The sequence below is a fragment of the Haliotis cracherodii genome, unplaced genomic scaffold (genome assembly GCF_022045235.1).
Source record: "Haliotis cracherodii isolate W230 unplaced genomic scaffold, xgHalCrac1.p SCAF_1, whole genome shotgun sequence".
NCBI lineage: Eukaryota > Metazoa > Mollusca > Gastropoda > Lepetellida > Haliotidae > Haliotis > Haliotis cracherodii.
This window is the reverse complement of record NW_027266264.1, coordinates 64520927-64809284: the sequence shown is the minus strand read 5'-3', so window position 1 is coordinate 64809284 and position 288358 is coordinate 64520927. Positions and strand designations below refer to the sequence as shown.

Here is a 288358-nt window from a genome sequence, read left to right as displayed (position 1 = left end):
TGTGACCGTCACAATGCGCCATGTGTCCGGGAGAGAGCGCGGGCAGACATGCACGGAACTGACTCAGTCACAAGACTGACGCACTGCTTCCTCGTGTTGAGAAATTGGTTACAATACACAGAAACTGGAACAAGGCGTGATTTCTCGTAGCACCATATTTAGGTTTCTAACAAACGATCTCAGCTTTGTCTTTTGCCTATAGAGTGCATGGAGTCACATTCAACCATAACACACATACTATCTCGTTGTCGCTGCGTTCTGTATGATGCATTTGTCGTCTATATTTACCGTATACATATACACTTCCAACTAGGAGAAACACATTCGCTGTCTATACGCTTCCTAATATGTGGAAATGTCATTTATATGTTGTCTGTCTTTGCACCTCAAGCATCGAAGTAATGCATTCGTATTACTGTACTGTAATCCATTCATCGACCTTTACGCTTCCAACTTTGAGGATATGCCAATTATATATTGTCTGTCTTTACACCTCAAACATTGAAGAAGTGAGTGAGTATGGTTTTACGTCGCTTTTAGCAATATTCCAGCAATATCACGGCGGGGGACACCAGAAATAGGCTTCACACGTTGTACCCATGTCGGGATTCGAACCCGGGTTTTCGGCGTGATGGGCGAACACTTAAACCACGAGGCTACCGGACCGCCCCCAAACATTGAAGTAATACATTCGTATTACTGTACTGTAATGTATTCATCGACCTTTACGCTTCCAACTTTGAGGATATGTCGTTTATATGTTGTCTGTCACAACACTTTCAACTTGAGGAAATACGTTCGCTGACCTTTATACTTCCAACTTGGTGGACATGTCCTTATTATGTTATCTGTCTTTACACCACAAACATTGAAGTAATACATTCACGCCGTCCACCTTTATTTATCACAATCCGACAAAATGGACATGGCACACCACATGCCCTTAATAGGGGCTTACATTATATGCTTGATCGTTACTGTATTCATTACAGACATACTACACGTGTCTATTACACGACACGTGCTATATGTGATTAAACGTTTTTATTTCCACCACGGTGAATATAGATTTCGTGACAGGAAAACAATGCAATAAAGGGGGAAATTTAGAGAAATTTTGATTTCCGTAAAACGTCACGTCACTGGGCATGATCATGTTTGGCGATGTACTGAAGGAAGTGAATTCTGCAGTTGATAGTGCACGGTACGTGAAGTAATTTAAGTGTTGCGATGCAGAGATCAACAATACACTGAATTAACAAAGTTGGTGAGTCGTGATAATGATGTGGCATGACACATTCTCGGGAAATACGCACCAGGAAGGCTTTCAGCATTAAACAATAGTCTTCGTTTTGGTTTAGGTTTTCGGTCGTCGTGTTAACAAGTGTTAATATTTTCGTGAAAGGCATTATTTCCTGGCCTAAAACAGGATATGTATTTTAAACCAGAATATCTTCTTTTGGTCGCTTTGTGCACCATGACAGATGTATGAAGATCCCTGGCCCACATACATAGAAAATGAAAAAAAAACAAACATGTAATTGAAGGAGTCTTAAATCCAGTCTCATGGTTTGGTCAAAATACATAGTGCCAGATTTGTGTTTGCTGTATAACGCTGCACTCAGAAAATATTCCAGCTATACGAGGACGGTCTGTAAATAATCGAGTCTGGACTAGACAACCCAGTGATTGATTGACTCATTGGCTGTTGGCGTGGACATGTCCTGACTTCGACCAACCGTCGAGAACCCAACCCGCAGCCAGTCTGTCTGTGTACGATATCGGCTTTGTACTATCAGTGACATAAAACTCGTTATCTGTATGTGTAGGTGTATGATTCAACTATGAATACACATGTTGACAACTTGGTGTCTTGTTTCCTAAAGTGTTCTATCTACACCGTGTCAAGGTGTATATTTGGCTGTTACGATACGTGTCACTCGGTGCTTTCTCGTCGAATTTGTCAGCCGAATGGGAGAAATCGAGTCTATTATTTTGGGGCAATTTGAATTGTTGTCTAAAAAGATATTGTTGTTTCATAGATTTGAAGTGGTGTCCAGTCGATTATTGTTGGTTTAAAATTGTTGTTGGTAAATTGATTTGAAGTGTTGCTTATAGGCAATTATTGTTGGTCCTTTGATTTGAATTGTTGTCCAGTCATTTATTGTTGGTCTTTAACTCTGAAGTGTTGTCTAGTCAATGATTGTTGGTCCTTAGATTTGAAATGTTGTCCAGTCAACTATGGTTGGTTGCAGGTTGTACTGTTCTTTTTTGGGTGTAGTCACGTCGGAGTTTTGTTTGTTTGTTAGTTTGATGCTTAACACCGCAATAATCGAGTCTGGACCAGACAATCCAATGATTGACATCATGAACACCGATCCATGCAATTGGGATACGAAGACATGCATCAACCAAGTCAGCGAGCCTGACCCATCGATCCCGTTAGTCGCCTCTTACGACAAGCATAGTCGCCCTTCACGGCCAGCATGAACCTATTCTGACCCGGATCTTCACGGTCATCACGTGGGGCTGATAGATCTGTACACCCCAGGGGACTGATGACAAGGGTCAGTGATAGTATTCCAATTTAACCCACACTCGTGATAACGCAGTTGAGATACTGAAAATCTGATCTTATCTAAATTCAACCGAATGTTATCACAGCTCAGGAATGCGGGATATGAATATATGTACTGCCATTGAAGTTAATGCTAAAACTATATACAATTCATGTAGAAAACCCGCATCTCTTATGATATTGGAGAAGGGAGAATTCCGACGGTCCCCGCGCATTTCAAGTTTTGTTGAAACCTTTGAAAGTGCCATCAAAGAAATGACAAACACGGACACGTCAAAATCGAGTACATATCTGTCAGTAATGACAAGCTTGGGATTTATCAGTATCCCAAAGAAGTAAATGTATGAATCTCAAGAATTCGTATACATCGCCAGAAGCACCATGCATTCAATTATAACGCGTTTTTGCTTTTATGTATACAGTTATGTATGTTTCGTGTCTCACTTTAAAGAATAAGATGTGGCGACTATGCTTGTCGTAAGAGGCGACTAACGGGATCATGTGGTCAGGCTCGCTGACTTGGTTCATGCATGTCATCGTATCCCAATTGCGTGGATCGATGCTCATGATGTCAATCACTGGATTGTCTGGTCCAGACTCGATTATTTACAGACCGCCGTCATAAAGCTGGAATATTGCTGAGTGCGGCTTTTAACAACAAACAAACAAACTGTGAAAGGATGCTAATTCAAAGATCGCGCCTATTTAAACCTTGGATGCAGAATTTAGATATTTAACTATATATTCACAATAACCGTGCGATATTTTACACGACTTGAAATCACTTCATTAAACTTAAGTGGTTGTTGCTTTTATGTATACAGTTATGTATGTTTCGTGTCTCACTTTAAAGAATAAGATGTGGTTCAAAAGGCGACTATGCTTGTCGTAAGAGATGACTAACGGGATCGTGTGGTCAGGCTCGCTGACTTGGTTGATGCATCTCATCGTATCCCAAGTGCGTGGATTCGATGTTCATGATATCAATCACTGGATTGTCTGGTCCAGACTCGATTATTTACAGACCGCCGTCATATAGCTAGAATATTGCTGGAATATTGCTGAGTGCGGCGTTAAACAAACAAACAAACAAACAGTCTTATATGTTCTTTGTGCATCCATGGGAATGAAGAATTTAAATAATGCATCTGACATCTTCCCGAGTCAAGGGAGTTAAAGTAAAGGTCACTGTTGTCAGTTAACACCCTTGCCTTGGGAAAATGAGCCACAGAATGTGATTACCACTCCCTGTACCTGTCCGAACATTTAAAAATGTAAAACTGTACGTTGCATACGTCCGAACGTTTAAAAATGTAAAACTATACGTTGCATACGTCCGAACATTTAAAAATGTAAAACTATACGTTGCATACGTCTGAACATTTAAAAATGTAAAACTATACTTTGCATACGTCCGAACGTTTAAAAATCATGTAAAACTATACGTTGCATACGTCTGAACATTTAAAAATGTAAAACTATACGTTGTATACGTCCGAACGTTTAAAAATGTAAAACTATACGTTGTATACGTCCGAACATTTAGAAATGTAAAACTATACGTTGTATACGTCCGAACATTTAGAAATGTAAAACTATACGTTAAAATAATTTAATAAATATAAATGTGTTTTTTATGTCTTTTTTTATCCAGTGACGTATAGTTTTCAAACTGTCAGCGTTGTGAGAGGCTGCCACTTTTTTTTATGAGACAGTGGTCTCGTCTATTGTATTTCATGGGGTTGAGTCCCATTTCGCCTACATCCCATTCCCAGAAAACATGTAGGTGAATAGGGAATAGAAAATGCACCCCTATTGAGAGAATGGACTTGACCTAGTGGAATTATGGTATTTTGATGTGTAAGTGGCACATTAGTGGGATGGGTTTTTAAAACTTTTGAAAGTGAAAAAAGTTGATTCGTTAAAATTGAATCCAATGGACACTTTATTCAGTTTTGCATATTTGCGTCTTTAAGCCCAGGGCTTAATTTGGGATGAAATATTCGACCTTAAATGGTCACAAAACGCGTTATTTTGGGCATCGGCTTAAATACGCGCAATCCTGGTAATTGTTGCATGTTCAACGCATTTAACCTGTTGTAAAACGTGCAACGTATCCAAACGGAAATGGGTCAAAATTAACCCCATTCAGCAGAAACGCTGAAAGTAACGGAGAGTGTATCTAAATTATTCACCATGTTGACATAACTAATTACACATCACAGAATACAGGCACACAATGGCGTCTGTGGGCGTGCCACAGTGGCGGCTGGTGTGTATGCTGACATCGTGGGCTAATTGATCATCACAAATTATGTAATTACATATTACACGCACGTCATGAAAGACATATTGGATCAACGTGTACCCGCCTGGCCTTGAAATTATGCCCGACGAGCTTGTCGTCTGTGGAAAACATGCCGGCATTCCTTTGGGGGGGGGGGGGGGGGGGGGGCGTCTCATCAGTTCTAGACGCAATACAATGTTCTAGAGATCACATCAACAAATGGAATTTTGATTTTGTGTTGATTACTATTACTACTATTACTGATACATTTACACCATCATTTCAAAGTTTACGATCTGAAGTGCGGAAGGGAATAAACTAAAGAGGTGTTTATACGACCCCCTTTGACGGTAAACATCAAAGGTATCATTCGAGTTATTTTTAGCGCTTGATAGTGTCTACGTCACACACCATCCTCAGAAGCATTTTACTGTTACCCCCGAATCAAGGTCGGAATGAACAGTGTTTCAAGTGGTATAGAAAGCGAAGCTGACATCACCGTTCAACATTTTCAAGAACAAATAAATTAAACTGGTTAAACACGAGTTTTTAACAATGTTTATACTTTAGGGAAAATCTTTTAATATGTGTTTCGCAAGGGATATTTGTAATTGTCTATGATAAAAAAAAAACAACCACTAAAGTTTAATGAAGTGATTTCAAGTCGTGTAAAATATCGCACGGTTATTGTGAATATATAGTTAAATATCTAAATTCTGCATCCAAGGTTTAAATAGGAGCGATCTTTGAATTAGCATCCTTTCACAGTTTGTTTGTTTGTTGTTAAAAGCCGCACTCAGCAATATTCCAGCTATATGACGGCGGTCTGTAAATAATCGAGTCTGGACCAGACAATCCAGTGATTGACATCATGAGTATCGATCCACGCAATTGGGATACGATGACATGCATGAACCAAGTCAGCGAGCCTGACCACCCGATCCCGTTAGTCGCCTCTTACGACAAGCATAGTCGCCTTTTACCGCAAGCATGGGTTGCTGAAGACCTATTCTACCCCGGATCTTCACGGCTCCCACATCTATTTAGTCGCCTCTTACGACAAGCATCGGTTACTAGGCACCTTTATACTTACTTACCAGGAACCCCCACGGGTACTTCCCATAGTAAGTCAATAGACGCTCTAATTGGTGGGAAACTGAACCTTTTGTAATTGGGGTAATAAGGAGATTAGTAAACACAATGAAACTTGAGTCAGGAAACAAACAAACTAGTGTTTGAACACTTTGTTAGATCGCACCCGGGCGGGTCAATTTCCCGTATAGGCTATCATAAAAAAATAACAAACAAATTCACAGGGCACCGTTTCCCACGATTTTATTGAAATTACGACATTTACAATTTACCAATCAATGAATTGATGAATATTTCATCCAAAAACAATAAACATCGTAATTCACTGAGGGCTGACAACACGTTTACATGATTGTCTTGTTTTCTGTGTCGACCTGATCCAAGTCACAAGAGGTCGATAGAGATATATATAGGCCTCAATTGTATAAGCGTGGGAAAGTGCAGAGAGAGTTGGAATACCACACAACGGTAAATCGATCGGAGAAGTATAGATTATTCCTCACCACAAACGCGTGTTTTCCATTTTACAGGTCTGATAATTCACGCTTAAATGCCACGAGGACGAAAATGGGCGTGTGTGGTATTGCGAAACAGCTGGCAAGCCAACTGATGGGGATTGCAGCGACGCTTCATTTGGTTTGAAAATGTGCACGCGTGCTTTCACGTCAATAGCTGTAAGCATATCGTTATAATACAGATGGACGGACGGACGGACGGACGGACGGACATACAGGCATATTTATTCAGTAATAAGGGCCATCGTTCCACAATACAAAAATATATTTAAACGGTAATATCCTTTACACAAAGGAATCATATTAAACCATTATTTTCTTGTGTCTGACCAAAAAAACTTCAGCTAAATATAGACCAGTATCATATATAGAAAGTCTTTTGATTTCATAAGGCGGTATACATTTTCAGCTTTGGGATGTATATTTTGCTGTCTTAGATCAGAGAAGTGTTCACATATCATCATCACATGGTATTCATCTTACACAAACTTTTATTTTTCTTCAGATAAAATTCACAGATCTCTCACCATGAGGAATATTATTGTGTGTTTCATCATCTGGTGGTCAGGCTCGCTGACTTAGTTGATGCATGGGTAGATTATCTCATCGGATGGCTAGGTAAATTAATGAAAGGATGGGTATATGCATGTATGATTGGAGAGACTGATGGGTTGATGGATGTAAAACAATAGCATTCAATGTAATTATCACAGCTTAGTTACATTCTATAGTTCCCACCTTTCACTTAAATTTAAAATGTCCAACTACTGTGGTACTATATAAATATATTAAATATCTTTCTCAAATTTACCATTGTATACCATATAGCTGGTATATTGCTGAGTGCGGTGTTAAAAACAAACAAACATGTACGTTTTAGAAATCAGAGAGAGATTTGCCCTGCTCGTGGGCGTCAAGTTGTTGCAGAGAAACTGACAGATGGTACAGATATATGAATACTTTTTATTGACAGTCGCAACTTTTGGAATGTCTTTTAACTCTGGTCTATTTGAGATAATGTGTGACTCGATACTGAAGGCACTGTCCGTAAAGCAACTTTAGACAACGTCTAACTGAATAACGTGATTGTCCCTCTATCTAGAAAAAATAGTAATTGCTATTTCCTCGCTATATCGATAATCGGACTTTTATTTTAGGAATGTCACTCAACTAATCAGAAGTAATTTCGACAGAAGCCAATCAAATGCAAGCAATTGCGATAATACCCATTGGGCGTTAACGCTTCGTGTAATCCCGCCTATCTCCGCCCTCACTCGGATGATTGTTGGTGCTGTACATTCTTTCCAACAAGCCTGACTTTGTTTATATACAGGAACCACAGAGTACTCAAGTTGTAGACTGCACACTCCGCACATACCTTGCCTGGAGTTGTCTCGGTTGTAAACCCTTCTTCTATAAATATTACTGTTTTGAAATTCCAATCTCGCACACATGTTATTGAGAAGCAAATACACGAAGGAAATTATAATATTAATAATACAGTGTTCACAGATGAAAACTGTACAATATATTCCCTTCGAGACATCCACTGTGATTCAGTGTATATTATCGTCATGTCACCGTAGCCGCTTCATCCATTAAGTCGCCTTTTTCGGCCACGGGTAATCTATGCAGACCCTGCCACAAATATATCCAATACAGCAAGTCTTGTAATGTTTGGCAAGTCGAGATTACTACAGTGTCTGAAAATGAAAAAAGTCTCTGGGCTCCTTTTTATTATATTTTTATTGAGTTAATTTAGTATCTGTTTTCGTTCTGTAAGATATGTTCATTTCATAGACTAGATGTAAGTGCAGACCACGGGTTGCTGGGGGTCTATTATAACCCAGATTTCCCGGGGGACTCATCAGGTATTGCCCCAGTAAAGTTGACTGTTTATACTTGGTCGCGTATGCTCAGACATGTCGAGCCCACAATGTTATTGTATGCCGAGTCATAGCCCTCACGTTAGGTCAAAATAATAATAATAATAATAATAATAAAAAGAACAACAAAAACAACAACAACAACAAATAAATAACACCTTTATTATTCTTATTCTTCATCTTATTATCTTTTACAGATAACAACAATAATAATTAAGAAACACCCTCATTATTATTATTATCAACCTAACACGAGGGCTAAACACTCTACATACTATAACATTATGGGCTGGACATGTCTGAGCATACGCGTCCAAGTATAGATACAGTCTGTTGTCAGTCACTTGCCGGGCTTAATATGTGACAAGATCGTAATTCAGTTGAACGAACCCTTCCTGGTCGGGACACGAGCCGCGAGATAGCCAGCCTCTTCGCAATCTTACCTCTTTACTTTACTGTACTTTACGCTCTGACAAGGGCCGCCGGCACCGGTAGTTAAATGACATGCGTATTTTCATGTATTTACTTTAGCTAAGTAATTCTCAACATGCACAAAGCTCGCTTTGCTATTTCGTTACTAGACGACAAACTTTCCAACACATAATGAAAATAGTGTTGTGGAAACGGGTAAGAACGTGGGATTGAAAAGGGCCGTTTCCAGATCATCTGCTTAATTCGAGATACAGACTTAAACGTTCCCCCGAAAAGTTTTTTTTCAGATGTTTAATAATCAGTGTCGGGTGGTTGGGCAACCCTGTGGTTAAAGCGTTCACACGTCAAGCCGAAGATCCGGGTTCGATTCCCACATGGGTACAATGTATGAAGCCCATTTCTGGTGTTCCCCTCCGCGATATTGCTGGAATATTGCTTCGTTAAGGTAATGCCTGTATTAATCTCTGTGTCTGTGAATACGCGCACTTTCAAGTGTACAGACGTCCCTTATTAGAAAGAAATCATACCCGTTTTCATTCACCTCAACCTTAGCCATTGATACTTTCTTTAGTCCACGGGTAAATATGGGATATATCCTACATACCCTTAAACAGATATATACCATGTAAGTCGATAACATTTGGCTAGATTACTGCATTTTGAAAATGAGTGAGTGAGTGAGTATGGTTTTACGCCGCTTTAGCAATATTCCAGCAACTTCACGACGACACCAGAAATGGGCTTCACACATTGTACCCATGTCGGGAATCGAACCCGGGTCTTCGGAGTGACGAGCGAACGCTTTAACCACAAGGCTACCCGACCGCCCGTTTTGAAAATGAAGATCTCTTGGTTCCGTCTCAATATATGTTATAACTATATTTGAACACAACTGTTTTCCTTCATGTAAAATGTGTTCATTACAGAGACGAGATATTAGTCTGATAAGTATTCTAAATCACCCGTAGATGTGGCAGTGAAATACCGTGTTTATACAGCTTTAGAATAGGTCTTCAGCAACCCATGCTTGCTGTAAAAGGCGACTATGCCTGTCAAGAGAGGCGACTAACGGGATCGGGTGGTCAGGCTCGCTGACTTGGTTCATGCATGTAATCGTATCCTAATTGCGCTGATCGATACTCATGATGTCAATCAATGTATTGTTTAGTCCAGACTCGATTATTTACAGACCGCCGTCATATAGCTGGAATATTGCTGAGTGCAGCGTTAAACAACAAACAAACACAGTCTCTGAACTTACTGTGATGCTATAGCCCTAAATGAAGCAAGATTTCCCAAAGGTTCAGAATCTGAATGTCCTATCTCAGCGGAGCTTCTTTATTATTTAAATGGAGTTGCTTGTTTTTATCGAATTTTTTTTCGACTCTAAGCATATGTCTAGTATGCATACCACTCAAGAAGTATCAGTGGTATGAGATCACTATGTCATATATAGACATATGTGAGTTTGGGATATCTGAATGTGATGAAGGGCTGTGATGAACGTTTCCCTAGTATATCCGTTGCGCCTGGTTGAACACTGACAAACAAAGTTTTGTATGAGGCAGACAATGACACTCTTATAATACATTTTAATAACATTAAGAATATGCAGCAATATTGACATAAATATTATCATTTGTTCCCTTAAGATTTATTATATCACTTGTTCATGGCTTAATTAGAGAGGTGACACACACTTCGACCCTTACTGTGTATATTTTGTGTGTATGGTAATGTTATTGCCTTCTCTTACCAATAGGCTTAATTTTGTGTAGCGATTTTGACACAGTGTCTCCATCCATTCCGCTGTGATATAATTTTACTCGCATGAAGGCACTCAGATAAGGATTTTTAGTCTTGCCAATATTTTCTGTTATTAACAGGCACAACACTCCCGAAAAACCTCTTACTAGAGACTGACACAGGAAGTTAAATTCCTCCATCTTGGATTGAGATTCCAAGTAATCAGGGGAGATAACTACGAATGCATTTTGACTGTTTGAAATGCCTTTCATTATGGCGTCTATTTCCACATCGCCAGGATCGGTATCTCGCTCTGGCACAAACACACTAACACCATCTTTTTCGAGGTCGGGTATCAGATTATCTTTGACCCACACAATCACATCATCACTCACGGAGATATAGATATCGTTTTCCTTCGTGGGCTGTACTCTTGAACGCCATTTCCGCCATTTTGGACTGACGTAGTAATGCGCCAAGACAAGTAGTTCATAGCGGAACACATAGGATAGAATTGTGGAGACGACTACAACGACAGCCAACGTTCCAAGTATTCCGCCGACGATGAAGGGGGTTAGATCCTCAGGGGTGCAAACTTCCAAATACTCTCTCAGAGAAATATACGTTTCCGTGTCCTCCAAGACGCACGTAGAATGTGTTTCATTGAATTTGTTAATTTCTATCCAGTCAGCCATCCAACTGAGGGCGCAGTTGCAGATGATGTGATCAAGCTTTAATTTGATTACTGACGGAGGGAAGAGTTGAATCTCTTTGGGTAAAATGCTAATTTTGTTTCCTTCCAAATTAATTTCAGATGCATTTATTAACTGTCTAGCAGCTTGTGGAGATATTCTGGTTATGTCGTTGTTGGACAAGTCTAGATTCCTCACACGGGACAGATAAGGTCTGCCGTCCAGAACAGATATAGAGTTTCCCGTGAGGTCAATGACTAACGAGAGACCGCCGATGTTGGGGAGATCAAACGGAAGCTCGGTAAGTCCGGCGTTGACACAGTCTACGAATATGTTCAAAACAGACGGCTGCCCTGTACACGTGCAGACACTGGGACAGAGCTCAGTCAGATTACAGACCAATTTTCCGGGATCCATTTGAATCACAATCTCTCCTCGGTATTCAGGGGGATTTTCGCATCTGACGTTGAAGTAGTCCCGGCCGTCGATCGCCTTGTAGTGTTTCTGAGCTAGCATGACAAAAGAGTACAGCATGCAGTCACAAATCCAGTGATTATCCCTGATGTCGAACCCCCAATCTGACAGCAGACCCAAACTGGAGATGTTCCCAACGTTGAGCTGTTCCCAGTCAGGGAAGATTGTAAGGTTGTTGTACTGAAAATCCACCATCCCTGGTCCCCGGTGCTCCAACATCTCCGTTTTCAGCGACGCGTTGTTGACAAGTTTCCTCAGTTTGTTATTGTTTAAGTTCATTTCACAAAATGAGTATAAATTGAAATTGGAAATGTCAAACGTTTCAAGTTCGTTGTACGAGAGATCTATACTCTTCAGTTGAGGCAGGTGAATTCCTAAGGTTCCGACCTCCATGGTATGAATGTTATTTTGGGACAGATCAAGAATCCGTAGAGTGAACATCCCCGCAAATGTATCCTGCTTTAAACTAGAAATAAGATTCCTTTCCAATTTCAGCTCGTCAAGTTTACCCAAGCAGGACATGTCTTGAACATCTACGATCATGTTTCCAGAAAGATCTAATCTTCGTATATTGGGATAGGCACAAATATTGCTGGGTATGAACAGCAGACCGCCATTATTATGTTTCAGAACAGAGTTATTCCCCTTGTCTCCAAGGACGACAGCGTCACCTAGCGTTGTGTACTCCACTTGCAGTTGGCTTAAATCCAATATGAGATAAGACCTGCACTCACAGCACGCGTCTGTTTCTATTTGTTGTCTACTCCATATCCTGTCACAGGAGCTGCAGTCGCACAAGACGCCATTCTTCTCCTTCTGTGTCATGCCACATGCTATGTGCTCCTCAAATGCTTGACCAAACCACGCGTCGCACACCAGATACAGAATGGCCACGGCCCACGGAAACATGATAAAAGAAAAAAACACACACCTCGAGAACAAGTGTTTCCCACCAGCCAGCGCGTCCTTTGTGCTACTGTTAGCTACAACCCACTTCTGTTATAGATAAACCTCTCCATTACTGATCAGGCAGCGACCTGCATATAGATAAGAGATACCATAGTAAACTTCCTGTTTCGTATACAAACACACCGTGCCCTGAATGATCTGGGTCGGGGGAAATTAAGATACCGGCCATTTGATTTTCTGGGGTAGGTGGGATTTTATCGATAAAGATTTCTGAAAAATGATAATCCTTAAAACTGTTCAAAAAGAAGAAGTTGCCTGCCCAAAAATGACAGTCGTTTGTCATTAAAAAAAAATGCTGATAGATTTAAATAAGGAATCTCTCTCCCTGACATAATTCGCCCTGATCAGCAAAAAACCCTGACATAATACGCCCTGATCAATGCACATCACCCTGACCTAATACGTCCTGATCAATACATACACCTGACTTAATACGCCCTGATCAATACACACACCTGACTTGATACGTCCTGATCAATACATACACCTGACTTAAGACCTCCTGATCAATACACACACCTGACTTAAGACCTCCTGATCAATACACACACCTGACTTCATACGCCCTGATAAATGCACATCACCCTGACCTAATACGTCCTGATCAAAACATACACCTGACATAATACGCCCTGATCAATACACACACCTGACTTAATGCGTCCTGATCAATACACACACACCTGACATAATACGCCCTGATAAATGCACATCACCCTGACTTAATACGCCCTGATCAATACACACACCTGACTTAATACCTCCTGATCAATACACACACCTGACTTAATACGCCCTGATAAATGCACATCACCGCTGACCTAATACGCCCTGATCAATACATACACCTGACTTAATACGTCCTGTTCAATATACAAACACCTGACTTAATACGTCCTGTTGAATACACACACACCTGAATTAATACGTCCTGTTGAATACACACACACCTGACTTAATACGTCCTGTTCAATATACAAACACCCGACTTGATACGTCCTGTTAAATATACACACACCTGACTTAATACGTCCTGTTGAATACACACACACCTGAATTAATACGTGTTGTTCAATATACACACACCTGACTTAATACCTCCTGTTCAATACACACACACCGGACTTAATACCTCCTGTTCAATATACACACACCTGACTTAATACGTCCTGATCAATATACACACACCTGCCTTAATACCTCCTGTTCAATATACACACACCTGACTGAATACGTCCTGAGCAATAGACACACCTGACTTAATACCTCCTGATCAATACACACACTTGACTTAATTCCTCCTGTTCAATACACACACACCTGACTTAATACGTCCTGTTCAACACACACACACACACACACACACACACACACACACACACACACACACGTTGATTGACCAGTCGTATATCCACTAAGTCCTTCTGGAATCATGCAGTATGGTATACATCGATTTATAAACTGTTTTAAATGTAGACATTGTAGACATCTTACACAATAATTTTATTTCCTACATAACCTGGAAAATGTAGAAACAGTCATCTTGGATACATTTCTTTTCTGTATAACCTGAGAAAAACCTAGACATAGTTACCTTGCATACTGTTCCACCCCGCATAACCTGGTTGAAATCTAGACATAGTTATCCTGCATACTTCTCAACCCCACATAACCTGGTTGAAATCTAAACATAGTTACCTTGCATACTGTTCCACCCCGCATAACCTGGTTGAAATCTAGGCATAGTTATCCTGCATACTTCTCCACCCCACATAACCTGGTTGAAATCTAGACATAGTTATCCTGCATACTTCTCCACCCCACATAACCTGGTTGAAATCTAGATATAGTTATCCTGCATACTTCTCCACCCCACATAACCGGGTTGAAATCTAGATATAGTTATCCTGCATACTTCTCCACCCCACATAACCTGGTTGAAATCTAGACATAGTTATCCTGCATACTTCTCCACCCCACATAACCTGGTTGAAATCTAGATATAGTTATCCTGCATACTTCTCCACCCCGCATGACCTGGTTGAAATCTAGACATAGGTATCCTGCATACTTCTCCACCCCACATAACCTGGTTGAAATCTAGGCATAGTTATTCTGCATATTTCTCCACCCCGCATAACCAGGTTGAAATCTAGGCATAGTTATCCTGCATACTTCTCCACCCCACATAACCTGGTTGAAATCTAAACATAGTTATCCTGCATACTTCTCCACCCCACATAACCTGGTTGAAATCTAGATATAGTTATCCTGCATACTTCTCCACCCCACATAACCAGGTTGAAATCTAGACATAGTTATCCTGCATACTTCTCCACCCCACATAACCGGGTTGAAATCTAGATATAGTTATCCTGCATACTTCTCCACCCCACATAACCTGGTTGAAATCTAGACATAGTTATCCTGCATACTTCTCCACCCCACATAACCTGGTTGAAATCTAGATATAGTTATCCTGCATACTTCTCCACCCCGCATGACCTGGTTGAAATCTAGACATAGGTATCCTGCATACTTCTCCACCCCACATAACCTGGTTGAAATCTAGGCATAGTTGTTCTGCATATTTCTCCACCCCGCATAACCAGGTTGAAATCTAGGCATAGTTATCCTGCATACTTCTCCACCCCACATAACCTGGTTGAAATCTAAACATAGTTATCCTGCATACTTCTCCACCCCACATAACCTGGTTGAAATCTAGATATAGTTATCCTGCATACTTCTCCACCCCACATAACCAGGTTGAAATCTAGACATAGTTATCCTGCATACTTCTCCACCCCACATAACCTGGTTGAAATCTAGACATAGTTATCCTGCATACTTCTCCACCCCACATAACCTGGTTGAAATCTAGACATAGTTATCCTGCATACTTCTCCACCCCGCATAACCTGGTTGAAATCTAGACATAGTTATTCTGCATATTTCTCCACCCCACATAACCTGGTTGAAATCTAGACATAGTTATCCTGCATACTTCTCCACCCCACATAACCTGGTTGAAATCTAGACATAGTTATCCTGCATACTTCTCCACCCCACATAACCTGGTTGAAATCTAGACATAGTTATCCTGCATACTTCTCCACCCCACATAACCTGGTTGAAATCTAGACATAGTTATCCTGCATACTTCTCCACCCCACATAACCTGGTTGAAATCTAGACATAGTTATCCTGCATACTTCTTCACCCCACATAACCTGGTTGAAATCTAGACATAGTTATCCTGCATACTTCTCCACCCCACATAACCTGGTTGAAATCTAGACATAGTTATCCTGCATACTTCTCCACCCCGCATAACCTGGTTGAAATCTAGGCATAGTTATCCTGCATACTTCTCCACCCCACATAACCTGGTTGAAATCTAGACATAGTTATCCTGCATACTTCTCCACCCCACATAACCTGGTTGAAATCTAGACATAGTTATCCTGCATACTTCTCCACCCCACATAACCTGGTTGAAATCTAGATATAGTTATCCTGCATACTTCTCCACCCCACATAACCTGGTTGAAATCTAGACATAGTTATCCTGCATACTTCTCCACCCCACATAACCTGGTTGAAATCTAGATATAGTTATCCTGCATACTTCTCCACCCCGCATGACCTGGTTGAAATCTAGACATAGGTATCCTGCATACTTCTCCACCCCACATAACCTGGTTGAAATCTAGGCATAGTTATTCTGCATATTTCTCCACCCCGCATAACCAGGTTGAAATCTAGGCATAGTTATCCTGCATACTTCTCCACCCCGCATAACCTGGTTGAAATCTAGGCATAGTTATCTTCCACAATGTTCTAGTTTCCTCAGTGAGCCCATCTTGCAACAGTGGACAGGGAATAGGTGTTTATGTACAATGTATAATGATGTATGTCGCGGATAAGCTGACGCGGGCCGAGTAATAAGTGTGACCGACTTAGGCACCAGACTTGTAAATAAAGAGCTATGTTTCATGGGTTATCATGTCTTCAGTGATATGGGGGTTCCTGTTACGCGCGGAGAAATCATTGGTGAAAACAGGAATGCTTTATTAGCATCAACAGTGTTCAAGTCAGAGTCGTAGTAGGTGCAATAAATACCGTCAATGTACTTTACCTTTGAACAAGCACATCAAGTCTGTATTTATACTGGGAATCAAGCGTTTTGACTGCAAAACATCCAGGTTTTGTTTTGGGGTGAAGAAAACCACTATTTAACAAAGGAGGAAATGTAGACATAAATAAGGGATAGTACTCAGACATTGTGATGGTCTTGTTCCAGAAAGCGATCTTGGAGCTACGATTAATGACACTTTGAAGTCACGGAGCTCACACGCTAGAGAGAGTGAGTGAGTTTGGTTTTACGCCGCTTTTAGCAATATTCCGGCAATATCACGGCGGGGAACACCACAAATGGGCTTCACACATTGTGCTCATGTCGGGAATCGAAACCGGGCCTTCGGCGTGACGTCACACGCCAGAAACGCTATGACTTCTGGATCAGCATTGGGGTCTGAAGAGGTGTGACATTTTACAAATCCGGGTGTCTTATTGGGATCTTGCTTCTTAGATTATGCAGGGTATTATAATTTTTCTCCATTATGTTAATTTGATAATTACCCTGACTCATTCGCCACCATAGATTGGTTTCGTAAGCGACAGCTCCATTTTCATGTGCTGATTACCTTTCCGATGCTAGTATATGACATCTGATCACAAAGACAAATGAGCTGAATTTGTAACATGAATGTATTGTGTAGATTTTCTCTAGAGGGGTTTCTAAATCGTAAAAACTTGTCCCAAATCCATTTTGCTTATGTTTAAACTTAAACCCCACTTCTCTTATGACTAATTTAGTGACGAATGTTTCTCGCCCATGAGAGATTTCCATTTGAAGGGTTATTACAAACGACGTCCCATTCGGATTGGGCATAGAACGAAGCTGTCGTAGCGATATGTCCAGGATATATTATAAGGTCGTTCTCGCGGGGGACATGGGGTGATGTACCCTCTATATTAGTTTACGTTCCCTAAACTTTATCTTACCTAATTATATTACGGGCATGTCTCATGCAAGCATGCTTTGGTCCGAATTAGAAAGAATAATACATTTATCTACTAGCTTCATACTTCACATTCGTCGAAACATAGCAGAGGACAGAAAGGAAACTTTAATTATTCCCCCTAGATAAATTTCATTTGGAAACTATTGTAAAATACTGAGAATGGCGCCTTATTTAATTAATCCGAGATACAAACTTGCGGTTGGTATGTTGCAAATGTAATGCCAACAGTTCGGCAATTCGAGCGAGGAACATAAGCAATGTACCTAACATGCGGGGTACATTAAAAATACTAAAAAATGGGACTGAGCCAATCACAATCTCTCATTCATGTGAGGTAAGATAAATCGTAATGGAATGGAGCCCCCTGTCGATCCCTAGACTTCAGTTACAAGCTCCCTGTGGACCCCTAGACTTCAATTACACACTCCCATTCGCTGTCTATTGTACGTGTAGCTGAATTGTATCATTGGAACGTTTCTTTTAAAACCACTAAACGCTGAGATATCAGGTATATCATGCTACACAGAGAGCCCTGGGAATATTTTAAGTTCTTGTCATTGGTCAACGTCGTTCTCAAGGTCATACTCTCTCGATCAAGTTTGCTGACACCACAGATAAAAAGACCTCTGTGTAGGTCGCGAGGAAAGTAATTCACTGCAACAATTTTGCAGTCTTTGGGGAAATTGTTTTTTGTTTTAAATAACTGGGTCTATCTCATCAATAAAAAAGGATTACAAACTAACCATGACTGAATTATGGCACTGTGATCTTCAACCAATGAGTCGTGAAGGCGATTCGTGAAGTAGCTGCTCCCGTTGCTGTGATGTGGGTCAATATCAAGTGAAATAATGTTCAAAGCGGCGTAAAACCCTCCTCACTCACTCACCCAATCTAGGTTAATAGCCATCGTGTAAAGAGGAGTGACTACGGTATGTCCACAGTGGAACTCATACGGCCGTTCATTGTAGATGTGACCCCTACGGCTGTGACGGAGAGCGGGACACATCACTCGCGCTGCACACTCCCAACGCCATCACAACAAAAACATCCCGCAGCGCTACAGCTACTATCGTTCTGGGACAAGTCAAGGTTAGTTTGTGTGTTTTAGTATCGATATGCCTAAAATGTGTTGGGGTCAACTGTAGTTTATGATTGTACCATGTCATGTTACCCCCATTGGATTCAAGGAGAGAAGAGGTCCCCATATCCAATCCTTGTCGATAAATGAGTATCGGGTGGTCAGTCTCTTGTCGACAATTGTGTATCGGGTGGTCAGACTTATACCGACAAATGAGTACCGGGTGGTCCGACTCAGGTCGACAAATGAGTGCCGGGTGGTCAGACTCAGGTAGACAATTGAGAACCTGGTGGTCAGACTCAGGTCGACAAATGAGTATCGTGTGGTCATACTGTGATCGACAAATGAGTATCGGGTGGTCAGACTCTTGTCGACAAATGAACACTGGGTGGTCAGACACAGGTCGACAAATGAGTACCGGGTGGTCAGACTCAGGTAAACAAATGAGTACCGGGTGGTCATACCGTGATCGACAAATGAGTACCGAGTGGTCATGCCGTGATCGACAAATGAGTACCGGGTGGTCAGACTCAGGTAAACAAATGAGTACCGGGTGTTCATACCGTGATCGACAAATGAGTACCGGGTGGTCAGACTGTGATCGACAAATGAGTACCGGGTGGTCAGACTCAGGTAAACAAACGAGTACTGGGTGGTCATACCGTGATCGACAAATGAGTACCGGGTGGTCAGTCTCAGGTAAACAAATGAGTACCGGGTGTTCATACCGCGATCGACAAATGAGTACCGGGTGTTCATACCGTGATCGACAAATGAGTACCGGGTGGTCAGACTCAGGTAAACAAATGAGTACCGGGTGTTCATACCGTGATCGACAAATGAGTACCGGGTGGTCAGACTCATGTAAACAAATGAGTATCGGGTGTTCATACCGTGATCGACAAATGAGTACCGGGTGGTCAGACTCAGGTAAACAAATGAGTACCGGGTGGTCATACCGTGATTGACAAATAAGTACCGGGTGGTCATAACGTGATCGACACATGAGTACCGAGTGGTCATACCGTGATCGACAAATGAGTACCGGGTGTTCATACCGTGATCGACAAATGAGTACCGGGTGGTCAGACTCAGGTAAACAAATGAGTACCGGGTGGTCATACCGTGATCGACAGATGAGTACCGCGTGGTCAGACTCAGGTAAACAAATGAGTACCGGGTGTTCATACCGTGATCGACAAATGAGTACCGGGTGGTCAGACTCAGGTAAACAAATGAGTACCAAGTGGTCATACCGTGATTGACAAATGAGTACCGGGTGGTCATACCGTGATGTGGCTACTGTATGGCACTGTTAACGGACTGCCGGTTGTCGTGGACCACTTCTAACCCGGGTCGGAAGGGATCGGGGGGGGGGGGGATCAACCAATTCGATTGATTTCTCCGACATAAACCATGTGATGGTTGATATATAATTCCTCTGAAATTTTGCATAATGTCCTATCGTTTTACAGTAAACTATGGTTATAACAAACTCAATGGGACCAATAGTTTTAGTTCGTTATAGCCGAAGTTCGTCATGCGCATATATACAGCAAAAATACAACAAATTGACGGGACTAACGAAACACAGTTCGTTTTATCCGTCATTTCGTTTTAGGCGTGTTCGTTATAAACGGGATTTACTGTACTTAAAACTGCCTGTTCAGAAAAGGCCAGTTTAGTCACGGAATCAACTGTAGGAATAATCGCACGACGTCTTGATTATGGTTTAATTATGAATGAAACATTCATTTGATTAAGTCATGTCCCTTTCTGTTTCAGCTCTTGGGATCAAAATGGACCTAAACAACCTCACCATCACCATCGGCGAACACAACTTCTCAAGCAGCAACAAGGGCATGGACGTCTTCTCCGTGTTGGGACCAATCAACACAGCCTGGATCGCCCTCTCCAACCTCGTGCTCACAGTGGTGCTGTTGTCGTCTGCTCACCTCCGCACTCAGCTCAGAATAAAACTCATTGTCTGCATCTCCATCTGCGATATGACCAACGGTGTTCTTGTCAACGCCTTCTTCTCACACTCTGCCATCAACAAAACCTGGGATCTTGGATGTCCTTTCCATTTCCTCTTGCAGTTACTCGGCGTGTTCGCAGATGTCTTTCTCACCTCATGGTACCTCGTGCTCCTCAATGCTACATATTTTGTTGCACTGATGGGATTTTCCTTTCGAAAGTTATCTCCCCTTGGTGACAAGGTCGTCCATGCAGTGTTGCTACCCCTGCCGGTGCTCCTGTTCTGTGTAGTCGCTTTACCAATGATATTCACCCATTTAAGAGATGTCAAACCGTCAAACAGCGTCTTTTGTCCACTGTTTTTGGAAAATGAGTATGAGGTCGCTATGTGTTTCGTCTGTTTCTTCATCCCGGCGATATCTTTGGTTATCTTCTCCGCATTTTTCATCATCTTCCGGAAATCAAGAACGTGTTCTCGCGAGACCCTGGCCCGCAATGCCCTGTCTGAGACAACAATGGTGGAACGACCAATGTATTTTGTCATCCCAACTGTTGCTATGGTGATCATGATGATACCAGAACAGTTAGTGAACGTTTTGTTTTTCACCAACTCAATTCACCCCCGTAAAGGGCTTGGCTGGATGTTCATGCTGTTCGCCACCATGGAAGCGACAAGAGGAGGCTTTCTTCCTGTTATGTGGCTGCTCTTCCCTGACATCCGTCAAGCCGTTAAAGACAAGCTCAACTGTAGACAGCGGTTCAATGTCGCAGCAGCGATGACAGTGACAAACATTGGATACAGAGATCTGCAAAACCAGTAGCCCTTGTGAGCAGAAATTAATTGTTCTTACTTCTCGTCGCAACATTCTCACATAGTCCTTAGTATAAGACATATGGGTCGCACGTTGATATCAATTTTGACAAACAGTAGTCAGTTTGTATAAGTGGCATTTAGACGTTGTTGCGGAGACGAAGACATCTTGACCGTGTTGAGTTCGTTGATGCTGGTCAGTATCACCTTTCCATGCATGGTCCACTAGTCTTTAAGAGGCATTTAGAAGTTGTATGATAAAACGAAGCTGTAGTATGCCTACCTTAATAACAGAACTGGGCCTTGTTCCTCAAAGCGATCTTAGCGCTACGATGATCGTAAGCCCATGTTAAAGTATGGGAGTAACGATCCCCTTAGGTCTGATAACCGGATCGGAAGAGGCGTTTGTTCTTGAACATCACGCTAGCAACAGACTGAAAAAGGACATAACGTGCGACCTCGAATAATGGTGTTAAATTTTAAGAAAGACTCTGTCGGGATCAGAATCAAATTTCTTGAGATAAAGGATGATTGCTTTCTTGGAAATGTGGAGTGAGTTTTCCACGTGTTTTGGTCATGAAAGTGGAAGAAACGGAACGATTGATGCAGACAAAACATGAAACAGCCAACTTGCTACCTTTCCTGTACGGGTAGTGCGGACACTTTGCCCACACACTGATGTTGAATGTTTAGACAAGGGAAAAAGCTCGTCTCTGAAGCGACTGGCAATCAAACTGTGGGAATCCCAGTGTTTTCCCTCTTCGAGCGCTATGCCCTCGGTCTATTTCAAGCATTTCAGCCAACTTGCTACCTTTTCCACACGGATAGTACGAACACTTTGTCCATAAAAATGATGTTGAAAGTTGAGATAGGGGTAACAGTGCGTCACTGAAGCGACGTACAATCACACAGTGAAACTAGGAGTATTTTGCCTCTTCGAGCTCTTCCCCACAATATTGTATGCCGCATTTTTCACCAGTTCAGTTCGTTCATCTGTGCATATGACGCGAGTTTCGAGAAGCCATGGTTAAAACGTACTTGTCACGCCGAGTATATACGCGTTGACTGTATATATGTCGTATGTCGTATAAGTTGTAGTTAGTTTTTAAGTATGTGTAAATGTTCTAAATGTACTAAAAGCAATCACGATAAGTAAATATATCCCCACGCTAATTCTCCATGATGTTCAAAAACCTATATGTTTGTTTGAACTGTCGCCAAATAAATTAGAGTGGCGGAGATTTTGGTTTCTCATTAAACGACGTTTAAATTCTATAATGGATCGTTCATATCCTATTCGTCTTTTGGTTTGTTTGTTTGTTGTTAAATGCCGCACGCAGCCATATTCCAGCTATTTGACGGTGGTCTGTAAATAATCGAGTCTGGACAAGAAAATCCAGTGATTTACATCATGTGCATCGTTCTACGCAATTGGGATACAATGACATGCATTAACCAAGTCAGCGAACTCGAACCCGGATCTTCACGCGTACGTCTTTTGGTCCAGATATCCCAATTATTCCATGAATCAACAAACTGCTTACTATTTGGGGGAATGTAAATTGTCCTAAAAGGATTCCATATATCAATATCCGTTGAAACGTCGAGAAGCTTTATAACTATAAAGAACTTTAATCGTGTTTTCATTCTGATATATGGTCTCGGTGGCCAAGTTGCTTAAAGCCTATCGGCATAGGTTCAAATTCCTCTGATTATTTTTCTGGACTTGAAGTGGTTAACGTCTACGATCTACATCACTTCTGGCTTTCTACCGGGATATAACCGAAATACTCCTACATTAAGCTGACACACCGTGACATAACCGAAATACTCCAACATCAAACCGACACACCGTGATATAACCGAAATACTCCTACATTAAGCTGACACACAGTGATATAACCGAAATACTCCTACATCAAACCGACACACCGTGATATAACCGAAATACTCCTACATTAAGCTGACACACAGTGATATAACCGAAATACTCCTACATCAAACCGACACACCGTGATACGCCCAAATCAAGCTGACACACCCTGACATTACCGAAATTCTCACACATCAAACCGACACATCGTGACATAACCGAAATACGCCCACATCAATATATCCCACATATAATGCCTCTTTAAGTAGGAAGCCGATCAGGCAAACCAGTGATTGATAGAGTGAACATCGACCGTATTCCGTGTTACGTTGATACATCTACCGAATCATGTAACACAGGTGCACGCGGGGCCCAGTCCTCTGTGGCGCCGCAACTCTCTCAGGGTTGCGTCCCTTTGTCTGGCGAGTGATGATCTTATATTTCTCATCAGCATAACAGGACTCGTAGGTTTTATTATTACCCACGTGGTGAAGATACAGGTGGTAAGATACTAAATCCGTACGTCACACGTGTGCCGTACAAGGTTGACCTTGTGTTATTCGTTTTGATTGGATAACCGTGACCTCTGTCACACCGGGACTACTTTTTTCATTCATAAAAAAATCGCGAGACGTCATTCATTTTGCGATTACAAGGCAGAACTGAAGAAATTCATGAGAATGAGAGATATTTACAAACACTGTATTAAACCAAACAAGATAGTCACACGCATCAAATTCGGTTTGCATTCTATATAAGTTATGCATAGAGCTTCTACAGACATATAATCGAGCTAGATCTATAAATCGATTTACAATGTACGACTGCCGATCGAGCGCGTCCCTTGAGCGTGACGCACCCGTCCACTTTCGCAACTTTCAGATTGATTTAACGTAAAAGGATAAGCATGGTGAAATGAAGTCTGTTTAAACTATCTGGACAGATATCGAGACTTACTTGGGATGATCCGGTTGTGCCATCGGTGTCCCCTTTGAAGCGTATTTTGTGGCGCTAACATTTCGGGAGGTGTTGTTCATGAATGAACGAACACGACAGCACGACCAGATCACTTAAAGTTCACAGTTCCGATACAAATCATTCGAAAACTCCGTGGAAGTGTGCCTGACTTCTGATTTGTGGCCCCAAACATCCCAAATGTGAACCCAAATGTAAAACGCTGTGAGTGGATCGCGGTTGTCTTTTCTTATTCCGGTGGCGACCTTGCCCTTCGATCGTTCGAAGCTGTCATTGACATGAAGGCAGATTTGAGTTTGTTGATTTTCACGTCTTCAGTAAAGGGTGGTACAGTTAACATGAATGTCTTTGGCGAACAGTCTGATTTCCCTCTTCCAAAATGGTACGGACATGATATAAATTCAGCTGATAGATCAAGGAAACCGAACCATTTTGATTGCACAGACGGGACTACACGGCAGTGCGAGCGACTGTTGATCCGATATTCAAAGCGCGGCGCTAATGTGACATCTCAAATTTTCTTATCGGTGTCCTGCGTACTAACAACATTGCGCTTGAATTAACATAAGTTGAAGACTTTCTTCCAAAAACATCTTGAGGGTCGGTGCTGGTTTGTTTGCAAACAGAACAGCAGGCGCATGTTGTTAATGCGTATGCATAAACATGTCAACAATGCTCATATTTGGTCATATATCAATATTCATGCGCAACCAGATTTTGCAACCGGTTTCAGTTTGGTCTGTCAACGAACGAAAGTTGTTATGTATTTACACTTTAATATATATTTAACGTGGGTAATAAATAAAATACCACACTCATTCTCGTTAGATACCATTTTTACGAAACTCGTGAACTTTCTATGGTATCTGACCTCGCTTTCGCTCGGTCAGATACCATAGAAAGTCCACTCGTTTCGTAAAAATGGTATCTGACGAGAATGAGTGTAGTATTCTCTATTTATTACCCACGTGGTGAAGATACAGGTGGTAAGATACTAAATCCGTACGTCACACGTGTGTCGTACAAGGTTGACCTTGTTTTATTCGTTTTGATTGGATAACCGTGACCTCTGTCACACCGGGACTACTTTTTTCATTCATAAAAAATCGCGAGACAAGGCAGAACTGAAGAAATTCATGAGAACGAGAGATATTTACAAACACTGTATTAAACCAAACAAGATAGTCACACGCATCAAATTCGGTTTGCATTCAATATAAGTTATGCATAGAGCTCCTACAGACGTATAATCGAGCTAGATCTATAAATCGATTTACAATGTACGACTGCCGATCGAGCGCGTCCCTTGAGCGTGACGCACCCGACCATTTTCGCAACTTTCAGTTTGATTTAACGTAAAAGGATAAGCGTGGTGAAATGAAGTCTGTTTAAACTATCTGGACAGATATCTAGACTTACTTGGGATGATCCGGTTGTGCCATCGGTGTCCCCTTTGAAGCGTATTTTGTGGCGCTGTTTCGGTAGGTGTTGTTCATGAATGAACGAACACGACAGCACGACCAGATCACTTAAAGTTCACAGTTCCGATAAAAATCATTCGAAAACTCCGTGGAAGTGTGCCTGACTTCTGATTTTGTGGCCCCAAACATCCCAAATGTGAACAGTAACATTCCCTATCTCTAGCGTAAAACGCTGTGAGTGGATCGCGGTTGTCTTTTCTTATTCCGGTGGCGACCTTGCCCTTCGATCGTTCGAAGCTGTCACTGACATGCAAGCAGACTTGAGTTTGTTGATTTTCACGTCTTCAGTAAAGGGTGGTACAGTTAACATGAATGTCTTTGGCGAACAGTCTGAAATCCCTCTTCCAAAATGGTACGAACATGATATAAATTCAGCTGATAGATCAAGGAAACCGAACCATTTTGATTGCACAGACAGGACCCCGGCAGTGTGACCGACTGTTGGTCCGATATTCAAAGCGCGGCGCTAATGTGACATTTCAAATTTTCTTATCGGTGTCCTGCGTACTTACAACATGGCGCTTGAATTACCAAAAGTTGAAGACTTTCTTCCAAAAGGATCTTGAGCGTCGGTGCTGGTTTGTTTGCAAACAGAACAGCAGGCGCATGTTGTTAATGCGTATGCATAAACATGTCAACAATGCCCATATTTGGTCATATATCAATATTCATGCGCAACCAGATTTTGCAACCGGTTTCAGTTTGGTCTGTCAACGAACGAAAGTTGTTATGTATTTACACTTAAATATATATTTAACGTGGGTAATAAATAAAATACCACACTCATTCTCGTTAGATACCATTTTTACGAAACTCGTGAACTTTCTATGGTATCTGACCTCGCTTTCGCTCGGTCAGATACCATAGAAAGTCCACTCGTTTCGTAAAAATGGTATCTAACGAGAATGAGTGTAGTATTCTCTATCTACTTGAGTTGTGATGTAAACTTCCAGGACCTGCATCACATCCGGCTTCCCCCCACATCAAGCTGAAATTCCTTTCAAAGATAGCGTTAAACCTTACCCACTCACTCATACCTGATACATACAGTGTCATCACATATTCAGGGACCACAAGGGATCGCTTTGAAGCCTGGCGTCTGCAGTTGCCTTTCATGACGTCACATACTAACCTCAGTGTCACGGGCTTTACGATCTACTATTAAAGTACAATCGTTATTGCACTGGCCTTTGTCATGCCCTGATATTCTATATAAAGAACAAGAGTCACTTCTTTGAGAGGCATTAAGAGTGAGTGAGTGAGTTTGGTTTAATGCCGCTTTTAACAGTATTCCAGTTATATCGCGGCGTGTCAGCTTAATGTGGGAGGAAAGCCCGAAGTGATGCAGGTCTCAGACGGGATTCGAACCCACAATCATAGGTTTCTGGCGTGCCCAAGGGACGCAACTCTGCACAGCGAATCGCGGCGCCTTAGACGACTGGGCCACCCGTGCCCCCTAGAGAGGCATTAAGAAGTTGGAGTACTAAGTAAGGATAAGATATATGGATGAACAACTTCTTTATTATAATTAGGAGCGACATGTCGGTGTAGGTTCTAATCGGTTCAGGGCGGTCGGGTAGCCCAGTGGATAAAGCGTTCGCTCGTCACGCCGAAGACCCGGGTTCGATTCCCGTGTTACAATGTGTGAAGCCCATTTCTGGTGTCCCCCGCCGTGATATTGCTGGAATATTGCTAAAAGCGGCGTAAAACCTCACTCACTCACTCACTCACTCTAATCGGTTCATCATATGACCTTTGGAAACAATACAAGGAAACAAAGATATTCATTCATGACTGTTTATGTATGTTAGGAGCGTAAGTATCCATCGAAGGTTGACCCCATAGCGTCTGATGTAGGACGTCAGTTGTTGATGGATCTGCGTCACTGTATCAAAACAAATTAAAAGATTACAGCAGAACGATAATGACACTGGCACATCTCAAAACAAAACAAAACAAACTGGAGGAGTCGATGTGAGAATTCTAACATCATTGCGGACAATAGGTCTGATATCATTTGATAAGTCTCTCGTGAGTTGACTGAAGGTTGTTTGGGTGAGTGAGTGAGTGAGTATGGTTTAACGCCGCTTTTAGCAATATTCCAGCAATATCACGGCGGGGGACACCAGAAATGGAATTCACACATTGTACCCATGTCGGAAATCGAACCCGGCTCTTCGGCGTGACGAGCGAACGCTTTAACCACTAGGCTACCCGACCGCCCCGAAGGTTGTTTGGAGTTGGCGACGTTAAAGTCGCCTGTACTGTGTGTGTTCCTCATCTCCAGCCCCTGCTCAAAAGGAGATCCGATAGGTTATCATGTCCTTCTGTGTATAACTCCTGTGGTAGAAGGGATGTAACTCTGGGAATATTTTCGGTTTTACCTTCTGGTCGTCCTCGATTACCCAGTGTAAATTTATCTATCAATTCTATAGTGACACCCAAACGAAACGATACCAAGAAAGAAATGCACGAGCTACACAAGTATAAAAAATCAGCTAACGCCACACGCGCCGAATTGTGTCCAGGAAATTCATGCGTATGGAGGAGCCGTGTCACGGTCTGGGGACTTGACAACAAGGTTGGTAGTCACTGGAAGCGACATTACTACACGGAGGTATCGAGATGAAGTTGTGCAGTCCGTCCTGCGCAGGACTTCCCCAACAACATCAACATTCATGTTCTGCTATGACGTGCATGTTCTCCTAACATGAACCCCATCGAACCAAATGTGGGGTCATCTGGACAGGCAAAACAGAAGACGACGAGTCCCCCCTTTCAACCGTCAGGACAAGGACTGATCTCATTCTTAAGAATGGCAACGGATTCCCACTGACGTCATCCGGCGCTTGATGTCATCGATGCGGCGACGTGTTGTGGCGTGAATTGATGCACGAGGTGGACATACTCGCCATTAATCCAGTGTTTATTGACTTTGTAGACACTTCTCATACTGTCGCACAGGTCTTGTCAGTGACAATGTGGATCATCTCATTGACCCCCATGTGTTTTGGGGTCACTCAAACAGTTTCTGTTGTTTTGGAGTGTAATACGTTTTTCACAACATGCCCAAACCCCACTCCAATTGGTATATATTTTTTGAACGTGCCACATAGTTTGGTTATTCTTCAGGAGTTTCTCGGAGTGTTGGCACAGTTTCATTTGGACGTCGATTTATTATGAGAAACACCCAGGGCACATCGCAACTACAGTTTGAATCGAATCGAGTGACACGACGCTAAATAAAACCATGCAATCACATTGCACCAACGAGCGAGAAAAAGACGATAAGATATATCAGGTAGTCTTATTTGGATGGAGTGACCAATCCACTTTGACCTCAAGAGGCAACACTTACAAGATTAAACTAGCGAACCATTATCGTACCATTTTCCAACAGACAACTTATGAGTTGTTTCTCAACCAAGGTAGTGTTTGTGGTGTTTATTTCTCCCATCCCTACTGAAGTAAAAAACATCCAAATTGCGAATTTTTCACCTATTTCAAAAGCATATATAGACCGCCTCCGTGGTCTAGTGGTAGAGCGTCCGCCCGGAGAGCGGAAGGTCCGAGGTTCGATCCCCGGCCGCGTCATACCATAAGACGTTAAAAATGGTACTTGTTGTTACCCTGTCTGGCGCTCGGCATTAAGGGGTCGGCTCGGAGTCAGTATACTGTGTCTGAGTGGAGTATTCATGTTAAAAAACTGCGGCATGGTATCACCATCAAACATGGGTGAATACTTTTTTGCCCTGAAATATTGATATCCACATGGCTTTGGAGTGAGTATGCGTTTACGCCGCTTTTACAAATATTCCAGCAATATCACGGCTGGGGACACCAGAAATGGGCTTCACACATTGTACCAAGGCCGGGAATCAAACCCGGGTCTTCGGCGTGACCAGCGAACACTTTAACCACTCGGCTACCCGACCGCCCCACATGGCTTTGGACATGACAAACTCGGAACAAACATGCATAGCTTTCGCCCCTTATGTATATACGGGAGAGTGAGTGAGTTGAACGTCGCACTGTCAATGTTACTGATAGACAATACTTACACGTGGCCTCACATCGTCCAGTGCCTGATCACTGCAATCATCAATGCGCCGACCATTAACCACAGGTGTACCATCTGTACCGTTGCCTCTGCGCTCATCATGCTGTCATCCGGCTGTAAATCGGTGGAAATGTAATAGAGACTTAGTGGCACCCTACGCCCAAAAGACATGGCAGCTATATTGGACAGAAAAGTATAAGCTAGTTGCTTATTATATCATCTTCCCGATGCAAGGGAGTTAACTGACTTTAAAAGTCCAGTTTCCACCCTTGCCGAACTAGGCTGGAATTACTTGGCTCGATCGTTGCGCCACCAGAGGCTATTATCAATTATGTCCCTTCTAAGCCTCTCCTATGGACCAATCAGATTCCTCCTCTCGTATCGCTTTGCTTCACACAAAATGGTGGCGCCCAGTCAGGACGATCTGATCGATAATCAAAATCTATATTGTGATAAAATGGGTCTTACATCGCGAAATGCATCAAATCACGTGATCACCTTGATTAAAAACATGAAAGGATTTGGAAAATATCTGCCGACAACGAATTGACGATGCACATGCTCTGCAAACCCTGCAATCGATCGAAATCTGCACGACAGTTTACGAACCGGACTTTGATTTCGGTGCGCGATTTTGATTGGACTATGCATAGACTCGTTAGTCCAGACAAAACGTAGTTCCATAATACCAGCCTAGTTCGGCAAGGGTGGAAACTGGACTTTTATAGTCAGTTAACTCCTTTGCCTCGGGAAGATGTTATTATATGGGCACCGACTTATACTTTGAGGTGCTAGATCACTAGGCTGGCTGAGGTACAGGATTGTTAAAAAAATCAGTATTTACTGGAACAATTGGATTTTTTTCAAAATTTCAGCCAATGACCATCTTGAGACATAGATTTACCTTTCACGCGTTCTCAATGCAAAGAAGCCCCAACATATGATTCCATAAAGAAATCCCCGTTATTTTTATCTATACATTGCGACCGTCAATGATCCTGTTACGATGAATTCATCATGCAATGACGTGGTCCAGCTCGGGATATAGTGTAGACATTACCTTCATTTGATATCTCCCATCGTCTCCCATCTGAAAAGCAAAACATTCTCTATGAGTCGTGTTTAGTATAGAACTATGTTTAGTATAGAGTCCCAACCAATGAGGCGATGGGCCTAAAAGTAGGGAGATGGGTATGTTTGTCGAATATGCACACCAGCTAACTTTTGACTGGGTGAGGTGAAACGGTGTTTAACGTTGCGTTCAAGATTATCACTCTTATACAGCGACCTGCATGCACGTGTGTGTGTGTGTTTGTGTGTGGCTGCTTGTGCTTGTTCGGTGAAGTGGGGTCACGGAGTTTAACGTCGCGTCCAAGATTATCGCTCTTATACAGCGACGTGCAAAGACGTGTGTGTGCTTGTGTGGCCGCTTGTACTAGTCCGGACTGATGCCGATTTATAGTGCTAGCTCACTGAGATACAATGCCGCAGTTTAACATTAATGCCCCTCTCAGACCAAGGGGCGTAAATCTGCGCATCGAATTGCGTTACCATCACACTGCCTAACGCCCACCCTTAGAATAAAAAGTCACTTCTAATTTAATGTTACATGAGATGAACGATGAGAACATACCCACACTCTCCCTTAAAATACTTTCAGAAAAGTTCGCGCATTCGTTCCCTCCGGGGGAAATTCCCTGTACAGTTCATGAGAATATAAATTTATATATTTGTTAATAATTGTGATTTAAAAGAGAAGAATAATTGAATATAAAAGGCATCTACCCACACAGTGCATCAAGTAAGTATAAGAAATTAATTAAACGCGCCTAATTTCCCTGCGCAAGGTTTTGTCCCTTGGGCGTGTCAGGAACCTATGGTGGTGGGTTCGAATCTCGGTTCACATTGATTATGTTTTAGGTTTGTCAGCACCATACCTGTACTCGTTGGTTACATCAGAGCGGTCTAAGACCTGCGTCACTTCGGTCTTTCCCTAAACACTAAACTGACACGCGAAACTCTCTGCCAAGAGCAGAGTCGATTGTACAGTTCCGACCATATCGTGAGCATGCGTCTATAATCACCATCAAACAGGGATGTTACCAGCCGTTTGCGGAATGGTGAGCGTATCCTGGCCACCTGCACCCGTCACAAACACATGCAAAGTCAAGTCAATTGTTCTGAATAAACAAGGGTAAAAAAATATGGCACAAATGAAAATACGGAATTGCATCGGACATCATTTTTGTCACTGATGCATCAAATTTGGAAATGTCCTCCACATGTCTAACATGTTTGGAAAGCTTTACTGAGACCTTGAATGTTGTAACCTTGATCAAACAACGTTTCAGCAAGAGTCGTATAACGTTCTTTGAAATTTTCATAGACAGGGCATGCTCGATTGTACCTCAAAAGCTGTGGAATGTAGACACCAAGGGCTGGAGCTGCTGGAATATTGCTCGACATAAACGGAAAATGGACCATTGGAAAATTGAAGTAATTCCTCTTGCCATACAGTCATGTGGAGAATATTTTGTTCTGAATCTTTATGCATAATCATATCTAAATAAACTGACGTCCAAAAGAAAATTTACCAACGTGCGTGTAAGGGTATAAAACGATAGCAACGGCAAGTCAGACATCCACAGTGATAAAAAAAACACAAAAGAAATGCCACAACTCACAGTCGAACAACGTGAACGAGCCTTGGGTATGGCACAGATGGGAGCCACCCACGCCCATATTGCACGAACATTCGGTTGCTCCCGTGTTGCCGTTACCAACTTGATGAAACGTTACAGACAGACAGGGTGGACCGCTGACAGGCCAAGAACAGGCAGACCCAGGGTGACCACGCCCCATGATGACCGGTACTTGCCTACCTTGCACCTCCGAAATCGCTTCCTGACAGTGACGTCATCGGCGACAAATGCCTTAGGTCACAGGGTTAGTCGACAGACAGTGGCCAGGAGACTCAGGGCTCATGGAATCAGGGCTTTTAGATCATACAAAGGACAGCTATTGACAGCGGAACATCGTCGTCTGCGATTGAGATGGGCCCGGACTGTACGACGTTGACAACGACGTGACTGGCAGAGGGTTGTCTTCACTGACGAAAGTCGATTCTGTATGTTTAGGGCTGATGGAAGACAACGTGTTTACCGCCAAAGGGGTGAACGAACGGCGGTGTGTTGCGTGCAGGAGGTCGTACCATATGGTGGAGGGAGTATCATGGTGTGGGGAGGGATCTGTGGGCAGGAGAGGACACCGCTGGTCATCGTTGGCGGATACTTGACAGCTTAGCGTTACATGGATAACATTCTTCGTCCAGTTGTCCTACCATTTCTCAAACAGCTGCCACGTGGTGTCATTTATCAGCATGACAACGCTAGAGCCAATACAGCCAGAATTGTCACTTACTTCCTCGGAGCCAACGACGTCAAAGTCCTGCCGTGGCCTGCACGCTCACCCGACATGTCCCCCATAGAGCACCCCTGTGACTTGATGGATCGTCGTGTTCGACAACGACCACACTCTCCAGCCAACCGGCAAGAACTGATCTTGACCCTCCAAGAAGAATGGCATCAAATCCTACGTGACCTCATCAGACGACTGACTTTTTCTGTGCGGCGAAGAGTTTTTGCCTGTATTGAGGCATTTGGTGGTCACACACGCTACTAATGACTTGTTATTGAACGTGAGCGATTGTTTATGTACTCTGCCTATTGTCCATGATTCTGAAAGCTCGAGTTTTGTACCACACCCAACTTTGGGGGGCTCTGACGTCATCCTCGGTCGCGGTATGATTGTCATTTTCAGTGTTGATTATGTTATTATATTGATCTTCTCAATACACTTTACATCATGCATGTATGTTTTGATGATTTTGAGCAAGAGTGATTTCAAACTCTGGTAAAGTTTCTTTTGGACGTCAGTTTATGATCACTAACGTAACTTTGTCACTATATGTTACAACAAATTGTATTCAGTAAATAGTACTGTGTGACTGCACCTTCAGAGACTTTTACTAACTGCACATTGCAACATGTACACAGTATGACTTGTCCGATCAAACGCATTAACACATATGATGACTTGTCCTATGAAACGCACTAAAACATATGATGACTTGTCCTGTGAAACGCATTAAAACATATGATGACTTGTCCTGTGAAACGCATTAGTTGGTATGTACAGCGTTTCAAAGTATAGCCTGTGTAGTCACAGAAAATAAGCTTAACTGCTAATGTGTAGATGACAAAGAAAGAATCTGGTCAGCTGTTTTCTTACCTTGAATTAGAGAAATGATCAATAGCCTCTTCTCCGTCGTGTGTCCGTGCGTCGTCTGTCCCCCGAACTGTGCATGAAGCACACACCACCCATAATAACCTGCCTGACATTAACCAACGTGCAGAGCCAAATGTGACGTGTCAAGTATAATTTCACGTGACATTTATATACTTTGTGTAACAATATACAATAATTTGGAATAATTATCTTCAACCATGTCAGTTTGCTGTGTCCTCCATGGCGACCTGGTTGAAGTTACCTAATAATTTGACGAAAACGTGGATACGAGTATACTCCCCTAACAGAAAGGAAATGCAGAACACATTGAGTGGAACGTAATGCTTTTCAGTTTATTTTAACGCTGGACAGGAAACAGACTAACATCCGGTGTAAACCTTCAACTGTTAAGTCACTCAGTTGAATTAGGAGATAAACCTGTTATGTTTGGAAATGCCAGGTCGTGTCACTGCAGATTCGATATCTCTTATTTTAATTTTACTTCAAATGTAAAAGTCAAATATCAGAATAGGAAGGTTTATCTATACACGATGGCATGAAAACTTGGCAAACAAAATACTCCATCAACTGATTAGATAAAGAATGAAATTTAGGGTAATTTAGGCTTTGCAAAGGGTATTTACCAGTGAACCCAATCGTCTAAGGCGCCGCACTTCGCAGAGCTGAGATGCGTCCTTTAGACGCACCAGAAACCTATGATCTTGGGTTTGAATCCCAGTTTACCTAAAGTATAGTCCTAGGTTTAATTTCGTTAGCACCATACCGGTGCTCGTGGGTTTCACCAAAGTGGTAAACATCGAAGACCAGCATCACTTCCAGTTTTACTCCCACATCAAGCTGACGTGCTGTGATATAAATGCAATGTTGTTTAAGTGGCGTTAAAAACCAAAAGCCCAAACATTATAGTTCTAGCTACGGGCAGCGGGTTAGTACTCAAGTAGCCAGATGACGATTTCTACCGAAACGATTGAAAAAATGAATTCAAACGCATAAATAACCATTTGAGGTTACTGTCATTTTAAAAGAACACATTTCTACCAATAACGTTTGTAAAAGATGTTTATTAGCAATAGTAGTGACAAACTTAAATAAATGCACCGATTATGCAGGATTGATTTGATTGCATGCAGCGAGCATGGTTAGAGTGAGGATAGAACAAGGATGGCGATTGAGATGAAACTGAAGATCCTGGCATGGCCAAGGGACGTAATTCTATAATACCGTAGTCAACTTGGCCCCAGTGTCACAGTCACACACACACACACACGTCGCTAAAGGTGCAATGCTCAAAAGCTTAGAAGCATGGCCACATGCTGATGTTGGGCTGCCAAAAGGTAATAAATCTTTCCATTTTTCTCGGGTATATTAATTTGAAATATTTCACCATCAGAGATCCTGTTTGATTTCTTTGGTTTTGCCGCATTTCATAAGCTGGATGAAGCCATAACGAAAATCTTTGCCTAGAAACCATACAACGGGGATCACGGCGCTCCGAGATACGTGGAGAAAATGTACTATTCGGCTTCCTAATATGTACATGTCACATTCTTCATCGCTGGAACAATTGCGATCCCCGTTCTTTAACTTAAAATACATCTGCAATGCGAAAACGGGGAAACTGAGCATGACTGTCAGTATGCTGACGAGCAGCACGTCAAACATGAACTCACGCCGCTCATCTTCCGGGTCACCGCGTGGCACGCGGTTGTCTCCCCTTGACGGAAACGTTTTCACGCACAAAGAGCCACAAAGAGAAACATTTCTCCTGTACAAGACAAGTACTACTGTCAGAAATGACGTCATGACTAAAAACAGACACATTAAAGGATAGGTAAGCAGTAGAAGAGCCACGTGGCGTTGTGGAGAAATTGTATACATACAGGGATGGCCTCTTAAAACGAGAGGCTCTACTATAACGCGGTATAACGGGATAAAGCCCAGACAAGTCATTGCCCACGGGAGGAGCATTAACGCCATTGCGATGTAGGGACGTTTGGAACGTTTGTCAAATAGGGTTGTGCAAACTGTGAATAGGATGACAATATTCAACACGCTGAGCGCTAGCCAGGTGAACGCCGGGTGGAAGCTCGAATCGAACAGTTCGGCAAATAACTTGAGTTCGCAGAAGTGAATCCATTTGTCTCTAATGTTGAACTCTGCCAAAAGAGGGAGCACCGCCACAGAATAAATGAGGTCAGCAAAGGTCAAGTTGAGAACCTGGATGTATTTGGGCGATGTTCGAAGCGATTTGTCACTGATGATGACACAGATGACGAGGAGGTTGATGATGGTGATGAAAAACGCGAGAACAATGTGTAGCGTCGTTTCGATTGGCTGGTCTCCCTCGAGAGTTTCAACATCGTCGTAGTAGAAGGTGTCGTTGTCAATGACGTCCTGGAAAGAGAAATAAAGTGGAGTTAGTGAGTGTTATTCTACCCTGCACTCAGAAACAATCAGATTAAATTCAACATAAGGTCATACTTCCAAAATATAATTATAGCAGTTTGCCATATTCAGCAATATCACGGCGGCCGAGTCAAGCAGACCAATGGTCGATAGCATGACCAAACATCCATGGTATTAGATTTGTTTGTTTGTTTGTTTTTGGTTTAACGCCACACTCAGCAATATTCCAGCTATATGGCGGCGGTCTGGAAATAATCGAGTTTGGACCAGACAATCTAGTAATTGACATCTTGAGCATCGATCTACGCAATTGTGATACGATGACATGTATCAACCAAGTCTGACCCGATCCCGTTTGTCGCCTCTCACGACAAGCATAGTCGCCTCTTACGACAAGCATTGGCTTCTGAAGACCTGTTCTAACCCGGATCTTCACGGGTACCATGGCATGAGAGTACGAAGACACATCTTTCAGGTCATACGTTATAAAGCCCCAATCCTGATAAGTCGACACAGCCCTGTGGGGACCAGATACCGATAAACCGATACCCAGGCGACTTGGGTGAGTGAGTGACTATGGCTTTACGCCGCTTTTAGCAATTTTCCAACAATATCACGGCGGGGGACACCATAAATGGGCTTCACACATTGTACCCATATCGGGAATCGAACCCGGGTCTTCTGCGTGACGAGCGAACGCTTTAATCACTAGGCTACCCGAACGCCCCTCCAGGCGACTGGATCAGGCGTGGTTGGTTGCTGCCATCACATCCCGATGGCGTGGGTGCTGCTCCTGCTATCAACCACTGGTTTGTCTGGATTATATTCAGACTGTCTTTGTATAGCTGGAACATTGCTGATTGTGGCGTGAAACAACGAAGAAACATCCTACAGGAATGGGGTCCTTGGGTTCGGACCAATGTCTGAATCCCCAATGAGGAATTAAAACAAATCAATGGCAATTATTGGCACTCAATCATGACAAGCAACGCCAATATGAAGGGAAATTGTGCGTAAAGCCTCCACAATATCGCTTTCCGAAACGCACGGGCCGGGCCGTAATACTCATTTGAAATGACATAATTAGATCTATATTCATACGAACCCTAGAGGAGTGATTCTCAAAATGAGTGGTATTTGATTCAAAGGTTACATACCACCATTACCCCATTGCACTTATTAAGAATTACTTGACGTGAGTTGGCTATTTTGGTGTTATTTGCATACTGTAAGAATCTCCAGCTCCCTTCAACAACCCTGGACTAGGACAACTGGGCGTGGATTTCGACAACAACATGTACATGGAAATAGAGGTCGATTTTCGTAAACCGTTTAGAATAATAATCTGAAATTATCTGAATCTGAAATTATGCCACAGCAGTTAAATACGGTGTTAACACAGTTATCTCCTTAACTGTGAGAATGATCGGAAATGCACAATGAGATTTAATGATTGCTGTCTTTGCAGACTGAATTCCATGCTTTAGAATTGATCCTGTGAGAGTTGGTTCGCCTAGGGTTCGATTCCTTGTATTTTCGTGGGCATAGGGCAATGCGTCTTATGATATTTTTTTAAGGTTATAAATGATATAACCATATCACATAGATCTGACAACAAGCATTTGTTTCAGTAAATTATTAATTATTAATCACAACATCTCGTACAAATTTCACTATTTTCTTCCAAATGACCTCTGCTAACAATGGAGAAAACATCGTCTTGGGTCACGAGATTCTGACAAGTTTGTCTTCCATAAACATTTTAACCTGACGTCTGAATGCAATGTATCACGTCCAGTACCTGTGTGCGTTGGAAAGGAGCGAGTCCTGCAATAATACTTTATTAACTTCCGTAACATTTGAAACCTGTGATATAGACTTCAACATGACTTCAATGGTTTGCCCGGATGTGCACAGTGCGCTCATCGGTTTCTACGTTTACAACTAAAAAATACCCCCAAACATATTGAAGTCAATTCTTATAAATAAATACGTAAAAAATACTACTACCAGAGAATGATATTTAATTAGTGTAATGAAAACTGTAGACAACGATATGAAGTGAATGACATCGTTCGGTCCAATATTGCAACACAAGTCACGTTCATTTATATATCAGCCAATCATTAAACAGTAGTCTTGTGGGGAAAAATAGCCATGTAGGGAATAGTAGCCATGTGGGAAATACTAGTCATGTGGGGAATAGTGGTCATGTGGGGAAAAGTAGCCATTTGGGAAATAGTAGTCATGTGGGGAATAGTAGCCATGTGGGGAAAAATGGCCATGTAGGGAATAGTAGTCATGTGGGGAATGGTAGCCAAGTTTGGAATAGTAGCCACGTGGGGAATAGTAGCCAAGTTTGGAATAGTAGCCATGTGGGCAATAGTAGCCAAGTTTGGAATAGTAGCCATGTGGGGAATAGTAGCCAAGTTTGGAATAGTAGCCATGTGGGGAATAGTAGCCAAGTTTGGAATAGTAGCCATGTGGGGAATAGTTGTCATTTGGGGAATAGTAGCTAAGTTTGAATAGTAGCCATGTGGGGAATAGTATCATGTAGGAAATTATAAAAAGGGAACCATAAGGCTATGCCTTGGCATTAGTATTTACTGTTATCTTCACGTTCTTAACAGTGGCAACAATCCGCTGGAATACTGACACGTGGTTAAATTTCCAAGGTTCAGATTTGTTTTTAGTGATACTGATTATTAAAATCTCAAAAAATAACGGTAGGTGAGAGTGATGTTATTTCATATTTAACACATGGTTGGTGATCATACAGCGAACTACCGTATGAAGGTAATGTTATTTGTTAAAATGGCGTCGACAGAACAACACAAAGTCTTTAATTTCCACTTCCTCTTTTTCACCGATTCAAGACTGCAGTTTAGTTTACTGTTAAACGATTCGCCAAACACACTCGGCTAAAATATGCAAATGTATCTCAAGTTTTTGTGTTTGTAGACTAATCATTTATATAAAGTTTGTAGTGAGGAACCCCAGACACACTTAAAAGTCGAGTTACCAATGCGGCCATTTGGTAGATTGCCAAATAATTATGGATCTTGGATAAAACGGACTCTGTAATTGACATAACTTAGTAATGAACAACTGTCCAACTACCAATAACGACTTTGACCAGACTTTTCCGCATACCGAACATATTAATGACAAAATAAGGTATTTATTCCTTCATTTAAGCAATTAAAACTAGCAGCAGGTCATATATTGTAGATCCCATTTACTCATAAACATGGGTGTGACCTTATCACAGAGTACAAGTGTGGGATAGGCAATTGAGATTATTAGCAGTGTGTATTTTTGCGAAAGATTTGCATGATACGCTTTCTATTCCTAATATATGGTATAAATTATACGGAAACATATGAGGGCAATACTCTCTTCACGATACAATGTCAAGCTTAACATACTCGTTGTTTCAGACATTTGTCTTTCACTAAGATAACTTAAGAAGTAGCGTATAAATACCTAAGTGAATTGCACTATTTATTATTTAGTGCCAAAGGACATGTTTGTTTACAGTACCACTTCCACATCGGGAAACTTAGATTAACTTTTGTCGAGCGTTATGGAAAGGCTTTTGAGCAAGTTGGCATATATAGAGTTTATACATCGATAACACTATCCAGTAAGTCATTAGCCAGTTATTCTTAGCAAACTCAGGGCTAAATGGGCATCTAAATACCAAAACTCAACGAAAGCAAAACACCTTGAACAAAAAGTAAACAAACCTCAACGCAAAGCCTAAACGTACCACCAAAACAAACTAACGGACAGGGCTATAACTAGACGCCACACTGGTCACACAAACCTAAACAGCCATAAGCTCAAAATTAAAAAGAATCGTACAGGCCACTGCCTTCACTGTCATTAACATTAACCAAGTTATTGTCCAGTGTAAACACTACAACATACACCGCAACAAACTCTTAAGTGAAATAGGCACAAACTTCACCACGATCCAGCAAGTCCTCACTAATGTCTCCAACTATTACCACCTGGGCAATTATCTAATAAAAACCAAATTAAATGCCCTACCCATAAAAAACAAACAAGGGAAAGCAACTAAAAAATCACACTGCCACATAAATTCCATCAGCCAGTTTTCAGGCCCCTATTCCAAAACAACCCCTTTACTCTTGGGTAATCACTTATTTCACTTTACGCCCGGCATGGGAAATATTTTGGGGCATACATTTGCAAATTTACATTTTTTAAAAATAATTCCTTCACATGTTTCTATCTAGGTTTATAAGCACCATACCCGTGCTCGTGGATTTCACCGTAGTGGTAACTGGAATACTGTTAATAGCAGCGTTACACCCAACTCGCTCACTCACTCATATGGATCTAGGTATGCTCCGAGTGTGAAATCGGCAACACCGGAGGCGCTCGTTAAATCTCCAACATCATCATCATCATTAGACACTGACCTGATTAAAGGAGTTGAGGTTGACGCCGAGGTAGTCGTCGTAGTAGTTCGTGAAGAGGTTGTTGGCGTCGTCCATCTGGTAGATGATGAGAATAAGGTTAATACCAATACTAGCGACAAGGAAGGTGATAATGATGGCGATTTTAAGATGATGATGCTGATGACTAGACGATGAGGATAAAATCATGCCTAATGATGATGATGACTAGATGATGATGATAACATCATGCATAATGATGTTGTTGATGATGATGATGATGATGATGATGATATTGATTACGACGATGATGGTGGTGATGATGGCGATGGATGCTCTTTACGACACAATCAATGCTATTTCAGTCTCTGATATATGTCCCCCATCACACTATAAGAGTGACCTACAGTCACGCATCTCCACCTTTATTCAGACATTAGTTCCTGTTCACATGTTGTCAGCGAGAAACTTCTTCTACTCACAAGAATTCTTCAGATTTGAAGAAATCTTTACTTAACGAAGTGTTTTTACATTCCTCTAAAATAGTAATCAATATTTGATTGTTAACATGCCCGTCGTTCAAGCTCTGGATTTAACTATGCTATGTGATGTTCGAAGCGTTTGATTAACCCACGCAGAATGTCGAACAGTATCTGACTTTAATCATATGTCGTAATGCACTTGTTTCGAATCGATAATGAAATATGCCCTAACCATCCACATTGTACAGTAATCATTATGATTACAAGCGTTCCATTTGGTTTCGTACCGATATTTAATCAAAATCAAGGAAAATAAAGACACACTCACCACATGCGCTGATCCCTTCTTGTCATCTGACCACGATATCTATGCCTCGCCGATGAACTATACATTGCAAAGTTTTTCGTTCAGCTTGAAATATCATTTGCGAACATTCGGAATATTTCGCCAACGCATTTGGAGAGTGCTTTTGTGTAATTATATCCTCGGCTGGAGAGCGCTGACATATTATTGCCATCAACTCAGCTCTGATTGTTGTTTTGCTTTAAAGTAGAAGTGAAACAGTCATCGGTAATAATGGATGTATTTAGCGGATAATGCTTATGAATAACAAACAATTCTTAGCCGTAATGTTGACAGCTACAATAAAGGCTGTTCATTGCTTGCATGAGTAAATGATTTTTATGGAATGATTTTAAACACGAAGACTCTAAAAAATTATAATAGCTTCTTAACATGACCATTAACTCATAATATAGTTTATGATTTTGTGAATTTGCAGAGTCGTGTGTCGGCATTAAGGACATACCGACCTAACACCTTACCTTCCCAATCACCCACCCCACACCTCAACTTCCTAGTCTCCCATACCTACTCCACATCCCGACTTCCTAATCTCCAAAACCACCCCAAACCTCACCTTCCCAATGTCCTATACCCACCCCACACCTCACCTTCCCAATCACCCACCCTACACCTCGACCTCCCAATCTCCCATATCCACCCGACACCTCACCTTCCCAATCTCCCATACCCACAACACACCTCACCTTTCCAATCACCCACCCCACCTTCCCACCCCACACTTCGACTTCCCAATCTCCCATACCCAGCCCACACCTCACCTTCCCAATCTCCCATACCCACCCCACACCTTATCTTCCCAATCACCCACAACTCATCTTCCCAATCTCCCATATCCACCCACACCTCACCTTCCCAATCTCCTATACCTAGCCCACACCTCACCTTCCCAATCTCCCATACCTACCAAACACCTCACCTTCCAAATATCCTATACCCACCCCATACCTCACCTTCCCCAAATCCCATACCCGTCCCATACCTCATCTTCCCAATCTCCAATACCCACCCCACACCTCGCCTTCCCAATATCCCATTCCTCACCTTCCCAAACTCCCATACCCACCCCACACCTCACCTTACCAAACTCCCATACCCACCCCACACCTCACCTTACCAAACTCCCATACCCACCCCACACCTCGACTTCCCAATCTCCAATACCCACCCCATTCCTCACCTGCCCAAACTCCCATACCTCACCTTCCCAAACTCCCATACCCATCCCACACCTCACCTTCCCAAAATCCCATACCCACCCCACACCTCGACTTCCCAATCTCCAATACCCACCCCACACCTCACCTTTCCAATCACCCACCCAACATTTCACTTTCCAATCACCCACCCCTCACCTCACCTTTCCAATAACCCACCGCTCCTTCCCACCCCATACCTCGACTTCCCAATCTCCTATACACACCCCACACCTCACCTTCCCAATCTCCCATACCCACCCCACACCTCACCTTCCCAATATCCCATTCCTCACCTTCCCAAACTCCCATACCCGTCCCATACCTCATCTTCCCAATCTCCAATACCCACCCCACACCTCGCCTTCCCAATATCCCATTCCTCACCTTCCCAAACTCCCATACCCACCCCACACCTCACCTTACCAAACTCCCATACCCACCCCACACCTCGACTTCCCAATCTCCAATACCCACCCCATTCCTCACATGCCCAAACTCCCATACCTCACCTTCCCAAACTCCCATACCCATCCCACACCTCACCTTCCCAAAATCCCATACCCACCCCACACCTCGACTTCCCAATCTCCAATACCCACCCCACACCTCACCTTTCCAATCACCCACCCAACATTTCACTTTCCAATCACCCACCCCTCACCTCACCTTTCCAATAACCCACCGCTCCTTCCCACCCCATACCTCGACTTCCCAATCTCCTATACACACCCCACACCTCACCTTCCCAATCTCCCATACACACCCCACACCTCATCTTCCCAACCCACACCTCGACTTCCCAATCTCCTATACCGACCTCACACCTCACTTTCCCAATCTCCAACAACCATCCCACTCCTCAACTTCCCAATTTCCCATATCTACTCCACATCCCGACTTCCCAATCTCCAACAACCACCCCAAACCTCACCTTCCCAATGTCCTATACCCAACACACACCTCACCTTCCCAATCACCCATCCCACACCTCGACCTCCTAATCTCCCATATCCACCCCACACCTCACCTTCCCAATCACCCACCCCACCTTCCCACCCCACACCTCGACTTCCAAATCTCCCATAACCGTCCCACACCTCACCTTCCCAATCTCCCATACCCACCCCACACCTCACCTTTCCAATCACCCACCCCACACCTCACCCTCCCAATCTCCAATACCCACCCCACACCTCATCTTCCCAATCACCCACCCCACCTTCCCACCCCACACCTCGACTTCCCAATCTCCCATACCCACCCCACACCTCACCTTTCCAATCACCCACCCCACACCTCATCTTCCCAATCACCCACCCCACACCTCAACATCCCAATCTCACATACCTACTCAACACCCCAACTTCCAAGGCCAGCCTTAAGTTGTACATGTATTTATCCGCAACTCAGTGCAAGTCGTATAAAGTAAGTTCAGGCTCTCATTCTTATTCCAACTAAAACCAAGAAACTCTTTCTGTTTGTAGTTGTTATCAGATTGGTGATCGTCGGTCTGCATTAATAACAGCCAAGCGCCTCGGAGTTAAAGAGTAGCTGCACTGCGCAGTACCAGTAAACACACACACATTCCGTAACACGAACTTGGATAACGACGGAATATTCCGTTTCCTTAGCAACCGACTCTGCAGTCTGAGGGGAGTGAATCACCGCGAGGTATTGATTCAGCCAGAGTCGCCATTTTTCGTGGTTCCGATGTAAACAGAATTGGTAAAACCGGATTGTCTCGTTAATAAGGTATGTTTCGTCTGTATGTGTTACTTTCCTTTGCGTGTATGCACGTGCATGACGAGTATAGTTGTGTTTGAAAGGCATGCTATTTATACCCTTAGTTTTTGTGTCCAAAGAATTTCAATCTTAATTACTTTAGTTGCGTTTTAACGATGCGCTCAGTTTCCCGAACGTTTATACAACTGAAGCCTTTGTCTGAACACCATATGTCTAAATCATTCTCAATTAATATATACAAAGCTTAAAATAAACCACACATGCTGTATTCATGTAATCAGACAAGTTGGGTGGGGGGGGGGTGCGTTTGGGGGGGGGGGGGGGGGGGGGGAGAGATATGAAGCATTTCAAGCAGTTTAGCCATGGTTTGTTTAGAAGCAAACAGTTCACTTTCCATGGAGGATAAATTTCATAGCGTCATCTTATGAAAAAACTTTGCTTCTTCACATGACTAGTCCGACATCTTTGGTGGGTGATGATGCAGGAGATGTTCAAATAAATATCTTTGTGAAAGGTCGGGACTGCCATTAGACGTTAAATGCTATATAATCTCCGTTGCACACATGATGCATGACAGTTTGTGAATGTGTATTTATGCATTAACGTCCGTGGATTTGTCGTTCATGTCGACACACAATCGATGAATTCATGTAACCTTGATACTTAATCTTGTCACCGCCATTACACTGTCGACATCTCGCCAAAAAGAGGCTGAAAAGTATTCTGTTCAAAGCAGAGTTAACCTAACTCATTACTCCGAAAACACTGCTTATTCAGCTGAAAACTTTCCTCATCGATGAGCCGAAGCTCTCCATCGTTTCATGGGAGTCGGATGTTAAGGTATTCATACCGTTTTCATTTCGTTAATTCGCAATTTCTGAAGCTTCTTCCACGTATGAACTTCCTTGATCACCACTGGAATAAACTGATTGCTTTCTGTTAATTGGATTGATGAAATGAGGCGTTTCCATAATGAAGAGTCGGTGCTGCCTTCATAGCGAGGGTTGTTATAGAGTGTTATGGTACAGCTGTGGTAGTTTCGGGAAGAGCAAGCGACGCGCATAGTTTTGTTTGTTTGTTGTTTATCGCCACAGTCAGCAATATTCCAGCGATATGACGGCGGTCTGTAAATAATCGAGTCCGGGCCAGACAATCCAGTGATTGACACCATGAGCATCGATCCACGCAATCGGAATACGATGACATGCATCAACCGAGTCAGCGAGCCTGACCACCCGATCCCGTTAGTCGCCTCTTACGACAAGCATAGTCGCCTTTTACGGCAAGCATGGGTTGCAGAAAGACCTGTTCGACTTGTTATCACGTGGGAAGTCTTTGTTCACATGAACAGAAAAGTAATATCCGAGTCGTGTAGTACATGAACAGAAGCGTTATATGCGAAGCGTTTATCCCGCGTCCTGGGGATAACAGGTTAGTTCGCTATAGCCGATTTAAGATGAACGTATACATCCCGTATAGAGAAGCTATGGCCAATGTCGTATCGGGAAGATTAACATCGTACGGAAGTTAAAAGAAACAAAATCATTTTTTAAAATATTTTTATATCACTTACAGCTGTTATTGCAACCAACATTATGAATTTCTTCACACTAAATACGTAATCTGATCGCGTGGTCAGGGTCCATGATTTGGATAATTGCGTGTCATCGTGCCTAGACGGCGTGCATGGTGTCTTATGTTATCTATCACTGGTCTGCCTGGAGACTATGTACAGGCCGTCATATAGATCGAATATTGCTGACTAGCGTTCAACAATAAGCAAATAACATCACACTGAATATGAATACTAATCCCGGTTCAAATAAATATCTGCAAAACCGAACTCACAGTATTCTATGTGCGCCGCTTGCTCTCCCCTAAACCACCACAGCGAAACGTTTCTGTTCTTGTGAACACATCCGAAATGAGGTATAACATCGCGTCAAAGATTCTTACACTTATAATAATTACGTGCGGGCGTGTGTGTGTCTGCTACGGACTAATGCTGGTTTTATAATGCCAGTCGAAGTTTAACAAGGATACCCCACTGAGACACAGTATACTGACTTAGAGCCGACCAGAACTTTTTTATCCAGGCAGGGTAACAACAAGTACCACGTTTTACCGTCTTTTGGTATGACGCGGACGGAGATTGAACCCCGACCTTCCGCTCTCCGGGCAGACGCTCTATCCACTAGACCACATGTGTACAAAGACTACACGATCTGTTTTCGGTTTGTTCGCGGGGTGGGCTACATCCGGGCTAGTACTTCTGTTCCGTGGCGACTGTTCACTTCAACCATTCCCTTGTAAACACGGTAAGGTAGCACAGTGAAAACCCAATTACCACGGCAAGCCTATATCACTGAACAGGAAGCTCACTAGACAGACATAGGGACGCTTGTTAGGAAAAGAGTATTTGTGGCTCGCGATTTCATCTCGGGGAAAATAAATAAGTAACTTAAGTATGTTTGCTTTTCATCTTGAGTCTGACATGTTTGTAAACTGATTAGGCTCTCATTTTCATTTGGGTGTATCAGCTGTGTGTGTGTGTGTATGTGTGTGTGTGGGGGGGGGGGGGGAGTGACAGAGAGGGAGAGAGAGAGTATTAGGGGTGTGTGGTGTTTTGGAGTGTATGTGTGTGAGTATATGTGTGAGTGGCGTGAGTGTATGTGGTGTGTGAAAGTGTAAATGTCTGTGGTGTGTGTGTATATGTGTGTGTGAGTGGCGTGTGTGAGTGTATGTGTGGTGTGTATGAGTGTATGTGGTGTGTGAGTGTATGTAGTGTGTGAAAGTGTATATGTCTGTGGTGTGTATGTGTGTGTGGTGTGTATGAGTGTGAGTGTGTGCGAGTGTACGTGTGTGGGATGTGTGTGTGTGTGTGTGTGTAAGTGTGTGTATGAGAGAGAGAGGGTGCCACGTTGAAGGCCAGTTCTTAATATGTTGCGTCCGTTGATACTCCCCGTATAGTTTACTTTACGATGTTACCTCCCTCAAACTGCGATACATGTACACATACCCGGGAAGGGGGTCTTAGAGACTATACCGTCCACCTGTAAACCCAGCGTTAATGCGAGACAGCGAGGAATGCAATGACACAGCAATGAAGCGGGATACCAGGTCGAAAATGCCAAGATTAACGTGTGGTCGCGACAGTGGCACACGTTCTCTAGTTAGTTTACTTCGATTCGATACACCGCAGCGTTAAGATATGACAAAGCCATAAAATCTGGGAAAATCTGGGATTCGAACCACGACCATCTATAAATTTCTTGCACTAATCAGGGACGGGTTTCTGTACAGCAAATTGCATCGCCTGATGCCTCGCACCCCTCCCTACCCGCCCCCCCCCCCCCCCCCCCCCCCCCCCCGTGTCCCCTCACTAACCCTATATAATCCTTTTTGAAAGTCTAAATATTCTTCACTATAACCTGTAATAATTGATAATATTCATTTTTAAACTTCAATATTTACGTAATGATCGACACTGGGCCCCTCTCACCCCTTGAGACACCTTCTCGACGGGTCCGTGTTTCTCAAACATTTCAAAGGGCGCTGTTTGGCAGAAAACTCTATTGGTCTTCTCTCATGAATGGACTGTGTACACATAGTTATTGAATAGTCGTTCCAAATCGGCCCCCGTGTCTGTGTGACGTCATAAAGCTTCAGAAATACACATCAGAACCGTCCTGGTAACTACGTTAACGGTGCCTAATCAATTTAGGAAATTGAATTCTTTATCAGGAGATCACAGCGTGTTATCGTAATCGGGTTCCCCTGTTCCCTTGTTCCTCTCGTGTAGCACTCCAGTGTTGGGGTCGATCAAAAACGAGCTGCCACAGGATATCGAAGGGGGAATTATATGACGCTTGCTTCAACTGAATAACATACGTCTGAATTATTTGGTCGCAAGTGGCTGCGTTTTGGCGGTTAGTTTCGCGTTGGTGTTTTGCAGTTTTCTAGACTCACTGCCTCTGTGGAATCAACGACGAGCAAATATTCAATTTGTTGCGATCTAGGTTTCCTTTGTTCGCCAGATTTGACCGTCTCTCCCACCCCCATCACCGCAACCCCACCTTATCTATCACGCCATTTTCCAGGGACTGGGAGTATAGAGTTACGAAACGCACTCCTTATAACAATGGCAAAACCAGGATTCGTGGACACGATAGATCCTCTGAATCACCCCATGCTTGTAAGAGCAGACTTGTGGGGATCGGGTGGTCACAATGACCGACCTGACTGAGTGTGTGTCATATAGACCCGACACAGGCATTCCAGATACATATGATTATGGCTTAGTTTCCCGGTTCGCCCTGATTATGTTTCTTGGTTTGTCAGCTCCATGCCTGAGCTAATAGGTTTCACCCAAGTGGTAAACGTCTGAGATCTGCATCACTTTTGGCTCTCCTCCATCATCAAGCTGACAGACCTTGATGTAACTGAAATAATGTTCCGGCTTAAACCAAACTCACATAGGGGACGTTATTAAAGCTATTCAACCCAACAGTGAGTCAGTGAATATGGTTTTACGCCGCATTTAGCAATATTCCAGCAATATTCACGACGGGGGACACCAAAAAAGGGCTTCACACATTGTAAATGTCGGGAATCGAACCCGGGTGTTCGGCGTGACGAGCGAACGCTTTAACCACTAGGCTACCCCAGCGCCCCTTCAAACCAACATACACCGACACGCCATAACGAATGTGTCACATTCTTGTTCTTGCGACCTTTCTCTGCTCTCTAACACCCAATGACCTATGCCTGCGTCAATGTTCTCAGGCCAGGGTCTGTGTAACATAACGACGGTGATAGAAACCTAACCACGCGTGTAACCAGGGAAACTAGAGTGTTACTAAGGTGAAATTCTCATAAATTGTCACGATTGGACACATATGCTGGGTCTCTTCCGAACACAGACCTTCTCTGTAAGACGTGGTTATCGATCAGTGGAAATGCATCGATCACGATTATTGCCGTAGAGTAATTTGTGACTTGTGATTAGTGCCTTCCCGTGCTGTTATTCCTGGGTTGATATCTTCACGAGAGTCTTTGTTTTTGCGTGTATTTATTTGTCGGTTTACGTTTTTCCAAGTTTTTGCTTTTAAAAATCCCGTGTATTTGGTTTTTGTTATTTGTCATTTCTTCTAAATGATTTGATGCGCTTGTTATTACGATATTTCACGATGAAAGGATGTTAGTGCATTTTATAATACTACCCATTGAAAACCAGACAGTCTATCATATCAGTACATGTTTTCACATGGCGCGGAAGTCAGTACAAGTCGAGTTTTATAAAATAATGAATTCATGAATAGATGCATAGAGCCTTTGTTGCTTTCAGTATTAAAATGTCATTCAACGATGCTGCGGTTCTGAATTAAAATATCGTTGGAAAATGGAAATGGGAACGTACAATAACCACTATGTTGTTATCTTCTGAATCTGTTTTACAAGGTGTTTAATAACCCCCATTGTCATAATGTTTGCCTTTCAGATTAATCCGCCGGATATATGGGAACTACTTTTCAAGATGGCGTTTGATAAAGACCGAGTATTATCTCTGCAACTGGTTGGAGGTCGTGTTCTGATTGTAATCATCATTGCCATCATCATAACTAACCTTTCTCTCATCGCTTCCATCTTGTGGTCGTCAAAGCTCCGATGTCGTCTACGGAATCTCGCCATTTGCTGTCTATCCGCTTCGGACCTTCTCCTGGGCTTGTTCGGGGCGTCTCTGATCGCCGACAGGTATATCCGAAATGACTGGGTGCATGGCTGCGTGACTCAGTTGGTTATGTTCGTGTTCATGAATCACTCCCAGGAATTTGTCGCCACGTGGTATATCGTGCTGCTTAACATTGATTACATCATGCGACTGTTTAACATTAACACGACAGTGTTATCTTCTCCTGTAAAGACTCTCCTGTACGTTGTTCTCTTGATACTCCCGTGGGCTGCAATGTGCGCCGTTGTCATTCCGATCTACTCCTTCCGAATACACCCGAATGTTCGCGAAATGTGGAGACCCGATTTCTGTCCCCCTATCATTCCTTACAGTCCTTTTGCAACCATGACAACGCTGGGTTTCTTTGTCCCAGCTGCTATAATAATACTGACGTCAGTTGTCATGGTCGTTGTTCATATCATTCAAAAAATGAAACTCGGTGAATCCAATATGGCCGCCAATTTCATTGGTATCCGAGACTCGCCAACCGAGACACTTAGCTGTACAGTCGAACACCCGATGTGTTTCATTATTCCCGGATTACTGACAGTTGCGTTACATTTACCCTTGAGTATATTTCACCTGACTCCTGGTGTGTGGAACAACTATGAACGAGGACTGACGTTATGGATTGTGCTTCTGATAATACGTGTCTCCAAGGCGATGTTGGTGCCGCTATCCTGGCTTACCATTCCCGACATCAGAGCAGAGGTTAAGAATAGTTTCACGTGCACGTGCTGCACGAGACAAGCTTCGGGCGAGGGTAACGGTCACGCCACCTACAGGAGATTTGTAGATGACCAGACAACTCATAATGACGACCCAGTTGTAACAATATCCTGTCGTTGATGACTCAGCAGTATTTGTCTTCCTGAATACCATGCACATCTTATTGAATTTCACCGGTGCCATCTTGCAAATGATACTCAATTTGGATGTGCTGTCAGTAAATAGGGTCAAGGTACACCGAAATATTCTGCCAAGTTGTCAGAATTTGTATTTCTTAATTACTCTGTTGTATTAGCCTTTGTTTTATGTGATAAAGGGTTGGTTGCTCCAACAACTATTGTACCAACACCTCCAGCAGATTGACACCATATAGTTATCAATCTTTCATTCCTTTTCCATACGACGTTTTCTATTTGGCACTGAGTGTTGATAGTCCTCAAACGAAACATCAATCCATTTTCAGTAAACGATTTAAACGTGTGTGTATAATTGATACATTTTACTAACCGTTTAAACTTTTATTTATAATTTTCTTGTAAATATCTACATTTGTTCAACGACTGACTTACCACAGGGTACCTCACCTGGCGCACTGTGGCAAAGATAGCTATGATATCAAAACTCCAATCTGGATTTCCACCAGCAATAACAAACCGATTTTCTTTGCCAACTTAATCAGTACCAATGCTGACCTTGGTGCTACAGGTGTGAGATCAACTCAGCTGGAAGCGCTCTCAAATGCACTCAAAGGCCAAGGTTGTCCTACGTTACCGCCATGTCAAGACTCAAGAGACGAATTTGCTCAGATCACGTGTCCATGTTGTGCCTAGTTTTAGAGTTTGTAAGTCTACATAGGTCAAACGGAGACAGTGTCATTAACTTTTAAATTGGAATGTGCTGTTTGTGGGACTTAAATAAATAATTCGCTACTTTTAACAGGTTATGATCCAACGCTCCAACAATCGGTAGCCTGACGTGGAGATTTTTTCACAACTTTCACAACGCCAAAACAACGAACTAACATGTGTGTGCAACGCTGAGATGTACAGTCACACGATTGTTTCCCGTTGCTGTAATTACAGTTGTAACATTACGTCAATGTTCGATAATCGTCCGTATTGTTTTACGATGTTCCACATAAATCTTGTGCATTATCTTTCCAATCTCATTAAAATCAGATATTTTACTTCGGTGTGAAACATCTCTACGTAAAGATATGATGACACCACCATGTGAGGTTGCGAGCGAACTTTGACCTCCCTGACTTCAGTGAACTGTGTGTTAGTTTTGGACCAACCAGATGTTATATTTCTAATACGGTTCGCTTCTTTTCAGCTTAGAAAAGCCACACAGAACACATACACAGTACGCCCGTGTTTGGTAGAGATAGCATTTCGCCCAGAGACGAACGAATGTATAAAAATATTCATAACAATATGATAGCGCGGAGCTATTATTTTGCATTCAGAACTCCCCGATCATGTTCGTTTTCAACATACAGAAATTAGATATGCTTGTTTGAATTTTTCGATCACTCGTACCGAGAACTTAGAATCCTCGGCGCTGATTGGCTGATAGGAAAGTTCACCTGACACGACTACCCTTGAATCTGAAACTAGAATGTTTCAGCATCACACCAATCACATTAAAATCAGATCTTAGTTCTCGCTACGCTAAACAAAGATCTGAGGACATCCCATTGCGGATCATGTCAGAACGACCTTTCATCTGACCAAACAGAGCATCGCTTATCAGGTCATGAAAGTGACGGTTGGAATGTGATTTGTGATCGTAGAACCTCGAAAAAAACCACACAGGGTATTCGCACGACAGTTATGAGTTTATGTCTATTCGTACAATCAAGACCATCCATTAGCCATTCCAGAATGTTCTATTGTTCAGTTTTTAATTTTGTAATCGAGTGAATGTCAAAATATGTTTCGAAGCGTAGTCGCCAGATTGAAACTCGTGCCGTAAAGCTCGATTAAGCTGCCTGCCTAAGTCATTCCATTGGTCGGTCAAAGTTCGCGAAAGGTCGGTCTGACGTGACCCGTAATGGTATGTCCTCAGATCGATCATCACACTGGTTTGGCTTCTTTCATAACATCACGATTACTTTTCTCAAAAAAATTGATAAAACTAATTTTCAGATTTAGATTTCTCCATTTCTTAAATTTTCTCAGTATTATGAGAACGTTTGACTGACATTCTTAAGTTGTAAATCATTAACGTATACAAGTCGTTGAGTGGAGGCACTATAAGAATGAGACGCGTGTGGATATGTATGTCAAGTTGTTGACGTCAGCTCATGTCTGTTTGACAAACGTTGTGACATGTACAGTTATTAGACAATAAACTATTATTTAGTATTTTGATACGAGAATCGTCAGTTTTATGTCATAACCACATCCCGTGTGTCAGACCAATAAAGTATCTTGTAGCACCTGCTGGGAGAAGCGTCAGTTCGTCACGCCAGGTGGTACATATTCACAATATTCACTCATTCTCGAGACATCCTCCGCGGTGCAGTGGAAAGAGCGTCTACCCAGAGAACACATGGTTAAAGCGTTCAAGTACAAAGTGTGAAGCTCATTTCTGGTGCCCACAGTCGTGAGATTGCTGGAAAATTGCAAAAAGCGGCGTAAAATAATACTCAATCATCAACTTAAATAAGGGGTGGGGGCTCCTCTTGCTTTCCTCCCTCATAGCGTAACGACGATACATTTATTTGCTATTCATTCAAAAATATATTTGTCTTAATATTTTTTTACAATCACACCGATCTGCACACACCCGCCCTTAATTGTCCAGCATTGGGAATTCAGAGCTAGAACATATATAGGTCTCCAGTGACCAATGCTTGTCTTAAACGTTGACTAAATTGGATCGAGTAGTCAGGTTCGGAGACGTGGTTGGTTGAGTGTCATCGTACTTCATGCCTTCAAGCCTCGGCTATTTAGTGGGTGAGTGAGTATTGTTTTACGTCGCTTTTAGCAATATTCCAGCAATATCACATCGGGGTACACCAGAAATGGTACCCATGTAGGGAATCGAATCCGGGTCTTCGCGTGTCGAGCGAACGCTTTAACCACTAGGCTACCCCACCGCCCCCCAACTATTTAGATGACACCAAGGTATAGCTGGAATATTGCTGACTGCGACGTAAAGAGGTATTTCATCCTTTACAGTATTGCTTATAAATATAAAGTGTCGTGATAATGACACGTAGTGTGTCCCTTTTCAGGGTAGCCTAGTGGCTGAAGCTTTCGCCTGGTTTGATTCCCAACCTGGGAAATTGAGATTGTTTTTTACATGCTGGAAACACTCATCGACTGTGATACGACTTGTGTCAACAAAAGCATAACTATCCTATTTAGCAAAAGGCATGTGCATATTGTTTAGTACCACACCGAGTCTAATTTGTGGTGAATACTAATCCAATGGCAATATGTCGTATTTCCTCTCATTGGCGTCACGACGTGCACGTGTATTTCGGATATACTAAAATAACCTGGAGTGTATCAGAGACCTGTTAGAGATCAAGCCACTTTTGGGCGCGGCGTCTTTTAGAGGAAATACGGTAGTCCATGATTCTTCTAATAGCACGTCAATACAAAGCATGACAAGTCTGTTCAGTTTTTGTTGCATTCTGGTCAATTTAATTTTTGGGACTCAGACATCCTTACTTCCGAAACTGGTTCTAATGTTATAAGTACTACGAGTTACCAGTTACCCCAGCTATCGAAAAGATATCGACTGTCGTCAATACTACGTCCCGTACTGAGGATATTTTAGACCTTCGGAAGACATTAATTTAATATTTAGGAAAAGGTCAGTTCCACATTCTTGGCTGAAAAATGGATTTCAGGGGAAGAATATTGGTGCTCAGTGCCCCATGATAGTTTACAGGCCGCCGGATATACTGGAATAAAGCTGATTGCGACATAAAACAACATCCAAGCACTCACTCGGTGATATATAGGATATATGAGTTTCATAACAAGTCCCGAACTATAAAGAATTAGAAAAATTATCAATGGAAGACGATTAGGATTAGTTTAATATTCGTCTAAGGGCCTCGGTGTTATTATGTTATTAAATACATTATGCTTCTTTTTAAATTAGGGGCAATCGGGGAGCCTAGTGGTTAAAGCGTTCGCTCGTCACGCCGAAGACCCGGGTTCGATTCCCGACATGGGTACAATGAGTGAAGCCCATTTCTGGTGTCCCCCGCCGTGATATTGCTGGAATATTGCTAAATCGGCGTAAAACCATACTCACTTACTCACTATTTAAATCAACTACATAATGTAATTGTTTTCTTCCGAATCTTTCACGCATGATATATGTACATGCACGAGCCTATTATATCATTACAGCGACCATTGTGAATGGTGTAACGGTGCTTGTCGAGTGCCACTGACCTATGGTATTTCCCGGAATGTCACCCCGAACTAACGCTGGTTTCAACAATAGGATCTCAAGCGCGTATAGGTTTTTGGGGAAGTGAGTGTGTTTGGCTTACCGCCGCTTTTAACAGTGCTTCTGGCGTGTTAGGATGGTGTGGGAGAAAGCCTTAAGTGAGGTAGGCCTGAGACGTTTACCACTTCGGCAGAACCCGAGACCATGTGTATAGTGAGGACATACCTAAAATCACAATCAGTCCGATTCTGGGATTCAAAGCAACGGTCATCGGTTCCTGGTACGCCTGGGGACGCAACTCTGCACAGCGAATAGCGGGGCCTCGGATGGCAAAAAAGGGTCGCTTAACAGTTAACAAAGCCTAGTCACCCGATCCTTTTCTTCGACTTTTAAGTAAAACATAGGTTACTGGCAACCAAACATACCTTAGAGGATGATCTGGCTCTGGACCATATGATCAAATAAAGACACTGCTTCTGTAAACCACAACATAATTGCTCCAGAATCTCAAAGAGTAACGAAAATCACCCGGTGGCAGACTTTGGGATTTCAAAGAAGTGCACACCAACAAAATCAATCACTCTAAGTTGATTGAGAGAGGCTTCTTGCCCATACTGACAGAGGCATGCGAGTGAAGGCTTGTGTGGACCACCATTTCATATTCGGTCGACCTATTCAATCTGTCATCAGTTCAATACATACAATTGCTTTCCGTGACATACATTCAGATTTCCATTTTGCGAAACGTGAGGTAAAATTATGTTTCAAGAACTGCCTGTTGACAGTTACAGTGGCACAATTGGTTCATACATATACAATATACATGATATAGTCAGTCGTACAAGAGACTGCTTTTAGCAGAGACAGCTTGTGACTATGGACAGGGTCTGTGGCTCTTATTTATTTGAATATGTCGGTAATTATCTAGACTAACATTTAGTCTCTGAAATCTTATATTACACAATATCCTTCTTGACTCTAAGGGGGCACGGGTGGCCCAGTCATCTAAGGCGCTGCGATTCGCTGTGCAGAGTTGCGTCCCTTCGGCACGCCAGAAACCTATGATTGTGGGTTCGAATTCCGGTTCGCCCCGATTATGTTTCTAGGTTTGTCAGCACCATACCCTTGCTCGTGGGTTTCACCGAAGTGATAAACGTCTGAGGCCTGCATCACTTCGGGCTTTCTTCCCACATCAAGCTGACACGCCGTGATATAACTGGAATACTGTTAAAAGCGGCGTTAAACCCAACTCACTCACTCACTCACTCTTGACTCTAAAAATAAAAATAAATTCCCTATGCTAATGTGGAATAGAGCTAGCTCGAGCTGGCTAGACTTGCTTTTGTATGCGTTTCTAGATTACTTTTTTTTATAAAATGAATATATTCCATGGTCATGGTGCAGGACTAGTAATTATCGTACCCAAGCTTAAAAGTTTCGTAATGTAACAATTTGACATTTCCCATGGTGCAAAATTTGTTCAATTCGTACCTCGTTGAAGAACACTTTCTAGCTAACCTGGCTGAAAATAAAATGAGCTTAAATGTCATGGCATGCTTGATGGTCGTCCGTCGAAATATCTTCAGAAATCACAGGACCAATGAAAGTGAAAGTCTACATACCTGCCCCCACCAATGATGAACTCTAATTGTTCAAGAGGTTCGAATTCGGCAGCCATATTGATGACCATTACAAAATGTAATTATTATTTAATTAAATTGTGTGTGTGTGTGTGTAGCTAATTTTGGAGCACAACATATGCCGTTTTTACCTGTTCAACATGTGGCCCTGCTGAAAAGAATTTGTTACTGTTTGTGTCGGACGACGGTTAAATTTGGGCTCATTCTAAAACATATTTATACAATTATCAGATATGTAATAATCAGATTTATCATTTTCATTGTAACATTAGCCCTAGTAGTTATCAGGACGGACTGTGGTGAAACATGGTAAATATTACTTACAAAATAGTTTAAACATTCAACTTAAGTTGAAAGGGATTGGTAAACAGGCCTAACTGACTTATGTCAATACCACTCCCCCGTTACATAATTACATCTGTGTTGACATCCAAACTTTAAGGTCAAGAAGCAATACAAATCATATAGTAAGAAGACCACTCATGTTACCAAGACTACTGTCGTGCGTATAAGCTGAACATACAGTTATACTTAATGTACAAACCTACCACAATTTTCTATAAAATCATGGACAGACATAAATATGTTGTGGTTGACATCTCTTGTTAACTCCCTGTTACCATACAATGCTGTTTTCAGATCAAAACCGACCCGTGAAGATACGGGGTAGAATAGGTCTTCAGAAACTCATGCTTGCCGTAAAAGGCGACTATGCATGTCGTAAGAGGCGACTAACGGGATCAGGTGGTCAGGCTCGCTGATTTGGTTGATGCATATCATCGTATCCCAATTGCGTGGATCGATGCTCATGATGTCAACCACTGGATTGTCTGGTCCAGACTCGATTATTTACAGACCGCCGTCATATCGCTGGAATATTGCTGAGTACGGCGTTAAACAACAAACAAACAAATCAGATCAGATCAAAACCCTTTATGTAGTAGTACACAGTGCTTCTAATGTTACGATATGTAGGATAAGCAAAGAGGAAGTGAAGCAGTCTCCAAATAAAAGTGGATCGATGCTCATGATATTAATCACTGGATTGTCTGGTCCAGACTCGATTATTTACAGACCGCCGTCATATAGCTGAAGTATTGCTGAGTGCGGCGTTAAACAACAAACCAACCAACAACCAAATAAAAATCGCACTGACATACTGAAAATTGCGAAAATGTGACAGCACAACTAAGTAATGTTTTGAAACATTTAAGAAATAAATGACGTTGACACATATACTGATTCATCTCGTCGAAGCCTGTACATACTTCAAAGGGTGTATTAGCAGCTAAATCAGTATATCCGGAATACACTATAACACACTTGACCTTTGAAAACAATCACAAGTACGAATGAGTCATTATGGCGAATAGCTGCCTTGCAAACTATATCTTCAATTAGCGGCTGCTTATGCATGAAGAGTGTGATCCTCGCAGTGGACTGTCTACATTATTGGTAAGATCTTCTCATATATGTCTTATCCTAGTAGGACATTGAGCATGTTAAGTTATAATTGCATCCCCAGAGATAACAGTAATACATGTCTCTTCTTTACTTTACAAAACATCTTGAATGGAATATGGTGTTCCTCAACAGCAACGGCATTCCATTCAATCTGCGATTTGTTTTAGACATTCTCCGTGTACGTTACACTGAAGTTTCGTTTACAGTGTAGCATATACGTAATCGACGTAATAAGCGCCCAGGAATATTATTTTGGTGAAAAAAAACAGAGTTGAAAGATAAATTTGCTGACAGCCTGAAATGTTTATATACGACAGATATATATTTCCAGAATTAATTGCCCATGATTAAGGGTGCATATAACACACGAGTGCGTATTATACGCGAATAAATAAGTCTTGTGTACATTGATCAATCAGAAGGGATGCTAATTGGGATTGTTCACTAGCCAATATACAGTCAAGTCAAGTTAATATTAGCAAATATCGCCGTGGTAGTAATACGGTAGCTATTCTGAACATTTAATTACATTGGTGTTATTAATACATGGTCAAGACACGTGTAATAGTATAGATGCAAACCATGGAATGATTGTTCCTTTACCGAAAACGTATCATTAGACAACAATAGGCGACAGACCCTAAAAATGGCCGGACTAAGGTTTGAAATAAACAAGTACATACTGCAAGTGGTTCCGATTTCGCACTGCTGAAAAAAAAATAAGTTTGGTACTATCGTTTCTTTTGAACGTACCGACTGCATTTTATATATATTTATGTTTTTCGCTCCGTAGAATTGTGAATATATAATGGTGTGGGAGGGACTCGCACTGTGTGAGCATCGGAGAAATGTAATCTTAGACTCAAAGGTTGCAGATTAGATCCAGATGGAGAGTATAGTAAGTATCGACTACCCCCTATTTTTCAATAGAGGAAACATTTCATTCTATTTCCCTGATTTTTGAAATTCATCGCTTGTCGATTTATTCAGGTCGTTATTCATATTTGTTATGAGCGTACCTATAATTGTATTATCATGTTTTTCACTCTTCACAATTGTGAAAATATATTGGAGTAACTGGGAATTCGAAATATAAAATAAATGGGACATGGAACATTTTTAAGTGATGAGCAACATTCAGTTACATAAGTGGCCTCACACTGCAAGCTGACATTAGAGGTCGGGAGTTGCCGATCAACATTGCCACACAACGACAAAAATGTACATATTAATGATTTTCGCTTATCAATGACACTGCTCGCTTCTCTGAACAACCCTTTGATCTCCGCAGAATGATGCTAATTTTGCCTGTCTCCGTTTGCTGAACCACGCCCTCCATTCATGTAAACTAAATGCAAGTGGTTCAGAATTACAGAGCAGCACCATGTGAGCATCGGAGATATGTAATCTTAGACTCAAAGATTGCGGGTAGATCAGGGAGGAGACTTGTAATTACACCTCCTCCTCCCTACTAAGATCGATTACATGCCCCCCCCCCCCCCCCCCCCCCCCACACACACACACACACACCCGGCACTTTCAGTTAAGGAAACATTTCTTTCCATCTTCGTGAATAATTTGCAGCAACACAGAGAGACCCCACGCTCAATGTTACGAAGGAAACGTCAGTTCCTTTATGCTCTCATTGCCAAGAGTCGGCATTATTTCAGGCTTATGGTGGATATTTCATTACGATTAGATATAGTGCACTCCATATCTGTGTGTACTAGGGTTTGTAGGTTCGAATTCCATACACCCGTTTATAATCCTTGGTCACGGCCACACCTATGTTGTGGGATTCTCCCACGTGATAAACGTCCATATGTTACACCAAGACTGTGAAATCAGCCATTTCTAGAAATGGAAAAAAACTTTCAGTCATTTCATGAAATGACTGAAATTAATATGAAACTTTTCAGGAATGGACTAAAGTGTTTTCATAAGGAATAATTATGTAACGAATTAAGACAATCTCATACACATACACTGCAAAAAGATCATAAACACAAACCTAACCACGTTCTTTTTCCCATATGCATTTTGTGGTAAACATGTTTAAATTCTGAACATGTTAAGCCCCTACACATGTTTAGATTATGGGGATGTTGTGTTTAGGCTGTGGTTAAAAAATATAGTGTTCCCGAAAATTCTTGAAAAAAACAATTCAGACTTCAGACTTCAGACAGTTGAAATAAAAGAAATTGTCTACCACAAATATTACTTTGTTGCAAGGTGTTTTCTTTTTAAAAGCCCAGGCTAATAGCTTTAAATAAAAAATCTGTTTTTTTAACTGAAGCTGAAATAATATCTAATCCTGACACAAACTCCCAGGCTCTCCACAGGATGTCAAATGGTCGGTCCCTAAAGAGTCACACTCTGGAGTTTCAAACATCGGGAATATGTCAGCAAGCTGAAAAGCTACTTCGTCTGTTCTCCCTGATGTCAGTGGACGAAGGATGAGCTTATCTTGATAAACCATAGTCTATTTAAAACATTTGCCATTTCAAGTGAGTGGAAGCCACAGTTTTTTTAAAGCAGTGGATGTGAAAATTGGCTAAAGTAATTGGATCCGACAAATTAACAATCAACAATCAATTGAAGTAATTAGCGAGTGTTGTTTGATCCGAGATGGGTTACGTTATTTGACTGATGTTATCAGTCAGGTAATGTAAAACAAGCTCTCATATTTCAGACATTTTGTATGTACAAAAACAGGAGATATATAGTTCTATGGACAAACAACTTCTTTATTGTTATGAATGCGACGTAACGGCGTAGATACTGACACCGGTATCAAGCAAGTGTTGTACAGAAATGACGGTTATATACATGGATGTTTATACAATGAACGGTGATAGATTGAAGGTTACACAAGGTTTCATAACAGATAAGGTTGAAGTTAAAAATCCTGATTGATGTACATATTGAATAAGTAGGATTAACGAGGTAAGATTGAGTGAAACAATACACTGACTGTTATGAACAAGTTGATTGGAAGCCAGTATTAGGATGAGAAGGATTAAGATAGATGAAATGGACAATGGAAATGAGGTTAAAACTGTTTCAGTGATGAGCTTTTGGCCTTCAGGGTGTTATAGCCTTGATCTCTGTTGATGGTTGGTTGGAGTCTTTTGATGTGTATGGCTTCTTGATGTTGTATTTGGCATGACTTCTGGTAAGTACGTAGATATTTCAATAAATGTTGTGGTCTACATGGGCTTGGATATGGTCAGAGATGGGGGACTTGGAGTCTGTCTTCTCTGTAGAGGTTTGATGTATCTCAATTTTTATTGGGAGAGGCCTTGATGTTTCTTCAACATAAGAGTCACCACACTCACAAATAATGTGGTAAACTGCTCCGGCAGGATCATTTGGTGTTGTTGAATTCTGGAACTGGCTTTGAGAATGTTCTGGTTTTCTTATGCTCATAAGAACTTTTCTTGTGTAGATGTTATAGTCAAACTGTGAAACGACCAAAACTTTCAGTCGTATCATAAACTAACTAACTCTATGACTCTATGATTTAGCCATATGACTAAATGACTGATTTCACATCTGATTGTAACATGTATACGACCTTTATCATGACACTGGCATGCGGGGATGTAACTGAAATACTGTTCAAAGCGACATTACATCAAAAACACTCCGACACGCCTCCTGTGTCTGTTATGTAAAGTGCAATAATACTGCATGATGTTGACACATTTAATGGCAATAACGTTACAGTATGTTATATTTCAGTGGCAGTAAACAGGCGAACCAGTCTTCCGTGACTATATCAAGTACAAATACAAAACAACAGCACTATGGATATCCTTGGACCGATAATTTTTATACTGATGGCTTTCGCCTTCATTGGCAACATTGGATTGTGTCTCATCATCGTCACCTCCAAGCGACTTCGTCAACGTCTTCGGTTTTGGTTCATTTTTGGTACCGCGGTTTGTGACGTGTTGGCCGGAGTTACTTTATGTCTGTGTGGGGTTCAGTATTACGTAAAAAACAGATACAACTGTACTTTCCTGATTATCCAAATGGCTTTTGTGTATTTCGGTATGGAATTGGTCAACTTGTGGTACCTTGTGGCATTGAATATCGATTTCTGTATACGTTTGTGTCGACCCCGCTTGCCAAGGTTATCGGCATGTGGACGAATCCTTCTGTACGTGACCTTGGCCCTTCTCCCTTGGGCGGCCATGGTCCTCATTGTCACACCTGGAATAGCTTTAGGATTGCGCGATTATATGAATGAAACCTTGCAATGTTCGTTTATACTCAGCTTGGAATCGGATATCCCGTTGAAAGTAATATGCTGTCTGCTGCCGCTTGTGGTTATCATTGGTACTTTCATATACATGGTGTATAAACCCTGGGCGCTATCTCGACCCGGATGTTATGTAAATATGACGTCACAACTCATTGAAGATCCTGATGAGGACGTCATTGAACCTCGTCGCTTTTTCATTATTCCGTGTATTGTTACTATTGTGTGTTCGGCCCCGTTTCAGATTTGGAAAATTATTCCTCCAGAGAGACTTGATGTTGGTGCTTTTTATGTGACGGAGAGCGTTTTAATTCTTATTCTTCTCTCTAAAGCTGCAATCTTGCCGTATGTGTGGCTGATTTTGCCAAGCCTTAAAGCTGAAATTAAACGCATTTGCCTCAAGCCTCAGGAAGCAGGATTTGCCACCTACAGGCGATTTCCCCAACAACACGATTCAGGGGAGGTAACAATATCTCACTCCGAGGATGAGTGACTTTGATTATTTAAGGGAGGTAAGAACATGTCCCTTTGATGAATGACATTGATTATTCAGGGGAGGTAACAACATCTCCCCTTGATGAGTGACATTTATTATTCAGGGGAGGTAACAACATCACCCTTTGATGAGTGACATTGATTATTCAGGGGAGGTAACATCATCTCACTCTGATGCGCTCGGCCCATCTCAGTCTCAAATAAATCCTTAATGTCAAAGCCGTGTGGATCCGAGTTGTGCAATACCTTCCTCTGAGCTATGGATGCGTACTGAGCTACCAGCGGAGAGAAAGTACAGATTAACAGACGACACTGACTTTAAATGGCCTTGTCACTTTGCAGCTAACGTGCTGAAACACAGACCATCACTCTTACACTTGAAACAATGGTGCTTTAGACACTGAAATTCCATTTGACGTTTTGTTACATTGCGAGTTTAAAAATATAATTGACACAAAATTAACAAAGAAATGCAAAAAAAGCAAAACGTTCATAAATCGTGTTTCTAAGGAATTATTGATACAAACAATACATTTTTTCACGTCCTTCTTTGATGCTGTCTCCTTGGGAAGAGGCACGTGGCTCAAACAGATCCAAGGTTGCTGTGGCTTCCAGCAGCAGAACGACCTGGGCATGGGTGCATTTGGTTTGTTCCCAAATTCAATATCACGCCATAGGGGTGTAGTATACGTCATAAGGGTGTGATATACGTCATTGGGGTGCATTGACAGTAGACAGTGATGATTATCAGTTGGTAGTTTCTGATCATGGAAGCTATGTATTGGCTCCATTTTGCTATCCAGCGACAACTCGTGGGGAAGCCGGGCACGAATATAGGTCCCCAGCAACCTATGCTTGTCGTACGAGGCGACTAAATGGATCGCCTGATCGCCTGGTCAGGTTCGCTGATTTGGATGATGCATCTCATTGTATCCCAAATGCGTAGATAGATGCTTATGATTGTTTGGTGCAGGCTCGATTATTTACAGACCTCCGTCATATAGGTGAACTATTCCTGAATGCGACGTTAAACAACAAGCAAACATTTGCATCAAAAGGCTGGCCTTGTTTCACGGCCTGACGTACTAAGTGCCAATTGTAAAATTGTGCCGTTGAGTAATCAGCGTCATCAATAAGAATGATATTCATGATAACACTTGGACTAGCAGACAAACGAAGTGGTGTTTTAATTGATTGAATCAGGGAGACCATACAAAGTCTATGAAGGCTGTCTGCTTGAATCAAGCTTGCTGGGACTGCCACTTTACTCGAACCTAGTCCCCCTTTAAGGATAATTGTAAAATACCCGTATCTATGTCGTAACCGTATATAGGCTTTTTGTGTCTGACCTCGGAAGTTTATAGCTAAGTCTTGTAATCTTCTACTCTTCGAGAAAATAAAGAGTATCTAAAACAAGCCATACATTATTTAGTATGTGTCTCGATAGTGTGACAAATGATTGCAGCAAAAATGAATAAATGGGGCACTTGAATGTTGTTTTAGCGTTGAATGGACAGAAGAGGCGGAAGAGTGCAATTTGTGAAACACACTGCCCGTGTACCAGTCACTCACACATTAAATACATGCATTTCCTTGAATGCCATCAAGCAGTGGATCCAAAATGTACATAAATTCACGGTTCTAACAAACTGACTTGACAATATCAATATTTATATGTCTTAAGGTGTCTGTTCGGTATCACTCGTTAATTGTATTAATGTCAATACATTTCAATACTCACTATGGTATATTTGTAAACAAACTGGATAATAAATTTGGTTATAGGCCAATCTACACTGACACTGAAGAACGCTTGATTGTGATTGGTCAAAATAACATCAAAAGCAAGTATCTAATTCCATTAGATATCTCAAAATTAACATGCCTTTTTACACTAAAACGCGGATATATCGATCCCCTACATATTGATGCACATAACAATGGTTGCCGATAACCCAGTAGATTGTATAGGTTTACTTCTCAGATCTGCTCACAAAAGCTTATCAGACATAAAACAGAGCAGTCCCATGCCAATCAAGGCCGAAAAACGGCGGTATTCAGATATACTTCAGGGTGTTTCCGTAGCCAGCGGTTGGGCCAGTCAACTCATTTCCACCAGTAAATAATCCGGACAACAGATCGGGATCGTCCTCTTGGGGCATGCGTTTTGTAAATAATCCTGTAACCGTGAAAAACTACTTTGGCAACATTGGGGTAACAAGTCAAGCAAAGTCGAAGTAGAGGGTAGAGAGATAGTCACTCAAATGGGTATTCCTCACTGTAGAGGAGTTATTTGTGATGTTTGATCAACCAAATATTTTCTGATTGACTGATTTTGCAAACTTTTAGCGAAAGTATATATCAAACACAACATGGTTGATTCTCATGACTTCTCCAGTACGGAAGTTGGGTTTAACGCTCTAAATATGTTTTAATAAAGCCTAATATAATAAACAACCAATATGCTCCCAAACAATTAAATAAATTAACGGTAATTAAGTAATCACCTTTCCTAAAAATGAAGATGTTTGTAGAAACTACATATCTATAATACTATAACTAGTGTCTCAACTTCATATACGTAGATGAAAGTATCTTCAACGTAGATGTGAGTAGTATCATCTTCGTAGATGAAAGTATCATATACATGTACGTTGATGAACGTGTCTCAAACGCAAACTTACAGTTGGAGCTCATGGCGAATCCATCCTAATCGTAACTAAAATGGTGAATCAAAGAAAAAGCCAAAGAGGTAAAGGTGAGACTGAATCTCAGCAAGCTGTTCAGCTAAAATATTCAAACAGTAAATATTCCAAAGACGAAGCAATAAAACTGAAGACCTAAACTTAAAATTAAAAATCAGGGATACCCCTTTTTTAAGAATCAGTTTTGATGAATGTAAGAGGCAAATCAATATCTTATTCCGCTCATTTAAAGAAAACCAAAAATGAAGAAAGTATAAACTTAGGGGAAAAAATAAAGCAAATAGAAGAGGAAATTTGGGGACACGTTCAGAATATAAGCGAAACAAAACTGTCAGACTTGTCTAAATATAAAGTACTTTTTGAAAATTAAAAAGAAAGAGAATCAAGGGGAATACAAATAAGAAAGAGAATCAAGGGGAATACAAATAAGAAAGAGAATCAAGGGGAATACAAATAAGAAAGAGAATCAAGGGGAATACAAATAAGAAAGAGAATCAAGGGGAATACAAATAAGAAACAGAATCAAGGGGAATACAAATAAGAAAGAGAATCAAGGGGAATACAAATAAGAAAGAGAATCAAGGGGAATACAAATAAGAAACAGAATCAAGGGGAATACAAATAAGAAAGAGAATCAAGGGGAATACAAATAAGAAACAGAATCAAGGGGAATACAAATAAGAAAGAGAATCCAGTGGTACTAGGTAGGAAAGAAACCATCAAAATATTTTTGTTATCTTGAAAACAGGAACTATACCAGTTAACTAATTAACAGTATTATAACCAATGAACAATCCATCTTAACTGGACAAAGATTTTTTTATGAGAAACTATACTCTTCAAGTGGAGCAATAACTAATGAATCACCAAAACTTAGTAAAGTTTGATTGTTTAGAAGACATGATTAACATGAATGAAATAACTAAGGCCATAACATCTATGAAAAATAACAAAAATCCAGGTATTGATGGATTCCCTGTAGAGTTTTTCAATTTTTTCTGGAAGCATCTTGGAATATGGGTATACAGATATATCACAGAAACATTTAGAAATAATACTTTAATTCTAACAATGAATAGACGTGTCATTCAATTTAAATTCATTGTATACAATTATAAGTAGATGTATAGCAAACAGAATTAAAACAACACTTAATACTCTTGTACACGAAAACCAAACTGGCTTTATCCCCGGAAGATGTATTAGAGAAAACATACGACTACTATGATATCTTTAATTAGAAAATATGAAACTGTCATTTTTCAAAAAACATCATGAAAACAAAAACTGTTATAACCCAAGCATCTTTCCACTAAAAAACATATTCCTACTTGGGACCAATATTGAAAACTGTATACACTTAGCTAACCCTTCCTGGGGAGATGTTTTGGCTGCACAGTTTTGGGGAACATTGTATAGAAGACACAAAACTAACTCCACAAACATAGAAAAAGTACTATCTGAACCTCTTTGGTATAACCATGAGTTTAAAAAAGCTGATTTCATTATAAGAAATTTGTTTTAAAGGGAATTTACACTATTAAAGATCTCTGTAATGAAGATAATACAATAAGTATATCTTATGTTTTCTGAATGCAAAATGTTCAAAACAATTTACATTTACAAAATGCTCCTTTTTACATGGGTACAACTGTAACATTCTGTTAAATCACATCATACTGGCATGCAAAAAATATATACATGTCTCAAGTATTGAGAAAAACAAATTGACACTTGAAAACTTTCTGAAGACTGTTATCGATATATTTCGGATAGAGAGATCAATTGCACACAAGAACAATACCATAAGACAGTTTGAGAGAAAATGGAAAAAAATGTGGTAAATGAATTGTCCAGTTAATATGTCTCTATTTTGAACGTGAACAATTTCCTCTAATGTTCTGTAAGGATTTAGCTTCACACTTATCTAATAAGCATGGCAAATATAGCCTGCTCGTTTCACCATTTGTGAACACTGTTGTACACCTGTAGCCAACTAAAATGTGAGGTCTGCTGTAAAGGCATATCACCTACACCTAATAAGTATACCACATAACGTGCTACTGTATGTATAACTATGTCACATCATTTAATGAATTGAATAAAAAATATTTAAAAAAACAACCCCCAAAGAATGTCTTCAAAGTAGATGTGAGTAGTATCATCTTCGTAGATCGAATCATCATTTACGTAGATGAAAGTACCTTCAACGCAGATGTGAGGAGTATCATCTTCGTAGATGGAAGTATCATATAAGAAGATGAAAGTATCCTCAATGTAGATGTGAGTAGTATCATCTTCGTAGATGGGAGTGTCATATAAGTAGATGAAAGTATCCTCAATGTAGATGTGAGTAGTATCATCTTCGTAGATGGAAGTATCATATACGTAGATGAAAGTATTTTCAACGTAGATGTGAGTAGTATCATCTTCGCAGATGAAAGTATCATATACGTAGATTGAAGTATCGTCTATGTAGATGTGAGTAGTATCATCTTCGTAGATGAAAGTACCTTATACGTAGATGTGTGTTGTATCATATTCCTTGATGAACAGCCAGACATTATTGTTCATCAGTCAGAAGCATAATTATGTTTTCAAAGCATAGGGTACAGGGGATCCAGAATCCCCACTGGGATTTCTACACTTATACAAACACCAGCACTTGCACTACTGATTCAAGTTGACCCAATCAATAGAGGAATAACGCAATCCCAATTCAGTGGTTGTTACCTGTGGAAGTACCTCTCGTCCTACTGCACAGGTGTTGGTTTCAGTGCCAGGGTGCAGGGGAACAGCGACATCTAAGGTGACAATATTTTTTGCTTTAAAATTCCTAAAGTTATAAATTTGCAAATAAAAGCGACAAAACCCTTTCCGTATTCATAAGTAATATCTGCCAAAAACAGAGTCGATTGTACGATTCCGATTATATCATGAGCAGGTGTTTAGGAATCACTATCAAATGTAAAGGTGGGCATATCCTGCCAAACCGATGCCACCTGTCACAAATACATGCAAAGGCAAGTCATATGTTCACCTAAAAATACAATGGGAACAGATGGCACAAGTCAAAATAAGGAATTGAATTGCATCCCACCTTTTTTTGTCACTGATGCGTCAAATTTGGAAATGTTCTCCACTTGTCTATCATCAAACGTTTTGAAAGCTTTACTGGGGCATTGGTATTTGAAATTTTCATCAAACAACTTTTGAGCTGAGTCGTATGATGCTCTTTGATATCTTTGTAGAAAGAGCATGCTCGATTGTACCTCAAAAGTTGTGACATGTAAACATCAAAGGCTGGAGCTGCAGGAATATTGCTGACGTAAAGGGACAGTTGGCTATTGGAAAGTTGAAGTCATCCCTCTTGTCATACAGTCTTGTGGAGTGTTTTGTGCAAATGCATACATATAGAAATGAAATAGACGAGGCGGTCTCACTGGTCTCCTTTATTTCTAGTTCAGGTGGGTAAATCAGTGGCAGGGACTTGGATATTTAATGGTTATTGAACGAAATCAGATCATCAGATAATATTAAAGGCGGATCATTACTATAAACAAATGCCTCTGGCATTAAACTCTTGGAACAGACTTTGTTATGTAAACTGAAGTAACAGACATGGTCAGAAGGTTTCCAGATACTTTCTTCTTTGAAAACTGAATATTACGGTGGCCAATATGGGACATGGAGTCTGTTTTTCAATATTTTGATGTTTCACTTACTTTTATCGTAACCTTTTGAACAAATTAACATAATTTGTCATACAAATATGTAATAAATCATGTATAAAAACAACCGAAAACATGGAAAATGTACTTTCAGGTAGCTATTGAATCGCTGCAATGTAAAGCGAAAATGTCAAAAACCAAAATGGAAATGTCAAAAATACGGTGGCCCATAAGGGACATGGAGTCTGTTTTTCCATATTTTGATATTTCACTTACTTTCATCGCTTCTTTTTTCAAATTAACACGATTTTCTTACAAATATGTGATAAATCATGTGCAAAGAAGATATTGAATCGCCGAAAAGTGAAGCGAAAATGTCAAAAACTAAAATGAAAATGACAAAAACAAAAACGAAAATGTCAAAAACAAAAGCGAAAATGTCACCGCGGTGGAAATAGTTTTTCAGTCTCAATAAAATAAGATCTTAGTTCTCGCTACCGCTAAACAAAAATCTGAGGAAACATTTTACCTGTGACCTGTAATCTTTGACTCTCCAAGGAAAATTAAGGGTATCTAGCACATTTCAGGAATTATTTGGCATGTCTCTATACATGATGTTGCGCATATGCGTTTTAAAGAAATGGGAAAGGAATAAATGAAGCTGTTGAATGTGGTTTATAGCGTTGATTCGACACCCCGGGTTCGATTCCCCTAATGATTGCAATGTGCGAAACCAATTGCCGGTGTACACAGTCATGATATTGCTGAAATATTGCTCAAAATGGCGAAACTGCGCACTCAAATACTAATAAATTATTTGATGATGTCAATTGATATTGCCAAAAATATCAGATACATTTCACTACTCACTATGGTATATTCGCGAACAAATCGCACAGTCAATTTGGTTGAAATGCACAGACCGACAAATAATTCCCTAATGAAGATTTTATCACAATTCTACAAAAACACTGAAGAATGCTTGATTCTGATTGGTCAGTATATCATTGGCATCAAGTATCTAATTCCATTCGGTTCCTCAAGATAGGGGTAAAATAGGTCCTCAGCAACCCTGATTCTGATTGGTCAGTATATCATTGGCATCAAGTATCTAATTCCATTCGGTTCCTCAAGATAGGGGTAAAATAGGTCCTCAGCAACCCATGCTTGCTGTAAAAGGCTGTCATTGGTCCCAATTGCGTGGATCGATGCTAATGATGCCAATCACTTGACTGTCTGATCCTGACTCAATTACTTACAGACCGCCGTCATATAACTGGAATATTGCTGAGTGCGGCGTAAAACAACAAACATACACACAAACCTCAAAATAAGAACGTCTTTTCGCACCAAAATGTGCGTGTGAATACATCGACCTATCGATAGACAACATATCGATATTTATATACAATTGTTGTCGATAACCCAATAGAACTGTATACATTCCATATCGGAACATTATCAGATGTTTTTGTCACTCACTGTTACCTTGCTTAAGCACTTAGTCACAACAGCTTATTCAACAATCTATTTCAGAATACGTGTATATGTATTATATCCCCTAACAAAAAGTGATTTGTATTTAGCTATTAATAGTCACAGGGCTCGGCTAGCGGAACGGACTAATGCTTTAGCATAGTTTAAATGCTCAGTTAGTGAACGCCCTACATACATACTGTTGCAACACACCACCATATCTACAGTTTAGGCGCCACAAGCTAATGTACCCTCAGTCCTGCTCAGTAAGGCAGGCCGAAAATGCATGAACTTAGATTTTGCTTTGTTGACAGTCATGAAGTTTGTTTGGCACCATGGATTAAGACAATCCAACAAAATATATAAATCACTTTCAGATTCAGGCAGTAGGACGAGATCATGCGCATTAGCTAGAATGCCAAATGTCCTATTGTCAATGACTGTTGTCAAGGTGGTTAACCGCAGTGATGAGGCCATTTATATACATGTTGGACAGTAAGGGAGATAACATACATCCTTGTTTTAGTTCACCATTCACAGCAAACTAGGACGTAGATCGTCCATTTATCCGAACGCAGCATTGCACATGATGAGCAACTCTGCAAAAAAAGAAACGCAAAAGTAGTACACGTAAACGTTACACGGATGAGATTTTTCGGCCACACGTCCTTTTCCAATAAGACAACGCCCGATTTCACACGGCGAGACGGACAACAGCCTTTCTCACAACATCCAGGTCGTGGCATGGCCCTCCGGGTCTCCAGATTTAAACCCAACTGATCTCTGCTGTCTTCAGTTGACGACTTGGGAATAGGGTTTATCATCCTTCTGGTGCAACTCGTTGGAATAGAGCCAGTGCTGAAGCATGCCGTTAAAACATTTTCCCCACTGCACACAGGGCGAACCGGGATTCGAACCCCCAAGCATAGGTTTCTTGCGTGCCCAAGGTACGCAACTCTGCACAGCGAATCGCGACGCCTTAGACGATTGGGCCACCCGTGCCACCCTTAGTACTTGAAAACGATTTGTAAGGAACATTACCTGTGTTGTATGTATAATACTGGTGAGGAGTCAATGTATGTCAAGATGACAAGTCTTTGGCTAGTGGGGTCTTGTTACATAACCTTGATTGAACATCAATCACGTAATATTAATCTTGTAAAATATTTACTTTCTCAATTTTCAACAAAAGTAGAAAACGAACATGTTATGAAAACAAAACTAGTAAAATGTTTTATCGACAATGACTTTCTGAAACATTTGTTATTGTTTTTTTAGGAACAAACGGTATTTAGTTGACACAGTGGTAAAGTTATTTATAGTTTTTTTCATGATTAATCTTTTCAAATTAATAGCTACATTGTTTTTTATATTATCAGTGGATAAATCAGTGGAGACATGCAGACTTTTAAAAAAAAATTGAAACCCACAACCTTGTGAGTGCGTATTTGGTTTTAACCTTGAACCATACTTCTCTATGAGAGTTACCTCCCTAATGCTAATACGTTTACTCTCGAGGCTGACACGTCAATTATTCATGCTGACTAAAAGTGCTAATACCTCGCTATACGGAAACTGTGTCAACGTTTCCCGTATAGCGATCCTGTATGCTGAAGGTCCATTCTCGACCCTCTCGACAGACAGACCACGCCACGCGGAAATAAGTCAATGTTTCTCGCATAGCGGTATGGGGAAAGGGCAAGACCGATACCCCGCCCTTCGCCTCCTAGCGGCTGTAGGCGAGTAGCACCTGCGCTCCAGGGCAGGCTAACCAGTCTAGGACAGAGCATGACTCCCCCTTCTTATTGGGCTCCACTTACACAAACATGTTTAGTGTAATAATGTACAGTTAGGAATGTTCATAACCATGTATGTATTCCGCATGTACGCATATCAGTATACGAATATGAGACAAAGATCAAGTTTCTTTTAAAAGTTTGTTTACATCCTTCAAACTAGGGGCGGTCGGGTAGCCTAGTGGTTAAAGCGTTCGCTCGCCACGCCGAAGACCCGGGTTCGATTCCCGACATGGGTACAATGTGTGCATGAAGCCAATTTCTGGTGTCCCCCGCCGTGATATTGCTGGAATATTGCTAAAAGCGGCGTAAAACCATACTCACTCACTCCTTCAAACTATTACTCATCCCCACGTAACGTTCTCGCATGGCGCCGTGAAATTATAACATGTCCATTTATCTTTGTAGTTCTATTTCAACACTGCAACAGGATATTGTGATATGGATATTAATCTTAATAAATAAACAAACAAACCAATCTGTGCTTGTGATCCATGCTTCAAAGATGGGGATCATCCTGGTTATTTCGTCACTAATGTCGATAACAGGTTTTAACATGTAGGAGTTCACTTGTACTCCTTCCTCAGAAACCACCAATTCATCTTCCGAAAAACTTTCATATTCCATGATAACTCGTATACTATTGCCTGACATACATGCACGCGATTTGAGCTCACGATACCGCAAGAAGGAACTATGTTAGTACGATCGCTGATTCATCATTTTATACACAGATCAGCGAATATTTAGACGAAGAAAAGTCTCACAACAAAATATATGAAATTACCGAAACAATAAACACAATTGAAGAAATAGTGTGTTTCGCACATCACTTTCTCACCGAATAGAGAGCAGAATTTGTGATATATATGGCCTTTGTCGCATTTCCTTGATTAAAGAAAGAGGAGTATACTTTAATCCTTTACTACCTCACATACATTTTATTCCAGTTTATCCAATGGACCCTATATTGGTGAAATATATACTTAATGATTGTGGACTTACTGACTTGTTTGATAACTCGTATGTATGTTCTACACAGCGGTGGCTAAAAGGTCGAGGAAATATTTAAAGATCACCAAAACTAGTGTAGCTCTTTTAAGGAAGATTAAAAGGGGTTTGTACTACAAACAATTAAAAAACCCATTATCTTTTGAAAAGCATCACGCCTTGCCCAAAAATGTTTACTACCCGATTCTTAAATTTTGAACTAATAACCACAACTTGCCCATTGAAACCGGCGCTGACCCAACATTCCGGGAATGGAAGGAATGCGGAAACCATGTACATCTCCTGCTGCCAGATGTGAAACTCTTCTCCAGCTACGAACTATTGACAGTCCCGAAGTAAGCTATGGATGGCCAAATATGTACAAATTAAACAAACTGTTCTGTGAAGAATCTTAATATTTATCAATGTACTGTTTAAACATGTTACCGCTGAAACATCATTTCCAGTCCTGTCATATCGAGTGTATTGAATGAATATGTGTATGCTCAGGTGTGTAGGTGTGTTTTTGAGTAAATAAATTGAATTGAATTGGCTTTGCCGAGGGCATGTGCCACCGTGAAAGGAGGCGTGCTTGCTTGGGTGCTCCATTTGAGATTTTCGACACTTCGGGTCGACACCAATCTCATTTTTTAAACCAGATCTTAGTTCTCGCTACCGTAAAACAAAGATCTGAGGACATCCCATAACCGATCATGTCAAAACGTCCTTTCGCGAACTTTGACCGACTAATGAAATGGCTTACATGAAGTCGACATTAGTCAATCAGAAAGCAGCATTTTCAAGCTGACGGCACTAGTTTCAAACTGGCGACTACGCTTTGAACCACAAATTCTCGATTCAAAATTTAAAATAATGAACCAAAGAATATTCTGGAATGTTTAACAAATGGCCTAGTTTGTATGGCAGTGCTTATTACGGACAATTCAAAGTCTCTTACGTTCACATGGTTATCCCATAGAAGCAAGAGATAGGCGGGTTCAGTCGTAAAGCCCGTAACTGTCGTTCGGAATACCCCGTGTTACATTTTAGGTTGCATGGTGTAGAAACACACTCAGACTGTCACTTTCCTGATTCATTTAAGAGCTGAGGCAATCTAGACTTGCCAAATCATTCTAGACTTGAGTTGGACTCCTTTTCAATTTATTCTCTAGGGTCTGGGAGACAGACTATTACAATCTATTCAATTCTACAAAGTTGTATATACCCACGAGACGTGCACTTTAAAGTCCCAGTGTGTGCGACAACACATTTGTTTTGAACCTCTCTCCAGTAGTCCTTACAGCTTTCTGTGATATTTGGAGGCTATCTCGGGGTATTCTTTGGCCATACTTTAAAAAACTTACGGTTTACGAATCGGCCAAACAACATAAAATGGGGACATGACTAGTAGTGTTATGTTTTTGTTCCGCCGACAGGAATAAATAAAATGTTATTTAAATAACTCATTTACTGTCTCTATCAATATAAATAAATTATCTAAAATACTACAAATAAAGACTGTTTAAAACTGATCTTTAATACTTCAAAACGACGAATTATGACAAATCGCAAAAATATGGAAATATTATTTTAGTCCTACCGACCTGAAGTTTGGGGCCCAAAACCGGTATGAACACACACTGCCATTTAGAAAGTAATCAAATGTAACAAATGTTATATTCGAGATGCACTTTCTTAATAAAGTACAGATTCTCGTAATTTTTTGGGTTGAGTCCAATCTCATTAAAATCAGATCAAACAAAGATCTGAGGACATCCCATTAAGGGTCATGTCCGACCGACCTTGCGCGAACTTTGATCGACCAATGGAATGACAGACGAGAAGTCGACATTAGCCAATCAGAAGGCAGCTTACTCGTGCTTTTACGGCACTAATTTCAAATTGGCGACTACGCTTCGAAACATATTTTGACAAATTATCGATTAAAAATTTGAAACCCGAACAAATGAACATTCTGGAATGGCTAATAGATGGTCTAGATTGTATGGATTCAGTCGTTAACCCCGTAACTATCGTTCGGAATACCCCGTGTAAAAGGTTTTCGGGGTTGCATGATAAGAAATCACATTTCGACTGTCACTTTCATGATCTGGTAAACGACGCTCTGATTGGTCGGGTGAAAGGTCGTTCTGACATGACCCGTAATGGGATGTCCTCAGATCGTTGTTTAGCGGTAGCGGAAACAAAGATCTGATTTTAATGAGATTGGGTTGAGTCGTAAACCAAAAAAGTGTCTGGTCTCAGGAACCAGTGTGGTCCCTGTGTCAGTTGTCCTCTCAGCCTTCTTTGTCCCTGATCGTTGTACACGAGTGGTTGATTGTTCATTTACGTCGTAGTTATATTAGCAGCATCCAGCTGTAGTAAATACAAGCTAGACAACTAGACAAGTCAAACAAATGGTTGATATAAGAAACATTTATTTGGGTAAAATTAAGAATTGACTTTCACTTTGTGTGAGTTTATTGGAATATGAACCTTCATAGAGTGAGGGCCAAATTGTTTTATATCACTATTGTTTACATGTAAGGATGTAGACCTGTATACAGTTTTATTTAGTACGTACGTGTGAACTCATGTTTATACTGACGGCCATATAACAACCAACTGTATCGCGGAATGATGTAGTTCCTGAAAAGAAGAGGTGACGTGAGCGTATATATGCTCACGCTGTTCTACAGTGACATCTTTTTAGTTTGTTTAAAACACGTATAGTGAAATAACATCATCATTAGATGAGAAAGGTCTGTTAAAATCTTCCACATCCGTCGCAGTGACAGCGCGTCGTAATACATTAACATCAAGTGCAAGACGTCAAAATGTCCGCCACGATAAACGTGACGGGAGAGATTTCGAAGTTGTTTATGAACCTGTGGCAGTTACATCTGTTGGCTAGCATTGGTCTGTTGGCCGATCATTGAAAGGATGATTATAAAGATGTATCAAATAGGCACTAAGGTAAATTCATAGATTGCTGTAGACTATCACTGTCGGTCTAGACACGGGTCGAGTCAATACTACGTTAGTTTGGATGTGCATTTCTTCGTTTTGTTCACTAGGATGGGTCGTATCGAAGATATTCGTGAACGACCATGCAGTCACACTCTCTGACCATTCTCAATATATGCTAAAACACTGAAAGGGTCTAAATGATCAGAAGCAATGTTTTCGTGATAGGGAATTCCCAGGAATGTGAAAGTAGTCCGTCAGTGTTTACGTCAATTCAATAATACAGTCTCGTGAAAAACGTATGAACGTTAAATTGTGTCGTTCATACACTTGTGAACGCCAATTTCAAGGTCATGTGACCGACTTTTCGTCCAAAGAAAAAGCCGTATATCGACTAAACTTCAAATAAATAAATTTTCGTTGTTTTCATTGACATTCCAGTATTCTGATTAGTTGAATTGGTCACGTCGTGTTATTGCATTTTTTCCCAATAAATGTAAAGGATTAAGCCACGCCCACCGAGGCGGACTACTTTTAGTACTACGGAATGACGGGAACCCCAACATTACAGTCGAGACCATTCCCTTTCTGCTCGCGTGTATCGTCATGCGCAGGACATTTAGCGACCAAACTATACTTTAAAAGCGAAGGCCGAGAAAGAATGGAACACAAAAGGCGATGTGCCATTTTTTGTAAGAATTCCCTACGACAGACAATTCAGTGATTGACATTATGAGCATCGATCAACGCATTTTGGATATGATGACATGCATCAACCAAGTAAGCGAGCCTGACCACCCGATCCCGTTAATCGCCTCAGAAGACAAGCACAGTCGCCTTTTAGGGCAAGTTTGGGTTGCTGAAGACCTATTCTATGTTCAAGTCTAGTGCGTGAGTGAGTGAGTGAGTTGGGTTTAACGCCGCTTTTAACAGTATTCCAGTTATATCACGGCGTGTCAGCTTAATGTTGGAGAAACATAATCAGGGCGAACCGGGATTCGAACCCACAATCATACGTTTCTGGCGTGCCCAAGGGACGCAACTCTGCACAGCGAATCGCGGCGCCTTCGACGATTGAGCCACCCTGTTCAAGTCAAGACCCTGTAAGTATATGTGTGAAACTGAGGCTGTGTGATATTGAACTGCATAACTACAGACAGTAGTGTACACGTCACAAACGTTCACTTAGCAGACGAACCTATAAAGTCTCCTTATTCAGTTCCAAGCAGCAAAAAGTTATTTCCTGTTCACCGTTTTGTATGGCTAAGATTAAATATGTAACCAGAAACCGTGGAGTAAAAGATATTATACTAGTCACCGACCATTTCTTTCGTGTTATTTCTGAAAAATTCCGTGTATAAAGTTGGCTGTACTTTGAATTTTGTGAAACTTATTCGTCACCATTCGCCCATCTTCCCGAGGCTAACGACTATAAGAGTCCAGTTGGATTTTTATAACCAATTAACGCCCTTGCCTTGGGAAGATGCCACTCGCCAGGACCGGGACCCACAACAGAAATGAAATGAGTCCGTAACGAATGTGTGAAACTAGGAGAAAATGCGCTTATTTCTGTTCGCGGAAGAAGTGTGAGTAGATTTCTATCCTAACGCGACGGGAGGGAATCAGAAAAGTGGAGCCAGTATAATCTTCTCGTCGACTCCCCGTACCAGTTACCTCCATCGCCTTAACACCACCTCTTCAGTTGTACAAGTTACATTTTTAAATGTATTCATTGAAATTATTAAGAATTAGCTTTAGCAAATTCACGTCTGCCAACTGACGTAAACCAATATTCCCCAAATTCGATCTGCACATCCTTAACCATAATACTATATGTAATAAGGATTTCGCGATATATTCAGGTTATGTACTTTTGGAAATATGGCTGTATTAGATGTTAGAATTGTATTTTGGGGAGGAAATGACAGACCGATGGTAAGCAAAGAGGTAAATGTGTATCATTGCATGTCATCGTATCCCAATTGCGTGGATCGAAGTTCATAGTGTCATTCACTGGATTGTCTGGTCCAGTCTCGATTATTTACAGGCTGCCTTCATGTAGCTGGAATATTGCTGAGTGCGGCGTTAAACAACAAACAAACAAACATTGATTTGTTGTTGGAGATTTATTTATGCGTAATTAGTCACGTCACAACACCCGCACGTTGATTTTGAGCAAGCTAGGTGCTTATGAAATGTTTTGGGTTTTTTATTTCCAGACAGGAGTCAGTTTTCTTCATCATTTTCGGATAAATATTTCTCTCTTATAATGAAAACGAGAAAAAGTAACACGAAATGCGATCACGTGCGCGCTTTAACGGGGGTTTGCGATAATTGGTCCTCGGCGATAACTGGTTGCTACATCTATATACGTCTTTGGTGTCGGTCAGCAAGGATTATGGCAACTTTATAGAGTTACTGTTTCTCACAGGGAGCAAAATGGTCGACGTTGATATTGTCAGCAATATTTTATTCATTTATATGATATTCATTAATATAAGGAAGAGAAGTCATGGATGTCAACTGCTTTATAGTGAGGAACACAACATTTCGGAGTATATGCTAACTCCATCATCAGGTTAATGAAGGGGTGAGCATATACTCCGAAACGTTGTGTTCCTCACTATAAAGCAGTTGACATCCATAAATTCTCTTCTTTATGTGTATCACTCAAAATGCCTTTCAAATACCTTCATTAATATAGTTATCAAGCCTTAATGTTGACAACTAAAACAATAGTGTGGGCTGCTATTGCTATACAATCTCATTGTTAAAAAAAAAAAAAATGGACCGCCTCCGTGGTCTAGTGGTAGAGTGTCCGCCCGGAGAGCGGAAAGTCCGGGGTTCGATCCCCAGCCGCGTCATACCAAAAGACGTTAAAAGATGGTACTTGTTGTTATCCTGTCTGGCGCTCGGCATTAGCTAAAAAAAGGACTGGTCGGCTCGGAGTCAGTATACTGTGTCTGAGTGGTGTATTCATGTTAAACTGCGGCATGGTATCTCAGTGGTATAGCACTATAAATCGGTATCAGTCCGGACTAGTACAAGCAGCCTCACACACACGTGCATGCACGTCGCTATATAAGTGCAATAATCTTGGGCGCGACGTTAATCCCAATGTTAAATGGACCTAGTCACGTGACCAGCTATCATTTCACTCTCTGTGTGAGACGGTGTGACCTAGTTGCACATGGCAAGCTGGCGGATCCTGAACAGAGCGAGCAGAAACCAAGTCTCGAATATTCGCAGGTACTGTCAAAGCCAGAGTACGAATCTAGGTAGCTTGAGGGGTCGCTAAATGGAGGACCAAAAAGTCAGACGGGTACGTGGTTCATGTGTGACTTTGTTTCGTTGCAAGTCTCTGTCGTGTCCTCCCCCAGCATATCAGCGCTATAGCGTAGACACTCGAACATGTCAGGGAAATATTGATCCTCGCTATACCGCGATGGTATGCTGTAGCTTCTTAAAAATGAGGCTGCCAACCACCTTTTGGTACACGGGATTTGGGAGGTCAATTCAGAGGGTGTTCGGGACTCCGTAGTCTAACATCTAGTCTCTGAAATGAACATATCGTACAGAAAAAACAGTTGTTCAGTTATCTTAATAAAAATATAATAAAAAAGAGCCCAGTGACTCTCTTCATTTTCAGATACCTGATACTGCAATAATCTAGACTTGCCAAACATTATAGACTTGCATGGGCTATATTTGATATATATTTGTATCAGGGTCTGTAAGACAGACTAGGAACTCCGCAGTGTGGTAGGCGAAACGAAAATAAGATTGTATTTGGAAGGCAGATATTCAAAATGAAACAAACATGATCGAGTACGTAAATAATTTTTTCGGTATTTTTTTTCAATATTTTTATCCATAACTTCGCTTTTCCTTTTCTAAATCCTTTTGAGATTTGTGTTAAGTAGTATTCAGGACTCAGGGGTGAGCAGTCACACACAAGAGTGAAACATTCGATGGTATTGGGGATTCAGGGGAGGAGGGTGTTGCATATGGCACGTACCCTCCTTAATGTATGAGTAGGGGCGGTCGGGTAGCCGAGTGGTTAAAGTGTTCGCTCGTCACGCCGAAGACCCGGGTTCGATTCCCGACATGGGTACCATGTGTGAAGCCCATTTCTGGTGTCCCCCGCCGTGATATTGCTGGAATATTGCTAAAAGCGGCGTAAAACCATACTCACTCACTCACTAATGTATGAGTAACTGGGAGGTATAGTAGTCATGCGTTTTATATGCATCCTTTGTAAAATTATGCCAATTCAATATATTGATATAATAACAAATATCAAAGCTTCCAGACCTAAGCGTTCTCTCTCATATTGTGCCTACTTGTATAGACGGCCCCACTGTGTGAAAGGGTAAATTGCAGGTTTCACATCCCCGGTCGTGTTAAATGTTGTTCAGTTGAGGATATAACTGTCAGTCGTGTTTGCTGAATAATGGCAAATCTATATCTTCATGTCATCCATAACGTGTGTCTGCCTAGCAACTAACATCGGCTGTTACCTTCAGTTTCTAGTATTTCGATTTCACGTCTACTGAGATTATTGATGGCTTGAAAAATGTAAACGATCACGTCATAACGCTCATGACACTGTGTTGATATCAAGGTGAGTTGTTTTGCAATGTCCAGCTAGTGAGGTGAGTGAGTTGGGGTTTTAACGCCATTTTTAACATTATTCCAGTTATATCACCGCGTGTCAGCTTAATGTGGGAGGAAAGCCCGAAGTGATGCAGGTCTCAGACGTTTACCACTTCTATGAAACCCACGAGCACGGATATGGTGCTGACAAACCTAGAAACATCATTGGGGCGAACCGGGATTCGAACCCACAATCATAGGTTTCTGGCGTGCCCAAGGGACGAGCTAGTGAGGAATTGTGTTGGTCTATATGATTGGCAAGGGTTGGTCCTGTCAACAACTCAGCTCACGGTGGAGGACGGACATTGAATAAACATCCGGGGATGTTGTCAGTAAATATCTAGCCCAACAATGAAGGGATATTGTCAGTAAATATCTAGCCCGATTATGAAGGGATATTGTCAGTAAATATCTAGCCCGATTATGAAGGGATAATGTCAGTAAGTATCTAGCCCAACAATGAAGGGATACTGCCAATAAGTATCTAGCCCAACAATGAAGGGATATTGTCAGTAAGTATCTAGCCCAACAATGAAGGGATACTGTCAATAATATCAGTATCTAGCCCAACAATAAAGGGATATTGTCAGTAAGTATCTAGCCCAACAATGAAGGGATACTGTCAATAAGTATCTAGCCACACAATGAAGGGATATTGTCAGTAAGTATTCAGCCCCACAATGAGGGAATATTGTCAGTAAATATCTAGCCCAACAATGAAGGGATACTGTCAATAAGTATCTAGCCCAACAATGAATGGATACTGTCAATAATATAAGTATCTAACCCAACAATGACGGGATTTTGTCAGTAAGTATCTAGCCAAACAATGAAGGGATACTGTCAATAAGTATTTAGCCCCACAAAGAGGGGATACTGTCAGTTAGTGTCTATCCCAGAATGAAGGGATACTGCCAGTATCTTGCCCCACAATGAAGGGATATTGTCAGTAAGTATCTATCCCACAATGAAGGGATATTGTCAGTAAGTATCTAGCCTGACAATGAGTGGATACTGCCAGTAAGTGTCTATCCCAGAATGAGGGGATGCTGTCAGTATGTAGCCCACAATGAAGGGATATTGACAATAAATATCTAGCCCCACAATGAATACCCAAAGAAAATCTTGAATACCCAGTAAGATTTATAACCTGTGAATAAATATTCAGTGGCTCAGATAATGCTCTCTGGGGATTGTAGCCAGCAAAGTATGTCCACAAGAGCCTGTGCCAGGCCCGTAGAAGCAGCCCCTGTGGTTGTGAACGTGTGTTAGCACCTGTTTTCACACTGTCGGTAATTATAAGATATATCACCCGTCGTTCTGTGTCTGTTGCAGGTGAACGTGTGGGGAAGATTATGCAATAACCTTTGAACTTTGAACAGGAATCCGTGTCAGGGCCATTCAACATACAGATTAAACCATGAGACCATTACGATTGTGCGGATCGTATCGCATCAACCAATCACTGCCGGTGGCTCTTGCTTTGACAGAACCAATCACGACGGTTCTCCTATCTCCCCTCCTAGTGGACTTGTATTCGCGCACCGAGGTCATACTGAGTTGCAACAAACATTACGTCTTGTTTGTGAATTGTGTGTTCGTTATCACCACGATATGCAGCTTATTAGCTGTAGCATTTTGCACGAGCAATATTATTCGCCTATCGCCCAGGACAAACAAAGACATTGTGAAAAGTTTGAAAAGTGCCTTCGTCATCACGTCAATACTGAACCTCGTTATGACATGGGCGTTTCTCTCCGGAATTTCCCGAGATGAGCCGTCAGATGAAATGGACGATGAGAGTTGCCAGTATTGGTCGATGAAACAAATGGCCCGCTCAATAGGGCTGAAGTCTCTCATTCCTCAAGTCGTAATGTGCATTACCATCTTACTTTCTTCAACATTCCTTTGTCTTAACCGACTCAAAACAGACATCTCTGAGGAGGGGAAGGGTTCGTCCAATCAGAACATCGCAAAGGATATAGTTTTGCCTCTGTTATCAACTTTACTATTTCAAGTCTTCTATTTCATATTGCGGTTGTCGATGTCGCGCTGCACGTGTGGCTGGTTCACGCTGCTGTCGCGGAGGATGGGGAGCACGCTGGAGCTATGTTGGATCAAGTCTATGTTTGTGGTCGCTTCACAAATTCTCTGTACTTTCTACTTGAGGTGTCGGGAACAGTCTCACCTATTCAATGGCCACCATCATCAGACAAACAGTTGAGAAACATGGACCAGCATCTCAACCCCCATTGCACTCATATAGTCGGGTTACCAAAGAACATAACAAAGTTAATAAAGTTATTTTACTTATATGACCTTCGTCATGTTAAACTGCGGCATGGTATCTCAGTGAGCTAGCACTATAAATCGGCATCAGTCCGGACTAGTACAAGCAGCCACACACACACGTACATGCACGTCGCTATATAAGTGCAATAATCTTGGACGCGACGTTTAACCCCATTTCACCTCACCTCACCTGATGTGTCCAGAGACTATATACCGATATATTGTCTCTGATGTGTCAAATGATATCTTGAAAAAATGCATGTTGATAAAGAATAATGGATAATGCACTCGTCTTCCTTACTATTTGTGGTCACGTTTGGCCCAGTCGTCTAAAGCGCCGCAATTCGCTATGCAGGGTTGCGTCCCTTGGACACGCGAGAAACCTAATAAATAAGTATGATTGTGGGTTCGAATCCCGGTTCGCCCCGATTATGTTTCTAGGTTTGTCAGCACCATACCCTTGCTCGTGGGTTTCATCAAAGTGGTAAACATCTAAGACCTGCATCACTTCGGGCTTTCCTCCCACAGTAAGCTGACACGCCGTGATATAACTGGAATACTGTTAAAAGCGGCGTTAAACCCAACTCACTCAATCCTTACTATCTTGCACTGAAACTCCTTATAATCTTGCCCTGGAACCCCCAAAGTCACATGGAGATCACCTTAAACGCTTTTTCACAACTGCCAGATACCATTTGCGTTTAGGAAACGTTTATTATGACCTGAAGTATTTTTTTAAAAATTAACTATTATACCAGGTTGGTAACATAGTAACTAGTAATCCTAATGTGTAACAATCCCTGTAGAGGAGGTTGGGCTATGCTGATTGAATCTGATGTGTATTTCAAGGAACATACATTACCACAAACAGTTTTTGAAGCTAATCCGGTAAAAATATATTATGTTGATGAAGAAAAGTGTGAATGATAAAGAAAATTGTTAAGGCATCTGGTGGCCTACATTTCATTTGTGGTGAATTCAACAGTCATAATGAATTGTGTGGCAGTGATAAATTAAATATCAAGGGACAGTTGTAGAATCTCTTTTGAATGAAGCTGATCTAGTAATCCCGAACAACAGAAAAATGACCGGAATGGATCTTGGAAGGTGGATCTTTTCCCCTTTAGAGCTATTTATCGTTTCCTCTTCAATGGCAAATAAGTGCAACTGAGATGTTTTCCAAGATGATGCACTTCACAGGGATCATTTCCCAGTGTTTGCAGACATCCAGGTGAGTCCACTGCGTCATGTTATTATCTTGGACCTAGATGGAAGCTTAAAACTAAAGACAAATTGGGTTGACGCTCTGTGTGATGAACATATCACTCTTGATTTGATCAATGATGATAATGATATCCTCAGTGGACATATTACTATACAGATTGTTGAAACAGAGGATGCTCCCTTTGGAATGTCGGGTGCGAATGTACAATAGTAACATCCAGCCTTAGACTCCAAACCCTGAAGGAACAAGGAATGTGAAAAGCCTACAGGAAAAGGAAATGAGCTCACAACAGACAACTCGTGTTAGGACTACCAAGCGTTCAAACGGGCGGTCCTTCATCTCGACATTGAATAGGTTTACCCCATGTAAGTCCATTTGGTGTAGAATGAAGGGTATTATTGGCAAAAATAACAGAATTATTCCTGGCATGTGCATAACGGGCCACATAGTGACGATATAGTCAGAAATATGGTACTATAGAAAGACAATTTTGTCTAAAAAAATACATAAATGGTCTTCAGAAAACGGTTTTAAATTTTCAAAATCTAAAACAAATTTTATTCACTTTTGTAGAAAATACAAACCTCAATGAGACCCAGAACTAGTTTTGAATGGCAGTCCTATTAAGGTTGTCAACGAGGCAAAGTTCTTGGGTCTATTGTTTGACAGCCGTTTTACCTTTTAAAAAAAAAAGATGTCCGAAGGCCCTTGATTTTCTGAAAGTCGTGTCGAATTCAAAGTGGGGTGGGGATCAGAAAACTTTACTCCAACTCCGATCACTTATTCGCTCTAAACAAGATTATGGCTCCATCGTCTATGGTGGAACCTGTAAAAGTAATTGAATATTATTGGATACTATTCATCATCAAGGAATGGGGTTTTGTCTTGGTGGCTTCAGAACTTCTCCCCTCAATAGCCTATATGTGGAAGCTGATGAGCCATCCCTGAAGCAACGTCGCATACAAATAGCCTTGCAATATGTCATTGCAATTTCACCCTTCCTATGAGGACTTGTACAATAAAAAGCATCACTTATTCCACCTCTAGGAATACAAATATAACCTGTTATTCATGATGCTAATATACCCCTTGCAATTACATCTACGATCGAATCCAGAAATTCCGGCCTAGTTCGGCAAGGGTGGAAACTGGGCCCCGTTCCACAAAGCGATCTTAGTGCTACGTTGATCGTAATCCTATGATAAAGTATGGGAGTTACGACCAACTTAACACTAAGATCGCCTTGTGGAGTCCCTTGCCTCGGGAAGATACCACTTCTAATCCAATTCAGTGTGTATAGGCCGGTCATATGATGTTACATCCGATATCTTATGCAAAAGAAGTGGGACACCAAAGTGGGTATAAATAATTTAGATGAAATAAAACCAAATATCGGTTACACCTGCTTGGGTTGTCAGTTCAGATTTGAAGAGGTCATAATACGACATGTCGTATTGGTCATATCAGAAATACACATGAATATTTGTTGAAAGGTGAGGATACTGTATTTTGTATCCCTTGTGATGAGAGATAAATCCTGCTGGGCACCGTGCAGAAAGCAAAAGTATTGTAAGCCCCTACGGTCTCTAGTATGGTGGTTAATATTCTGTAGTTATTTTACTGTTGTGAAAGTGCAGAACGTGTAGATAAGAAGGGGCGTTAAGAGGAGAAGGGGCGTGAAGAGGAAGAAGGGCCTGTAGAGAAGAAGGGGCGTGAAGGGGGGGGGGGGGGGGCATGAAGAGGAAAAGGGGCGGTAAGAGGAAGAGTGCGTGAAGAGAAGGAGGGGCGTGAGGAGGAGAAAGGGGAGAAAGAGAAAGATGGACGTGAAGGGGAGAAGGATCGTGAAGAGGAGAAGGGACTTGAAGGGATGAAGGGTCGCGAAGAGAAGGGGCGTGAAGAGAAGGAGGGGCGTGAGGAGGAGAAAGGGCATGAAGAGGAAGATGGACGTGAAGGGGAGAAGGATCGTGAAGAGGAGAAGGGACTTGAAGGGGTGAAGGGTCGCGAAGAGGAGAAGGGGCGTGAAGAGGAAGATGGACGTGAAGAGAAGGGGCGTGAAGAGGAGGAGCGTAAAGAGAAGGGGCGTGAAGGAGAAGAAGGACGTGAAAAGGAGAAGGGGCGTGAAGAGAAGGGGCGTGAAGGGGAAGAAGGACGTGAAGAGAAGGGACGTGAAGAGGAGAAGGAGCGTAAAGAGAAGGGGCGTGAAGGGAAGAAGGACGTGAAGAGAAAGGACGTGAAGAGGAGAAGGGGCGTGAAGGGATGAAGGGTCGCGAAGAGGAGAAGGGGCGTAAAGAGGAGGAGCGTAAAGAGAAGGGGCGTGAAGGGGAAGTAGGACGTGAAGAGGAGAAGGGGCGTGAAGGGGAAGAAGGACGTGAAGAGAAGGGGCGTGAAGAGAAGAAGGAGCATAAAAAGAAGGGGCGTGAAGGGGAAGAAGGACGTGAAGAGAAGGGACGTGAAGAGGAAGATGGACGTGGGGAGGAGAGGGGCGTGAAGGGGAGAAGGGGCGTGAAGAGGAGAAGGGGCGTGAAGGAGGAGAAGGGGTTAAGAGGACGATGAGCGTAAAGGGGGGGGGGTGGAGAAGGGGAGTGAAGGGAGGAGGGGACTGAGGAGAAGGGACGTGAAGGGGAGAAGGGGCATGAATAGGAGGAGGGTTCTGAGGAGGAAGAGGGACGTGAAGAGGAGGATCGGTTGTCTGTCTTCTGTGTCTCAGCATATCTGGAAAAGTGTCTCTTACATTCTGGATAAGATGTGGACTCCATGGTGACTTGAGTAGCACAGGGCCTCAGTAAAAAGTCTCTGCTATTTTGGGTGGTGCCGGTTTCGTTGTTTCTGATGGCCCTACCTATGCTGGTAGAGAAACAGTTTTCTTGTGTGTGAGCATGGCGTCTATTCTCGAAAATAATTCTCTCCCGCAGAATATGGTACCTTCTTTTCCATGGTGCCTTAAAGGTGATTTCGGCCGTCTTATTACATTTTTTCAACTCACTCTCGATCCTCTGAACAACAGAATGTATCACAGATTGTATTTCAAATGTAGGTTGTCCTCGAGTTGACCACTTCACTTTTCTTTGTTTGGTCTTTTTCAGGGTTTTTTCACTTGTTGAAAATATATCTCGGGACAGAGAGATGGACCTTTTAACCAGGACGCCTTCCCCTCACAACCTCTTCCCCTACACAGCGTTGACCATGTTTTATAGTCTGTCGTCATTACCTTCACCTAAAAAACAACTACCCCAGTTATAACATCGATATAAGAATTACTTCCCAAAAAGGAGATGGACATTTTGGTTCTAAATGAAATACCACCTGTGAAAACTTAGAGCACTGGGTTTTTTAACAAAATTTACACCATGAACATGAAGTATCTAGCACCTTCTCCACTTTAGCCCGAAGGAGTCAGGTGCACATGTCCTCCCGTGGCCATGATTAATTAAAGACCCGTGAAAAAGAAACAAAATCTTTCCAGTGTCAGGATCTGCATCCTTTAAGTCTTACCTTAATCAAACCCACTCACTCGCTGGAACCGAGTGAGTAAATAACTTCACGTCACGCTCGTTCGTAAAATTAGAACGACCATGCACGACAATAGTCGTATGTGTCTCTGTATTTTATGTACGCTTCAAAATGTTTAACACACTTAGTATTCATATTTATGCCAATCGTATGCTAACTGATTTAACGATGCTGTACCAAGTCTACAAGAAAATATCCTGCCTTGATACCAGCAGATAATATACACAGGAACGTTTTGTTTTAAATCCGTTTCCTTTCACCAATCACTCATGGTTAATATTTTGGTACATACCCACCGGAAGTTTTGATCAGCGACTAAAATGGCGCGGGCTTGCATGCAGAAATGTGAATGCTACTCACAGACGAAGTAGTAAGGTATTAAATTGTATTGATCGCTATCATTTGCAAAGTATGTGTTTATCCGAAGTGGGTTGCATCGGTGAAGATTGTTCGAAGGAAATAAATCGTCAAACACCGATGGTGATTGATGGTTTTTTAATGTTTACACTATTTGTGCCTGACAGTGACGCAGAAATAATCTGAATTTATAAATACACCGGGGGTCTTCAGATTCGCATTTCATTTATACTGGTTTTGATGTGTTACATAAATTAAACAATCATCAACACAACAGAAACATTATTGTTTGGAATCGAACCTGATATTCTTTTGTCATGTTTATGTCAAATGAAATATATGGTCATTGATGATTAACATGTTCAACACAGATCTTCCATGTTCTCAATGGTTCTTGACCATTTCTCATTTAATACTATGATTATTCCACGATTTACTCAGTCTTAACATTTCTCGTCCCAGTTACTGCGTAAATTCATGCACTAGATGAAGAAATATGTGCTTTTGCTATTGATCCTATTCATGCTGTGAGTGGGAATGTGGTATGAACATGATGTTGTTTCTTTGCTTTGTTTGTCATGTTTGTTGTTTAACGCTGCACTCAGCAAAATTCCAGCTATAAACGATAATCGAGTCTGGACCAGACTATCCAGTGATTGACATCAGCATCAATCCACGCAATTGGGATACAATGACATGCATCAGCCAAGTCAGCGGGCCTGACCACCCAATCCTGTTAATTGCCTTTTACATCAAGCATGGGTTGCTAAAGACCTATTCTCTACCTGAATCTTCAACTGTTCGATGAACATGAGTTGATAGCAGTTTACTATGAACATGATGAGTAGATAACAGTCCTACTAGGGCCCAATTACCACCCGGGGCCGCTGTGGGATGATACTCTACTGCTGGGGATGACATGTATGTTAATTAAGTCATTGCTATTCCGATATTCTATTCTGAAACAGGATTTTGGTATTTACTGTAAATAGTATATAAACTTTATAAATTGGTTTTAATTGTCTTGCCGTCTGAAGTACACATAATATATATAATGCTACGTGAAGGGATGTAACATTCTGACTTGGGATTCTATCTTGTGAACCATTCTTTTTCTTTTTAAGGATGTAAAACATGTATATGTTTTTTTAATTTCTTTTATTTTAATCAGCTGTCTCATGGTCTGGAAACAAAATTCATGCACAACATGCACCATGATGCACTAGGTAATGGTCAGGACAAAAAAATACCATATTCGACGTAATAAGTGCCCAGGGCGCTCTCAAAATTATAAATAGAGGGATCTTATTAGGTGAGGAAAAATACAGAGTGGAAAGATAGTAAATTTTGTGGTTTATGCTGATAGCCTGAAATGATATAAAAGAAAAGTCTGGGTAGCAACAGATATATTTTCAAGAATTTGACTGCCCATAATTAAGGGTCGTATAAGATGTACAACACACGAGTGTGTATTATACACGAATAAATATGTGTACACTGATCAATCGGAAGGGGTGGTATTTGGGATTGTTCACTAGCCAATATATTAGCAAATACCCCTGTGGGCACTTATTAGTGCGGGGCGCTTATTATGTGAATACAGTAATTTGCATTTGCGAAGTTCGTCCTTTGTATCTGATGCGGTATGTGTTGATATGAAATTAAATTTATGTGTGCATGCTGCCTTAATTAGAAGTGCAATGTCTTTTTAAATAATTGAAACAATATTGTTGGGTTATTATGGATTATCTTACAAGTTACATCGTATACATATCTTAGTCTAGGACAAAACCTACAATTGTTCTTGTCAGATTAGAATAGGTCATAAGCAGCCAATGCTGGTCATAAAAGGCGATCAAATTGATCTGGTGGTCAGACTCAGTGACTTGGTTTATTGCATGTCATCATACCCAAACAGTGTGGATTGTTGCTTATGATATTGATCATTTGATTGTCTGGTCCAGACTTGATCATTTACAAACCACCAGCTCATGACTCAGATATTGCTGAGTGTAGCGTTAAACAACAATGAAAACAAACTAATGATCATGATGTAAATTCCACATATCATTCCATATCACTAGTGATGTTAATAACACTACCGTGACACACAATACCGCTTCTGCAAAATTAAACGACCATATTCAACGTAATAAGCATCCAGGACGCTCTCATAATTAGAAATAGGGGGCTCTTATTAGCATATTCTTTTGGTGAAAAAAACAGTTGAAAGATAGATTTCGTGGTTTATGCTGACAGCCTGAAATGTTTATATATGACAGATATAATTTTCCAGAATTTAATTGCCCATAATTAAGGTGCATATAAAACACGAGTGCATATTATATGCGAATACAAGTCTTGTGTACATCGATCAATCGCAAGGGGTTCTATTGGGATTGTTCACCAGCCAATATATGAGCAAATATTGCCGTGGGTGCTTATTAGAGCAGGGTGCTTTTTACGTCAAATAGGGTAACTTTAAGATACAGATTTTTACTTTTGCCTGTGTTTACAGTTTCAGATACACAGTACTTGTCAAACTAAAGAATGAAGCCAGTCACTGTGGTGAAAGTGTTCAATGATAGGTGATATATTCTACCATGTACCTCGGACTATGGGAGATCCAGACAGAACTCACATGTTGTCATCAGCTCTTGATCTTCATACCAACATGAAGTGTATGAAGTCGACATTATTCTGAATGTTTGTCATGTCATAACTGGTGTGAATACACCAGCTAACTGTGTCATTGTGATGGATAACAGTCCACAAGATGCTGATGAGTCAAACAATGACCTCTGTGTTAAACAAGAGTCAGTATCAACTGAAGATGAACACACAGATATTACTAAGAATCCGAAAGAAACCTCAGATTTGAGTGAAGAACAGGTTATTGATTGCAAAGGAAGTAAGGGAGTCGAAGACGTAATGGAAGGTGGTTCTGACAATGTGACTTCAGCATGTTCTGATGGGGTCGGAAGCCCTGATGCTGACTCTGATGACAGCCAGTGGACCGATATATCGGATGAAGTAACAGAAGACGAGGACGAATCTGCAGTTCAGATTGTTTGCGGCCAGAGTTTTGCAAGCACACCGGTCAAGGACAAAGCAGCTCAGAACTCCAGCACCTTGAGTGAAGAGGAGAAGCAGAACTATGCTTTTATAAGCGAACAGTTGTCAATCTTGAATCAGGAGAGCAGTGAAGTGAATACGGCCATGCATTGCTCACAGAAGAAACTGCACAAGAAGGACACACCATCTAAGCACAAGGGAGACCAGAAGAAGACACCTCGGAAACAGTTAATCATGGCCAGCTTAGAACTAGAGAACAGGTATGTCTCTCCATACTTTTGTAAAGTATTTGGAATAGTTGTTTGCCTATTTACAATGATATGCTTGAAAATCATAAAAACATACACATGATACAAGAACACCTTTTTTAAAGCGTGAAGTTGTATGCATTTAACCAGGGTTTGAAATTAACATAAGTCTGCTTGTCTGAGACCTGTAAAGTTCATGAACATGATGAAGAACTTGTGACCATCTTGCGCCCAGCAATATTCCAGCTACATGACGGTGGTCTGTAAATAATCAAATCTGGATCAGACAATCCAGTGATTGACATCATCAGATCATGAGCATCGATCTACCCAAATGAGATATGATGACATGCGTCAACCAAGTCGGCGAGTCTGACCACCCGATCCCATTAGTCGCCTCTTACAACAAGCATGGGTTGCTGAAGACGTATTCTAACCCGGGATCATCATGGGGCTAAAAGTAAAGTACACATGCTTATTTAAGATTATATTTTCCTTTTCAGAAAATCAATCAAGAAGAGACTTGAAACCACACCTCCATCAACACCAAGAAAGTGTGTTGCTGCTGCTGCTGCTGCTTCCTGTGGTGCTGGCGGTACTGGGGTTGCTGGTGTTGACTACCTGAGTGCTGACGATGCTGACACCTCCCAGGATAGATTGCACATTGCTGATACCGAAATGGATGACATGTTGGAAAAGAGTGCGATTAGCAAAGGCCTGACTGCAATCAATGTGAAGAATATCATTCATGTAGGTTTTGTTGATGCATAGTCGTTATCACCATGTTTTGTCCCAATTGTATTTCCTATTTTAGTTTATGTCTGATTGTTGTGAATCTGATTGTCTTAGTCATGTGCACTTAGCTGTGCTTAACTCAGGTAGCTAGTGTTCATCAGGTTCATTGTAGACATTCCACCGGTCAATACTTCTCCGACAAAGTTCAATCCCTTCAAAACATTTGACTAACGCTGTTGATTCATTTTGTCTGATATGAATGTTGTCCAGGAGCTAGTGAAGAACGAGGATGTCCAGCAGATGATTCGGAACAGTCTGAATGAACAGCTGACCAGTATCGGCCGTCTTGCCTACGAGCCCAAGATGACCCGCGCTAAAGTGAAGGAGGTCATAGAGAAAGGGGTGGTAGGTACTCTTCCTCTTCTCTGTAGACAATATGAAATTCAAACTAGTCCACCAGCTAAATTGTTCTGAGGACAAGTAAAATCCATTGATAGTCATCCTCATTGACTAGAATAATTTGATGACTATAATTTTGAACCAGTTCTCATTGTTTCAGTTTTGCTACAAATTGGAACTGGATAAAACTGATACAATATGTGAACATAGTAAATATCTTGTTTAAGCGAGACTGGCTTCAAACTCTGAGGACTAGTCAAATCAAGTTTACACTTTTCCTCAGGACTAGTCTTTTAAAAACAGGGATTTTCTTAGCCTGGATGTTCGAGATTGGTTTCAGATATTCGTCATTTTTATCGTGTATTTTTACTTCTTAGCCCTTAGAAAAATGGCCGCTTTCACCAGTGAAGAAGACAACAGCAGCCAAGAAGCCGAGTATCCTGGACATATACTTTCCTGAGGATGAAGATGATGATGAGTACTCCCCAGATAAAGATGCTGAGGTATGTACTTCCTGTTTTGTGTGAGACCATGTGTTCTTGAGTTATCTCCCTTTTGTTATAAGCTTTTACTCTAAGCACAAACTTTGGACAAGTCACAAATTTCCCTTTACATCTATAATTACTACATTGATGGCAGTTTTCCATTTGTTTGAAACTAACTGTTTCTTCCTTTGCTAAAATATTTTTTTCATCATTGTGCATGTTGTGATCATGGTGATCTCTGTCCATCTATTGCATGTATTGTGTACACTTTGTTCTTGTACTTGTTCAGGTCAAGTTGCTGAAATTTTGAAACATTGGACCATTATTATTATGGATATTATCTTACATGTCTATGAGACTAGTGCAAACCCTATAGTTGTTTCTGCCGGGTTAGAATTGGTTGGCAGCATGGATCAGGTGGTCAGACTCTGCAACTTGTTTGATAGAGGATCACTGTACCCAATAGCATGGGTCATTGCTCATTGCTCATATCATCAATCACTGTATTGTCTGGTCCAGACGATTATTTACAGTCCACTTTCATACAGCCTGAAAATTACATTGGCATTGAACCACAACCAAACAAATCTTTGAGATAGCTGCAAATAGCTGAAATGGTTCTGTGGCCAGTGCAGTGGCTTCATGTTGAAGCTTCAAATGTTATCCAAATGTCAATAATACCAGCAAGTCAGGAAGCACATGATAATGAGGATGCTACTTAACATTGTTATTTTGGAAGTTATGGGAAACATAACACTCAACTCTCTGTGTGTCCTCAAACAATCACCGCCTCCATGGTCTAGTGGTAGAGCAGAAGGTCCGGGGTTTCAATCCCCAGCCGTGTCATACCAAAGACGTTAAAAGATAGTACTTGTTGTTACTCTCTCTGGCAATCTGCAGTATACTTCTATAACAAGGACTGGTTGGCTCGGAGTCAATATACTGTGTCTGAGTGAGGTATTCATGTTAAACTGCGGCAGATATGCGGCATCTGTCCGGACTAGGTATGTGCATGCGTGTCACTATATCAGTGCAATAATCTTGGATGCGAAATGAAACCCCACTTCACCTCAAACAAGTGAGTGACGTATTTGATGTGACTCTGGAATGTAGGCAGTGGCAGATATCATGTGCTTCCATCACAATTTACATAGATACATATTCATAAGCCGTGAAAAGCCCAGCAAATTTCCTGACTTCTTTGGAACAATTTCAACCAAACGGATTGCTGAATCAGCATATTTTGCAATATGTGTTGTCTAATTAATTTAGGCTCAGCATGAAAGTGACGACGATATGGAGAGTATGATATCCTCCCATGCGAGTGATCTGGGATCCCCCATGCCCCCCACCCCCTCCACCCCCACAGTGAGGACCCCCCTGCAGGTCAACACCCCACAGACAAGGGACTCCGAGGTATGTCGCACGGCGAATGGGATAAAAATAAACTCCTTTGTTGAAATTGCAGTGAAAATGATGTTACAAGTGTACAGACATTGCCTTTTAACAATAACTTTGCAGTTCTAACCCACCATTGATGAGACACCTGGGCTTCTTGTTGCAGACATTCCGGAGTCCTATGGCTTGTACGTCAGGTGTGAGTTTACAACGTACATCGGCACTTGGGCAGCATTTCAAGAACTCCATGGCAGCCCTGGAAGACACTTCAACACAGGAGGTACTGGAGATAGTGTACACAGTATCACATACAGTGTTATCACGATGAAATGTTATGTTTAAAATGGCAGTCATCTGTCATGTTTTTGTTTGTCCAGCACACAGCTGTTGAACATATTAACAGGTAGTGCTTGCAGATGTCTATTTTTCCTTTTGTAAAATTTAGGCTGACAGGTTCCCAATTGTATAAGCCCTGCAGTGCCCTGTGCAGAATTGTGTCCCTTAGATGTACCAGGAATCTATGATAATGAGCCCTGATGATGGTTTTAGATATTTCAGCGTCATGCTGGTGCTTGTGCTGCTTCACTTTGGACTGTCCTCCCTCATCAAGCTGATAAAACTGAAATGTTAAAAACAGCGATAGCGAATTCCCTCTCTCGCTTACAGGAATAAGAATGGAGTTCTTTAGAATGTTTGCAATTTGCTATGTTAATGTTGATAAGTTCTATGTTATCATATTGTTATCTTACATGGCAAACCTTCTATTGTTGTTCTATTTCATGAAGATCCTGGTTGAGAATAGGTCTTCAGCAACCCATGCTTGTCGTATGAGGTCACTATACTTGTTGCAAGAGGCGACTAAGGGGATTGTGTGGTCAGGCTCACTGACATGGCTGATGCATGTCATTGTATCCCAATTGCGTGGACAATCTCATTGAAATCAGACCTTTGTTCTCGCTACCGCTAAACAAAGATCTGAAGACATCCCATTAGGGGTCACGTCAGAACAACCTTTCATCCGACCAATCAGAGTGTCGCTTACCAGATTATGAAAGTGACAGTCGGAATATGATTTCTAATCATGCAACCTCGAAATCTTTATTCCGAACAATAGTTACGGGTTTATCGATAGAATCCATACAATCGAGCCCATCTATTAGCCATTCCAGAATGTTCTTTTGTTCAAGTTTCAAATTTCGAGAATTTGTCAAAATATGTTTTGAAGCATAGTCGCCAATTTGAAATTAGTGCCGTAAGGCACGAGAAAGCTACTTTCTGATTGGTCATTCCATTGGTCGGTCAAAGTTCGCACAAGGTCGGTCTGACGTGACCCGTAATGGGGTGTCTTCAGATCTTTGTTTAGCGGTAGCAAGAACTAAGATATGATTTTAATGAGATTGATTGTGTGGATCAATTGTTGTGATGTCAATCACTGGATTGTCAGGCTCAGACTCAATTATTTACAGACCGCCATCATATAGCTGGAATATTGCTGAAAGTTGTAAAAGTAAACTGAGAAATGTGCACCTGACCAGAAAGTCATAAACTTGCAGCATCACGGACAACAGCATCAGAAGCAAGATAGGCATCAGTATCACTGTGAGGAGTTTCACTACACCCTAAACAGGGAAGTCATGATGTCGATAGACACAAGCGATGTTGAACTCAGTTTCTTTCAACATGTGAAACATTTTAGTTGCCAAGCTAATTTTATTAATGGGAGCCAACTGGCAACCAAGCACTAAATACAGGTCGCAAACAGGTCCCAAGTTGGTCTCAATTTGAAGAACTGTAGGGAATATCAGGTGATCCGATTGCTTGGGGTAGGGTTGCATGGGACTGCAGTGGTGCGTGTCCTGATGTTTATGTTAGCGACCATGGTGATGAGTGGGATGTGTTGAGGTGAGGTGTTCTTTTGAAGCTGAAAACTTTGTTTTGAGACATTTCCATGCCAGGATCGAGATAGAAGGAAGAAATGCACAATGTGAGACAGGATAAGTATACAAATATACAATTTATAGTTAAAATTTCCAATTTGTTTTTTTTCCAGAGTACACATTCAGACATAATAGCTCGCAGAACAAGATCCAAACTGCCCCTGACTGACACGTCCCTGACGGCCATAGAGGAAGCATTTGTTGCGCCGGACATCACCCCAGATATGTACGACACGGAGTGTGACGACTCCGAGTGGCAGGAGTTCCTTCGCTCCCTCGTCAAACCAGACTGTGAGTTGAAAGGGAAACCTTATTCCATTACCCACTCACGGAAACTCTTATTTGACAAGGAGTCCAGAAGCTTTGGGACCGAGTGGCATTTCCTCAGTTACATTCCTTTGCTGTGCCAAGATCTGCTGGTCTTGGTTTTGAATCCAAAATTCACAATGATTATGCCACCACCATAGATACCAGAACTCATGTGGCCCTGTGGCCTTTGTGACACTTTGCTGTCTTAAATCGGCACTGAGTGATATGACTCGAACACTGTTCATAGTGGTATTGAACCTAACTCACTCACTTTTTGGCAAAGGATAATTATAGCAATGGGCTAGACAGCAGGGATAGAAATTAGCACTATTCTACTCACCGGGACCAGTTTGTTAATGTTTAAAGCTATCCTAAGGGCTAGTAGAATTTCAAACATTTTGGGGGTATTGCTATATTTTCATCATTTGGGCTAGTTGACTTATTTGGTTAATTTCCAACCATGGACAGTGTCTTTCATTTTCTTGCTGAAGGTCAGGGTAAGAAAGGTTGATTTCATGTACCATGTTCACCTCAAATAAAGAGACTTGAAATATGACCATATTTTATGTTTCAGCGGAACCTGTTGATCAGCCAGTTGACGATGAGGCAAATGATCCTGAATTCAATTTCTTGGAGGAAGCTGAAAAAATTGTTGAAGTGGATGAAGATTTCAGATTCGACCGACCTTTTAGGGTTTCAAGTAAGGGCTGATTTCATTTCTGGTGTGAGATTTTGTTTTACCCTCTGTCAGTGTCTGTGCCAGGCTGTGGTGATGCTCAAGGTGATGCTCAAGGTGATGCTCAAGGCGATGCTCAAGGTGATGCTAAGCCCAGCTCTCGCATCCTCCATCACTGCTTCAGACAGATGGTATATGTGTACTGCTGAAGTCAAATGTATCCGGATTGCAATTTACAACTGTATCAAATACTCAGCCAAACAATACTATGCCCTCATGATTAATTGTTACCATACTTTTATTCTCCCAAACTTTCTTCTAAACATTGTTTTAAACTTCTGTTTACCTTGGGTACAATGTGGGAAGCCCTTTTCTGGTGTCCCCTGCTGTGATACTACTGGAATATTGCTAAAAGCAGCATTAGATCCAACTTACTCAGTCACTCATGGTTGTAAAATTATCTGACGCACTGTGCCAACATTTTGAAGAAAGGTCATCAGAGGTTTGTAAACAGTGTTGGTGTCCCACTGCCTTTGAGATATCTGAGTAACCAATGTCCAGGGACTTCATCCGATTGGTCCCCCCCCCGAGCAACTGACAGCAGCCCTCAGTGCAGATGAGGATACCCATGTGCTACTGTCCCACATCTCGTCGTATCCTAGACAATAAACCTAGAAATTGTTTTATTGTTTTTGTCCTCATTGAGTCTCCAGACGAATTCCCAGACAGAAGGTACATACATAGGTCTGCGCCATTGAAGTCACTATGCAAGAGGTGAGGCCATTTGTACAAATGGTGTCCCAATCACCTCATTCTTGTGCATGTCATGTTTCAGTAGTTGGTTGAAGACTTGTACGGTTGTCGATCGTTTCCTCTTTCGTCTTAGCATGCTTCAGTCCCACATTCATGATTGATTTCTTTGATGAATCATCAAAAGAGATGCCAAGCAGATCAGTCTTACGTCCAACGAGCATATGTGCAAGGTCTCTCTTGTCGAACCTTACTGGCCGGTGAGGGAGTGTTTGTAAAAGAACACCTCAGCACTGACATGCTAATATCCATCCAATTATCCCCACGTCACAGTTACACCAGCCTAAATGCTCTAGAAAGAAAATGAAGAGGCAGGTGATCAGGATGCAAAGGGTTGTATTGCACAGGATTGCAGTGGTGCATGACCCATTGTTTAGGTGGTGACGTATGTGATGTGTTGGGGTGAAGTGTTTTTTGGGAATCTGGAAACTTTGTTCCAAGACATTTCCACTCCAGGATCGAAGAAAAAGGAAGAAATGCATAGTGTGATAGGTATGGTAAATGGACAGGTACATAAATGTACAATTTGTTATAAATTTTCTAATTATGTTGGTCAGTCTCTGATGTCTCAGTTGAGTGAGTGAGTGAGTATGGTTTTACGCCGCTTTTAGTAATATTCCAGCAATATCATGGCGGGGGACACCAGAAATGGGCTTCACACATTGTACCCATGTCGGGAATCCAACCCAGGTGCGTGACGAGCAAACGCTTTAACCACTAGGCTACCCAACCGCCCCATGTCTCAGTTGATGACTGTAAGTCTTGGTTTGCCTAATTCTCACCAATTGTTTCAGAGAAGGAACTGAACCAGCTGATAGATGAACTGGACGAACTGTTCCCTGAACAGGAGGAGGAAGATAAGTCCATGTACCTGGAGGAACCACTGCCACAGTATGTACTGACCGTCTCCTGGTAGATCTATTATACCATGTATAGGAGGGAGATAAGTCTATGTACCTGGGGGAGCCACTGCCACAGTGTGTACTGACCGTCTCCTGGTAGATCTATTATACCATGTATAGGAGGGAGATAAGTCTATGTACCTGGGGGAACCACTGCCACAGTGTGTACTGACGTCTCCTGGTAGATCTATTATACCATGTACAGGAGGGAGATAAGTCTATGTATCTGGGGGAACCACTGCCACAGTATGTACTGACGTCTCCTGGTAGATCTATTATACCATGTGTAAGTCTATGTACCTGGAGGAACCACTGCCACAGTATGTACTGACCGTCTCCTGGTAGATCTATTATACCATGTATAGGAGGGAGATAAGTCTATGTACCTGGGGGAACCACTGCCACAGTATGTACTGACCGTCTCCTGGTAGATCTATTATACCATGTATAGGAGGGAGATAAGTCTATGTACCTGGGGGAACCACTGCCACAGTATGTACTGACCGTCTCCTGGTAGATCTATTATACCATGTATAGGAGGGAGATAAGTCTATGTACCTGGGGGAACCACTGCCACAGTATGTACTGACCGTCTCCTGGTAGATCTATTATACCATGTATAGGAGGGAGATAAGTCTATGTACCTGGGGGAACCACTGCCACAGTATGTACTGACCATCTCCTGGTAGATCTATTATACCATGTATAGGAGGGAGATAAGTCTATGTACCTGGAGGAACCACTGCCACAGTATGTACTGACGTCTCCTGGTAGATCTATTATACCATGTATAGGAGGGAGATAAGTCTATGTACCTGGGGGAACCACTGCCACAGTATGTACTGACCGTCTCCTGGTAGATCTATTATACCATAGGAGGTATAGGTGGAGGATTATCTTCATTATATCAATCACTGTATAGTCTGTTCCAGACTCTATCATTTTCATAATGTCGTCATATGGCTGGAATATTGCTGAGTGTGGCATTAATCAACAAACCAACCAACAAATCTTTGCACAAAGATAGCATGCAGCTGTAATGAATCCATGTGTATTTGGACTTTGGCTGTAGTTTTCCACTAGTATATATGGTAATATCGGTGTTGTCTGTTCCAGAAGGCCGATCGTCAAGGCCAAAAAGTCTCCTATTAAGGCTTCCCTCACCAGTGTTCATCGGGCAGAACTGGAGGAGAATGCTCTCATCATCACTGCAGAGGAGAAACTGCTCATCGAGGAACAAATGCGAAAGGTATGTTACGGTCAAACTAAAATAATGCTTTGTTTGTTCAGTTGCTCCATGTAATTGTAATGTCAGGACATGGTTTATGAGTAAAGAATCACTTTTCCCTATACTCCTGCCACTTACAGAACTGACAGTCCACAACTGTAATAATAATAATAATAATAGTCAGTTTATTTGGCACTGTACTCCATGTATACGCGTGCTCTAAGCGCATAGACATTTTATTATCCCGGTCAATGGATCTGTGGCCACTCAACAATCATTCTCAGCTCCATGGGGAGTATACTACCCATGCTGCCTGTTAGGCGCTTGAAGGTTAACAACCACATTGCCATCTCATCCTACCGGGTACCCATTCACTGCTGGGTGAACAGAGGCACAATTTGAAAAGAATTCACTTGCCCGAGGATCCCAGGTCGTGTCATACCAAAAGATCTTAAAAGATGGTACTTGTTGTTACCCTGGCTGGCCCTTGGAATTCAGGGAATAAAACAAGGACTGGTCGGCATGGATTCAGTGTACTGTGTCTGACGGGGGTATCCATGTTAAACTGCAGCAAAACTTATATCAGTGAAATAATCTTGAAAGCGACTTCACCTCACCAGATATCTTTGACTTGTCAAGAGTCACTTGATGAAATTAAATGAAGTGGTACATGTTACTACATATGGGACTTATGCTAGCATTTAATCCTGACAGTACTTTAACAGTGATGTCCACTGCCTTGTTGGTGATGTTGTGCACTCAAGGTCGGCCAGTAAGTGTAACAAGGAGTAACAAAGATTTCTGTTGCAGCATGTCCAACTGACAACACAGCTCTTCTTCCTGTGTAAGGGGAGCGAGGACTTCGAGCCCCTGACCAGCACGTGCAGACAGCTACTGGTGAGAACTAGTTGCATGTTTCACTTCCATGGAGTTGCCTGGTAATGAGGCTCTGTGCAGGGGGGATCAATATGGAGGCAGGGATTAATTGAGGACTCCAGACTAAGTTTCCTTGGGAGGCAAATTGGGGAAAATCGTGTTTTGTTCAAAATTGGATGTTTTATATATGAAATTTTTAATTGAAATTGGGAATTTTTACTGTTGTTTGCTGCAGACTTGGGACCAAATGTCGGCCTCTGAGCAGGTCAGGGGCACGGGTGGCCCAGTCATCTGAGGCGCCTTGATTCACTGTGCAGAGTTGCATCCCTTAACCTATGATTGTGGGTTCGAATCCCGGTTCGCCCCAGTGATGTTTCTAGGTTTGTCAGCACCATACCCGTGCTCGTTGGTTTCACCGAAGTGGTAAACGTCTGAGACCTGCATCACTTCGGGCTTTCCTCCCACATTAACCTGACACGCCTGGAATACTGTTAAAAGCGGCGTTAAACCCAGTTCACACACTCTCTCTGAGCAGGTCTAGTTAAACCCCTGGGTGGTCGACCAGACAAGTTCCAGTAAACAGTAAACCAGCTAATGTAAGATAGATTTTGTCTAACCCATGGGTGGAAAATACGACAGTCTTCTTGTTTTGTTTACCTATTGTAAATGTAAGGTAGGAAATTTGTGATACAAATACTTCAAAACTTCTCTGATGGACCAGTGAGATTTCTGGGCATTTTGTCTCTAAATGATTCAGTAGAACAAGTAAACCAGGCCAAGTGCTGATTCATGGCCAGAATAGGCCCCCTGTACAGTAAGCAATGGTAAGCCTAGTATCAGCTGACTAAAAGTCATGAGTTGGTGGTCACAATGCTTGGATTATGCTCATGCTATCAACCACAGGTTTGCCAGACTCATTATTTACAACCTCACATGATACAGCAGTAATGTCACTTACTGCTTCATAGAATAACAATCATTCACTCAAACTGTAGAGGGAACTGGATATCTTCCGATGTGTGTCGATGGCGCGTGACCTGTCGTCCTACAACGTGTGTAACCTGCAGCTAGCTATAGATGCGGTTGGTGAAGATAACTCATGGAACCTCAGCCAGGAGAATGAGGATGCTTCCTCCTACTCCGTCGAAGACACCAACAGCAACGCAACAGACTCCGACTACGATTCAGTGGATGGTGGAAAGAAGACTGCCAGAAAGAAAGGTAAATCATTAACAATGAAACCTCTCGGCTCCTTTTGTGTAATTCCTGCTGGCGTGTTGCTAATCTTTAACCGGCATTTGTTCGTCCCTCCCAGGCAGCACATCTACAAAGCACCCGTTACTGCCGTCTCAGATTGAGGTGTTCTGGTCCAGTCCGGTGTTCCTCTACCCACAGTTGCTGCCGTGTCGACGGTTATTGTCACAAGAGGAAGCCAGAGACAGCCGGCTTACTTTCACTACCGGGGAGGACAAGTATGCATTTTTGTTCATAAGTTTACTTTGTATAACACTTGATGGCCATGGTTTTGCACTTTGATGGTTAAAAACCTAACTTATTCTTAGAGTTGCTTCCTTCCCATGCCAGGATCTCCTAGTTCCCTTTGTCTGGTAGCATCACATCTAAACTCTATGGTTTCACCACATTGAGGTGACATGCTGTATACTGTCTAAAGCAATGTTAAACCCAAGTCTTTCATTCACTCTCTTGACTATGTAGTGACGGCATAATAATAATGTGTATTATTGGACACACCTTCAAGATTAAGTTCTTCCTACTAGTCATAGTGATATATTTACTTTTGGTGAGTACGAGTAAGACCAGTTTCTAAATTAAGATTCTTGTATTCATTGTAAACGGGAATTGGTTGATCAGATTATCTTTCTGCCTCCCCAGCTTGATAGCCCTGGGTCTCGAGCAGTTCCAGCATCTGAAAAACCCTCGCAGTCTCCTTCAGAAGTACCTGCTACCAGCCAAAACCATCAAGCAGATCAACCTCAGAATCAAGAATATGTCCAGCCAGAGGTCTCCAGACAATCCTATCAAGGTAGAGTTGTCTCCCCTTGTCATTACCCGCCAAACTCCTTGCATCGATAGCCCGTTTGCGGAGCTCTCTATACTATCGCTGCCACCAGTCAAAACTCCCCACTGTGATAGGTGGCCCCAACTGTGCTTGGAGTTGAACTCGCAAGCGAAGGACCGTTATGTTTACAAACAAGTGACGGCTGTCGTGACGCGATTACACTTACCCCTGCTTAATTACTTTCTTTGTTTGTCAATTTGAATTTCTATTTCATTAAAACTATTGTGTTATTGATATAGTAAGAATGTAAGGGAGAAGTTGGTTGATATTCCATTAGCCAGCAATCTCGAACCAATCTGATTATACAAACAACAAAGTAAATTCATCTGGAAAACATTGTCAGTCGTAAACCTTTTCAAAATTCACTATGATGGCATTCCCAAAGACATAAACAAAAGTATGAACATTACTACATTTGGGGTTAGAGGGCAAATTTCAAGATTCTTGTAATGGCCACGCACACACTCGTGGCAGCGATGTTACCAAGAGTGTAACGAAGGTGTCACGCGCTGGGAAGGAGCTTACTCCTGCATGCAAAAATGATTGTCATTGCATATGATGCCAGACACTATATAGAAGATATTCACATGTGCTTTGTTTTTTGTAGTTTTAAATTCTTTCTCCCTACAGTATTTCCGGCAAAATAAAAACATGATGGCAAAGACGCTGGTTGTGGAAGCCTTCTCCCCAGACCAAATGGTGGCTTTACAAGACCAGGACGACAGTGTTCTGCCTATCTGGGCCAAGGTTTGGGCTTATCTACAGCCTGTTATTATTTCTAAGTCAACTTAAGTGTTGGCATATACACCTGTTTTACACAAAATATGCTACCGTTGCTGTCATGAATCTGTTTTTATGGTAGAATTTAACATGTTAACTTTGTTTTTACACAGTGATCAGAAAATATTTTTTTCCCCTTTGTTTCATCCTTAAATTAAAAGAATTTATGACACTCGGATGTCTCTCTTTAAGATGAAGTCCTATGTATTGTAGAAAAAACGGGCCAAAGAGACAGCCCTTGCTGTCAAGGAGAAGAAGAAGCAAGAGAAGAAGAGCAGTGAGAGGAAGAGATCGTCAAGTCTGAGTGCTCCATTGGACTTAGCGGACATTAACAATCAACTCGAGGTAAATGGTTTCAGATAATACTTTTTACAAGTCTGTAAGGATGTGCCCTTGTGGCTACATCTATGTTACCATGGTTCAGTGCTCCAAAATACGTCATGGCGTTCTACTCGGTTGTGAGGGAAGTAACCTGAGAGTGTTGTGTCTGTCAGGTGGATGTCACATGGTCTCCAAGGAAGAAGCACCGATCGGCACCAGTTTCACCCGCTGATAATGAGGACGGAGACAGTGGTGCAAAGAGGTAAGGCGCTTGATTACAAATTGCTTTGGTTACAGATAAAGAAAATATCGCAAATGTCTTCTGTCTTGTCTGGATACTTTTTCAATAAATAGAAAAAAATTGTTTCATTGGATCATTTTGAGAAAGTATTTTTTTAAAATTGATTATCGTGTTTACCAATGGTTTTATAAACAAAGTTGTTAAAAAAAGAGGCCTCTATTCTAAAGTAAACAAACATGATGTTTAGGCTACTTGTTTCATTGTGAGACTCACCACAAGTGTGCCGAGTACATGAAGGCCTTGGCGAATAACGAATGTTATAAATCTCGGTTGATCAGTTGAACCTATGTCAAATCCCTGATACATTAATGATTGCAAACAATTCTTGAGAACAATCATAATATGCCAAACCTTTTAAATTACACTGAATATAACAATGGACCTGCATGTACAAATTCAGAACCACCCTTTCAGACGCTGTGTAGAAGACACTTACCCTCGTCTGACGTATGACTTCCCACCAAAGACGCCAGTTGGCAAACCTATCATCACACCAGAAGGCATCTTCATCCCCTTCAAGATAGTGCCCCAAGGTACCTCAGTATCAACACCATCCACACCATCCTCAACATTTCCTAACCCGAAACTATCTCTCCCTACAAGTATTTCTTCCGATTTTAATTCCCTGCGTGGGTCCATTCGAGTGATTCCTGGTACCAAACCAGGGGAATCCCCTCAGATTTTATCGTCTCTGATAGCTATTCCTGGGAAGCCAGTTCAGCTCTTCTGTGGCCCGGACACAGGGACTGCTGCTGTTGAGGGCTCAAAAGGACAAGACAGAGGTCACTACCAGGAACCGACCTCTGATCTCGAGCAGACATCTGTGTCAAACCAGGGTCGAGCAGTTGATGTGACGGAGTCGGTTGAGGTGGTGAGTAGGGATGTTTGTGAACAGACTGAGGTGCATGAATCTGGAAGTCCTTCATTAACATCTGCTGCACATGAAAGTGTTTTGGTTGATGAAGGGATGTTCTTTGAATGTAACACTGATGCTGTGGATACAGTGAACACACAGTCGGTTGAGGGGGCTGATCATTGTCAAGTAGAGACTAGCAGCAGCGCTTGTGGTGTTAGCAAAGGACACATAGCTGACGCCACAAGAAAAATGGCTTCTGAAATGAGCCATTTGAACTTGTTGAACATTAATAAAGTCAGAAGCCAGACGTTTCCGACAGTTATGGAGTTTGATGATACTGATAATCCTCTGGTAAAATGTCCGGCAGGTACAGTGTCTGACATGACTAACAATCCCCATGTAACATCTCCAGCAGCTATGGAGTCGGGCGTTGCTGAAAATTGTGATGTAACATGTCCCACAGATGTGGAGATGGATGTGGATGATAATACTCAAGTAACTCTCAGAAACCTTCCAGAAGATCCAGGGTTAAATTCAGGCCATGATAACACTGTGGTCTCCGACAATATTCAAAATAATGCTGTTGTGCAGCCAAGCTTGTCAGGAACAGCGGTTGATGAAGCTGAACATGGCGCCCAGCAGCTCGAGTCTGATGATACTACAGATCACACACAAGATGTTTCAGACTCGTTTGATGCCTTGGCAGAGGGTTCTCTTGTTGAAGCATCCTTATCGAATGACATATCACATCCAGCTAGTCAAGCTGTGGCCACAAGCATGAAGGAATCACAGAGGGAAAGTGTTGTGAACTTGAGTTTGGAGGTTGCTGCTAGTGCAGTGATATCTGAGAAGCAGAATGAAGCAGACGTCAATACTTCCATAGCTTCTGCTGTGATTGTTGACAGTACCCAGCCTCAGCTTAGTGAAGGAGATATCTGTGAAGTGAGTGTTGCAGACGTCAAGGAAGTGAGTGTTGCAGACGTCAAGGAAGTGAGTGTTGCAGACGTCAAGGAAGTGAGTGATGCAGACGTCAAGGAAGTGAGTGGTGCAGACGTCAAGCAAGTGAGTGTTGTAGACGTCAAGGAAGTGAGTGTTGCAGACGTCAAGGAAGTGAGTGGTGCAGACGTCAAGGAAGTGAGTGATGCAGACGTCAAGGAAGTGAGTGGTGCAGACGTCAAGGAAGTGAGTGATGCAGACGTCAAGCAAGTGAGTGTTGCAGATGTCAAGGAAGTGAGTGGTGCAGACGTCAAGGAAGTGAGTGGTGCAGACGTCAAGGAAGTGAGTGTTGCAGACGTCAAGGAAGTGAGTGTTTCAGAGGTCAAGAAAGTCAGTGTTGCAGGTGTCAATGAAGTGAGAGTTTCAGACGTCAAGGAAGTGAGTGTTGCAGATGTCAAGGAAGTCAGTGGTGCTGACGTCAAGAAAGTGAGAGGTGCTGACGCCGAGGAAGTCGGTGTTGCAGACGTCAAGAAAGTGAGTGTTGCAGACGTCAAGGAAATCAGTGGTGCTGACGTCAAGGAAGTGAGTGTTTCAGACGTCAAGGAAGTCAGTGTTGCAGATGTCGAGGAAGTCAGTGTTGGACAAGTCCAGGAAGTCGGTGTTGCAGATGCTCCAGCTCATTCAGGTGAGGACAGGGCACCAGTAGTATCAAGTGCTGTCAGTATTCATGGGGTTGTGCCAGACCAGGTGTTTGAGATCACATCAGGTTCCGAGAAAATGGACCAATCCATCAGCAGCTCGGATCAAACTTCAGTTGGTGACAAAGATTCTAAGGAGCCTGTAACAACTAGTTCAGAAGAGCTTGAAACAAGCTCAGAACAGAAACAAGAAGTTGTTATGGGCATGTCTGGAGATGCAAGTAACCATGGCAACACTACCAAAGCATCTGGTCCAGCTGTAGATGAGCTCTCACCTAGAGGTTCCCCCTCCTTCGCCAGTACGCCCAATGTGACCCCATTAGAGATCATTGCAGCCTTCTGCCCCTACTACTCTCCTGCATCTACCTCCAAGACTGCTCAACAGAGTTGCTTAGAAAGGACTCCACCAAAGAGGCAGTCGGAAACAGGCTTCCGTGAACTGAAACCAAAACCACCATGTAAGCTGAATGAGCCTGAGGGTGACCTACCCATGCCAGTTTCTCCTTTCCTCCCAAAGATAGTCTCAAAAAGTCCCAAGAATAAGAGAGTTGTGGTGGGAAACAGGACAATTCTACCAAAAGCATTTGTGTTGGATACCAAAGAGTCACCGACAAAGAGGGCAGCTAGGAGCTTACGGAAACGAGCTCAGATGATTTGTCAGAGAACTAGCCCCTGTAAACTTCTCCCTCAGACTGACCTCCAAAGGATTCAGAGACTGCAGCTTTGCCCTCTCGGCAAATCTTTATCAAATATCGGGCGGTCTAAACGAAAGCAGGCGACTCCAGTGCGCAAGCTGCTGCATAACTCCCTGAAACGTTCCAACAGTGAGAGTGATGATTTATCCGAAACAGACGAAGGCAGACGATCAGAGGATAGTCCTAGACTGAGGATAGGCCCTAAACGGAAAATGTCTGATGTTGATGGGAAGCAGGAAGAGAGTGATGGTGGTCAGAGCGAGATGGAGGATGCAGTGTTGTCACAGGAAGACAGCCAGAATGAGGACGAGGCGGAGGACGGACAGACGGCAGATAAGAACCATCTTGATATGCTGATGACAGCTAGCACTACACTCAGGTAGGCATGGATTGTCAATATTTATAGGTCTTTCTCATTTTCATAATTTCAGAGGAGGTTTGCACCTGTGAAAATCTGGGGTAGAATAAGTCTTCAGCAACCAATTCTTGTCGTAAATGATGACTCTGCTTGTCGTAAGAGGCGACTTACGGGATCGGGTGGTCAGGCTTGCTGACTTGGTTGATATATGTCATCATATTCCTATTGCAAGGATTGATGCTCATGATGTCAATCACTGGATTATCTGGCCCAAATTTGATTATTTTCAGACAGCTGGCATATAGCTGGAATATTGCTGAGTGCAGCATTAAACAACAAACAAAAACACAAAACCACATCGTTAGTCTAAACTTGCTAAATATATATTTAATTATATAATAATTATTTGTGTGGAGAGTTTAAGCAAAACAAGCTGGTATATGTACAAGGGGACAAGTGGTATGGGAGTTGCTCCATTATTTTGATACTGAACTGAAATCTAAAACCTAGCTGTGACATTGTTGCGTCACCCGCACTGTTAACATGGTTTTGCATATGATAATTTTCTGTTGAGGTTAGGGTCAGGTCAATTGTAAAGTCATTCACTTATCATGCGCCCTTGAAGATCCAGGTTTAAAAAAGGTCTTCAGCAACCCATGCTTGCTGTAGAAGGTGACTATGCTTGTCGCAAGTGGCCACTAACAGGATCGGGTGGTCAGGCTCGTTGACTGATGCATGTCATCCTATCCCAATTGCTTGGATTGATGCTCATGATATCAATCACTGGATTGTCTGGTCCAGACTTGATTATTTACAGAACACCGTCATATAGCTGGAATATTGCTGAGTGTGGTGTTAAACAACAAACAAACAAGCTTGTTGTGCTGATATCTAAAAAGGGCCATGTCAAGTGGAGTGTTTCTGAAATTGACTTAAAGCCGTTCATTCACTCACTGAACTCCTTCACAGTGACGATAGGACCGTTAGCAGACTTCTTGGATATCATAATTGGGGAATAATGTTTTGTTTGTATGGAATACTTATCATGCTGACATCTTTAAAATATGTTTATGAGTGCTCACTAAACGTGCTGAAGGTTATAGTGCATGTGGCTTAAGCAGACGCCTCAGTTTTAGTGGAATTACTCTGAAATTAGAGCCATAACCATGATAACTAAGGAAGTTGACATCAGAAACTTTAAGAAAGTAAATTACCTTAATTTTCATATGATTCTCAGCTCACAGTTTGTATCTAGAGTTGTTTCCCTTGGGTCTTTCAGGTTGTTGTGTGATCAGCGTGACCTCTTCATATGCCATGTATTCATCGTATAAATTATTTGAGATGGGCTGATTTCATTCTCCATGTTAAGTTTGTATCTAGAGTTGTTTCCCTTGGGTCTTTTCAGACTGGTTGTCTGTTGCCATTTGTACAAAGTATAGTTTAGAGAGATGGGCTCCATGTTAACAGTCACTGCTGAGTTATAGATTAACCAGTCAAAGATTCTTCATCCATTTCAACATTAATTTATTATGTAAACATTTTCTAATGGAATTCCACACATTTTGTGTTGTTTAGGTTTGACCACAAGAAAAACCGAGAGAGGAGCAAGAGCAAGAAGAAGAAGGAACAAACGCTGGCCATGTTGGCGCCAGATCTCTTGGAGATGGATCCAAGGGTTAGTGTTGCCATGGTTACAATGCATTTGCTCGCTAACGTTATTAGCTGTCCACTGGTTTCGAGGGGGACATAGGTTGAAGTACACTCTATGTTAGTTTATGTTCCCTGATACCCTCTATGTTAGTTTATATTCCCTGATACCCTCTATGTTAGTTCATGTTCCCTGATACCCTCTATGTTAGTTCATGTTCCCTGATACCCTCTATGTTAGTTCATGTTCCCTGATACCCTCTATGTTAGTTTATGTTCCCTGATACCCTCTATGTTAGTTCATGTTCCCCGATACCCTCTATGTTAGTTCATGTTCCCTGATACCCTCTATGTTAGTTCATGTTCCCCGATACCCTCTATGTTAGTTTATGTTCCCTGATACCCTCTATGTTAGTTTATGTTCCCTGATACCCTCTATGTTAGTTCATGTTCCCCGATACCCTCTATGTTAGTTCATGTTCCCTGATACCCTCTATGTTAGTTCATGTTCCCTGATACCCTCTATGTTAGTTCATGTTCCCCGATACCCTCTATGTTAGTTCATGTTCCCCGATACCCTCTATGTTAGTTTATGTTCCCTGATACCCTCTATGTTAGTTTATATTCCCTGATACCCTCTATGTTAGTTCATGTTCCCTGATACCCTCTATGTTAGTTCATGTTCCCTGATACCCTCTATGTTAGTTTATGTTCCCTGATACCCTCTATGTTAGTTTATGTTCCCTGATACCCTCTATGTTAGTTCATGTTCCCCGATACCCTCTATGTTAGTTCATGTTCCCTGATACCCTCTATGTTAGTTCATGTTCCCTGATACCCTCTATGTTAGTTCATGTTCCCCGATACCCTCTATGTTAGTTCATGTTCCCTGATACCCTCTATGTTAGTTTATATTCCCTGATACCCTCTATGTTAGTTTATGTTCCCCGATACCCTCTATGTTAGTTCATGTTCCCCGATACCCTCTATGTTAGTTTATATTCCCTGATACCCTCTATGTTAGTTTATGTTCCCCGATACCCTCTATGTTAGTTCATGTTCCCTGTTCCCCTCTATGTTAGTTCATGTTCCCCGATACCCTCTATGTTAGTTTATGTTCCATGATACCCTCTATGTTAGTTCATGTTCCCCGATACCCTCTATGTTAGTTCATGTTCCCTGATACCCTCTATGTTAGTTCATGTTCCCCGATACCCTCTATGTTAGTTCATGTTCCCTGATACCCTCTATGTTAGTTCATGTTCCCCGATACCCTCTATGTAAGTTCATGTTCCATGATACCCTCTATGTTAGTTCATGTTCCCTGATACCCTCTATGTTAGTTCATGTTCCCTGATACCCTCTATGTTAGTTCATGTTCCCCGATACCCTGTATGTTAGTTCATGTTCCCTGATACCCTCTATGTTAGTTTATGTTCCCTGATACCCCCTGTGTTAGTTCATGTTCCCCGATACCCTCTATGTTAGATCATGTTCCCCGATACCCTCTATGTTAGTTTATGTTCCCTGATATCCTCTATGTTAGTTCATGTTCCCCGATACCCTCTATGTTAGTTCATGTTCACCGATACCCTCTATGTTAGATTATGTTCCCTGATACCCCCTGTGTTAGTTCATGTTCCCCGATACCCTCTATGTTTGAGTATGTACTCCGATACCCGCTATGTTAGTTCATGTTCCCCGATACCCTCTATGTTAGTTCATGTTCCCCGATACCCTCTATGTTAGATTATGTTCCCTGATACCCCTGTATGTTTGATTATGTACTCCGATACCCTCTATGTTAGAATATTTCCCTTGAGCACGAAGGGCGAGGGAAACATACATAAACAGAGAAGCTTCATCAACCCATGTCACCTGAGAGACCGGTGGACAACAAATTTAACTTGCCACAAACCTCATTATGTTAGGGGGTGTGTCTTATGTACCGGTGTGCATGCTTAGGAACAATTCAGTAAGAATACCAGTTACCACAGAATTTCCCTAGGTCTTTTTCGTTAAGAAAATATGGTAAATATCCAAAGAATGGTGTCTTACATCATTAATTCAAGATACAAAATTGTGGTTGGCATGTTGCAAATGTCATGCCAACATTTCGGCAGTTCGAGTGGGAAACAAGAAATGTACCTAACATGCATCGAAAATAATATAATGGGTCTCAAGTCAATCAGAATCTGACATCCATGTGCGAGGTAAGAGAATTACTCATGGAAATCATGGTATAGAAGCTAAAGTCATGAAAATGTGCCGATGATATTTGTTTCAAGCAATGTCACTGACAGTTTTATCGATGCCAGGATGCGCTGATCTGTGGTTTGAATCCCAATTTGCCACAAATATGAACCTTTGTCACCACCATATCCTTGTTCTTTCCACCTGAGTTATAATGGCCGACAACCTGCATCTGTTGATAGAGGTGATAGGCGATATAGATGTAGAGAAAACCTCTCAGCCTTTTTGTCCTGATCACATACTCTGGTATTTTGAGATAACTCCAGCACAACTTCTGTCTGATCTGACGGTATTCTAAAATATTCCTGAATTATTGCTAATCAAAATACTCAGGATATTTGTCTTTCCTTGTCAAAAAACATGTTTTTCTCATCTTGTCAGGTCCCAAATTGAGATAATCATGTCATTTGACCAGAAATACAACCATAGTGTCTTTCAGGCAGGCTTAAAGTATTTCCAGTTTTATTCTTGAGTGAGATATTGATTGTATACTCAAATGAGTTATTTTTCAAAGAATTCATTGTTTCATCACTAAATACAAAATGAACATATTCCTCATGTATAGAAAGACGAGAAGGACACGGCGTTCGCCCAGGCGTACCTGGACAGGGTTCGTGATGGTCTGAGTGGGAACCTGCAGGTATACGAGGAGTTCCTCACACTCATGTACAACGTAGGGAAGGATGGACTCTCAGCTGTCGAGGTGAGTATCAGAAGGCTTCCTTGAAGCTTTAATAGTACTAAATCAATTTATCATCAGAATTACAAGAAGGAAATTTTGCCATCTGCTCATCAACAGATTGGATCAGTGGTATGTCTTCATAAACACAACATTCTTTTGTTAAGTAGATATTTATGTGACTGGAATTTCTTTTAATTTCTTCTTATTTTTCACTGCTTACACTTTTAGATGTGCTTTTTGTCTGATTCGCATTACAATTGTTCTGACCAACATGAGATGTAAACCAACATGTTTATTTACTCATAGATTATAGACAAAATTTATCGCAGAAAAACTTGATAAAATAAAAAGAGCTCACAAAGATTTTGATATCTTGAATGTACAGTAAAGTGACAACAGTTTTTGATATATGCTAAATACCGAGATTACATATATTCTGAACAAAAGAATGAATATTTTTATGAAATTGTGTGCTCAGTCTTCACTACAAAAAATAATCCCCAAAATGTTTGATCCCTAAATTCTTTTGTTCAGTATATACATAATCTCAGATCAAGACATATATCAGATGTATGACAGTATGAAATACTTTGTCAATATCAAGGAAACAACTCAAAGTATGTGTCATGAATCTTACGTTTATTCTGGTAAAAGTCATTGCTTTGATGTAGATGCCTTGATAGCAGTGTGAACAGTAGGGCGATGACTGTGCCATTTTCAGTCACTGCAGTGTGATCATCTGTCTTTGTTCATCTGGTTTGTCCATGATACAGGAGTAGAAAATAAGTTCATTGATATCTTTGTACTGTGTCCTGACCCTTCTTAACAGTAACACTTTGCTGAATATATTTTGTGGAAAAAAAACCAACATGAATCAGGCTTTATGTAACAAGTCTCTGTCAGGATCGAGGGACCCATGAAGATCCGGGTTAGAATAGGTCTTCAGCAACCCATGGGACAAAGGCGACTATGCTTGTCATAAGAGGCGACTAACAGGATCAGGTAGTCAGGCTCGCTGACTTAGCTGATGCATGTCATCGTATCCCAATTGCGTGGATCGATGCTCATGTTAACAATCACTGGATTGTCTGTCCAGACTCGATTATTTACAGACCACCGTCATATAGCTTGAATATTGCTGAGGGCGGTGTTAAACAACAAACAAACAGGATCAAGTTCTCATTCCACAGTAATCTTACTGCTCTGGTGCTGTAACCCACATTACATTGTCTCACCACAGTAAAGTAGTTCTGAGTTCGGTGGTGTCCTTGGCAAATGTCACCTTGATGATGTTGGAGATTTTATGAATGTTTCAGGTGAACCTTATTTTGCACTTGATCACCTTTTCATCACATGTCTGTATCCTTGTGTTATGATCCAGTGTAACGGTTGGGTGGAGAATATTTGTCACCTTGATCATATTGAGTTTGTGAGTGCTTCTAGTGAGTCTGATTTTTTGCACCTGATCACCTTTTGGTCACATTTGTTGTCATCCAGTTAGGTTGAACAAATATTTGTCACCTTGATCATATTGGAGATTTTATGAGTGTTTCTAGTGAAGCTGATTTCACACTTGATCCCCTTTTATGTCCCATGTGTTTAACTTTATGGTTCACTGACTTGAGGATCCCTAATGGTTGTGACGAAGTCAGGCATTGACTTCATGACCAAGTCAGTGCAAGTCGAGTTCCTTCTGACACCATCCCCCATCTCAATCTGCAGTGAGGCTATTCTTCTTCGTTGTTTCCTGTGAGTGCACACATATATGAGTCGTTTCAACTCGCTGCGGAACTTCTGTCCATTGATGCAGTACAGTAAGAAGTTTATGGCATGGTTGCCATACGTTAAGAAGTTCATCACCGAAGCCGTCAGCGTGTACTTCGATAGTAGATGGAAGTCAACCAAAGGCCCATCGTAGAAGTCGAAAGTGTATGGCTTTATGATAATTAGAGCAGCTTTCGGTGCAGAGGCCACAAGGAAGGTCAAGGACACTGACAGAAGCATCACCGTTAGACGTGAGTTTGAACGGATGGTAAAGGTATTTGTGTTATTCAGTGATGATGCTTGAAGAGTTTGTTGTCGCTTAATGGCTTTCCTGCTGTCGAGGATGATAAGGATGTTGAACACAAGCAGAACGATGAAGGGAATGAAGGAATACAAGGCTGCATCTATCCATGGAAACACATAATCATTGAATCGGATGTACTCTTCCTGAGAGCTGCAGTATCCCCTATCACTGATGGTCACTGTTGCAAAGAAGTGAGCGTTGATCCCCACGAAAATCACTCCAAGAAAAATGGACACAACTTTAGCTCGGGGAATAGTTGCATGTTTAGTGACAGTGAATGGAAAGTGTATGGCAATGTAGCGTTCCACTGTCATGGCAACCAGTATCCAAGCTGCAAAGTCAAAACTCCAGTACGTGAGAAAGTTGAATATTTTGCAAGCCGCTGGACTCAGTATGAGAGCATCCCATCCAGTGAGGTAAGCGAACCACTTCCGGAGACAACCGAAATACAGAACCATAGTATCGGCAACTGCCAACACGGCCATGTAGTAGCAGGTGGACGATCTCAGCATCGTTTTCCTAGTCATCACAATAAAACTTAGCACATTGCCTATAGTTCCAAGCACAACAAGAATAGGGTAACAGTAGATACCGAGGTATCTCGACCATCGGTACTCTACATACGAGTTGAGAATAGTTTCCAGATCAAAGGATGGCATTGGTGGACGAATACCTCCATCTGTGCCATTGAGAGTTGAGTTTGTACCGTTCTCCGTCATGTCGACATCAAACATTATTGTTGTCATTTCTTGCGTTGAGTTCCCTGCCATTGTTGGGTTGACACGATAGCTCACGTTTATGATTGGATGGTGGAAATGGTGGCACCGATTTTACCCAGTATCGAGATGTGTATGGACATGATCCAAGACATCAAGATGATCACAAACGTCTCTCTGGTTCATAATCCTCCTGGATATACACATTAACACGAAACACAGATCTCTGCTCAGTGAGAACATACAGCATACAAGCTGTGTGAGTTATGTAAGCGACTACTTGTACTCACAGCTAGAGATTTGACTGTCTCCGAGCGTTATGTCTGTATGGAGCAACATCGTGAGGACTGGCAGGTGAAAGACAGCTGGCGTGAGTGGTCTCCTCACTGTTCACGTGGCTAGGTCAGGAGGAGAGTTAACCCATCAACACCCACCACCTAGGCAGGAAGCACCTGCTCAAGCTGAAGCCATTTACCTTGGTGCAGCAGCATTAGAAATTGGCACTAGTCCTGTAGTCGTTGCCAAACTGCTCAATAATTGGTAGAAATATGCCCTTTTTAAGTGTTAGCTATATGTTTTCTTTATAAGGACTAGTGGACTAAAACTGTGAGTTTCTATCGCTGTGCACCATGTCATACAGCCATTTAGGGGTCTAATGGAATAAAGAAGTTGTCATCCATAAAGTCTTTACTGCTACTTACCACCTTCTTCAAATGCCAATCAAACAGTTCATTAAGGGGTGTATGTTGAGAATCAAAAGTTTGGTAGCGGTTTTGTGATAATTTGGCTTTGGATTGCTATATATTGCACACTGAATCAGCCGAGTCATTGCAGTTTTCTGGGGCCTCAAAAGTGTTAAAGTCAGAAGTGGCTTAAGGTTTGTGTGTCATAGGACCCAGATGGAGCATAAAACAGAATATGACAGACAGCAAGTGGTCCACTTGTTCAATGCTGACTAATAATACAGCGTGGCCCACTTGATATCACCAGTATCAGTAAATATGCTTTCTTCCCATCTTGGTTTTGTTGACACAATTATTTATGACTGTTTGAGAACCCTTCATGGGCTGGTTGGGTCAGTTATATTATGACTGGTGAGAGCCAAGTTCCACCTGTCCAGTCAGCTGATGTGGAGTAGCGTTATGCTGTAATTAGGTCATAATATGTTTTAGTATGAAAAGTTAAAGGACATGGTGTGAAAAACTCCCATATTATTGGCCCTCAAGATCCGAAGATTTGGTCATATGTATTAGAATTGGAGTTGTTACTTTTAACAATTGTTTGGGACTTGAAATAATGTGTAATGTATTGGTTAGGCGTAACTTAAATATTTGACATTTCCAGTTGAAGAGAGCTCTTATCACATGCTTATCTTTCCACTGTGGCAACCTCTTCCTTTGTTTGTTGTACAAGTGGAATTGAGCACAGAAATTCTATTGATTAGCAATCACTGGCATATTTTCATGTAAAAGAAAATGTAGTTTTGTCTGAAGTTTAGGAAGTTCTTGTTTAAAGTGTATGGACAAAAGACAACTTCTGTTCAACTTCATGGTGGTAATTTGTACATCCCATATTCTCCTCATCACAGTTGTTGTCATCATATTGTTTTTAACAAATTTGGTTTTATATCCAATTTGATAAGGTTTTTTTGTCGTTTCTTCTACAAGAAGAAGTACTCAGAAATAAAAAAATATAGTGGAAGGTAGGTGCAGTGAGGAATGGTTCTGCAAGGTGCATTTTTATCCCCCACCTTGAAGTGTAGCAGAGGATATAGGAATGGAGTTTGTCCATTCTCAAAGGGGACAAAGTGTCTAAAAAAATATTCAAGTTAGAGAAGTGAAACTTTACACATTGATATTACTGGTCATGATGTTAAATGAGTTTGATAGTTGGTGTCTTAAATTCATTTTTTACCTAGTTTGGCCCTTGCTCTGTTCTTTTTTACTTCGTGCATTCTGCGTCTCAGAAACTACTGAAATTACATGAATGATGTTTGCATGCTAATATATTAGAGATACTTGCCAAGACAGAGTTCGAAAATTGGTGGTGTAAATTATGCGGAGTTATGGCCCTTGCTCTGTGCTTTTCAACTTAAGTGCATAGTGTCTGCAATGGAGACTTGTTTTTTAGAAACAACTGAAGTTAGTTTGTCTAAGAGATACTTAACAAGACTGAGTTCGAGAATTGTGCGGCTGCCATAAATTATTTTTTCCTGAGAAGGTGCCTTTTGTGTGTATTGATTTTACATTTAGTCATTTTTTCTGATGACATAAATCAACCCTATTGCCTATCTCTTCTTCAGGCTTTATAGGACTCTTTAGATTGTAATGTGCTCCATGGTGGCGGATAGCGATAACATTTCGGTCTCAACCAATAAAAGCTGAATCAAATGTGTTGTAGCTTGGATATTAACTTAACATTATTATATTTAGCAGCTGACTTGTCAGTTATACTGCTCATATCTCATAAATCAAAGGGTGGAGGTAGCCATGGTAGCCATGGTAAACGTTGAGCATCCTAGTGTTTCTCTATTAGATTTCCAATATCTCGATGACAGGGATGTGTTTAGATTAGAATTTGAGATTGCCCTTGCCATAACTTATGTATCTGCCAGTCCCAGGGCATTGTATCAAGGGTTTGCCTCCTTGTTATATCTCCATATACTTCCTCGTTATATCCCTAGTACTTCATCATTATATCCATGTACTTCCTCATTATATCCATGTACTTCCTCATTATATCCATGTACTTCCTCATTATGTCCATGTACTTCCTCATTATATCCATGTACTTCCTCATTATATCCATGTACTTCCTCATTATATCCATGTACTTCCTCATTATATCCCTAGTACTTCCTCATTATATCCCTAATACTTCCTCATTATATCCCTAATACTTCCTCATTATATCCAAGTACTTCCTCATTATATCCCCAGTACTTCCTCATTATGTCCCCAGTACTCCCTCATTATATCCATGTACTTCCTCATCATATCCCTAGTACTTCCTCATTATGTCCCCAGTACTTCCTCATTATATCCCCAGTACTTCCTCATTATATCCCCAGTACTTCCTCATTATATCACTAGTGCTTCCTCATTATGTCCCCAGTACTTCCCCTCGTACTTCCTCATTATATCCATGTACTTCCTCATTATATCCATGTACTTCCTCATTATATCCCCAGTACTATCCCCAGTACTTCCTCATTATGGTTGTGTCCAGGGTTGCCTGTATCCTTTGATAATTAAATTTTCGGTGTGTTCATGGAAATTCCTGCATTCTGATTAGCTGAATTGGTCACGTGTTCTTGCATTCATTTCCCAATGAATGTAAAAAATTAAGCCACGCCCACCGCGGCGCACTACTTTTATTACTGCGGAATGTCGGGGAATCCCAATAGTACAGTCGAGGGAATTCCCTTTTTGCTCACGTGTAACGTCATACACAAGACATTTAGCGACTTTCATGCATATTCATTGTCCAAACTACCCTTTGAAACTGAAGGCCGATAATGAATGAAACAGCAAACGTGCAGGCTCGCTCGCCTGTTTTTTTCCCGCTCGCCTCGGTTCAACTTTTATGTCTTCGGGTTTCATTTCTAACTAGCATTTCTCCAACTGTGTTTTACCGTAATCAGGGAAGTAATGTTTGAATCATGCAGTAAATGACCATGTTATTTGAAACAGCCGCCTTCTCTCGGACATATTTCTTCCGGTTCGTTACAGTCTGACTGTTGCAGTTCTTTTCGCCTCTTGCCTTAATTGACAGGTCCAATGAACATTGTTTTAATCCCACTCTCCGTTGATTGGCTACTGACTGTAGGCATGTCAAGTTATGTGCATAAATTAAATGATCACCTGATTCATGTCACGCCACAGTATGTATTCCTACACCTGGAATGTTTATCAATGTCGTCATTTTTGTCTGTTTTGATATATGCAACTGTTTTGGGTTAAACTATTGTAGATAAAACATGTTTTACGTTGTCGAATTTAATTATAAGCATTGACTGTATATTTTTTTCGGTTCATTGAGGTATTGAAGATATGGGCAGCCCTTGGGCAGCGCGTAGCGGATTCTTACAAAAGTTTGCATATCCGTTTTTCGAAACATACCTCAATGAACCAAAAAAAAATACACAGTCAATCCTTAATTATATCCGATGTACCTGTCCATTGAGGGTCGTTGTGTCCAAGGTTGCCCGTATCCTTTGTTATATCTGTTTTACCTGTCCATCGAGGGTTGTTGTATCCAGGGTTGCCCTATCCTTCATTACATCCGATGTACCTGTCCATCGAGGGTCGTTTTATCCAGGGTTGCCTGTATCCTTTGTTATATCCGATGTACCTGACCATTAAGGGTCGTTGTATCCAGGGTTGCCCTATCCTTCGTTACATCCTATGTACCTGTCAGTTGAGGGTCGTTGTATCCAGGATGGCCTATCCTTTGTTATATCCGATGTACCTGTCCATCGAGGGTCGTTTTATCCAGGGTTGCCCTATCCTTCGTTAACCAAACAGTTTAATGTTAGTTCTAAGAAGATAACAATAAAATGGTGGATTGGCAACTATAGTAACTATAACTCCCGACCATCGCTCATGCAACTTTCGAAAACTGACCATCCATCAGCGAAACAGAATATCTCGGACTGTCAGGGAGGCAGGTATTTTGAACACTGTTTCTACTTGTGTACGTCAATTTAAAATGCAAAGTGAAAGTATAGATCTTTTGTACAAAATGGTGGTTTTCTCTCCTCCAGGTGTACAAGAGGCTGAGCCAGCTGCTGAAGGACTTCCCCGAGCTGCTGGGGGACTTCGCGGGGTTCCTCCTCCCGGAACAGGCCCTGATGTGTGGCTGCTTCATGCAGAACCAGGAGGTCACCAAGGCCAGGACACTCCTCAGGAAGCTGGAGGTACCCACAGCTAGATAGGAACATATTAGCATGATCATAAGGACGTCCTACTGTTTGATGACAATTTATGTCTGGTGAAAGGATGGTAGGGCTGAAAAGACAATTGTATTACAATTTATAGTGATACAGGTATCTGTTTTACGGCATGTGTTGGGATATACTGGTAGCTAAGGTATTTGATAGTGATTGACACTGGGTAAAACATATATATGACAAGTTTCATTATTAATTGAATCCTTTTTTTATACATACAAAAGTAAATATTACACTGTAAAAGTCAGCCACATATGCATTCTGTCCTTTTGTCAATCAATTTTGAAGGGAAACATCATATGTGAATGAATTTCTAAGTCGATTTCAGGTTAAAAGATTCAATTAATAATGAAACTTGTCATATATATGTTTTACCCAATATACTGGAACTCTGGACAAAATATTGCAAGACGTATCATTTGAAAAGCTTATTTCGGTATACTGGTATAAAGTTTGTCCCCAGCGACCTATTATGGTTGTAAGAGGCAAGCAATGGTTTGGTTGTCCGTCTTGGGGACTTGGTTGATCTCATGTCATTGTTGCTCATGATGTTAATCAATGGACTGTCTGTACAGAGTCTACTACAGACCCAATGAATTTCCGCCCGACATCATATAGATTTAATATTGCTGAGTGAAAAGTTAAACAAGAAACAAAGCTTGTTGCCCACTCACTTCTTAGTAGAAAGGGGGGCACGGGTGGCCCAGTCATCTAAGGCCCTCTGATTGACTGTGCAGAGTTGCATCTTTGGACACACCATCAACCTATTATTGTGGGTTCGAATCCCTGTTCACCCCGATTATGTTTCTAGGTTTGTCAGCACCATACTCGTGCTCGTGGATTTCACCGAAGTGTTCAATGTCTGAGACCTTCATCACTTCGGGCTTTCCTCCCACATTAAGCTTACACACCGCGGTATAACTGCAATATAGTTAAACGCGGCGTTAAACCCAACTCACTCACTCACTTAGTAGAAGGATGGCTTGCTTACATGAAACTACTGACAATGAAACTGTAGACTAATCTGTGGGAATACAGTGTTACTGGACAGGGGGCTGCAGTGGAGTTTGATTCAGTGCACGTGGAATTCATGTTCTATGTATATATATATGCATCAATGTGTCAAATCGACTCTACACATGCACTGGAGCTGTTCAGATTAGTGAATTGATGTCTGCACTGTTTATTGAGATATTTGTTCCGCTGTAGTTGTCTTCGGAAGTTATAGAAACGTCAACCTTCCCCCATGTTGTTACCGACTACATAGATTATTCACATCAACTGGGTCAGATGTCAGATTATGATTTTACTGAGAAGTGGAATCTGATTAGTCAATAGGAGGGACATAGAAGGGACATAACTCCTAATAGCCACAGGTGGTGCTACTATCAAGCCCAGAAATCCCAGCCTAGTGGAAACTGTACTTTTATAGTCAGGTAACTCCCTTGAAGATGGTGACAATAGAAAAGCATAGAGGAGATAGCTAAAGGGCTATACCACATTGCTGACCAAGGTTCATTACCTTATTATCAGCGCTAATTTATGCTTGTCGTAAGAGGCGACTAACAGGATTGAGCGGTCAGGCTCGCTGACTTGTGTCATGCATGTCTTGGTATCCCAATCGCATAGATCGATGCTAATGATGTTAATCACTGGATTGTCTGGTCCAGATTTGATTATTTACAGACCTCGCTTAATAGCTGGAATAAGGTAAGGTATTGATGATGCGAAATACTGTAACTGTCTGCAGGTGAACTACGAGCAGCAGCCGCATCACTTCCAGCGAGTTCTCAAGACTCTGTCCCAGTGGTACCAGAACCCCAAGCGATCTCCCGACGATCTGCGAGACCTCATTAAGCCCCTCATTCGAGGTATGCCTCATCTTCAGGAGGAGTTCTCCGTGTTCTTCCCCGAGGACAAGCCACCAGACAGGTACTGTATTCATCTCCTTGTGAACAGTAGGGGAGTTTAGTGAAGGTTAGACACATACTGTATCCATCTCCTCGTGAACACTAGGGGAGGCTAGTGTAGGTCAGACAGGTACTGTATCCATCTCTTGAACACTAGGGGGGGGTTAGAATAGGTCAGACAGGTACTGTATCCATCTCCTCGTGAACAGTAGGGAAGGCTAGTGTAGGTCAGACAGGTACTGTATCCATCTCCTCGTGAACACTAGGGAAGGCTAGTGTAGGTTAGACACATACTGTATCCATCTCCTCGTGAACACTAGGGGAGGTTAGTGTAGGTCAGACAGGTACTGTATCCATCTCGTGAACACTAGGGGAGGTTAGTGTAGGTCAGACAGGTACTGTATCCATTTCGTGAACACTAGGGGAGGTTAGTGTTGGTCAGACAAGTACTTTATCCATCTCCTCGTGAACAATAGGGGGGGTTAGAGTAGGTCAGACAGGTACTGTATCCATCTCCTCGTGAAAACTAGGGAAGGCTAGTGTAGGTCAGACAGGTACTGTATCCATCTCCCCGTGAACACTAGGGTGGGTTAGAGTAGGTCAGACAGGTACTGTATCCATCTCCTCGTGAACACTAGGGGGGGTTAGAGTAGGTCAGACAGGTACTGTATCCATCTCCTCGTGAACACTAGGGTAGTTTAGTGTAGGTCAGACAGGTACTGTATCCATCTCCTCGTGAACACTAGGGGAGGTTAGTGTACCTCAGACAGGTTCTGTGTGTTGAATAAGATTAAAATATATTGGAGAACATTTTCTGTTATACTGTTCACATATTTCATAATTATGAAAAATTCCATAATCTTATGTTTATGACCAGCATCTTGTAGGTAGCGCCTTCTAACTCTGTGTCATGTTTCGCCTGTTGTGTTGAGGTGGAAAACAATGTGTGTTGGCAGCTACATGGACAGCTTTGAGATGGTGACCCTTGGTGATAGTGACTTGGATGAGGATGCGAGTGTGGACAGTTTCGAAGACGTCATCATGCCAAGTGAGATGGACCCGTACCGCACCAATTGCTGTCCGTGTGACTGTCACGACGATCCCAATGACATGAAGCTGCACAAACGCATCAGACATTGCTTCAACTGTTGTCTCAAGGTACGTAATCTACTGTTAGGTCTGTAAAATGATTTATTTACACCTGCTCAGAGGCCTCCAAGTCTGGAGCAATTAAAAGTAAAATTTCCCAAATTCCCAAATGGGAAATATAGTTCACTCACATATCATTCAAATGCAACCAACTGTAAAGGATGGTGAGACTGAGGAGGGATTGTATATATAATGCAGGGATGTGAAATCTCAGCGGAAACGCGGAAAATCGTGTTTTTTAGAACAGTAGTCCTCGGAAAAAATCGTCTTCCTCATAAAAATATAATCAAAGATTTGAAAAAATTCTCCGAAAAATATTATTGTGTTTTCGCCCAACCGTCGCGGATTGTCCTGTTTTCGATCAGAGCTTTCAGCATCATATATGCCTTTACTATCATTCATGACACATATGTTTTCTGTCACGAATACTTGCACTATAACGTGGGGTGTGGCGTCTCACAGCAATTGTTAATACTCTGAAGATGGCTTGTTTTTAAGATAAAGTTGTCTTTTAGCCCATAAGTGAATGAGATGTTTTACAGTTGTTCATGTGATTAGCGAGAAAACTATGTATGTTTCTTCATCGTCCTTCAGGGGATATATGTTGTATTAATGTCTAATTGCAATGTTGTTTTGTTTTTTTCAAGGTAAGTATAAGGTAATCTTTTATCAATATGCTTGAACATCCAGACCCCGCGGGTAGCCGGATGCATGGAAGCTGTGCCAGATTTTTTAAAAGTACTGATTTAACTTTGTAATTTTACTGCATCTGCCATCTTTGTTTATTTGACTTGACTTTTGCCATAGACTTAATTATATTTCTTGGTTTGAAGGATGTCCAAACGGCGCGAAATTGCTTAAAATGCAACCAAATATTTATGGGGGGGGCATGCCCCCAGACCCCCTTAGAGTTTTCCTCTCTCTTGGGCAAAACCTGCTCACATCCCTGATAATGTGTTACAACCTGCAATGATCACCTTTGTGATCCTTGAGCAGTGATGTTTCCTTACATGCCCTCTTCGATCCCCAAGCTTGCCTGTCTCAGATGTAGTATAACAATGAGAGAAATAAAGTCTCTTGCCTGCCTCGGGTACTCATTCAAAGGAAGTTCTATATCTATATCAATACACCATGCTCTGATACATTATTTATGGAGAAACGTCCTTTAAAGATTCTCAGTTTGGGACAACATAATGTTCTTTTGCAGTTTAATGGCCACAGGCACTTATGTAAAATTCCTAGATTGATCTCAGAACATTGTATATTGACGAGGTAATTTGTTGCAGGTGATTGATGGGAAGCTATACTTCCAACCTAGCAGCAAGAAGCTGCATCCAGCTGAAGTGGTGGTCCACAAGGCTATGCCCCCCTCCCCCCATACCAGCACCTCCCTGGAGCTGGAGGAAGACCAGACCGCAGACAAGGAGAACCACAATTGTCTCAGCAGTCGGCCAACCATTGTGTCCCCATCAGTCAGTCACTCCTCGCCGGCCAGGGCAAAGAAGATCAAAGTGAGATTGGTTTATTGTACAGTCTCAGTCTGTCTTGGAAACCAAGGGCCTAGGGATTCTAGCTATGACTTTTATCAGTGTTACTATGGGAGTTGCAACAAATCTAAAGTGTAACACTACAATGTCTTTGTGAAACAGGATCCTGGGCAGAAGAGTAGCCTAGTTTTCTCTCCAATGAGCGAAAAGTGTGAATATTATTTTCACCCAAGGAACCATGATTAAAAAATTTACAAAACATTGACTGCAACACCTGGCAACTGCTGCTTAAAGTGATGCTGTGCTCCTAATAATTGATATGCTGTTTTCAGACATGCCATTGTATATTTAATCTTATTACTTATGAAATGAACCTGCTCTTTCAGTTGAAGATCTGTCGTCAGAAGGCTGGCCAGAAGAGGTTTCTGTCCCTCAATGAGATAGGATACTCCCCGGTCAAACAGGAGCCGGTCAAACAGGAGCCGGTGACAAGCTGCGAGTCGGATGCTGCCTCTGAGGTAGCAGGAAGTGCTCATTCTGACGCAGGTGTCATGACAAGAACAAGGAAGTTCCGTGAAAAGACTTCCGCCACACGGACATCCGAATATGTTGTCAGTGTGCCCGATGACCTCATCGTCAACCCCCCAGTGATCATGCAGGACCAGATACTGCAGGATCAGAATGGCGACTCCCCGACTCCTGTGACATCCTGTCCAGTCATGTTCACCTCCTTTAGTCCTGTGTTCACCTCTAGTGCTACAGTTACAGCTGTGTGTCCCAGTGTTCTGACCCTGGTCCCCCCCTCTGTCACCACCCCCTCAACACAGGTCCCAGGGTCCGACAGACTCATTGAGATTGCACCACCCAGTACTATCAAGCCAGCAGGGCAAATGGGTGGATTTGTAAAGCTGTCTCCATCAAAGGGTCCCTCTAGTCCTAATGTCACACAGATCTCTATTGGGGTGACTCAGACTTCTGGGAGATCAAGTGGAGCTGTGAAAACGACATTAACCATAGGTTCCTCAATCTCAGCACTGTCTGGGTCATCTGTTCCTTCAGTAAAGGAGAGTAAGATTCCTAGGGAAGCAGCTTCATTACCAAATTTTGAGGCAGGAAGGTCCAAGGGAGCTGTGAGTTTCCCTAATCTGATGCCAGTCGGCGTATCTCATACAGATGCCATCACACTGAACAGTGGCAAACAGATGCCAACGCCGACAGCTTCTGCAGCCAACACACCGTCCTGCACGGCAACATCAGCACAAGTCCAAGCCTCTGACGGTGGCAGTGTGTCTGGAACAGGCTTCGGAATGTCCATCCTGGAAATGTTTGATGGCCAATCTATGCAAGGGGATGCTTCACAGAGTTGTATGTCAGACATTCTTGCCAAGGCAATGAAAACAGCAGAGATAAGTAGAAGTGATGCAGAAATATCAATGTCCATGGACTTCATGAACAACTTCTTGGCCAGCAATTTCAAAACATTTGGATCAAAAAATAATTCCCCTGTGAAAAATATGCCTGTTTCAAGCGAAGTGACCCAACAGAGTGTTATATCGTTGAAGGAACATTTAGTCAAAGCTGGCATCATCCATAAGCCAGATGATCTACAAGGCGGTTCAAGTACTCACCAAAATAATAATATTGGAGGTCAGTCAGGTGGATTTGGAAACTCTGTTGTAACGACTGTTGACGGAATACCAGTGACACTTATACAGTCTCCCAGTACAGAACGCAGTGGCATAAGGGCACAATCCTTTCCACTGGGAATGGACCATAGTGAGGGTAAACTACAGCCTCATGGAGTGTCTGGGGCATCTTCTCTAAGTTATCCAGAGGTGAATACCCCCACTGTGGGTGAATCGGTCCTTCCACCGAGTCAGGCAGCAGTGTCCAGAGAAACAAGTGCTGTTGTGAAGAGCGATGGCGTTTGGGGGACACATGAACCCCAGGCTTTGACTGAGGGGAGAGACAATGATGTCCCACAGCTTGGACCCGTGGGCAGTGCAGTATCGTCCTCACCTCAGACAGGTCCTGTCACCGATGAACCGATGGAGTGGGAGGAGGAAGAGGAGACTGAGGTGGAATGGACAAAGTGAGTAGGAATTGGTAACAAAAAGTAAACTTTGAAACGTTACAAAATCAGATATCTGGTTGTTTGTTGTTTAGAGCCGTACTCTGCAATATTTCACAGGGTAAGAAACTAACAGTTTTCGTCCACTAGTCCTTATAATGATAACATATAGCAAAAACCTTGAAAAGGGTAATTTTTTACTAGTCCTTATGTTATTTTACCATTGGGCAGTTTGGCAAGGACTATAGGACTAGTGCCAATTTCTAACGCTGATTTCAGCAAACGTAAGTTACCAAGTCTGGAGTATGATATAAGAGATGCCAACCATTGCTCCTTTGGCGTAATGATTATGCTTTTCAGCCTAAAATTACACTATTACGCTTATCCTACCCAAATTATGAGTTTTGACATTTTTTGGACAAATTATTTACATGTATAATATATCACAGAGAGCAAATGGTTAATGCACAACACCTTGAATTAAATGCTTTCATGAGTGATTAATAATCTATATATAATTACCAAAGTTATTCAAAATACATGTTTGTCTGAAATGTGGGCCCAATGTATGTCACTGATGAGGTTGTCGCATGCCGTTGTGGAACTTCTCTTTGAGTACTTTATGTTGATGTCCATATTTTTTTATGTTTGGATTGATATTCAGTTTCGAGGTTTGGTCATATTTAACTATACAAACGCAAGAGGAGTCATTTTTTCTGCTTTTTTTTTAGCTTTATTGTCCCGTTTATAAAATAGTGCGGCTTATATGTGCAGCTACAGTACTAACGTCAATGCATGTGTACCTATGCTTCACGTACGTATAGGCCTGTATACGTATAAAAAAACAGCACCTGCATGGTACTCTTAACATTACTTTTTTTCACAGGAAATAATGATTTTTTTCTCCAGTGATTACTCCGAAGTTAGGGTTGGCATCTCTGTGATATTTTAACCCATTGAGGTTTGATGACGTGCCTTGAACCAAGTCACTGAGCCTGACAACACGATTCAATTATTCACCCCTTACTTCAAGCATAGGTAGCTTTGGACCAATTGTAACCCGGAACCCCACAGGTTCCAGGTCTCTTACGACTACGGTAGTTCCGGGGACAGATTTGGGGCAGTGTAGGTCCGCAGTACTGTATGTTTGCCATAAAAGATGATATATAAAATTAATGGTGACAATGTGTGATCTGGCCGATTGAGTGTCATTCCCTGAAGGCTTTGCCAGCCAACCTTGACCAAGTTATTTGCCATGTGTACAGGCTGACATCACCAGCGATAGAAATTGGAACTAGTCCTCTCGTCCTTGCCAAACTGCCCATTAGTTAAGGTATCATGACAATATAAGTCTTGTGAAACAAGTACACTGGCTTTCATCGAGCTGTGTTCTTCTGCATCAGATATTCGTGTAATTGTCTGTTATTCCTTCTTTATGAGAAGACTTCCCTTGTGGTCTAGTGGGTAGAATGCCTGTCGGTAGTTTGATCCCTTGGCAGCATCACCAGCGTTGGTATAAAGTGTTTTGATCTTCATGACCCTTTTTAAACTGTGGCATGGTATCTCAGTGGACTAGCTCTATAAAACCAGTGTAAGTAGTGGACTAGTACAAGTAGTCTCACACACACGCATGTGCATGCACGTTTCACCGCCTCTCACCTTCGTAACAATGTGATGTTACTTCTATCATTTCTTTCAGGGACATGGACAAAGTTTGCCTGGAGATGTGTAAGAAGAATGGTCCAGGCGATGAAACCTTTGCACAAGTTGCAGAGAAACTCAAAGTTGTCACCCCTAACGAGGTACAGTATTGAATAAACAAAATGGATGCATACAAGATCTGCTGAAATGTCATTTATTTATTGTTTCATATCAGGGTATGGACAAGAAATTGAAGTCATTCCCTTTGTTGATGGAAACAAAATTCATGTATTTGTGTACTGTCATATGACCTTACTATCACTGAACATATAATTTTATCATAAAGCCCAATCATTGATTCAAGGCCCAAGATCATGTACATGTACTCTTTGTGTCTTCAGCAACCCAAGAAAATTCTTGCCCTAAATGGCGACTATGCTTGTCAAAAAAGGCGATTAACGGAATCGGGTGGTCAGGCTTGCTGACTTGGTTGATGCATGTCGTCATATTCCAATTTTGTGGATCGATGCTCATGATGTCAATCACTGGATTGTCTGGTCCAGACTTGATTATTTACAGACTGTCCTCATATAGCTGGAATATTGCTGAGTGCAGCGTTAAACAACAAACAAACAAGCTCTTTGTGTAGAATAAAGTGAAGGATACATTCAACCTTGGTCACATGCTGAAATTCACTTATCATTTGTTGCAGGTTGCAGCGAGATTTGAGAAGCTGATGATGCTTTTATCAGGACTGGAGAGTGAGGATGATAGCGAGAATGATGACTGAGACAGGACAGGAGATGATCATGATGTTTGATGACTTGTATCGAACAAGTATCAATGAAGTTTGTAGTAATTCTGATGTTACAGGACACTTGGTGATCTTCAGCATGCAGGTCATCCTGTACACTGTACAGTTAATGGGAACTCACAAGGAGGAACCTTGGTGTAAGATGTTAGTGTACAGCAATGACTGGACTGTTCAGGACTCCTGGAGATTGTTTATCATGTGTATCTGTCTGTCTGCAACATTAAGCAAAGTGTCATGTTTTGTCTCTTTGTGGCATTGCTTTTGAAGAGTTCACCAAGTTCAACATTTTCTGGAATGAAAGTACTGCTATGCTGAAAATATGTAGACAAAAATTATGTTTCTTTGCTTTAATCATGTTAATATGGCACTGATACATATTTCATTAAATCTGATAATGTGATTAGTCCTGAGGATGGGATAACTTGTTGAAGTAGGTGTGTGAACAATGATGGAGCAGATGCACTCCGGCTGTTCATGTTGCAGTACTCCGCATCCCGCTGTCCCTCATGTGTACAGTATGTACATAACATTGTACAGAATAACTTTATGGCATTGAAAGATGGAGTTGTCAATAAACACTCATTTCCCCATATCTAAACATGTCCTTTTGGTTTGTTGACTTACACACATGTATGTGTTGGAATACTTGACTCTCGACAGCATACTAGTTCACACAAAGCTTGTCATGTAACACTGCCCTTCTTGATTGGTCGATATCCTGACTCAATCTTGATTGGTCGGTATCCAGATTCTCTCTTGATTGGTCGGTATCCAGATTCTCTCTTGATTGGCTGGTATCCAGATTCTCTTGATTGGTCGGTATCCAGATTCTCTCTTGATTGGCCGGTATCCAGATTCTCTTGATTGGTCGGTATCCAGATTCTCTTGATTGATCGGTATCCAGATTCTCTCTTGATTGGCCGGTATCCAGATTCTCTTGATTGGCCGGTATCAAGATTCTCTTGATTGGTTGATATCCTGTTGTCCACTGAATAGAGGTTGCAAACAGTGGTAAGTTTGGTTTGGCCATCTGCTATGCAGCATTACCATGCTGTCATGATCGCTCCAAGTACTTCTGTTTGAGGTAGGACTGCTTATCCTGTGCTTCTTGAAACTCATAGTGAGGAATCTGTGACAACAAAAGAGTTATTAGAGCAGAAAACCTGAAGATCATGCAGAATTATAGCCCAACACAGAACATATCTAGGTTGTTTTTTGGGTTGTTTTTTTCTTTTGTTGTTAATGCTGCACTCAGCAATATTCCAGCTATATGTATATAATCGAGTCTGTACCAGACAATCCAGTAATTGACATCATGAGCATCGATCAATGCTATTGGGACTGATGACATGCATCAACCAAGTCAGCGAGCCTGACCACCCGTTCCCGTTCTACATATCTAGGGTAGGAAGCAAACAAGTGTTCTTCAGAACTGTGTTCACCACTAGTACGTTTATCAAATCAAATCTTACACCACAATCAGCAATACTCCAGCTATGTCCAGCAGCCTGTTAATAATCAAGTCTCGCCCAGATAAACCATAAACCAGTGATTGATGTTGTGAGCAACATCTACTCAGTGGGCATCAGCTGATATAGTGATAACCACCCCATGCAAAGGATGCTGGGATCTATTCTGCCCCGGTTCCCCATGGGGTTGAACAGCTATGCATGCAGGATAAAATTGTTAAAGAGCTGCTCCTACATATACAGTCAAACCCTAACAGGACTGTCTCGTAACATCGAGATATCGGGATATTCAAGAGAACTGGGCATGATAAAGATATTTTGAGGCCTTCAGGATTCGTTAGGTTGTTGCTTGTTTGGTTTGATTTGTTATTTGTTTAACACCACACTCGGCAATATTCCAGCTATACTATGGCAGTCTGTAAATAATTGAGTCTGGACCAGACAATCCAATCATTGTGATCATGAGCATTGATATACGTAATTGGGATACGATGACATGCATCAGCTGAGTCACCAAGACTGACCTACCGATCCTGTTACGTATTTGCCTCTTACGACAAGCATAGTCACCTTTTACAGCAAAGCATGGGTTGCTGAAGACCTATTCTACCCCTGATCTTCACGGGGCAGTTGTATCTTGTGTGAGTATTTATCATGTTATAGTCCCATCCTGTTCTCCTTCAGTAAACCCAGTTATAGACAGTGATTCATCCCAGCCATACCTCCACGACTTGATAGCCAAGTTGCCTGAGTTGCCTTGCTTTACACAGATAGTAGCCGGACACATGCATCTCCACGTCTCCCTGCAGCCTCCGCAGTAGGTAGATGGCGTTGAAGGGATACAGCAGCACTGCCACTCTGCAACCACAGACAGGACCAGGTGTGCACAAGGTAAAGACATGCCTTCTGTTGTCTGACAGCACACTTTTAACAATATTCCCGCCACAGTGGTGGCCTAAAACTAACGAGTCTGGACCAGACAAAATAGGAATGGATGTTACGAGTGACGTCCCATGCTGTCAGGGTACAATGGTATGCAATCAACCAAATCACAGTCAGATCACCCGTTTCATTTACCCTCTGCGTACAAGCATAGGTTGCTGGGGACCTGTTCTAGCCTGGAATCCCCATAGGAGCTGAAACCATGCACCAAAACCCCAATACAAATCATTTGCTGACATCAACACACTATACAGGCAATATAAACTACTCAAAAGAAGTTAAGAATCACCCCATTCTTTCCTATTGGTAATGTTAATCTGTCATGGCGTGAGAGATTAACTATTGTAATATGAAAGAATCACGTGATCCTTAACTTCTTTTGAGTAGTATAAGTGCAATAATCTTGGATGCAACGTTAAATACCCATTTCAAATAACCTCAAATAGGTACCAACATGAAAGCTGAGTAAAGTCTCTGACATACTTGACATGTGGCCTTTGATTCTTGTTGGCTGCCTGAGTGGTCCATTCAGCTACGGGTATCGCTGTCCCGTGAGAATCAAGTCTCAGTTCAATGTCTGAAACACGAAGTCCACTCCTGCATGTCATGATGACAAAATCAAAAGGATAACCCTGAATCTCTAGATGTATTCACCTAACGACTAAGAATTGTGTACCACGATTTGGGATGTAAATATCGCATAATGATTAAAATACTGTTACAGTAAAAAGAAATGTTTTCACCAAGATTTGAAGCTATAGATTTTACAATCAAGTTCGTAGGAGGAGGGGGATGTGTACGAAGTTAAAAGCAACTGGTTGCAGATTATCAAAACAATCATTGCAAGTAGGCGGGTACAGTAAATCATATTACACACAAGCTCTATAGCTCGTCACAGCTGTTCATATCCATGCATCACCTGTTTTACAATAGACATAATACAAGTTCCATGTGCCCACATACTCATTTGCATGTGCATATGTGTTCTAACAGATGTAATGTTAAAGTTCATTCTTTGTCAGTGTGTAAAATATTCACTAACCTTGACTGTGAGGTTCAAATTAGATTAATACTCAATTACGTACATTGTACAACACATCCAATTGTGCACCTCCCCACCAAGAGATGTGTACATAGAGTTGTTTCGATCCTGATAATCGGAGCACTAGGTTTCATTTTAAGACTGGTTGACCACAGATGTGAGGAGAGTTTTCCTAGATTTTGCTTACCAGCAAGTCACTTCAGCAATGAAAACCTATCAGTGTTGTTGCCAGTATTAAGTCTCCTCCTATCCTGATTGTCCTCCTATCCATGTAGAGTTATCTCCCTTAGATACTCCAGCATCCTATGATCATGGTTATTAATTTCAGATACTTGTTTTGTCAGTACCGTACCATGCTAGGGGCCTTCACCAAATTGGAAACTGTCTCGGGCTTGCATCTCTTTAGGCCTTTTCCCTCACTGACACACTGTTATATACCGGTTTTATATGTATATATATGGATTTACGCCGCTTTTAGCAATATTCCAGCAATATCATGGCGGGGGACACCAGAAATGGGCTTCACACATTGTACTCATGTCGGGAATCGAACCCGGGTCTTCGGCGTGACGAGCAAACGCTTTAACCACTAGGCTACCCGACCGCCCCGATATAACTCAGAGGTAGTGTTTTCAAGTGAGTTTGTCACACACTGCCTGTACACTAATCACCGTGGAGGCAGCTAGAGGACGGTACTCACCAGGGGTATTGTAGTGAGAAAGGAGTGTGCCAAGATGCACATACTCTTTCCCACCGAGGATATTCGAGTACAAGCAGATCAGTTCATTTGTCAAGTCTTCTCTTTCTACTTTTTTCTGGTTTTGCTTTTGTTGAACAGACTCATACTTCCTGCACTGAAAGCATATTTAAAAATCAGAATAGTGTATTCAATACCAATTGTGTTGATCATGGTGATGTAACAAATGTTATGTTATATATACAGTCACGTCTAGTTAATCTGACACTCGTAAATCCGACAATTGGCTTTATCGACACTAATGATGGGAACCTATTAAATCAGTGCTATTTAGACCCGTTCATCCGACAGTCTCGCACTCTGATGCTGACACACCTAATTTGCAATGAATTACCGAAATCAATCATTAATCAGTCTCGTTAATCCGACACAGTGATCAGCATACTCTGTGGTTATCTGCCCGAGCTATCGGCTAGGACATCCAATAACAGGTCACGTCAGAACAACCTTTCGCAAACTATGACCTACCAATGAAATGACTAACAGGAATATTCATGTATTTGTGATAACACTTTCTTAGTAAAGTACAGATTTTCATATTTTAATTATTTTTTTCATGTTGGTACAGAAAACAATCCTAATGCACACATGTATCCCTGCAGCCATTGTATTATTAATAAATAAATGCTCACCTATCAGAAGTAAGAATAAAACGTTTGGATGTATTGTTCTTGTACAGAGTTGCATCCCTTGGCCATGCATATGCCAGTAACCTATGATTGTGGGTTCGAATCCCAGTTCGCTCCGATTATGTTTCCAGGATTGTCAGCACCATACTCGTGCTTGTAGGTTTCACCAAAGTTGTAATGTCTCAGACTTGCATCACTTCGGGCTCTCCTGCCACATTAAGCTGACATGCCATGATAAAACTGGAATAGTGCTAAAAGCAGCATTAAACCCAACTCACTTACTCACTCACTATCTCCTGATTCCATGGTTGAGGTCTAGATTTGACAATACTGTAGTATTACCAGGCATGCCTAATACTGCCAACTTGGAACTGAAATGGTGAGTGATCTTAGTTTAAGCTACTGTGAACAGTATTCCAGCTATATCACGGCGTATCAGCTTCATCATGTTTATGTGGAGGAACAGCTGAAAGTGATGCAGGTCTCAGATGCTTACCACTTTGGTGATTGAAATAATTAGTATCAAGCTCTTCACTGAGTACTGCGGACCGCACCCGTCTCGCGTACAAGAGACAGCAGAGCCGTCACGCGTACACGTTACGTCTGCGACTGTTGACGTGTTAGGTAAACACCCATAAGCAGAGGTTTCAAGAAATATAATCATGGCGATTCCAGGATTCAAACTCATGATCATAGATTTCTGACCCACTTAACATGCTTAGCTTATAACAAAACTCCTCTCTACGAATTGCAGTGCCTATAATTAAACAAAACAAAACATCCCAAAATTCTGTCTGTGATCATGTAGTAAGCATACCCTGCCAAGAGCGATCTGTCCCTGGTCAGCTAGGAACGGTCCCGTGTAGTGGGGGACCTCGATCTTCACGCTCTCCGACACGTGGTACAGGTTCTGGCCAATGTGTATCCGATCTGTGTACAGAGACATGAGGCAATACTTTCTCAGTTCAAAATAGTTGGGAGATGACATATCCCTTTTACTTGTGTAGTGTGACTCCATGTTGCTGACTAGGTAAACCAGTGGATGATGGCATGAGCAGATGACACACAATAACAGCCACCCAATCCTTATTAGTTGGTTCTTAAGGAGTGGTTATTTATTATTGGGGTTGGTGGTTTGATCTTTTGGAATGAGTATGGTTTTATGCTACTTTTAGCAATATTCCAGCAATATCATGGCGGGGAACACCAGAAATGGGCTTCACACATTGTACCCATGTAGGGAATCGAACCCAGGTCTTTGATGTAACAAGCAAACGCTTTAACCACAAGGCTACCCCACTGCTCCTTTGATCTTAGACGGTTCGCCCCGATTATGTTTCTAGATTTGTCAGCACCATACCCGTGCTCGTGGGTTTCACTGAAGTGGTAAACGTCTGAGACCTGCACCCTTTCGGGCTTTCCTCCCACATTAAGCTGACACGCCGTGATATAACTGGAATACTGTTAAAAGTGGCGTAAAACCCAACTCACTCACTTTGATCTTAGGACTGTATCTATTCCCTTATTATGGTCATAACAAGCACTATGCACAGGCGCTATGTCACTAATACTGCCCGGAACCCAAAAGAAGAGACAAGCATGGGCGTGATGGGTTCTGGAGTGTCATTACTTATAAAAATATACGACTTGCGACAACTAGACTGGAATCTTAATCTCTTAATGGATTGTCGTTTTACAAACTTTCTTAACAATCGTGCAATAGAAATATAAAGTACATAATTTTATAATGGATTTTGAAGCTCTAGTACTTTATCTAAAAATCATAACACTTTCTATTAACCTCGAAACACTGTGGGGATTCCAGGTTAGATTAAGTCCTTAGCAACCTATGGTTGTCCAAACGGCAACTGAATGGCTGATTGCGTGTCATTGTATCCCTACCATGTGGGATGTTGCTCAGAATATCAATCACTGGTTTGTCTGGCCCAGATTTGATTATTTATAGGATGCCATGATATATCTGGAATATTGCTGAGTCTTGCATCAACTAAAAAAAAAACACAAAGCAAAACATAAGGACACTTACACTCACATCCCTCTGTAGTGCTGAACAGCTGACTAATCAACTCCAGTGGGTAGAATCCATCAAGAGACATTCCACGAAGACAAGCTACAAATGATGGCATGAATGTTCTCATCTCAATGGCACGCCTATTGGAAGCCAACTCCAATACTATTTTCTTAAAGGCTTCTCTTCGTCCTTGAACAGGGAACGATAACCTCCCAACCATGGAGCAAAACTTGGCGAGATCCTTGAGGCGCCAACTTTCCAAATCTTCTTTTAACAGAATTCTACACAATTCCTGAATCATATCTGCAGATATATCGTTGAGATGTTCGTAAAGATGAACAATGTTTATCAGAGTGCTGTGATGAGTGTCTTGCATACGGGCTTGAAGCACTGGTTGGAGATCTATTAATGTCTGGTACTTATCTGGTACAGCAAATATCATTCGTCTGTGTGTGTACCTCCGCAGATACTTAAGAAGAGCTGTCAGGGAAACATCATCTAGCTCATTGACGATGCCTCCTGATAAATCAATGATCTTGTTTAAAAGCTGTTTATTCGGACAATACCACTCTGATTTGAAAAGGCCTAAACAAACGATGCCAATGGTTTGGGCGTTAAACTCAGAGAGTCTTGCCGAAATTATTTCAACGAGTAACAACAACGTGTACCTGGACATTTTTCGGTAGAGGGACACGTGATACATAAGAACAACGAGGTCTCCGTGAGAAAGGTCGTGAATGTTTTTCTGCATAAGGTTGAAAAAGGACTTCATGAAGCGGCTTATGCTGTAACTTAGTCGAAAATGGTAGTGAAAGTCTGCAGCGAGGAAATATGTCTTCATGTCCCATTCGGAATGTCTTCTCAGGAATTCCTTCTGAAATAAAGTTGCAATCTCTAAGCGAAGGACTCTAGACTCTCCTGTGAGGCAGTCTCGGAATGGGTATTTTATGATATTTCTCATGCATTGTAACAATGTATCGTCATTGACGACAGGTAATTCTGTAGTTAGGTATCTGGACAGTTCACACATTGACTTTATCACAGAATCTGTGTCTTGCCTTTCTGACGCTTCCCACAACTGCCTTACATGCTCAGATACAATTTGATCAGCACTGTTCGTACTTTCACAATGTTTATTTTCCCAAACCTGCGAAGATGGTTTTGCATCTGGGTGCTGGAAAGAATCCTTGAGACTTCCAGACAGAAAATATTCCCTAAACTCAGACTGTTCCAAGTAAAAATGATAGTACTCGTTTTCAAATTCACGTGTTTTGGCTAGTGCGTTGTCTGTAACTTGTAACCCTTGCATGGTAATGAAATCTGCCACCGAGCCTGGACGCTTGATCGGAGCTGTGTGAAGATGGGAACCCGTCCTTGGGCCAGGACCTCTCCCTGATGAAACTGACGAGGAACAGCGGGAGAGTTGTAGGTATTCTGACTTGCATCTGGACCCATGCAGGATCCAAGCTCTCCTAAATGCTTGGCCATACTGGCACGTCAACTTGTATAAAGATGACACCTTCATGTCCACATGTTACTGGGCCCCTGAAATGTAGGAAACATGTCCTCATTCACTAGATCTGCCATTATTCTCTCCTCTTATCAAGTACCAATACAGCTGTTTTAAATGGAGAGGTTCGCATTGTTTGTTGTTTAACGCCGCACTCAGCAATATTAAACCTATATGACAGCGGTCTGTAAATAACTGAGTCTGGGCCGGACAATCCAGTGATTGACAACATGAGCATCAATCCACGCGTCACCTTTTACAGCAAGCATGGGCTCCTGAAGACCCATTCTACCCCGGAATCTTCACGGGTCCCGAGCAAAGGGATGACAAGAGATGCAGGCTTAAGCTGAGGAGGAAACTCGCGTATTATATGTGATCAAACAGGTCATTATCAATTCATGAAGACCAGTTCTACCCCGGAATCGGTCCTATGCTTGTCGTGAGAGGTGGCTAAATGGTTCATGTGGGCAGACTCAGCCTCAACAAGCTGCATGGTTGATGCATGTCATGTCCCAAATGGAGGATCTAGTGTCATGTTACTAGAAAGTCTGATCCAGATTTGATTATTTACAGACCGTGGGCATACGAATATCGCTGATTGCGATATTAACAAACAAACATGAGTGAGTGAATGAATCTTGTAGTTCTGTCAGTCTTGGCAAGACAATCTACAGGTGTTATACGGCATTGGTCATGTCGACAGCAACATGTGTATACATTTAGATTAACTAACTGATGTGCCTTGCAGTCAATAAGCGGTCAATGATTCGTGACATAGGTCAGTGTTGTTGCCTCGATCTCCTTCAATCAAATTACATACAGGTCTACTGCATTCACGATCTCGGAAGTCAGCCCCGCTAATGCGTCTCAATTCCACACACTGTCAGTACTTATCGCAAATAGAGGCTGTCATAACGGTAACTAGATCTACCTGCCGGTATGAGACTGTTGATGTTGGATTCCCGTAACCTTCACATGTCTATCAACGCTTCTTTTAGACTTGAGTTTGTCTCCAAAAACCTATTTCTAAATATGTGAATGCGGCAACGCATTCCAACAGAGGAACCAGTTAAGCTTCCTCGTGGTGAGTATTGCTAAGCTCTAGCGCAGCGTGTGTACCTTCCTCGGCTCTCCTTGTGCACCACAGCGGTACTGCATATGATGATGTTTTGAGCTCACGGTTTTCTTCTAAACTAGTTATCGCAAATTGCAGCGCACAATTACGTAGCCCATCCTAGTTATAAAAAGCCTAATCTCCTCACATTGGTATCACGAACTTAAAACTCCTTCCCAGCGCGTTAAACCTTCGTTACACTACCGGTAGAGAGCTCCGCGAATGGGCAATCGCTGTGAGAAGCTTGAAATAACTTGTCAGGCGCTGATAGGAGCTTGAAAATAATATATTTTCTCGACCTTGCAATCATAATAAATCAGAGTTCATGACACTGATTGATGCTAATTGTGTTCTTTATGATAAGAGAATGGTAACTTTTTTATTGTGCCCCGATGCTCCAATGCATCGAGTTTGTTTACTCCCGGATCCCAGTATGCATTAGATATAAGCTGGTTCCCGGCTCTCTGTGCGCGTCGTCAACTTGCGCCAAGCTATATTGTGATATTAGAGACGGGGCCCAGCTTACATTAGATAACCATCAAGCTCCACCCCAACGCTTGGTATCGGCCTCGTCAACACACTGTACATTCGAAGATAAAGATCACGCTGTTTGGAGCTTGCAATCTCGCGTGGAAACAGCTTCTGTCTGAATATTGCTTTTCGTGATGCTTGACTTTTAGAGCAGGCCGCTCTCATCGGTTGATCACAGAAACGGTAAGATAAGTAGACAGTTGACATCTTGCAAAAGTTTCAGTAAGAATTCTTTTCATTCCTCACCCGATGCGCCACGGAACGATAGTTCTACAAAATCTCACAAGGACATACGAAGTCCTCAATCTTAGTATGTTTACGATTTTACGTTATGAAACAACATGATCAGCATTATGTAATTTGGTAACAGAGTAAGCTGCTGGATAAGTTAATTGTGACTTGGAGTCGTCGTGGCTTTGCAAGCTTTTGATGACTCAGCACACCTCGACATATCAGTCCCCATGCAGTGGTTGCCTAAATTCACAGGAACTCGATGATAGCGTACGTGTGTAAAACATAATATATTCGTAAAGAAAAAAATCACACCCTTCCATAAACATATGTCTATATGTTTATAGAAGGGTGTGATTTTTTTCTTTACGAATAAATTATGTTATACACGCTATCATCGAGTTCTTGTGTCTAAATTGTAAATGAAAGCATGGACCCTAAATAGCCTATAGACGTATTAAGTGTCACTTCTTTGAGTGGCATTTAGAAGTTGGAGTGATGAAGTAAGACAAGTTCTATGGATGAACAACTTCTTTATTACAATTAGTGCGACGTTTCGGTGTAGATCATAACACCTTTATCAAGCAAGTGATGGATAGGGCTAAACAACATAGGTATATATACACTTATTGACATCTAAGTTGTTACAGTGACTAGTTGATGGTGATTAAGCTAATTGGAAGCCAGTGGATGACTAATGAACACAGAGTATACAAGCAGAGTAAACAAGCAGACTGATGGAGATGTATTAAGTGTCCATGATGAAAGTTTCTAGTGTACTGAGATAGATGTGACCAGTTGTTGATGTGGACGTTTTAGGAGGCTATTTTTAGATAGCTGCTAATGCTAATTGCTATGCTTATTTAACAAATGTCCATCGAAACTAGGGCTGTAATTAAACACTTTGTCATGACATGATACTGATCTTGATAGTAATTGCAATGCAATATGATAGCCTGTCTACACAATACGAATTGAGATTGACATGAAAGTTACTCACTCACTCACTCACAGACTGACAGTTAAGCCCTAGTCTAGATTCTCTTTATTTAACTGTCTAATCTTAGTATTCCTAAGTGTTCAGTATGTGTAACGATGTTAACATATTTTATCGTATTATTCCATCATGTCTTTTCAGTATTGCAGAACAAGACTGCAGTGGCGATCCTGTACCCTTATAGACATTGTCAGTGACGACATGTTGGCACTAAGAAACATTGCCAGGCTGGCCAGCAGGGGTCAGTTCCCCAACAACATCTGTGCAGCCACTCCCAGGCATGCCTCTGCTGCTACCAAGCAACGCTCAGGGAACGACAGATTTGAGAGGAACCCTGTACCATTCCGAGTGGCCAACAAAATCTTGACGTTTATGAAGAAACAGTCAATACTGGCAGATATAAACACTACATTGAATGGGGCATCCATGAATGCAGTGGATGAAAAGGATTGGATAAGTGAAATTAACAATTTGAGTAAAACTTTGGCTGCTGGACGTGATGTAGAGAAGGGATTCAGTACACGCATCAATGACATCGGACTCGACAAGTCGTTACAAGTTGCAGATGTATATGTTTCTCATAACTACATGGAAGTAATGTTCCTGCCTCGACTGTTTGATTATGCTCTGCATACAGATTTCAGTGCTTACACCCCCAAAACTGTCGTCCATTTGATGTATTTTGTGTATTTCCACGGGAGGGCACCGTCAATGCTTTTTAAAAAAGTCGAAGATTATTTGTCAACTAACCTGGAAATGTTACACATCAATGATATAGGATTAATTTGTCTTGGATTTTTTCGAGGCAATGTGCGAATATTATCTTATGAGCTTCTAGATCGAATCAGTCAAAGACTTGTCGATGAACTTGAACTCGTGGAGAAAAATATGTTGATAAATATAACCAAAGTATTGTCCCATTCAAGCTTTTTCAAATTCAGTTTCTTTCAAAACTTTGCAGACAAAATATTGACTTTGTCCTTCATTCAGACAACAATTAATCCTTCAGTTTTGATGCATATTGCAGCATTTTATGCATCAGCCTCTGTATACCACAAACCGTTGACCCAGTCCTTACTGTCAGCCTTTGTGGGACTTTGTACACACAGCAACTCGAAAGTGAAGCCACGATCTAAAGATATTGCTCAGTTTGTGAAGGCGATGGGGATGTTGCACCATGAACCAGTCAGTGGGAAGACATCCTATATGAAACTAATGGAAGCTTACAAACGTTTCGAACAAGAACGAACACACCCCGAATCTCTGGCGGACATGCTGCATGGCTTGGCCTATCTTGGAATATTCCCCACGGATATGCTGGATATGCTGTTTCATCCGAAAAAAGTCAACCTGTTAAAAGGTGTGATGTCGTGTATGGATTTATTATTACCATGTATAGTCTTTGAGATGTTCTTTATGTCTATGGTGCCATGATAAACGATGTTCTTATATTTGGTAGTTGTAGTCAGTGTGTGAAATAGCCGCCCGCCTGCTAGCCTATGGCTAGTAAAATTTCGGTGGGATTAACAGTTCTCAAATGTCCCTCGCCCAACTGGCTACTGAATTTTGATGGTAGTCTTTGTGTTTGCACTCCTCTTACTAAGTCTTAGTTTATCAGAATAAAAGAATGTTTTCTTCTTTCCCTAGATCAATATGACCCTCAAAAATATCTAAATCAAATAAATGTCGGTAATGAATCAAGGTCGTGAGATCAGAGTTACCCAGCTTCATAATATTGACTCGTATGTAATTGGATTCACATTATTTATTATGTTTATACCTTCGTGGAATCAAATATTTCAGAAAAAAATAAGCTGTTCCATGTAAGAGCTAATGAAATCTGAAACTGGCTTGTGAGTGAGTGAGTTGGGTTTAACGCCGACAGTATTCCAGTTATATCACGGCCTGTCAGTCAGTTCAATGTGGGAGAAAAGCCTGAAGTGATGCAGGTCTCAGACGTTTACCACGTAGGTGAAACCCACGAGCACGACTATGGTGCTGACAAACCTAGAAACATAATCAGGGCGAACAGGATTTGAACCCACAATCATAGGTTTCTGGTGTGCCCAAGGGATGCAACTCTGCACAGCGAATCACAGTGCCAACCATGGCCCCGAAACTGGCTTGTAACTTTTAAGGCTAACAATATTTTCGAGACTTTCACATACTGGTGGTAGTACCAAATACGACTGCAGTGTTGCCATGGTTACAGAGAGACTGCGCATTGGTGTTGATCTGTGTTGAGGTGACACAGGGTTATTATACCATGTTAAGCTACAGACCACATCACATCTATTACAAACACTTTGAGTCTTCATGAAACTGAACTGTGAAAGTAATGAGTTGGTGCTCACCCACTATTTTTGTTCAAATGAAGCTGAGATTTCGATCTTTATTATTTGTTGGTTGTGAGAAGTAATCAATAAAAGGTGAAGTACAGATATATTTTGGTTGTGCAGTTGTCTGATGAGCTAATCCTATACGGTGTTGCATCCCTTAGGCATGCCAGTATCCTTTGACAAGATTGGCCCTGATTATGTTTCTAGGTTTGTTGGCACCATACCCGTGCTCTTGGGTTTCACCTAAGTTGTAAGCATCTACAACCAGCATCACTGTGGGCTTTGCTCCCAAATTATCTTGATAAAGAGGACATGCCGTGATATAACTGAAATACTGTTTCAAGCACCATTATTACAAACTCATTCACAAATACCTTTTAGGAATGGTCATTCAGGCCAGAAAGTCCTGTAAGATTGAACCAATGACCTGTTACTTGTGTACATCCCACTTGCCCTTTCACGATGTCACTAGGAATGGACTTGCAGGCTAGTGAGTTAGTGGTTTGAGATCATACTTGGTCAGGGCAGTTACCATGGTTACTATGTTGCCCTCATCTGATGATGTTGTTACTACATTTCAGCTCCCAGACGTTCAAAAGAACTGCAACTTCGTCTGCTGAGCAACAATGTCCTGATTGAATGTCCTGAATATCCCGGGCTGCAGCAAGCTTGGGTGAGTCTGTGCATCCTTGAATCGCCCGTGAACCCATGCTTGCCATAAAAGCCGACTATGCTTGTCGTAAGAGGTGACTAATGGGATCGGGTGGTCAGGTTCGCTGACTTGGTTGATGCATGTCATTGATCCCAATTGCCTTGATCAATGTTCATGATGTCAATCACTGGATTGTCTTGTCCATACTCGATTATTTACAGACCACCGTCATATAGCTGGAATGTTGCTGAGTGCGGCATTAAACAAACAAACAAACAAACATCCTTGAATCCTGATTTTACCATATTGTTACTCATAAAAGAGTATGGACCTTGGGGGCATGGGGGCATAGTTTTCTAAAGCACCGCAATTTATGTCCCTTTGCAGCCAGAAACCTAAGATTGTACGTTTGAATCCTAGATTTGCCCTGATTATGTTTCTATGTTTGTCAGCACCATATTTGTGCTCAAGAGTTTTCCTGAAGTGGTGAACCTCTACGACCTGCATCACTTTGGGCTTTCCTTGGAACTTCAGTTGGAACTGTCTGATATGTGAGCAATAACAGGCTTCACATGACTAATGTCTACCATGTCCTGCCAATGGTACTCCTTCCAAATGTGTCACATGGTCTTCTGCATTTTGACAAACCTCTGGTTTTGTCTGAGAAAATGTAAAGAGTCATGTTGTACAATGCATGAATGAGTTGTGTCATTGTGTCCCTTGCTAACTTGTGATTTGTTATTGAAAAATATATTTTTGTGTTTTTCATTTTAGTACTCTTTGGACTTGTCCATTGGGTGTGGACTGCTCTGTGTTTTCATCCCAAAAACTGCAAATATAGGGAATTTCGCAATAGTCATGCCCTATATTTGCGGGGTTTATTAACTGATATTTTGGGAACGTAAGAATAGTTGAGCTTCCATTTGCCAATAAGAGGACAAAATGTGTTTCCTTGTATTTCTGTGACTACTTTTCGTGTTGAAACCAAGTTGTCGGGGATATTGAAATGGGTTCCGTCTGTGCATGCATGCGTGGTATGCGTGCGTGCATCCTGAAATCGGAGCATAACTCAGAAACCATTTTATATTTCTCTACGAAACTTTGCATGTCTATCAGACTCATGCTGAACTGGTGCCTTTTGCTATTTATGAATTTGAGAAATTTAACAACAAGTTGGACTTGGGTTCTATGAGGGTCATTTTCATTTCCGGAGCGTAACTCTGCTTGTCTACCAGGCACATACTGAACTGGTGCCTTTTGATATATAGCACTCCTAGACATTTTAAATATTTTGTTACGTTTCCACGGCAACAAGTTGGACCTAGGTTCTTTAAGGGTGGTGTTCATTTCCAGAGCGTAACTCAAAAACCGTTAAATACTTTCTTACAAAACTTTGCATGTCTACCAGGCTCTTACTGAACTGGTGCCTTTTGATATTAAGCACTTTTAGAAATTTTTATTTTTTACGTTTCCATGGCAGCAAGTTGGACTTAGAAAACAATAAGGGTAGGGTTCGATTCCGGATGAAATTTTCCACATCTATCAGACATATGGTGAATTGTTGCCTTTTGCTATTTATGAATTTGAGAAATTTATATAACTGGGTATTATTTCCAGAGCTTGACTCATAAACCGTTCAATATTTTCCAATGAAACTGTGTTAAAATGGGCGGGGGATATAGATGACTTCGTCGACTATGCGCTTGTTCTGTGTTGATGTTTTATTGCTCTCTCTGCAGAATGTAGCTCAGGAGTTCAACAGCCGAGAGTGGAGAAGCTTCCAACAGGAGATCCACATTCGCAGAGGCTTCAAAGAAATCCACAAGTCGCTTGCCAACATGTTAGGTGCCGACCGAGTCAAGGCGGACTACATTCTACCTCACTACAGAAGTGCAAGTAAGAACATCACCACTCTGAACAATAATATCACCCCTAAAGCAGCTGAATTATTACTTAGCCTTTGGAAACTGCTTGTAGTTGGCTATAGTTTCGGATGTCATGTTGTGGTCTTCGCTTTATCTGACACCATCTTGTTTACCGGTAGGCTGGCAAGCCATGGAAGCTACTCACATTCAAACGATTCAAGGAATGTCATTCCATTCATTTCTGTCTTATAATCACGCTTCAATTTTTGGTCTCAAAGACTAGATCACACCTGTTTTTATACCCATGCATCATTGGGTACGCTCATTGACAAAGTGATTGTGTCTTTTTTAGCTTCAATTGATATGGCCAATTGAGTTACTGAAGTTTGAGTGAATACAGTTCCATTTATTCTATCCTGTGTATAAAGACTACATTTATTGTGTAATGATACTAATCACCTTACAGACATTGAACTGAGGCTTGATGCCTCGAACCATCCCATAAAGACGGAGGACTATGTCAGTCAAGACCCCTGGAATGTGCAACCCCTGGACAGCAAGCATGGCAGCAAGCCCACGGACACACAGCGCAAGTTAGTTGAAACCCGCTTTTTCTAATGCTTATGGTTAAGGGTGGACAAGTGGATGGTCTATAGTCCATAGTATCACAGGCCACACCGGCCAGGTGGTTTTATGATGTTCCTGTAGTCCATGATAGCACACAGGCCAGGTGGTCTAATGATGTTCCTGTAGTCCATGATAGCACACAGGCCAGGTGGTCTAATGATGTTTCTGTAGTCCATGATAGCACACAGGCCAGGTGGTCTAATGATGTTCCTGTAGTTCATGGTAGCACAGTGGCCAGGTGGTCTAATGATGTTCCTGTAGTCCATGGTAGCACAGTGGCCAGATGGTCTAATGATGTTTCTGTAGTCCATGGTAGCACACCGGCCAGGTGGTCTAATGATGTTTCTGTAGTCCATGGTAGCACAGTGTCCAGGTGGTCTAATGATGTTCCTGTAGTCCATGGTAGCACAGTGGCTAGGTGGTCCAATGATGTTCCTGTAATCCATGGTAGCACAGTGGCCAGGTGGTCTAATGATGTTCCTGTAGTCCATGGTAGCACACCGGCCAGATGGTCTAAGGATGTTCCTGTAGTCCATGGTAGCACACCGGCCAGGTGGTCTAATGATGTTCCCGAAGTTCATGGTAGCACACCGGCCAGGTGGTCTTATGATGTTCCTGTAGTCCATGATAGCACACAGGCCAGGTGGTCTAATGATGTTCCTGTAGTCCATGGTAGCACAGTGGCCAGGTGGTCTAATGATGTTCCTGTAGTTCATGGTAGCACAGTGGCCAGGTGGTCTAACGATGTTCCTGTAGTCCATGGTAGCACAGTGGCCAGATGGTCTAAGGATGTTTCTGTAGTCCATGGTAGCACAGTGGCCAGGTGGTCTAAGGATGTTCCTGTAATTCATGGTAGCACAGTGGCCAGGTGGTCTAATGATGTTCCTGTAGTCCATGGTAGCACAGTGGCCAGGTGGTCTAATGATGTTCCTGTAGTTCATGGTAGCACAGTGGCCAGGTGGTCTAAGGATGTTCCTGTAGTCCATGGTAGCACAGTGGCCAGGTGGTCTAAGGATGTTTCAGTATCTGAAGCTTGTGAATAGCTTACTTACATCACGATCACATCATGAGTCATCACGTAACCAGTATTTGCTGTTAGAAACGTGTAATGACATAAAAGCAGCAGACTATGATTTGTTTACAGGATCGCCATAGAGCTTGGAAGCATTCGTCAGTTCCTCACGACAGACAGCCTGTCTCTGGATGCTGCCAGTCTGAAGGGTCTGCCAGTCACCAGCAGTCACCAGGCGTACCATGTCAAACTGAATGGGCACAACCAGACCAAAATGAGAAATCTGAACCGCCTCGGATACAAAGTAATCTTGGTAAGGACAGCATGTTCAATAGGCCAGTTTGGGGATTCTGGGTTAGAATACGGTCCCTAGAAACCCATGCTGGTCATACAAGGTGAGTTACTACAGGCTCGGTGACTTGGCAGATGGTGTGTCCTCACAGCCTGACAAGGGGGTTGTCGCTCATATCATATCACTGGATTGTCTGGTCCAGACTCAATGATTTTCTGGCTGCCGACAGGAATATATTTGAGTGTTGTGATATGCAACAGACAAAACTGTGATGGTGGTCACTCTTGGTTTCAGCTGTTCTAGCTGATTTGTGTCATCGTATCCCATCAGCATCAACTGGTTCAACAATGCATTTGTTCAACAGTGTTCAGAATTTAGCAAGGAAATCCAAGAGTCCTTGTCATATCCCTTATGTTACATGTTTAGGGAGTCCTTTGATTCACATACCATAGACGACCTCTCCAGGGTCCCCATAGTTCTGAACAGAACTGATTGATTACTCAGCATTGAAACTTTCTTCTGCTCGACTGCTATGTGTTCCCTAATTATGGCCCATCAGTATATATGCTTCTAATGTCCAAGTAAGAGGACCCTGAGAAACAGTCATCATGGCAGGGATTTGGAAGTTTCCGAGTTCGCATTGACATGAAGATTTTCGGTTCGAATCCTGGTTTGCCCTGATTATGTTCCTAGGTTTGTCCTTGCTCGTGGGTTTTACCCAAGTGGTTAACAGAGTTAAACCCAACTCACTCACTCACTAACTGGCTTCCCTTGCCCACACTTGATTATTTACAGGGAAAATTCAACGATATTTTCGTATTTGTGATTATATTATCAGTCTTGTTTTTTACACTATTTGAAGGGGGTGTGGCCTAAATGCAAATGTTTGATTTGGATTTAAATTTTCCGGACCCATGGTCATGATGGTTATGATATAATTGGAATATTGCTGACTGTGGCATTAACACTTACTGAATCTTTAGAAGGACATTTTTTAGTATTCAGTATTTAGATCAGGGGTGTTACAACTATGCTTTCTCTTGCAGCTCCACCCTCATGAGGTGGATGAGCTGTCTGACATGCAGGAAGATGACCGCCGGAGGGTTCTGTGTGACCGGCTCCACAAGGAAACCGAGATGGACGTTCAGGTGTGTCAGATGGAGTCCTGACTCTTGGAATAGACTTCAGGGATGGACATTCAGGTGTGCAAGGCAGAGTGGAACAGCATTCCCTTGAAGATCCTCCGGGGTAGAATAGGTCTTCAGCAACACATGCTTTGCATATAAGTCAACTATGCTTGTCGTAAGAAGCGACTAACGGGATCGGAAGGTCAGACTCACTGACTTGGTTGATGCATGTCATCGTATCCTAATTGCTGGATTGTCTGGTCCAGACCTGAATATTTACAGACCGCCGTCATATAGCTGGAATACTGCTGAGTGTGGCGTTAAACAAAAAAAACCAAAAAAAAAACCCTTGGAACAGCCCACATCAAGTTTCATGGGTGGACATTCAGGTATGCAAGGCAAACTTCAGTTTCGAGATATCATGTCTGTGTGCATAATTTACTCATTCAAGACATAGAGGATATTTCTTGTGTTGAGTGAAAATATCTCCTTCCCCCCACCACGAGTTGAGAGGAACATGATATTTCACGAGAAACAGTCAATATCCTATAAACAGTTTATAGCGAGAAGCAACATAAACTCCATAAATGACTGCCTGTCATTATTTTTCCTTGTCAATGTGAAACTAAGGTAAAATGGAAGTCAACAGTTTGTGTATGGGCTAGACATTTACAATTAAGGGAGACAATTTGCAGGGAGGTAACTCTTGTATGACAATAGTACTGTCCAAGTGTTATATTCAATGAAAATACCACATTTTCAGAAACTCTTCAGTCTTTCACACTGAAATATATAACAAATCATGTGATAAGAGATAGAGATGTAACATGTAAGCAGCTGGTAACGAATACTTCTCCAAAGTACATAACTATAACTGAGCACCATCTTACACATCATGTGATGCCATACCTTTATCAGAACTGGAATTCACAAATGGAAGAGTCGCTGAATGAAATTCGCCAACACCAGAGTCTTTGACAGTGTCAGCTGTATGAACCTCCCCACAGATCTTGAAAAAAAAAATGTAACATTCCTTGAAGCAATTCAGTCAACCTTTACATAATCCTTGTCTTTTCTAACTATCCGCATTTTGTTAAATCCACGCCCATCAATTACCAAGTGTGAAAACATGGTTGCTACAACTCATAAGGCCAGATTATATTGTGATCATTGTTATAACCGACCATTACTGCTTGACCACAGGTTACCTAGTCATGCAAGCCAGTATTTGATATTAGTGTGCTTTCAGTAAATATTGTTGGTACAATGAATCGATGAGCTGAGAAATGTGCTTGTGAATCATTATAATATTTCAATTAAAGTTTAAAATAAAAATGATAATTGTACTGTATTTTTGTGCCTGGGTACCAAATCCTAGGTTCGTGTTTTTGGGTGAATGTAATGCTGAAGTTTGCGATGTGCATTTTATGTACCAGTTTAGTCAGTCAGTGATACTTATACAAGAAGACGTTTTTGACCGAAGGTTTGCCTCAAGATGGGAATGGCATTCGAGATTGAAGGAGTCTACTCTACATTAATTTGTGACTAATTTCACCAGCTCTTTTATTATTTGGAGTGGTCGGGTAGCCCAGTGGTTAAAGCATTCGCTCGTCAAGCCGAAGACCCGAGTTCAATTCCCGACATGGGTACAATGTGTGAAGCCCATTTCTGGTGTCCCCCGCCGTGATATTGCTGGAATATTGCTAAAAGCGGCGTTAAACCATACTCTCTCACTCACTTTTATTATTGTTGGATCATAGGTTTTCAGATGTCATATGTTTTTGGACGGGGTGTATCATCACGCAGACATTGTCAATACTCTGATGATGGCTTTTTTAAAGAGGAAAAGTGTCTTTCATAAAAGTGAATAAGATATTTTACCGTCTTGGATGTGATTAGAGAGAAAACTATAAATGTTTCTCAAGCGTCCGAAAACCCATAGGGTTACTACTAAGTGATTATTTAATAAACCTTTGGAGCAGGCAGATTTTCGGTGAGTTGGCAGCTGGATCAATGTTAAGTAAATCTGTGATAATGTTTAGGTGTGTCAGTGATGGGCAAACTCCTTGACACATACAGCTACCAGCAATACAAGAACACAGAGAGATCTGTATGTACATGCTGGTTTGTATACATGTGTAGGAATGTTTCTAGTTCAAGTTATGGTCATCTGTACCTACGACACGTGCAATTCTGTACAGTACCCTAACCATTGTAACCATGGTAACACCCTGGGTGTTTGTGTGTTGAGTGCTGTCAATGAATGTATGTTGGTTGTTACTGAGTGCAAATTGTATTATTTGGAAGAATACTGTTTGCCATAACATTTACTATTTATTTGATGTTTACTTTTATCAACAAATGTATTATAGAGTTTATTAAATTGTTTTAAATTCGGTGGCTTGTGTTTGCAGTTGATTTATTTGGGAGAGTGAGTGAGTTTGGTTTAATGCTGCTTTGAACAGTATTGCACTAGATGACAGCTTGTCCACTTGACGTGATAATAACTATGTGCTTACCACTTTCATGAAAACCACAAGCATGGGTACGGTGATAAAAAATCTAGGCACATAATCAGGGCAAGCCATGATTATAGGTTTCTGGGACGCAACTCTGCACAGCCAGTTTGGCTGGTCAGTTGTGATCTTGAAACAATGAAAATTTCAAAAGGAATTGGGACATATTTGTCATTATGTTATGGTCAGTATATATTTGACCTACATACACTGGTGGACATGTCCTGGTTGTTTCATAAAGCTGTGTCGAGTTAGGGAGTGACCATATGAAAACTGGAATTTTGAGCCAACAGAGACGGTCATATCACAGGGGGTGTTAAACCAGACCCGTATAACACCCCCAGTTACCCAGTCTGGCTCTCAGCATTAATTTTAAGGAGCTAAAAACAAGGACTAGTCGGCTCGGAGTCAATATACTGTGTCTGAGTGGGCTGGCTCTATAAAATCGCGTGCTAGTCGCTATATAAGGGCAATAATCTTGGACGTTAAGTTTTTACACCCCATTTCACCTCCCCATATCAACCCTCGTCTGCATGAAAAGGGCACATTACTATTTCCTGCAATGCTAGGCATATGTATTGTATTTTCAGTAAAACGGGCTTGATTATTTTTTTCAGAATAGATCTCGGCTCTAACCTCTTAACATGATATGGTTGCACCCTTACATCCTTTGACACTGGGTACTTCATAGGTTAATCTATATGCACCGCTTCCTCGACACCGCTGATAAGCTGTGCAGTAGTGACGTGTGTCTGTTGTAAGTCAAACTGATGGAAGTCAATGAGCCAGACAGGGCCAGTGGGGTAGCCTAGTGGTAGAAAGGGGCAGCATCATCGTCAAACACCAAAAGAAAGATTTCTGAAATGCATGGAAATAGCTGAATACCATTGTGAAAATTATCAGAAATGTCAGAAACTAAACGATTTAAAAAAATAAAAATGCATTTTCGGACACTTTTAAAAGTGCAGTTTTAGGTTAGCAATAACAAATGGAACACATTGGGTCACATAAGTGGCAGCAGCAAACATATCAGGCCCATAAATTAATGTAAGTGCATTCAGGAATGTTTAGAAACCGTGTCAATGTCGAATGTCAAGAAACAGGTCTGTGTCCGTTCTGAAATCCAGAATAGCGTTGGCAGAGGACAGGAACTTACCGTGTTTACAGCATGTATCCAATCCGCACCTGGTAGGTCTAACAAGACCTCGAATCTTGTCGGTATAGCGAACCTTCTTGAAGCTGCCTTTCCGAAACTTCTCGAATGATTAAACCTGCCATTCCAGTAAACAAGGGCTATAACTCTAAATTCCACTCGCTGCTGCTGACATCACTCGAAAGTTTACTAGAACTTCAATCGTTTGCTTTCTTTATATTTCTTTATATATCCCTCCGAAAATACTAAAAAGTCATATGGCACGATCATGTTCTTGGTTCTTTCCACCACCTTCTTGTCGAAGGGTTCAATATTTGCTTTGGCTCATACCTTCCTTATACATTTCGTCACGAAGTATTTCCATATATCGGAAAAGAATGTAACCTGATGATTTCAAATAGTCTGTATCAAAATCGAAAGGTCTGTATCAGCTGCTTTTTTACATTTTAATTTGTTGATACCAACATTTTATCTGCATGAATAGGGACGTTGAAAATGGCATCAGTCTGAAAAAACACCTCATCAGCTTTGACATTAAACACTTCCTTAACGGCATGTGCATCATGTGTATTTGTCTACCACAGCCAGGACATGGCTTTGGAAAACATCTTTGAAGCAACTTTGCCATGCGTATGTACATACATTATTTGCACTTTGTTGTTTCCCGACAATGCCTTAAGCTTCTTCCAGAACAATCCAGGATCGTCCACAGACATACGAAAATGATATTGTTCTTGAAATCCATACTGCGCTCTTGACTCCCTCCGACAGTCTTATACCTATTTCCTGCAGTGATGTACAACTTAAGATACCTTCCATTTATTGTTTTTGTATAATTAGATAGTGATATGTCTCTCGTTTGTGGAGTTCACATCTGCTGTCAAACCATTTAGTTGCTTTGCTGTTCCACATTTCAGCCTTACTTCTCATGCATCCAGCAGAGTTTAACGAAACATCAGTAAATATCAAACGTCTCGACTATCTGCTGAAACAGATTACATTGAGCCGAAAAAGGCCAAATAATGATAAAAACTACATGAATGGATCACTGAAAATCAGTGATGACACCAGGTCCACTCACTATTCAGTAAACCCCCCGAGACCACTGCCAACATCTGTAGGTGCTTTATGAACAACATCATCAAGTAGACATGTACTTGTACAGACCGCCTCCGTGGTCTAGTGGTGAAGCATCCGCCCGGAGAGCGGAAGGTTAAGGGTTCGATCGTCGTCCGTGTCATACCAAAAGACGTTAAAATATGGTACGTGTTACCCTGTCTGGCGCTCGGTATTAAGGGGCTAAATCAAGGACTGGTCGGCTCGGAGTCCGTATACTGCGTCTGTGTGGTGTATTCATGTTAAAATGCGGCATGGTATCTCAGTGAGCTCGGACTATAAATTGGCAGCCACACACACCTGCAAGCACGTCGAAAGATAAGTTCAATAATCTTGGACGCGACGTTAAACCCCATTTCACCTCACCTCACCTCACCTCACCTCACCTCACCTCACTTCACTTGTACAAGTATTTAGCAACTTTCATTACTAAAACACCTTCAGATAACTACAAGTAACTGTGAGTGTTATATGTTCCGCTTCAGTGTATGAGGTAATTTAGAACGTTACTATTTGATCGAATAATGAGTTCGATACAATAACCTAATTTTGACTACAGCCATTGTTCTATGTATGGATGTCCAATATCTTTATCATGTCCACATGTACCATTTACAGTGTGTAGATCAAGCAGTCTACACATGTCAGCAAGACGCTTACCAACTACACTTGTTTGCTTATCAAATGAAATTCGTGGCTTAACAAACCCATCAGTCACAACATCTGACACAAAATGATTAATCTTGGTTTTGTTGATTGAAATACTCTTCCGGGCAAAAACGTATACATCCATGATTGATGGTGGCTAAAAATGAAACAAACAAGAAATGGTTGTTCGATGTTGATATTGGTATCATAGTTATGTTTTGTATCTAAAGTTTCCAGTGTTTCAGTGACTGTGATTCAGCCAAGTAACGTTTTCATAACGTTTGTAATTGTTTGGTCAATTCCAATTTTCAAGTGTTTACTTATTTTTGTTTTGTCCCGCAGTATATTTATCATTAATGGATCCGCTGGAACTTGACCTTGTTTGTTGGATACGACTGCTCTGTATTTAGGTATATGACCTACTTGGACTTGTCTCACCCAATCGGTGTTTAGTAGATATGCATGTCCTGAATCTGGACTGACCTTCAAGACAGGTGACTTTTCCCATGATTGTTTGCGCTCTATATAAACCTCTTCACATTATGTTTTAACACAGGCACATAACCTTCTTTATACCTTAAGTGACCCGGAACGTAGCTAAAATGTTTTATTTGTAAATGTTTTTTACAAATTGATTTAATGAAATTTACTAGTATCTTTATGAAGAATTAAGAGTCTCTTAGAACCAGGGACATTACTTCTCAGTCTTATCAGAAGGAAGATTTAGAAACGTTCTTTTAAGAGTTAGAGTGTGCCGTTTAAAATTTAAAAGCAATGAAGGGAGATATTTGGCTATGGATTGATCACTAGGAAAATGTGACCGCCTCCGTGATCTCGCGTCCACAGTTTATTAAAAAAATGTACTTGTGATAAATGCTGATAAGCATATTTTTCTTTGAGAACACGGAACCTTTTTGGATAAGGTATACCTCTGGCACCCCTTCAGGAGAATGCCCGAACTAATGCATAACCTGAGTTACATGCAGTCGGGTTATATTTTAGTATGTTTTTTCTTTAGTGGCAATTTTCCTGAGCTGCCTTTCCGTCACGCAACGTAATGAAGTCAGTTTTTTCGCCTACTTTCTGGCTTCTGTGACCTGACCGCCACAGCGTGTAAACAAAATTTTGTTCAATAGATAAGGAATCAGCCTAGATACCTACGATATTTTACATATCATTAATCCAGTGTTTATTACGAAAATGTTTAAAGAATGTATTGATGGAGTATTCTTCATCAGAAATTGTGACCACGGGACTTAAGTCCGTTTTTCGTTATAAATACGTTCTGAGCAGGCCTGTGAAAACGTCCCCAGTTTTCCATATGCACCATAATTTGGTACTGATAATTTTTCTGAAATGTTCAACTTTGAAAACTTACCCTATTTTGAAAGAGCCAGAAAGGAATCCTGAAAACAATTTCTTGTTAAACTTCTAGATGAAACAAGTCATCAGAATCCCAGAACAAGAGGTCGGCAATTGCATTTGCAGCACGCCCCATGTACCTCTGAATGCAACAATGGATAGATGGGTCGATGAATTCACTCCCTCCTTCCTAAATATTTTTAGTATTTGGTAATTTAAAATAAGATACCATTAAGTGTATGGCAGTCACACTGACAATTTGTATTCGTTTCCATTTGTATAGACTGCCTATGAATGATGATTCAAATATATCGTTTTAAGATATATATCGTTTCTGCACTTCGACCTGAGGAAAAGGTTTCAACGATAAAGTCATCAAGGAACTTTTCCCATATATTGGGATTTAGACATGCCAGCAGTGCATGTGGGAAGATTCTATGACATTATCATCCTATGCATCTAACATTAACATTATTCCAACACACTCAGTTCGCCAATATTTATTTTATTTGATAGTGATTCTCAAACACACCCTTGAAGTCGGAATCGTATAATGGACTATGGATTTGTCGCTTTTATTAATTATTATTCATACAATCTACTGGTGACTGATGATTCAGAGATGTCTTGTTAAAATATATACGTGTATAAGGATATAAGGACACATCGACTTGATAATTATTAATAGCGGTTGACGCTCGATTACGTAAGTCAGCTACATGTTAGGTGCTGCTGCTCTCACTGGATTTTAAACATCCTTCAAATAAACTCTGACAAGCGTATCAATGATGTAAGATATTTATATACATTTAGCCAACAGGACTGACTCCACCAGACACAGCAAAGCTGTTGACCTCAACTATAATAGGTTCAGACTTGAGACTGACCACCCAGTGTCCACCGCTGGATGACGGTGTTGGGGCCGTGGTCAGACCATCAGGAGTGATGTATTTGGCAGACTTAGGGTGAGCTCGTAGGTTCAAGGAAACAGACTGAGATGACATATCATCACCATTGATAGGTCGCCAAGCTACAATGTGGGTTGCCATGGGAGAGCCAGATCCATGTTTCATGTCACCAAGGAGATAGACATAGGCATCGTTGTCCTCTTTGATGACCTGCAGGAAGTGTGTGTTGCCCACGTAGTCAAGGAAGGCTTTGTGGATATCAAAGACCTTCTTCTTGGCAAAGTTGACCTCCTTGGATCCCGTGAGGCCGCTGCGACAGAAAATGTGCTGGGCTTCAGGACTGCATTCCGCCTTATCCAGGTTGGCGTAGAAAAACCAGGTTGCCCTCTCAATACCTGAATACATAGAACATCAGTATAAATGTCAAACAATGTAAGGCTAAATAACATTGTTGCTTTTAAATACTACTTGTTTCAATTACTACAGGTTTCAAAGAAGAGTGATAGAGAAAGGAATGTACCTAGCCTGGCCATGATCAAGAGAGCCCGGACGCCGTACAGTGATGCCGCCCGTTCAGACACACACTCGGAGTAGGTGCAGGTTTCCCCGGCTCCAGCACAGTCCCAGCCGTACTCGGTGATCCACACAGGGGTGTTAGGCATGTTCACGTCTCGCCATCTGACCATGTTTTTCATGCTGTTGAACATGCTCAGGGGATGCTCAGGGTGAGACATAATACGTGTACCATTTGGCAGCGTTACAAAGCTGTACACGTGGTCATTCAGCACATCAATGTATGGAGCAATTGCCTCGGTCACCCTTGTACCGATATAGTTGGCATGCCATGGAGGGTTTTCTGCAGTTTTGTCATAAGCCTGAAACGCTGCAGGGAGGACCTTGATTCCTGGGTCTCCATTTTTTAGGCCTTTAGCCATTCCTTCAAGAATTGTGGCGTAGAAATCGTGAAGATAATCCCATGGTTCATTTCCCACTTCAGCTGCCGTGATAAAACCATTGCCATTTGTAGGTCCGAAATGAGCAGCAAAATCTTTACCGAATTGATACGCGTCTTGTTTTGGGTTTTTCCAAACATTTGGAGGGTACTTGTCAGCCTTGAACTGAATGGAGGCATCAACAGACAAATTAGCCTTCACCCAAATGTCGTACTCTGTATCCCAGTTTACCCAAGGTAGGGCGTTGGTTCCATGACCTTGTGCCATTTGGTCATACCCTGCCCTGTTGCCGGGTGCTTTCACATCCCACCCGAGCTGATGGTAGTTCCTGGCATGAGAGGCCACTTTATCGTACAGGTAAGCTCCTTGACCCGGCTTTAAGTTCACACTCGGACCTCGAGATCCCCATCCCCAGATGCCGTTCACACCAAACATCTGCCGCAGGGATTTGGAACTCGGCTTAGGCGATGGTGCTGGTCCCCAGTTTCCATCTGCTCCAAAGGCATCCAGTTCCCAGACATAGGATTTAACCCAGTCTTCAGTATGGATGTCGTGTTCAACAGCAACGTACCTGGCCTGAACAGGTGGATCTATCTTGAACAATTGTACATTAACAATTTTTGGATTGATGTCTGTAATTTTATGCCAAGTTTTCATGTCAAGTGATGTCATCAGTCTTGAATAGTATGTTTCTGTTCCTGGCCAGGATCGAACTCTGATAGATCCAAGAGTCTCCACTGAACCAAGGTCTACTACCAGACGATCGACACATCCTAAAATACCAAGAGCACCTATTTCTTGAATGGTGAATGCCTGGCTTGAAGTTATTGAAATTCCTGATGCAGTGGCATTATTCAGAGGCAGCGTCTCTTTGTGATAGTCATCCTTAGTGTCCATGACTTTCACTGTTTTATGGTCATTGCCATGATCAACGGTCAAGGTCGCCTGCCCACCAAAATTTCCCTGCAACGTTACGAACCGAAGAGGAATATCACTATCAAGTTTGATGTGAAGTTCAGCTTTACCGTTTACAACGTCAGATCTATAAGCTGTACCCCAGTTTCCATCAGTAGCGGAAGCTATCCCGGAAGAACCCGATGAGCTGGAACAATGACCTTTCTGGCAGGCATTTAACAAAACATTCAACTCTGCATGAGGAATGTATTGCATTGGAAGACAACCTTCTGAAGTCCAGTGGGTGTCATCTTTGTTGTCAATCACCAGATCAGCATCTTTCTGATTGGATGAGGCAATGACCTTTGCCCCAGGTCTTTTCGTGTATGAACCTATCAAACCCGCGTCAGGATCCCAGGCCATCACGTGGCTGGCTGTCACTAACAAGAGGATGGAAAGGAGATGCATGATGCAACCTGTCTGAAAGAAGACAAGACAGTTACTCAATACACTTGAATATGCATGGCGATGATGTTATGTGGCAATAGACAGTGTTGAAGGTTTACTGGTAGTGATGGTCAGTGGCAGTAAATGACGAGGAGCTCGAAAATATCAAGTGCTGCATTAAGCCTGAAATGGAATTTAGAGGTATCTGCCCTTGGTTGTTGTCAAACACGAGACAGACTTGATCGTTCGAGATGTTTCCAGAATGCTTTCTGTACCTTTATCTGGGATGTACACAAGAGCGATTAGAGATCTTTTATGACCTGATTGGCCTCTTATCTACCTGCCCATTGCGGACGGGATATTTGAAAACAGAGGATTCCTGTCAGCTTCCAACACTATTGCGAATTCACAAACGGAGTTCATGTCTCTCACCAGTTATTTGACAGGGACAAATTCGCGACATTCGTGAGTGCACTGCCCTACTGGGCCTGCTACTTATTGATGCCGGGACTTATTGCTACCCATTGTATTGACGTTTGTGATTGTGAACCTAAGATTCTGTGTTTTAATATATCTTGTTAATCATTCCTTGATCTTTTGTGGTCATTTACTGATTTCATACTGCTGTTCTGTACGAAACCATTTCGGGTTTTGCCTTTGCGTTTTAATTTGGAAATGAGTGAGTGAGTGAGTGGGTTTAGTTTAACGCCGCTTTTAACAGTATTACAGTTATATCGCGGCGTGTCAGCTTAATGTGGGAGGAAAGCCCGAAGTGATGCAGGTCTCAGACGTTACCACTTCCGTGAAACCCACGAGCACGGGTATGGTGCTGACAAACCTTGAAACATAATCGGGACGTACCGGGATTCGAACCCACAATCATAGGTTTCTGGCGTGCCCAAGGGACGCAACTCTGCACAGCGAATCGCGGCGCCTTAGACGACTGGGCCACCCGTGCCCCCGAATTTAGAAATGACCTCGTAACAATGTGGAAAAATAAATGGCTCATTCCGCAGAAATAGGTCTTCTGTGATTTAGTATCACAGCTTTTATAAAGAGTACATGCATTCATGAACAGAAGGCCACTGTGTCACATTAAAACTAATAACTTTTAATACATGTACACATTAAACAATAACTATCATACGAGATATACAACCTAAGCTGCTAAGATTAGAATAATGGATTGGTCGAAGAATGGAAAGAGTAACTCTCAGACAGAATTTGATATCAAAATAATTATACCTCAGAAATTAGTCCGCCTCATGAACGAAAGTAAACACGTTAATGGTCTGCTTACCTGTTATCAAAGACCTAGTGGCTCTTCAGGCCAGATATGTCGGGCTAAATATACCTCACCGTCCAATCAGAAAACTGTAGATAAAGATATCAAGTCATGCAAAGGTTTTGGTTACTGGACTACACAACGGCCCCAATCATGTAGTGAGTGAGTGAGTGAGTATGGTTTTACGCCGCTTTTAGCAATATTCCAGCAATATCACGGCGGGGGACATCAGAAATGGGCTTCACACATTGTACCCATGTCGGGAATCGAACCCGGGTCTTCGGCGTGACGAGCGAACGCTTTAACCACTAGGCTACCCGACCGCCCTCATGTAGTGAACCAGACCCAGGCCTTGGCTGTAACCAAGCAGCACACCGAGAACTAGGCTGCTCGTACATATCATAATTATTACTTCTGTAATCTTCTGTACACATGATTTCATATTTAATAACTATTTATGGACAAGTTACTTATAAGTGTTTGTGCCCAACATAATAAAACAATATATATGGAAATAATTCTTAGAAAAAGGTTATAGAGACTATTCAAATACAAATGTAATTAGATAAAAAAAAGGGTTAAAGTTATGACAATGTTTACATAATTCATAAATACACCTTGCTGGTTACATTGATTTGATAGAACCATTGGAACTTAGCTCTTTGTGCTGAAACGATTCCTCTCCATTTAGGCATATGCCGCTGAAATGTCTTTCACCCAAACCTTGTGAGGTAAACATGAATGCCCTGGAACAATAAATGCCAATAAATGCAGGTGGTTATTCCCATGATTCTGTGTATTTAAAAAGATATTGACTGTACCAATTCAGACAATTGAAACTGAAATACCTTACCTCAGCACATTATTTTTTTATCACGATATTACTTTTTGAATAAACTACTGCACTAACATATAACCTCCTTTTAACTGATAGTGATCAAGAACATAGCTAAAATGTTTTATTTTAAATATTTTTTTTTACAAATGGATTTCATGAGATATTTTGAAATCTACTTTTGAGCCAGCTTAGGAATCTGAAATACTTTATTTAAATATCATAATTTATTTCACTTTATAAAAGTTTGGACGTCAATAATAGTTGCAAATCAAGACAGTAAAATACACAATGTTATCAAAGAATTGGGACGCACTGTGTCTTTGATGTCGATTCAATAATGCATAGATTTAATCTAAAAGTGAAACAACTTCAAATGCTCAAATATAAGGTGGGTGAGGTGAAATAGGGTTTAACGTCGCGTCCAAGATTATTGCGCTTATATAGCGACGTGCATGTACGTGTGTGTGTTTGTGTGGCTGCTTGTACTAGTCCGGGCTGATGCCGATTTATAGTGCTAGCTACTGAGATACCATGTCGCAGTTTAACGTGAATACCCACTCAGACACAGTATACTCCCTCCGAGCCAACCAGTCCTTGTTTTAGCCCCTTAATGCCGAGCGCCAGACAGGGTAACAACAAGTACCATCTTTTAACGTCCGCACGGACGCTCTACCACTAGACCACGGAGCCATATTGATCCTCATTTACTCTTTGTAACTATGGAAGGTTCGTTAGATCCATTTATATCGTTGAGCTACTAAATAAAACACACACACAAAAAAGAATCAAATAATGACAGAAATCATTTTTGGATAAAGGTTGAGAAACCTATTGTCTGTGGTTGTCCTTTAAGGTGAGTTTTTGCCATATGACCAAACATTTGCAATCATGAATTCCGTTCTTTTGTCCTACTATCTGGTATCTTGACCTTGACCACGAAAACAACAATTCGTTCAATAGATAAGGAATGACCACACGTACCTACAATCACTAAATCCAGTGTTCATTATGACAATGGCAACATAATATATTCATGAAGATTCTTTCTTCAGGAAGACTGCATGGCGAGAAGGTCCTTCCCACCATCATGTTTCAAGAGACCAGGGATGTGTTGATTCATGTATGCGTGACCGCGAGGTTTAAGACCATAACACTAAAATGTTAAACTCCTTTTCTGGGTATGACTACGTTCTGGCCAGGCAAGGGAAAACGTCCCCTGTTGCCCATACAAATAATTATTTTCCACTGATGAATTCTAAGAATGTTCAACATTGAATTTACCTTATTTTGAAAAAGCCAGAAATAATTTCTTCCTATAAATATAGCGACAAAACCCTTTCCATATCCAATAGAAGTCTCTGCATAAAGCAGAGTCGATTGTACGATTCCGACTATATCATGAGCATGTGGTCACGCCAGGTGTTCGCGACAAGGTGAGCGTATCCTGCCCCACTGGTAGGACATTTAGGGAAACTGATCCAAACTTCAAAACCCAAGAACACGATGTCAACAATTGTATTTGCATTACATTTTGTGTACCCATGAATTGGTGGATGTACTCTAGCCCTCTTACACTAACAAAGGTTTAAAATTCAATAAACATTATGTCATCAACGTTATCGAATTGGCATGGACAATTTATATTTGTGTTACCAATTTGTATTTGGAGTCTACATTTCACAACTTTTGAGGTACAATAAAGAATATTTCAATGTGTATCATACGGCCTCTGCTCAAAAGGTTTTTGAACAGGGTTACAGCATTCAAAACATTTTAAGGTAGACGTGATCGTGGAAGACATTTCCAAATTTGCCCAGTTACCAAAGTGATGTCTAATGCAATTTCTTGTTTTTAATTGTACCATATGTTCTCCTGTTTGTTCAGGTGGACAGTTGACTTGCCTTTGCATGTGTTTGAGACAGGCTTGGCAGGTTACGCACACCTTTTCACTAACGCCTGGTGTCTTCAATATTTGATAGTGATTTAAAAAACACAAGTCGTAAAATGGACCCTGGATTTGTCGCTTTTATTCATTATTATTCATACAATCTACCGGGGACTGATAGTTCAGAATTAATTTCTAGTTAAGATCTGTACGTGTATAAAGATATAAGGACACCTCGACTTGATAATTATTAATAGCGGTTGACGCTCGATTACGTAACTCAGATTCATGTTAGGTGCTGCTGCTCCCACTGGATTGTAAACATCCTTCAATAAAACTCCGACAAGCGTATCAATGATGTAAGATATTTATATACATTTAACCAACAGGACTGACTCCACCAGACACAGCAAAGCTGTTGACCTCAACTATAATAGGTTCAGACTTGAGACTGACCACCCAGTGTCCACCGCTGGATGACGGTGTTGGGGCCGTGGTCAGACCATCAGGAGTGATGTATTTGGCAGACTTAGGGTGAGCTCGTAGGTACAAGGAAACAGACTGAGATGACATATCATCACCATTGATAGGTCGCCAAGCTACAACGTGGGTTGCCATGGGAGAGCCAGATCCATGTTTCATGTCACCAAGGAGATAGACATAGGCATCGTTGTCCTCCTTGACGACCTGCAGGAAGTGTGTGTTGCCCACGTAGTCAAGGAAGGCTTTGTGGATATCAAAGACCTTCTTCTTGGCAAAATTGACCTCCTTGGATCCCGTGAGGCCGCTGCGACAGAAGATCCGCGGTTGCGGGCATTCGGCCGTCGCGTGATTTTCAAAGTAAAACCAGGTAGCTCTTTGAATACCTGAAATACATAGATGCATGAGTGAGAGAATGCAGTTTTACTCCAGCTATGTCATTTCTGCCTATAGAAAACGGAGACAGCTGAAAAGTGGCCGATTTCTTAAGTAACGATCCATTCAGTAAGAGTACGATGAAACACAATCAGCCGATCGTTGCAACCATCCAGTTTTGGGGGCTTATTCTGACCCAGAATCCCCATGGGAATGGAATAATTAATACGTAAATACATTCTCGAGCAAACATGTCTGTTTTCATCAGACTTGAAATAAGCATATGCAGTACATTGAGTGCATGCTGACACAGCAAGGTATGGCGCCCCAAAACGACATCAACAAGCAAGGCCAAACTTGTGTCTCTCGCAGTGTTTTTTAACGAAATTGTGTTCCCAAATAATCCAATCTTTTTTTCAAATGATCACTATCGCAGTAGAGAGGGTGGAGCCCGCAGTACCTCAATTTCAACAGTAATCAACAATATACGTGGTTCCGAAACGTCAGGCAATCAGGTACGTCTTTACACTGTATACAGACACACATTTGGTCCAAAAACCTTCACACGGAATTATCTAACAAGGCTTCACTGAACCTGTACCTACCCATTCTAGCCATGATCAAGAGAGCCCGGATGCCGTACAGTGCTGCCGCCCGTTCAGACACACACTCGGAGTAGGTGCAGGTTTCCCCGGCTCCAGGAGAGTCCCAGCCGTACTCGGTGATCCACACAGGGGTGTTAGGCATGTTCACGTCTCGCCATCTGACCATACTTTTCATGCCGTTGAACTCACTCATATGATCTTCAGGGTAAGATAGAATGCGAGTGCCGTTTGGTTTAGTTACAAAACTATATACATGTTCATTCAGCACATCAATATATGGAGCAATTGCCTCGGTCACCCTTGTACCGATATAGTTGGCATGCCATGGAGGGTTTTCTGCAGTTTTGTCAAACGACTGGAGTGCGGCAGGAAGGACCTTGATTCCGGGATCTCCATCTTTGAGGCCTTTAGCCATTCCTTCAAGAATTGTGGCGTAGAAATCGTGAAGATAATCCCATGGTTCATTTCCCACTTCAGCTGCCGTGACAAGACCATTGCCCTTTGTAGGTCCGAAGTGAGCAGCGAAATCCTTACCAAACTGGTATGCCTCTTGCTGCGGGTTGGTCCATAGGTTTGGCGGGTACTTGTCAGCTTTAAACTGGATGGAGACGTCGATTGACAAGTTAGCCTTTACCCAAATACCATACTCTGTATCCCAGTTCACCCAAGACTTGGCACTGGTCCCATGTCCCTGTGCCATGTTGTCATACCCAGCTCTGTCCCCAAGCTTCGCAATGTCCCACCCTATTTGATGGTAGTTCCTGGCATGAGAGGCAACCTGGCTGTACAGAAACGCCCCCTGTCCAGGATGTAGAACCTGTCCTTTAAGACCCCAGCCCCAAATTCCATTTACTCCAAACATTTGATGAAAACTATCAGGATTCGGCTTAGGAGTTGGGGGTGGACCCCAGGCTCCATCAGTGCCAAATGCATCAAGTTCCCAAACAAACGATTTAACCCAGTCTTTGTCATGGATGTCATGTTCAATGGCAACGTACCGCGCCTGCACGGGAGGGTCTATCTTGTAATATTGGGCATTAACAAGTTTGGGGTCAATATCGGTCACGGTGTACCAGGTTGTCATGTCAAGGGACGTCATCAATCTGGAGTAGTATGTTTCTTCTCCTGGCCAGGATCGAACTCTGATTGAACCAAGAGTCTCCACTGAGCCAAGGTCTATCACTAGACGATCGACGCATCCTTGTTGACCAAGAGCTCCTATTTCCTCCAAGGAGAAAGACTGACTTGATGTGAGAGAAATACCGAGGGCAGATGCGTTATTCAGGGCCAGAGTCTCTTTCTGGTAGTCATCCTGAGGACTTAGGACTTTAATAGTTTTGTGGTCGTTACCATGATCAACAGTCAGAGTTGTGGGTCCGTGGAATTTACCTTGAAGGGATACAAGTTTCAGAGGGGTATCTTTGTTCAATCTTATATGAATTTCTGCCTGTCCATTACTGACCCCAGCTTTGAAGACCGTTTTCCAATTAGCATCTGTTGCAGAAGGCACGCTTGTCGATCCTGTTGATGTTGTGCAACGCCCTTCTTGACATGCGTTGAACAGCACGTTGAGGTCCTTGTTATTGATGTAATTCATAGGCAGACATGGCTCAGAGGTCCAGTGGGTGCTGTCCTTGCTGTCAATGACGAGGTTGGCTTTATCCTGATTGGACGAGGCGATTGCCTTTGCGCCTGGGCGTTTGGTGAAAGAAACAACTACTCCAGCATCCGGGTCCCAGGACAGCGCAGAGCAAGTGAAGAAAACCAGGAAACCCAGTTCAGTCAGCATTGTGTCTCCCACACTGGAACACATTCAATGGAAACCCATCGTGAAGGTTAATGGTGGTCATTGTGTTCCACGAGGGTGACATGTAACCTGGCGTCATTATTGTACTGTTTGACGTTGATGTGTGAATGTGGGTTACTGGAATCATCCTTTGCACTTTTGTTTGACTACATCTTTTCGAGTTCTACGGCCGTGATTATTTTTAAAATTCGACGTTGGCGTTTTTTAAAGCTTCATTCATACTGCTTATGGTTATAGAATTACGAAATAATGTTTGCTCTGTCTATGTGCATCTATGTGTAGTGAAATAATGTATAATTTTGCTTTGAATTGGTATAGTTAAAGCACGATGACGCTTGTATTCCGATGTAGTTCGTCATACTATCAATCCAGTGTCCAGTTCCACAAAACTATCTTAGCGCTTCGATTGTCGTATACAAGTCTATGTTAAAGCATGGCAGTTAAGATCGTCATATCTCTAAGATCACTTTGGGAAACGGGGTCCTGGCTCAATCATTACAGACGGCACAGATATAGGACGAAAATCGATACGGCGTAAAACGACATTCACTCAGCTTCCGACCAAGTTTAAACTTATCACAAATCGGCGTCATATATAATCATGAACTCACTATTCAAACATCATTAATAATCAAGTAAATGTTAGACAAAAACAGAGTGCGTCGAGCGTCTATGATATATAAATCCAAGGTGACGCTATGTAATAAATACACATACTTACCATGTACTACATTTAATCTAAACCAATGTCAGGAGTTATTCATCTTTATATTGCTTTCTGGGTTGTTCTAATCTGTCTGTGATAAGTGACACATAAACAGGCGAGCCACCTACTTCAACAGGTGCGCTCTTTCAGTTGTTAGTTCAAACATCCTCCAGAGATTGTAAAAAAAGTGATTGTTCAAAGATAGGAATTGATAGCAATACATGAGCCATATTTTACGCAGTGTCAGCAATATATATGCTTAAATCAACTTATCACTTTACTTACTTGTAAAAAGTATTACTTTTAGACTGTGTCGAACAGAAGACAAAACGCATCAACACCTGTGTAGGAGAACTAACTCAATCTCCAGCTCAAATCACTTTTGGGCCTAGTGACTTCTGCCTAGGCTGGAATCATTCAAGAGTTCCTTCATTATTGACCGTACTCTTTGGTAGAGAGTGACTTGGGCCTAGCTGGAATCATTCAAGAGTGGCTATGGGCCTTTGCTGGGATCATTCAAGAGTTCCTTCATTATTGACCGTACTCTTTGGTAGATAGCGATTTGGGCCTAGCTGGAATCATTCAAGAGTGGCTTTGGGCCTTGGCTGGGATCATTCAAGAGTTCCTTCATTATTGACCGTACTCTTTGGTAGATAGTGACTTGGGCCTAGGCTGGAATCATTCAAGAGTGGCTATGGGCCCAGGCTGGGATCATTCAAGAGTTCCTTCATTATTGACCGTACTCTTTGGTAGATAGTGACTTGGGCCTAGCTGGAATCATTCAAGAGTGGCTATGGGCCTTGGCTGGGATCATTCAAGAGTTCCTTCATTATTGACCGTACTCTTTGGTAGATTAATTACTCTTCGTGACACAGGTCGGTTAAATGTGAAGTGGACAGGTCATAATTAAAGCTTCACCAGAAAAAACAGATATTGCTGTGTACGAACAGGACACGTATCCGTGCCATGGTAACTGTTGTTAATTGTAGAATATAGGTGTTAGGAAATATTTGACTTATTAGTGTTTGACTTATTTGATGTGTTTAAGCCCCGTTGTCAACATATGTTAAGACTTAGGATAAATAAGTTTAAATTTCTTTGATATTAATACATTGGCACCAGTCCTACCCATCCTTATAACTTTGCAAAGTTTCATGGTTGTTTCCTCCTCATTGTGCCGTGTATGTCAATGGTGGCATCCTCAGGTGGTGAGATGTTGAAGGTTGACGAGGGCAATGAACGAGAAAATCCGAAATCGCAACAAAATCTTCGGATACAGACACCAAGACGTATCTACACTCTGAGTCACGTGCTTCATGTTGGTGACATGTTTAAGGGGATCGCTGAAAGACGTGAATCCATCGTTGAGATGGATGTAGTCCATTTTACCTCTGCTGACTTTAATGCATTCCTGGAACCCACGAAAGGGAAAGAGTAAAAGTTACCAATCCTTCGTACTGGTATCGTTAAGTCAAGAAATTGCGGTTGATGATGTGTATAAATATGAAAAAGTATCTTGAAATGTGAAAGTTTCGGAAGATCGTTAATGGTTTCAATTCTGTTCCAGAATTAAGTAGTCTACACCGAAATATGTTGTTATGTTGTGTTACATCTTTCCTGTGCTTTTTTTACTTTTTTTATGCAAATTGTGTGTATGGTACGTTCTACCTGTTGGACAGGACATGCTTACCCATGCGAACACCTGGTGTCATCACTGATTTTCAGTTGTCCATTCATGAAGTTTTATGATATTTTGCACTTTACGGCAAATTTGATCTGGACTGGTTATTCTCTTGCATTGACAATTATGTTATAGTTACAACACACCCACCTACTCGTTGTTTGGGCAGTAAGAGCACGGTTTGGCTTGGCATTTGATTGACAAAAGGGCCGAGGGGTCAATCAAATGCCAAGCCAAACCGTGCTCTTACTGCCCAAACAACGAGTAGGTGGGTGTGTTGTAAGTGACTTGTAGCACGGGTTGCGACGGTCATTCCAAAATTGAGCGAGTTTGTGTAAAATTTAGTGACGTTTAATATGACGTTAACTTTTAACGTTAACGTTTAACATTTAATGTAATTGTTAAATCAAGGGTAAACTTTGGAATTTTGAAAGGCAGATTAGAATTGTCAACTATCAATTTTCCGAATTTTGCAAAATGCGTTCTGTGTCCAGTTGTTTTTATGTTTGACAGTTACATTGTAATCTTTTATTTAATTTATAAACATTTCTATTGTTTTTTTGTTGTTTATTTACGTTATTAATCTTGAAAGTGTACAACACTAAAGAAACATTGTAAGTTTGAAATTTCTCAAGCTAGTAGGCGGGGCTTGCTGATCTTGGCATCAGCCAATGGTAATAATCTTTAACAAACCGTGCTCTTACTACCATGATACAGCACGGGTAAGATCAAAGGTACCGCTCGCAACCCGTTCTACAATGTTATATTGTTGATGTTTCATGTAGTTCTATGATGATCAGAACAGATGCGCCAGTTTTATCTGGAATGCGAGGTAATACTGTATATGATAAGGTAACCTGTAATCTTTTCGAACCCATCCATACACATATGAAGTAACATAAATAGTTTAATTTTGTATATGTCTGTAAATATCACATGTAACGGTTGCTTCTGTTTAATGGATTAATCACTAATGGTTATGCTGAATTCTAAACAGCTTCTTTATTATCAACAATTGCCAACTCCCAATCCATTTTAATAATTCTTAATTTAACAGACGTAATTGTGTATGTTTATTTGATGGTTTATTACCCGCATCATAGAATGAGAACGGGAGTCTGTGGACAGCCCCAAACAAGATAGGATCTTTCTTACTTAATGTTTCGCAACTCAAGAATTTTCATGACTAAGGTCAATCGATGGTTTCTTCTTTCGGCTGTTTCGGAACGAAAATAATCGTTAAAAATACGGAGACGAATTCGAAAGCCAATGATTGACATATCAGTAATAATTAAACAGGCCATTTGATGACGAGAACATTTTCCTTTTCATCTTACATGCGAACCCACACATGTCTTGGTCATAGAGAATGCTGTTATGCATCGAACAGATCTTAAATGAAGCATGGATGTATTGATTTACACCATGTCTAGGTGTATGTTTACAAGGACCTGGTGTGTTTGTGTGTGTTTTCGGCGAAGGTGTCGCTCCATTTTTCGGACTCCAACTTGTCAGACAGGTTAAAACGACATAGGTCATGGTTGAGTGGATTACTCATCCATCGACTGATACCTTTCCAATGCAATAGACTAACCCAAGCAACACGTGTTATATTTGGGATAAAACTTTCTTAGAACAGTACAGATTCTAGTACTTTTGGGGGTTCATTCCCATCCGGGATTCGAACCCACACTGCCAGAGTGAGGCACCTTGTGAGGCAAGCACACAAAGTCAGCAATCTTAACCGAAGCAGCCAGTATCAGTATTTGTAAAATGAATCACAAAGTAAAAGCAGTTTGTCTAATTACCTTATTTTGATAAAGCTATATTTTATTTATTGCAAAAACTGATAGTGATATTCGTTCGTACCACAAACCAATATATAGCTGAGGTTTCTTTCCGATAAAATTAAATAAATTTAAGGCTACCATAAAATAAGTCAAAACATGAACTGTACACATCCAACCTTATTTTTCCTGTTATGCGTGTTGCAATGTGAGTGAGTGAGTGAGTGAGTTAAACTTTAACGTCACATCGGCAATATTTCAGCCATATCGTGACGAGAACTGACCCATTATACATAGATTTACATGGAAAAAAACCCTGTCAGCGAAGGACACTAGAATAACTAGAGTATCACAGTTTCGATTCTAAAACTAGTTGAGAACATTGAAATGAATACATTTTCTATCAACAATACAATATATACAATGTAAGCATCTGTTTGACATACAATGTCGAAATGACCTGCATGTAACAGATGTACACGTGTTCATTGAGATGGTAATAATATATAGATCACACATACGTATGTGACATGGAGGACGCATACACGAATCTATCCTTGTAAGTACTTACAGCCTGTCTGTCGCTGCTTGTTGGGATGTTAGAAATACGGCTTAAAATGAGACAGATTCCTCCTCTGGCCTCTTTATTTTATCTTGACTTTCGTCATATCGTGGCAACAGAATAGCGACGAGTTGAGATTTTACAATGAGTCGACCTAAATATCCAAAATAATTGCAAGCGGTGTCCTAGACATTTGTGGATATTTGATTTAGAAATACGAAGATGAAAAACTATGATCGACATATTGTGTGCTTGTACTAGTCCGGACTGATGCCGATTTATAGTGCTAGCACACTGAGATACCATGTCGCAGTTTAACATGAATACCCAACTCAGACATAGTATACTGACTCCGAGCCGACCAGTCCTTGTTTTAGCCCCTTAATGCCGAGCGCCAGACAGGGTAACAACAAGTACCATCTTTGTACGTCTTTTGGTATGGTACGCGGCCGGGGATCGAACCCCGGACCTTCCGCTCTCCGGGCGGGCTCTAGACCACGGAGGCGGTCTGAATTAACTTGAGTTAACCTGTGTTAATGAAGGATACCTTTGGCCAGAACTCCAAATAAAATACAAAATGGCTACTAGACGAAGGAGAAACACAATAGTCGTATGTATTGCTATAACACCCATCTATGAGAGGTTAACAAGTGTTTTGGGTAAAGTTGACATTTTACCTCTTCAATTTAATGTATATAAAACGACAAGAAAGTTCAAAATAGCTAAAAAATCATCAACAAAGTTGGTTGCCAGAAATGGGGTAACATCGGTTGACACAGGCGATTCAACTATCAATAATCGATACATTTTAATACATATTGAACTAGTATGCCTCATTTAGGCCTATATCCATCGATTAAATGACAGCTGTGTGACTGCATATCCATATGTTATGAAATCCTAGAAGCGACATTGTTGCATTTCGCGCTTTGTATAATCTTTTTCTTTGTTTTACCAAAGGGCGACAACGCCACAATGCGGCAAATGGCTAAAATGTCCCTTCTAGACTTCCATAAGTATAATATATACATGTAGAGGGCAGAAGAAACGACAGAACTTAAGATTTTGATCTTCTTTTCCACGTAACCATTTTGCACAAATGTACACGTATTTCATCATTACCCCGACAACACGGAATAGTTTCATAAAAACATTATACAATAAATTCGTCAGTGTCCATTCAGAGGAGTCATTGACCTTTTGCCGGTGGAAATCTGGTCAGCTGAACCTGTCGCTGATTCTGCAAATTGAGAACCTGTAATCCTTTGTATTCAAAGTTGCTTTCACTTAGGGTCTGTCCAGCAACGCCTCAAATATGATCTTGAGCTAGTAGCCTGTTGACATAGAAAGCAGTTCTAGTTTAACGTTAATACACGCGAACCTATATTATTACTGACAATAATGTTACAGGCAGTCTCAGTACCCAAATCAATATAGGCCTTCCAAATTGATTGCTTGCACTGTAAACTGTTTTTGCAATTATTATAAAATACTAATTGTGTAATTATGTAAAAATACGTAAAATATGTTCACTGTCCACAACCACACTCATTAATGACAACAATCAATACAGTCAGCATGCAAGGCCAACAATGACGGCTGATAAGTATAGCAGAGTTACTTCCCTTGTGGAAACAGTTCCAGACAATTTAGTGAGGGATGCGTAGGATTAAATTCAAGGCGAAAACTATGCATCATTGTAATCAAGATGTTAGAAATGTCGGGAAAACAAACAAATTACTGAAACAGTTCCTTCGTTATTGACTGTACTCTTCGGTAGATTAATTACACTGGTCGGTTAAAACGTTGTGAAGTGTGTATTAGAGTGAGTGAGTATAAGGTTTTAAGCCACTTTTAGCAATATTCCAGCAATATCACGGCGGGGGACACCAAAAATGGGCTTTACACATGTCTTTATTAGAAGCTCAGCCGAAAAATACTAGATAGGAACAGGTCAAGTATGTTTCTCTGTCATGGCTATTGTTGCTAATTATATAATGAAGCTGTGGGAAAATATTTGACTCGTTAGTCTTTGACTAATTTGGTGTGTTTAGGCTTACTCCAGTTATCAGGACTTTGATAACAATAGGCACTGTAGTACTACTGATATATATGCAAAGTTTTATGGAGGAATAATGAAAGGTGTCTTATGTTTGTTTTGTAACGCCGCACTCAACAATAGTCCACCTGTATGACGCCGCCGGTCAATAACCGAGTCTGGACCAGACAAGCCAGTGATCAATGCTATCAGCATGCCGTGGACTACGATGCAACTCGTTTCGTAAAATCAGTATGACACACTTGTTCGTTTAATAATCGCCATATATTTACGTATTTGTGTTGTATTTGCCACGATGTGAAATAAGTTCATGGTTTTTCAAAAGATATACCAACCAGAAAGGATCACCATGAAGTGAAACGACATGAAAGATACCATCACCCTGAAAACGCGTCAACACTACAGCGAGGATACGTTTCACATAATGGCCTTTCGTGAATTAAAGATCACCTCCTTGGTCTAGTGGATAGAGCGTCTGCCCGGAGAGGTCGTCAGTTCGAGCCCCATTCCAAAAGACGTTAAAAGATGGTACTTGTTACCCTGTCTGACGCTCGGCATAAGTGGTTAATAAATATAAAGGACTGGTCGGCTCGGAGTCAGTATACTGTGTCAGATTTGGGTATTCATCTTAAGCTGCGGCATAGTAGCTCAAAGCCGAGAGCCGCGATTGGGTCCTGTGGTGGCCGATTACCCTCGTATTTTTAAAAACATTTCCCGTGGGTTTGGGACTGAAAAGTTGATGTCGCTGTACTCGCAGATAATGTCCCTATGTGTACACGTACTTGTCATAATTATATTACCACAACTTGAGGTAATAACAGACCGATATCCCTTTCACTTTATGTTTCGACGGTAGCCGGCCTGGTTTAAAATTCCTGGTTATGCTGTGCTGGTGCTACTTTTGATGTTCTCGGCCGTGATGTCGGGTCGTATCTTGACTGTAGGACCCCATCGCGGCTCTCGGCTCGGTATCTCAGTGTTCTAGCACTATAAAATCAGCAACAGTCAGGACTAGTACAAGCAGCCACACTCACATACATACGTTCATGCACGACTCCATAAAAGTACAATAATCTTGAGCGCGGCGCTGAACCCCATTTCACCTCACCTCGTAAATAAATTCACTTTTCAGCGAGGAGTTCTAACTTTAGAATAAATCGCTCTCAATTGCGCAGACTCGGAATCCCGTCTGCTGCTTCCTTCCGGTGGATGAAAGTGCCAGGCTGGCTACGAAGAAAGTTTTGTTTTACACGTATCGTGCGGAATTGATTTGAGCAACTTCACTCTGACCATTTTCATGGATAGATCTGAGCGCATTTAAAAGGAAAACTTTCAATTGTTACCAAATGACGGAGATACGACTCCAAGGCCTCAGTGCCGGCTGTTGTCTGAGTTATTGACAGAAGCATCGATGTTTTGTTCAGATTCATTTGCGAGTAGATTATCTGCTTACTTTGTACAACAAAACCCTACGCTGAAGGGAGTTTCAGGAAAGGACCGTTCAAAAATGCCATTAACAAAGAAGACCTTAGATAAACTATAAAGTGGCAGTTTAAACGATCTATCTGGATATTGAATCATTCACAGGAGTAAGCAAGCAGTCTATTTGTCAAAAATGCTGTCAGGTCGAGCTATATACAGTTCAACGTCTAGGTAAGATTACCAAAAGTGTTATTATTTATTCATTTAGTGAATGGACTAGATAACCACATGCCTATCATACAGTGTTATGGGCAACAAAGCAGGTTACCGGTGTGTAAACTTCTACCAACAGCTCAATTACCACGCTATAGCTACAGTTGACTATACTGTTATACTGGTTCTCGCTCGAGAGCTCCTGCATCCGTCTCAGGGAGTTGACATGCCTTGGTGATCCAACACGCCTTTTTGATCCTAGGGAGCTGAATCGCCTTGGCAATCCGACAATTCTTTGTGATTTTAGGGAACTGACATGCCTTGGCAATTCAACACCCATTTACGATCTTATGGAGCAGTTATACTTATCTGATCAGACTCCCCTTTTCAATCTTAGGTAGCTGACATGCCTTGGCAATCCAACACCCCTTTTTCGATCTTATGGAGCTGTCACACTTATCTGATCAGACTTCCCTATTCAATCTTAGGTAGCTGACATGCCTTTCCAATCCCACACCCCTTTACAATCTTATGGAGCTGTCATGCTTATCCGATCAGACTCCCCCTTTCGATCTTAGGTAGCTGACATGCCTTTCCAATCCAACACCCCTTTTCGATCCTTAAGCATGTTAAGGTTAGCCATAAATTCTTACCTTTTATCAGTGTTTCTGATAATCCAATGAAGGTAATCCTATTAGCATGATTAGAGTATAGTCCATTTTAACATGTTTCATTGCTTGATTGGTTACTCATTTTGCTAGACAATGGAAGGCGTGGCTTCCTAAAAAAGATGAATGGAGAGGGTTAGACTAACATTTAGTCTCTGAAATCTTATATTACACAATATCCTTCTTGACTCTAAAAATAAAAAAATTCCCTATGCTGTGGAATAGAGCTAGCTTGAGCTGGCTAGACTTGCTTTTGTATGCATTTCTAGATTAATGCGTGTTAATTAGCCCAACCGGTAAGCTGGCGAAGCGCGTTCGTGCCCCCATAATGCTAATTAGATCTGAAAATGTGCGCCACTCCCGTTTAATGATTTACAAGTTGCACTCAGCATGCTCAGTCATTGTCACCTGACGAAATGTGGTCAACAAGGACTGTGTAAAAAAATTGTGCAGTGAAAACAGAACCTTGCTTGGCAAAATTTTACAAGCCAAAGATGGCACCATGTCTTTTTTTCTGTTTTCGTATAAGGGCTTGTACCATGTGTACAGGTATGAATATAATTAAATCATCATGATCATTTAGTAAATATTCTTGTCTAATTTCAATCAATATCATCTGTTGGAGATGCAAAGAAACAACATGATCAAAGTGTTTATGATAATAAACATGATAAAGTGAGCACAATGATACATTGTCTTCATGGTTTGGAATATCACCAAAATTAGGAGATAAACACACTGTGTTGTCCATGTAGAGCTAGTTTACCTGTAGTCTTAACATGATTAACTGTTCAAAATTGAATTTGGAACCAAACACAAAGCATGAGATTTTAAATTTGAAGTGGTTAAGTCTACACGAGTAGGTTAAGCTCTACATTGACACCAGTTATATATCTTAAATCCTATCAAAATCCGATTTTTTCTCTGATATCATAAATTTGTGCGTGAAGGTATGAGGACTGCTCCAAAGACAGTAGGAGGTCGTGTCAGGTGAACTTTCCAACCAGCGTCAACAGCTGGTCAAGGCTTTTAAATTCAAACCAGCACATTTGATTTCTCTATCTTGAAACCAAAAAGAAATGACAGGCTGCAAAAGTAGAAAATATAGCAGCACCATTATCATGATTATATTGTCATCATTTTTTCAACCACTCTGTCATTTCTGAGCGCTGTGGCATGAACTTATGATGTTCTACATCCAAAAACAGAACCACCAAAGGAATATTCTCTTCTCTAGGTGTTTTTTGATAATTTGTACAACTTTCTGAATCAAAATGGTAATAAAATGAAGCCAAACTTTTTTGAACGCTGACGGTCCAAAACCCATGCAATCTTCTCCAACTGACTTCATGGACTTAGATTGGGCTGTCAAAGTTTGTTCAGGGTTCACCTGACTCGACCATTTAAGTTTTATGGAGGTGCCCTCAGATTTTAACTCTATTTTCTCTATTCTAATGACATTATCATACAAATCCTGGAAATACTGATAATAGCCTTTGAACAAAGTATACTGTATCCATGGTATCAGGTATTGATGTACTGGTACATTCATATGCTCAAACATCATTCTTCACTAGCATATATATGAGAGACATTTGAAAGTATGCAGCACTTTAGCTTGTTAAGCAATACCTGCCTGCGCAGTATAAATCTGATAACCGGTAGGATGACAGTGTGCTCAGTACACTGTACTCTTATCTATAGTTTGTGATTAATCACTGTAATAATTCAGTGGGGCATGTTTAGGTTTTATGATGCAGGTTTTGATCTGTCACAAATCATGCTGTGTCAGCAAGTTTCATCTTGAAGTCAACATGTTGATGAGCATGGTCAGCTGAATCTTTTACCATGTGAAGCAACCATTACTTTCACCATGTACTGGCAGGGATAGAAATTAACGAAGAAAGTCTACTAGCCCAAATAGTAATAACATATAGTAATACCTCAAAATGTTTGAAATTCTGCGATCCCTTAGCATGTTTGGGATACCCTCAACATTAACTAAACTGTTCTGGGCTAGTGCTAATTTCTGTCCCTGACTGGCTTACTTATCTTGATGTGTTACTCATTCCTTTGTTGAGACCAGTCGTATTATCTTCAGCTGACATTATGAATATGAATTGTTTTGATTTTTGACATACTTGATGCGAGTCAATCTTGATGAGTGTCTGCTTCTGTTTGCAGCTTGACCCTGTATGTTGGCTTGTTAGCCTTTTCCAAATTCCTACGTGCAGTTGGTCTGTTCCTGGCCTATGATCTGCTGAAGCTGATTCCTGTGGTACAGTTCCTCTTCATTGTGAAGGCAGGGTAAGAGATACCATGTCTACTTCCTTGTACTGGCTACTTGACCTCAAGAAGATTTGTAGTTCAAGCATGTCACAGAATGTTTATAGAGTTTATGTTTACGGGTTATTGTTCATGTTATTAGCTCAGATTACTGAACCAAACAGAATTTTACTAGACTTACTGATGTTATTCCTGTTTATTGTATACTATATTCTACATGTTCTATGTATTCTACATCATGTGCATATTCTACATTATCTATATAATCTACATGTTCCACATCATGTGCATATTCTTCATGTTCTGCATATTTCTACATATTCTTCACATTATACATATTCTGTAAGTTCTACATCATCATGATCATGATGATCATGTGCATATTCTACATGTTTTTCATATTCTACATGTTTTACATCATGTGCATATTCTACATGTTCTACATCATGTGCATATTCCACATGTTCTACATATTCTACATGTTCTTACTATTCTTCCTATTCTACATGTTCTTCATATTCTACATACTCTACATACTCTACATGTTCTACATGTTCTCATATTTTACATATTCTACATGTTCTTTCTATTCTTCCTATTCTACATGTTCTTCATATTCTACATACTCTACATATTCTACATACTCTACATGTTCTACATGTTCTTCATATTCTACATACTCTACATATTCTACATACTCTACATGTTCTACATGTTCTACATGTTCTTCATATTCTACATACTCTACATATTCTACATACTCTACATGTTCTACATGTTCTACGTGTTCTTCATATTCTACATACTCTACATGTTCTACATGTTCTACATGTTCTACATGTTCTTCATATTCTACATACTCTACATATTCTACATACTCTACATGTTCTACATGTTCTACGTGTTCTTCATATTCTACATACTCTACATGTTCTACATGTTCTACATGTTCTTCATATTCTACATACTCTACATGTTCTACATGTTCTACATGTTCTTCATATTCTACATACTCTACATGTTCTACATGTTCTTCATATTCTACATACTCTTCATGTTCTACATTGTTCTATGCATCGAAGCTCATGATGTCAATCACTGGATTGTCTTGTCCAGACTTGTTTATTTACAGACTGCCAATAACAACATAACAACAAATAAACAAACAAAAAACATTGTTCTATGCAGGATATTTTTCTGTATCTACTGTATACATAGTATATGTACACCAATCCAATTATTTTATGAATGTAAACTATTGTGATTAGCATGATTAGTGGTACACCAACTGATTATGTTAATATTATTATCATTACATATATGATTAGTGATCGGGGTGATACACCAATTGATCATATTATCATATTAATACGTTTTGATGAACATATTTTAGATGACTTTGCCATGTTGCCATGTCCATGATGTCAGCATGAAATCCAAATTCACTTGTTCAATGAGTAGATGCCTCATGTTTATAGAGAAATAGGTTTCAGTACACATGTTAAAGATGTTAGTATTTGTTCCTGTATAATTGGGACGAGACACAGAGCAACATACATTATTGGCTGATAAACCCTCTACCTGAGGCAAGGGCATTATCTAAGTACCAGTATAAAAGTCTAGTTTCCATCCTTGCCGAACTAGGCCATTTGTAGACTGGAATCCAGGCTTGATCTGTGCCCCACCTACTGACCAATCAGATTCCACCTCTCATGTCACTTGCATTTGCTTTAAACAAATTGGCGGCGCCCAGTCAAGACAATCTGATCGACAATCAAGATCTATATTGTAATAAAATGGGTGATATTTCTGTACGATACAAGACAATACAATTGCTAAAATAAATTACTTATTACTCGTTTAAAGACACCCAGCATTTTTGTGAGTCAAATATTGCAAAATATGTTACAGTTGTTTAAAGTTAACTACTAAAAATAACCTCTACGAATGGAGCTTTTCCTTTTGAATCTACTCTGACATATTTATGATCAAGAACATTCCATGCGTTATGACGTTAATATGTGTATCACGATATGTGTTGTATCATGACCTATATATCGTGATACATATCACATAGTGCCCTTGCTGTAATGTTTCACCCCCAGTCAGCAGTCGGATTGACTGTCGATAAATCATCGATTATCAATTGATTTATCCTGTTTATTATGTCTGTTATCGAACACAAATTAAGAGGTCAGTTTTCCAACACTGAACTTTTACCATGTGATTACACTCCCTGGTTTAACAATACTGCTAGTCATGCCCTGAGCAATGTTGAGGGCAGTGGGTATAACCTAGCCATACACATGATGAACACATTTGTTAACATGATTATCTGTTACAGTTTACCGGGTTATGGTAAGGGTACATCACAGACATTATATATGTAATTTAATTAGTTCAGAAAAGATCACATGACCTTTAAAACACAATATTATCCTGAGACCCACCCTGCCATGCAGCGAACAAAAGTGGTATTACCCTGCATGATTACAATATTAAGCCAATGGACTCAAAGCAGAGAAATTATTTCAGAGGATCAGCGAGAGCGTCTCAAATTGAAATGTTCTTTTTTATATTGTGTAATAAAACAATTATTGACCACAATACGGGGAATATCATGTTTTATGGGCCCAAGAAACTGATATTGATCGAGGACGCTGGCAATATTTGCTAAATATGTGGTAAGTTCGTGATCATTAAAATAAACATTTGTATAATGGTGAAGTCACAGCATCATATTTCATCCCGATGTTGTTGCTTCATCTTGTTGGATGTTAAAGGATGGATTTAGGCAGTGGTGCAATGATAAGTTTAAAGACAGGGTTCGATCCAAATGACGTTAAAAGGTGGTACTTGTTATCGTGCCTGGTGCTCGGCATTAAGGGGCTAAATAAGGACTGGTAGGCTCGGAGTCAGTATACTGTGTCTGTTTGGGGTATTCATGTTAAACTGCGGCATGGTATCTCAGTGGGCTAGCACTATAAATCAGCATCAGTCCGGACTAGTACAAGCAGCCACATAAACACCTGCATGCACGTCCCTATACATGTATGACTTAAGTGCAATAATCTTGGATGCAACGTTAAACCCAATTTCACCTCACAAATTCTGTGGATAATTCTCTATTTGATAAAGCTGATAAAGCAACAATGCCATCATTGTGACAGGCCCCATGTGACTGACAGTTGGTCTGCATGTTTGTTTCAGGACTGCTCTACCACTGCTGTTTCTTCAGAAGCCATTGAGCACAGGCAGGAGACTGACAAAAAATCAGGTAAGCATGGGAACATTCTTACAAAGAGAAAAAACAGAAAGACGAATAAAAGCAGTTATACCACTAGTCATGGGAATCACATTCTACTTCATTTTCATGAACTCTCACACATTTAAATATGTGTGTAGGTTTGAAAGGTAAACAATGCTTTTGACTAGTTTGCATAGTTTGGATTCACAAGGCTTATCCTCCTCCTCCTCATCTCCTGAAAGATACTGTTGAGGTGCTTGTCCTCTTGGGTGATTGTACTGTTGGGTGATTGTACTGTTGGGCTGCTTGTACTGTTGGGTGCTTGTTCTCTTGGGATGCTTGTCCTCTTGGGTTGCTTGTCCTCGTGGGTGATTGTCCTCTTGGGTGCTTGTACTCTTGTGGTGCTTGTCCACTTGTGTGTTTGTCCTCTTGGGTTGCTTGTACTGGTGGGGTGCTTGTCCACTTGTGTGTTTGTCCTCTTGGGTGCTTGTACTGGTGGGGTGCTTGTCCACTTGTGTGTTTGTCCTCTTGGGTTGCTTGTCCTCGTGGGTGCTTGTCCTCTTGTGGTGCTTGTCCACTTGTGTGTTTGTCCTCTTGGGTTGCTTGTCCTCTCGGGTGCTTGTACTGGTGGGGTGCTTGTCCACTTGTGTGATTGTCCTCGTGGGTGATTGTCCTCGTGGGTGCTTGTCCTCTTGGGTGCTTGTACTCTTGTGGTGATTGTCCTCGTGGGTGATTGTCCTCGTGGGTGTTTGTCCTCGTGGGTGCGTGTCCTCTTGGGTGCTTGTACTCTTGTGGTGCTTGTCCACTTGTGTGTTTGTCCTCTTGGGTTGCTTGTACTCTTGTGGTTCTTGTCCACTTGTGTGTTTGTCCTCTTGGGTTGCTTGTACTGTTGGGGTGCTTGTCCACTTGTGTGTTTGTCCTCTTGGGTGCTTGTACTGGTGGGGTGCTTGTACTGGTTGGGTGCTTGTCCACTTGTGTGTTTGTCCTCTTGGGTGCTTGTACTGTTGGGTGCTTGTGCTCTTGTGTGCTTGTCCTCTTGGGTGATTTATACTGTTGGATGCTTGTCCTCTTGGGTGATTGTACTGTTGGGTGCTTGTCCTTTTGGGGTGCTTGTCCTCTTTGTGCTTGTCCTCTTTGGTGCTTGTCCTCTTGGGTGCTTGTCCTCTTGGGTGCTTGTCCTCTTGGGTGCTTGTACTGTTGGGGTGCTTGTCCTCTTGGGTGCTTGTCCTCTTGGGTGCTTGTCCTCATGGGTGCTTGTCCTCTTGGGTGCTTGTCCTCTTGGGTGCTTGTACTGTTGGGGTGCTTGTCCTCTTGGGTGCTTGTCCTCTTGGGTGCTTCTCCTCTTGGGTGCTTGTACTGTTGGGGTGCTTGGACTGTAGTATTTTCTACTTGTTCCAGCTCTTCCGGATAGTGAGACATGCATTTGTTGGCAGCCTTATTGGTTTCTTGTGGATGTTTGGACTCACCTTGTGTGGTCCCCTCAGGTGAGATGATGTTCAACTGTACTTCCATTCATTATGTTCATAGCTCACACATAGTTAGTAAGCTAGATTCCAGTACTGTCTGTAGTGTACTTTAAGTATAATTTCCCAGATGGTCTTCAGTTTTCAATTCTGATCAGAAATGAAGGTTAAACAGAAATTCATTTTTAGTTGTAAAAATGTGCTTACCGTGTAAACCTAATTTAAAACAATATGAGATAAACAGATGATCTTATATTATGTGTATCTAATGTCAAATTATTATTTATAAGCATGACAAGCATCCTTTGAAATAAGAGTTTGATTAAACATGATATCGGACTAAACGGAATATACGGGCAACAATAAGAAGTGAGAGGAAACGTGGACTCAATATGGCACCTCTGGCTGGATTGTCCCCTATCTTATAATGTACAGGGACGGAAATCTCCGCAGAAACACGGAAAATTGCGTTTTGTAAAACAGTGGTCCTCGTAAAAAAACATCTTCCGCGTAAAAATATAATCAAAGATTTTAAAAACCACTCGAATTGTCCTGTTTTCGATCAGAGCTTTCAGCAGCATAGGTTTTCGGACATCATATGTTTTCTATCATGAATACTTGCACTATAACATGGGGTGTGGCGTCACACCGAAGTTGTAAATACTCAGAGTCAGATAATGGCTTGTTTTTAAGATAAAGTTGTCTTTTAGCCTGTAAGTGAATGAGATGTTTTACAGTTGTTCATGTGATTAGCGATACATTATGTATGTGGGGTGGTGGGATAGCCTGGCGGTTCAAGTGTTTGTTCGTCACACTGAAGGCCTGGGTTTGATTCCCCACGTGGGTATAATATTGAAACACGTTTCTTGAGTCCCCTGTCATGATATTCCTAGAATACTGCTAAGAGAAGCATAAAACAATACTCACTCACTCACTATAAACTATGTATCTTTGCTTCAGAACCATTTTATTGTTTGAGCACGGTGATGTTGTGATCATCGCGGGATTTACAGCTCTCTTCACAAACAATGGAGGAGGCCCTGCTAAGGTGATGCCAAATGTCATCAGTACCAATAGACATGGGTTACACATGTACAGTTTGACATGATGGACAGACACACATTAAGGAATCAAGTGGTGTTTTGACTTGTTCACATGTCTCGTTACTAACTTGATGCACAACCACTAATAGTCCTATGTTACCATGGTTCCACAATTAGATGATGGTTGTTTCCTTTGACAAATGTAATTTTTCATGCTTCTGGCATGTATCAGGGTTCACTGGAGGTATTTTCTGACATGGCCCCTTTATGTGAACATTTCGAATATTCCAGGGGTTCACCCACACTTGCCCATACAGCACAATGTTAAAATGCTCCACTGTATTTGAAAATGTGGGCCTTTTTTTCAATTTAGGACTAAAAGCACAAATCCCCTTCCTAGAATTATTCCTGTCAGATGTATGGATAATCTTTGACAAGTATAATTACTTATCACGAAATGAACAAGAATGTGAGAAGGATTACTGACATGACCATGATGACAGTGTATCAAATTATTAAATATGTGTGCAGCATGATAAAAAAGAAGACAGGTATGTTTGATCATGTTGATATATTATGTTTATTATGGATGGCAGGTTCATCATGATAACATTTGCATTACTATGATGCAGGGTTTTACACGATGCAAAACTGTGCATCCAGTAAGCACAAATGTACAGAATGGATGCAGAGGAAATAATTGCTTCCCACGGGACACAATATAATTTATTGTATCACATTCATGAAAAGAAATACAGAGGCCCTGTAATTACAATAATGATAAAATCATTCAGTACAAGACACTATGTCACATTATTACTTACAGGACCCCCATATTTCTTGTAAGGACCCTTGAAATTAATGATTGGGGTCCCCCGGTCCCCCAGATTTGTAAGTCAAGGTAAAACCCTGAAGGACCCTTGGACCTTTGGGGTCCCTTGGTAAAATCCTCATGATATCATGATAATGATTTTTATTTTTATTTTAATCCTTGATCGTGTTGATAAGAATTATGCTGCACTGATGGAAAGTCAAAACTAGAAATACAGCCGACCTCTAAAATTCACACACTTGTGCAATAAAGCCTCCCACATAACTTCTTCATATCCTTGTTTATAGCTTGTATGTAGACAATACAACTGTAATTCATTTACCTATTTCTATCATACACAAATCATATGTGTTGGCTTTCAATTTTTTGTTTTTCCTATTTCAGTCCCGCGGTGCTGTTTTCTTCTTGGTTGCCGTGGTCACGCTTCTTTTGTTTGATCATGATGAGAAACTTGACATGATGTCTGAACATGATGGTAAGGTCATGGTCTTAGTTAATATTTCACCCTGGAAGTATATTTTCAGTGTGTTCAAGCTTTATTATCTGCTGAATTGGACCGCCTCTGTGGCCTAGTGGTAAAGTGTCTGCCCGGAGAGCAGAAGGTCCAGGGTTTGATCCCTGTCCGTGTCATACAAAAAGAAGTTAAAAGATAGTACTTGTTGTTGCCATGTCTGGCGCTCGGCATTAAGGGGATAAAACAAGATCTGGTCAGCTCGGATTCAGTATACTGTGTCTGAGTGGGGTAAACTGCGGCATGGTATCTCAGTGGGCTAGCACTATTAATCGGCATCAGTCCGGACTAGTACATGCTGCTTCTCACACACACATGTGCATGCACGTTGTTATATGAGTGTACTAATCTTGGACACCATTTCACCTCACCTCACCACCTATATAGAAATTGGTTGTATAGTGGTGCTACATGATATTGAAATCTGTGTCTTGGAGTGTCTCACTCTGCCACGCGTCTAGACAGTGTTTTGTTTCGGACACGCTCTTTAAGCGTCTATGTGAATGGTTTAAAATATCATTCAGTTTCTGTCTAAATATCTACTTCACTTTTCCTGCGACATTAACGATTAACGTTGATACAACTGAAATACTGTTTGAACACAGTGTCCACTCATTATCCCCTGAAATGTTCCTCTTGCAGCCAGCCATGATGACATCCATGGGACGTTTATTTCTCATGTGTTCTATCATGTTGTAAATCTGGTTGGATGGTCTGATCACAAAGTAAGTCTGTTTCTTTCCTGGCTTTCACATTTACAAAACTTCCACCTTACTTTTTATATTTTATAATATCATAAAAGTTACTATAATCAGATGCTGTTTGTTCTTTAATTTTGGTTATATAAACATTATATATGATAACACAGTTTGTGATATCGCTGCATGCTTCTTTAACAGTGGTTGGTTCCAGTGGAAAATAAGAGTTAATTAGACTCACTGACTTGGTTCATTATGCCTAAAACAAAGAAACTTATTAATATATCTTTATTGTCCCAAACATATGCATCAAAGGAAGACTGTGGTTTGTTACAGGGTGGTGTGGTGCTGTTGTTCATCACCTTGTGTCTTAATGTGGGCTACAATGCAGCTGCTAAAAAACTGTCAGTGGAAGTGGGCGGGGCAAAACGTCTTCATGCTCTGTCAACATTTGTATCAGCTGGTCTACTGTGGCCCTGGGCAGCCTTCATATACCTCACACGAGAGGTGGGTATCCGTGTTAGAATAGATCTTGATTCTCTCCGACCTTAGAGGTGGGTATCCATGTTAGAATAGATCTTGATTCTCTCCGACCTCAGAGGTGGGTATCCATGTTAGAATAGATCTTGATTCTCTCCGACCTTAGAGGTGGGTATCCATGTTAGAATAGACCTTGATTCTCTCCGACCTTAGAGGTGGATATCCGTGTTAGAATAGATCTTGATTCTCTCTGACCTTAGAGGTGGATATCCGTGTTAGAATAGATCTTGATTCTCTCCGACCTTAGAGGTGGGCATCCGTGTCAGAATAGACCTTGATTCTCTCCCACCAGAGAGATGGGTATCCTTGTTAGAATAAACCTTATTTCCCTTACACGTTAGAGGTTGGTAGCCGTCACTTGGGTGACATACAGTCATGGCTCTACTGTGGTATATCAGTGTTTGTATGCTCCTTCCAGAATGACATACAGTCATGGCTCTACTGTTGTATATCAGTGTTTGTATGCTACTTCCAGAGTGACATACAGTCATGGCTCTACTGTTGTATATCAGTGTTTGTATGCTACTTCCAGGGTGACATACAGTCATGGCTCTACTGTTGTATATCAGTGTTTTCATGCTACTTCCTGAGTGACATACAGTCATCATGGTCATGGCTCTACTGTTGTATATCAGTGTTTGTATGCTACTTCCCGAGTGCCATACAGTCATGGGTCTACTGTTGTATATCAGTGTTTGTATGCTACTTCCAGAGTGACATACAGTCATGGGTCTACTGTTGTATATCAGTGTTTGTATGCTTCTTCCAGAGTGACATACAGTCATGGCTCTACTGTTGTATATCAGTGTTTGTATGCTACTTCCCGAGTGCCATACGGTCATGGCTCTACTGTTGTATATCAGTGTTTGTATGCTACTTCCAGAGTGACATACAGTCATGGCTCTACTGTTGTATATCAGTGTTTGTATGCTACTTCCAGAGTGACATAGTCATGGCTCTACTGTTGTATATCAGTGTTTGTATGCTACTTCCAGAGTGACATACAGTCATGGCTCTACTGTTGTATATCAGTGTTTGTATGCTACTTCCAGGGTGACATACAGTCATGGCTCTACTGTTGTATATCAGTGTTTTCATGCTACTTCCTGAGTGACATACAGTCATCATGGTCATGGCTCTACTGTTGTATATCAGTGTTTGTATGCTACTTCCCGAGTGCCATACAGTCATGGCTCTACTGTTGTATATCAGTGTTTGTATGCTACTTCCAGAGTGACATACAGTCATGGCTCTACTGTTGTATATCAGTGTTTGTATGCTACTTCCAGAGTGACATACAGTCATGGCTCTACTGTTGTATATCAGTGTTTGTATGCTACTTCCAGAGTGACATACAGTCATGGCTCTACTGTGGTATATCAATGTTTGTATGCTACTTCTAGAGTGACATACAGTCATGGCTCTACTGTTGTATATCAGTGTTTGTATGCTCCTTCCAGAGTGACATACAGTCATGGCTCTACTGTTGTACATCAGTGTTTGTATGCTACTTTCAGAGTGACATACAGTCATGGGTCTACTGTTGTATATCAGTGTTTATATGCTACTTCCAGAATGACATACAGTCATGGCTCTACTGTTGTATATCAGTGTTTGTATGCTACTTCTAAAGTGACATACAGTCATGGCTCTACTGTTGTATATCAGTGTTTGTATGCTACTTCTAGGGTGACATACAGTCATGGCTCTACTGTTGTATATCAGTGTTTGTATGCTCCTTCCAGAGTGACATACAGTCATGGCTCTACTGTTGTACATCAGTGTTTGTATGCTACTTTCAGAGTGACATACAGTCATGGCTCTACTGTTGTATATCAGTGTTTGTATGCTACTTCCAGAATGACATACAGTCATGGCTCTACTGTTGTATATCAGTGTTTGTATGCTACTTCTAAAGTGACATACAGTCATGGCTCTACTGTTGTATATCAGTGTTTGTATGCTACTTCTAGGGTGACATACAGTCATGGCTCTACTGTTGTATATCAGTGTTTGTATGCTCCTTCCAGAGTGACATACAGTCATGGCTCTACTGTTGTACATCAGTGTTTGTATGCTACTTTCAGAGTGACATACAGTCATGGCTCTACTGTTGTATATCAGTGTTTGTATGCTACTTCCAGAGTGACATACAGTCATGGCTCTACTGTTGTATATCAGTGTTTGTATGCTACTTCTAAAGTGACATACAGTCATGGCTCTACTGTTGTATATCAGTGTTTGTATGCTCCTTCCAGAATGACATACAGTCATGGCTCTACTGTTGTATATCAGTGTTTCTATGCTACTTCCAGAGTGACATACAGTCATGGCTCTACTGTTGTACATCAGTGTTTGTATGCTCCTTCCAGAGTGACATACAGTCATGGCTCTACTGTTGTATATCAGTGTTTGTATGCTCCTTCCAGAGTGCCATACAGTCATGGCTCTACTGTTGTATATCAGTGTTTGTATGCTACTTCCCGAGTGACATACAGTCATGGCTCTACTGTTGTATATCAGTGTTTGTATGCTACTTCCAGAGTGACATACAGTCATGGCTCTACTGTTGTATATCAGTGTTTGTGTGCTACTTCCAGAGTGACATACAGTCATGGCTCTACTGTTGTATATCAGTGTTTGTATGCTACTTCCAGAGTGACATACAGTCATGGCTCTACTGTTGTATATCAGTGTTTGTATGCTACTTCCAGAGTGACATACAGTCATGGCTCTACTGTTGTATATCAGTGTTTGTATGCTACTTCCAGAGTGACATACAGTCATGGCTCTACTGTTGTATATCAGTGTTTGTATGCTACTTCCAGAGTGACATACAGTCATGGCTCTGCTGTTGTATATCAGTGGTTGTATGCTACTTCCAGAGTGACATACAGTCATGGCTTTACTGTTGTATATCAGTGTTTGTATGCTACTTCCAGAGTGACATACAGTCATGGCTCTGCTGTTGTATATCAGTGTTTGTATGCTACTTCCAGAGTGACATACAGTCATGGCTCTACTGTTGTATATCAGTGTTTGTATGCTCCTTCCAGAGTGACATACAGTCATGGCTCTACTGTTGTATATCAGTGTTTGTATGCTACTTCCAGAGTGACATACAGTCATGGCTCTACTGTTGTATATCAGTGTTTGTATGCTACTTCCAGAGTGACATACAGTCATGGGTCTACTGTTGTATATCAGTGTTTGTATGCTACTTCCAGAGTGACATACAGTCATGGCTCTACTGTTGTATATCAGTGTTTGTATGCTACTTCCAGAGTGACATACAGTCATGGCTCTACTGTTGTATATCAGTGTTTGTATGCTTCTTCCAGAGTGACATACAGTCATGGGTCTACTGTTGTATATCAGTGTTTGTATGCTACTTCCCGAGTGCCATACAGTCATGGGTCTACTGTTGTATATCAGTGTTTGTATGCTTCTTCCAGAGTGACATACAGTCATGGGTCTACTGTTGTATATCAGTGTTTGTATGCTACTTCCAGAGTGACATACAGTCATGGCTCTACTGTTGTATATCAGTGTTTGTATGCTACTTCCAGAGTGACATACAGTCATGGCTCTACTGTTGTATATCAGTGTTTGTATGCTCCTTCCAGAGTGACATACAGTCATGGCTCTACTGTTGTATATCAGTGTTTGTATGCTACTTCCAGAGTGACATACAGTCATGGCTCTACTGTTGTATATCAGTGTTTGTATGCTACTTCCAGAGTGACATACAGTCATGGGTCTACTGTTGTATATCAGTGTTTGTATGCTACTTCCAGAGTGACATACAGTCATGGCTCTACTGTTGTATATCAGTGTTTGTATGCTTCTTCCAGAGTGACATACAGTCATGGCTCTACTGTTGTATATCAGTGTTTGTATGCTTCTTCCAGAGTGACATACAGTCATGGGTCTACTGTTGTATATCAGTGTTTGTATGCTACTTCCAGAGTGACATACAGTCATGGCTCTACTGTGGTATATCAGTGTTTGTATGCTACTTCAAGAGTGACATACAGTCATGGCTCTACTGTGGTATATCAGTGTTTGTATGCTACTTCCAGAGTGACATACAGTCATGGCTCTACCTGTTGTTTCCTCTACTGCTGGTCATCATGTTCGTCTTCCTGATTGACTTCTACATCGAGGCAGTGTCCATAAACCACCTACAGCCGCAGAAGACGGCTCTGTACGGTGTGGCTGCCATCTCCCTGGGGGCGCTGTTCCTCAGCTCCACCTGGAACCACCCCTACATGGCCCAGATCACCACCATGCACAAGCTGAGGGAAGTCATCACGGAGGACCATGTCCTCTCGGGGGGAGTTGTCTTCAGCCTCATGGCTCTCATCCTGGGTGAGTTAAGGAGCAGGGTTATATATGATAACCACTAGTTTATTGAATGTTATGCAAGCTGCCTCCCAGCATGTGACAACTTTGTTACATATTCACCAGCGATAGAAACTTACAGTTTTAGTCCACTAGTCCTTATAATGATAACATCTCGCAAAACCCTTAACAATGACAAATTTCTACTAGTCATTGTGATACCTTAACTATTGGGCAGTTTGGCAAGGACTACAGGACTAGTGCCAATTTCTAACGCTGATTCACCCTCCCAGTATCATAACTGCCACCAGTGTGCAAGCGGCCATTACAAGAATCTTGAACTTTTCCCCCTCAACCCCAAATATGTAGTGACATCTTTTTGAAGGTTTTTCTTGTGAACTAGTAAGAGATTCATGACAGACTTACTATTGAACAGATGATGTTTAATCAGATGGTTTGAGATTGCAGGCAAATGCAAAAGTACCCATAAACTAATGAATCCATTCCCAAGGACTGTTATATGGGTCTGAACTTTTGTGTATTATCATCTTATCTCATTATAATCAGATCTTAGTGCACACCACTGCTACACAAAGATCTGAGGACATCCCATTACAGGTCAAGTCAGAACAACCTTTAATCAAACCAATAAGAACGTTGCTTACAAAATCACGAAAGTTTGAATGTGTTTCCTAATCATGTAACCATGGAAAGGTTAACACATGGTATTCTGAATGAAAGCTCAGGTTGTATGACTCAAGCGATATGTTCAACATCATCTGTCGCTCGCTTCTGTGGGATGAACATTTGAAGCAGAAGAGATTTTTTCACAGCCTATGGGAAGTACATACAATCTACTAGACATCTACTAGACGTCTATTAGACATTCCAGAATATTCTTTTGTTCAAATTTTTTGAATAGAGAACTTTGTCAAAGCATTCTTCAAAGCGTAGTATGGAGGTCGCCATTCTGATACTAGTGCCGTGAAGTAAGAGAAAGCTGCTTTCCCATTGGCTGTTGTTGACTTCCTGTTAGTCATTGCATTGCTTGGTCAAAGTTCGCAAAAGTCATTTTGACGTAACCTGCAATGGGATGTCCTCAGATCTTTAGCATGTTTAGTGTAGCGGTTCAAACACTTAAATCTGGTTTGAATGAGATTGGTAATCATCCATCCTTGGTATTTCCCCACAATCCAGACTTGTTAACTGTCAACCTTAGACTTATTGTATTAACATGTTGAAGAATCCCACACTGATATTTTCAGAGGGCATATGTGTTTTCTTTTATTGTGCACTGGAACAAAAAATGACAAGATATCTTGGTTTCTTTCATCACATATATGCAACATTTCACCACTCTTAAAGTTTAAGAAAAGAGATGTCCTTCATAAGTACACATATTTTGAAAATTAGGATATTTATGACTTGATGAACTCTACCTTGCTCCACCAGGGACATGGTTGCTGGTGTCCCCAAGCCGCAGTGCCAAGGGCAGCTTTATCGGCTACTCTCCATCCGGACTTCCATTGTACAGTTTTGCAGGGGAGGCTTTCCATCGCACATCACAGTCAGCTTTCATAATTCTCAAAAACGGCCTTCGACAGATTCTGGAGGAATCCAACTCCCGCAAGATCTTCTACTTCTTGTGTATTAACCTGGTGGGTTGCACTGAAGGAATGACAACCTCTTATAATTGGTTGGTTTGTTGTTTTTATAGCAGCACTCGGCTATGTGACGGCAGTCTGTAAATACCGGTAATCGAGTCTGGACCAGACAATCCAGTGATTAAAATCATGAGCATCGATCCACTCAATTGGGCTCGATGACATGTATCAACCAAGTCAGCAAGCCTCAACCTTTTGAGAAGCACATGGGGTTGTGTATTTAAGAAATAAATAATGAGTGGGAGTTGTGCATCATGCATTAAAACAGGCGCAGCAACCTACAATACTTTTGGTATTTGCTGGATATTCTCACAATTTTCACATCTGCTCCTTTTCTCCCAAAAGAGATTGCCATATCTCTCCCACTTTTGAACACAATCATTCTGCAATTGTATAAACATCCCTCTCATTAGTAACATGACCTGTGAAGATCCGAGGTAGAATAGGTCTTCAGCAATCCATGCTTGCCGTAAAAGGCAACTGTGCTTGTCGTAAGAGGCGACTAACGGGACTTGGTTGATGCATGTTATCGATTCCAATTATGTGGATTGATGCTAATGATGTCAATCACTGTATTGTCTTGTCAAGACTTGATTATTTACAGACCACTGTCATATACCTGGAATATTGCTGAGTGCGGCGTTAAACAACAAACAAAAAAGACAACATTGTTCTTTAAGATTCATTGCATTGATATCTTATATTTTTTAATATCATATAACTAGCGCTTTTCTCTCCAAAGTAACCACTGCAATACCTTGTTATGAAATCACTTTGCAAATGTATTTTGCTTTTAATACTTGTTGCTTTTGTGTAAAGTTGTTGAGATGCTACATTTATTGTTAATCCATATGTTAAAGTATAGGAGTTACAATAACTGTAACTATAATATGCTTTGCTTAAGGGGCCGAGGTCTTGAGTAAAGTTCAAATGTTGTGTGTATAGATGGTAGCGGTTCAGAATGTGGTGATGTCTTGCATCTGATGTTGGTTATTTGTGCTCCTTTGGAGCTCAGCTAGGTCCCAAGGAAACTTGTCATTAGATAGTTACAATGTGTAGCCGAGACGATTGTGTAGTTCGACCTCAGAAATAGTTTTTAAGACTAATCTCAGGACTAGTGTGAATGTTATTTCACTCAGAGTTCGTCCTCAGAGCTTGTAGCTAGCCCTGCTTGATTGAGACAAAACTGTTTACTATGATTACATTTTCTGTCAGTTTTATTCAGTTCCAATTTGTAGCGCAAGTGAAACATTAAGAACTGGTTTAGAGCATGATGAGGACTACCATTATTGGATGTTTACTTGTCCTCGGCCCAATTTAGTAGTCTAAGGCTAGCAGACTAGCGTGCATTTCGAAGGATGTCATTGTGACCTGATAGCAGTCATGCTATCAGCCACTGGTCTGTCTTGCCCTGACCGGCACCCATGCTATACAATCCTCACCCCTAACTGTGGAGTTAAACATCCATAGTTGCTGTTGTTGTACTTGTGATGGCTTGGTATTTGCTGGTGCTGTATGTAGTTTCCTGTGTTGCAGATGTTCACGTTTGTGGAGCTGTTGTACGGCGTGTGGACCAACAGTCTCGGTCTAATATCCGATGGCTTCCATATGCTGTTTGACTGCTCGGCCCTCGTCATGGGCTTGTATGCCTCCATCATGACCAGGTGGAAGGCAACAAGAATATTCTCATACGGGTGAGATTTTACATTGCTAAATAAATAATTGACTAATAATTATCATTCAAATTTGTTTGTGATTATTGTGTAGATGATACACTGAATCGAGACTATAAGTTTGTTTTATTTTACTTTGTTGTGAAATTGCGCTGTTTTATTGTTTATTGTTTTATTCTTTTCAGGTATGATCGGGTTGAAGTGCTGTCTGGTTTTATTAATGGCCTCTTCCTTGTCATCATTTCTATATTTGTATTTGCTGAAGCCGTCACACGACTATTTGAGCCACCGGAGATCAAAACAGCAAAACTGCTGGTAAGGCACTGGGCATTGGAGTAGTTTAGTGGTTAAAGCAAACTTTTGTAAAAGAATTGGAGTAACCATCATGACTATGGTAAAGGACTAAATGAAATTTTCAGGCAACAAAAAGAGGCGAGAGAACACTGGGACTCAAAGTGGACCATCTGACTATATTGTCCCATATCTTGTGTAGAGTTCAATTCTTTCTTCTTCCTGTTGGGGAAGAGCTTGTTTCATATTTTTGCCTAAATTTAACAGTATTTGATGTTTGAAAAACCTTTCTTGTAAAAACGGCTTTCTTTTGTTTTTCAGACTGTCTCCGTTCTTGGTTTAGCAGTAAATCTTATTGGTATATTCGCCTTCAGTAGTTCACATGGACACGGCCATGGAGGTCATGGCCACTCTCATGGGGGAGGTCACGCACATGGGGGAGGTCACGCACATGGGGGAGGTCATGGTCATTCTCATGGAGGTCAAGGTCACAATCATGGAAGTCATGGCCATTCACATGGAAGTTCAAGTCCGTGTGAACAAAGCCATTCTTTGTGGGGGGATCATGGACACAGCCATGGAAGTCCGTCGCATACTTCCCATGGTCACTCCCACTTTGGGAGTAATACAAACATGCAGGGTAAGTGACAATATGACATGAGCTGCACACATTATTAGCCAGTGGCTGTGTGATAGCTGACACAAAATGGCTTGTTTAACTTGTGGAAGGTTGTCTGAAAACATTGTTAATTGTATCTGGTCATATGCAATGTAATCATAATGTTGACAGAATTTGTTGTTTTTCAGGGGTGTTTCTACATGTCCTAGCAGACACCATGGGTAGTGTTGGCGTCATTATATCAACGCTGATTATAGAGAACTTTGGCTGGAACGTGGCTGACCCTATATGTTCATTATTTATTGCGACGCTCATATTGTTGAGTGTGTTGCCTTTACTGAAAGATACAACAACAGTTTTACTTCTAAGAACGCCGACAGACATGGAAAAAGATCTGACACATATTTTACAAAAGGTAAGATCATTGTACGTAGTGAGACTGTTATCATAACAACTGAATATTTGATTACATTGTTAGCTGCAAATTGTGTAGTGGTCGAAATGAACAATGAACATAATTCATGAAAATATCAGTGTATCTGTATGAAATTACTAATGTTATTTGCTTGCTGTGTTTGTTGTTGCAGGTTTTGACGATAGATGGTGTAATATCATACCGACGCCCTTACTTCTGGTGGCATACGTCATCAAAGGTCATCGGTATGCTGCATGTTCAAGTGGCGCCCGACAAAAGTGAACAGAAAATCATTACCCAGGTAAGCGATGTGTGGAGCTTTTATACTGATTACTCAGCAATATTCCAGCAATACAACGACGGTCTGTAAATAATCGATTCTGGACCAGATAATCCACTGATTGACATCATGAGCATCGATCCACGCAAATGGGATATGATGACATGCATCAACCAAGTCAGCGAGCCTGACCACCCGATCCTGTTAGTCACCTCTTACGACAAGCACAGTCACTTTTTACGGCAAGGGTGGGTTACTGAACACCTATTCTACCCCGGATCTTCACGGGTCCATACCACTGAAAAGGACAGAACATTGGCTTCACCCTCTGTATGCATGCTGGGAACTGAAGCAGGGTCTTTCTAAACTTCTAGGCTACTCCATCGTCACTGTAAACTTGGACTTGTTGGGATAAGCCAGGACAACATAACTAAATGCTGAATAGGTGTTACATGTATTTGAAAAGGATTATCTGATAAGGCTTAATCTATATTGTTTTGGAACAGAAAACCTTTTAACAAAACTGACATGCATTTTAGTAAAACGTCTAGGCTCTTGCTAGATATGTAAGACAGAGTGCTAAACTTCAGTTTGAGTGAGTGAGTATATTTTTACGTCACTTTTAGTAATATTCCTGCAATATCATTGGTGGGGTGTTCACAAGGAATTGGCTTAGCACATTGTTGGCATATTGAGCCCAATTTGAAGTGATGGGAAGTGATTTTACTCCATTACCAGCTTCAGGTTTAGTTAGATACTTATTTCAAATGTCCCATTGCTTGTCCAAATGATCGTCTGGATTGCCAATATGTGTCAAATAACCAACCTTGGCTTCATAGACTATAATGTTGACCTTAGTCACTGAGACTGTTCAGTGACTTTGCTTTTATTTAGTCTTGTGTATTTATATTGACCTGACACTGACACATAGAGTACTCTGAACTCTCATTGATATAATAGACTAAGTGTCCAAGTTATCTTCTTTGCAGGTGACATCACTTTTCCGAGAAATTGGAATTACCAATCTGACAGTGCAGGTAGAGAAGGAATCGTTCTTCCTTCACCTGTCTGGGTTGGGGGCATCGCTGGACAATGTGGCCGCTGCCACCCATGACATGCAGATCCTCACTTTTGAAGAACCATTCACAGTGAAATCTATATGAAGGGAACAGCATAGTGTGATATACAATGATATATGTGTATATATCTTCCTAACAAATAGAGATATATGTCATATAGGTTGTGTGCAATTTATTATCAAATTTGAAAAGTAAGTATGAATAGAATAATGATTGAAATATATTATGAAATATAAATGTTAAAAGTAGGATGTATTTTCAATTTTTGGAGAATAGTGATCTAGTCCTTGTTTCTTGCAGTCTTAAATGCATTAACATGATCAACATTGAAGGACAGAATCCATAAACTCATGATTGAAAATGAATGTTTGATAAGAACAGTGATGTTGAATCAGCTCAGCAGAGTGAATACTCAGGTGTGATGAACTCTATCCAGTTGTACAAATTGTGAGCAGTCCCGTGTCAGTATGGTTTTTGGAACTAGCATCTTATTTAAAGACAATGTCAGTATTAAATCTCTTTACATATGATTCGGAGGCAGATCCAGGATTTAAGAAAGACTAAGTGTGGGTTGGGATGGGTTGAAGAATGTGGTACACACTGTCCAAGTCACAAAGTTTAAAAAGCAACACATGATAGAGGGATAGACAAAGGTTGACACAAAAGTGTTCTGAAAATGCATGCACCAGCATCACAAACAACACTTGATCGGGGGATAGACGAAGGTTGACACAAAGGTTTCTGAAAATGGCTGCACCAGCATCACAAACAACACATGATAGGGGGATAGACGAAGATTGACGCAAAAGGTTTCTGAAAATGGCTGCACCAGCATCACAAACAACACATGATAGGGGGGATAGACGAAGGTTGACACAAAAGGTTTCTGAAAATGGCTGCACCAGCATCACAAACAACACATGATAGGGGGATGGACGAAGGTTGACACAAAAGGTGTCTGAAAATGGCTGCACCAGCATCCCCCCCACACCCACACCCTCAGTAATGTGACGGGAACCCCTTGACTGAGGGTCCTGTTGGGGGGTCACAAGCCGACAGTTTAATTGACGGCCATTAGTCAGTAATCATTATCTTTTGGTCTTTGTCAGTAAAAAAACATGTGAATAGCGGACAAGCTGTCAAAATGTGAAATCGTATTTATGTGCATCCAGATCATCAGTCTGGGAAACATGGTGACAGCTGTTTCTTCTTTCCTTTCATTACTGCAGTTCATGTTTTGCAAATACGAAACTCTGAGTTATGTAGATGTACATATACGACTTTTATGAGATTTAAGCATGGTTATGCTAACAGTTAAGTTATAATTTACGCTTTTCAGTTTCTTATGCACATTCTATGTTAATCTTTTACGATACAGATTACATTTACATTTCTTGTTTTATGCTAAACAGTATACCCCATAAGGACCCTCTTGACTTCCATCCTTCATTCCGAGCACTGCAGTCTGAACTAATGGAGGAATGGTAATGTAGGGTCATTGTAGGTTTCATGGGATCAAAACTGAAGTTTGGAGGGTCGATGGAGTTTGTTGTATCTGTATTTTGAATCAAACTTATTGGTTAGTATAGCACTGTTAGTCTCCTAGCAATAACCTTCACTGAATTGATTATAAATTGCCCACAGCCTCAGTTGACAAGGTGCTATATGAACATGTGTGTCTGTGTAATGATGTATTGACCACAACAGGGGGTAGTCAATATTCTGGCAATGATCAGCTGTTGTGTGTGTGCGTGCGTGTGAAGCCAATTGAAAGTATGGCTGTGTGACAGGGTGTCTCATTTGTTTATAGATGGAATGTTGTGTTAAAATATGTTTGAAGGCCACTATTAGCAATATTTGTGGGTGGGTGTCTGCTGGTTCCCTTTTGTTTCTGCTGGAAAACTACGTCATTTTTTTACGTGCTCAAGCAACATGTTAATGGTCAGTCTGCAGTCTATTGTTGCCTTTTATTTTACAAAAATCTTGACCCAAAATCGAATGTAGGTCTGAAACAACATTAACATTATTCTCAACTTCCACAAAGGTTACTGCTACTAATATGACTAATGAATGAAAAACAAAATTGTTTTAACATTTGAAGATACCAAAAGATACTTGACTGTGTCTTTTGTTGGAATAATGATTTTTATATTTATTATTCACCATTTCTTATGAACAGATGATAAAATCTCGTGGGTTTTTTTCATTTCACCTAATTGTAAAACAGTGAAAAACAAACAAATTATTTGGCCAGTAGTTGTGGTGATGGTGACAGAACTCATCTGTCATTATTTGAACAGTAAGATTAAAATATTCAGATTTTAGGAATATGTCTTTAGAAATGTTAATACTTTGTTACCACTGAACATAGGCCAGCAGACATCCTTAAGTTCTTACTAGATTTGCACGCTCTAGGGGAGTGTTCACGTTGAAACTTTGGTTGTAAGTAATTAGTAAGCATGTGTGGTCAGCTATCATTGTGACCAGAACACAACACAAGGACAAACTGACTATAACCAAGCATTACTGAAGACAAAAAAAGAGAAATATTTTGTCTTAGATTTTTTGTTTTATATGTTTGTTTCTAAATACCTCTGCACATTGTAATTATTCACACATAATAACATTTGTTTTATTTCAGCTCTCATTGCATGGGATTGTCTGAATGAGATGGCTTGAGTTGGATGCAAGTGTGTATACATGATGTATTCAGGTTTGACATTGTGACTGCTGTATATTGCTTTAAGACTGATGAGTGGTGACACTCTGTGGTGTTTGTTTCACAGCATGTGTGAGGACATCGTGTAGACTTCCAGCCATTTTATTAGTTTAGTGAACTGTATCAAGTTTCCTTTTAGTAACTCCCAGCTAATACAGATAATGGCGCCAATATACTTACTAGAACATATGTCGTAGTAACTGGAAGTATATCAATTTTTAGAAAGATGATTATTTTTGTAGATTTATGAGAAAGTGGTGTATAGTAGTGTGTGACCAGTGGTAGTAGCTTGTTGCAGTATAAGACGAGATCAAAGTCACTGCTTCTTGCTTGTATAAATTGCATGTACAACTATGCTGGATATCCTGGGGTGGTTAGAATTTTTATGATAAAATATTTTATTCCAGAAGTAAGTGGAAAGAAATATTTGGCCTCCGGTTTTACCCCTCAAATATTTTGTTTGGTGGATGTCATGACCATGCTGACAGAACTGGGGTTTAATATTTTTTATATTTTGATGTTTGGTTCCTCTTTTCAAAGAAAATATTGCAGTTTTGGAAGCAGTGACCAAAAAAAATAAAATCAAACAGCCCCACCCCACCAGAATATTAAATGGTGGGTCCTTAATCACAAAAATTCTATAGAGAACATGCAATCTGTACAGAGTACTCAACACCAGTGCAGAAATGTGAGTCAGTGTTCTGGTAGAGGAATGTCGAAGTATGCACATGGTTCAGGACAGATCCACTAAGTCAATGTCTTGCCCTCAGAAACCATACATGTAACATATGTACATATCAAGCATTGTCCTGCTGAATTCTAGGATGGAATAGGTTCCTCACTCATAGTGGTACTTAAAGCTTGTGGTAAAGTCTGTCTAAAGATAGTGATCATGTGGATGCAATGTGTGTGTGGCTGATTTTTGTTATTGTAACCAAATGATGTATATCATTGATCATGCTTTCAATCACTGGTTTGTCTGGTCCAAAGTCGTTAATGTACAAATCACGGTAGTAGTAGCAGCACTGTTACACACTGCTCTGTAAAAGAACATTCACTAACTAAACATGGGTGGCACTGTCCACTCAGGCAACACCATGTGCTGTGTAGAGTTCCCTCCCTTAGGCGTACCAGAAACATATGATCATGGATTCGAATCCCTCTTAGCCCTGATTATTTTTCTAGGTTTATACCATACCCATGTTCGTGGGTTTCACCAACATGACAATATGGTATACATAAAACGCCTACATTAATTTAGGCTTTCCTCCCACATCATGCTAGCACACCCTGATGTTTACGACTGAAATAATGTTCAAAGTGGAATTAAACCAAACTCTCCCACTCAGGCTATTTGTATGTAACACACACACATTTATTGTTTCATTCAGAGTAAATAATATCATGTGTGAAATGTATAGAGTTTCTATCGTAGTAGTTATAATATTAATACCAATATTTAAGTGTTTGCGTGAAGATCTGGGGTAAAATAGGTCTTTAGCAACCCATGCTTGCCGTGAAAGGCGACTATGCTTGTCGTAAAAGGCGACTAACCGGAGCAGGTGGTCAGGCTTGCTGACTTAGTTGATGCATGTCATCGTATCCCATTTGCGTGGATCGATGCTCATGATGTCAGTCACATGACTGTCTGGTCCAGACTCGATTATTTACAGACTGCCGTCATGTAGCTGGAATATTGCTGAGTGGGGCATTAAACAACAAAAACAAAAAATCAAAATTGCAAGATACTTCATATTATGTTCCCAATAACATGTACCTGGATTTACTTCTGTCAAAGAAGGTTTTATCCATAATTAAAAAAGAAAAGGAATTTGTTTCCAAATCTTGGATTTTAGGCACTGGTGTATCGGTTAACACACTCCTGCATGAAAGCAATAATATTTGTAGTTCAGTACGAACTAAATACTAAATACTAAAATTCGGACAGGCAAGTTGCACACCTTATCACATTTTCATACTATCCACATTCATCTTTAGATGTCTGAGAATCCTAATTTTTGTTTTAGCCTTATTAACACATGTGCTTATATGTATAGTCATTGATGGACCACTTATCATGCAGTATCTTTGTAAAGAAATATAAGAAAAATGTACTATTTTGTAAATAAATATTTATGAAACTAATCTCCGTTGTTCATCTTGATGTTGACTTGACTTAATTGTTCAAATAATGGCATCCTCTAGGAGATTCTTTTGTAAAGTGAATCCTACTTTGATCTAAAAATTAAAGCTGGTGGCGAGGCAGAGCATTTGACTATGTCAGTTTGACAACATTTCCACTCACTTTAAAACATACGGTCGATATGCTAAGAAATAAGACAATCTCACTAAAATCAGATCTTAATTCTCGCTACCGCTGAACAAAGATCTGAGGACATCCCATTAGGGATCACGTCAGAACGATCTTTCATCCGGCCAATCAGCATCGCTTACCAGATCATGAAAGTGACAGTCGGAATGCGATTTCTAATCATGCAGCCTCAAAAACGTTAAAACGCGGTATTCCAAAAGAAATTTACAGGCTTAACGACTGAATCTATACAATCTAGATCATATATTAGCCATTCTAAAACGTTCTTTTGTTCAGGTTTCAAATTTTTAAGCAAGAATTTGTCAAAATATGTTTCGGAACGTAGTTGCCAATTTGAAAGTAGTGCCGTAAAGCAGGAGAAGGCTGCCTTCTGATTGCCTAATGTCGACTTCTTGTCAGTAATTCCATTGGTCGGTCAGAGTTTGTGAAAGGTCGGTGAGAACTAAGATCTGATTTGAATGAGATTGAGAAATAAGACAAACAGAGCTGTTCCTTTATGCCCTGAAAAACTAAATCCCCGAAAAAGCTGATTTTGTTGAATAGAAAACTTAAAGAATGAAGTTTTGTATTCAGCATAAATCTTCTGAACTGCTCCCTTGGTGTAGGACATTGTTTGTGAGTGATTGTAGTTTAGAATGCAAATCAGATGGCCACAATGACAGCTGAATTTGAATAGTAGTATCTTGTAAGGAGATACATTTGTTTCCAGATTTGTGGGTGTTAGTAAGTCTTCAACACCCAGATATTTCATTTTGAACGGATAGTGTTCACTCGAGGTTTCAAACGTTAGAACTTCCAGGCATCAAATACTCCATAACACCAAGATTATTAAAACACATAATGCTTATCAACATTATAAAATACAGAAGTTATCAGTAATTTTTTCCGTAGCATTGATATGATGGATAACATTATATGCTTCCATGATTCGTGCCTGGTTAGCAAAGTGTGAAGAAGAAAAAATCTTAAGTCTTATTTTTTTTGATAATTATTTTTCAAAGTTGATATATAATCAATTTGTTATCAATTTCACCAACACAAATGGTATTTTGTATTTTAAATTCCCGATTGAGAGAGATACTCATTTGCAGTGAAAGGGTTCAGAGGATTTCTGGGATTCAGTCCCATTTATCAGATTTGCAGCACCATCACCCATAAGTTAAACAAGTTTTGAATACCCAACTGACACCTGTTGCCTTAATTCAGCTGAGCTTCACACCTGTATGGACAACACCGGGTGTCACAGAGCAAGGATAAGTCCAATCAAGGCATCATGGAAAGATGGTTAAAAGAGTCCCATCATAGTAAATGCTGTTCGGTATTATTTAGAACCATTCCAGGGCAGTAGTTAAAATAACTGTATATTTACACATACTTTTGAATATAGTGACAGCTTTGTGATATGTCCCGTATCTTGTAGAGATGGTGAGGCAGATGTTCACAGGTCTATTGGTTTGAGACATCTCCAGCAGAGACAATGTCAATAATGAATGGAAAGAATAGTACCAGTTTAAGCTCACTTGAAAGAGTCACCAGCTGGGCATACCAGCAAGGCAGCCTAATGGAAGTTGAGCCATCATTAAAAGCATCTGTTGTATGGGTAGGTAGGGATTTGTTTTTCATCCGGAGTGAGACCATTAGTGATGGTCAGGGACGACCAATGCTGATGTGAGGGTCTATTGCAGGGTTGTGAGGGTTGCTCAAAACAAAGGCTTTCTCCTATTGTGGCCTTGTCAGCATCAACATTCCAAGTGGTTATGGCCATTGTATAAATTCAAATTCACACATCAGTTTATGATATTAGCAATGTTATTTGATCTGCAAAAGTAGGCATAACATTTTTGCCCAGCACACAATTGTAGCTTTATATCCGTCTAGAAGATGTAACAATATTTTATATCTTTTCCATTTTATTTTTCACCACTTGTTAAAATATGTGCAAACTTTAGACTTCAGGGCTTTTTTCACAAATCTGTCTTAGAGTTACGGTTGTCTTAACTATGGGTACTATGATCGATATGTGAAAAAGGAAGATGTTCTTGAAACCATCTCCACCATCAGTTAAACAAAACAAAAATAATCCATTCATTTCTTGGAACAAACTTTATTATAACAAGAGTTTAACTTTAACATGTGTGATTGCACATGATTAATGTGAAAGAAAACCCCTGAAACACAAAAGAATCAATTTGTAAACTACAAGAGTCTGTTTGGGGTACCCCTTGGGAGTCCATGCTTTTTATCAGGATTTCTGAACGCCCCGATTTAGGTCTTCACCAAGTGCTTACTCTTTTTCTTCCTGGGTTTATCGCTTGAATCTTGCCTTAAAGGCAAGTTATGTCCCCTTGCATGTGTCTCAACGTCATGTTGTTCTTGACTGTTGTCCTCCACCTTAGTAGATGAGTTGTCGAAGTTCAATGTTCGCATCTCGCCATCTGGCAAGATGACCCTCTGGATGTAAGGGAAGGAAGTCAAGTTCTTGGCTGTTTCCTGAATGGGATACTGCATCTTGGGGTCCATAACCTGGAAAGGGATTCCTGTAGTTGTGAATCCAACTGGACCTGGACTTGTTGGGTGGAATAGTTTGGCATACTGCTGTGACAACTTTATTTTCTTCTCAGCAAGTTTGAGCTTCCCCGTCAGTTCCTTTAGAGACTCCAGTTCCCGGCCAGACTTCGATTTCAGTCGGTTTACCTTCTTCACAGCAGTCGAATGGTGTTGGTCCAGAGTGTCATTCGTGTGTTTTCCGTTGGTCAGAGTGTGCAGAGAGTGTCCTTTTCCATATGAAGCTGTCATATTCAGGAGATGGGAAAGTGGAGTGCTGCCAGGTGGTACACACTTGATACCCGAAGACTCTGGTGATGTAAAATTTTGATTTAGTGCCCTATATGGTAATGCACTGTTTGGTTCAGTTTTGTTCATTTGATTTACATTGAGACCACTGGTAACAGGATTTGGCAAAGGAAGGACCTGATTCACAAGATCAGTTACACAGTCTGTGAGACTTCTTATGTCACCTTTAGACAGATCCAGGGGTGTCTGATCTCTAGACACCTGCAGATGATGGGGGTCAGATGGGAGATGGCCCAAGCCAAAAGTATGACGCTTAGCAGACTGGGTAGTACTGCCTGAGAGAGGTCTGACAGGAGCTCTCTCCAATGTTGACTGAATCCTGGGACAATGGCTAGCATCACCTCCTGGATGAGGCATCATGAAGGGACGAAGGAGAGGGGTTGCCCTATCAAAGCCAAACTTGGCTGTTGCAATAGTCTTCATGTTCTGCATACTGGCAGAGATGTTTGGCCGAACTAAACCAGGCATACTGATGTTCTCATTCAACATTGGTGCACACCTACAATGCCAACATATATGTTATGGTTAAATATGTACACTAATTTAATGAGAGACAAGTGAAAATCTAGAATGATGCGTGAATATCATGTTCAATAGAATATATGAATATACTGAAGTGAGTGAATGTTACTTAACACAGCAATCAGCAATATTCCAGCCATATCACTGTGGCCTGTTGATAGTCCAGTCTTTCACCAGTGGTTAGTATGACATAACCTCTTGCTGTTTGTTAGCATGGTTAGGATGACAATCAACTGAGCCTCACCCCAAATCCATTTTGGTTGCCTCTAACAACACGCATAAGGTAACTGGGCACATTCTAACCTGGGTTCCCATGTGTTTCCATTCCAAAAGTAACATTTAAGTTAAATTGATTGCTTCCTTCTTATCTATTCTCTCCAAGCAATCCAATCTCATTAAAATCAGATCTAAGTTCTCACTGCCGCTAAACAAAGATCTGAGGACATCCCATTACAGGTCACATGAGAACGACCCTTCACGAACTTTGACCGACCACTGAAATGACTGACAAGATGTTGACATCAGCCAATTAGAAAGCAGCTTTTTCGAGCTTTACAGCACTGGCTTCAACCTGGCGACATCAATTTCAGACTACGCTTGACAAACATGTTGACACAGTTCACGATTAAAATTTTGAAAACTGAACAAACAAACACTCCGGAAGGTCTAATATATGGTTGAGATCGTATGGCTATGAATCCCACGTACTGTGCGAGAGATAGATGATAATTTTGACTGAATCATTTGTACGGGCTGTAACTGTCGTTGGGAATACACTGTGTTAACGTTTTCGAGGGTTGCATGATTAGAAGACACATTGACACTTTCATGATCTGGTAAGCGACGCTTTGATTGGTCAGATGAAAGGCCGTTCTGATGTGACCCTTAATGGGATGTCCTCAGATCTTTGTTTAGCGATAGCGAGAACTAAGATCTGATTTTAATGAGATTGCAAGCAATCTAAAGATATTGACTGATGAGAAAAATGAGATGATTTATCATTTCCCCAATTTCCCCCAACAGATATTACCATCTACAGATTCCTTCCTGTAATCTTAATGTTGCTGTCAGATCATGCATGTTGAGATTGGATGTTGAAGCAGCACCTCCTGATTGAGGATGGAAGATATTCTGAACTAGGTGGGATGGCACCGAGCCTGGCTTGACCATAGGTGGATGCCAGGAGGGGGTAGTAACAACTTCAGGTTGGGGTGGGGGAGAGGGATGAGGCAGGAAGGAGATCAGGCAATCAGCAAGGTCTTGGCTATCTCCTAGAAGCACACTAATGTAGCGTGAGGTCTGGAATGAAAATACTTTTGAAATAATTTGTGTATGGAAGACATATACATATCATATTCTATATGACAATGCTTCAGACTAGAGTGGGCTTATTTGTCACTTGACCAATATGTATAATTAATATTCAAGGCAACCTGAATTTAAAACAGACAGAAAGTGGATACTTTAAGTTGTATAATGTTTTTCAAGTTGCTTTGTTAGTTGAAGGTCTAAATTCACCAGATGAACCCCTACTTGTCCTATTTCTACATTGAGGTATGCTCATGAGGAGACAAGATTCTGCCAGAATGAGTATTGAGACAATGTTTTAACCCCTATAACAGTAAACATACCTTTCTAAAACTTTCTGAACATGTACTGTCGTAGTCACACAGTAGAGCTATCAGAGCTCTGAATACCTCAGTCTTGGCAAAGTAATTCACTTTGATCATGTTCATTAAAGCCTGGAATGGGGCAACCTGTCTGCTTGTCATCCAGGTAGTTCCCATGTCTGAATTGTCAAAAATGTAAAAACAAATTATGTCTATTACAATGCTTTTCTGACAAATAAAGTTTCAAATAAATTCATAGAATATGCTAAAAAATGGTAGATATTTCAGGTGATTTATCTAAAACAATCCTTGGGACAGGGCTATAAACACACATCCATTCTTGTTTCCTGATGTAATCAGTGATGTATGATATTGGTTTAAATAATAAAATACCCTGTCACGGCTACTATTAACTCACAGCTAGTGATTGTTGTTCAATAATTACATGAACAAATTTATTTGCTTATAAAAATTGTCAAAATCATGAAAATGTCTTTAATTTGGTTTTAAAGTAGTGATAATACTTCACTAATACATATTACATATTCCAGAGCGTTGAAACATTTTTCATGTAACCTTAGTAGGCGCCACTAAATAATTAGGGGTAAACAACTCTTACAAACACTTGCCGACACTAAGAGTTACCTCCCGTACCTTCATTGATTGACGACAGGCCTATATAAGTGACAAGTCTGTTATAAGCTATCTGATATCATCTGAATGATTCATTACTTAATTCACAAAAGGATTACCGTAATAATAAGACCATGACAGAACACAAATGAATAGATCCAGCATACTCTTTTACAAAATCCAGAACCACGTTCAAATTTGGCTTCTCTCCCATGAACGTCGCGATATCGTAGATCCAATGAGAAAGAACAAAATAATGGACAAGGACGAAGTTTAAGAAATCACTCTGCATTAAGGATATTACTAATAATCATAAAATGTATCGTCATACCGCCCTTATCTCTCTTCATTTCTTTCACATTCGTCGACTTCGAAAATGGCGTAGAATATCACGTGACAAAACACTCGGAAAATTTCGGACAAAGTCGTCCCGCAGCGTTGTCCGAGGCACGGATGGCCCGATCGCCTTAGGTGCCGAAATTGGCAATGCAGAGTTGCGTCCCTCAGGCACGCCAGAAACTAGGGCTGGGACGAGTCCAAATTTACTACCCGGGTACCCACCTCAAAAATGTCCGAATGGGAGGAACATTTTTAGCATGTCCCTGGCAAAACGTATTTAGATACATGTATTAAACAATCTGGTCATTCACACACTGAAGTCGAATTTAGTTATATCTTTATTCAACCATATGAAAAATCAGAAGGAATGGGTGCATAGTCAGAAAGAAATGCGAACATTAGTGACTTGTAGTGTAACCATAGAGTTCTAGATAATTGTCGTCATCAAACAATATATCACGTGCCTAACCACGGGTGCGGGTAGTCCTGTGGGTACCCGGGTCCTTTTCAGTACCCACCCGACCCGGTTACCCAAGTTACCCGTCTTAGCCTATGTTAAAGTATGGTAGTTACGATCATCTTAGCGCCAAGATCACTTTGTGCATGTGGGCCCATGAACATATGATCTAACGTTCGAGTCCCGGTTGGCCCTGATTATGGTTCTATGATTGACAGCTACAAAGTGAGACCTGCATCATTTCGGGCTTTCCTCCCACATATACCAAAGTTGACACGCCGTGATATAAATGAAATACTGTCCAAAGCGGCGTTAAACCCAACAAACTCACTGACTCAAGCTTAATGCCTTGACGATGAATGTGTCAGGCGATTTGTTAAGTAATATACACATACACTAATAAATATATATAGCTGATTGAATAAATGTGTTTTTGTCATTCTTAATATGAAATATAGATCACGCCATGTGGCATCCAATTAACAATATATATATATATATATATATATCCAATTGCAAGCTCGGGATAGTGACTGTGGTTTCTGATATTCAAGGACGAGTTTTGATAGAGGAGACATATGAGAGCAGTCATTCTCTAGTAGACGCGGTGCTATGAACTAGTTTGACGTTGTAAACAGCACCATCGAATATAATGAACATTTTCACTGTGATGGAAATATCTTTACTTGGGTATTGACGAAAAGGCCGATGTTTCCATCCTTTTTTTCCTAACGTGGAAAGTCCGTGCTAAGAACTGTGGATTATATTTCGAAATAAAAAGGTTTGAGATAAAGGGACAGAAAATTCCCGTACAACAGTTGTGACAACGCCAACATGTTGCTGACGATATTGGGTACTTCTGCGGTTGCAGTGGTCACCTTGTGCTTGTTTGTAGTTTGGGCATTCCCCTGGATTAAATACGACCTGCAGTATCTGAGAACAGGGTTGAGGTTAGTCCGGAATATTCAGAGGAGAACCAACAAGCGCGACTTCGCCGTGGACTGTCTGGAGAGGCAGGTGCGCGAGCGTCCCAAACAGACGTTCATCATCTACCAGGACAACAATTACACCTACGAGTTCGTGGACCAGAAAGCTAATCAGATAGCTCGGGCTGCCCTCAAACTGGGACTCAGGGCTAAAGATGTTGCTGCAATCATGATGACTAACGAACCCGCGTTCATCTGGACATATTTCGGTAGGCATGATTTACAAATTGCTGAAACACAGTTATACAGCTGTAATAGCAGAATCCCATGTTGTTAGACTCAAGGAAATGGGAGTTAGAAACCAACCCTGTTCTTAAAGTGCGTTGTTGAACTTCCTGCTTTATACTTGCACGTAAAAACAATTAATATATGCACGTGTGTTTGACGATATAAAGGCAATGCAGGTTAGATCAGGCATTTGGTTGGTTGTGCCTTTTTTGTGAAGGTCCCCAAATTACTACTACTACGACTACCACTTCTACGATGACGACACAACTACTACAACGACGACGACTCATGTTACTACTACGACTACTACCACTTCTGCTGCTACTACTACTACTACTACTACTACTACTACTACTACTGATAATAATAATAATTCATCTTCCCGGGGCAAGCGTGTCCACTAGCCTATATCAAAGCCTAGTTTCTACAAGACTTTGATAAAAAGGCTTGTGGACACTCTTGCCCCGGGAAGATGAATTATTATTATTATTATTAGTAGTAGTAGTAGTAGTAGTAGTAGTAGTAGTAGTAGTAGTAGTAGTATATCCTACATTTCCCCCTATTGTTTAAGGTCTGCAGAAGATCGGCGTGTCCGTCTCTCTCATCAACTACCACCTCCGTCACAAGTCTCTCGCCCACTCCATCAACAGCTGCAAGCCAAAGTTACTCATCGTAGGTCAAGGTCAGTACAAATAAAATCGGCGCGCGTTATGATATACCCATTATTATTCTCGTCTGTAACAATGTTTTGTTTCTTACTATTTAGAAAAAAACCTGTACCAATTATATCACTGAATAATACGCCGCCGCTGTGTTTTGTGGAACAATAACACGTGGCACACGTGAAATGTTCGGACAAGATGGGTTTAAGTAAGTGTCTGTACAAGACGGGTTTAAGTGGGTGTTTGTACAAGATGGCGTTAAGTGGGGGATTGTACAATACAGGTTTAAGTCTGTGTTTGTACAAAATGGCGTTAAGTGGGTTTATGTACAAGACGGGTTTAAGTCTGTGTTTGTACAAGATGACGTTAAGTGGGTTTTTGTACAAGACGGGTTTAAGTCTGTTTTTGTACAAGATGGCGTTAAGTGGGTTTATGTACAAGACGGGTTTAAGTCTGTGTTTGTACAAGACGGGTTTAAGTCTGTGTTAGTACAAGATGGCGTTAATTGGTTTTTGGACAAGACGGGTTTAAGTCTGTGTTAGTACAGGATGGCGTTAAGTGGGTGTTTGTACAAGACGGGTTTAAGTCTGTGTTTATACAAGATGGCGTTAAGTGGGTGTTTGTACAAGACGGGTTTAAGTCTGTGTTAGTACAAGATGGCGTTAAGTGGGTGTTTGTACAAGACGGGTTTAAGTCTGTGTTAGTACAAGATGGCGATAAGTGGGTATTTGGACAAGATGGCGTTAAGTGGGTGTTTGTACACGATGGGGTAAGTGGGTGTTTGTACAAGACGGGGTAAGTGGGTGTTTGGACAAGATGGGTTTAAGTTGGTGTTTTTAATCACGATATTCAATTAATTTGGACTTCGCGAGGTAAGACCCGTTTTATTACAATATTATATAAATGTTGAGTATGGATCAGATCGTCTTGACTGGGCACCGCTATTTTGTTTGAAGGAAGTGCCAGTAATATGATAGTGGAATCTGATTGGTCAGTATGAGGGACATCTAGAAGGAACATAACTCGTCCTTGTCACTGGTAGCGCAACAATCTAACAACGAAATTCCTTCCTAGTTCGGGATGGGTGGAAACTGGACTTTTACAGTCAGTTAACTCCCTTGCCTCGGGAAGATGGCGATTGGACTAGATGGGGCTAAGTGGGTATTTTGGTCGAGATAGGGTTAAGTGGTTGTTCGGACAAGGTAAGGCAAGGGGATGTTTGTACTGGGATTTTATCGAACAAACTATGTTGCAGACACTGTAGCTCTCCAACGATGAAAAGTGTTGTTTTCAGTCGCCGTTTCGTTTACTCATGTCATTATTATTGTAGATGACGTACTTACTGAAGCCGTGCACACAATACGGGATGACATCAAACACATACAGGTATTAGCACATGGTCCGACACCAGCAAGATTCAACCTGGATTCACTGACAGAGATAGCAGAACGCGAGTCCACAGACACTGTTCATTACAAGTACAGAGCGGACATAACAGCCACAGACATTGCCTCGTTCATTTTTACTTCCGGTACAACAGGTGTGTGGCATTTTGCTTAGACGCCGTAGAGGGAATTTTCTGAATTTAGTTTATCTGCTACTACACTTAGCATTACAGCTAGAGCCACTTCCAACACATTGTATAATTGATGGAAACGAAACATGTTTCTCACTGCTTCAGGACAATAACCCTCCCATAAACACCTTTCGCTTCATGTCTAGTAGTAGTCCAGCAGCTCAAGCCTTTGAGGTCTACGTTTCATAACTTTTGATGTACAATCGAGCATGCTCTTTCTACCAAGATTTCAAAGAACGGCATGCGACTCTTGCTGTGAAGTTGTTTGATGAAGGTTACACCACTGAAGACCTCAGTAAGCTTTCAAAGGGTTTTATGGAAGACATATGGCGCATCAGTACAAAAATGTTGTCCGATGCCATTCTGTATTTATGACAATTGACCTGCCTTTGCATGTGTTTGTAACAGGTGCCACTGGTGGGACAGGATACGCTCGAACACCTGGTATCATCACTATTTGATAGTGATTCATAAACACATGCTCGTGATACATTCGGAATCGTACAATCGACTCTGCTTTTAGCAGGAATTTCTAGTGGTCATGGGAAGGGTTTTTTCCCTAAGAATTCTTCAGTTTTAGAGTTGAAGATTATTTTAGAACATCGTGAAATCCATGCAAGAGACGAAAGTCACACGAAAATGTAAATTTATTTTGCATGCTACTGTGTATGCCCATTACTCAGTCAACATATAATTCTGTTTTTAAGTAAGATGCAATGGCGGCATGGGTTATCTTTTTAAGTTTTCAATGCAAGTTTCGCTATTTCTTTCCAGGTTTACCGAAACCCGCCATTATCACCCACAAGCGGACCATCCTTGCCACTGCCATATTTTCAACCTTCAACTTCAATGAACGTGACATTCTTTACGAAACCCTTCCCCTGTATCACTCCGCGGGTCTCACCATCGGTGTGTTCTCTGTGATTCAGACAGGTGAGTGACACGATACAGTTCGTCTGAATAGAAGGGTTACAGACAATGTCTTTCAGTAAGAGATGACTAAAATAATCAAAATACGAGAATGCGTTTGTTTTCTTACATCTTGACAATTATGCTGCATCGTGGTACAGTAGATAGAGAGACATCCCATTCAATATGGCACGTTCTGGAAGTTATCAGCTCTATCATCTCTGAAGCAATGTTCTCTCTAAAATGTCCGAAGAATACATATTTGTACTTTGAGAATGTGGCCATCCAGTACTTGGTAAAACTACGAGGGGATATCAGAAAGCGTAAGTTGTCGTTATGCTTACATGTGACATATACTGCTCAAAACAAGTTAAAGAATACCTAAAAGGCGACTAACAGGATCGGCTGGTCAGGCTCGCTGACTTGGTTGATGCATGTCATCGATCCCAATTGCGCGGATCGATGCTCATGATATTAATCACTGGATTGTCTGGTCCAGACTCGATTATTTACAGACCGTCGTCATATAGCTGGAATATTGCTGAGTGCGGTGTTAAACAACAAACCAACCAACCAACCAATAAAGAACACCTGCTTCTTTCATATAACTATATTTAAGCTGTCATGACTGGCGGGTTGACAAGTTGAGGGTGTTCTTTAACTTGTTTTGAATAGTATATGTGAGTATTGACCTGTTAAGTTTCACAATTTGGTCCAGTGACTTGTTGATAATTGACTTCGACTCTGACGTACCCTACTCCCTGGCACTGGACAAAACTGAGCGTGGAGCAGTCATCACATCTTTTTATCCAAGATGGTCAATCACCAAAGAATAATTAAGATAGGCTACATGCTGTTTATGGGGAAGCGTCCCCCCAAAACGCCACAATTAACGTTGTGTGAAGGAATTTGAGTATGGGAGGGAGATTGTAAGATGGCCTCAGCTCTAGTCGACCCACCACCAGCACTACAATAGAAAACACTGATGCCGTCCACAACCTGGCCCTGAACAGCAGGTGTATTACACTCCATGGGGTAGAGTAGAACATTTTTCACATGTCAAAGGTTTGTGCCCGACGGGTTCCCGGAAATCTGTCGGAAGAAATGAAGGCTACGTGGGTAAACGTCTCTGGTAACCATACATAATCGTAAGCCAGAAAATGTTCAGTTTAGGCCATTGACCAGTGATGAGACCTGGAACCACCATTATAATCCCGAGAGAAAACACTAATCCTTTCAGTGGAAACACTTCGGTTGTCCAAAATTTTAAAGTCATGTTCTCCTCCATCCGGACAATTCCCCAGTTCACAATGGCTGCAATGGCTGCTGTGCATCCACATTATTCATCAGATCTGGCCTCTAAAGTGACTACTGCCTGCTTTCAAATTTGAAAATACATTTACATGGTCAGAGACGTAACGAGGACCAAGAACTGGTTGCCGCTGTGGAGGGTTGGTTGACAGATCAGGATGGGACCTTCTACTAAACAGGGATAACTGACCCGGAGAAGGAGCAAGTGTATTAATCTGCAAGGAGACTTTGTTGAAAAATAATTAGAGATCACGACAGTATTTCAGATATATGCCTGCTAGACTCAAAACCTTTTGATTTTGCTCGTACATCTTCGTTGTCGAAGACAATCCAAATACACTTTTCAGTGATCGTCCGGGATGTTTCACGAATGATGCCCTTTGCTTAAATAGACAGGTGACTTTGACCTTCACTGGCGACGAGCGTTACCAGTAGGCCATGACATTCCAGGCCAGTTAGTAAAAAGGGTGTGGTGTATCTATCTTTACACGTCGGTATACGTGGGCTGGTTGTAGGTAACTGAACGGAGAGAAAGATCACCTCAGTGTTAATGGTATTTAACTTCACATGTCTGAACACTGCATGTAACCCTGCGTTCATTCTACTTTGCAACTGTCACCTCGATACACCCACAACTTGAATATAGACAGACAAAATGTATTTAGTGCAGGATTAATAGAGTTTGATCTGTTGAACATTTGCTCTTTGGCTGTAATTGTCAAAGCGTGAGTGAGGGAATATTTGTTTACACCGCTTCAGTACTTTTCCAGCAAAATCAAAACAAGGGACATCAGAATTTATTTCACACATCTTTGGTGAGGATTCGAACCCGGGTCTTCGAATTCAGCGTGACAAGCGGACGCTGTAGCTACTATTCCGGGCGACCCACCTCCGGAATAGGTGTTGTTATTGTGTAGTAACTGAAGACATTATCTATGTATACATACAGGTGCTGTCATGGTTTTGCGGACCAAATACTCCGCAAAGAACTTCTGGTACGACTGCCGTAAACACAACGTCACCGTGGTGCACTACATCGGGGAAATGTGCCGGTACCTCGTCAACAGACCAAAGGTAAGGATCGATCGAAGGGCCAAGAGGAATGGAGACGCAATGAAATATGGCTAATGAAACATGATTAAAACAGTATATATATATATGTATGTATTCATTGAAATGGAAAAATTATAGAATAATACAGAAAATCTTGATATATTTTTTCATAAAATAAGCATGGTCAGGAATTTTTCAAACTGGAAACATATCTTAAAACACATTGACGATTTACGTTTTCAAAATGGTGTTTACTAAAGGTGCAATCCTTTCCCGATGCAAATATTTACCACAATAGTGAAACCTACGAGCAGGGGCGTAGGGCTGACAAACCAAGGACTAACAGAGTGAATGTGGAATTCGAACCCATTATCATTAGGTTGAGGGACGCATTAGAAATTGTGCCGCCTTGAGTTACAGCTCTATACTTTTGTAATCAATATGTAAAAGACAGCTTTGTGATACAAGATGATTTATAGATGAAACCTCCTACCACCCTTTTTGATTCCGGGTAAGAAATCTGGCCCACAGCAACATATTATTGTCGTAAAAGGCCGGATGGCCAGGCTCGTTGACTTGGCTGATGGCATATCTTCTGTCCCTATTGCGTGGATCGTTGCTCACAACATCAATCATTGGATTGACTGGTTCAGGCTCCATTCTTTACAGACAGCCATCAAATAGCTGGAATATTACTGAGTTCGTGTTCAACGAAAATATAAGAAACATGTTATCACCTGAGATACATACTTGTGACAGACCCACATGAAAGATGTGCTGAGTGGACTTATTTTTATGATGTGACTACATACCTCTAATAGCTTGATGTTTCCCGTGAAGATTCCGGGTTAGAATAGGTCTTCAGCAACCCATGCTTGCTGTAAAAGATGACTATGCTTGTCGTAAGAGGCGACTAACGGGATCGGGTGGTCAGGCTCGCTGACTTGGTTGATGCATGTCATCGATCCCAATTGCGTAGATCGATGCTCATGATGCTCCAGTCAATCACTGGATTGTCTAGTACAGATCGATTATTTACAGACCGCCGTATAAACAACAAACAGCGTTAAACAACAAACAAACAAAGTATAGCTTGATGCACAGGCTTCCAGAGAGTAGACGTACAAAATGCACCCGTGTTTTGTAATCAAACTGTATAATCATCAGCGAGAATCATCGAAGATATTATACAAATGTTTACGAAACACGCGTGTTGGAATCATAATGATAAGCGCACGAACGCGAAAGAAACCCGTGCAAGAGTTTCGAAATCTAGCCATTTTTTTTCCAGGTCCCAGAAGAAGTGCGTCACAACATCCGGGTGGCAGTAGGAAACGGTCTTCGAAAGGGCATCTGGGAAAACTTCACAACGAGGTTCCAGATCCCGCGGGTGGTGGAGTTTTACTCTGCAACTGAGTCAATTATAGGATTTGCAAACATATTCAACAAGGTGGGAATGGTTGGGAGGTCTTCTCCGCTGACGGTGAGTTCCATACCTGTACCTGAATGTAGTATCTTTCTCCAGGTCTGTAACCTGGGATACCTGGAAGCCATACCGAGCCATGTAACATAAATGTGAACATTGAATTAGTTAAATCCCAATAAGGGGACAAAACAAGGACTGTTTGGCTCGGAGTTAGTATACGTGTCTGAGTGGGGTATTTATGTTACATTGCGGCATAGTGAGCCAGCGCTATAAAACCGGCATCCACGCACGCAGGCACGCACGGGGGCACGTATGTACCCACGCAGACGCAAGAAAAGACTTGCTCTACCTCCCCCCCCCCCCCCCCCCCCATTAACCCCCCCCCCCAAAAAAAAAAAAAAACCAAAAAAAACAAACAAAAACAAACAACAACAGCCCCCCCACAACCAAAAACAACAAACAAACAATCTCATTTAAATCAGATCTTAGTTATCGCTACGGCTAAACAAAGATCTGAGGACATCCCATTACGGGTCACGTCAGACCGACCTTTCACAAACTCTGACCGACCAATGGAATTACTGACAAGAGGTCGACATTAGCCAATCAGAAGGCAGCTTTCTCGTGCTTTACGGCACTAATTTCAAATTGGCAACTACGTTCCGAAACATATTTTTACCAATTCTCGCTTAAAAATTTGAAACCTGAACAAAAGAACGTTTTAGAATGGCTAAAATATGGTCTAGATTTTGCGAACGTTGAACATTTTTATTCATAATACCCACAGGAACTCGATGATAGCGTGTATAGCATAATATATTCGAAGAGAGAGAAAATCCCACCCCTCTATACATATGGGCCATATGTATAGAGGTGTGGGACTTTTTTCTCTACGAATATATTATGCTATACACGCTATCATCGAGTTCCTGTTGGGTAGACCGACGTGTGTAATATCTTTCGATATTTTCACATGTGTATTATACCGATTTTCAGTGCTGATTGGTCACTTGAAGCGATATTACATCACAGTGCTTTGATGTTTAGGCGCCTTCAGTGAATTTTATCTGTAGGGTTGAGATATCTGACGTCCTTGATTTTAGTTCTTAAACCGCCCGTGGGTAATTATAAAGAATAACCCGGCTCCGCCATTCATTCACTCAGGACAACTATCCTTAGTTCTCGAAGCTGCTCGTTGGTTGTTCTCAAATTACACCATGTCAATAGGCCATTGTCTATAACAATTATATACCTGTAAGACTGGTTCGTGTCTCTATGACCTCCCCGTATATGTTCACCCTACTGTCTACTATTACCCCAGTCTCATGACAATCCTATCTTTTACTCCGACACAATATACCTCGCTGCGTGGACATGTGCTGAGATCTGCACGTAGAGAGGGATCATATCGGAGTCAAATATTTGATGTTAATTAGGCTGACTATCAGTCCTGAGACTTGAGATCCCAGATTTTCTGTAGCAGTTACCTTGGGTTTTGCATGAACTGCATGTTAAACTTATGGACCCGATATGACCCCCGGCGTACACAGATATCTGTAACCTGTATTAAACGTACACTAGCCATACCTGATTACTACCAAGTATATTCAGCTGCTTGGTTAATATTATGTTATTATTGGCCTGTTGGTCCACACTTTCATTATTTGTTTGCACTTGTTTCCCTTCCTTCAGTGTAAGATATAAAATGTCTTAACCAAGCTATTATCTACTATCTTTTACGTGTGCTCCTTATATGGTCTTTAAATTCAGAGGCTGCTTGCACCGGCCATATTTGTCCAGTTTGATCACGTGACTGAAACTGCCAAGAGAGATGCTCAAGGGAGATGCGTACAGATTGGGAAAGGTGAACATCGTTGGGCTATAATCAGTTTCTTCATCACGTAAAAGCTTCATTATCTGAGTACAAGAACATAACTAGAGCACTGCTTGCCTGTGGCATTAAGCATTCTGTAATACTTGGAATTCTACGAGTACGAGGCGCCGTTTTACTAATTATTCCCATTCTTTATGCCAATAAATGAATTATCACAATTCAATTTTGAGATATTAAATGTATTAATTGATATCACAAAGTCAATCTTGAGATGTTATCAAATCCGATGTATTTTCGGTGATACATTATTAGATATCACAAATTCATTTTATGATATCTTATTTTCGAATTTGTGATATCAATAATTACTTATGATGTCAATGATTAAATTTTATATCATGTATTCGAATTTGTGATATCAGTGCTTGATGTTAACATAATTGTGTAGATTTATATGTATAATGCACATACATGTATTTGTGCATTTGGTCTCCAGCATATCCAATGATTGTCATAGTCGACTAAAATGTATAGCTTTGTGGCTGATTGCGTCATCGTGGATAGCTGCTCATGCTTTCTGTCACTGGTTTGACCTGTCGAGACTCTGTTAATAACATGCGATCGTTATATAGCTGGAAAAGCCGACGGCATTAAACGAAATTCCATCACTGCTTTCAGACAGTGTGGGTCTTCTCATCTCTCCGGTAAACAAACAGAGGACATTCGAGGGCTATTTTGACCGCCCGGCTGAGAATGAGAAGAAACTTCTCTATGACGTCTTTAAGTCTGGCGACGTCTACTTCAACTCGGGCGACCTCTTCTACGTAGACAACGAATATTTTGTTTCCTTTCGAGACCGCACGGGAGATACATACAGGTAATTGCTACTTATGCTACTGTAACATTTTACCAGTTCGAGCGAGATATACGAGTGTACCAAGAGAAGCCGTTGAGCCATTTGACCGACTGGACTCAAGGGCATAGGCATGTCAACCCTAAACCCCTCTATAATTATGCAGAGAGTATAATAATCTTGCAGAAAGTGGGCATGGGTGTTTTGAAATATGCTTCAACCAAGTCAGCGAGCCTGACCAGCCGATCCCGTTAGTCGCCTCTAACCACAAGCATAGTCGCCTTTTACGGCAAGCATGGGTTGCTGAAGACCTATTCTACCCCGGAATCTTCACGGGTCGAAACCTGATTAAGGCCGATTGACACAATTTGTGTCCAGTTACCCTACTGTGGTTACCGTAACCCTTCACCTCTTAAATGTCAGTTTTTCTCCATGTCACTATATTTCGAAAACAAAAGCCAGTCCGGTTTTCTTTTGGCCCGCTATGTTGTTTTTACCAGGGATTCTAATTCAATGTTCAAGGCTCCATCATTTTCAGGATATCGTGACACTGCATGGTGACGTTGCTGACGATGGCTTAAAATAACATTTACTAACTCCCATGTAGACTAGGGAGATCCGTCAGATCACTTTACAAATCAGAGCCCGACAGTCCAACATCTCTCTTGACGGAGAGTGGTTGAGTTGACACACTATCAACCAAGTCACGGAGCCTGAGCACGCGATCCACTTGATGTCGACGAATGTAGGTTGCTCGGAACAGATTCTAACATGAATTCCCACGTGTAACTGTGACGTTGCCAGTGTCTTTATGTTTTATTATATACTTCAGTGTGAAAAACTGAGTTTTCTGAGGTTGAGAAAAGTGAACATAACACTTGATATTTCACTGCAGTGAACATAACACTGTGACGGAACAATTGTCATGCAAGAGTTACATCCCCTTGAATTGTCTCCCTTTATCGTAAGTGTCCATAACCCGTTCACAAACTGTTGACGTCTTTGTTACGTTAGTTCCACATCGACGAAGCAAATTAATGACAGATGGGTAATTTATGGAGTTAATATCACTTCTTGCACTCTTCTACACTTACGTAACTCGTCAATCGAGACTGTTCGTTTCGCAAAGCGCCATTTTTGTTACTTGACCAGCGTGTATTCTTTCGCTTCCAACAGCGGTCTCCTAGTTTTCGAGAATAATTTTTGTTAAAGTTGATTTTGTATATAATCATATCGAAATGTTTGACCACGAGTTTTCGTGACCCATAATATGTTTTGAAACTTTTGTTTACATTTTTTGAAATTTTGCAAACACGAAACTACATTTTTAGTCACAAATACAAGGGGTAGTGAGCCGTCCCTGTGTGGCAAGGTTTTACATTTGTAATGAAATAATTTAATTTTCCGGGAGAAAACTACACAAAAATTATATAATAAATAGGATATTTCATGTGTCTCTATATATCTGTGTCTCATGTTTGACTTAGATGGAAGGGAGAAAATGTGTCCACGCATGAAGTAGCCACTGTGCTGTCCGCCGTCGACTTCGTCCATGACGCCAACGTGTATGGCGTCACTGTCCCAGGTTCGTGTTTCGGCCTTGGGATTAATTTCTCATTCAGCAGCATATGTGCAGGCACCTGTCTGAAGCAAATGTAACACAATTAATAGATTAATTATGTCATGATCTATGTGGGTAAACGGTACTGATGCTGGAACATTTAAACGACATATTCCAAATGGTGAATATTGTAAATATTGTAAATATATTTTATATATATGATGTTTTTTTATAGTTTGAGATGACGTTTATGATCGATTTAATTTATTTTATTACTATGTTAATGAATAATATATTGCGTAGGTTACAAATCGATTCTCTATGTTTCCTTTACCAGGTTGCGAAGGAAGAGCCGGAATGGCTGCTGTTCGTCTGAAAGACAATACTTCTATTGATTCCAAGAAACTTCAACAAATTAGTGCACATTGCACGGAACAACTTCCTGCTTATGCACGTCCCAAATTCCTACGCCTTCAGCGAGAAGTGAATCTGACTAGCACCTTCAAGCACCAGAAGGTTCGGCTAGTGAATGACGGATTTGATCCATCCATCACAGACGAACCGCTGTATTACTTTGACAAGGTCTCAAACCAGTACAGGGTCCTCACACGGGCAGTGTATGCAGACATCGTTGTTGGGAAGATCACTGTCTGACGAGACATGACTGAAGTGTATCGGCTCGCAGCATTTAGATAAGATGCTTTATTCTCAATTTAACAAGAGCCGTGGATTTCCGGGGCAGAATGTGTTCCTTTACCTCATGCTTGTGGTGAGAGCCGAGCACTGGGTGATTGATGGTGCGCGTCGTTCTATAGCCACCCGACAATGTACCACTGCTTTGTCTGGCCCGGACCCTTAGTAGTGATTGTTTCTTGTCAGCATACACAGCACTCTACGAGGTTATTCAAAAATCGTTTGACAAAATGTTCCGAAAATTTGATAAATAAAAAAAAAAGCCCAGTGTTATATGTTGTTTTTTATACGTTATGGCTACTTGAGCACATCCTCAAAGGTATATATATATATATATATATATATATATATATATATCACTGCCAGCTTCTGTATCTGTGTACTCGGGCTGTGACTCTTTCTACTACATAATACAAGGTCCACATACATACTTTGACACAGATACCGTTTGATTAAAACGATCCATCAACTACAGTGCATATCGAAAAGTGACAGCGCTCTCGGAGGGGCACGGGTGGCCCAGTCCTCTGAGGCGCCGCGATTCGCTGTGCAGAGTTGCGTCCCTTTGGACACACCAGCAACCTATTATTGTGGGTTCGAATCCCGGTTCGCCCCGATTATGTTTCTAGGTTTGTCAGCACCATACCCGTGCTCGTTGGTTTCACCGAAACGGTAAACGTCTGAGACCTGCATCACTTCGGGCTTTCCTCCCAAATTAAGCTGACACGCCGCGATATAACTGGAATACTGTTAAAAGCGGCGTTAAACTCATCTCACTCACTCCCTCTCGGAATCTGATGCCGTTATAATTCCAAAGACACTGTTTGCTCCACCTGTCAATTGACGCAACAGGCAGCATTGCCTCAGCTGTGTCATGGTAGCCTGTACATGATCAGAGCCAGGCAAACTAGTGGTTAACGTCATGACCAAAATCCACGCCGTCGTGTCAAAGTGAAGAACCACTGCTCGGCTGAACAAGCATTGGTTACCAGGGACCTATCCTGCCCAGAACTCCATACGTCAGTCTGTTCAAACGTGTGAGGTAAAATGGGGTTTAGTGTAGTTTCATGATATTTGCACTTGTATAACGTGTGTCGGCTGCTTGTAGTATCCAGGGTGCCGTTGTGCAAAGTTATCTTAACCCTAAGGGGATCGTAATTCCTATACCTTAACATAGACTTACGACAGTCGTAGCGCTAAGGTTGTTTTGTACAACGGCACCCAGACCAATGCCGGTTTTGTAGTGCTAACCCCCTGTGATACCATGAAGCTGAACATGGATGCTCTTCTCAGACACAGTGTTCTGACTCCGAGACGACCGGTCCATGTTTTATCCCTCTAATGGCGAGCGCCAGGAAGGGAAAGAACAAGTACATCATTTATATGTCCTAATTTAGACGTGATGCAGCCAGGCATCGAACCACCGACCTTCCACCCGCCTGGCTGACGCTTTATCCACAAGACCACGGAGGCGGTCTTCAAACGTAATATTGTTTGTTTGTTGTTTAACGCCGTACTCAGCAGTATTCCAGGTATATGACGGCGGTCTCTAAATAATCGAATCTGGACCAGACAATCCAGTGATTGACATCATCAGCATCGATCCACGCAATTGGGATACGATTACACGCATCAACCAAGTCAGCGAGCCTGACCATCCGACCCCGTTAGTCGCCTCTTACGGCAAGCATGGGTTGTTGAAGACCTATTCTGACCCGGATCGTCACGGGTTCAAACGTAATATGAACAATGCAAGCTTGTCCTGTGGTATTTTGCTTTTGGAGATTTATATAACCTGTCTCGGTCACCGATGTACGTTTGGTATAACATGAATCAATGCCCACCAAGGGAGCTGTTGATGAAGCTGTGTCACAGGTAAACTAACTACGCACCTGTTGCAAGCTGGGGACGCCACGTGTATTGATTTCAGTGTAAGTTCGTAATATGCACAGGGTGTTACCACGTCGGTAAAGTTTGTTTAGGCATCGACCGGTTTGACAACTTTTAAACATGCCCATCGACCTAGGGAAACATTTGTCTTCGGCATTAACAATACATCAACAATACCTACATATATATATATATAAAGCCTGGCAATAACTTAGTTTTTTAAAAATGAGCACAATATTGATTTTTAATCTAAAAGACCAAACATGCACTTTTGAAAGACCGTTTCCAAATCAAATGTACATAATTATATATTCATGTTTGTCTATTTGTCTCAATCAACACGAAGGTTTTATCTGAAATAAATCATCAAATGAAAAATATTCATAACGACCTTGATTTAACTGTCTGCAAGTATAAATAACAAGGCTTTCAGGCGTCAGTAAAAAATGTCGTATATACCTAATATTCATTTATGTTCGCCTTGTTGGCCCACGAGTGTCCGTGGGAATTCCAGGTTAGAAAATATACGTCCCCAGCAACCTATGCCGGTCGTAAGAGGCTACGAAATGGATCGGTGGTCAGGCTCGTTGACTTTGTTGATGGTGTGTCATCGATTGCGTAAGTCGATGCTCATGATGTCAATCCCTGAATTATCTGGTCCAGACTGGATTTTTGCCGAGTACGACGTTATATAACAAACAAACAAACCAGATCACACTCTCCCAAGAAACTACAAAACCACACGTCGCGCTTTTCGCCTGTGAATATATCGGAACATACTTTCCTTCGCATCCGCAAGACCAAGCTGTTCCTTCGCCTGTGTACATATTCAACATCCTTTCCTTTGACTCTACGGGACCTTCAATATGCTGATCATAACAACGAATAAGTGAGTTGGGTTAAACGCCGCTTTTAACAGTATTAGTTATATCGCGGCGTGTCAGCTTAATGTGGGAGGAAAGCCCGAAGTGATGCAGGTCTCAGACGTTTACCACTTCGGTGAAACCCACGAGCACGGGTATGGTGCTGACAAACCCAGAAACATAATCGGAGCGAACCGGGATTCGAACCCACAATCATAGGTTTCTGGCGTGCCCAAGGGACGCAACTCTTACACAGCGAAAACGACGAATAAACATGTACACATTAATATTAGTAAAAAATATATTTTATTGGTTTCAGATTCTGGAAATAAAAGCGTGATAACTATTCAATATAAACTATGAAGTTGAACAATTAGCATAACATACCCTTGTACACCACGATTATGAATACGAATATAACCATACAGCAGCACGTGCAATATCTATATATTGCCTCACTGAGACCCAGTTCACAACAAATGCCTCACAGTCATATATTTCGAAACAACCCAAACACTTTCAACCATTTTGTTATTTTTGTGCAGAATAATACCAAATATCCAGCAGGCATTATTATCTAATACCCCTTTCACATGCACCTCTATACACGTGTGTATATTTGCAAACGTGTGTTAATATACATACGTGAGTATACTTGTCTATACTCACGATTGTATAATAGCACCAGGAGCAAACTTACATCATGTGTGGAGCAGCTTCAAATGTAAACGTAAATTTGACTGTATGTCGTATATGTTGTAATGTGAATGTTTATGCCTACGTCAGAGGATGATCTAATTACGATATATCTGTTGTTTGGCCAACACCAAACAAATTGTAAACAGTTCTCAAAATGACACTATTCAGACTACAGCAATACCAACTTTAATGCTGACATCCAGAGCTGGGTGGACGGTGTATTTTTGGGGGTCTCAAGGAGTCAAAAATTGGTGTACATATTAAATCAAACACATTTTGCTTCATGCGAAGATTTCTGTAAGGTAACTCTCTTCTCATGATTCGAAAACAACCTTTTCATGTTGAAAGTCGTGAACAGACGAATGAATATGTGTGACAATCACCATTTACATATCTTATTTACACACTTAAGTTAATTTTCATGTGAACGCATAGTAAATTGACAAATACACATGTGTGCGTAGTTACACATGTGCAAAAGTACTTATGTTTGTAAATGTTGTGCATGTGAAAGGGGTATTAGACATTGTTACTCCAACTATAGAAGGTTATTTGCGAAGATGCGAGGGTATTTCTGAATGTACTTTCATCCTGTTGTCGCCCTTCATCAGACCAAAATGACGCTGACATTTTGCAACCATACCGCTGAATGTGAAGGCTAAAGAACTTCTTCACGGATCTCACGCATGAAAATGGTTGCCATTCTCCTGGTATGGTCGGAGATAATCTCTCCGGTGTAACTGACCGACAACACTGCTAATGTTGTGAGACAGGACGAGTTACTATAATGTATGGGTGTTCATAGCTCACCAACCTACTCCTCATCTAACCAAGAAACTACACGAAGCTTCTTCACAAAGTCACCCGACCTTTTGCAATGTCTTCGTATATGTCTTCACTGATTGGTTCAAACGCATTCTTCTTACTGTCAAAATAGTAGAGCGGCTCGTCAACCGTCGTAGGGTTAAATGCTTCATTAATAAGGTCTACTTTCTGCTGCTTGAAGGTGCTTGTCAGACTCATCTGTCGTTGAACGCGTAGGAATTTGGGTCGTGCATAGGCCGGAAGTTCTTGGGCACAATGCCTACTGATATCTTTCAGGCCCTTAGAGTCAAGTTGAACGTCCTCCTTCAGATGAATAGCAGCCATTCCTGCCCTGCCTTCACACCCTGGAGATGAATGGTCGAAGACAACAATGAAACACTATAACTCGAAGTCAATGGAATTATTTTAAATAGATCGAGTTGTCTGTAGGCGAGAGGGTTTTCGACATTAGGCCATACTATCGCCAAAGGTCCATCATTCACCGCCAATAGCTGCAAGATTTCTTATGCATCAATAATCACTCATCATTGCTTCAATTTTTGATATATCGAGTCAAAGGAGTTTCAGTTAACGATACACATACATTGAGCCTAGCGGATACTGGTTCCCGTGAAGATTCGGGTGTTTTGCAACCCATGCTTGTCAAGAGGCGACTAACGGGATCGAGCAGTAAGGCTGTCTGACTTAGTTGATGCGAAGATCGATGTTCATTATGTCAATCACTGGATTGTCCGGTCCAGACTGGATTATGTACAGATCACCGTCATATAGATGAAATATTGCTTAGTGTGGCGTTAAACGACAAGGGAGAAGGCGGTAATAAGTGGTGCACTTGTGGCCAATCCCTTTGTCTTTTTGGACAATAAAATATGTTTCATATAAAAAAACAAAAAAAACAAATAGACACACCAAACATATTGGTGAACTTGTAAGGTCGTACCTGGAACGGTGACGCCGTAAACGTTGGCATCGTGGACGAAGTCGACGGTGGACAGCACATTGGATACTTCATTAGTCGACACATTCTCTCCCTTCCACCTGTACAGTATGTGGACTTTGTTTCAGAACACTATAGGATGGTGTCTATCATTACTGAACAAACCATACAAACAGACTTTGTAGCTCACCAGAAAGTTCATGAATATTCGCAAATATAGGTCAAGGGCCCATAAACAAACCGTAACATCGGTTTTTCCGAACCTCATCCTCGCTGTTCACAAATTCAGAGTTGTGGAACATTTCAGGAATTTTAAAAGCTTCGGTTCCAGTGAGTGAGTGAGTGAGTGAGTATGGTTTTACGCAGCTTTTAGCAATATTCCAGCAACATCACGGCGGGGGACAGCAGAAATGGGCTTCACACATTGTACCCATGTCGGGAATCGAACCCGGGTCTTCGGCGTGACGAGCGAATCCAGTGAGCTAAAACTTAGTAATACTATGGGTTTTTTCTAATGCTTCGCTATATATACCCATGGGATACAACTTGGGGATAGGCCAACATGCTATAGTCCTCGCTACTTGAAATAGAATCACGAATCACAAAGATAGCTCCATGTGAGCTAATATTTAGAAGTGGAAACAAGACATTCCGCCGAAAAGGAATATTACTTACATTAATGACAAAAATTGCGCATTTCAAGAAATATCCATTTTGCTGGCGATAAATATCATTGAGTTTTGATCACGTGGCTATAATCCGGGCACGGATCGACAGTCAGGTGATCGCGAGAGGTTATATTTAGCAGTAAACTTGGCCAAAAGCGCTTTAAATACATCAGCACGTTTGTTTCTTTCTGTTCGTGCTGGTAATGTAGGAAAGCTGCACACTCTGCACATACTGATATGGCCTAAATATTGTCACCTGACCTGCCGAAGATTACCCGGATAGTAATCACGTGATCAAAACTCAATGATGATGTTCATCGCAAGCAAAATGGCTATTTCTTGAAAAGCATACTTTAAAATTTTGTCATTAGTGTAAATAATATTCGGCGGAATCCCTTGTATCACGTCATAGGTATTAACTTACAGCCAGCTATCTTCGTTAATTATTACCGCGATGTTTCGTGATTCTATTACAAGCGGCGAGGACCTACTGCCCACAGAGCTGCAGCATCCTTGGAATATGGGAAACATTGGTCGCTAGTAACCCCTGATTGTTCCGTGCACGAGGCGGTTATATATTGGGGTGTCATTTATAAGGAAATTTAAAGAAAGGAGGTGTCTCGCCCTTCAAACGAGCCATAATTCTTGTTTTGCCGTCACCATGCTCGTATGTTTCAGTAAAACGGTAAACGCCTATAACATGCGTCACTTCGGGCGTCCCTCCCACGTCACGCTGTCACTCCATGATATCATACAATTATACACTGCATCTTAGTTAGGTACTATGGACGACGTCCGAGGTCAATATTCCTTTTTTCGGGACCATAAAACAGGTACTGACCTCGGACATTTGTTACAGTTTTTATCATATAACAAGAAGAGTAAAACCGACTTACTATAGGAATCTACATGAGCTACAATAACGTTAGGAAGTTCCAACAAACAGAGACATCTGATTGGCTTAGGTTTGGGGAATACCACTTCCGGGTAGTTAACATTCTGTTTTTAGTAACTCAAGTCAATCTATAAATTGGAAGACCAGACGTAGTGGCTATATGCGTTACTGTCGAAAGACATGTGGCCGCTTCTAGGCCAATGAATATGGCGAAATGTTCGCATTATAATTATGATAAAATTGAATATTGTTCAAAGAGGTGTTCAACTTAACCAGCTCACTGTCTGGAACCTACTGTAGAGTTAGTACTGACCTATACGTATCTCCAGTGCGGTCCTGGAAGTAAACAAAGTATTCGTTGTCCACGTAGAAGAGGTCGCCCGTGTTGAAGTAGACGTCACCAGACTTGAAGACGTCACGGAGCAGCTTCTTCTCGTTGTCTACCGGGCGATTATGGTAGCCCTCAAATGTCCTGATTTTATCTAGAGGCGAAATCAGGAGCCCTACGCGATCTGAAATTAAAAACGAACGTCTAAAATCTTTTATACGTGTGTCAAAAAGAAAACAATATTTGTGAATATTCTGTCGGGGAGACCCTCATGTCTTAACCACTCCTACAAAATAATGCCATCACAATACACGAATTTATACTGCACAAGCCATACGCACTAGACAAAAGTAAGTCTTGTAAGTTTTAGAAGCTACAAATAACAAACTAAAGTAACAACAACTCAAGTTGGGCTGCATGTGCAGGTGTTCTAGAGAATCTTATTGTTTTTTTAAGACATCAAATTATGTCAAGCAGTTATTGTATTCTTTGCACAAGTTATTGTGAATTATCTAGTTATAGGAACATTCAGTTTGAGGTGTGTATAAATAAATAAATAAATAAATAAATAAATAAATAAATAAATAAATAAATAAATAAATAAATAAATAAATAAATAAATAAATAAATAAATAAATAAATAAATAAATAAATAAATAAATAAATAAATAAATAAATAAATAATTAAATCATTAAATCATTAAATAAATAAATAAATAAATAAATAAATCTCGACAAGTTGCTTGTTGTGAACACAGTTGGTCAATCCTTGAAGCCATAACAGACGACATCACCGTGATTATTACAAAACTAGTTCCCATTGACATAGTTACTGTTCGCGTATATAATACTAACGCAAAGATAACCATATATACTGTTTAAGTACGAATGTGTTTTTCTTGCCTTTCCCCACCCTGATACAACGTCCAGCTGCATCCCTCCTTGCGGTCTGCGTAGCCTCATCAAACTCAACGAAAACAGCCGGGAAAAGCAAGCCCTGTGAAATGAACACATATACTTGGTGAAAGTTTAGCTCAAGCGAACCAGGGTTAGATACCCAATATGTCTTGCCGTCGCCGTCAACAATTGGATGCTGATCAAATCTTGATTCCTTACATTGAAGGGGACACGGGTGGCCCAGTCGTCTAAGGCGTCGCAATTCGCTGTGCAGAGTTGCGTCCCTTGGGCACACCAGAAACCTATGATTGTAGGTTCGAATCCCGGTTCACCCCGATTTTGTTTCTAGGTTTGTCAGCACCATACCCGTGCTCGTGGGTTTCACCAAAGTGGTAAACGTCTGAGACCTGCATCACTTCGGGCTTTCCTCCCACATTAAGCTGACACGACGCGATATAACTAGAATACTGTTAAAAAGCGGCGTTAAAACCCAACTTACTCACTCATCTTACATTGAAACTTGAATAGAACTATTTCAATCTAGCAACATCACATCAGGGACACTGATTTTAGGACTCGAAACTGGGTCTTTAGTGCGACTATCGCAGGCCACAAACTTAAAGGGCATTTAACAAGGACTGGTCGGTGTCCTGTTTCTGAGTGGGGTATTCATGTTATACTGCGAGATGGTATTTAGTACAAGCAGACACACACACACACACACACACATACACACACACACACACACACACACACACACACACACACACACACGTGCATGCACGTCGCTATGTAATTGCAATAATCTTATGCGACGTTAAACCCCAATAATCTTGAACGCGACGTTAAAACCCATTTCACCTCACCTGACCTATTCTTACCGTCAGTGGCGAGGCTCTCCCAACGCTGCCAACTTTGTTGAAGATGTTGGTGAAGCCTACTGGTGATTCTGTCGCTGCATAGAACTCCAGAACTTGCGGTATCCTGAACCTTGTCGCGAACTCTTCCCAGATGTCTTTTCGCAGCCCGTTGCCTACAGCAGTCCGGATACTGTGAATCCCATCTTCCTGGGTCTATGCAAAATACAGAATAATTTTAAGGTTCATCATATTAATACCTCATCATATGTTTACTGACATGCAGTCGGTTAATATGTTACTATCTATCAATAAACAGTAAAATGTAAAACATATTTAGTTTTTGAAATAATGTTTTATCCCCCCAAACAACGAATTCGTCAATTCTTGATATATACTTTTACCGCTATGTTATGGGTAGTCCCGGTTAGAAAAAGCCCCCATGAAACCTATGCGCGTCGTACGAGATGAACAGGTTGGATGACTTGATTGATAGTGTGTCACCATATCCCGACGGCTTGGGGCGTTGCTCATAATATCAATCACTGGTTTGGTCCAAAATCAATTTTCAAGAATCAGTCATAAAGTTGGAGTGATTGAGTGAGTGAGTAAGTCTTGTTTTAAGCCGCTTTTAACAATATTCCAGTAATATCACGGCGGGACGCCATTAATGGGCTTTACTCGGATCTTCGGCGCGACGGGCGAACGCTTTAAGTGTTATAGTCCGTCAATTATCATTTTGGCATCCGTTTTTTCACAATTATTTTCCATTAAACACACATTCATGCGCCGAAATTTGTTTTTATCTAATAATAACCATTGACCTCACTAGAAATGTCAGTTTTGTAATATTTCATGTCCGAATACAAATATTTTCTTCACTGTTACCTTGTAATTTTGGTCTTGTAGTTCATGAGTGAGTGAGTTAGGTTTAACACCGCTTTTAACAGTATTCCAGTTATATCGCGGTGTGTCAGCTTAATGTAGGAGGAAAGCCCGAAGTGATGCAGGTCTCAGACGTTTACCACTTTGGTGAAACCCACGAGCACGGGTATGGTGCTGACAAACCTAGAAACATAATCGGGGCGAACCGGGGTTCGATCCCAAAATCATAGGTTTCTGGCGTGCCCAATGGACGCAACTCTGCAAAGCGAATCACAGCGCCTTAGACGATTGGGCCACCCGTGCCCTCCTTGTAGCTAGTTATAGGTAAGAACAGACGATGATTATTAGATAATAACCAACTTTCGTCGCTTGATTGTTTGTTTAATGGAATTAATTGTGAAAAATCGGGTGTCAAAATATAAGATAAAACACTATAAGCTACCCTACAGCATCTCATACAGTTGAAATATGGCTTAGCGTTGCTACAACAAACCAACAAACATACTGTGTTGTTAGCTGTGAATTGTTTATGGGTGAAAGATCCCATGTTAACTGTACCTTTGGTCTGTTGACGAGGTACCGGCACATTTCCCCGATGTAGTGAACCACGGTGACGTTGTGTTTACGACAGTCGTACCAGAAGTTGCTGGCGGAAAACTTGGTCCGTAATACCATGACAGCGCCTGTAGCAGAATAAGTGAAAACCAGAGATGCTCCGACTCGTGAAGCCGCTTTGAACAGTATCCAGTAGACTACCATCTAGTCTCTGAAATTAACATATCGTACAGAAAAAACAGTTGTTCAGTTATCTAAATAAAAATATAATAAAAGGGACACCAGTGACTCTCTTCATTTTCAGATACTGCTGATACAGCAGTAATCTAGACTTGCCGAACATTATATCCTTGCATAGGCTGTACTTGAATTATATTTGTATCAGGGTCTGTAAGACAGACTAAGTATCCAGTGGCATAATGGAATACGAGCCTGCTGCTTGGGTGAGTGAGTGAGGTATGCTTGTACGCTGCTTTTGGCATTATACTAACTCTCTCCAGGCGCGGGACACCAAGAATGGGGTTCTCATGATTGTATTTTGTTGGAAATCGAACCCGGGCCTCGGCGTGATGAGCGAACGGTTAAACTACTTGGCCACCGCACCGTGCGATTAGAAATAGTAAGAGTGAGTGGGTGAAGTTTTACGCCGCTTTGAGCAATATTCCAGCAATATCACGGCGGGGGACACCAGAAATGGGCTTCACACATTGTACATTAGAATCGAACCTGGCTCTTCAGCGTGAGGAGCGAACGCTTTAACCACTAGGCTACCCGACCGCCCCCGGAGAAATAGTAAGAATGGTAGACAATAAAACATTAGGGTTTTTTAATAAATCGTTCTAATGGACGAGTCATTAATATATTTATGGAAGTCCTGAAACTGTTTATGTTTTGTGAATTATACTGACGAGAAGAGTTAGTGACGCTCTACATGCCTTTAGCCCTTTGTGAATAAATCTTGATTGTTGATTAAAGCCGCACTCTACAACATTCCAGCTATATGACGGCGATGTTTGAATAATCCAGTATGGACCAGACAATCCAGTGATTGACAAAATGAGCATCGATCTACCAAATTTGGACACGATGACATGCATCAACCAGCGAGCCTGACCTCTAGATCCCGTTAGTCGCCTCTTACGACAAGCATGGGTTGCTGAAGATCAATTCTAACCCGGATAGGGGCGGTCGGGTAGCCTAGTGGTTAAAGCGTTAGCTCGTTCTATTCCCAACATGGGTACAACGTGTGAAGCCAATTTCTGGTGTCCCCCGCCGTGATATTGCTGGAATCTTGCTAAACGCGGCGTAAAACCGAACTCACTCACTCACTCTAACCCGAATCTCCATTGTTACTGCAATGTGAGACTGTGAGACAGTGGGTAGTATTATTAAATGGTAAAGCTGGAAGTGAAACCCAACTCACTGTCACTCAACATAACGGCAAGCCTATACAGTGGCGTGAGAGGTCATCCTCCGGGCAGAGGTCCATGCACCTACCCGCGTTCAGGACGGCGAGCACGCCGAGGTTGAGGCCCGCCGAGTGATACAGGGGCAGCACCTCGTACAGCACGTCATTCTCATTGAAGTCAAACACAGAGAATGCGGTCAAGGCGAAGAGTGTTTTCTTGTGAGAAACGATAGCTGGTTTCGGTAGGCCTAGAGAAATAAAAGAACTCTGAAACCATGATGTCATTGCTAGTTTGAAATAGATAGCATGGGTTGTTGTATGATCACACGTTTACATTAAACAATCCCATGGAAATGTTATTAGCCTTGTGTAATCCGGACGAAGTGTTTGAAACATGGACATGACCAATTGAACAAACACAATAAAGGAACACACAGGCGGATCCCGGATCTCTCCCACTCCACTTCTGGGCCCACCAGGCATACAAGACTAGGACGGATGAGACGTTATCAGCAAACAAAAGGCATCCGGAGTTTATAGCCTGCCTCCACATAACAGGATGATATACGTTATACTCCTGCCCAACATGCTAAGAATTTTGACTGCATATTGATTGTTGTACGGATACGATTAGCCATTACCATGACCCGCCTCATTCGTTGAACAAACATGTTATTATCGAAAACGAAAATAGGTGACAGTTGCGACTGACATCTTCTTTTCAAAACCTTAATCAGTTTTCTGTTACAAACTGGAATCATTATTAACTGTTCCTTATCGATGACATAGGGTATCATATATTTGGAAGTAAATGACTAAAGTAGATTTGTCAGCAAATCGGGGCTGTATCCAATGGAATATATTGTCCTCCCTAGTCCAAAACAGTTACATGTATAAACGGTGAATGGATCAGGGATCAGACGTCAAATCTCTGTGCGCACACTGAATAGTTCATGTCCCTACCTGTAGTACCGGAAGTGAATATGAACGATGCCACGTCGGTGACTGTCACTTCCGCTCTGTGCTTGTAGTCGACTGTGTCTTTCGACTCACTCTCGGTCAGCTTGCCGAGGGACTCGAACTTCAGGCCGGGTACATCTGCGTCATGCGTTAGGATCCGGATGTCGCCGAGGTCATCTTGGATTTCTTTCAGAGCAGACGACAGTTCATCACCTAGTTTGAATGAACACAAAATATGTTATCGTCTATGTACCATCTTTTGTTTACCTTATTGAAAAAGTAACAAATGCAATGTTTGAACACTAATACACCAAATAGGAGCCGGACTCTGCCCACTCTATTTCCTGTGCCGATGTGGCGATACTATTCCAGCACATAATCTGACCTCTGTTGGGATCAATGATACACTGACCTTGACCTACGATGAGTAACTTCGGCTTGCAGCTGGTGATGGAGTGGGCAAGAGACTTGTGACGGAGGTGGTAGTTGATGAGGGAGACGGACACGCCGATCTTCTGCAGACCTTAAACAATAGGGGGAAATACATAATTATTACTGTGGAAATATTATCAAAAATGTTCAATATAGATTCCTAATTAATGAAATTGCCGTAGTACAAAAATATATCCTAACATAAGGTGAGGTGAGAGGTATAGAGGGTGACAGAAGGGATGGTATGGATGTCAAACAAACTCCAAATCATCGACCTCTCTATGTAAGACTTTGCCAACAATATCTTGCCTACCAATACTGACGGAAAGCTGAATGTATCCTGTCGGAGGCTGGAATAATGGGCCTAGACCAACGTTCACATGCACAATGATTATTTTATGAAGCATTTTGTGCTTACCGAAATATGTCCACAGGAAAGCTGGTTCATTGAGCATCATGATTGCAGCAACATCCTTAGCCTTGAGTCCCAGTTTGAGGGCAGCCCGAGCTATCTGATTAGCTTTCTGGTCCACGAACTCATAGGTGTAATTGTTGTCCTGGTAGATGATGAACGTCTGTTTGGGACGCTCGCGCACCTGCCTCTCCAGACAGTCCACAGCATACTCTCGCGACCGCACCTTCTTCTTGAGCATTGTGATGATCTTGATTCCTTTCTTGATATACTGAACGTCATACTTCACCCACGGGCACGTGATCATCACGACAGCGACAACGGCGATCACAGTCGCCAGGACTGTGCCGACCACTATCAGAATCATCGTCAAGTGCTTGAGAGCTGGAAAGTGAAGGACATACAGTGGAAAGAGCGTAACGCTGTTTTAACGACTTCCCACATAGTGTAACTGTTGGGAATCGAACAGGTGTGACAAGAAGACGATTTAACAAGTAGGCTACCGAACCTCCTCATAAGGATACATTGAACACGGTAATGATAATGTGATAATATAAAAACACTGAATCACTTCTTTACCGTTCCCCGGAGTAAAACCCGTGGAACCATTGGACTGTCCTAACGGTCATGTATTCCATCCATGTTATGGCAGTGTGCGTATAATCGAATCGCCTGGCAAACAATCACACGTTGCAACAAACAGACCCTGTTGCTATTCCGCTCCGGAACCTCCTCCTCGATGGCCTGTTTCATGACTTGTGCGGCTAGCCAATTAAGGACCTATTATCCGTGATCACGCCAAAATGTTTGTTGTTATTTTAGGAAACTATAGATGTGTTTTTGATGGGTGCGTCGAATGTGAAACTGTGTGTTACTTTGAATTTGGGTAATGCTCGAATCTGATTGGTTAACACAAATTAAGGTTTCAAATCACAATAGTATATGCGCCTCTTGTTTATGCAGCCGTGTCACCGGGAAAGCAAATATGTATTACCACTCCTAGTCGGCAGGTCCCAAAATTAACAGTCGTCAAAACTGTTAAATAGTTGGTTGTTTAACGCCGCTCTCAAAAGATTACATTACTGAGCAGATCCCTGCAGTTCTGTCGCTCTGAGAGTGGTAGTGAATCTGAATTTAGGATCTTGCACGAATGAGTTTGACATTTAAGAATGATGTGATAACTTGAGACTCGTTTGTTTGTTTGTTTGTTTGTGACTGGACGCCGTACTCTGCTATAGTATATGAGTACATTACCGCCAAGTACATGACGGCGGCTTGTAAATAATCGAATCTGGACCAGACAATCCAGTGATCGATAATGTTGACAAGAATCCACACCATTACCAACGAAGTCACTCTGCCTGATCACCCTATCCATTTGATCATCTCTTGTCTGTGCGACCAGCATAGTTTTCTGGGGACCTGGTCTAATCCGGAATCCCCGTGGGGTCATTGTCGGAATGAAAGGTGTCTAAATAACGTTGATTTTAATAGTTTCAATTTCATGTTGTTTAACGCCGCACTCAGCAATATTTCAGCTATATGAAGCATCGATCCGTGCAATTTGGATACGATAACGTTCATCAACCAAGTCAGCGAGCCTGACCATCCGGTCCCGTTAGTCGCCTCTTGCGACAAGCATAGTTGCCTTTTACGGCAAGCATGGGTTGCTGAAGACCTATTCTATCCCGGATCTTCACGGGTCTGATTTTAATAGATGACTTTGTATTTTAACGACCCTACATGTGCCATATCAACATCACTGTAAATGTGTAAGGATGCCTTAATCTGGCTACATGTTCAGGTGACACGATAGTGTTTGAAAGACCCAGAGTAAACACTGCATATCTCCGAATAGCCTCGGCCACGCCTCCCACGCATACCCAAACGCTGAGTCGAGCTCACTAAAGTCGCGGAAATGACATTTTGTGCTCCACAGGTCACTATGCTCGAATTGCGGATAACTGTATTATAGGTATCAAGCTTAGATTGCTTAAGCTTTGGATCTGATGTTAAGCTGGTGATTGAGGCATAGCGCGGGTGAGATCCCACTACACATTGTAGTTATATGAATGTCGGCGTACGGATTGTAAGAAGCCCCATGACGGATTGGGATTTGTTTTTTGCGCGTTTTGATATCATCGTTTAACCTGTCTCCCTGCGGGTGACTAGAGGTATTCCACCCCTGTGTGGTTGTCCTGTGAGGTCACGGTGACCTGGGATGCTGATTGGCTTAATACGACAGTTGTGACGACCAGGAAAAATGCATTATACACCTGAAGTATCTGAAGCTGGTCCTGACTAAACCCAGATACATTACAAGTATATGCACGAACTGAATCCGACAAGTGGGATCTGAAATTACACCGCATATGACCTGACCAACGGGTATCATGTTTTAGACCTTACTTTTTAGTTTCAGTGACTGTTTTCAGCCTAGAAACGTTTTGATAACGAATGACTTTTTGGTCAAATCCAATTTTCAAGTCTATACTTTCTTTTGCCCGGCAGTTTAGGCAAACATGCTCTATTATGCAGTGTGACCGTCTCCGTGGTCTAGTGGCTATGACGTCTGCCCGGATAGCGGAAGTTTGATCCCCGGCCACGTCATACCAAAAGACGTTAAAAGATGGTACTTGTTGTTACCCTGTCTGGCACTCGGCATTATGGTGCTAAAACAAGGATTGGTCAGTATATTGTGTCTGAGTGGGGTATTCATCCCCTCACACACACGTGCATGCACGTCCTAAATAAGCGCACAATCCTGAACGCGACGTCAATCCCATTTCACCTCACCTCATGCAGTGTATGATATCGACACTTGATAATAGTATTTACTGTCGTTTATCGAGGATGAGGTAAACGAATTGCGGTATATTTAAGCAGGACCTGTTTTGCGTCATCTAGTTAACAGTAGATGAGTACCAATGCTGCAGCCCATGATGTAATTAGATGTTGGAAAAAACGTGCTTCCTGTACAATTCTATTTGTGATCTTTTCAAAAGTCTGTGTCTGTATTGTAGGTTCAGTTTCTGCTTTATGTGACTGCTAAAGATGTCCATCTATTGGCACACAGGGTGGTTGCCAGTGTATTATTATTATTATTATTAGTGGTAGTAGTAGTAGTGGTAGTAGTAGTAGTAGTAGTAGTAGTAGTAGTAGTAGTAGTAGTAGTAACGTACTACCACTACAGCAACTTCTGCTTTTACTACCACTACCACTACTACTACAACGGCTTTTACAACTACTACGACTACTGCTGTTTTTACTGCTTCTACTACAGCTGTTGCTTCTTCTTCTACTACTACTACTACTTCTACTAATACTAATACTCCTCCTACTCCGTCTACTACAACCACTGCCAATACAGTTAGCGTGACCATATACTAGTACTTGACGCATGGACGCACAGCAAGGATGCACGAGGTAAACGACATCACAAAATATCAACAATTAGCCTCCATTGCAAAGGTTGAAAGTTTCCTTATCACGTGACGCTAGAGAGGGTACAGGCCACATGCGCGTCATGGGTATCAGTTCATCACATGTATGAAGTATGCGTTGTTATAACCCGCTGTGCGTATAGCGTGAGACCAACAAAAATACATCCATCTATACATGACTCTTTCAAAAACAGGACAAGTTGCCGATGGGGTGTATAAATACTGCTATATGAACTCGATTAAAATATGCATTTGTGGCATTCTATAGCCGTTGTCATATCCCAACGAATGCATCTTACGGCATCTGAAAGTGAAAAAAAATGCACTCGTGTGTTTGGTCCAAATCAACTAAACCTGGTTATCCTGTTTTTACTGACCCAGTTTGAAGCATTGAATCAAGTATATCTTCGACGGGGGGAGTAAAAGGTTACAAACTAAAATAGAGCAAGGAAAGGGTTAGGTCTGATATCAGTCTATAGTTAGAAGTCAGTGTATGCATGTACATCGTGCTTAAAGCACGAAGACAGTTGTCACTTACCTCGTTTTTACACGGCGTTTGGTTATTGTGCTGAGGGGTTGGTCCGACCACAACACCGCCGCATAACTTGCAGCCTGGGGCTTTGTACACCAAGTGTCACACGCAGATTAACTCGTTATAACGAGGGCTCGGTAAATACAGCTTAACTTTTCTATAACGCCTATTTTGTCGGGTGCATCAAAAACCGTATGTGAGTTTGTGTGTTGGAATCAGGAATAGCTAAATCTCGCAGTGTTTATAGCGTATGTAGAGGTTAGAACGTATGTAGCGGTTATAACTGGGACAGAAAGGGAGCTACATTTGTGCATAATGTATGGCAACACAATATTTGTGTGTCTACCGGAATATTGAAAGATGGTATCACATCATCACCTATAGACGTGTCACAGACAATCATGTTTCAGGATAGAATTGGGAGCTATTTAACCAAAGAATTAATTTAAAATCGTGTGTCGTCGGAATCGTTAAGGAGTATTACAATAACGCAATCTTTATTTGAGAAGCAGTTGTATATTACATCATGCTTCTGAGATAAACGGATGTTTATATCAATATCATATTTCGTTCTTAAAAAAGCAATACACCTTGTTTTGCATATCATTCATCAATCACATATACAATGAACGATAAATCTGGGACTCAATTACAGGTATATTACATACTTTATACAGTTGTAGATATACATTATATAAAACTTTTTATAAAATAGTGTTAATATAAACATGCTCTATTATGTCTTCAGGGAGTAATTAGTGTACGGCTCTTTATCCCTGTAAATATTGGGTTAGAATTGGTCTTCAGCAATCTGTGCTTGTCGTAAAAGGCAACTAACGGGATCAGGTGATCAGTCTCGCTGATTTGGTTGATGCATGTCATCGCATCTCAGTTGAGTATAGAGAGGCTCACGATGTCAATCACTGGAATGTTTGGTCCAGAGGTGACTATTTACAGGCCTCGTGTAGCTGGAATATTGTTGAGGTCGGGTTAAACAACAAACAAACAGAATTAATGTACAATTCAAATAAGGAAATGTCTTATATTTAAAATATTAAGCCAAGTCACTGCGGGGGGGACCAAGAATGGATTCACACATGGTACTAATGTGAAGAAATTGAGAGATTTAGCAGAAGAGTTGCCTTATGGGACAAGTATATACACACGTACTAGATGACAATGCTAACAATATAAAATATAAACTTCTTAACACAAGGATATAATTGTATGTCTTGAATTGTATGTCTTGTCTTGACATACATACAAAAAGAGCAAGTCATTGCACCTCCATATTTTTCCTATGGTGTTAGAAAGTTGAATATTTATCATACTCGATTAAGATACATGAAAAGCCAGTTAAATTATGATTTATACAGAATAGGGGTAAAATGTGATCCAACATGTCAATGTGGTGATCCATGTGAAAACGCATATCATTATTTATTAAAGTGTCCATCGTACGTCCACCAAAGAAAAACTATGTTAATAATAATTCGGGACATTTTACAGAACGCCGTGAATAAAAATGCTAAATTAGATTTAAATTTGATGTTAAACGGAAATGAATGTTTGTCCATTATCGAAAATCAACACATCTTTAAAGCAGTGCAAATGTTTATAAGTCATACAAAGAGATTTGGGTAACACTTTAATGTACATATACTAGTCTCTCTCTTTTGTACATTTCTTGTTATCTTTACACTCATCTTCTTTTCTGTTTTCCTTGTATATGATTTACTGTACAAGCTTTGTAAATACCATGGAGAAGGAGTCCTAAGTTGGATAACTTGTTCCCAATCCATTTCGATCTGAATAAAATATGTTTAAATCAAATCAAGGATATAATTAAAAGTCTATGTATCGGAGTCATGTTGATGATTCCACTTGTTGGGAATCGTGTTCAAGGGAGATAATTCGAACTGTATTGGCGCCGCGTGAGACCGCATGAGCCGTATGGTGTCAATCGAGCTTGCTGCACACGGCGGAGCCCGCTCGTCTCAACCGAGTGAGTGAGTGATGGGATTTTATAAAAAAAAAAACAAACAAACAACAACAACAAAACATTTATGCTTCAGACTGTTGAAAAAAAAGAAAATTGACTGCCTCGAAAAATATACATTTTAAAATATCTAATCTCGATGCAAAATGCCAGGCCTTCCCCAAAATATTCAATGGTTGGTCCCTAACTCTCATTGAGAAGGGCAGTCGGGTAGCCTAGAGGTTCAAGCGTTCGCTCGTCACGCCTAAGACCCGGGTTCGATTCCCGACGTGGGTACAATGTATAAAGCACATTTCTGGTGTCCCCTGCCGTGATATTTCTGGAATATTGCTCGAAGCAGCGTAAAACCATACTCACTCACTCATTGAGAAAATATCCCCAAACATGAACAACTTTCCATTTGTGTATTTATCTTTTGTTTACAGTGACTGTGCGATCCCACGTATACACATCGAAGCTCTACGGATAGAAAAGGATGGGATCATTATTTTGTATTTAGATACATTGCCATACTCCTCGCTGTCACAGCTGTAATAGCATACCTTACATATTATGCAAAACAGTCTGTAAATCGCACTGAGCGGCTTTCACTATGCCGGACTGATATCATTTCAGAATAAGCTCGTTTGTTTACAAACAAGAGAAAAGTCACGTGATATGCAAATTAGCTTGTGGCAGTGGCATATTGCAAAGTCATCACTGCGCCGGAATGTGTGTAACGTTGACACTATTGCTTATGTGATGTGTAATGACGATGCTGATCAAGATGAAGTTAGCTCTGGACACTGTTTTCAAACTAGAATACCTTGCGAGGAATTCGACATACTTCAAACTACGATCCGGGGTACGGGTGGCCCAGTCGTCTTAGGCGCCGCGATTTGCTGTGCAGAGTTGCGTCCCTTGGGCACGCCAGAAACCTATGATTGTGGGTTGGAATCCCGGTTCGCCCCGATTATGCTTCTAGGTTTGTCAGCACCATACCCGTGCTCGTGGGTTTCACCGAAGTGGTAAACGTCTGAGACCTGCGTCACTTCGGGCTTTCCTCCCATATTAAGCTGACCCGCCGTGATATAACTGCAATACTGTTAAAAGCGGCGTTAAACCCAACTCACTCACTCACTCAAACTACAATTCAAAATTTGGACGGAAATATCAGAACTATCCGCCATAAGCTATAAACAGCTGGCAGACATTTGCAATAATTCAAGTACCAAAGGGCATCGTTCCGTTGTAGACTGCAACTGTCTTTGAAGTGCTTTTAAATTGGTATTGTATATTTTGCATTGCTTTGATATCGCATGAGATCAGAGGCCGCGACAACAGGTATTTTAACGCTGGTTTAGTGAGTTTCAAAGGAATTCCGGCCTTAGTGTGGAATTACCCCATGCCGCCGTACCATCATGTCTGATGGACCATTCTTGTGTTGCCTCTATTTTATCAGCAGGTCCTTTGAAAACCTATTGAGATTGAGGTGAGGTGAGGTGAGGTGAAATTGGGTTTAATGTCGCGTCAAAGGTTATTCCACTTATATAGCGACGTGCATGTACGTGTGTGTGTGGCTGTTTGTACAAGTCCTGACTGATGCCGATTTATAGAGCGAGCTCACTGATATACCATGCCGCAATTAAACATGAATACCCTACTCAGACGTAGCATACGGACTCCGAGCCGACCAGTTCTAGTTGAATTTAAACTTATTTATTCACAAGGAGTGAACGGGACTGGGGGACAAGTTCTTCCAATTTAGAATGCCCTCTCCTTGGTATTTACAAAAATTTCACAATTTCAAATTTAATATATATGCAGTTCTTGTTTTAGCCCCTTATTGCCGAGCGCCAGGCAGGGTAACAACAAGTTCATATTTTAAACGCCATTTTGTATGACGAGGACGGGGATCGAATCCCTATTGGGATTGAGAGTGTACAGTGTTGCAAGGTGATTCCACAAAGGTTAACCCAGACCTAAATGACTCTAAATGACCAGAATGACTCTAAATTCCGCTTGTTGCCGCCGACAGCTGTTAAAAAATATGGCTACGAATGTACCCGACATTTTACTGGCACTTCAATCATTTGCAGCCACCGATAACCACTACAAATACACCTTCAACACTACCAAAAGCCATTAATATTACCTACACATAACAACATATAGAGACTGATGGACAGAAAGGATAGATAGATAGATAGATAGATAGCCAGATAGATAGAAAGCCAGATAGATAGATAGATAGATTCTAACTTAATAGGAGATACCAAGCTGTAATGCTAACATTTAACAAAATACAAATGATGCATGTCCCGACCGTTAATACACGCATTAAATAATCTCGTAAATAAAACGTAACAGATTCAACGTAGTGCATAGTCCGGCTACTGCCTCGGTTCAAAGTCTGAATGGGAATGTTTGACATAGCACCAGTTTGCATGACCAGCTGACAGCTGTTGGACAATGATTTTGATGGATTCAGGACAAATGAGATCCACATAGTCTCAGTACTTGTCCGGAAAGCCGGCGGTTTGGCACAGATTTACGACAGAGATGACGACGCCTTAACCCGGTAAAGTCGACGTTCACGAAAGCGTTGGTTGAGCTGGGAACTTGTGCACGGAGGCTACAATGCTAATTCCCCTCAGATTAAGATTGAAAACCTTGTATTGACATTTTCACCTAAACTGACATTCAGGAGTAAATCACTTTCACATATTGATTAGAAGCCCAGTATAGGACACTTGTGCAAATTCTGTCATTATGTAAGAAAAGTCATTTCTTGTCAGAGACATTTTTTCAGTCAATCAGCAATCAACGAGGTCGTTCCATGTCCCTAGCCTAAGTTTCTCATGACGTGATTTTCTCCTTGTGATTAAGCAATGGCGTGAACGATGCCGAACTGTTACATGTCTGTGTTTAACACGTCGAGCAGACTACCATGTAAAGGAGGTGCCGGAGGGGAATATGGCTGAAGAAGTCTTTTATCTTCATGTAAAATCGTAATACACAGTTTAATGGGCGATCCAAAGCTTTAATGCATTGTGCAAAACGTTCCTTCTTTGAAGTCTTTCATGTTTTACCACCTCAAGGGACCACGACACACAGTCACACAGTATAAAAATGCACAATATCCGCTAAAGGACACATGCTTCGCCTGTGTCCTTAAACACGATCATATCTGATACGCAGATAGTCAATACACTCAAGCAAAGGTTCGAATGGATCATGCGGAAAATAAAAAAGTTGGAATGGCAAGGCTAACAGATTGCCCATTTACGGAATGTAACCAGGTGGAAAATTGGTGTGTTGTTGGGGTTACGGAGACGCCACTGCCGTGAGTTATTGGCTCCCTAGGGAGAGTGAAATATCGGGCTCTGGACAATGCGGGCGGGGGAATTAGTGTATAACACAGCTTTTACATTAATCTTGATACATTGCTAGCGTCACTGTGAACGTTAACATACATGGAAACTCTGCTGTCACTGGCCGAACAGTAGCGTGATGACAAGGCCTGGTATTGTATGAATCTGTTGAAGGATACTTGGAGCCCAGTAGGATTGTCCGTGTTACGTTGATGGTGGAGATAAGTGTTTGGTATGTACTGATATCAAAACTACACATACATACAGCTTTGCGTCCTCATTCACCAAGTCCTGCGGGAAATGAGTTCGACCATCACACCATTGACTCAATACGTTGCCGGGGAACTGTTTTCGTTCGTGTTGCTCATCCGACAAACCTTGGTAGACCTAAAAAAGATTCAGACGCCTTTTATTCAACCCAAGCAATTCTCGAACCAAACTGTTTCAAGAAAATTATTTAGCGGAAAATTATATCGTCGGATTATAATGATTTCGGACATCAAACGTTTTCGGTCGGCCATGTTTATAGCGATCCGTCGCGCTGTAACGAGGGATGTGGCCTCACGAAAATATTGTAAATACCCGGATGATGGTTTGTTCTTAAAATGAAAACGTTAGGGAGATTTTAACACCGTTTTTAACAGTATTCCAGTTATATCACGGCGTGTTAGCTTAATGTGCGAGGAAAGTGATGCAGGTCTCAGACGCTTACCACTTCGGTGAAACCCACGAGCACGGGTATGGTCCTGACAGACCTAGAAACATAATCGGGGCGAACCGGGATTCGAACCCACAATCATAGGTTTCTGGCGTGCCCGAGGGACGCAAATCTGCACAGCGAATCGCGGCGCCTTAGACGACTGGGCCACCCATGGCCCCGAGATTTTTACAGATTTTTACAGATTTTCTACGAATGTTTAATAAAATCCATAACACGAGGACACATATGCCCACCTTGTACAAAGCGATCTTAATAGCGCTAACGCAGTCGAAGCTCATATACCTTAACGTGAGACAGTCCTAGAGCTAAGGTTATTTTGTACAACTACCCCCTTACATACATGAATATGAAATTTTACTGCCGTTCGTGTTACCTGACACAATCTCTGTTGTTTATGTTTCACGTGACGTCCATGGACTGAGTTTTATTGTTCTGATGAAAGCAAACTTGCTGCTGTATGAAGGAGCACTCCATGGAACCGGAAGTTGCGTGACAATAAATCTCTGTAGATGCGCATATTTGAACATGCTTAGTGCCGACACCCATCCGGGCATCACCACCAGCCTCGAACAGTACTGCCATTTAAACCATCGTAATGGAGGGACTTGAGAACTTGGAGAGCATGATGTTTCTGATCTATGTCAATCACATCGTATATTAATGGCAAGATGTTGTGGATGAACACCTTTATGACAAATGTGGCCACTTTTCGGTGCAGCTTCAAATTTCATTGTCACTTGTTTAACTGGAGACTACTCCGAAACGTCGGTACAGATGTACCGCGTGTTGTCCATAGCTGCATGGCATTAGTTTTATATTACTCTCCTATAGGCGTCACATGATACATGCAGAGGATGAAGTCGTTAAGAGACCAGTTAAAGCCACCACGTATGTACCACAGAGCAAATCTCACATAATGTATTTCCTCTCTCACATGCAGATGTGTGACAAATGGCCAATCAAGTTACCATCACCATTACTAATGCTGCTACTACTACTAAATTATTTTAGCAGGTGTCTAAAATATTGGTGTAGACTTATTCGTATGAATCCGAAGCGTTACCCCTATGCCTGTTATAAAATGTTACAGTCACACGATGCGATTGGGGCTTTGAACTGGGTTTCACATGTCAGGATGTTGTTATTTCAAACAGGTTTTGGTTATGTCTGGATTGCTCAGGATTGTGGAAACACGAAGGGTTTCATAACTATGTTTAAACAGAGATGTGTAGATATGGAGATACAGAAATGGTTTCAAAAGATTACCAGCTCACATTTCCTGTCACATTATAATTCATACAAGTCATTACTAGCGCCAGAGATGTATATCACATCGGGTGTTTTAGATAAAGACTTGATCTGTGTATTAGCTAAGTTCCGCACTCTTTCGCATAGTTTGAAAATACAAAAACTGCGGTATAGTAAAAATAATGCGAAAACAAATGTTGATCAGCTGATGCTATACTGTGACCAGTGCGATGAATTAGTTGTAGAGGACGAGTACCATTTTGTACTACTCTGTTCATACTATAAGCAAAGTAGAAACACATTTATTCCACAGTATTACCATAAACATCCTTCTCGTCAAAAATTAATTGAACTAATGTCCTCTACAACACATTCAACAATCAAAGGTCTTGCTTTGTACCTAAAGAGAAATTTGAAAAACACAAGAAACAAACAAACATAATTATGTAGTATGTATTACGTCACATATTATGGAAACATTGTAAATCAACTGTGTGAGATCCACAAATAAGTTAGATATAAATGTATTGTACTCTGGGCCACGAGGCCTCCAATACTGAAATAAAGAATCTTGAAAAAACTACTACTACTACTACTACTACTACTACTACTACTCCTACTGCTACTACTACTAGTACTACTACTACTACTGCTGCTGCTGCTGCTGCTGCAACAACTACTGCTTTTACTACTACCATCACGACTACCACGACTATTACTACCGCAAATACCACCATTACTGCCACAACTACTACTACTACTACTACTACTACTACTACCACCACCACCACCACCACCACAATCACCACTACCACTACTTGAAACCGCCACCAACACTACCACTGCTACTTGAAACCACTTCTACCACTCCTACTACTAGTTTTACTGCCAAAATTACTACTACTACTACTACTACTACTACTACTAGTAGTAGTAGTAGTAGTAGTATACAGGCGGTCCACTGGTTCAAGACAGTGCATAGTTGTTTCACTTATCTTTGTTTAACACTCGTGATAGACAAAGTTATAGTCAAAAGAAGATTATTGTACAAAAGGCCTCCCGAGGCAAGAATGTGAACTAGCCTTTTTCTCAAAGTCTTATTTCAACCTGTGTTAAATATGGTTGGACTTTCGCACATATCGATAGTCCAATCAGAGAACGTTTCACAAAATCAACATCCACGACTGGTTCACCTTTGTATGAAAGTGATTTAAAGCTGCCTGTCTTTGTTGACACGAATATTTCTTTTTCAACTTTTAAACCCCACAACGATTGCCTATGTTTTTGTGTCAGGGATTAAATCGCGAATGTTTTCGAAATCCGATCGACAAGGTAGTTGCCTATGGTATTCGCCATCGTTGTGAAGCTATACAAGATAAGAACAGCGATCTGATTGGATATCGCGTTTTCATTACGAGGGGCACAACTTGTGATCTGCGCAAAGTGGCGCCAGGGTCGAGCCAAGAAAAGTCGCCTTGATTTGGCAAGGATAGAAACTAGGCTCTAGTGGACTCGCAAGATTATATACAACATAAGGTTATGTATATTAATATAATTACAAATGTTACACATAGGGATATACACGTAGTTTAATTAGCTCATTACTTTTGGCTCATGTATGCTTAAAGTATAGAGAAAGATTTAATACGCTAGTATTATATTCGTTCTTTGTCGTTAGAATAGATTCAAAAGTATTTATCGGTGACATTGATATTAAATAGTCTTTGATGTATTTCTTTCGAAGATCATTGTAAAATAGTCAGACAAACACAAACTGAATTTCATTTTCTATCTCTATATTGCATAATTATTGTTTCGATTTTTCAGTGGACAGTTTTCTTCTTTCATTTAAAAATAGATCTAGTAAACCAAGTCGATATTTAATTAAATGTTTTTACGTTTTCCGTAGTGAGTACAGATAAATATATTACCGGTTGAAGTAAAGTCTTGAAAGTTTTGTAATATTCATAACGTGAACATATTTATAGACCGATTTCTAAGGTCTTTGGGAAACATATTTACATTTCCATCTGACTGACATAACCATATAATACCCAAATCATAGGAAAATATAGATTTCCCAAGTACGATGCTCATGTATTCTGTCCCATGTAGTAAGCTAATTGAGGGATACGTTGTTCATGTATATGAACAATTGTACACAATATTGTAAACATCTAATCTGAGAGTTTATATAGAATGGGTATCTTCAACAATCACCATAAACCATACAATTTGGTGCAGAAGTTCCGACACAAAGAAATGTTTTACATGCTAATAAGTGAACCTTCTCTAAACAGTCACCACGTTGAAATCCCCATACATCAGAATCATAGAATAATATTGGTTGTATCTGTTTATCAAGCAGCTGAAAGACAATATTAGGTGACATAGCTCCAACTTTCTGAGCAATAGACATTACACTTCTCAGAGTTTTCTTTGCACGCAAGGATAAGTCTAGGGCACATTTCTTTCACATTCATTGTGTGTGAGATCCCTAAATATGAATAGTGATGTACTATACATCTGACCATCTGTTAACCATCTTTCTTTCGACGCTATTAGACCAACTTCTCTTTACATCACAATTTTAGTTTAGTTGTTAGTTGTTTTTCTCCAAATTTACTGATAATTTAAATTCTTCTGTGTGTGGATTTAAATATTGAATTGTCTTTATAGACCAACAACTGTATCTGACACTAAAATGTCATTGTCTGCGAAAAGAAGCATCTACATTTCTATCAAATCTGGAAACATTGTCCATTTTAAGGGTTTTTTGCTTTATCCATACCTTATTTGGACTGATGCAGCGTTATATCAATACCTTCTAGTGAGCATCCTGCTCATGAAAATGATTTCTTTAAGTGTCTAGTATGTATAGAGGCACAAAGGAAGGAATATCGCTTGACAATATCGATATGACTTCGTCCATTCTCAGACATAATCTGACTGTGTATTAGCCAGCTTCAGCTCCCAGACAGATACCCTTCCTGGGATAACATTAAAGCTAGTGTCGAGATTACCGTGGTTAGGACAACGCCTCTTCAAGTCAAGTATTACCTCTGTCTTTACTATAGGGATTACCAGACTCCAAGTTCCACCTGAGCCGATCCGTGTTTTGGATGTAACCGAGCTCCTTGGATGAGCGCGTTGAAACAGTAGTCGGGGTTATTGGTTTTGGCAAGCGCAGGGCGGTCATTTTATCAATGGATTTCATGATGACAGAAGTTATTTAAGAGACAAACTGCTGGTAGACATTATTCCTTTGCATATCTGAGACGCAGGGCAAAACACGCGACACCTATAAGGATTGTGACACTTGCAGACATATACTACTGTTCTAGTAGCCTTGCGGGTCAAGGCGCCGAGTTGCGTCCCTTAGTCGAACCATGCTGGGGTTCGATTCCCAGAATTGTCCCAGTTATAAACCTTGGTCTATCAACTCATACCGCAGATTAAAAGCAATCGGTTTTCTACATGCGAAAGCATGAACACCTTTCGAAACAGTTTATTGTATATTAACATTTTGGATCAATGTTTCAATTTTTTCATTTCTTTTCATTCTGTTGGTTTGCTTCTTATTAAGGTTATCAATATATTTTAATATTATATAAATGACATAACATATTGAAAGTGAGTCAGCTCCAGTCTACCCCTACCTGTGCTCGCGTCAAAGTGGCAAATATCAATACATCGCAATTAAATGTATGGATCTCAGGTTAAAATCGATGCACTACACTATCGATTCGATAGACGTAACGCATGAACAGAAATACTGAAATATAACTATTAACTTTTTGAAAAAAAATGTTCTAAAATACTCTTTGTTGGACTATACACCCGGGTATTCATTTAGATAATGTTCATATATCTATATAGCATTATTATTAGATGCATCTCTCCCTAATACCTTCGTCAACCAACTGCTGGACCCGTTAGGCTTGCTGGAAGGTCTTGGGTTATCTATATTGTTTGGACAGTAAACGGACTCATTCAAAAGTCGCATCACTATTAACAGTAGAAACTGCACTACTATTGCTATAGTGTCGCAATAGCGGTTTTAACTGTACTGTTGCAATACTATTGTGAAACGTCCCCAATAGCCACCCCTAATTGCAGACCTCTATAAAACAAATATAAAGTATTTATTTCTCTTCCCGCGGGAGTTTTATATGATAAAATGGCATCTTCTTTCGCACTTTAATTTCCTTTTTTGCTGAGATATAGTTACTTTCAGAAATAAATTTCCATTAAATGTAGATAATACTTCTAAATTTTCATATCACTGCAATTGGGCAGCCTTATATGTATATTTGAACCCAAGCTAGTTTATTTTCGAACCCTCAAACTCGACCTCGGTCAGGGTCATCTTTGCAGTGCACGTTTAAATGATGCCAAATGTCTTCTTCTTGCCGAGAAAAGATTATTACCTGTAATAATTCACCTTCTTAGGACATACTGTATCAGTTATATGCTTTTTTCATAGAAATATCAGATCTTTGTTCGCCATTTTATGATATTTATGATCAATCGTGTTACGATACGATAATAAACTATTCAAATTGAATTCAAGTATCTTCGTCGAAACAGGAGTATTGTTTCAATACCGCCGTCAATATCACAAGTAAATCATAACGACCGTTTTAAGACCAGAACAGCTAAGATTTATCCACGCGATATAGAAGGAGTATATACATAGATATGGGATTACTTCACTGTTTTATAGCATTGCGAAACCTTCGCCTTCTGTGTGTATTGAACAGAATCTTTAAAAAAATGGAGCGCATTACTGTTGTGTTGTGAATAAACCGGTACAGGACTATTTATAAATCGTATAATAAGTATATTAATTATCGTATCACATGTTGTTTTGTTCTTGTATAATCTAAAATTACATGAACATATTATTCATCATCATATTCGTAGGTTGTCACATATTTCCTCTCGCGGGTTCACAGAAAACTAGGCCACCTTAACATTGTTATGGAATTACAACCTTTTAGCAAATGTGGCATAGCAATCCCACCTCCCCCTTGTAAATATTCCAAATGGACGAAACAGAAAACACCAATTTCGGATATCGTGTCAGGCTGCTGCAAGGCACAGACTACAAAACGGTGTCGCCGAAAAGGATGCTTTATGAAAAAAATGATTCTTTCTTGTTGTCGGAGCCCGTCCGCACAGGTTTCAATGGAATGGAATTTCATCTGGTTTTGAACACGATGCTGGGCCGGATGGGATTTAATGACAGTGAGTTGGACTGGCAAATACAGCCAGATGATGCGCTCGTGAAAAAAAACCACTATGAAATAAATTCAATGTCCGAGGAAATAGACAGAGGATGGTAAGAATCTACTTGTGAAGGTTGGGGTTGAAGCTGTATTGTATTCCGCGGAGATGCGTCATCCCATCTGATCGATTCATAACAAAGTGTTCAATTACATCAGAAGTATGCTACGATGACGAAATGATTTTACGCAAAGAGTATCTGGTAAATTTGAAGAGAACACATGCGATGTCTGAGTATGCGTGTGTGTGGTCTCTCTCTCTTCTCTCTCTCAGTTTGTCTCTCTCTGTCTCTCTCTCTCTCGGTGCGTCTCTCTCTCGGTGTCTCTTCTCTCTCCGTCTCTCTCTCTCTCTCTCTCTCCGTCTCTCGGTCTCTCCCTCTCTCTTTCTCTTTCTGTCCCTCTCGGTCTCCCTCTCTCTCTCTCTCTCTGTCCCCCCCTCTCTCTCTCGCACTTTGTCTCTCTGTCAGTCCATGTGTGTCTCCCTCTGCCTCCCTGTCTGCCCCCTCCTCTCACTGTCTAAGCACTGTCTCTCTGTCCCTGTCCACGCCAGTACCCTATGATTGTGGGTTTCCGTGCTCGCTTGTTTCACCAAAGCTGTAAACATCTGAGACCTGTATCACGTAGGGCTTTGCTCCCACATTAAGCTGACATGCCGTGAAATAACTTGAATATACTGTTCAAAGCGGCGTTAACTCACCCACTCAGTCACTCAGTGTTCTTGTGGGATAATCGTCTTCTTTATAGTCAATATGTCTCCAGAGTAATGTGCATATTCAAAGAATCATAAGGAAATCGAATGCATGCACAGATTCTTTGCTGATATAATAACTTTGCGAACAGCGTTGTTTCATTTCTTTACATCTCATCAAAGTGAATATCAAACCTGAAGAAATTGTTTATTGAAAATACTCCATGGCCAATTACAACACACAGCCAGAGCCGTGTATTCCAAAATATTTCTCTCCCGTGTGTATATTGATTTAAAACTCCAACTGTAAATGTGTCAAAGAAGGGTCCCTTATTTCCTGATGGAGTTCTGAACAATTGCAGGCATCCGTGCTCATGTTAGAAGGTTACAAGAAAAGGACCAGTGGTTGTTTGAAGTGGTTTGGTTGAGTTTGACACTGAAGAACTCAAGTATAGGATTGATGGCAGGATAACCCGGAGTAGGTCTTGATAAAAAATCCTTTTAAATGTATTTTAGTAGGCGTTGAAATGATAAAAAAGGATCATTTGTATCATGCTACAAAAATCAATATTTCATAAGGAATTGGATATCCTTACTAAAAACAGCAAAGAAGACATATAAAGCAACAATAATGAAGTGAGCATACTCTTATCGCCAGGAATTATGGCGCTGTGTTGTCAGCGCCAATTGGTCCCATTGTCCGTAAGAGGATGGTGCAAATGACATTTCTTTGAGTCGAGTCGTTCAAACGCCGATTCATTTGACTGTTGACGAAAATGCATGAAGTATATTAATCAGGTGATCTGTCAGTCTCTCAGTTCAAGGCAAGGCTTTAATTCAACTCCCTAGATCTAGCCCGAAAATGGGCATTTGACCGTGGAGGAAATACTCTGTTACCCAGCTGATGATATTCCCATGCTATAATGATATATTTCCTCAACCCACTCGCCGTCATATCTCCGTGTGAGATGTGAAGGCACCACTTTCATCGCTCCAATCTCATTAAAATCAGTTCTTAGTTCTCGCTACTGCTAAACTAAGATCTGAGGACATCCCACTCATTACGGGTCACGTTAGACCGACCTTGCGCGAACTTTGACCGACCAATGGAATGATCAATCAGAAGGCAGCTTCCTCGTGCTTTACGGCACTAATTTCAAATTGGCGACTACGCTTCGAAACATATTTTGACAAATTCTCGATTACAAATTTGAAACCTGAACGAAAAAACATTCTGGAATGGCTAATAGATGGTCTAGATTGTAAGGATTCAGTCGTTAAACCCGTAACTATGGTTCGGAATACTCCGTGTTAAAGTTTTCGCGGCGATGATTAGAAATCCCATTCCGACTGTCACTTTCATAATCTGGTAAGCGACGCTCTGATTAGTTAGATGAAAGGTCGTTCTGACGTGACCCCTAACGGGAAGTCTTCAGATCTTTGTTTAGCGGTAGCGAAAACTATGGTCTGATTTTAATGAGATTGTCATCGCTCCTGTCTCTGAGTTTGCACAGAATTACTTTCGCACATGACAGTAATTCGATTGGACGGCTATATTTAGAGTCTTGCCATTCGAATCGAAGCTATGGTGACGACTGGTTCCAGGAGTGTATCACAATGGAATGAATATAAAATGTACTGGATAATCGAGGAAGCGTGGAGTCCCAATTAAAATGCTATTCCATTTATTCAAAACAAACTGCAACTTATTTTTCAGTATTGTCACCAAATCAATAAGGAAACATACCCGTCATATGAAAATATCTGGAGACAATAAAAATGTGATTGTTTTGTATGTACGCCCTGCCTATATGAGTCGTCAATATTGTCTAGATCGTCATGGGAAGCTCTCTGTACAAATGTGCGCCCATGCGGTTAGACCTCCCGGCTATTAGATCAATGGAAAAACACTCATTATGTTTGAAGACCGTCGCAATCAATGGTGTAGGGTTGAGCAACACAGATACTCACGTTTGGAACTGTGCAAATGTAATGTTCAGAACATTAAAGCCTCAGGGGCTACTGAAGGACGTTTAAAACTTTAAACTTTATTTTTTTACACATATCGCCCGCTGTCGGTGATTGTTTTAGGTATATTCTTTTATACAATGTCATTTATTTACAGGCAGACAAGAGAGATGAGCTGATCTACTGACTAACTATCATCAGGTGCACCAGAGAGGACATGCGACATCCCTCTTCACCACATCAAAAGATCACAGTATTGGGCGCAGCATGATTTACCCATGTGGTCCAAGGGGCTCACGTGACTCGTCTCAGTGCCGTGGGTCATCTCGACCAGCATTGGGGAAATCCATATTTGAACAAGTTGTCTATCACACGTGACTATCACATGACACAATGAAACCAGGTTACAATGTGTGACCCTGAAGTTAATGTTGATAATATTTCTAAACTGGGCGGCAAAAGAAAGTATAGGTCGAGTTCCATGATCGATAAAAAAAATAACAAGAAGAGGTTTTGTTGTGAATTATAATATAATCTAGGGAGGAGTAACACATGATTGGTCAACCACAGTTTGAATGAAATTGTGCAATCACAGGTAATGTAGGCTCAAGGTAAACAATGGTGGGGTAAGACATTTCATTTTCAAAAGTTGTCTGAAATGTCACCAAAGAATTGTCAGACACACTACAAGTTCATTGTCGACACAGTTGCCTTCAATAGCGTGTATGACCTCCAGCTGCCTCTATGCATGCTGTCATACGCCGTCTCATCGATGACGTCAGTCTTCTGATGACGTGGACTGGAATCCGTTGCAACTCGTCTCTCAGGGCCTGCTGCAATTCTTGTCTGTTGACGGGAGGCTGATGGCGTACTCTAATCTGTCTGTCAAGATGGTCCCACAGATGTTTAATAGGATTCATATCGGGTGAGTGGACAGGCCAGGGCAAAACGTCAACGTTCTGCTGGTTTAGAAAGTTCCGAGTCAGTCTTGCAGTATGGGGCCTGGCATTGTCGTGTTGAAACAATGTCCCCTGCTGTTGGTTTTGTAAAAACGGAAGCACAACAGGCTGCAACACTTGGTCTCTGTACTGCACAGCGTTCAGGTTTCTCTGTATAATCACCAAATCAGTCTTCTGATCTCCGCAAATACCACCCCACACCATGACACCTCCCCTGCCGAATGGATGGACCCCTCGAATACACGCCGGAGCCAAACGTGCCCATGCGTCGATAAGCTCATCATCTCGAAACAAGTTAAACCGAATTTCATCAGTAAACAGCCTCGACGCCAATTTCTCACTTGCCAGCGTCGAACCTGCCTCGCCCATCGCAGTCTCTGGCGTCGACGTTGTGCAGTCAGTACCATTCCTCGGAAAGGACGATACGCTCGGATTCCAGCAGCACGAAGTCGTCGTAGTACTGTACGTTGGCTAATGGGATGTCCCAACGCTGTTGCCGCCGTCGCCGTCGCCGTTACGAATCTGTTTCGCAGGTGAATGAGCCGTATCTGACCGTCTTCCACTGGTGTCACTCGGGGTCGTCCGGTTCTAGGCCTGTCCTGTGTCCCCCCTGTCTGTCTGTGCCGTTGAATCAGCCTGGCTACTGTCAATGGTGTACAACCAAACCTTCTGGCAATTTGGACCTTTGTTGCCCCCATTTCGGCCATACCGATGGCTCTCTCTCTCTCTCTGCTCCTGTGACAGTCGTGACATTTCGTTTGTGTGCTTTCATCACGTGTGGTTATACCCTGCAGACGAACGCATTTATACAGCTTACATGCACATGCAGTTTATGCCAAAGGCGGGAAACCTGTTTCACCATTTTTTTGTCACCGCACGAGCGCCGTCAAAGGTGGCTCGTTCGGGTGAGGTGTTTTTTGGTACCTGCTCCTGGGCAGTCATATTCCCAATACCCACTTTCCACTAGTTATTGCTATTTTTAGGAAAATTACAAATTGACAACCTATACTTTCTTTTGCCGCTTAGTTCAGTTTCTCTAAATCAAAGTATGAATTAGATAATAATGAGAATGCCATGGGCTGTTTTCAAAATAAACCATGAACCGAGATGATTCGAACGATATTGGTTGTGCCGAGTTGTGGCCTATAGCTTCTGAATGGGTGTTTGGCAGCTTGACCCTTAAGAGTTTTTTTGGCTTCGATCCTGTCCCACAGAAGGCTTTGGTCGAAGTATGTCACCCAGCAGTGGATGGGTACCCGGTAAGAGGAGATGACTGCTAACCTTCTAGCGTGTCACAGGCTGCTATGATTGTATACTCCCCAGGGAGCTGAGTCTGCATACTGATCATGCGATTGGGGTAATGATAAGGCATATCATGGTCTGAGCAGCTATTAATTGGAAAGTGCGGTATTATAATTTATAATGGAACAATGTAATTGTATTGCGAAGAAAACTCACCAATAAGCTTCCTTATCGCCTTCAGATATAGCAACACAACGAGAGGATGTAGAAAGGAGGCTCAATCTATCCTCAGATATGGAAATACACTCGAACATAACTCGACTATTAAATATAGTGAAGAGAGTTATTAATCTCATATACCCCTTACTTATGAATCAATAAACGCATATACCCCTTTAAGATATTGGTGTCATTCTAAACATTCCATCATTGTTGCCAGAAATATCCTAATTATACCCAAGCCGGTGCTGTCTATCCTTTTAGCGTTGGTGTGTAGTCAATATGGACGTAATAAAACAATGATAAAATATAAAAACACCAGCTATTTGTACTCCGGGTTATGTGGGTATTATTACCGCTCCGTCTGCATGGACCAGTTATCCCACTCGAGGTAATTGAAGTACATCCCCTACTATTTCAGGGAAAACAAAGACAGCTGCTTCAGATAATCGCCAGTGGAGTCTGTTAAGACAAATCAGCATCTCCCAGATCGAGCCAACAAACCGATCTCTGGCTCCCGATACAAAGGCTTGGACTGGCGACTAGCGAAAGCGTAACAATGCATTTTACATAGGTTTAAAGTATACCGCCTGTGAGCCGGGCCGTGCGCTCTGTGTACTCGATTATTATGTTTAATGCGAAGGAAGCTGAACGACTATGGATGAGGAATGATCCTGACCATTAAAAGTTGGTGACGGGGCCGTTGTCCTCCAACGTAAAGAAGTGTAATATACACAGCAAGCGTGGTCAGTAGGATAGACAGAAGGATTTGTACTAAATTCATACCACGGAGAGAAACGAGGCCGCTGAATTACTGAAATTCAAACTCAGCTCGGTCTCGGATCCGTTTACAGGAAACAGTAAACACCGCTTGTTGTTAATTATATAATGTATGAAAGCAATCAAATACCCTGTGTATGTTACTGATAACTATAGGCTCCAGGACCTCCACTGTAGGGTATGTTGCCTCACGTTGTCTCTTTCTATACACATTTACGGCTTATTCCCTGTCTTCATATCTCTCTGAATTTGACTTCCTCTATCATCGTTTTACCGTTCCTGGTTACCTCTGCCCCTCGCTCTGTCTCATTCATTCCCTCTCTGTATGCCCCATCCCCTCGCTCTTGTCCGTCTGTCTTACTTCACGTCTCATTCAGTGTATCGATGTTTGTATGTTCTCGCCTTTAGTGTATGTCTGTTTGCAACAATTGACTTACCTTTGCATGTGTTTGTGACGGGTGTCACCTTTCCGCGAGCAGCTGGTATCATCACTGCTTGATGGTATTTCATAACCACATGTTCATGATATTGTCATAATCGTACAATGGACTCAGAAAAGGTTATATAGCTGTCATTAACACACATTCTGTTACCCTTCTGCGCAGACCTACACATCATATGGTTCGACCAGATTAGCAACATAACTATAGAGAAAACATTAAAAACCATAGACACGCAGACAACGAGACATAACAAACTTTGTGCTTAACACTCACCGTATTATCGGACACCTTAACACACTCAGTCGTCCTCTATTCAGACAGTTAAAAGACACATACACACAGCACACACACACGATGCAATAACATATCTACATGCACACATGGACATTCATGCGCCCCCGCAGAGTACAGCTATGAAGGATTAGATTAGTTGGACAATCGACAGGATCTGTACAAGTGAATTTACACAGCAGGGCAGGGGGCGAGTGTGGGTCAGTCGTACACCACCAGATCGATGGGGGAAGGTCAGGGGCGGGTCTTCAGCCATCACTCCTGGAGACAGATGCCCGCCACATGTCTCCCTCCCACGCATCGTGTCCACTGTGACTGATCACATGGTGTTACGGCAAGTGTGGTCCACTGTTACTGACCACATGGTGTTACGGCAAGTGTGGTCCACTGTGACAGACCACATGGGCATACAGCAAGTGTGGTCCACTGTGACAGACCACATGGTGTTACGGCAAGTGTGGTCCACTGTCACTGACCGCACGGTGTTACGGCAAGTGTGGTCCACTGTCACTGACCACATTGTGTTACGGCAAGTGTGGTCCACTGTCACTGACCGCACGGTGTTACGGCAAGTGTGGTCCACTGTCACTGACCACATTGTGTTACGGCAAGTGTGGTCCACTGTGACAGACCACATGGTGTTACGGCAAGTGTGGTCCACTGTCACTGACCACATGGTGTTACGGCAATTGTGGTCCACTGTCACTGACCACATTGTGTTACGACAAGTGTGGTCCACTGTTACAGACCACATGGTGTTACGGCAAGTGTGGTCCACTGTCACTGACCGCACGGTGTTACGGCAAGTGTGGTCCACTGTCACTGACCACATTGTGTTACGGCAAGTGTGGTCCACTGTGACAGACCACATGGTGTTACGGCAAGTGTGGTCCACTGTCACTGACCACATGGTGTTACGGCAATTGTGGTCCACTGTCACTGACCACACGGTGTTACGGCAAGTGTGCTCCACTGTCACTGACCACATGGGCATACGGCAAGTGTGGTCCACTGTGACAGACCACATGGTGTTACGGCAAGTGTGGTCCACTGTAACTGACCACATGGTGTTACGGCAAGTGTGGTCCACTGTCACTGACCACATGGTGTTACGGCAAGTGTGGTCCACTGTTACAGACCACATGGTGTTACGGCAAGTGTGGTCCACTGTTACTGACCACACGATGTTACGGCAAGTGTGGACCTCAGTTACTGATCACACGTTGTTACGGCAAGTGTGGTCATCTGGCACTGACCATACGGTGTTTCGGCAAGTATTAACGCCACCGAACAACGAAACATAGGGTCTTTTAATGGCGGCTGATATTTACTGTGTTTCATTTTCAACTACTGGATATATATTAAACAGATAGTGATTTCTCGAAACCATACCAGTACTCGTGGTGAACCGTTGACGACCTGCATCACTTCAGGCTTACCTCCCACATGAAGCTGTCACGCCATGAAAAAAGGTCAATGTTTAAAGCGGCGCTAAACCCAACTCACTTACTCATACTGATAGATGTACCCATACCTTCGGGGAAACGGATACCTCCCCCCCACCTCCCCATCCCCCCAGGGCTCGATTTATAACATTCGAAATTGCAACCTATAATTTAAATATGAATGTGACACTAATATTTGTGTCTATGTCTTGTGTTCATGTAATAAGATTTTAATTTTTTTATCAATCCCCTATTTATGTCGCACAATAACGTTCTTTGAACACATTCATTATCTCGAAGTATTATGTCCTATACTATGTCCCTGATCACTGTGTGAAGTGTAATTTGTTATGCTTTTGTCAAAATGTGTCTACGTCAAGATTATGTGCACATGTTCCTATCAAGCAACAGGTCAATAATGTATGTACAATCATTACACAGTCATCAGAGATTTTATTGATTTAGACAAGTTAATGCTTCAATGTTTCAACTTCGATACATTTATGGGACCAAAGTGCAAACTGGTTTTCTCTGGTGCAACTAGGCCTTCATGTCAACGTGCACCTGGTGTACTTTAATCAAGTTCCTCAAGTCGAACCCTGCATGTGATGTATGTCCTGGCAATTTATCTCCATTGCTACAAATTAGAGGATTTAGAGCTTCGACATGTCCTGAATGAAGCCTTAATGATTATAATTCACATTGTTTTGCTGGACGTCAGTGTAAATTCGTTTTTGACATTGAGGTGGTTTATAGCTGTCAATATTATAACAGTCTGTCTCATTTATTCCTATCAATGAAATAGCTTCATCATGATTGTTAAGATGAAACGATTAGTATCGCACTTTCTGCTTCATCAGGGTAGAAGATTGTGGGAATAGGCATCAAGTGTGCCAAGGCTACGATGAACAGACGTTGTAAGTCAGTGAATAAGCAAGTGGGACACAGTCGGAGTGAGTGAGTGAGCGAGCTATAGCCACTTAGTTGGGATTGACTGGGTGAGTTTAAAAGTAAGTTAGAGACTGAGAGAGAGAGAGTAGTTGAGACAGAGAGTGATACATAAACTATTATAATAGTGAGCGAGTGAGTTGGGTTTAACGCCGCTTTAAACATTATTCCAGATTTATCACAGCGAGTCAGCTCAATGTGGAGGAAAACTCGAAATGATGCAGGTCTTGGACGTTTACCACTTTGGTGAAAGCCACGAGCTCATAGGTTCCTGGTGTGCCCAAGGGACGCAAATCTGCACAGCGGATTGTGGCGTCTTACATGACAGGACCATCCGTGCCCCCTGATACTATGAACAACGATCGACACAGGTCACGCCCTGAAACCATCCAGTCTCAAATTAGGTCGACTATCCTACCCAAACCCAACGGAGTGGGCCGGTGCCTCTTCATATACTAACAGGGGCATGGGTGGCCCAGTCGTCTAAGGCGCCGCAGTTCGCCCTGGGCACGCCCTGATTATGTTTCTAGGTTTGTCAGCACCATACCCGTGTTCGTGGGTTTCACCGAAAAGATAAACGTCTGAGACCTGCATCACCTCGGGCTTTCCTCCTACATTAATTAGGCTGACACGCCGCGATATAACTGGAATACTGTTAAAAGCGGCGTTAAACGCAACTCACTCACTCATATACTAACATACTGTCTCGTTCACAGTTTGCATGTCCTGTAACCAGGAACATGTCGGCAGCTGTGAATATATGTGCAAGAACGCTGACTACATCGGGGAACCCTACTGCTTCATTAACATCCCCCCTCCTGTAACAGCGCGAAACCTTATCAACCTCGCCACCCACTTAACGTCTAGACCGGAAGCGTAGCCCCTTGAAAGAGGTTGGTTTAGAATTGCAGAAGGATATTTTTTCGTCCACGTTTAGGGTGACCTTAACGTCTATTGCATAATCACAAACCAACACCGGGATGCTTTTAGGGAGAGACGCACACTTTATCCATGTAGGTCACATGTGAATGAAACCTGTACTATAAATGGAAATATATATCTATGAAGTTAATATGCCTTTTCAGAGGCTTAAAAGATGTAGCTTAATTATTTTCATTCCAATGACGTCAGATGTAAATGTCAAAATCTTGAAAGCCTTCATCAGCTGAAAGGACGTTTTCCAATTCTTTCTCTCACCCACTACACTTCACTGTTGCGGAGGGAGGGGAGTGAAGAGGCTGAATAAAGTCCCTACTTTATCACCTGTCAAAGACAAGAGCTCTCGCGCTCCCGCGCCAAACAAGTACAAACATGGCCAATTAATACTCGTAAATTATGCTCGCGAACTGGGAATTGCAATTTTTCATACTTTCAGTCTTCCACAAGTCGATCCTTTTCATGGCGCAAGCCTGTCGGAACAGTTGTACGGGAATGAATGATGTGACACATTTGTATATAATCATGTAAGTAATACATGTTTGCGTTCAGGAAGCTCCGTTTGTGATGTGGAGATCAGATATCCGTCAACGATGGATACAGATAGATTGCTCAAATAATTAAAAAACAATATATTGCAATGATTTGTTTGGAACAAAAAACAAACCAAAGAAACATAAAAACAAACCAAGTTGTAGGTCCTGTCTGAAAGAGTCTTTTTAGGACACTTAATACAGCGATTTGGTGATGCTGGTGTTTTTTACTGTGTTAATGAACAAACGATGGTCTAGAACAGAGTACTTGTGTGCTATATATGACAATTGTAGATACTGGGTGAGTGAGATGGATGTCATACAGGACTAACAGAGATTTAGTTATATTAAAGTGGGTCAGGTTAATGGTGAGGTGAAATGGGTTTTGGCGTCGCGTCCAAGATAATTGCATTTATATAGCGACGCGAATGAACCTTTCTTTGTGTGTGTGTGTGTGTGTGTGTGTGTGTGTGTGTGTGTGTGTGTGTGTGTGTGTGTGTGTGTGTGTGTGTGTGTGTGTGATCCATGCAGAAGCAAAGGAACCAATCGAACCGAATACATCGAATACACAGTTACGTCAATACATCTGACAAAACAACCCAAACAAGTATTGGTACATATGGATTCCCCCTACCGCTATTTAGATGGTATGCTGCATGGGTCTTCATCAATGACCCCCGTTGGGAGTCCGGGTTAGAATAAGTCCCCAGCAACCTATGTCAGTCATAAGAGTCGGCCAAATGGATCGGGTGGTCAGTCGCGATGAATTGGTCGATAACTGCGAGAATCGTTGTTCACTATATCACTCACCTGACTGTCGGGCCCACACTCGATTATTTACCTAAAAGACCGCTGCCATATAGTTGGAATATTGCTGAGTGTGGGGTTAAACAACAAACATAAATAAAATTATGCATGAGATTTCATTCCTTATTCAATTTCCACCTATTGTTGATTGCTTTGTTTATGTCTTCGTGGCATCCAACACAACTGATATTGTAAAATATACTTATGGCTATTTCAACTGATCCGAAACTACTTTTAACTTGTCGATGTTGGCGTCCGAAGCCTGCTTGGCAAGACATCCATCTGCAACACACACTGTATTCAAGAACACTCACTCAGGCAGAGGTAACATTGGGTCTACGGCTACGAGTGGCGCCGCCTTGACAACAGCCTGTTGACTGAGACGGAGTCTCGCCGAAAGCAGCCTTATTGCTTTCTCTACTAACATCGATGATACAAAGAATGGAAGTCTGAACCGATAAGGATTCCTCCAGGTCTACATGTCAGTTCTGGATTGATATATATCACTTACATCATTTTCTCATCGTGGGTAGCATTAAATCATGAAGCTTTGGGCGGAATGATTTCTATTGAAGACGGCATGTAAGCAAGTTAAAAGAATATTTGCCTATAACAATCGCTATTATGTCTTTAAACACGAATCTAAATCCCGAGGTATACATGGCTCATCTGAAGTTGTAAATGTTCTTCACCACAGCCGTCTTCACCGTCCAATCTCATGTGTCTACTTGTCTGGTTTGCACGAGAAGCCTTTTGTGAGGTGTGTTCTTGTGCTGGTCCAGAGAAGTCAGCTCCTGCCAACGCTTACGTATAAGGAGATATCATATTCTTTTCGGGTAACTTGTGGATAGGGATAGGGAATGGAAAATTTTGTATGTTTTCAACTTGATTATATTTTGTTTATTTTTTAAAATGTGTTTGCGAGTGGGCGGGTGTGTGGAATACTTTTGCATCAATAAAACATTTAGAATCCTTTTTAATTTCTAAAAATGCATTTTTATTCTAATCCCAAAGTTTGGATAATTTTATTCTATTTTGAACGCAGTCCGGATGTATTATTCTGAAATTCTAAATTGAGGTAGGGTGAAATGTGGTGTAACGTCGCGTTTAGTCCACATATATAGCGACGTGCCACACCGAGACACTGTATCTTAAAACGAAGTAAGGGTTTGCACATTTCTAAAGTGTTTCAGATTTCGTTTCACATCCTCTGCACATAGGGCTAGGGATATATAGCTGTATTACATGCTAACTGATATACTACCGAATATTTTCGAAATAGTATTTTAATACTATGAATTATATATTAACATTACACTATTATTTCTGACTGTTTTTGACGTATATATGGGGCATAAGCTGTGATGTTTCAGAGGATATTCAGTCTCGAATATCAGCCAAAAGAGGGCGTAAAAGGCAAAGGAGAGGCAAAACATTATAAGAATGGATCAGTGTAAAGGCACTGGTCACTGGTAGCACCGGTAGAATACATTCTCATTACAAAAGTAAGTGCCAGTTTGTAAACAGGCACGTTAACGCCATGTAAAATTCACAGTATAGAATAGCTGCGCACATCAGGTTGCCAAGCGACGTGTCATAGTTGGTAAATTCCTCTGAATGTCTCCCATGAAATGATTTGATTGAAAAGCTTGGTTGTGGTCAAACTTCATCTTTCCGTACAATTTAAATAAAAGGTAATGCTCTAAAGTACCTAAGCAATGGAGAAATGTAGACGCCATAAGCTTGAGTTGATGGTACATTGCTAGACAAGAAGTGGAAATTCACGATGAAAACATCTAAATTGTTTGGCTCTGAGGCTGTCAGTTTCTCAGTTGTATCTTTGATTTCCAGCTCTGGTGGAAAGATGAGGTACAGATACTCATTTATCTTTTAAAACAAATCTTTAAACCAAATGGGGTCATCAATATACCTGAAACTGGAGTTGACCTGTTAGACAACGTGTCCCTCCTTCGAAGTAACTAAAGTCGTCAAAATATCATAACAGGGAGCATATTAGCTAGGCGAGTTGGTACCTTTAACTTGTCCTAAATCACCGAATAGAAAAACACGTGTTTGAACATTAAAAGTGTGATGTTCAAAATATTAAGAATCGTCTTCTGATGGAGGAGCATGCTCTTGTTTGCCTACTTATAGTTAGCACATTCAAGCAGCATGCGATAGACATGTAAATACGTGTCAGACTGAATAACAGGATAATCTTGTGAACTCTCTATGGTATGCTGTTTGTCTTGAATCACTGACTGTAATATTGCTGTTTGTCTTGAATCACTGACTGTAATATTGCTGTTTGTCTTGAATCACTGACTGTAATATTGCTGTTTGTCTTGAATCACTGACTGTAATATTGCTGTTTGTCTTGAATCACTGTCTGTAATATTGCTGTTTGTCTTGAATCACTGACTGGAATATTGCTGTTTGTCTTGAATCACTGACTGGAATATTGCTGTTTGTCTTGAATCACTGACAGGAATATTGCTGTTTGTCTTGAATCACTGACAGGAATATTGCTGTTTGTCTTGAATCACTGACTGGAATATTTCTCTGTGTCTTGAATTACTGACTGGAATATTGCTGTGTGTGTCTTGAATCACTGACTGGAATATTTCTGTGTGTGTCTTGAATCACTGACTGGAATATTGCTGTGTGTGTCTTGAATCACTGACTGGAATATTTCTCTGTGTGTGTCTTGAATCACTGACTGGAATATTGCTGTGTGTGTCTTGAATCACTGACTGGAATATTTCTCTGTGTGTCTTGAATCACTGACTGGAATATTTCTGTGTGTGTCTTGAATCATTGACAGGAATATTTCTCCGTGTGTCTTGAATCACTGACTGGAATACTTCCTTGTTTGTCTTTACTCACTGACTGGAATATTGTTGTGTTTGGCTTGAATCACTGGCAGAAATATTTTGCCGTGTACATCTTGAAGCACTGACTCAAAATTTGCTGTGTTTATCTTGAAGCACTGACTGGAATATTGCTGTGTATATCTTGAATCACTAACTAGAATATTGTTGTGTTTGTCTTGAAGTACTGACTGGAATATTGATGTATACGGCTTCAAACGCCATTCACTCAAGGCAATCCTCGCTCTGATTCTCCGTCACTAAATCCACAAACTCCCTCTGGACCTACTTGATGTTCTGAGAAGTAATGTGTTGTGGGTTCCCCAAAATGTTTGGACCCCTCCTTTCAGAGAACAAATTGTATGTCTTGAAGCACTGACTGAGAAATAATCTTTTTTAAACAAAATTCTCGGGCGCCAACCCCGAGAATATTAAATGGTTGATCCCTAAAGTTATCACAGTTGATATAACTAAACATCCTTCATCCTACAGAAAAGTGTGTAAACTGCGGGGAAAATAAAAGCATATGCTTGAAAATTGGACTTGATCAAAACTTCAAACGTTATTAAATTACAGGCCTGAAAACAGTCGCCGAAACACTGCAAACTTTGGGCCCAAAACAACCAATACATCTGTTTGTAATAACTATTTCTGGTTTGTTTCATGTTTATCCACCATCAAACATTGGTGTATACTTTCTTTTGCCCGGCAGGTTATAACGCAGCTGCAATCTCGAAATATTTCAGCGTGAACAAACTGCATGTTGTATGGTTTGATTCATAATGACGCCTTACACTGACAAACTCTCAAACCCATTTCATTGTGGTCTTGTTCGTTGTGGCGTCAAGGTATCGAAATGTGGAAATGCCTCTAGATCATGATGGTTTGATAGGGTCCACATGCAATATCGATAAACAGTTACCCTAGTTATAATGTATTTGTATTACATTTCGTCAAGAATTGTTTGAATGGTTTTCATGCGCATTACTTTGACGATTGTTTAGCATTGCTGACACTGAATTGGTTTTGGAACACATTGTACACGTCAAAATAAGGATTGGCATCGGACATAACTTGATTACTGATGCGTCATATGGAAATGTCCTGCACACGTCTTTCATAAAACGTTTTGAAACCTCTACGAAAGCCTTGGATGCTGTAATCTTCATGAAACAACTTTTGAACAAGGGTCGTATGACGCTCTTTCAAATCTTTGAAAAAGACCATGCTACCCAAACATATTGAGATATTCGAGATCTTAGATGTTCGCGAAAAGGTGAGCATATTCTACCCCACCGATGGCAGCCGTCACAGACACTTGTAAAGGCAAGTCAAGTGATCACCTGTCCAAACACGAGAACATGTCAAAATAGAGAATTGTGTCGGACATCGTTTTGGTCACTATTGCATTATATTTGGAAATTCTACATGTGTTTTGTTAAGGCTTTGAATGCTGTAACCCTGGCCAAATAACTTCTGAACAAGAGTCACATGACGATCTTTAAAATCTCCGTTGAAAGAGCATGCTCGATTGTACCTGAAATGTTATGAAATGCAGACACCAAAGACTGGAGCAACTGGATTATTGCTCGACATGAAGTGAAGCCTATCGCAGACCGTCATGCATCTTCATTACATTCGAGCACAGATTCGATCCCTTGCATCATATGATTGCTGACAGAACCGGCCTAATGATGACAAGTGTTCACAATGTCTGTCTGGCTTTGCGGCATCTAGCTCGTGCTCACCATGCTATCAACCACAGGTGTACCGGGCCTATTCACGGCTATAATAAGGCAAGCGTAAGAAATTACAGCCTGTGACATTGATGTAAGCTGCTTCAAACAGCATAAATTTAATTCAGTCTGTTCATGCTCATGGCACCAGTCTCGCTCTTTTCCGTCACCAACTCCACAAACGCCTTCTTCTTCACCCTTTCCAACACCATCAACGCACATCACCGCCTATACATCTAGTCATCCCCACCGACCCACCCCATCCTTCATGTTCCAATTTCCTCAACCATGGTAACAACCATGCTACATAGTATCCATTACCCGTTGCGCTCTTTCTTAAGACCGAATGGTCGCTTTCAGTTGGAGAACACGAGGATGACACTGCGGAATCAATTTCAATTACACAGAGAGAAGTTGTTTCGATTATATTTTAACCTCTGAATGGAACAAATCAATTCTAATTTCAACTTATCAATATAGACTCCATCTAAACTAAAATTCTGTTATCTTGAACGACGTCCACTGGATATCAACTATAAACATGGCAAAAGAGCTATCAACATGTTCTTTTTGAATATAACATTTCAAGTCGTTTTTGCATAGTGGTCTAAAGCTGATCTCATTCCGTTTGATCTCAATCACTGTATAGTTCAGGGATTGGTCATAGACATCAGTTCTAATTAAATTGAATATCTACCTTAACAGTCTGTTATACTGCGTAAAGTGCACATTGACAACAAGAACGACGGGCCGAGTGTATTTGTTACAATATGCTAGGAAACACACATGTGACAGAAAACACAAAAATGACGTTGCACCTTTAAATCTTCTTGACCTGTTACAGGTCATCGACTGGCTCAGATACTAATAGAGCAGACTCTACAAACGGTATTCAATTTGATTTGATATCGGGCTTGCATTTCATAGGCTGCAAGGAAACCTGATTTTATAGGACAAGAATGACATAAAAAAGCTAAAATATACACCAGATGAATTGATTTATGTAATGCAAAAGCATCATTTTCCCGAGACGTTCAAATTGTAGAAGTCGGTTTGATTTCATTCATTCAATGGGATATCCTTCTATCACCATAAATAACGTAACGTATGCCAGGTCATTTCAATCTCGACAGGACGCACCGTCGACATCTTATCCACAAATGTTGTAGTTATGGCTAGCCATTGCTCTGTCCATAACTTCACACTGGCAAAACTCGATTCTGATGCACACATCAGTAATCGTATTCAACATTTGGACGATAACTCTGGTTAATAATACCGATCGACCTGATAACGGGGCAATCTATCTTGCCACGATACCTGGAGTCCGCATCGTTCATTCCAGCATCATCGACAAAATATTCAGTCCTACAGAGAACATTCTAAAGGATTACTGTAATGAGGCAGTCATTTTTATATTCCCGTTTGTTAAAAAAGATGACAGTCTGTTCAGAAGATTATCTTTTACAGCAGACGACAGAAAAGACAGGGTTAATACTGAGCTTCTCACGGCATTAGGAGAACTTCAAGGCGTGTTCGGAGCTCTTCAGATCTGGAGACAAAGAGGTCGCTTCCTTTCAAAACGACAGAGTCTTCTTTCGGGTCAAGGACGTTTTCCTTTTGTTATTACAGGTGAGGGAATTAACACTAAGCAAAATAATCCTTCTATTGATGTTCTTAACGTAATGTTTACAGTGTTTAGGATTCATGAGACGTGCACAGACCGTGAAGAGTAAGCAGAAAAACAAGTTTTCATGTTTCGTGCTGTTAAACACGTAAGTCTACATGTATACATCCTCGTAAAAACACATATACACGTGCGCACACAGATGTACATGACCACACAGAGAGACCAGAGCACATACAACACTAAACAATGAGACATAAGACATTCGTGAACACACAAATATTAAGAGATGATTTCTGTTATGTCAGCGATTTCCCCGCTATATCAGCAATGTTCTAACCTAATCTGTCTCAGGCAAACCAGTGGTTGAAAGCATGAGAGCAATCCGCGACATGGTGACGTGTCATCCATGTCACACACTGCAACCGCCCTATCATCATAATCGGCTCCAATGACACAGGGAACTGGGCATATATTGGAGAGTCTTTGGAGCAATTTAGATATACCGACGCTCCCACAAATTCAAGAACATTAATCGAGCGCGCACATTGACTCACGAACACGCACACGAATCAACGCATATCAAAATCACCAGCCATACAATTTTCTCAAAATTCCATAATCATCAGCATGAATTTCCGGACAGTTTTCAAATTATCCTTCCCCAGATTTGTGATTTACACAGGCATATAAATCAATTTGATTTTATGCTATTGATTGGAACCTGCCAGGCCCAATTGCAGAACATGGCATTTTATTTGATACGCCAACTAGTGACGTGAGTGAGAGGATTACATCATGACAGGAACATATCGACAATTTACTCTAAGTGTATCCGATCTCTTAGATCTTTAGAGATATTAATGTCCATTAAAAACGAGATCTGTTGCTGAAGTTTCCGATGACGTAATGTGTTCAACGTATTACCTCTTAAGAGTTATGGACGATTTTCACATGAACAGATCAAATTGACAATATGTGAGTTTAAGAGACGTGTGTGAAAGCTTCTCAAATAAAAAAATACTTTCTGCATTAAATTAGAATCATTATTTCAAGTAAATCTGAAACAGAATATTATCTCAACATTCCAACAAGTCACCGCTTGTAGCAAACTGTTTATATAATGAATAAATGTCAAGAAGGCGAATGTTCGTAATTCCCTCCATTAAATCACAATCATTGAACTTTGAAATCTAAATCGTACCTGTAATTGTATAGTATTTAATTTCAAAAGGTTCACGAACTGAGTAAAGAGAACAATCTCTATCACAGATATGCTGTCTTCAACAAATTATGAAAATCCCGCTGTTGAATCAATGCAGGACCACAAAATATTTCTCTTCATACTCGAACTGAATTGCAATTTTCCAGGATATGAACCATCATGAAAGTATCTGTTCATTATCTTGCTCGCTGTGAAGACGCTTGAATTCAATGACCTCTGTGCAAATAATTGAAAACACCAAACTTATCCTCAGCCATTTCAAGTAGTTAGTTATCATTTAGAAGTGGTTTGAACAAACTAATGGCAAAACATGACGAAAAGATAGCGGAACTTTGGATTTGATGTCTGTGGATATTAAATGTCTTGAAGAAGTACAGTGATCATGAATGATTATATATTATATCAACAAATAATATAGTCCATGGAAATGTATTAAATTGATGGGATTGACGTTTCAGTTATCTTGCTCTAAACATCTGCTATTCCCAGTCGTTCCTCTCTCGAGATATAGGATAGACCTGGCCATGTTTGGAATTCACACTTGACGCTTTGAATATCATGCTTTGTGTTTGCTGTGCATAAAAAACTTTAGATGTTGAAGTATCTACTTCAAAGAATTCATAGAGAAACCTATTGTGCCTCCCTCGTTCCACGCCCACCTTTGAGCATTGAAGCCCTTCTGTTGTTATGATTACAAACACCTGGTCGGACATACATATGTATTGCAACGAAACGAATCAAGCGTAACATGTAGATAGGAGTGAGTGAGTGAGTATGGTTTTCGCCGCTTTTAGCAATATTCCAGCAATATCACGGCGGGGGACACAAGTAATGGGCTTCACACATTGTACCCATGTCGGGAATCGAACCGAGGTCTTCGGCGTGACGAGCGAACGCTTTCACCACTAGGCTACCCGACGGCCCCCATGTAGATAGGAGTGATTGGGACCTTTCATTATGTATCCGCATGTAATGTCTGCTAAATCATCAGCTCATATTGTGTTTGTTCATGGTTGCCTGTAGAGAGTATTTAAGGTATTAGAAAGGGATATCTGTAACCTGCAACATCCTGTCAAGGAACTCGCCTTCACCAGGTATTCATCAAGGACACCTGGAATACCTTTAAAGGTATCCACCAGGTGTGCCTGAAACATCAAGGTGGATATGCAATCCATGCCATCCATGCCATCCATGCCAGGTCTTAAACATGCCTTTAGTATTTGCCAGGGCTATTGAACATCCACTTAAAGTATTCGCCTGAGAACCATTCCTCCTTCATGTATTTTTTGGGTGGTTTGGAAAGTCTTTAGTATATTCATCTGCGCCTTCTGGAACATCCATTCAAGACTTTGGTCAACGCTGGTTGGAACATTGCCTATCAAAGTCGGGTTAATTTCCGATAACCATTTATTTATTGATACACGATATCTACCCTTCAAAACCTTGAAAAAATAAAGGTTTTATGAAGTAATAGTGTTTACTGTCTTGTGATGTGATATCCGACACATCCAGCGACATACCGATACACCGACCCCTGTAGCAGACTTAACATAAACATGTCAAAAGTTGCATACAACTCTGATCATCTTCGGTGGCTTGGAAACATCAATTTGAAGGACTAAGTGCAATGACCATGTCGTGAGATTGCGTTAATTATGTCGACTCCAGATTTACTGGGTTATGACGTTGAATGTATTTGAAATACAGACTGCTTGACCGGCAGTCAAATAATGACTACTGTAAATGCTATATTGACTTGGTTCTTAATGCATTGAACAGAACTCGTAAATCTATTTCTATTTTTGCTCAAAGTGATGAACGTTTGTGGTTCTCGGCACTTGGTTTCAATATGAAATATTGACGGCTTGAGCCCAACTACATTCTAATGAATCACAGAAGTCACATTGTCATATTTCTGTGATGGACCAGCATGGAGTATATGCAGGGATAGAAGTACATAGCTGTGTTACATGCTTACTGATATACTGTCGAATATTTCGGAAATAATACTTCAGTGCTGTAAATTATGTATTTGTATTACAATATTATTTCTAATTTTTTATAGTTTTTTTAATGTTTCTTGAGGCATAACTGAATAAACAGTCTCGCAACAACTTCCACAGGGCGTAAAAGGCAAAATAGAGATGAACATTATGCGAAAGGATCACCAAACAATGCTCTGAACTCTGTGCTAATTTACCGGTAGAACGTTCAATTATTTTCATTAAACAAATGCGTGTCAGTAAGAAAGAATGCCTGCCATAATATGTCTGGAATGACTTGATTCAAAAACTTTGTTGTAAGCTAACTTTATCTTTCCGTAAAAGTTGAAGAAAATGTAATGCTCTAAAATACCTAAGCAATTGAGAAATGTAGACACCATAAGATGGAGCTGATGGTATATTGTTTGACATGATGGGGAAATTAAGAATGGAAAAATCGAAATCAACTTGGTTCAGAGGTTGTCATCATTTAATTTCCATGCACAGATCCAGATATAATACTGAATACGGTGTCTCTTTCATCTTGGCATTGTTAAAAGAAATGGGGCCATCATATGAGAGAAATGTCGTCTTTTCTTTGAAATAACTAAAGTTGTCCAAAAGTCCTTTTCCTATGCAAATAGGAGCAGAGTTAGACCACTTATTTAGTACTAAAAAATGTTTTAAATCTTAAGACCGAAATGAATAAAAAGGTGATGTGAAGAATCGTGCACTTCTTCAGATTCCATTTTGATAGAAGAGCACTCACTCAGGGCATAGATAACACACTCAAACAGCAAGCGGTAGACATATAAAAAATGTATGATTTAAAAACACGATAATTGAATTTACCCCCTAAATCATATCTACATGGTTCCATCAGGCCTATACGTCACTGTTACCCTGTCACTAAAGTGATTTAACACCGGGCAGATAAATTGTTCTCCATTTATGGTCATCAATTATATCCCATCAAAGGTAAAGCATTGCTTTCTTAAAGCGTGAGCCTCCACAATTGCCTGAACAATCGTTCTACTGCCATATGTCTTATCCCCCGTCTGTAATGTCGCTTGATACTGTAAAAAAAAGTCAAATACACATTACTTACTAGCTGCTAACTAACGGGCTAACACTCACAGTGTCACAGGACATCTGATACTGAATGAAACTATTTTTTTACATTTTTTAGTATCAATAAATTAATAAATGTTAAAAACACACCTACTCTATACGTCATTACCTGTGCATGTACACATGATTCGTGGTCGTCATAACACTTGCAACGAGCTGTAATATTTGAGATTGGTTCAGACGCTGACTATTGACGTCTATAACATGAGCTACGAACCAAGGGGCACGATGGCGTGGTTAAAAATGCAAAGAACATCCAATATATATCCCTGGGGAGAGTACCATAGAAAATCCTCAAACATACCGTGATTATAAGTAAAAAATATAATTCCAATAGCGTGCCATCAGCCATTGGTATGTGGGGCACGTAAGCCATCTTGCTTTCGAGGAGTAAATTAACTCTGCTTGCAGGTAGAAGAAAAACAAATTCTGCTTCTCTGGAAATGTCACTTTATATGTCAGGTCTTTGATATGACGCGTTTAGGAGTGAATATGGGAAGTGAAAGACAAGTGTCACACAGTGTTCTTTAGAAGGCTTTCGTGCTGTTCAAAATTCACTTTTTTCAGATAACCCTATTGCGCTGTTAGAACGGGATGAACACATTTCATCTTAATAATTCGTCAGAGGAGTCTCAGATAGGTGCTTAGTCTTCTACAAACCAAATGACAATCCTTCTTTAAAAATTCAAATGTTCGCGTTTAGAGAATGTATGTCATTCATTTGCGTTTCTTGTACGCGTATTATCATATGACACCTAGTGGCAATGACATTCTGTGTCGAAATTGCTGAAAAAATACACATTTGGCTGATAAAATTTATTTGTCTAAAAAATCACTGACTGGAATATTGCTGCCTACGGCTTCATACGTCATTCATTCAATTAAATTCTTTCATGCTCAAGGCCTCCGTTTTGCTATCTCCCATTCTCCGTCACCAACTTCACAAGCGCCCTCTGGTCCTACTTGAGGTTCTGAAAAATAATGTGTTGTGGGTTCCCAAAAATGTTTGGACCCTCCTTTCAGAGAACAAATTGTATGCCTTGAAGCACTGACTGAGGAAAAAATCACACAAAATTCCCGGGCCCCACCCCTCAGAATAATATATTGTTGAGCCCTAAAGTTAGTAAAAGTAATAACACCCAAAATACACTTCCTTTATCCTGCTGAAAAGTAAACTGCCAAACAAAAGTAAATATACATCGATGTGGAATGGTGGTTCAAACAAGAAACACTTGTAAATGTCAAGTCGAGTATTCCCCTGGCCAAACACGGGATTGTTGCGGTATTAGTCAAAATAGGGAATTGTATCGGACATAATTTGGGTCACTCATATATCATATTTGGGTATGTCCTCTACATGTGCATCCTCCACATGTGCTTCACTAAAGCCTTGAATGTTGTATCCCTGATCAAATAACTTTTGACCAAGAGTCGTATGATGCTCTTTGAAGTTTTCGCTGAAAGAGCATGCAAGGATTGTACCACAAATATTGTGAACGTAGACACCAAAGGCTGGAGCTGCAGGGATATCGCTCGCCTGTCCCTGGTGTCTTTACCGTGCCATTAACCACCCATCTGTGTCATGCCCTCTGTCACAGGCTGTAATGCATTCTCATTAATCCTCGACCGGTTGGATTCTGGGGCAGAATCGATCATCCCAAGCATCACGTGAATGGTGAAAGAAGCGGCTTCATGGTGATCGAGTGGCCACAATGCCTGTCCTCGCTGTGCATCGTCGTGTTCGTGGCCATCATTCTATCAACCACAGGTTTACCTTACCCATGCACGGCTGTGCACAGGCCGGTGTAACAAATTCCAGGCTAAAAGTATTGCTGTCTGCGGCTTCACAGACCATTCATTCAGAATATCTACGTTATCAGTCTGTGAATTATTGACAACTAAGGACGAAGCACATCCTTGGACAGGAAACCTTGTAGTGCCGAGTTCGTGACATTCGTGGATACGAACAGTTATCACAATATGCCACGAAACACACATGTGATAAAAAAAACTGACGATGTACCTTTGAGTCTTTTTGACCTGTTCAAGGTCATCGGCTCTCTAAGGTACTAATACATAGAGAATCTCACCCGAGTGCCTTTTGATATCAAATATATCAGCACGAGTTGATAAAAGTGGAAAGACTCCGAGGCTTGCTGAGCAGTTTTTCCACTTTTATCAACGAGTGTTGATATATTTGATGTCAAAAGACACGAGGGTGAGATTTTATTTATCATCCAACATCATTCTTCCAACTTTTTCAGTGTGTAGACAGTAATAAGCAATGTCTAAGTGTAAAAAGTACTGCTAACAGCTTCAGTAGCAGAGCCATTAGTGATGTCACTTGATTGTGACGTCATGCAAAATATTGTGATGCAATTTCATTGCAGAGATATCTACAGTGTAAATATAGCTACTGTGTAGATATCACTTGATCTCACCCAAGCGATATCTCATGTGGGAGCCAGTTTTGGATGATAAAGCAGACTGACATCAGGCTTGCTTTCACTAGGCTGTAATGGAACCTGATTTTAAAGACCAACATAAAGAGCTAAAAAAACTGGAAAAAAGCTAAAATATACACCACATGAATTGATTTCTCTTATGCAAAAGCATCATATTCGACAGACGTCTAAAGCCAAAAATATATAATTTCAATATTGTTTCATTTCATTTATTCCTTGAACCTTCCTATATATCCATGCATTATGTTATTTATGCAAGGTCATTTCGACCTAGACCGGACCCACCGTCCACAGCTTGTCTACAGATGCTGTAGTTATGGCTAGCCATTGCTCTGTCCATGACCTGACACTGGCAAAACACGCTTCTGTTGTGCACGTCAGTAATCGTATTCAAGATTTGGAAGATAACTCTAGTTTGTATTACCGATCGACCTGATAACGTGACATCTATTTTGCCCTTATTCGCATTGTCTATTGCACCATCCACAACAGCGGAAACACATGGATAAGATATACGGCTATAGAGAACATTATAAAGGATTATTGTAATGAGGCTGTATTTTTTACAATCCCGTTTGCCCAAGAAGATGATAGTCTGCTTAGAAGATTATTTTCCGCCATTACAGCAGACAACAGAAAAGACGCTTTTAATACTGAGCTCGACGCAGCATTGCGACAATTTCAAGGCGTGTTCAGAGCTCTTCAGATCTGGAGACAAAGAGGTCTCTTTCTTTCGAGAAAAAAGGGTCGCTGAACCTTTCAGGTCACGTTCTATAATAAGTTCAAGGACGTTTTTATATTATTGCAAATGGTAGAATTTACTTTAAGCAGTATAATTCTATCATAAATGGGAAGAGTAATATGTTGTTTTCAACGAAATGTTTACCCTGTTTAGGTTGCATTTGACGAACACAGACTGAGGACAGTTAGAAGAAATTTGTCATGTATCAAAGTATTCGTAAATACACATATACACACGCGCGTGCACACAGAGATGAGAGTACATTCACAACTAAACAAATATTAAGAGAAATTTCTGTTATTGAGTAATTCTGAGAAGGTTCTGAAATGCTGCAGTCGGCTATTTGCCAGCAACATCGGCAATTTTCCTCTCGACATTAGCAGTTTGCCAGACACATCAGCTGTTTTCCAGCAACATGAGCAGTTTTCCTCCCATATCAGCAGTTTTACAGCCAAATTAGCACTTTTCATTCTATATCACGACAGCCTCTCTTTAATCGAATCTGGACCAGGCATGGGAACAATCCGCGTCACGATGACGTGACATCCAGGTCACACACTGTAACTGCTCTATCATCATAATCGGCTCCAATAACATGGGGTACTGGGGAACTATTGGATATCGAACCCGGGATCAATGAGTAGCCTATTATCAATACAAATGGATAAAGATATACAGACACTTCCACAAATTCAAACACACTAAGGTAAACGTACGCACACAAGCACTGCCTCACGAACACGCACATGCACACGAATCAACGCATATCGAAGTCACCATCGATACATTGTCAGCAAAATACCATAATCATCAGCATGAATTTCCGGGCAGTTTTTCATATCATCCTTCCCCAGATTTGTGATTTACACAGGCATATAAATCAATTTGATTTTATGCTATTGATTGGAACCTGCCAGGCCCCATAGCAGAACATGGCATTTAGTGACGTGAGTGAGAGGATTACACCAGGAACATATCGACATTTTGTTCTAAGTGTATCCGAATTCTGAGATCTTTACAGATTTTGATGTCCATTAAAAACGAGAGATCTGTTGCTGAAGTTCCGATGACGTTATGTGTTCAACTTATCGGCTCTTAAGAGCTACATATATACCGACGCTCCCAAACATCCAAGAACATTAATCGAGCGCGCACATTGACTCACGAACACGCACACGCACGAATCAACGCATATCAAAGTCACCATCTATATAATTTTTCGCAAAATACCATAATCATCAGCATGAATTTCCGGACAGTTTTCAAATTATCCTTCCCCAGATTTGTGATTTACACAGGCATATAAATCAATTTGATTTTATGTTATTGATTGGAACCTGCCAGGCCCAATTGCAGAACATGGCATTTTATTTGATACGCCAACTAGTGACGTGAGTGAGAGGATTACATCATGACAGGAACATATCGACATTTTGTTCTGAGTGCATCCGACCTCGTGTGAAGGCTTCTAAAACTAAAACAAACTTTCTGCATTAAATTAGAATCATTAGTTTCAAGTAAATCTGAAACAGAATATGATCTTAACATTCAAACAAGTCACCGCTTGTAGCAAACTGTACATATAATAAATAAATGTCATGAAGGCGAACGTTTGTATATTCCTCCATTAAAGACCAATAATTGAACTCGTACCAGTAATTGTATGGTACATCAAAAGTTTTAGGAACTGCAGTAAAGGGATCAGCCTCTACCGCAGATGTGCTGTTTTGAAAATGCTGCTGTTGAATCATTGCAGGGCCACAACATATCCTTCTTCATATCCGAACTGTATCAAAGTGTTCCTAGATATGAACAAATATGAAAGTATGTGTCCATTATCTTGCTCGCTATGGAGACGCTTGAATTCCATGACCTCCATTGAACGCGTTTTAAAGATGGCAACTTTACGTGTCTACTGTGCACAAAATAACTTTCGATGTCATAGAAAAACATGTTGTGTCTCCCTCGTCCCACGGTCACCCTTTAGCCTGGACTCCCTCGTGTTGTTATGATTTACCCGAGAGGTCAGAAGTAGGAACATCGTGGACTCAAAAGACCGTTATGGCACCAACCATGAGACTAAGATGGGGAAGGGGTTACCATGGTTACAAGATCCCAGGTAGTGAATACAAAGGTACTTGTAACGAAACGAGATCATAAACAAGCGTAAGAACGTGTCTAGTGACAAGAGATATTCTTGAAGTTTCAGCGTGTAGACAGTAGCGATCGGGACCTTTCATTGTATCCGCATGTACTGTGTGCTATATGGAACATATTGTAAGATGTTTTTTTCAGGGTTGCCTGTAGAGTGTCGTTAAGGTATTGGTAAAGGGTACCAGTAGCCTGCAACATCTTGTCAAGGTATTCGCCAGCTCACGCATCTGCAGGTATTCCTGAAACATCGGGATTCCTTTTGAGGGAGGTATGCCTGGGACAACCCTCGTGGTTTTCGCCAGCGTCATCTGGGATATCATGTACAGTATTCACTAGCACAGAATGGAATGCCCCTTTAAGACACTCGCCATCACTGTCTGGAACATGCATTTAAGGTAACTAGGCAGCCTTGAACATGCCTTTAAAGTAGTCGCCGGGGCTATGGAACACCCGTTTAAATTATTCGCCAGAGCACAATTCAACATTCCTCTTTCAGGTATGTTGGAAAGTCTCTTTAATACATTCAACAGTGCCTTCTCGGGAATATCCATTTAACGTTTTGGTCAACGCTGCTTGGTATATTCATTATCGGATTTTCGAAGTTATAAGTTACGTGCATGTTTGTCAGCCTATTAATCATTTATTTATTGATACACGATATTAATCTACTCATCTTCAGTGCCTTGGAAATCGTGGTTACTGTGCATTAAATAAGTTTATGTTAAAGTGTCTGCATTAAAGAATTGATAGAGAAACCTATTGTGTCTCCTTCCTTCTACGGCCACATTTGAACTGAAAACCCTTCTGTTGTTACGATGCACCCGATATGTCTGATGTAGGAACAGTCAAAAGACCGTTATGGGCACCAGCCACGAGACGAATGTGAAATAGGAGGGAGTTAACATGGTTACAAGATCCCAGGTAGCAAATATAAAAGTACTTGTAACGAAACGATATCGCGAACAAGCGCAAGAACGTGTCTGGTAACAAGAGATATTCTTGAAGGATCAGCCAGTCGAAGGGAGCGACCGGAACCTTTCATTATGTATTCCGCATATTCATAATTGGAAGACGCACTCGATGTTTGTTCAGGGTTGTATTTAGAGAGTCTTAAGGGTATTGGTATGGGATACCCGTAGTCTGCGACATCCTGTCAAGGTATTCACCAGCTCAGTCTGTAACATTCCTGTAAGGCAGCTGCAAGTGAGCCCCTCATTCTCCAGGTATTCCTGAAACGTCAGGATTCCCTTTAAGGTAGGTGTGCCTGGGATATCCCCCAAGGAATTCGCCAGCACCGTAAGTTAGGAGTATCATTTATTTCTTGATGCACGATAGTAATTTACTCTTTCATTTCTTAAATAATATCACTTAACCATTTTATTATATCATATTATCAAATATTTCCGATTACATTTCTTATGTGATATCTGAAACATACAGCGAAATTCCGCATTTGTCTATGTCGCGATACATCGACCACTGTCACAGACAGAAGCACGTCAATAAATACACACAATGAAGTCTCTGATCATCTTCAGTGCCTTGGAAACATCAGCATGAAAGACTCGGTGCAATGACGATATCGCGAGATTGCGTTACTGATGTTGAGTCGGGATCAAGGTGGAATCCTGAATCTTATTCCGCCGATGTAAGGCTGTCTGTAAGTCTCTCTTGTAATTATCACGATAACACGCGTAATGTCACATGTAGGTTAATGGGTTATGACGTATGTGTTTGAAATACAGACTGTTTGATCGTCTGTCCCATATTCACTATTGTACATGCTTTACTAATCCTTGATGCATTGTTCATTGCACAAATTGATGGACGTTTATGATTCTCGGCACTTGCTTTTTTATGGAAAAGTGAATGCTTGAGTCTCAACTACATTCACGATTAATGAGAACTCGAATGGTTCCGTCATGTGGGCAGGTTAACATATTGATTGCGCTTACAGGTAGGAATTGGGTATATATGTATTGATATATGCAGCTCAAGGGACATGCTTCGGAGTTCGAGGACTAAGTGAGAGTCACAAACAGGCGTCATGGATTAGAGATGCGTATGTGCATCATGGATGAGAGACATACATGTAAATGTGCATCATGGATGAGAGACATACATGTTGATGTGTATCATGGATGAGAGACATACATGTAGATGTGCATCATGGATGAGAGACATACATGTAGATGTGCATCATGGATGAGAGACATACATGTAGATGTGCATCATGGATGAGAGACATACATGTAGATGTGTATCATGGATGAGAGACATACATGTAGATGTGCATCATACATGTAGATGTGTATCATGGATGAGAGACATACATGTAAATGTGTATCATGGATGAGAGACATACATGTAGATGTGTATCATGGATGAGAGACATACATGAAGATGAGTATCATGGATGAGAGACACACATGAAGATGAGTATCATGGATGAGAGACATACATGAAGATGTGCATCATGGATGAGAGACATACATGTAGATGTGCATCATGGATGAGAGACATACATGTAGATGTGTATCATGGATGAGAGACATACATGTAGATGTGTATCATGGATGAGAGACATACTAGATGGGTGCCATGGGTGAGAGTCATAGATGGGCGTCTTGTATTAGAAACATAAATGGGCGTCATAGGGAGGGGCGTCATGGATGAGAGACATTGATGAGTGTCATGGATGAGAGAAATAGATGGGTGCCATGGGTGAGAGTCATAGATGGGCGTCTTGTATTAGAAACATAAATGGGCGTCATAGGGAGGGGCGTCATGGATGAGAGACATTGATGAGTGTCATGGATGAGAGAAATAGATGGGTGCCATGGGTGAGAGTCATAGATGGGCGTCTTGTATTAGAAACATAAATGGGCGTCATAGGGAGGGGCGTCATGGATGAGAGACATTGATGAGCGTCATGGGGAGGGGCGTCAGGGGATCAACTGACTTTCCGTTTTCCGGGCAGACACTCTATCCTCTAGACCATGAAGGCGGTCCTCTTCCGAACTTAAGTATGTCACATTGGCATATTTCCGTGATTTTCCAGCATGCTGTGTATACATGGGATAGAAGTACATGCTGACTGATACACTAACGAAAATACTATTTCAATGATATTAACTATGTAACTACAATCTTATTTCTAAAAAACAGAGTAAACTATTTATCGTGTATTGGGACATAAGCATTGACGTTTCAGAGAGTTATCAATCTCGAATATTTACCCAAACAGTTTCCATAGGCCGTAAAATGCATAACAGAGATGAACATTATACAAACGAAACACTGAATAGGCACGGACTACCGTGCTGATTTACCGGTAGCAAGCTCAAACAATTTTCATTTTAAAAAAGTAAGTGCCAGTGAGTTAGAATGTCGACCATAAAATGCCTGGAATAATTTGATTGAAAAACTTTGTTGAAAGCAATGTGTGTCTTTTCGTAAACGTAGAATGACAATAAAGTACCTAAGCAACTGAGAAAGGTTGATGTCATAAGCTGGAGCTGATAGTATACTGCATGACATGAAGGGGAAAATCACGATAGGAAACTTGAAATCAGCTTGGAACAGATCGAGGCTGCCGTCATAATGAATGTCTCGGCATAGATTCAGATGAGGCGCCGAATAGAATGTCTCAGTTGTTTGTTTGATTTCCAACTAAATGTGTAGATCTGGCGAAGGTATTCATTCATCTTGGCATTGTCGAAAGAAATGTGCTCATCATATCAGAGACTGAAGTTTTCCCTGTAGGCAACGTGTCCTTTCTTTGAAATAACCAACATGGTTAAAAGCATCTTATTCGCAGATCAGCTAGGAGAGGGGCACTGGTGGTACCCTAAGCTTGTTTGAAATCTTAAGACCGAATCGAAAAAATGTATTTGAATGATAATTGTGTACATCTTCAAATTCCATTTTAATAGACGAGATATAAGTGCCTACTCCCATCATAGTTTCCACATTCAAACAGGAAGCGATAGATAGACATAAATAATGCCAGAAAAAACATAATAATTGAACTGATCTCAAACTCACATCTGCATGGTTCCATGAGGCTACCCTGTCACTAAAGAGACTTAACATCATGCAGATGAAACTTTCTCAATTGGTGGTCATCAGTTATCTCAAATCAAACAAATAGCATATATCTGCATATCTCTTCACAATATCATTTTAAGGAAATGTATTATTTTTACAGCTAATCATTGAACATATTGACATATAAAGTATTCCGTAAAATGTGTGAAATATTTTTGTAATGTCCCCCGCCGTGAAATTGCTGGAATTTTGCTAAACGCGGCGTTAACAAAACTCAGTCTCCCACTGTAAACCATTTCGGTTGAAACCGGAAGAATCTACACATTACTTACAAGCTGCTAACAAACAGTTTAACACTCATAGTGTCACATGACAACTGATAATATTAAATAATACCCCTTTTTCATTTTTTTTGTGTTCTTTAAATGTTAAAGACATGTCTACTCCACACGTCACAACATGTACATGTACCCAATATTCGTGGTCGTCGTAACACCTGCAACGTGCTGGAATATTTCAAATTGGTTCTGACACTGAATATCGATGTCTACAGGTTCTACTACACCAAATCAGAACCAGTTTGGACAGTGCGGTTTTCGCAGGGAGCCTTCAGTGCAGATCAAGAGATATCTGCAGGCTGTGATTGGTAGGATATTCTGTAAAAAAAATTTGTCTTTCAAATGTACATCCATCCAGTTATTAAAACTGACCATGTTTTTCTATATTTAGTACTCAGTCTGTCTTATTCAACATGATGACTTATGCTGAATGTGACCACATTCAAGTAGGTGACATTTGGTGCGAAACTGGGGGTGGTGTGTTTAGCTTCCTGTACTCGGAAAAGGAGCTGGCTAAGCTAGTCATTTTTTTATTTTTTTTATTTACTGCTCTAAGGCCAAACTGTGCACACACGTACAGGTAATAGCTGTTGAATGCTTACTTATTCAAAAAATATATAACGTTACTATAAAAGTCTATGGGAAATCATTTGGTTGTGTAAAACCTGTATAAGATGAGGAGTACTGATATTGCAAAAATATAATTCCAATAGCGTTTCATCAGTCGCTTCTATGTCGGGCACGTAAGCCACCTTTGCTTTTGAGTAGTAAATTAATTCTGCTTGCAGGTAGATGATAAACAAATTCTGCTTCTCTGGGAATTTCACTTGATATGTCAGGACTTTGATATGACATGGTTAGGAGTGAACATAAGAAGTGAAAGACGGGTGTCATGCCGTGCTCTTTTGAAGGCTTTTCAAAGATTCAAAATTAGAAGCGAACGTCTTTTCAGATAACCTTGCTGCACTGTTTGAAGAGGATGAAAACATTTCTTTTTCATAATTTTTCGGAGGAGTCTCCGATAGGTTCCTTGTCTTTTACAAAGCAAAATCACAATCCTTCATGACGTCTGAATTAAATATTGAAATGTTTTCTTCCAGACATTCTATGTAAATCATTTGCGTTTCTCGTTCATGTATTATCATATGACATCCAGTAACAATGATGATTATTTGCGTTGTAATAGGAATTTCTGACACACACTACGCGTTGCATTATAGATCCATAGAGATGTAAACTGCCAGAATATCCTTCTTAACTTTAAGATATAATCTGTTCCGAAAATGATGAAATTTATTTCTTTGGTAACTCCAGTAAGAGCAAACAACCCACCATACATGTCTAGAAGCAATTATTGGAATATTGTTTTCTTAGGCTTCAAACGCCATTCATTCAAATCTGTTATGCTCATGGCCATTCATCACGCTCATGGCCTTCTGTTACCTAAGCATCTAACGCCTTCTGGGCCTACATGATGTTCTGGGAAAAATGTGTTTTGTGTCCACAAAGTGTTTCGTCCATCCTTTCAGAGAACAAATTGTGTGTCTTATAGCACGGGGGGGGGGGGGGGGGGGGGGTGACGGGGGGGGGGGGGGGGGGGGGTGACGGGTGGCCCAATCGCATAAGGCGCCGCGATGCGCTTTGCAGAGTCGCCGCTCTTGGACTCACCAGAAACCTATGATTCGCCCCAGTTATGTTTCTGGGTTTCTCAGCACCATACCCGTGCTCATGGGTTTCATCGAAGTGGTAAACGTCCGAGACCTGCCTCACGTCGGGCTTTCCTCCCACATTAAGCTGACACGCTGTGATATAACTGGAATACTGTTAAAAGTGGCGTTAAACCCAACTCGCTCACTCACACTCACTTTAAGCACTGGCTGAAAAAATAATCCGTTTAAAACAAAATTCCCGGGCCCCAGCCCCGGGAATATTAAATGATTGCCCCTAAAGTTTATAGATTTCATAACACCAATATATTCATCGTTCATCCTTTTGAAGAGTAAACTGTCGGGCAAAAGAAAGTTTACTTCACTGTTTGATGTTGAAATAAAAATGAAACATCCAAGAAATGATTATTCTAAGGTTATGTATTTGATACGAGTATTGTAAGAGTGTTTTGAACCTGAATTGTTTCGGACATCATTTCGATCACTGATACATCAAATTTTGAAAGATCTTCCACACTTTACTAAAGCCTTTAATGTTGTAACCCTGATCAAAGAATTTTGGAGCAAGAGTCATACACATTCCTTTCAGACAGAACATGTTCAATTGTGCCTGAAATGCTGTCTGCTTGAATATTGCTCGACACTAAGGGAAGTCTATTCATTGTGTCTTCATCTGCATAATTCTCTCTGTCACAGACAGTCATGTATCCTCCTTAATCCTCACCCCCTTGGACACAAAGACAGAATCGATCTCAAGCAGCACAAGACTACGGAAAGAAGCATTTTGATGAGGATCAGGTTGTCACAATGTCTCATCTGGCTTATTCTGTGTCGTGCTCCTGACTATTATGATATCAACCACAAGTTGACCCATATTCGACCTGTAACAGTGTGACATATTCCTGACTGGAATATTGATGTCTACTGCTTCAAGCTGCATCCATTCAGTTCAATCTTTTCATGCTCATGGCTAACAGTCTCGCTCTCTCCCATTGTTCGTCATCTGTTACTCCACAAACGCCGTCTTCTTCATCACCCTTTCCAACACCATCAACACACATCACCGCCCTTGCATCTAGTCAGACCCATCACCAGCCTCTCCATCCCCACCTCACTCCTCCTTCACCTTCCAATTTCCTCTGCTATGTAACAACCATGTTACATATTATCCATTACTCGCTGCACTCGTTTTCAAGACAGAATGGCCGTTTGCAGTTGGAGAACACGAGGATGACACTGTGGAATCAATTTCCATTACTCACAGAGAAGCTGTGTCGATTCCATTATAACCCTTGAATGGAACGAATCAATCATAATTTGAACTTTTCAATATAGACTTCAGACTCGATGTAAACTTATACATCGTGAAATATCTAATATCTTCAGCGACGTCCACTTGATATCAACTGGAAATATGGGCAAAGAGATGTAATTCATATCCCGCTATTAACACATTTTTAATTGAATATAACATTTTAAGTAATTTGGCACAGTGATCTAAAGTTGAACTTATTCCTTTCTGCTCAATCACTGGATAGTTCAGGGTTTGGTTCTCTGAACCTGTTTTAAAAAAACAAAAACAAAAAACAACACAATGAATATCCACCACTGAATACATCAACAGCCTGTGCATCATTGACAACTCAGGGCGAAGCCCATCGTTAAAAAAGAAACAATGTAGGACCGAATTCGAGTAGATCGTGGAGACAATCCGTCTTTGCACAATATTCCAACAAGAAAAAACTGAAATTGCAGCTTGAATTCTTCTTGTACCTGTTAAAGGTCTTCGACTGGCTCAGATAGTAATAGAGCAAACTCTATAAGCGGTATTCAATACGATTAGATATCGGGCTTGCATTTTTTTGTAATGAAACCTGATTTTGTAGGGCAACATCAAGAATTCAGTTGGAAAAAGCTAAAATATAGATCAGATGAATTGATTTCTGAAATGCGAAAGCATCACATTCACGAGACGTCTAAAGCCAGCATATCTTGTTCAATGTATAGAGGCCGATTTTATTTCATTCATTGACTGGAATATCTTATATCACCATGCATGACGTTAAATATGTCAGGTCTTTCGTACTCGACCGGACCCATGCTGTAGTTATGGTTAGCCATTGCCCTGTCCATGACACTTGCAAAACACGCGTCTGTTGCACATGTCAGTAATCGAATTCAAAATTTAGATGGTAACTCTAGTTTATAATTACCCATCGACCCGATAACGTGACCATGTATTTTTCTCTTTCAGTATTCCTATTGTTCTTTTCAACACCATCCAAACAAATGGATTAGATATCAGTCCTGTGAAGGGCATTATAAAGGATTATTTTTCATAAGGCTGTATTTTTTGATGAGACCGTTCGCCCAAGAAGATGATAGTCTTCTTAGAAGAATTATTTTCCGTAATTACAGCAGACGACAGAAAAGGCACGTTTAATATTGAGCTCGTCATAGCATTACGAGAACTTCAAGGCGTATTCAGAGTTCTTCAGATCTGGAGACAAAGATGTCTCTTCCTTTCTAGTAAACAGGGTCGGTTAACAGTTGAGGTCATGTTCTTTTGCGAGTTCAAGGACGGAGTTTTGCTATTGCAGGTGATAGAATTAACTCAAAGCCAAATAATCCTGTTATTAATGGAAAAAAGGTCAACAATTAGATGAACAAACAGATCGTGAACAATTAGCAGAAAAAATGACATATATTAAAGTGTTTGTATTTACACACATACACACACTGGTACGCTGCAGTCAGCAGTTGTCCTTCCACATCAGCAGTTTTTCGGGCAACATCAGCCATTTCTTCCTATATCAGCAGACTTTCAGCTATGGCAGAGTTCCTGCTTTATCAGCAGTTTCCAGCCAAATAAGTAATTTTCCTCCCATATAAGCAGATTTACAGTTGTGACAGCATATTTACAGTCAAATCGGCAGATTTCCTGCTGTATCAGCAATTTTCCTTCTATATATCAGCAATTGTTCTGCTATACCAGCAGTTCTGCTATTTCAGCAGTTTTCCAGAAATATAAGCATATCAACATAGCATATTTGCACCTGTGGCAGCAGATTTACAGCCAAATCAGCAGAATGCCTGCTTTATCAGTA

The 288358-nt window shown here is 41.1% G+C and overlaps 17 protein-coding genes and 1 long non-coding RNA gene across 23 annotated transcripts; 9 read left to right on the top strand and 9 right to left on the bottom strand.

Moving 5' to 3' along the window:
* Nucleotides 1-10471: 10471 nt before the first annotated feature.
* Nucleotides 10472-12611, bottom strand: LOC139467333 (protein toll-like). Its single transcript, XM_071248927.1, has one exon. It carries the CDS (start codon nt 12609-12611, stop codon nt 10530-10532), a length of 2082 nt encoding a protein of 693 aa, XP_071105028.1. The 3' UTR covers nt 10472-10529.
* A 6177-nt stretch (nt 12612-18788) lies between these two features.
* Nucleotides 18789-22690, top strand: LOC139467317 (uncharacterized). The gene is made up of 2 exons (XM_071248925.1): nt 18789-18850; nt 20625-22690. Exon 2 carries the CDS (start codon nt 20639-20641, stop codon nt 21635-21637), a length of 999 nt encoding a protein of 332 aa, XP_071105026.1. The 5' UTR covers nt 18789-18850; nt 20625-20638; the 3' UTR covers nt 21638-22690.
* Nucleotides 22691-27739: 5049 nt separating this feature from the next.
* On the bottom strand, nt 27740-34413 carry LOC139467306 (uncharacterized). The gene is made up of 4 exons (XR_011653650.1): nt 34307-34413; nt 31077-31106; nt 30018-30130; nt 27740-27841 (listed from the first exon to the last, which is right to left on the bottom strand). It is a non-coding gene; the product is annotated as an uncharacterized lncRNA (long non-coding RNA).
* Nucleotides 34414-35365: 952 nt separating this feature from the next.
* On the bottom strand, nt 35366-42117 carry LOC139467290 (orexin receptor type 2-like). Its single transcript, XM_071248924.1, has 3 exons — nt 41968-42117; nt 41182-41256; nt 35366-36718 (listed from the first exon to the last, which is right to left on the bottom strand). The coding sequence occupies exons 2-3, from the start codon at nt 41254-41256 to the stop codon at nt 35711-35713; spliced, it is 1083 nt and encodes a 360-aa protein (XP_071105025.1). The 5' UTR covers nt 41968-42117; the 3' UTR covers nt 35366-35710.
* A 2685-nt stretch (nt 42118-44802) lies between these two features.
* Nucleotides 44803-65053, top strand: LOC139457235 (uncharacterized). Of its 3 annotated transcripts, none has more exons than XM_071238747.1 (2): nt 44803-44954; nt 62676-65053. In XM_071238747.1, the coding sequence occupies exon 2, from the start codon at nt 62741-62743 to the stop codon at nt 63689-63691; it is 951 nt and encodes a 316-aa protein (XP_071094848.1). In that variant the 5' UTR covers nt 44803-44954; nt 62676-62740; the 3' UTR covers nt 63692-65053. The 3 variants fall into 3 exon arrangements, with proteins under 3 accessions (XP_071094848.1, XP_071094779.1, XP_071094911.1); XM_071238678.1 differs by lacking the exon at nt 62676-65053 and adding an exon at nt 50446-51607; XM_071238810.1 differs by lacking the exon at nt 44803-44954 and adding an exon at nt 58896-58922.
* A 15414-nt stretch (nt 65054-80467) lies between these two features.
* Nucleotides 80468-84240, top strand: LOC139467264 (uncharacterized). 2 transcript variants are annotated; one of them, XM_071248923.1, is made up of 2 exons: nt 80468-80547; nt 83290-84240. In XM_071248923.1, exon 2 carries the CDS (start codon nt 83375-83377, stop codon nt 84176-84178), a length of 804 nt encoding a protein of 267 aa, XP_071105024.1. In that variant the 5' UTR covers nt 80468-80547; nt 83290-83374; the 3' UTR covers nt 84179-84240. The 2 variants fall into 2 exon arrangements, with proteins under 2 accessions (XP_071105024.1, XP_071105023.1); XM_071248922.1 differs by having other exon boundaries at nt 80472-80620.
* Nucleotides 84241-86272: 2032 nt separating this feature from the next.
* On the top strand, nt 86273-87731 carry LOC139456696 (octapeptide-repeat protein T2-like). Its single transcript, XM_071238385.1, has 2 exons — nt 86273-86305; nt 87252-87731. The coding sequence occupies exons 1-2, from the start codon at nt 86273-86275 to the stop codon at nt 87729-87731; spliced, it is 513 nt and encodes a 170-aa protein (XP_071094486.1).
* On the top strand, nt 87728-88024 carry LOC139456680 (octapeptide-repeat protein T2-like). Its single transcript, XM_071238384.1, has one exon. It carries the CDS (start codon nt 87728-87730, stop codon nt 88022-88024), a length of 297 nt encoding a protein of 98 aa, XP_071094485.1.
* Nucleotides 88025-89284: 1260 nt separating this feature from the next.
* LOC139456964 (uncharacterized) lies at nt 89285-131413 on the top strand. 2 transcript variants are annotated; one of them, XM_071238456.1, is made up of 28 exons: nt 89285-89356; nt 91857-92673; nt 93165-93411; nt 93667-93801; nt 94173-94298; nt 95553-95696; nt 95845-95958; nt 97729-97906; nt 98499-98624; nt 100205-100301; nt 101429-101561; nt 102351-102437; nt 103412-103637; nt 103732-103888; nt 104310-104460; nt 105127-105243; nt 105490-105621; nt 105771-105859; nt 106313-109462; nt 111017-111116; nt 113907-114044; nt 121573-121725; nt 123509-123690; nt 124625-124826; nt 126104-126328; nt 126691-128396; nt 130075-130177; nt 130729-131413. In XM_071238456.1, the coding sequence occupies exons 2-28, from the start codon at nt 92096-92098 to the stop codon at nt 130804-130806; spliced, it is 8874 nt and encodes a 2957-aa protein (XP_071094557.1). In that variant the 5' UTR covers nt 89285-89356; nt 91857-92095; the 3' UTR covers nt 130807-131413. The 2 variants fall into 2 exon arrangements, with proteins under 2 accessions (XP_071094557.1, XP_071094612.1); XM_071238511.1 differs by having other exon boundaries at nt 89291-89351.
* On the bottom strand, nt 115629-116861 carry LOC139467248 (probable G-protein coupled receptor 139). Its single transcript, XM_071248921.1, has one exon. The coding sequence runs from the start codon at nt 116859-116861 to the stop codon at nt 115629-115631; it is 1233 nt and encodes a 410-aa protein (XP_071105022.1).
* LOC139457134 (FAST kinase domain-containing protein 5, mitochondrial-like) lies at nt 131154-140212 on the bottom strand. The gene is made up of 7 exons (XM_071238592.1): nt 140143-140212; nt 137717-139246; nt 136487-136599; nt 134984-135137; nt 133725-133818; nt 133022-133157; nt 131154-131959 (listed from the first exon to the last, which is right to left on the bottom strand). Exons 2-7 carry the CDS (start codon nt 139224-139226, stop codon nt 131885-131887), a joined length of 2082 nt encoding a protein of 693 aa, XP_071094693.1. The 5' UTR covers nt 139227-139246; nt 140143-140212; the 3' UTR covers nt 131154-131884.
* Nucleotides 140213-140946: 734 nt separating this feature from the next.
* On the top strand, nt 140947-150753 carry LOC139456659 (FAST kinase domain-containing protein 5, mitochondrial-like). The gene is made up of 7 exons (XM_071238386.1): nt 140947-141039; nt 142226-143444; nt 145005-145096; nt 146815-146971; nt 147407-147533; nt 148712-148892; nt 149918-150753. The coding sequence occupies exons 2-7, from the start codon at nt 142286-142288 to the stop codon at nt 150038-150040; spliced, it is 1839 nt and encodes a 612-aa protein (XP_071094487.1). The 5' UTR covers nt 140947-141039; nt 142226-142285; the 3' UTR covers nt 150041-150753.
* Nucleotides 150754-157355: 6602 nt separating this feature from the next.
* On the bottom strand, nt 157356-160025 carry LOC139467232 (uncharacterized). The gene is made up of 2 exons (XM_071248920.1): nt 158222-160025; nt 157356-158096 (listed from the first exon to the last, which is right to left on the bottom strand). Exons 1-2 carry the CDS (start codon nt 160014-160016, stop codon nt 157603-157605), a joined length of 2289 nt encoding a protein of 762 aa, XP_071105021.1. The 5' UTR covers nt 160017-160025; the 3' UTR covers nt 157356-157602.
* A 4178-nt stretch (nt 160026-164203) lies between these two features.
* LOC139467206 (uncharacterized) lies at nt 164204-168006 on the bottom strand. Of its 2 annotated transcripts, XM_071248918.1 has the most exons (3): nt 167992-168006; nt 165464-167265; nt 164204-164869 (listed from the first exon to the last, which is right to left on the bottom strand). In XM_071248918.1, the coding sequence occupies exons 2-3, from the start codon at nt 167250-167252 to the stop codon at nt 164382-164384; spliced, it is 2277 nt and encodes a 758-aa protein (XP_071105019.1). In that variant the 5' UTR covers nt 167253-167265; nt 167992-168006; the 3' UTR covers nt 164204-164381. The 2 variants fall into 2 exon arrangements, with proteins under 2 accessions (XP_071105019.1, XP_071105018.1); XM_071248917.1 differs by lacking the exon at nt 167992-168006 and having other exon boundaries at nt 165464-167276.
* A 7269-nt stretch (nt 168007-175275) lies between these two features.
* Nucleotides 175276-201997, top strand: LOC139456544 (proton-coupled zinc antiporter SLC30A5-like). Its single transcript, XM_071238355.1, has 16 exons — nt 175276-175718; nt 178553-178675; nt 181865-181931; nt 183300-183385; nt 184325-184412; nt 185624-185714; nt 186393-186475; nt 186785-186955; nt 191071-191359; nt 192785-192990; nt 194533-194690; nt 194855-194984; nt 195282-195600; nt 195768-195994; nt 196167-196295; nt 197264-201997. Exons 1-16 carry the CDS (start codon nt 175681-175683, stop codon nt 197435-197437), a joined length of 2379 nt encoding a protein of 792 aa, XP_071094456.1. The 5' UTR covers nt 175276-175680; the 3' UTR covers nt 197438-201997.
* A 2672-nt stretch (nt 201998-204669) lies between these two features.
* LOC139467193 (uncharacterized) lies at nt 204670-208430 on the bottom strand. The gene is made up of 4 exons (XM_071248914.1): nt 208354-208430; nt 207411-207568; nt 206810-207078; nt 204670-205756 (listed from the first exon to the last, which is right to left on the bottom strand). Exons 1-4 carry the CDS (start codon nt 208370-208372, stop codon nt 204670-204672), a joined length of 1533 nt encoding a protein of 510 aa, XP_071105015.1. The 5' UTR covers nt 208373-208430.
* A 1189-nt stretch (nt 208431-209619) lies between these two features.
* On the top strand, nt 209620-221871 carry LOC139467183 (long-chain fatty acid transport protein 2-like). The gene is made up of 10 exons (XM_071248905.1): nt 209620-210013; nt 210604-210714; nt 212025-212234; nt 213045-213203; nt 215440-215564; nt 216835-217026; nt 218740-218833; nt 219482-219680; nt 221144-221241; nt 221555-221871. Exons 1-10 carry the CDS (start codon nt 209653-209655, stop codon nt 221869-221871), a joined length of 1866 nt encoding a protein of 621 aa, XP_071105006.1. The 5' UTR covers nt 209620-209652.
* A 3110-nt stretch (nt 221872-224981) lies between these two features.
* LOC139467172 (long-chain fatty acid transport protein 2-like) lies at nt 224982-239549 on the bottom strand. The gene is made up of 11 exons (XM_071248896.1): nt 239403-239549; nt 235428-235805; nt 234990-235100; nt 234581-234790; nt 233707-233865; nt 232213-232337; nt 230794-230985; nt 229919-230012; nt 229001-229199; nt 227128-227225; nt 224982-226531 (listed from the first exon to the last, which is right to left on the bottom strand). The coding sequence occupies exons 2-11, from the start codon at nt 235786-235788 to the stop codon at nt 226215-226217; spliced, it is 1866 nt and encodes a 621-aa protein (XP_071104997.1). The 5' UTR covers nt 235789-235805; nt 239403-239549; the 3' UTR covers nt 224982-226214.
* Between the last annotated feature and the right edge of the window lie 48809 nt (nt 239550-288358).

Coding starts and splice junctions, on each gene's coding strand:
- LOC139467248 (XM_071248921.1), bottom strand. CDS start 116,861: ATGGCAGGGAACTCAACGCAAGAAATGACAACAATAATGTTTGATGTC.
- LOC139457134 (XM_071238592.1), bottom strand. CDS start 139,226: ATGAAGGTGTCATCTTTATACAAGTTGACGTGCCAGTATGGCCAAGCA. Junction 136,600..137,716: donor CACTACAGAGGGATGTGAGT/GTAAGTGTCCTT, acceptor CTCTGTACACAG/ATCGGATACACATTGGCCAG. Junction 135,138..136,486: donor GACAGATCGCTCTTGGCAGG/GTATGCTTACTA, acceptor ATATGCTTTCAG/TGCAGGAAGTATGAGTCTGT.
- LOC139467317 (XM_071248925.1), top strand. CDS start 20,639: ATGGACCTAAACAACCTCACCATCACCATCGGCGAACACAACTTCTCA.
- LOC139456659 (XM_071238386.1), top strand. CDS start 142,286: ATGTTGGCACTAAGAAACATTGCCAGGCTGGCCAGCAGGGGTCAGTTC. Junction 146,972..147,406: donor ACCTCACTACAGAAGTGCAA/GTAAGAACATCA, acceptor ATCACCTTACAG/ACATTGAACTGAGGCTTGAT. Junction 148,893..149,917: donor TCGGATACAAAGTAATCTTG/GTAAGGACAGCA, acceptor TTTCTCTTGCAG/CTCCACCCTCATGAGGTGGA.
- LOC139467172 (XM_071248896.1), bottom strand. CDS start 235,788: ATGATTCTGATAGTGGTCGGCACAGTCCTGGCGACTGTGATCGCCGTT. Junction 230,013..230,793: donor GGAGAGCCTCGCCACTGACG/GTAAGAATAGGT, acceptor TTCATTTCACAG/GGCTTGCTTTTCCCGGCTGT. Junction 229,200..229,918: donor TTGTATCAGGGTGGGGAAAG/GCAAGAAAAACA, acceptor TTTTAATTTCAG/ATCGCGTAGGGCTCCTGATT.
- LOC139456696 (XM_071238385.1), top strand. CDS start 86,273: ATGGCTCCATCGTCTATGGTGGAACCTGTAAAA. Junction 86,306..87,251: donor CTATGGTGGAACCTGTAAAA/GTAATTGAATAT, acceptor CGTGAAGAGAAG/GAGGGGCGTGAGGAGGAGAA.
- LOC139457235 (XM_071238678.1), top strand. CDS start 50,482: ATGGCGTTTGATAAAGACCGAGTATTATCTCTGCAACTGGTTGGAGGT.
- LOC139467206 (XM_071248917.1), bottom strand. CDS start 167,276: ATGTGTTCCAGTGTGGGAGACACAATGCTGACTGAACTGGGTTTCCTG. Junction 164,870..165,463: donor CTTGATCATGGCTAGAATGG/GTAGGTACAGGT, acceptor TATGTATTTCAG/GTATTCAAAGAGCTACCTGG.
- LOC139467193 (XM_071248914.1), bottom strand. Junction 207,079..207,410: donor GTTCAGAAAGTTTTAGAAAG/GTATGTTTACTG, acceptor TTTTCATTCCAG/ACCTCACGCTACATTAGTGT. Junction 205,757..206,809: donor CAGGAAGGAATCTGTAGATG/GTAATATCTGTT, acceptor TTGGCATTGTAG/GTGTGCACCAATGTTGAATG.
- LOC139456964 (XM_071238456.1), top strand. CDS start 92,096: ATGGATAACAGTCCACAAGATGCTGATGAGTCAAACAATGACCTCTGT. Junction 93,802..94,172: donor AGGTCATAGAGAAAGGGGTG/GTAGGTACTCTT, acceptor TTTACTTCTTAG/CCCTTAGAAAAATGGCCGCT. Junction 98,625..100,204: donor CCGACCTTTTAGGGTTTCAA/GTAAGGGCTGAT, acceptor CAATTGTTTCAG/AGAAGGAACTGAACCAGCTG.
- LOC139467264 (XM_071248923.1), top strand. CDS start 83,375: ATGAGACCATTACGATTGTGCGGATCGTATCGCATCAACCAATCACTG.
- LOC139467183 (XM_071248905.1), top strand. CDS start 209,653: ATGTTGCTGACGATATTGGGTACTTCTGCGGTTGCAGTGGTCACCTTG. Junction 212,235..213,044: donor TTTTACTTCCGGTACAACAG/GTGTGTGGCATT, acceptor ATTTCTTTCCAG/GTTTACCGAAACCCGCCATT. Junction 219,681..221,143: donor CGCACGGGAGATACATACAG/GTAATTGCTACT, acceptor TGTTTGACTTAG/ATGGAAGGGAGAAAATGTGT.
- LOC139467333 (XM_071248927.1), bottom strand. CDS start 12,611: ATGTTTCCGTGGGCCGTGGCCATTCTGTATCTGGTGTGCGACGCGTGG.
- LOC139467232 (XM_071248920.1), bottom strand. CDS start 160,016: ATGCATCTCCTTTCCATCCTCTTGTTAGTGACAGCCAGCCACGTGATG. Junction 158,097..158,221: donor CTTGATCATGGCCAGGCTAG/GTACATTCCTTT, acceptor CTATGTATTCAG/GTATTGAGAGGGCAACCTGG.
- LOC139456544 (XM_071238355.1), top strand. CDS start 175,681: ATGCTGTCAGGTCGAGCTATATACAGTTCAACGTCTAG. Junction 183,386..184,324: donor ACCTTGTGTGGTCCCCTCAG/GTGAGATGATGT, acceptor TCTTTGCTTCAG/AACCATTTTATTGTTTGAGC. Junction 196,296..197,263: donor AACAGAAAATCATTACCCAG/GTAAGCGATGTG, acceptor TCTTCTTTGCAG/GTGACATCACTTTTCCGAGA.
- LOC139467290 (XM_071248924.1), bottom strand. CDS start 41,256: ATGGACGACGCCAACAACCTCTTCACGAACTACTACGACGACTACCTC. Junction 36,719..41,181: donor ACCTCAACTCCTTTAATCAG/GTCAGTGTCTAA, acceptor TTCTCTTTCCAG/GACGTCATTGACAACGACAC.
- LOC139456680 (XM_071238384.1), top strand. CDS start 87,728: ATGAAGGGTCGCGAAGAGGAGAAGGGGCGTAAAGAGGAGGAGCGTAAA.